Source organism: Desmodus rotundus, chromosome 11 (genome assembly GCF_022682495.2).
Source record: "Desmodus rotundus isolate HL8 chromosome 11, HLdesRot8A.1, whole genome shotgun sequence".
Classification (NCBI taxonomy): domain Eukaryota; kingdom Metazoa; phylum Chordata; class Mammalia; order Chiroptera; family Phyllostomidae; genus Desmodus; species Desmodus rotundus.
Window position 1 is genome coordinate 101,676,940 of NC_071397.1, and position 280,866 is coordinate 101,957,805.

Sequence of the window (280,866 nt, forward strand, 5' to 3'; positions counted from 1 at the left end):
GAAAGTGACAGCAGATGGGATACAGAGCAGCTGGTGCCCCACCCCCAGCCGGACCCCTCCCCAGCCCACCCCTCCCACTTACCCCTTAACAAAGCGGGAAACTGAGGCGGAAGTGGGGGAGGGGCCTGGGAACCCTAACACTCACTACACTTGGAGTCCGGTCTCCGGAGTCCAGCTCCCGTGGACTTCCCAGTGTGCGGATCTCTGGTGAATAAGGGCAGGAACTCCCCCCGGGGGCAGGTCTCTATCAGACCCGTATGAACCAGGGGAGCGTCACTGTCCCCAAACCGTGGGGACTGCCACAGAGTCGATAAATGTGCTTTCCGTTCACTTCTCATTAGTGGGAAAACGGATTGCTTTAGAGAGGAAAGATTGTTGAATTCTGCTCCAAAAAGGCGTTACTCCTGCAGCTGTGAGAACATGGGGGTGGGGCCGCACCCCCAGTCCCAGCTGGGAGACAGGCCTGGGGAAAAGGATTCCCAAGGTCCTTAATTCTACAATTGCATGAATGTTTAGATTTCCCACTCGTTGGCTGTGAGAGAAGTGAGCTCCCTAAAGACGTCCATTAAAGGGTTAACGTTTTCAACCAGTCAGTCCCTGCCCCACCCCCACTTTGACATTTTGGAAGCATCAAAAATTTATCAACGATATTTCCTGAATATTCTTAAACATCTTTAAGTTTTGCACTAGAAGTTAATGTTTTTTCCTCTTTTTACCCTCAGTGCCATTTTTAATCTACTTGCATGATAGCGAGAGTAGGAACCCCATTCTGTAACAACTGGAGACCTTTCTCTGAAGTCCTCACGGAGGCAAGGCTCAGAGTCTGCTGCACTTCGGTCGTTATCTGCCGCCCCCTCCCAGCCCCGGCCCTAAGCATCGGTCAGGATCCAGTATAAATTCCGTACAAAGGCAAGTCCTTTGTAGTCACCCAATTTGCTGTCGCCTCACCTACGGCTCTAAAAACGGGAAGCGCCCGACTCCGGGCTCTCATTAAGGGCTCCCCGTCAGAAGTGGGTCCCGGAGAGGGGAATAAGGGGTAATTGTCCTTTAAAATGGAGAGGAGTTTCTGGTAGAAAGGAAGTTCCCCGAGGAAGTTGTTTTAAAACAAACAACCGTTCAGGAGGGAGCCGGCAAAAGGTGGGAAGCGCTTGCCTTTGATTCCGCAGTCTGTGTATTTGAGCGCAGACGCGGTTTTATGCACATCCCAGTGGAATGCTAACGAGCCTCCTGTGAGGGCAGTGGCATTTGACACCAAGTACAGTCAACAGAAAGGTTTGGGGGCGTTTTTTACCCCCATCGAGGTGAGGGGGCAGTGTGGGGGGAGGTGCGGGATCCCAGGACCTGGGAATGGGCTCCCAGCTTGACCCCCAGGGGGGTGGGGAGCAGGGGCTCACGGATCTGTCTGCACATCAAGGAGGCCTTCCTTGTGAAGGCGCAGCAGCTCAGCCGCAGGTGGCTGCGTTTGTTTAACCCCGGGACTCCCCACGGCAGGGCCCCTCAGGCCGGAGTGGGCACCGGCCTCCACCACTGTCCCCCACCCCTGCCTCTCTAGGGGTTTGCAGCCCACCGCCAGGCTCCCACTCAGCAGGGCCAGGCGAGGCCTGAGACTGTGCATTTCTAAAGCGTCCCCAGCAGCCAGCCCCGGAGCCCACTGCTCTGCAGCACGCAGATTCCCAGCCACTCCACAGCGGTCCTCTGTCCTCACCCGGCCTCCTCCATGTGTGGAGGCCAAAGTCCTCTTTACAGGAGCACACCAGCCATAGGGGGCTACAGTCACGCCTCCTCCAGTGTGGCCTCCGTCTAACTAGTTTTATCTGCAACGATTCTGCTTCCAAAGAAGTCACATTCTCCTCTGCGGGGCCCAGGGTAAGCCAGGGCAGCTTGTTCACACCTCCCCTCTGCTGTGGGCACAGGGCCTGTCCCCAGGCCCTCACCCTCTACCACCCACCACCCACCACGGGCCTGCCAGCTGCCCGCATGGTGTCTGCCCAGCCAGAGTCACCTGCCCCAGCAGCCTGGCTGGGGCACATGCTGGGGCCTTCCCACAATGCCACATGGTTTTAGGAGACGGAAGTACTTCAGACATAGCTCGGCGGGGGAAGACCCTTATGGGAAAGAGGCAGGGCCTAAACACACCTGTGCACACTGTCACAGTGGTGGGCAGTGGCAGTGTGGGAACTGTTGGCTGGGAACTGGCCAGTTGGGGCCAGTCTGCTGCTGAACCCCTGCAGGGGCTCCTTGTGGGCCCCACAGTAAAAGCCAAAGCCCTTGCCAGGCCCAATGTGCAGGCGTCCCCACCGCTGCCCCCGACTACCTGGCTCTGCCCCTCGGGCACGTCGCTGTCCTTGCTGTCCCTCGCACGCCATGGTCCCCAGGGCCTGGTGTCTGCGCTTCTCAGCTGTGGTCAGACCCAGAGACCACAGGGCCGCCTCCCTCTCGGTCTCCTGCCCTTCCCCGGGCCAACCCTGCTTGTCCCGTCTAAAATCACAACCCCCCAGCTCCCCAGACGTCCCTTTCCCTTAAGGCATTGCCTTGCGCGCAGTCCTAGAGGGAGAGAAGGGCTAGTCTGTGCCCCCTCCAAGCGTGTGTGAGCTGTGTGGGTTTGTGTAGACCCTCACAGACAAGGTTTCCTTCCGTGCCTACTTTTCAGACAACTGTTATCAGGAACTGGTGTGAAGTTTTGTCCAGTGTTTTTTTCTGCATGGATTGGAAAGATATTATAATTATCCATGTGCTTCAATTGACCAATGTTCAAATACCAAACTGCTCCTGCATACCTAGAAGAAAGCCCACTGGACTGTGGATTATTATTTTTCTCTGTGTGGCAAATTTTATTTGCTCGTTTTTTGTTAAGGATTTTTGTGTCTGTATTCAGGAGGGATACTGTTATGCAGGTGTTTGGGATTTTCTGATATTGGGTTTGGTTTTGTACTGCCTCGTTCTGGTTTTGGTCTCAGGCTAAAGGCAGCTTTGGCATGAAATCATTCGGGAAGTGTTTGCTCCTATTTTCTAGAAAAGACTGTTCATCGTCCTTCAAGTAACTGATAAAGTTCTCCAGTAAAGCCACATAGATCTGGGGATTTCTTTTTCAGGAGTTTCAAAGTGACAAAATGAATTCCCTTGATAGCCACAGGAGTATTCAGGCGAGCTGTTTCAAACGGGCTGCGTTGGGCTGGTCTGGGTTGTTGGGGAAACTGGCCCCGTGCGCCGGCGTCCTTGAGCTCATGGTGCAGAGTGTTCCTGGTGCTGTCGTTTTGGATCTCCCACCCCCGTCCCCTAGCGCGAGTCTCTGTCGATCTGGCTGGAGGAAATTTTCTCCATTTGTTTTCTGTTTTCCAGTTCATTTAATTTTGCTTTTATCTTTATTATTTCCCTCCTTCTGCTTGCTTGGGTTTATTTTGCTCGTCCATTTTTAGGTTTCTGAGGTGGAAGCTCAGATTATCAATTTCAAGCTGTCCTTTTAATTTTTTTTTAAAGATTTTATTTATTTTCAGAGAGGGGAAGAGGAAGAAAGAAAGGGAGAGAAACATCAAAGTGTGGTTGCCTTTCCTGCGCCCCCTACTGGGGACCTGGCCCACAACCCAGGCCTGTGCCCTGATGGGGAATCGAACCAGCCACCCTTTGGGTCGCAGGCCATCGCTCAATCCACTGAGCCACACCAGCCAGGACTGTCCCCTTGATAAATGATCTGGTGCACACAGCCGCCTCTCAGCACTGCTCTGGGCTAAAACTTTCATGTCCCACACATCTCGATACCCTGTGCTTTCCCTTCACTCAGTTCAGTGTTTGGTTTTCTCTCCCCCTCCCCCCTTGGCCCATGATTACTGAGTGTGCTCAGCTTAGTTCCCAAGTGTTTGGAGATTTTCCTGCTGTCTTCGTGTTTTTAATTTCCAGTTTGATCCTGCTGTGATCGGAAAACAAACTGCCTGATTTCAGTTCTTCTACATCTTTGAGGTGTGGTCCGTGCACATCCCCCTGTGTCCTGCTGTTGTTGGGGGCGGTGTGCCGTGATGTCACTTATATCCTGCCAGGGATGGCACTGTGGGGTAGTCCACGTCCCCGGAGATTGCCACGCACCTGGACGGTCAGTTGTTGGGAGTGGCTGCTGAAGTCTCCAGGTAGAATCGCACAGGAACTACCATTTTCAAAATCAACAATTTTTACTTTTCCAAAAATTGAGTAGCTTCTTTTCTTAATGCACTGGATCAGTTTAAATAGCAGAAGATGGTCTGTTTTATAAAAACATGTTCAAACTCCATTGTGAAATGTCAGAGGCCGTTTCAGAAAGATAAATCTTCGGTTACCTCTTCCATTCCCTAGCGGCTGCTCCGCCCGAGCTTCCCCTGTCCTCCGCAGACACGGAGAGAGCCATCCACCCCACGGAGACGTTCAGAATGGTTCCTCCCGAATCACACGCAGCCCGATCACATACCCTCTGACCCCAGGGCTGGGCTGGGGACCGTCCTTCCTCAGTAACGGCTGAGGCCGGGAGGGGGCGCTGCCTAATCAACACGTCTGAACCCCAGCACGTGCAATGCATCCCCAAGATTCCAGCACCAGAGACGATCATGTGGCCCGGCGCCTAGCCAGGTGGTGGGAACGAGGCTCTCCACCAAAGACGAGAGAGCCTCCCGAGGCTGTCGCTGAGGGGGGGAGTGCAGGGAAGGTGACAGCGGACCTCCTGACCTCCCGTCCAGCGCTGGATCCTGGAAGGGACGCGTAGGGACCACATCCGGTTCGAAGACAGGTGCTCACTGCTACGGAGGGTCACTGCTCCACACCTTTCCAGTGGGCTCGGCTAGAAAACGCATCTTACAAATGAAGCGCCGGTTCACATCGATAGTTCTTGGCAAACGTAACAGTGTGAGCTCTGGCATAGGCTCTTATTTTTACTTGCATTTTCTCTCTCACACCAAATAGCCAGGTTTATAAGCGCATTAAAAAGTAGTACTTTTTAAATTTTATAACATTCATTAGTTTCAAAGTCATCGTTCTATTATTATTACTAACAACAAATGACTGTAAAGTGTAAGGTTTTGTAACTCCTTTTATACTTAGACTGGATCCTACTAAGCGTGTACAATAACGTAAACGTAAGTACACGCTTCAAACAACCCAGGAAATGATTTCCTTCCCTAGGTGGTTATGGCACCAGTCTGACAGAGCTAGCTTCTCTCACTGCAGTTTTCCATTTCCAGGACTGCCTTATTTCTGCTCATTACACTTTTACATGGTTCAGAATTCGACGGTGACTAGAGAACTCCCACCGAACCTCCCGGCAGCCGTGCTGTTCTCCCCTGCCCGTCCCCCACAGGTCAGCATCTAATCGGGACTCTCTGGTTGATCTGTTTTTCTTCTTGCGGCTCTCTGCACCTATGTCCTCGTTTCTCACCGAAGTGCACGGGACGCAGCATTCTGTCTATGGTGTCTGCGCCCTGGGTCACCTGGTGACGCAGTGTTTCCGAGATCTTAGCATGTCAGCACTCAGAGCTCTTCCTGTTTGCTTCTGTAGATTCCCAATCCAGCCCTCTACTCATGCATACTTCCATTGTTTCCAGCCCGGTGCCATCACAAACAACACTGCGTTAAAAAGACCTGGCACGGCCCTGGCTGGTGTAGCTCAGTGGATTGAGCACCAGCCTGAGAAACAAAGGGTTGCCGTTCAATTCCCTGTCAGGGCACATGCCTGGATTGCAGGCTAGGTCCCCAGTAGGGGGTGTGTGAGAGGCAGCCACACACTGATGTTTCTCTCCCTCTCTTTCTCCCTTCCCTCCCCTCTCTCTAAAAATAAATAAAGTCTTTAAAACAACACAAACCACTGTGCAGGGGCCATTTTGTCCTCGTGCAGGTAAGCGTACCTGGCATTCGAGTGCTAGAAATGGGGTTTCCAGGCTGTCTGAGGCTCTCAATCAGGCCCTTAGATTTCCCTCCTGTGCAGAATTAAATCTGGTGCGTGTGATTCTATTTATTCTGAAGCCTCAGCATGACGCCCTGTTCTCTGCCACTGGATCTTTGCTGTGTCTGCTCATTAGTTTTCACTGCCTTGTTATTCTTCAAGGGTGTGTGAGTGCGTGTGTGTGAGTGAGTCATGTGCATGTGCACTGTGTGTCTGTGTGTGTTGGTAAGTTTTTGTAAGTTTTGGGGGTGGGGTGGTCTGTGGGTGGCCGAGCTTATTCTTATTCCAGTATTGATAGTTTTGGTTTTTATATTTATAAGAAATTTGCGGTCTCCCACTAGCACTTTTTAATCTGTGAACAAAAATAAGGGAAATGTTATTTATTTTGCTGGATTGAGGACCCAGCTGCCTGGAGATTTGAAACGAAAGCGGAGCCAGCAGCTTTGTGGGGCTTCCGTTCAGCTGCCCCAAAAGTGAGATCGCAGGTGGATGTCAGCGCCGACTCCCGCTGTGTGTGACTTGCTGGGCAAGTGCGCCAGCCTGCCCGTGACCCTCGCTGGACTGCCTCCCTCGTCATGGCCACCACAGGCTCCACCAGCCTCGGCCCTCTCGTGCTGGCAGGCGTGCTGGGGACAGGCGCACAAGTTAAGGCACACACCTCCAGGTGTGTGGCACAAGTTAACTCATTGAACCCCCATGGCGGCCCAAGTAGTAGGTGTGAGTGTTTGCCTCACTCCCAGACGTGTGAGCCCCAGCACAGAGGGTTAAACGAGGCCACCAACGTCACGCAGAGCGGACTAGGGGCTGGGGACAGTAGACATAGAAACAGTGAAGACCCCAAATTCGGTTTGCTGGCCCTCACGCACAGCATCACCACCAGATTCAAGCCTGGGTTCGCGCCGTGGTCCTCGGCCTCGGCTGGGCCCGGCCCTGGCTTTGGGCGTCCTCAGTCTGCAGCAGGCACTGGCCACGTTCTCGCGTGCTCTCCACCCACTCGCCCCTGGGCTGCAGACCTGGCCCCTTCCTAAAGAACTCGGAAAACTGCGGGATTGCCTCAAATTCGCCGCCCAACGCCCTGGGACCTGCCTGCCCTCGCCCCGGTGTCTTGCGAGCGCTGGACTGGGGCGGGGGTGGGGGGATGTGCGATGGGAGGGCGTCTCCGGGAGCGAGCGCAGAGGCCTCTGCGAGCGCACCTGCTCGCCCCGGCGGCAGCCAGTCTCCGTGCCGCTCCCGCTTCCCTCCTCCAGAGGGCGCCGTGGGGCAAGATTCTCACGCCGCGCGGGGTGGGGATCCTGGCTCTGGGGCCGCAGGAGCGTCTAACACAGGACGCCTGTGGGTTTTCCCTGGTGCTGGAGGGCTTCAGCTTGTCACGTTCTCTTTTGTGGCCGCGGATGGCCAAGCTGCGTGAACTTTGCACACTCCTTCACGTAAAAGTGGCATTTTTCTAAAAGCTTGGTCAGGATTCGCCACTTCCTGCTGTCGGCTTTACCGGTGCCAGACTGCAGACTTGTAGTATGAACGCGCAGCGGAATTTGCTGCCACTCCAAGGGCTGCGTTGTCCGGTGCGAACTGAGCACACGCGACAGGGATACACGAAGGGCTTGGCATCCAACTGTGAACACCCGCGAAGTCATCGCTGCGCCGGCTCCGCGGAGGTCTCCGGGCTGTGCCCGGTCCCGGCCCCACGGAAACGGCCGATGCAGTGAGCCTGCCCCGTAGCTGGCTCGGCTGGGCTCTCAGCAGTCGTGACATCCTGGGCCGCACGTTTGTTTAGGGTGTGTCAGACTTGGGGTCAGGATCATTTTCCCTCTGGGATGAGCCTTACGTGTTGTTTTCCATACATGTAACCAGACGTGGCCCCCACGGCAGGCACGGCGCCAGGTCCTGGGGTGCACAGGTGTCCTGGGCAGACTCACACCCCTGAAGGGGCAGCCAAGCGGGACCAGGTTCCAGAGCCCCGGGCACCCCTTCCCCACGGTACCGCTCTCACCCAGCCCCCAGGCTCTGCCACCAACAGACGGGTTCCACAGACCGGCCCCTGTCTCCCAGGCTCCCTGGGGGCCCAGGACCGGCCAGGAGCAGGAATAATGACCTTCACAGGAGAGGACGGAGCACAGGACGCCACTGAGAAGGAACTGCACCTCCTGATCCCGCAGCGCCAGCTCTCACCACATGCAGGCCCTGCTCCCTTTCCTGGCTGTCCCTCCTTCCTGGACCTGGAGCCTGGCACAGGGGCAGGGGCTGGGGGATCCCTGAAGGTCGGGGAGGGGGCATACTGAACAGGTAGCTTACGAAAGGCACGAAAACCCAGCTGGTCCCAGAGAGCCACAGCTGCTCTTCCTCCCGGGTTTGTCCCTTTCTGTTGCCGTTCCCCCACTGCGCACGGGATAATCTGCTCTGGAGGGTGGCAGGTATTCTTTCTAATCAGGATATGTCGGGTTGGCCAGTAAGTCCGCTTTTTCCATGAAACAAAGGACACGTTTTTCATTTTCACCAGGAACTGCACTGATTTGGATACTTTGAATATGTTGGCTGCCTCCCGTGTAATAGAACGTGCATTCGTTTATTGTTCTCGATTAATGTCTTGATTTGATCGCTGTCAACTTCACCTGGTCTCACGCCATGGAGCGTCGTCCAGCGAGAGATCCCCAGCACGGAACTTCCCAAACCAGTTCTGACACATCCGATCAGTCGCAGCGCCTTCTCCACACACTGCACAAACCTTTTTTCACGTTTCAGCTTTGTTTTTACCATTCTTGAAACAATAAAGCATACTACGCTGAAAATGTTGCGTATTTTCTTCCATCTTCACTAGGAAAATGGCTACACAAACTTTCACCAGTGTTGATAAGTTTTTTTTAAATGCACGCTGATGTGCCAGCTGTCACAACACAGCCTCGCAAACTCGTTTTGAATGGAGTTAAAGACAACTAAGCGCTGCTAGAGCCATCGTTCGGGGGAAAAAAATCCAAACGACCTTTTCGGCCAGCCCCATAGAATTCACCTGCTCACCCTCCCGCAGGGTCAGCCGTGTCTCTCAGCGAGGCTGTGCAGCCGGCACCCCAGTCAGCGTCAGAACATCTCCAGCCCCCGACAGGGAGCCCCAGCCCTCACTCCCACTGTCCCTCCCTCTGCCAGCCCCCGGGAAGCACTGATCTGTCTCCATAGATGTCACGGGCTGACCTGTGTCCCCCCAGAATTCATGTGGGGGCCTAATGCCCAGTTCCTCAGAGTGGGCCCGTATATGGAGATGGGCCCTTAAACAGGTGACAGGGTTCCCAGGGGACCCTTGGAAGGCACCGACACAGTCTGACTGGTGGCCTGGGAGACCAGGGCCGGGGCCCACGGAGAGACCGGGATGGCACACAGCAGGAGACCCAGTGAGGACAGCCGTCTGCAAGCCCAGGACGGAGGGCACAGAAGGCCCCACCCTGCTGACGCCCCGCCTGGGGTGGGGCTCTCTTGTACTGAGCCCCAGGCCGCTGTGAACAACCGGGACACTCCCAGTTCCGTGCTAGGAGAGTTGCCTTCGGGAAAGGCAGGCCTGCTCCCAAGTGCCACCTCTCTGAGGATGCGTGCGCACACACGCCCTGGCCAGGGCATGTCCCCAGGCCCTGCCCTTGCTGGCCCCCAGTCCTCGACGGCGGCTCTGCGCCTTGCAGGGCTGCAGAGAAACAGTTCCCATCTGCTTTCCTGGAGGCAGCTGAATTCCTCCAGCTCTTACTCCTACCAGCCACCTGTGACGCCCTCCTGCTGGGCCACCTAACCAGGTCGAGGGCACATCCAGGGAGAGGGAGCCCTCCTTTCTGTGGTGCTGGTATCCACCTGCCCCTCCCCTGCTCTCATGGACCCTCACGGGCGCCTCGCGTAGCTGAGCACCGGGCAGGGGGGTCGCTGTCCCTCTGACATGCACTCACCAGGCGACAGGAGGGCCATGCGTCCCGGTGCTCGGCACCTGTCCTAGCGCCCCCAGGCTCCAGGCTCCTGGGTTACAGCAGTTTGGTTTCACGGCCGAGAGTGATCATCAGTGCTGTGGTCCTTCCATGTGGCCCTGTGAACCGATGCTGAGATCTTCTCACCAGCTGTTACGTAGAAGAAAATTCCCCTAACTGAAGAGGTGGCCGCTAACAGCGCTGTGAGTACATGCTCTCGTTTGTGTGAAGGAATACGCGTTTTCTTCAGTAATTCATTTTTTGCGAAACACTCATCTGCTTGGGTAATTTTGAGGCTTTAGGAGCTAAGTCCCTGAAACGGCCTGGTTACGTTTTTCACAGGGGTCACTGTCACCAGCACAGATGTGTTTGTGACTCTGTGAACCAGCGTCTTGCGCCTGGCCTCCTGCTCAGCACAGGACACCGAGTCTCAGTGAATGGACCGGCTCTGCCTGGTAGATGCCAGCAGTCCCCACGGCAGCATTGGCCAGAGCCTGGCGACCCAGCTCCCGGCCGGTGAGCACCAGACCGATGGAGCAGAGGCTGGGAAGGGGAGTTCACGCAGTTCCGAGTGCCAGGATTCCACCTCCGGAAACATCGCAGAGCTCGGCACTTGCTGTGGTGCCACACTCAGGACCCAGGGCTCCCAGCAGGAGGCGACCATGTGGCGAGGTCTCACTGTGCTATGGGGACCACACAGCAAACTGCAAAATTCGGGCCCCCCCGCAGGTCAGGCTCCCGCCCCACAAGCTGCTCTGGAAACTTAGGGATCAGGGTGGGGTGGGGGGGAGACAGAGAGAGAGAGAATGACAGGGATGGGGAGGGAGGACAGAAAGGAACAGGAGGGCATGGGTGACGCTGAGTGACATGGGCAATGTGTCACCACTTTCTAAGCAACCAGCCATTGGGGGACCTTGGCCTCTTCTCCTGAAGGGTGGTCATGAGGCGGCCTTCAACCACAGCCCTCCTCTCCGACCACACGTGACAAGCTGGTGACTAATCACGGGGCTACTCCCAGCTCCACTACAGGCAGGTGTCACTTTAACTCCTGTGGGCTTCAGCACGGCCAGGCGGCAGGGAGCCCAGCTGCTGGACGGCCCCGGCGGCTGGTCACCGGCCACCTCTCTGCCCCCCAGCCCCCCACAGGCCCTCAGACCCGCAGAAGTGGGCGCTCACTGTGCTGAAGTCATGAAGAAGCCCTTTGTCTGAGGCCCTGGTGCCTCAGAGCGGGGATTGTCCCAGAACTGCAGCGTGACTGTCTCTGCCAGCCTGGCACTGCACCCGCGGCTCACAGGGGCCCACGCAGAGGGTCAGTGATGACTGACCACAGCCAGCTCCACGGGTCTCGCGCCAGGCTCGCCCTGCACCTGCCGCGCCGGGCAGCGCCCGCCACCCTTGTCCAGATGGGCGGGGCCTGCAGCCACTGAGGGTGTGGTGGACCTGGGCCCGAGCCAGCCCGGCTGCGCCACCGTGAGCGGCCACCAGGAGCAGCGCCCCTTCCAGAGCTGCCACTGAGTCCCGCTCGGCATCGTCTTCCTCATCCCGCCAGTCGGTGTCCTTCCCTAGAACGAGGTGCTTGTGCTTGTGTCGGGGTACCCACGTCACCTGTCCCAACCCTCCGCTGTGCAACAGGCTGACGCAATGCAGGTCGCTCCCCACAATCCCTGTGCAGCCACGTCCCCTGCAGCGTGCTGGCCCCCCCCCCCCCCCCGCCCGCAGAGCGGCCACGTGGCGGGTCCACGGCAGAGGCTGTCCGGGGTAGGTGGCGCACATGGGGGTGTGTCTCTCTCTCCGGCCGCAGCACCCTGGGTCGCCATAAGGACCGCGTCAGCCTCTTGTGCACCTGGCTGGGTGGGGACACGTCACATAGAATTTCCCCCTTTTCTACGAAGTTGGCCAAGGAGTTCCACCCACATTAGTGGGGAATATGCGGCCTCTGAAATGAAGGCGAGTCCTCTACTGATGCAGTTTCACGGCAGAACAGGGCCACGGGGCCCCTGACCTACCGCACCGGGAACCAGGGGCTCACCCATGTTACCCTCTCAGTGTGTCCCGGCTCCTAGGACACAGCCCCGCAGGCCGGCTGGCTCACCAACAGGACACTGAGGCCTCACGGCCCTGAGGCCAGAAGCGAGACATCAAGGCATCGGCAGCTTCCATTCTGGTGAAGACCCACTTCCGGTCATGGACGGCCCTCTCGTTCTGTCTGTGTGGGAGGGGCAGGGAGCTCTCGGGTCCCTGTCACAAGGTCACTGATCCACCCTCGTGACTTCACCGCCTCCCGAAGGCCGCGCCTATAAACACCGTGGCATCAGGAGTTAGGGCTTTAGTGCGGGAAAATCAAAGGGACAGAAGTTCAGCCCATAATACTACATCTCTACCATCTGTGTGTCTGTCCGTCTGTCCGCCCGCCTGCAGAGTCCCACTGCAGATGTGTCAGCATTTCTGTTTGACGGTTGCTTGCGGGTGCAGTGGGTACCGTCCTAGGCTTTACGACGGACGTCACAGACAAACTAACTTATGTGGGTATCGGGTCTTCTACCATTCTGCAAGTTCTTACTCTCGGCTCCCATCGCACCTGCGTTACACACAGTTCTCCTACGGCCACAGTCTGTTTAATCCTGACACTTGTCCCCTAGTGATATGAGCACTGAGAACAAAGTCCCCAAGACAAAGTGAAACCCCCTGCTTCAGTCCCAGCACCAGGCAGAGGGTGCAAGGAACGGGCGAGGTTCCCTCCCAAATAGCCGACACCCAGTACTGTCGACAGGAATCCACGCAGCGATTCTCCGGGCGACCACATGTGCACGTACGGGGCGTTTTCAGAGACCCTGCGGGACGCGATCTGAAGTGTGTGTCAGAACTCAGCCCCACCATCTGACGTGGAACTGCTCACGCAAGTTTTCGGGTTCTGGAAAATGCCGCTGAGGCTCAGCCAGGATCTGGAGCCCAACAGAGCGGCCAGGACAAACCCTCCATCCCTGGGGGATCCGAGAGCCTGTAGAGACAACTGAGGAGGCGCCCTGCTGGTTGGTCCTCGCCTCCAAACACTCACGGCATTCGGAACCCAGCTCAAAGTGGGACTGCTGCGGTTTTGATGTGCGACGTGGTCCACTTTCCAGTAATTCTGCCCTCGCATCTCTCACCAGTTTAGGGACGTGGGGTTCTCCATGACAAAGGCCTCCCCGTCTCTCACCTGCCGGCCCCTTCGGTGCCCACCCAGCGGGGCTGGTCCAGAAGAGCCACCAGCTCTTCCAGACACACAGCCAGAGGCCCAGGCCTGTCCCTCGCCCCACCCTCCCCAGATCTCTCCTCGGGGTGGACTGTGAGCCCTTTCTGTTCTGTTCTAAGAAAAACTACGTCTCTTCTGATGGATTCATGCTTCTTGTTATTAGAAAATGAGATTATGTAACTCGCTGTTTAATTTTGCCTTTGTTTTCGGGAAGCTCAGTTGCGTTCAGCACACAAGATAAGTTTGAAAACTGAAGGGGAAACACATGAGGCATTTTAAACCTCCTGGGGAGGTCGAAGTGCGGCCCCCACCAACAGTCTGCGTGGAACGGTCAGGCGAGACCCCCTCAGAGCACCGCAGCCACGGAGGGTCTGCTCTTGTGCGCTTCAGTGCAAGACAGCAGTGTTTCCGAGTCGTGACCTTGAGCTGGGGACACACAGGCACCGTCCCAGGTGCTCGGGCCCCCAGGGCATCTGAACGCCACTCTGTGGGAGAGGAGACACACGGGCACAGCAGCTTAGGTAAGGCATGGCTAACGAGGGACAGGGGTTAGCACGGGGACTGCAGCCTCGCCAGCCCCCAACCTCGGTGAGGGGCCTTGTCCCAGACCTGGCTGGGGGGTGCTCAGTCTCCAAGCCGGGCGTGTGGCCATCGTCCCAGCAGTGGCCCTCTCAGCCCGTGAGCACACGGAAATGGGTGGCGTGGGTCTGACGGGGGCCACGCTGGCCGCCCACCACCACTCAGCCGTTGGTTCGTGTGCAGCTCCGGTAACACGCAGAGTTCTCACTGCTTGTGGCAGACAGGACGGCCCGGCACAGCTGGCTGAAAAGCCAGGTGTCAAGTCATGATTTCAAAGTCAACTGTGGCAGACCCCACAGGTCACCCGCCCTCGACGGAGCTGCACCACATCCAGGAAAACCACACAACTAAAGGTTCTGACTTTTGGGGTCTACTTTTTCCCAGAAAGAAAGAGGATCAAGACAGAGTCCATCTTAAACACCAGGCTACTGCCTAAATGTAAGGAACGAGTCCCACAGGCTCAGCCTTGGGAGCCGCCTGCCCTGCTGCTCAGCCGTGAGGTTGGGCGTCTGACCGTGGCCCAGAGGGGCGGGGAGCGCCCCCACAAGCCCAGGCTCTGGGAGAATCCGCAGCGACCGCACTGCCTGCACGCAGAGCGCTGGGTGCCCGCCTCCCGACCCCACGGACATGTTTCCTTACTTCTTTCTCCACAGACACAGACATTCAAGGGACAAACCACATCTGTGGTAAGTGATCACTTCCCTTTCTACTGCTGAACGGTCCTCACCCGGATTCAAACCGACCCTTCAACTTCTGGTCGTTCGGCACTTTGGAATTACTTCTGGCGAAAGAAAAGTTCCAGTGAGCGCGGAGAGGTCTTGATCTGGGCCCCGGGCGCACCTAGGCTGCGGGCCGGTATGCGCGGTGCTGCAGAACCTGCTCTTTCTTTTTAACTGCGGGAACTCGAATCCTGTTTGGGGCATCCAGACAGGAAGGAATCTTAGAGTTGTTGTTGTCGTTGTTGTTTTTAACTATTTTTTTCTTTTTAGGAAGAGGGGAAGGGAGGGAGAAACAGAGGGAGAGAAACACCTATCAGTTGCCTCTCGTGCACCCCCAACAGGGGACCTGGCCCGCAACCCAGGCATGTGCCCTGACTGGGAATCCAACCTGTGAGCCCTCAGTTCACAGGCCGGCGCTCAATCCACTGAGCCGCACCAGCCACACCAAGTAATAAGCCAGGGCATAGAACATATTCTTAAGGGTACACGTGCAATACAGCTCTTGTGGGGCTTTGGGGCCCGGCAGCCTTATTCCGGTAATATTTGATCACCACTGAATTTTTAAAACCCTGGTGATGTCCAGCAGTGATTAAAGCCGGCAACCCTTCCGGACCCCTGGTGATCCCAGACCCTCAGGTGGATGGCACCTCGGTGACTCTCCTGGCCAGGGTTTAGTGTCTTCCTCCGACAGAAACACAAGGCACCGAACTTTTCCTTTATTTAGGCTCCAAGAGATGGCAACCCGGTGACTCCGAGCACTCTCTTGGAGTGTCGCCAGCCATGTGACAGGACCCCGTGTGCAAACCGTGGGCCCTTTGGTTTTTGACTGGGAGTCACCCGCCGGGCAACGTGGGGGTCCCACTGTCCACTGTTACAGTGAAGAGCGAGGCCCACAAAACTGCAAGTGAGCACAAAGCCCTCGGGGTCAGACTGTGGCCAGGCACGGGGCAGGGGAGGGGCGGGGAACCCGGAGAGGGAGGCACGAGGAAAGGAAAACAAAGGCAGGGACACGGAGAGACGCACAGATGGAGACACACCCACGCATCCAACGGCAATGGGACGCACAGACACAGGGCCGGAAAGAGGCCCCCAAAGTCCGCCGCTTCAGGCAAGTCCTTAAAACTGTACAGTGTGCACCAGCGTGGGTCCCTTAATTAGCAGCAGTTGCACAAAGTGCAAATGAGACCAGGTCACGACGCTGCCCACCGTGACCTCAGGGTGGGTTCACCCTCCACCTGCTAGTGACCCTCTCAGGGGGCAGATGTCCCCATGTCACCTCAGCAAGACTGCTAACTTTGCCTCTCTGGTGTTAACATACCTGGTTCATTGAAAAGAGTGTTAGCTCTCTGCACTCAGGTGGGGCCAGAAAAGACAGCTAGTTGGCGGGAAGGGGCTTGGCTTGTGCAGCTCCTCTGGGGGCCGACGCGGTGCCCACCTGGCGAGATGCAGCCTGTCTGACGGAACGTGGGCCTAGCACGGCAGGGGTGGGCGCGGGGCGGGGATTAGCACAGAGATCTCCACGAGGGAAAAGTGAAACCAGCTTTTAAAATGTATGGATTCAATGTGAAATATAAGTAAGATGACACATTAAAGTCTGGTAAGATCCACATTAAACTCGCCACTGACTTCCACAAAGTCAGTCCAACACTGAGGGAATACATTGTTTTTCTGTAGCCGATCTAATCCGATTACAGTGTTTTCTCCTTCTCAACCTGATGCGAGCTCAGCGCACTCAGGTGCACCGGGAGGGGGTCTAGGAACCCGCCACGTTAGCAGGGGTGGGCGCGGCCCTGAAAAGGCGGAATAGGTTCACCCTTTATCCAAGTAATAAGTAGAAATCTTTTGAAAAAAAATCACTCCATACAACCGTGCAAAGCCACCTGTCACTGTGTTTGGTGATTGAAAACCTGGTCCGTGGACACCAGCCCCGCACCCCACCAGGCAACTTCCCGGGCCCCCCAGCAAACCCTTTGCTCCTGGGGGCCCGAGCACCAGCTCCACGCCCTCCCCTCAAGGCTGGTCTCTTGTTCTGCACACAGGTGTTCCCTGAGCGGTAGCTCCGACGACGACGGCAGTGGATTTCAGCAGAAGCTGCCCTGGCCCCGCCCACCACTGTGCTTCCGGAGAGACGTGTGCATCGGGGTGTGTGTGTGTAATGCGTGAGAGCACACACGTGTGTGCACACGGGACTGTGAGAGCATGAATGTGTGGGGTGTGTGGAATGTGCGTGAGTGCTTCGGTGTGTGCATGTGTGAGTGAGCGAGTGAGCATGCATGAGAGCGTGTGAGAGCGTGTGAGAGTGTGAGCAGCATCTGTGTGGGCTCACCCCGGCCCACAGTGGGAACACAGCCCCCAGAGCAGCAGGCCGGGGCGAGCAGCGCTGTGGCAGCCGCACGGCTCCCACGCCAGCCCCCCCCCCCAGGGGCCGAGCTCCTGGCATTACGCCTCCAGTGGACGTGGCCGATGACCCGGCTAACTGTTTCCAGGCTGTCCCCCCCCACCACGTTTCCTACTGATGAAAAACAACCATAAATACAGCCCCACATCAGTTCACAGCAGATGGCCGCCGTCCTGGACCACACCCTCCTCCTGGCTGTTACGCACTGGGTATCTCACAGAGAGGGACACCCAAGGGTCTCAGGGACCTAAAAGAAAGGTATAGGAGGTCTGAGAGGCATTTTCACCACTGCCTTCTACCCCGGGGCCTCAAGGACACCTGTGGGCACAAAGAGTTAGGCCAGGACGGTGCAAGAGACCGGCTTGGGGGTAGAGAACATGGGGGTGGGGCAGGGAAAGGAGGTGGGGATGTCCAGGCAGGGGGGTGGGGTGGGGGGAGGGAAAGCTGCTGGGAAGGAGGTGGGCCAGGGGTCAGGGGAGGTTGTAGGTGTCCCACAGGGGCCCGCTTGGCCCACGGAAGCCCAGGACAGGTGTGGTGGACGTCAGATGAGGCTGTGTCTCCCACGAGGTCACCCAGGTGGAACAGCATGGCTGGGTGTGGGCTGTGGGCTCTGGGTGAGTCCGTCCAGTCTCAACAGGGTCTGCTCCCCAGTGCCCAAGGGCAGCAGCGCCCCGGGAGGCCCACCTGGCTCACAGGTGCCCAGAAGCAGGATGTGGGCGTGGGGAGGAGTCCCGCCAGCCCTCACAGCGTGCTCAGGTGCGGCAGCGCGTCCAGGGGTCGGGTGCGGTTGCGGGCAGCGGCAGCCGCCTCCACACCACGCAGCCACTCGGTGCACCTGCGGACCAGGCCCTCATCCACAACCACGGCCTCTTCCTCATACTCCACGTCATCATATTTGTGCTGGTCGTTGAGTAGCGACACCTTGAGCACGCTACGCCGGTCGGCGGGCCGCGGGCCGGGATCGGGGTCCCGCCGGCCGCGGGGCAGCAGCGGGACTCCGGATGGGCGCGTGTTCACGTCTCCGAGTCTGCCTCCCCTCCTGGGACCCACGGCCTTGGCTCGGGGCCCGGGACCCAGAGGGAACATGGCGTTGGCTGAGGGCGGGGGAAGCAGCCGGCGGGGCCGCGCCAGCAGCTGCTGCTCCAGGTGGCGCCTCTGGAGGACCGGGGTGGCCTCAGGGTGTAGGCTCAGGGGGAACCGCAAGGCATCGCGCCCTGGCCCCGAGGCGACAGTCTCCATGGTCCCCGTGGGGCTGGCGCCAGAGCCAGCGGGAGCCAGGGGGCGCCGAGGGGCCGGGCCAGGGGCGCGGCGCGCCGGGGGCTTCCTCAGGGTGGCCGAGGGCCAGGAGCGGGACAGCAGCGCTTCGGGCCGCGCTGGGGGCCGCTGCTTCTCCCTGGCGGCAGCGGCAGGCGGCGAAGGCGCAGGAGGAGCGCAGGTGGGCACAGCCGTCTTCTGGGGCTTGCACGGAGGTGGGCGCGCGGCGGGGACCAGCGGGGCCGGGGTGGGCGGCGGCGGGAACGGCATGGCGCCGCCGAGCCTGCGGAGCATCCGCGCGCGCTGGAAGGACGTGGTTGGGGGTCCTTTAGTCCGCTGGCTGTGGAGCCCGGTGCCGGCCCCGTCGGTGGGCAGGGCGCCGCTTGTCCTCGCTCAGCACACCCCTCTGTCCCGCAGCGTCTGCTCTCTCTCCTCCCAGCACTCTCACTGGGGGCAGGAGGCCAACGACCCGTTTCTCCCCTCCGCCCCGGAATCCTGTCCGAGCCCCCCGTGCCCGCTGCGCCCCCGCCCGCTGCGCCCTCTCGAGAGGAGGAGCCGAGGCTGGGGACGCGACAGTTGCATCCTGGAGACAAGGAGACTCAGCGGGAGGTGGGGGCCACCGGCAGGGCCAGTGGCAGTTCAGCAGAGGCGGGACAGGCCCGCGCACCGGGCGTGTCCTCCATCCTGGGCGGGTCCTGTCCCTTGTACGGAACCCTCCCCAGAGTCCCAAAGCGCATCCGGAAGGCTGCGACCCACGCCCCGCGGAGGGAAGGCTGGCCGGAACACACAGGTGGGCACAGGCACCTCGGTGCATTCCGCTGCTTTTACTTTACGTATTGTCAGTGCAGCAGCTGACAGTCCTTTAAAACCAAAAGCCTAGTCGTCTACCAACAGGCGAAGGAGGCGTTTGGGTGGGGTGATGACAAGGTTGGGAACAGTAGATGGCAGTGCTTTCCCTGGTTACAAAGCCGGGGCTTCACTGCGGCAGTCCCGTGCACAAGAACAAGTTCACAACGAGAACATCTTCACTGGACTTACATGAGGTCTGTCCAGAAACAGTCCAGCCATCGCTAACATAAGGAGAATGGGTTGTGTGACATCGATGTCACCTGGCAGCCAAGGAGAGTGGACTGGAATGCACTTGCGTGAGCAATGACGCCTTCACTGCACTGGTCGGTGGGGGCAGTAGACGTCATGGAGTGGGCGTGCGTACTGTGTGGCCGTCGCATTCAAAATGACTCAGTGAGTAGAGTAAGGAATCTGCACCCCATTTTGCGTTAGGCTTGAACATTTCTCCACGGAAACTGTTCAATGATTCAGGCCACAGCTGTGGGCGGCAGCCTCAGCCCACTGTTCAGGTGTGTCTGACAGTCCAGGTCACCAGAGCCCTGTCACAGGTCCTGAGAGCACTGTGCGTTTTATCCCAGGGTTCACCCTTTCTGGGTGGGGGGGGGACACAGGTACATAAGCGGGGGCAGCAGCAGACGGTGTCCGGCCAGGACTGGGGCCTGGCGCGGAGGGGAAGGGGTCAAAATCAGCGTCTCCATGGGCACGGCCCAACAGGTGACTGCTGACGAAAGGCTGGGCGGACACCCAGAGACCGAGTTCGAGCCGCAGAGGCGCAAAGGGTGCTGCTGGCAGCGGCGGCTTCGCCCCTTCCTGCCCCCCAGCTCCACGCGAGCTTCCTAGGCGGCGTCAGCTGAGGCAGGTGGGCAGTCTCATAATTAAAGTGGAGGTAAGAACCCCTTCACCTGTATCACTTCATGGCAACCTCGTGGCTTCTTCCAGAGGGAGAGCGAGGCTTGGCCGAGTAGCCGCAGGGCCGGCACGTGCCGACACCGACGCATCTCAAGACCCCTGTACACGGAGGGCTCGCGGAGCTTGGCTTTGTGGCCTCTGGCTACTGATGTTCGCCTTATTTGCGATTTAAAGCAAGACTTGAAAATAAAGTTCATTAATACGTTTTAAAATAACAATAAACTTTTTACATTAACAACCAACCCATTCACTGCATTGCCTTCATTTTAAAGAAGAATCAACAATGTTTTCTGAAGTGGACAACGAGCAGGGTCTCTGAGCGGGTCCCTGCGTGCAGAGCGCGGGGAAGTCTTGTCTCGGGGTTGTCACCGAAGGAGAGCCTGGAAGGGAGCCCAGAGGGGCCCCGCAGGGAGACTGCTGCTCGCTGCCCCGGCGCACGGGGCCTGCACGCCCAGGGCCAGCCACGGGCCTGCTCTCCGCTCGGAAAGCGAAGCGCGGCACCGCCCGTCCTCTGCACCCGCAGGCTCTGCGTGCGCGACTCAACCAGCTGCAGAGCCGCGTCACTGGGGGTTGAAAGGCTGGTAGACCTTTCACGCCCCTCAGATCCTGCTGGGGACACGCGTGTCGTCCCCTGAGCCAGGGGCTCCGAAGCCCATTCATGACAGCCCTCCTGCCCCTGCCAGGAGACGGAGCAGGCCAGGGGCTCCCCTGATCCTGTGCCCTAGTGGCCACAGCAGGGCCCCGTGAGAGCAAAATCCAACACGGCGCATGCACACCACGCCTGGCACCCGCCCCCGGGGTGTCTGCCGCTGCTGGGGTAGAGGGCAGCCAGCAGCCCTGCCAGGACGACGCCTCGGCCTGTCCCAGGTGACTCTCCAGCACTGTCTCAGCAGCCTCTCGGCCCTGCGGTCCGTCCCCACCCCATGGTGGACACCTTTGCCCAGAGCTCCTGCATGCTCTGTCCTGGGACCCTAGGCATGCCGCAGCAATGCACCTGCTTGCTCAGGGGCTTGCTCCCAATTCACCACAACAGTGGCCTCTGGCTGGCAGACATGGCACACCTTCAGGATGTGGTACATCTGCAGGGCCCTCAGCTAACCCTGCCACCTGGCTGCCCGGATTTACGGTGTCCGGTGTGGCTCCACTTTGGTCTGCCTGCCAGACAAAGGCCAGCAAGACAGCTCACAGGCTCTGAGGGCGGTGAGGGTGTGGTGACCTCCCAGGCAAGACTCCGGCCCCTCCTGCACCTGCCTGCCCCACCCCAGCGTGCCCTCCTCTCCTGCACGGCTCTCGTGATGTGTCGCCTCCAGGACACTGTCCCAGGGGGGTGCACTGGGCCATTTTCCTTCCTCTCTGCCCTCCACCAAGGCTCCAGCCCCCCCAGCTCCTGCCAGGCGCCTCGCTACCCATGCCCCCCAGCCCCCCGGCCCCGGGGCTGCCCAGCCTCCTGTCAGCTCTGCCTCCACCCCAGGACTAGACTCGCCCCCTGGACGCCCGAGTGCTGGGCTGGAGGGTGCACCGGAACACAGCACTTCTGAGTGCTCTCGTGGTTACACGGCTCTGTCCCCTCTCACAAACGTGGGGGAAGCGCAATGAGGGCAGAGACCGTAGCTTCCTCACTCTCCAGGGAAAAACCGCACAGCGCCTAGACGAGACGCTACGAAACCGGACCGAGGTAGCACCCGCTGAAAAGATTGTAAATTTGTCCAGAGAGTTATTATTCCAAGAATGGGTTTATTGCAAAATTGTAAAGACTTATATATTATTTTTATTACGTATAATAAGCAACTTATAGTTTAAAGTAAAAACTTTCACATTTAAAGTTTTTAAAAAAAATATTTTAAAAATCTAGACATTTTAAAAAGAGCCAAAAAAGGTGAACATGTACCAGGCAGCACAGATTATCTTCAAATACTCACATCTCAAACGCTGTTTAGAAAAGATTAAAAAACTGGCTAAAAATCATTCACAACTGGCACTGATTAGGATCCCTTGTCTTTGGGAGACACGTTAACGACACATAATGCACGTAAGGTTACAAGCATTCAACAGTTTAATCACACACGGAGTTGCACCAGGCCCGGGGAGCGAGCACCGTCTCGGGAAAAACACGCTTCACCAAACACCGAACAGCAACTTTCAAACGCTCCTTGTGACGAGTTCCTGGCGTTCAGCTCAGTAAAGAAGAGCAGCACTTAATGACGGCGTCCCTGGTGGGAGAAGGAGGCGGAAAGAGCAATGTACAACCCGCCTGCCGACCGACCGGCGGGACCAGCGCGTGGCGGCTCTGCCACCAGCCCTCGGCCGGCACAGCCGGCACCTCTGCTGGCCGTCACTTGAAATGAAGAATCGGGTTGGGAATAATCTCTTATTTCTGAAATGATACATTTTATGAAATCTTTACCAGCACATACACTCATCTTAGGAAGAAGAAATAAATTTAAATACCAAAAACAACCTAACAAAAGAACTAATTTTTAGAAAGAAATAAAAGGCTGGATTTTAAAAAGCAAAATGTTTGTAACTGCATACTAAGAATTAAAAAAAAACTCATGTGATAAAAATTCATTTGCCTTTTAATACTTTTCCCCAAACAGCCTGTTTGAAGTGTTACCAACACGAACACTTTTATTCACTTAAACGCATCATCGGGACCAGCGGACTGAGGGCGTGTGGGAGGCCCTGCTCTCCCTCCTGGGCCCTGAACTCGGGGGTGGCCTCTCCAGGAGCTTCGCCGTGGCTGTGAGCGCCCCCTGCAGGGGGCGGCAGCGGACGCCTGCCCAGGTGACCTGCCCGGTGGGGACGGCAGCAGATCTCCGGCAGAGCCCCCCAGATGGAGAAGCACCCCCGGGGCTCCTGTGCTGCACTAGGCCCTGGCTTCTCCTTGTGTTTCCCAGAAAGAATTAATCCGTTTGAAAACAACTAAAAACAGACTTTCTCCCGATTTCCCTCACCGTCACCACATACCACGTTGCTATTTTTCACACACAACCTGTTTCCGACTTTTACACAGAAGCGAAGCTGTGCTTTAACAGAGTGGTTTTCTGAGTCTCAGATTTAAGATCATAGTTTTGCTTTTCCCTCCGGGACTAAATTAAGTGCACTTCTCTGCAAAAGTGTAAATGGTAGTTACCTCTTGACACACACATAATGTGTCTACTGGCTTAAGACAAGTATTCATGCATCAGAACTCAGTTTTTCACTAACTGACTTTAAAAAAAAGTGGAATTTGCCTTGCTGGAGTCTCCATGTCCCATTTGCTGAACATGTACCACCATGGAAGGATCCAGAATCTCCGGGGAAAGCCCCCTAGCTGCGAAGGGTCAGGTGTGGAAGCAGCAGTGAGTCCCGCCCCCCTTGGCCGCATGTTCAAAGGGCTTCTTTCTATTCATCTCATTTACAACAGCACTTCCTTTCGGGAACAGTCACCAAAAGCAGGCTTCCAGCAGCACTTACTGTGAAATGAGTACACAGACATGCGTTTGCGAAGCTAACCAGAGCACCAGAAACCTGGAGGGTTCAAACAGGCTCACCTTGCGTAAGGGACGTAGGACAGGCTGTACCTGCAAGAGAAAGTCCCGCTGCTGAAAGTCGCCAACACCGTGGAGGGCGCAGCGGCACTGTGCGCAGGCACCCTCCGAGTGTGGCCCCCGGCGGCAGCCGCAGCGCGCCAGGAGCTGATGCCATGCGGTCACCGGGCCCCACCGCACCTCCCGAGCGAGGACCCAGGCTTCACAAGCTCTCTGAGTGACTCTGGCGGAGGCTGAGCTTGTCCTAATGAAAAGGCTTCCCTTCCAACATTGTTTTTAAAAATAGAAGCAAACAACTGAGAATGAAGTGCATTCTCCCTTAGGGTCAAGCTATTACCGAATACAGATGATAAAATAAAAACACCCCACAGAAAATAACCGAGGGGTTCGATGTAACATTTCCCACGTTTCACCGAGAGAGCAAAGCCCCCTTCCTCACGGCCCGGCCCCTCTGCAGCACAGAGAAGTGTGGGCGACACCTGCTGACTGACGGCAGCTCGTCGGTGGGGAAAGGCAGAGACAGGCCCGGAAGACGGGCGGCCCCAGGCTGGGGAAAGCGCAGCAGGGCGGGTGTGCTGACCACAGAACGGAAGACACAAAGCTGAGCTCTGAAGACAGAGGGAAAACACCCACACGCGTTAATGTGTGGGGACACCCTCCCGGCGTGACAGGGCAGCGTGCGAGGGGGGCACGCTCGAGCCCCCGCCCCCACCCTGGGCACTCACAGAGCCAACTGCTGCAGCCGGACTGGATGGGTCCCCAGGTGTGAAAAAGGCTCACGAAGGGCAGAGGGGCAGACCCCCGACTGGCCGTCACTGCGGACTGCCACGGGGTCGGCGCCCGGAGGAGCCCGCATCGCGCTGTTCCGCACTCAGTGCCGAGTGTGTGGCACACCCGCGCTGCCTCGGGCTCCCCTGGGACGGGGCCTCATTCTGCAGATCCACACAGCGCGGCCTACACGTCTGACCGTTTCTCTTCCACGCACAGGAGACAAGGGAAGGCTCAGGGGGTCCCTGTACAGCACCCACACCACCCCCCCGCCTCCCGCCCACCTGCAGGCACCCCGGAGCCCTGTTTACGTCCCACGGGACACGCCCCCAGATGCGTGCCAACAGCTCCCAGGCTCCCAGGCTCCCAGGCTCAGGACAAAGTGCTCCTCACCGCTCCGTCAGCACGGGACTCACCAGGTCATCGACAGGAACTGCAGGATGCAGAACAGCAAGGCCAGCCCCTTCTTATGCCACTAACAGCCGCAAGAAACAGAAATGATGAGCGAGGAATTTTTCAAAATACTTTTCACAATCACGTTTAACTCTTCCCCTTTAAAAATGTAAGATGATAGCTCCATTTTACTAAGTTTTAGTAGATATGAAACTTAACCAGCCATAAAGTACATTTCCTTTCTAAAATTCTCTGTACCCATTAATTTAAATACCGCTCAACATATGGCCTTAAGCAAATGTTACTGAACGGCTGGGCACAGGCTGAAACATTAAACTTCTGTGATGTTAGGCCCCTCACGTTGATGCCAACGTCTCTAAAGCTGACATTTAACCCCCCAGTCCCTAATCCGACGCGCACCCTGCGTAGAGGTACAGACCCCACTCACTCGCGCCTGCTCCTCTCCTTATTTGTGAAGGAGAACCGATTTTACTGTGATCTTCCGGAATAACGTAAAATACAGTTTCCAAGACTTTTTAAATGATCTATTTTTAGACTTCCTTGTCCGTTTAAATTTTCATTTATTTAACTTTTTGTTCAATCTACTGCTTATAAATAAACAGGCTACTAGCCCATTCCAAAATCAGAAACCAGTTCCCACAAGGACATGCAGAAATTCTTAAGTCCATTCCTTCAGCTCGTCCTTGGGAACAGGTGCAGGTAAATTCTCACAGAACCGAAGTGCAGTCCTTACGTGTCCAACGGGAAGAGGGAAATCAGAACCTTTCTCGACAGAGCATTTCTCACACGTGACACCACCCTCCTCTACAGCGTGTGGCCTCAGAGCCTCTGGGGAGCAGACCGGGAGCACAGCCAGGGAGGCCGAGCTGGCAGTGGGCCTTCTCTGGAGCTCAGGGGCAGCCAGCCACCTGGCCCCGGGGGGCCTGGGCTAGCCTAAGTCCCCGTCCAGGTTCTGTTTGTGGTTGGGGTGTGACTTCCGGACCTGCCAGCGGGTTGGCTCTGGCGACTGTCCCACACCCCAGACCCTCCTCAGCGGCTACCCCGCACCCTGCAGGTGGAGCCTCTCTCAGCACAGCCCCAGAGAGACGCAAGCACCACCTGACCCAGGGGCGAGGACGAACTCACTCTGCCCGCTGCAGACACGCCATCCACGGCGAGTCTAGCCACCAAGCAGAGGTCACCATACACCCCTTTAGGGACACCAGTCCTTGGTGGGTTTGAAGGAGCAGACTCTGAGCGCCTCTGAAGGAACGCGCGCAGTCAGTGAGAAGCAGGCCCAGCCAGCACACTTACCCACAGAGCCGCGCACAGGGTGAGCACGAAACACAGCTGCGGGGAGAGAGAGACCCGTGAGTCTGCATCCTTTCGAAAGCTCAGTGGGAACACACACACACTCATCCGCAGGGACCGCGTGCTGGGAGCACAGTCAGTGAGGCCGCGAGTTCGGGGCCCCACCCCTGGGGGGGGGAGGCGGGGGGTATAATCGAGTCTGCACCAGCAACCTTCCCGGGCAAGACGGCTGCGTCTGGAAAATACTCTGCAGAGGAAGTCAACAGGAAGAAAGCGCAGGGAGTGACAGCGTGACAAAGCTCTTCTGTGAGCGATCACGTGGGTGCACAGCAGCAACCCCGCGGGCACGGTCGGCTGTGCCCCTGCTGACACCGGGGAGTCCTACCTGCCTGGTCCTACGGAAGGGGCACACCGAGGGCTGTGTCAGCAGCACGCACCTGCGCCCCCAAGGAGGCAGGGTGGTCAAAGGAGAGGCAGTGACGGCGACAGGCGGGACATCTGGGACCAGAGCCCTGGGCGCAGCCCTGGCTCCACGCCCTGCAGCCGAGCGTCCTTGGTGAGGTTGGTTAGTTGGTGCATTCTCCAGCCTAGCACCCAGCAACCTGCTCTCGGAAAGGGGACAGCAGCCGCCCGCCTGCTCTAAAGGGCCGTGCACTGCACACACCGGAACGTGTCTGCGCTGGGCAGGAGGCGGCGTGCACTTCGAGGGCACCGAGTGTCGGTACCTCCTCCCTCGTCAGGCAGAGCCCAGCGTCAGCAGCCAATGAGAGCACACCAAGCGTTCCACCAGGAAAGTAACGAGTCATCGCCGACGTCCTATTGAGCGAGTCACTAATGGACTCTTCCGGGAAGCAGAGTGTGTTCCTAGATGTCTGACCAGCCTCGCGACACCCCGTGTGCTCCCGTGGGGCGGAGCACAGCTCTGCACCGCCCAGACGGGCTCGGACGCCCTGAACGAGACGGGCCTCTGTGACCCCCTCGGTGAACCGTGAACCTGTCACAGTCTAACAGTGTGGGACAACCCTCAGCAACCCCAACAGTGCAGTGTTAACACAGATGCTCCCACACAGGCTAACACAGGAAATTCAAAATGACTGGAAAAATTCGTAAACGGTTAATAAATATGAAGTGGAGTAAGTACAGAAATAAAAAATTAGGCTAAAACGTTTTTTTCTCAGTTAAGGAGGAGGCAGAAGACACACGTTATATTTAAACACATTTCCAAGTTATAGCTCCAGCTGGTGTGGCTCAGTGGATTGAGCATGGGCCTGTGAACCAAAGTGTCGCTGGTTCGATTCCCAGTCAGGGCACACGCCTGCTGGGTGTGTGAAGGCCAGTCCCCAGTGCGGGGTGCACGAGAGGCAACCACAGATTGATGTTTCTCTCCCTCTTTTTCTCCCTCCCTTCTCCTCTAAAAATAAAATAGACAAAATCTTTACAAAAGAAAAAAGAAAATATTTTCAAGTTATAAATCTACAAAGATTAGTTATGTTTAAAAAGCTAATAAACAGTTAAAAGGACAAACTAGTTACACTAACATTTCAATTCAAAAGAACTACAAGGGGACCAGGAGAAGCCCATTGGGATAAGCAGCTGGATGGAGAGGGTGGGTCCCCTCTGCCCGCCACACACAGAGGGACGGATGGCCTGGGAGACCTGCGGGTGCCTGGCCCTGCCAGAGATACCGGGAACCTCAGTTTGAGGGGAACGCCTGACAGCCACAGACAGAGCCGCCGAGGGACAGACAGCACAGCACAGCGGCGCTGGTAGTGAAGCCCGGTTGCTGGCCACGTCTGTCAGCTAGTCCAGCGCAAGGCAAGGGGCAGAGCCGGGGACAGGCTGCTCAAACCAATGCCAGCGCTCTTTGAGCCCCGCCCCCAAAGCACCCACAGCGGTCCCTGCAAGACCACCACGTGGAGGGTCCCTGCCGATGCACAGACCCGCGACGCTGGATGTGCAACGGAAGGCCGGGCCCGGCCACCAACCGTGGCGGTGGCGGTGTAGGAGCCGAAGTCCTTAGCCCACAGCCTGGAGGACGCCGTTATCAGGGGCAACAAGAGTGACGCTCACAGGCCTTCCAGGAACCGGGCAATGACTTGCAGAAGAGAAACGCAACACCCACTTCAATGCACGTTTTCTAGTTCGCACATCTACTTACAATCATGACGACTGTTGCCAGCCACCGTGTGGTTTCGAACATTTTCTTCAGCTGCTTCATGGGCCCCATCAGAAAGCACGTGCTGCGGGGACAGACAGGAGAGCTGAGGACGGACAGACAGGAGAGCTGAGGACGAACGGACGGACACCGCCGCTGTCTGGTGACAGGCGCTTTCGAGGAAGAAATCCTTTCAGTTTACTGAGTAATGGTCTCTCACCGACCCACCTGTGTTTCCCTAACACTGGCGTGACCCGGAAGGTCACGTCATAGCGCCGAGTGAACAGAGGCGACCCGAGTGGATGAGGGCGCCTGCGTTCGCCGCCACTGCCTACGCCGCACGCACAGCCCACGGCAGGGCAGTGACAGGCACAGGCAGCCACGGTCAGGGTCCAACTTGGACAGCGCCGCCAGAACCGGTTGCCGCAGCCACTTTCAGTGCGTCTGGACGAGACTCACGGTGCGAGCCCGGGAGAGCAGACTGCACTTGGCCTTGGCTCACACATGTTCACTGGACACTTCTCTGATCTAGAAAATTCCTGAAGAGACAGACGGCCACCTCCGAAAGCTAGGTGTGCACAAACACGGAGCTCGCCCGTCTGACAAAACTCCAGGGGCATCGGCACACCCAGACACACACCCGAGACCCTCAAAGCGGAGTCCCCGAGCCCTGGTCCCTGCGCATCCCTGTCACTGCCCCTGCCTCTCGCGCGGGACCCTGGCCACCGTACCCTCTGACGCTCCCTCACTGGGACGCAGGCCTCACAGAGCGGGGGCTGGGGGTCCGGCGACCTGTCTGGTGGGAAGCCTGCCTCTCACCTCACTGTAGGATGGGAGATGCCCGCCTCCCAGACTGGGGAGGAGAGGCCCTGGCATGCAGTGTGGGGCCCCGCACTGGCCACCCCCGCCCCCGATGCCGCACTGCGGCAGCTGGCCCACCGCAGGGATCCAGCGAGGACGGGCCTTGTGGCTGAATTCCCCAGGAGCCAGAGCCGCAGACACGCCGTAGCAGGAGAGCGCTCACGAGGAAGGAAGTTCTGACTGCGGCAGCAGACGAGGCGCCAGGAGGCGGGCCGTCCGCACTCACCTGGCCAGCGCGGCGATGTTCCCGAAGGTGTAGAACACAGCGAAGAGCTTTATGCCGCCAGGCAGCCACAGCAGCCCGGTCCCCTGCGGGAGACACTCGCCTTACGCACTCTACCACCGCGATGGCTTCCGATACCGCGGGCTGCCACGGCCACCGGGGAAGCATGCGGCAGCGTGGCGCTACGTGTGAGTGTGCCCGGCACGCAGGCCCGGCGGGGGCAGGCCTGCGCAGAGCAGCCGGTCGGGCGGCGGCACGGGCACACTCATTCACGGTCGTAATCCGAACGTCCCCCTAAGTGCCGCAGGGTGTGCTTGAGGGTGACGGCGTTCGGTCACAGAACGACCTGCCTGTGACTCTGTAGTAAGAGGCTGGGAATCACAGAGGGGCGCTATTCGGGCCGAACCCGTGTGCAGTCTCTGTCATGTAGAAAGTTAATCTTCCGCGTCACTGGCTAATTGAACCCTGTGTCTGTCTGCATATACGTGTATGTTCATGAGCAAGACCACAGCCTCCTCCACCCACGCGCGTAAACCCCGCCCTGCTGAGACTCTCCTCAAACGCACGTCAGAAGGGCAGCTGGCCCCCGCACTCCTGGCCCCGCAGCTCTTCCAACTGCTCTTAAACAGCACTCTTTTAACAGTCCACCACCCCCAACACCCTCTGCGTCTTCGTACTGACCCCCCACCCTCTGCTCCGGCTGCTGGCTGGGCCCCACCCACCAGTCTCAGAGCCACCCAGGTAAGGCCTGCTGGCAGTAACTGGGACAGGGACAAACGGCCACACAACACAAGGGCGGAACTCACCAGGATGGAGAAGAAGATGCCACTCACGAAGCAGATGGCGAACCACTTCAGCCTGGTGTTGAAGCTCAGGGAGGAGCTGTCGAGGACCTGCAGGGGGAGGGGCCGCGTGCTTACCGGAACCAGGCAGGCCCCACCGCCCTGCACTCTGGGTGCGTGCTCCTCTGCACAAGGTGGGGGCCCTCTAACACCGTCAAGGTCCCCTGACTGTGAGGGAGGCACCAACACAGTCCAGGGCCCAGGTGGCCCGAGGAAAGCCCACTGCTGTCGGCAGGTGTGACCGCAGGCCTGTGCTCAAGTGTAGAGCCCTACCCGCCCGGGGCAGCAGGCACCCCCACGTGGACGAGTGGCACGGTGAGTAGAGGTTGTAAAACAGTGGTTGGGCACAACAGTGGGGGAGAGCGGCAGCGAGACGAGAAGACGCTGGCGGACACGGAGGCTGGGCCGTCGACACCTCTCACGTCTGTCCAGGCCGCCCAGGCGAGGAGCCCCGTGACGGGTCCTCGAGCAGGAACTGCGTCAGCGTGGGGCTGCGGTGCGGACATGCTCAGCATCAGTGTGGCCTGAGCAGGACTGGCCCCTGGGACCCGCCTCCCGCCCGCGGCTCACTGGCTGGAGGCTGGAGGCCAAGTGGGGGTGACTGCAGGAGCTCCAGGGTGAGTAGAGGGGTACAGCCACTGGGGGGCATAGCCACCTGGTCATGGGGACTTGGGTGGCCACCAGGAGTGTCCACCACTAGACACAGCTGACTGACGACCTACACCGTAGAGTTCACTGCTAACAGCTCGGGAAAGCCTCGGGCAGCTCTCCGGCCAACGATGAAACACAGCTGTGAAAGAGTCCCGTTCACCAGCGAGTGCTGGCCATGCCGTGGGGGAGCGGAACTCGCTCTGCAGGGCTCACGCGGGGCAGCCCGGCTCACGCGGGGCAGCCCGGCGCACACGGAGTGCCGAGCACAGACACAGACACAGACACTACCACGCGCACTGCCGGGGCTGGCTCCCCCCGCAGGGCTGCGCCGGCACCGACAACAGGCGCCCCGAACACTGGAAACACGCAGTAGGAATCCACCCCCCAAAACGAAAACTTCTCGCTCGCGTTACCACACACACTTGAAAACAAGGCCGCGAGCCTGCGCTGTGCTCTCAGGGGTAAGGACACACAAACAAAGGTTTACATGCAAAAGCTCAAAACGTCTTTGGCCACATCCTTACCTGAGCTGATTCATCTGTGAAGCCTTACGTAGCATGAAAAGTAGATAAAAATAAATATTCTGTCAAAGTGACACACATCACTTTCTAACAGACTTTAAATGTTTTTAAAATTTTTGCTTAATCCAGGCATTCCTGTTTCTAGCTGTGTTGCCTGTTTACAGCAAACCGGTCACTGGATTTTAAACAGAATGAACTTCCTGGAATTTTTTACACTCTGCTCAGGAAGAACACCCAGCAAACGCACTTGAACTGTGCGGGACGGAACAAAGCCTGAAGCCTGCCCACAACACAGGGAGACGGGACGATGTCCTCAGAGCGGTTTCTAAATGGCTCTGTGAGTCGCAGGGAGGTGAGGAGGGTGGAACCAGAGAGGAGGAAGCATCCGTTTGTACCTCCCCACAGGTGCAGCCGCCCCACGGTCAGCGAGTCCACTGCTGGCCTGCAACGGCCAGTTCGCTCCCCTCCCAGCGCCCGTCCGTGTGAGCGCAGGGTTCTCCCCCGGCCCCGCTGCCACAGGCCCACCTCTCAAATGAAACCGGCACCCTGGCAGTCAGAGGGGAGCGGAGAACAGAAGGTCCCAGGCAGGTGCCCCCCAGTGGGCACAACTGGGAAAACAAGTTCTGCAGGGGGGACCTCGCCCCCAGGGGGACCTTCCCCCCCTAGCATGCCCTGTGCCTGGGCTCAGACCCGCCCCTGACCTTTCCTCCCCAGGCTCCTCACTCCCCGGTTTAGACCCTCGTGGAGGAGGAGCAAGGGGCCGGAAAACAGACTCATGTGACACCCCCCGCCCCCCCGCGACCACACCCTTGAGCATTCAGCCCTCAGGACCACGAGGTTCCGGCCCACGTCAAACACTCTTAGGAACAAAGCCTCGGGTCTGCTGGCCACAGAGCCGGTTCTGGCCAGAGTGCTGATAACATCTGGGCCTCGAGCTGTGTCTCAGCTCCAGACCCAGAAAAGCAGCAAAACCAGACTGAATGCCCACCTCAGGGCCAGTTGCACCAACCAATGACCCCCAACAAGAGCATCAACCAATCAGCAGAGACCCTGAAAGGACACACCTGATGAGTGTTGTACTGAGATTCTCCTCTGAGACGCCCCTAAAATCCCCGCCTTTGAAAACCAGATAAAACCCCTTTAGGCAAAGGACCCAGCTCCCTCTCTCCCCCACCTCTCCCCAACACCCACACTTTCTCCCTTTCTTCCTTTAAGGCTCCAAGGGCCTTTCTGCCCCTGTAATGAGTTTCCTGAGCCCACACAGCCCAGCTGCCCCTGTGAGTCTAAATCGGGGTGTCAAACTCATTTTCACCAGGGGCCACATCAACCTCGCGGTCGCCTTCGAAGGGCCGAAATACTTTCAGGACTGTGTAATTGTAACCACTCCTTAACTGTTAAGGAGTTGAAATTACATTCGACCCTTCGAAAGCAACTGCAAGGCTGATGTGGCCCCCAGTGAACGTGAGTTTGACCCCCCTGGTCTGAGCAAACCTTCGCCTGTACGCGTGTTCTGGACTCTGAGTTCTTTCCTAGCCGAGCTCAAGGACCAAGGTCGAACTCTGAGGCTACATCTGGTGGTGTTCGTCATCAGCGAAACACATGACAAAGTATTTCCATTTGTAAATGTGGGAAATCAACCCGCAAACAAATGGCTGGTCTCGAGCCTGAATACGGAATCAAAGTGGAGACCGCCTAGCTCCCAACGGGGGAAAGTACACAAAGCCTCACAGGTAAGACCACCTGGCAGGGCCCTCTCCAGGTGGGGAACGGCAGGACCCCGATGCCCACCTGCTCCAGCACAAGCATTTAGGCGCCACCTTCTTGCCCAACCAGGATCAGAAATGACCCCATCAGAACCAGCCAACGGGCCAACTCCTTAAACGCAGTCTCCGGAAAGAAACACACCCGCCCCTGCCTCCAGCTGCTCCGTCAGGGAAGGGAGAGGGGGCCAGGGGACAACCCCAGGGAGCAGGAGGCACTCCGGTTCTCCAGGCCCCTTCCCAGCGTGGTGACCTGGGGCTAGGACGCGGAGGGAGCCCTCTACACGGCAGCACCAGCACCAGGGATAAACGGGCCCAGGCCCAGCGGACAGGCTGCTCTCCTGCAGCGACAGAGGCCGGGAAGGGTCAGCACTAGCACCGAGGCACCACTGCAGAGGCCTGGCCTGCTCCCGGCCACCGCCACTGGACACAGGGAGCGCGGGGGGCCTTCGGCGGCACCCCTACACTTTCGCTGTCAAAACAACAGTGGGTACAAAAAGGTAAAGGGAGTGTGAGCGTCAGAAATCAGCCTCTCCAGAGGGGTCCTCACCCTGCCCCAGATGCCCTGCTCCTTCCTGGGTCCCCTCCCCACACACCAAGGCTCACACACTAACAGCCACCTGCCCTGCTCACTTCTGACTTCTGCCACCTACAGCTCCCCTGCCATTCTCTCCCACGCAGGACCTCTGATCACCGGGCCCCAGCCTGGGTCCCAGAGTCGTGGGTGATTTCAACGCCGACGCGGACAGCCAGCCTTTCTGTTCCTTGTCCCTCTGACCCCACTCCACTTGGCGACCTCGGGCACTCTTAGTACCCAAAATTGCTGTCTCCAAACTTCAAGCTGCTGCTCTGCAACCCGGTGCCCGCCCAGGGCATGTGGACCCGACTGCTCCCGCCTCCACCGCCCCACAGCCTCTGGGCCCTGTATCCAGCCCACCCGCCCTCCTCACTCCTCAGTAGAAGTTACATGGCTCCCAGCATCACTAAAACATTTAAAACGGACTTTCTGCTGCACCCATCTGAGAATCCCACCCCAACTCCCCTCCCCTCCCCTCCCCCTCCGAGTGGCCTCACCTGGCAGGATGGAGGCCGCAGGGGCCTGTCATCACCCACTGCTGAAGTGCAGCTTTCTCCCCACCACCGCCCACGGCCCCCACTCGGCCTCCAGCTCTCACAGACAGCTCCCTGACCTCGGACCGAAGACGGAGGCCATCAGTGGGGACTGCCGGCTGCCACCACACCAGCAGGCCCCCCCCAATACTCTCTCTTCCTGTCCTCGATCCCACACCGCAGCTGAAGCCCGTGCTCGAGACCCCACCCCTCTGCCCTCCCCAGGGAACTTCACCGACCCCTCTGGCTCCCCCGCCAACAGGGGAGCACGCTCTCTCCCAAGGCCGCCCGATCGGCCCCAGGAACACTGGAGTGTCTTCCACCTCCAACAGGAAAACCTCTCCCTTGACTCTGCCCCCCAGCCTCCGCCGGCTGGCTCGTTCACTTCGTCCCTCGTTCAGCCCCCACCTCGTGCCCCTCGGTGCTGCTCTCTGCTCTACGTGCCCGGTGGGGGGGGGGGGGCTCTTGCTCTCGGGCAAAAGGGGCTTGCGGGGGGAGGGGGGGGCTGCCCTGCCACAGAGCGCCCAGCACACAGCCCACGCACTGAGTCAGGCCCCTCCCGCATCTCAGCCCCACCCGCCCCACTCCTGGGTCTCTTCACCCGACAGCCTGGGCAGACACCGCTGCTCTTCCCCTGCGGCCTCCTCCGGGGGGACAAGGGGATCCTGAAGACCCTTTCTCCTCTGGGACCCGAGTACACTCGTAGTCCTCCTGCCCGCTCGCCCTCCTCCTGCTCACCCTCCTCCCCTGACCTCAGGGTTCACAGAACCCTCGAGACTTTGTGGGACTTTGTTTTGCTCGGGGCTCCCTCCCTCGGCAGTGAGGGGAACCCAAGTCAGCACCGACCTCCCTTGACCCCGACCAGGGCCCATTTCCTGGCCCTGGGAGAATCGGAACCGGGGCCGGCACCCCTCCAGGGTGAGCCCCTTGCCCACACGGCTGCAGACAGGAGTGTGGGGCCGAGCCGGCCCTTCCGTTTTTGGCTTGTTGCTTTAACTGGCTCCTCGAGACGCCTGATAACCCCAGTGTCCCTCTCCCCACTCAGCTGATAGCGGGAAATGCCACGACAAACAGGCCCATGTAAGGAGCGCCAGGCGCAGAGAGCACGTGAGAAGCTCAGCAGGTCAGCAGGCGAAAGGGTGGAGAGCGGGGAGAGTGCCTCACTCAGATAGGACGGGGGACGACGCTCTTGCCAGAGGCCTTTCTGGGAGGTGACAGGAACCAAACAAGGGGCGCCCATCGGAGGCGGGGCCTCCGCCCAGGCCCAGGCCCACAGCTCACGCTCCACAAGCCGGCGCTGGTTGCCCTGGTTTCTGCAGAGCCGGCCTGGGTGAGGCCCCTGGTGCACCCCCTGATGCACCCCAAGACACAGGCCAGGCCTCTCCCCCTGACCAGCCAGGCTCCACCCCTCGCCCCTGCAGGGCTGGAACCCTCCAGGCACAAAAGCACCTTCCTGTCCTTCATCCAGTCTCAGTGCCTCCCCACCCACACTGGACACTCCATCCCTCCCCTCCCCTGCCCCCCAGGACTCCTTACAGCCAGTGCCCCTCTGCTGCCCGGGCTGCTCCTCCCCGGTCCCCTCCGCGTCCCTGTCCCTACTTCTCCCTCAGCCAGCTCCCCACGTCCGCAAGGGAACAGAGGAAGTAGGTAGGTGAGGTATCTACGTTACCTTCTCCCCTCTAAACCGCGGCCTGAACAAAAGTGGCACCGTCACCTCCACGTCCCCGAGGCCCCGAACACATTGGCCCGGCAGCACTTTCCACGACGGAGCATCCACTCGACCACCGTCCAGCGCAGCAGCCACCACACACGTGCCGCCGGAGCCCCTGAAGTGTGGCCGGTACAATCAGGAGAGAACTTCACATTGCATTTGACTGTAATTAACTCAAATACATTAGAATAAACAGTCAAGTGCGCTCTGGCCAACGAATCGTAAGGCAGAGACCCAGGACGCGAAGGCAGCGGCGGTCCCCTAAACGCGCTGGTGGAGCCGGCAGGGCCCTGCTGCCGCCAACCGTCACCTGACTGCCTACGGTTCTGGCGTGACCACTACGCTTTGCAAACGGGTCGGCGTCCCGGGGAGCAGCCGCCTGTCTGCTCTTCCAGTCTCCGAACTCCCCAACTCCTCCGGGACGCGGCCCCCAAAACGCGCTGAACACACACGACAAGGAGGGAGGTTAGGACAGGCAAGGGGACAGACAAAGCATCCTCACACGACCCCATTCGACTTTAAACGCTCCAGTTCTGTGACTGGCGGACAAGAATTTGTCGGCGTGCGAATAAGAAGACGCTCGCCAAGCGGCTTCACGCCCCGGGACCCTCCGAACAGAGGAAGTAACCGATCAGGGCCCAGCGCCTCCACAGACAACTTTTAGCTCAGTTTTACTTCACTTCCCCACCGTCTGTGGCTTTACCCCCAGTCTCCCTTCCAAAAGACACCCCCGCCACTCCGCGTTCATCCGAGGGGCCAAGGGAGGCAAGGCAACTGAGGACCCGGGCCCCCGGCAGCTCGCGGGGCGGAGGGCCTGCACCCCGGTGGCGCCCCACCGACCCCCGTGCGGCGCCGGGGGCCAGGCGGAGGCTGGGGAAGGGCAGCGCGGGGCCGGCAGGCTGTCTGGGAGGGAAGACGGGCGCCGAACCTGCTCCTCAGTCGGAAAGCCCAACGGGGCGCCGGGGGGCGGTCCCGAAGGCGAGGCTCTACGGACTCCACGAAAACCTGGGAAGACCCCGAATTCCTTTGGAAAGCAGATGGAGCCCCCCGCCCCCACCCTCGGTCGCGCCCCGGCCGGTCACCCCGCGGCCCCGGGGACGCGCGCGGGGCCCCTACCTGCGAGGTCAGGCCCTGCTCCTCGTCGTCCTGGCCGCTCAGGACCCGCCGCAGCTTCTCCATGGCCCCGCTCCCGGGCCGCGGCGGCGGACACTCGCGGTCAGCGACTCAAGCCCCCCGAGGCGCCCGGAACGCGAAAGCCCCCGGCCGAACGGAAATCCGGGTCCCGTGCGGCTGCCGTCCCTGCGCGCGCATGCGTCCCGGGGCCCCGCGGCCGGCTCGGCGCCCTCCAGCGGGGGCTCCCGGGAGTCCGGCGGGCGGCGGGACAGGCGGGCGCGCGGCCCGGGCTCGAGCGACGATCGGACGCGCGGACGCGCTCGGAGGAGGAGATCGCGTCCGACCCGAGCCCGGCGGAAACAGGTCTCAGGAGACCCCGGGAAAGCAGGGCGTACGCGTCCTCGCGCTGAAGTCCGATGCTCAGCATTTGTCAGCAGGAGAGACTTGCATTTGGCCTGTTTATGCTGCGGTGGGAGCGCTCGCGCTTTGTCCTCAACTGAAGAAGCTCAGAAAGTAGGTGATAACCACCTGCTGTACAACAATAAACCTTTATGCCTCCCATTAATAAAAGAGCACATCTATACATTCTTTTGAAAATTTTCCTTTTGAATATTGTAACTTCAATTTTCCATGTGCAAGATGATGACATAAACCGATAACTCTAGAAGTAGGGAGAAAATTCCCAAGGACCTGCGAGGTTGGCCCACGTGAAATTGTCCGTGTCCAACTGGTTCGCCCTGGGCTTGAATATAAGAACTCTTATTGGAAAATACATGGAAGGTGTAAGAATCGTAGGGGGCAGGGATGGGGTACCACTTATCTTGAAAAAATGAGCCAAGCACAGTTTCCAGAAAAATCCTGCACAGAGTTCACCAAGGCAGAATCCTTGTGGAGACAGTGGAATGAACAAGTGTCTGAGCTCGAGTCATTCTGCCGGGGTTGGGGTCCCGGCTCCCCATTTTGTAGCTGTGCAGTGTCGGGTAAGTCAACCCCAGCTTCTCGTTTACTCTCTCAATTACGAAAATGAAGGTGGGAATATTTCCTACCTTCCGGGGTGTTATGAGGATTAAGTAAGATAATGCTACATTGACCCTCATTATTCACGGGTTGTGTATTTGTAAATTCACCGACTTGCCAAAATGTACTTGTGCCCCCAAAACAATACTATACTTGCAGGCGCTTCCACCGTCATTCGAGAACCACACACAGAACAGTGAAAGATGAGGCTTGTCCGAGGCACAGGTCCCGGCTGCGGTGACCAAGGCTCTGCCCCGGCCCCACTCCTAGTGCAAACAAGTGCCCTTTTCGTGGGCTGTTGAGTGCCACGTTCTGCGTTTTTGTGCTTTTGTCGGTGACTTCATCGTTAAAAGGACCCCCAAGCCTACTGCTGAAGTTCTGTCTACTGTTCCTAAGAGCAAGGAGGCTGTGACTGGCTTTATGGAGAAAATGTGTGTGTCAAAGAAGCTCCTTTCAGGCCTGAATTATGTGCTGCTGGCCATGGATTCGACGCTAAGGAATCGACAACAGTCACTAACTGAGGTGGCTTTGGACGTGAAATGGGGTTAAGGACGGGTCGGTCGGGGACCCTACCCTGTGTTTCCCCAGGAGCTGTGCTTCAGCATCGCTGACACAGGGTCCGCCACGACTTGATGGGACAGCACTACCACAAGTGACAGCAAGTGGCTGTACAGGCAGACACTTAAGCAGGGCCTGCCACTTGCTGAGTGCTGAGTAACTGCTGGCTTTGTGACTATAATGATTGCTGTTGTTTCCTTGTGTATCATTTCTGCTCTGGATCCCTGTCCTCCTTCCCCGCACTGTGTACTTCTGGCCCATAAACCTAGAAAAACATCGGATAGCCTCCTTTTTCCTCTTCCCCTTCCTGCTTCTCAGCCCTGGGCCTTTCCAGAGCCATTGGCCCCCCAAACACGAGGCAGCCCAGGCACAGAATGGGAAGGTGTGCCCAGGGGTGAGAGGCAAGGCTCTGGGGAAGCGGCCTTGCCCGAGCCTTGCGCTGAGCGCAGCTGCCATGCCACTCCCCTTTGGGCCAGCCAGGGGGATTCCACAGACGGTCGCCTGCACCCCTGAAGTCAGCCCCTCCTGCTGCTCCACCTGACTGCAGGGAGGCGGAGTGAGCCAAAGACAAGTTCAGAGCGAAGAGCAAGTCAGCAAAGCCAAGGTGGTCCTGCCGGGGGAGTGGGCCAAGGAGCTGGCCGGCATGGGCCTTTCTGCAGCTAAGCCCACCCCCGACAGTGACCTCTCCCTCCCACACCAGGAGCTCTGCCCCCGAGGGACTCATGCCCAAACCCTGTCCCTCCACCAGCTGACTTGCGTGCCAGGGGCTCGAGAGTGTTTCTTAGGAGGGAGGGCCATGGCAAAGGTGGTAAGGACCTTTCGACAACAGCAACATTGTAAGCATTTTGAAAGCAGATGATATCAAACCTTTTAAATTTCCTCTTCCCATCTCTAAGATTTCATACAGTCTTTGTGGGAACGTTGAATGTGTCAAACACTCGAGTGACAAGGACGCTGACATTGAGCCCCGGTGTGGTTAGAAGTACCTTGGAGTGCAGAACCCATGGGTGTGGGATAAATGTAATAATATTTAATCACTGGTCGATTATTGTCTCATCAGCTTGTCTTAATCACTTCTTGGGACGTGATAGCAAATCTTGGTACAAAAAGTAGCACAATAGCTTTTCTTCTTTAAGGACGGCGGCCGAGAATGCTTTGTGAAGGAGCCAGTCATTTGCGGATCAGCAGGTCTGTCGCCATGGCTCCCGGAGCCCACACAGCGGAGGGGCGGAGGACGCAGGCACAGCGGCAGGACTGCTTGTCCAGTGTGGGCAGGAAAGGAGAGATGAGGGATAATTGCTCCGAGGGAATGCGAAACGAAGAGAAAGGAGACAGACAAGCCTTTAGAAAGACACAGCCTTAGTTCTAATTGCGCTTCTCATTTTCCAAAGGCACCCTGGTTCCTGTCTGTGGTTTCAGTTCCTGCCGTCACCCCAAGAAACACATGCACGGCTCTGCCGACCCTGAAGGCCAGGAGAGGGTGCTCCATGCTCACACTTCCACCCACACCAGCCCTGTCCCCAGTGGGGGGCAGCCAGGGCCAGTGGCAGCTCCAGCTGATCCCTCGGTCCGGCCCCACTCATGGCCGCCCTGCACCCCACAGCTGTGGTGGTCGCCTTAACTCTGTTCATCTCCTCCGCTTAACCACCTCCCACGAGGCACCGGCTTCCTCAGAATAGATACACAGCTGCCCACGACCCAGCCCACCTCCTCCCTCCAGCCTTCATGCATGACCCAGCTTGCTCTCCATGACATGTGTGCACATGTAGATTTGTGTGCTCTCCCACATGTTTGCACACACGTGCACATTTTATAAACACACAGAGGCACATGTTTGGCCAGAGCACATGCTCGCAGTCTGAAATCCAGAGTCCCACCAAGAGGCCTTTGACACTCGGCCGTCCCAGCTTGGGGCCTTGTTTCCGCACACTGCCTGTCCCCAGCCCACCACAGCAAGCCTCCTTTCTCAGCCAGCTTGCACTTCACTCAGGGGTCTCCCATTGCCCTCCAGACCTATTAAGGCATAGCTGCCCCATGCCCTCCTGGCTGCTCTGTCCACCCCAAAGTGGACTCACCAGTCACTGCTGACCAGCCTGGCCACGGCCAGTCATCCCACTCAACAGGCTTGTTTGTGTCCGGGCCCTGTGCCCACGCTCAGAGCCGGGTGTGTGATGGAAACCCCACAGGCACTTCTGGAATAGATGAACAAGCAACAGCAATTAGAGCATACGAAAGAATCTTAGACACAAATTGCCTCCATGTGACAACTTGGGTAGCTGTAGGGGAGAAAATAAATCTGGTGCCCGCTAGCTCAGTCACGTGTTGCGTGTGTCGTGTGTGGCCAGCTGCCGGGCTGGCAGTGGAGGTGCACCAGTGAGTGGGAGGAGCCCTCCCCCGCCCCGGGATAGGGCTGGCTGGGAAGACGAGAGTCTAAGAGGCAGATATAAATTCCATTCCCTGGGTAAGAACATGGATTGCAGTTTGGTGTTAAGCAATCCATTTAGATCATCGAGGAAAAGTAAAGGAGTGGTTTTTGCGGCTGTGAAGGCTCACACCCGGGATGCGTGCACCACGGTCTCACTTTGCACATGGCACCCTTGCTGGGCGCTGTGTGACAGTGCCAAGTGCATGCTGTCCATCCGTCACAGTGACATCACAGCGCCTTCCTTTCCCTGTCACCTCAACTGGGGGCGTATTTCACCGCACGTTCACGTGATTATAAAAGCCCCAGGCGAGTGCAGTGGATGTAACTGATGCGGGCGAAAGCTCCTCAGAAGTTACACGCAACGCTGCTGCTTCTAGGTGCGGGGATGAGTTCCACGTTCTTGTAGCATGGAGGGGTGACTCGTGACCGTCCCACAAGCCAGGGTAACCCAACGGTGTGAGCCCTGGGTCTGCTGGCGGTCTCTCTGGAACCTCTGCAGTGGGAGCACGCCTGAGTGATGAGCTCACTCAGCATCCTGGTGCGCTCTCCAGCTCTGCCTGGGGCTGGTGCAGGGCTGTGTGCGAGGGCCGTGCGCAGGGGCCATTTCTCCAGGAGCTGCACGGATCTCAGCTGGGGCACCGTGAGGTCCTCAGCCCCGTGCCTGGTCTCCCTGGACTTGCCGAAGTGCCCCCTCCCAGTGAGCAGGAGGAGCGCCCCCCACAGGGGCGGCCTGTCCGGCACCACATCTGCACCCCTCTGTCCTTCCCCTCTGCACGGCTCCCCAGGGGCTCACACACAGTCAGCACCAGTGCGTGCTCCAGGATGTTTCCTGCAGGAGTGAGTGCGCAGAGTTATAACTCCAAAGGTTCACTCGGAAATGGTCTTGTCTTTCCTCTTTTTTCTCTTAAACAAACCAAGGGTCCAAGGACGTCAGTGCGGTTCTTGCAGGCTTACAGCAGGTTAGGGGCTGAGCTAATGGCACAGGAACTGACAAAGCCCTCCGTGACCAGAGACATACCCCTCCTGACCGGCCAGAGTGGGGGGCGGGAGGACGAGCTCCCAGGCACCTTCCTGACGGGAAAGTCTCCTGCTCAGCACCTGCATTTCCCACTCACAAGTACTTTTGGAGGCAGAAGTCAGTCACGGGGCAGGGGTGTGTGTGTGTGTGTGTTTGTGCACGCGCACGCGTGCATTGGGGTCACTTGTGAGTCCTGCCTGCAGAGGGGCTGTCACAGACACACGGTGGTTCCTTGTCTCAGGCCCTTTCCTTAGCTGCCCGCCCGCCCGCCCACACACGACCCCTGAGAGCACCTTGCCCCTTGTCCTGGCTTTTGCTGTGCGTGTTGGCAGATGGGGGTGTCCCACCAAGGAGACTGTGTTTTGAGAAGAGCCTTTATGTTCCTTACAACACACACTGGCTGAACACGATGACAGCTTGCCGCTCCCGACCTCGAGTTGGGATGCCGGGGCGCCAGGTGGCGCAATTTCACCCCACGCTGGTCCCAGCCCCGGGCAGGGCCTGCGCTGAGCTGAGCCGGCAGCTGGAGGGGGTGGGACCAGCAGGGCCCAGATTGTCCCTGGAGGGCTGCTTGCTCCCGGGAGGCCCTGGGACAGTCTCCGCCTGCCCAGCCCGGTGCAGGTGTCCCTAAGAGACCACAGTTATCCCTGCTCCCCGAACACAAACAACCGGAGTCAGATGTCCACTGGATACTTGCTTACGCAACTGAGTAAAAGATTAGGTGAACTTGGAACTATCGCCGGGAACTTTCGTACATCGGACACTGAAATGGGCGAGAGGCCACGTCGCTGTAGCAGCCGGAGTGGCCGAGAGCCCGAGTGCTGGTGCCAGGGCCTCTCCTCTGACGGGGGGCTGGAGCCCAGGAAGTGGCTGCTGCTCAGGGCGCGGCAGGCAGGTGGGCAGGAGGCAGCATGTGTGCCAGGACACACGGACGCCCTCTCCAAGGTCTGTGGGGTTGTGTCGGGGTTCCCAGCAGCCAAAGGAATGACGAGTGAGCCCCAAGAACAAGGCCCGCAGCTGATAAGAACAGTTAAGTCTGTATGGATTCACGCTCTATTATCACGGTCAATTATCTTGCTCAAGAGAGAAAAAGCCAGAAAAAATTCAAACCAGTCTCAACTGAAATACAAATGGAACCAACCCCTTACTTTCACAATTGGGCGGGAAAGGAAAGAACCGAGTGTTCACCTGCCTTCCCAGCAGGGCCCAGGTTCGGTGTGAGCGTACAGTCTTGGTTTATGGGGAAACTGCCCTTTGCGGAAGGCTCCCGAGGACGGGCTGCTCCAGGAGTGACTAGTTTAGGTGGGACTGGAGAGCCGGCCGGAAGGCCAGCTCACCTGGTCCTACTGGCCCTTCGGGCACCTGGAGGCAGAGCGGGCTCGTTGGGAAAGGGGTGGAGCATGCCTTCCCTCCTGTGGGCAGGCAAACACTTGCTCAGCACCCCGTAGGTGAGCCAGGTCTGTGCTGAGATGGGTTTCCCTGACAAAGTCTGGGGGCAGTGACCCCTCATGGGCTTTCCTGTGGTTCCAGTTATGTCCTTGGTCAACAGCCCGCCAAGGGGGCCTGCGGGCTGGCCTGGCTCCGGTGCGCCCCGGGGTCCACCCAGAGGCACCAAGCACCAGGAAGGCACCTCTGCCCAGAAGTCTGCAGTCCCAGGCCCTCCCCCACCCCAAGGCCAGTAACCTGGCCAGCACATCAGGCCCAGGTCACTCGGACAACTGCACACGCAGCTGGGGGTGGACACAGAGCAGGGCCAGCCAGTGCAGAAGGGCAGAGGGCAGGGAGGGACCAGGCCCCAACCCCTGCGGCCAAAGCAAAGGGGAGTTGCGAAACAAGGGCCCTTGGCCTTGCCAGGATTTCCTGTCATTGGCACTCCTGGCCCAAAGCCCAGGCCTCCGCTCAGTGCCAATTCTGGCCCGGCCGCCAGCTCTGGCTGTGCAGGAAGTGCTTCCCCATTGTCACCTCTGCCCCTGACTCTACGGTAACAAATACACCAGCGTGGCCCTGCAGTGCTGACGTGTGGTGCCAACTTCATCCTGGAAGTCAGCCTCAGCTGGTCTGTGTCTTCGAGCTCCCCCAGTGCTTTATTTGAGATGGGAACTGTGTCGGGCCCGTGCGTATTTTTAGAGGTGTGTCACGGGGGGCAGTTTAAACACTTGAGTGCGTACAACTGGGCTTTGAAAGGAACCAGGGTGGGCTTCAACCCAGCCCGTGTGTTCTCACCTCCCCCACGCAGCTATCCCCTCACACGCTGACCGCGGGACGGCTAACAGGCTCCTGCTGCTCGCTGTGTCCTCCGCCAGCCGCCCCTGGTGCCGGGATCCTTCCCACACCTCTCCAGGACCGAGCTCTGCAAATCCCAGACAAAGGAGCAGGAGCAGCCTGCCTGGGGCCTCCCACCACCCCCGCCCAGTGTGCTAGAAGCTGAACTACTAGTCAGTCTCCTGGGCATGAGGCCACCACCCAACCACTGAATGCCCAGCGGTTCTCAGCGCCTCTTTTGCTAGACACAGCCAACGGATGTGGTCATCTTAAAGCAGTCAAGAAGCTTCAAAAAAAGAAAAAGAAAGAAATAGAAAAAGAAAGAAAATAAAACCAGTGCTGTGCTGGAAGAGCCTTTCATCAGCTGCTGTCGGTGCCGCAGGAGACGCACAAAACTGTGGCCGCCCACACCCGCCACAGCTCCTGACCTCTGCGGGCTCCAAGCCTCCGTCCTGGCTGGCAGCCGGGGTTCTGCAGGAAGCCCCCAGACCCCATCCCGGAGCCAGGGGCTACCTCAGTCCACGTGTCTTGGCTCCTTCCTCTTCTTCACATGGGAAAGTCAGTGTCAGGGCTCCCCGAGGGCCCTGTGTGGGACACTCATGCCACAATGAGTCTGAGGGAGCCCTGGATGGCACAGCGTCCCCAGGGGCCGGCCCGGTGGGGAGAAGAGAGGGACTCTGGCCTGTCACAGGTGTCTCCCAGCTTCTGGCCCCGCTCCCTGCCTCACAGGATGGAAGCATCCCCCGCCCGCTGCCTCACAGGGCTGTGGCACTGGGAGGACATATGTGATGAAGCTTGGGCACAGGTCTAGCAGGCAGAAAGGAGACAGAAACTATGACATCAGAGGAGCTGTTGGGAGGGCACAGGTGGGCAGAGAGGCGTCCTGAGTGGGTAGAGACATGGAGGCAGTTTGTCTGGGGCTCTTGTCCCTGCTGCCCCAGGGAAGAGACTTGCTAGCATTCCCGGTGAGGTCCCGCACCCTGCCGTGACTGTGTACTGTGACGGCCCTGACCCAGGCGGCCTGTGTCCTCAGGTCACAGGGTTACTCTGTCCAACTCCAGGAGCAGCTCCAGCCCACCCCGAGGCCATGTCCTCTACCTGGCACCTCACACAGGCCCCACCCTGGGGTCTGGCCACCACTGAGGGAACAGAGGCCGGTGCCGCTCCAGGGCCGGCCGGTGACTTCGGGGCATCTTTGGGGGCAGCATCTGGGTGTGTTTTCTCACGTCCGCCCATGAGTGGCCAGGACTTGGGTTGCTCCCGGAACTGTCCCTCCCCCGCCCCTGCCCGCCCCTCCACCACTTCCCGGAAGGTCCATCTTATACCTGGGACTGTCCTGCAGGAACACAGCTCTGCAGCTCCCTAAAAACGTGGCAAGATATTCTGTCAGTCTCGCTTCACAGATATTTAAGTCGTTTATTGCCATTGAGTCACAGCATCTGATTACACCCTGCATGGAGGCAGACACCCTTCCAACCCTGGACGTGAGCTTGTCCGCGGGCGGTCGGTGCTCTCTCGTCATCAAGGGAAAGGTCAAGGGTTCGGAGTACGCAGAGTTGCCGATGCCGTTCTCCTCGGTTTTTCGTTGATGAATCTGGGGGGACAGTGTCCACATTACTGCAGACCGAGCCACCATCGGGAGTGACTGAAACAATGCGTGTTGGGACCTCGCTTTGGGAGAAGGAAGCACTCCGTCCTTGGAAGGCGTCGGACGCTGGTGCGGGGTCCCAGGGGCCTCTGCGGGGGGCATCTGGTCAGAACAAAGAGCTCTCTGTGCGTCCCTTGCAGGGGTGCTCGTGACAGCGGACTCTGTGACTCAGCAGCTGGTGACGCCGCCTGGCCAAAGCGCCAGCTCCTGCCTTTCCACCGTCATGCTGACGCCTTCTGAGTCATCCTGGGAATAAGCACAAGGAGAGAGCGTCGAGGGGGAGCAGCTTCGCCGCCAGCTGCACGGGCCTGGGAGGGCTTTAAGGAGACACTTCACGTGACATGGATCTCAACTAACAATTTCATAAGAACACGAACACCCAATTCCATGTGCTCACAATGGAGTCTGCATCACGCTGTGCTAACTGCCCGACCACTGCTTCCCGTTCAACAGTGTTGTTTGCTCAGCTCCAGGTCTCACACGCGCCTGCACACACTCCCACGGCCTCCCCGACCCTGCACGCAGAAGAGCGAAGTCGGCCCTCGCACCTGTGCTTGATGAGCCGCGACCCCTGGACCAGCTGGGCCACCTCGTTGGTGGCGTGGCATGCGAACAGGAGCCAGTTGCGAGGCTGCACCTTGTAGGCGAATCTCATGAACGTCAGGGAGTAACAGCAGAGGGCTGCAGAGACACCGGGGCGAAGGGAAGCAAGGACTTACGGTGCAGGAGACTGGGTGTGGGGGACACCCCGGTCTGCCGCCTCAACCGCTCGGCCAGAAAAGGAGCCTCTCCTGCTAAGACCTCCGCAGAACGTAAGTCACTGCTTTCAGGTACCACGAATGGGAAGCTCACCGGACACCTGAGAACGTGGGTGGCAGAGGGAGTGGGCGGACACCAGCCCCAGCCCCATCACGGCCCCCTGCGCTTGTGTGCGGTCCGTCACCGAGGGGCCTGCTACGGAAGCCCCGCAACAGTTTCATGGTCAAAACCACGGTTCCAGGTAAACTTATGAACGTGTTTCCCAACACTGGTCAAGAGAACACACTCTCCCACGGGGTGCGGTGAACACCAGGGGCAAACAGGACCTCAGCACCCCCGGGGAGGCACTTCAGTGCTCTCCTCCCTCCCTGTGGGGAAAAGACACCTTCAGCACACCGTGCTGTTACTTCTACAGGGACTGTCCCGTCCGGAGCTGCTAGAATCACGCAGGTGAAAGCCTCCAGGTGCTCCACAGCCGCACACTCACCGAACGTCATCCGCCCACTGATGATCTCCGGAGACTTCTGCATGTCATTGATGGCGGCAATGGGGAGACCCCAGTTGGCGACTGGGCCCCAGAAGTGCTACAAAAATGAGAGAAGGGGAAGGAGCGGGAGGCTGAGGTGGAGGTGTGGGCAGCTGCGCCCTCTCTGACTCGCCGCAGTGTGAGCCAGTGTGAGCCAGTGTGAGCCGTGAGCTGCGGGGAGGCAGTCCCCACGTCTGCGTGGTGCGGGCTGGCCAGCGAGCTGCCCCGGTGCCCGCCCGTGACTCAGCAGTCCTTACAAGGTGAGCCCCAAGCCAGAGCGGACTTGGCAGCTCACCAAGGTGCCAGCCGACTTCCAGATTACAACTGAGCAACCTCTCATTGTCCCGTTTAGAGAACTTCAAAATGAGATTAGTTTCTTACACAGTTCCCTCTTGCCATAGCTTAAAATCTGTGGTAATTATTCTCCACAGTTTAATGTTCAAACATATCAAAACTCCCTTTTTTTGAAATTTTCATTAGGATATTTGACAATGTATCTCACAATGCAGAGCCTACACCAGACCCTTCTTCTGAAGAAAGGAACCTGACCTGAGAAGGAAAACTGCTCTCGGCTCATGTGAGCGGCTGTGAGACCCGAGAACCTGGATTCCCACGCCGGGAATCCCAGCTCCTCGGCCGTTCAGACTGGAAAGCGTCGTCAAAGTCTCAGCGACAACTGGACGGGCAGCCTCATTCCCCCGCCTCGCAGCCGTCCTGGGAGCCCACACGAGGTTGTGTTTGCAGCCTGACTTTATCTCATTTGAGTCTCAGATAAGCCCAGTAGCTTTTTCCATTAGGTTACAATTGTTTCACTAATTACAACTTGCAAATACTTTACAATGTGAAAGGAACCTCGTGTTGCTGGCTAAGCCCCCTTTTTAGGTAGAACATCGCACAGTGCTCAGCGCCTGCCTGTCAGCACTGGAGATAAATTCAGACGGCAGAATCTGTTTTTAGATCTTGCATTTTTAACACTGACCAGTAAGAACGCCCCAAAATTCCGAAAGGAGTGGGAGACCAGGGGAAACCCAAGAGAAACGTGCCAGGGCTGCAGGGCTGTCAGACCTCTGAGGCGGCCGGCCCAGGGCTGGGGGCCCAGGGCCCGGAGCTGAGCCCTGCGGGCCAGGCAGGCAAGCACACAGCCTGAGGCTTGGGGTGGCGCACTGGTCCCTTTGTCCTCCGGCTGGAATGACCCGAGTGAGACCCTGCTGCTGGGCCTGGACACCTCCTGTGTCTGGATGAGGGTGGCACCCTCCTCCCACGCACCAGACCTCTGGGGGCACAGTGCCGCCCTCCCCACCCACTTCCTTCCCCCCTCCCTGTCTTCTTCTGGGGGTCACTCCATTTCCACTCTTATTATTCTGGAGTGATCTTCCTCTCTCCCCTTTGTCTGGTCCTTTCTCCACTTGGGTCTATTTCCGCTTTCCCCCTGTAATCTCTTCCCGCTGGCCTGCCTGCACGCTGCTCTTGGGGCTGACTTAGTGAGCACAGATCCAGGGCTGTCACGGAGCCTGAAGAGCCACCCGAGAGGGGCATAAAGGCGTCTCCTCTCACGGTGGGACAGAGCAGCAGAGACCATGCACCATCTGAAAGTTCAGGTGCCCTGGGGGAGTCCTGTCAGATGACAGTATGACAAGTTACAGCATGCCGAGAGACGGGCTGCACGCAGCAGGGCCCCGCGAGGGAGGGACAGACGTGCACTGTGACTGCGCACGAGGAGCCATACGTGGCGAGGGCTGGGTCGGTGCTGTGGCTGGGTGCGGTGACCTACACTTGCACGTAGTTCTTTAAAAGTACACGAGAGGTGAAAATCCTTTCAACACTCGCGCACTAAGGGACCTCCCTAGAAAGTTTCAGACATCCCTTGTGTCTAGCACGAGGTCCTCGTTCTCCTTCCTGTTCTGAAGAACATGTGGTCTCTGCTCTATCAGGTGTTTGCCAGTCAACATCTGGAAAAACGAGGAACGTATTTTAGACTGACGGGAGAACGTTTTTATTCCGTTGTAACTCTTCCCTGCACAGAAAGGACGTTCAGACTGGCAGGTGGCACCACGATCTCCCTAGGTTCAGACCCTCTCTCCCCGCTCCATCAGCGGCCTGCTCTGCGGGGACTGTTATCGGTGAGGCCCGAGGCGCACGGGTCCTGCAGAGACGAGAACTCTAGGGTGGACCGGGCAGGCGGCAGGGCCGCTGCGGGCGCCCAGGGCCAGCGGCAGGCATGCTACCTCAAGCAAAGGGAGCCGGGTCTGCCGCCCATCATGCTGCTGACGCAGACATCTGCAGAAGCCCGGCGTGGAGCAGGAGCAGTTCTCTTACCGTACTGTTTTGTGAGAAACCACCGCGGTTCGGACGGGGAGCATGAAAAAAAGAGAAGAGGGAGAAAAGGTCAGACGGTTTCAAAGGTCAGGTTCTGCTAGGTCACGCCAACTTGACACGTGCGCAAGTCTCCGCACCGGAGCTGCAGCGTGAGCGGCACACTCTCCCCACCCCGAGGTCTCGTAGCACTTCTAATGACAACTCAGACCTTAATTACGCCTTAATTTCATTAAAAAGCCTTAATTTCATTTAAAAAACCTTAATCCTTAGACCGCTCCAACAGCAATACAATGCAAGTCACAAATAGGAGCCACATATATAATTAAAAAATTTCTAAACTAAAACCCAGAAGTTAATTGTATTGTGTTTATCCTATTCCGACACAGGAGAAGTACTTTAATCTGAACACACAATCAGTGAAAGCTCATTAATGTGGCATCGCCTGTCCTGCTCTGTCCCAGGCCGGGATGCTGCTGTGCGCCCGCACTCCTGGCACAGCCCCATGGGGCACGTCTCCAGTGCCCGGCCCATGGGTGGCTTGTGTCTCAGACTGTCAGGCAGAGGCTTAAAGGGACCACGTCCTTGCGAAAGACAAGCTGGAGAGGAGCGCCGCGCCGCCGCAGAACTCCGCTAACAGTGAACTCCCCACTTTGCCTTGCAGCCCCCGCGGTCGCCTTCCCGGAAACCCCCGTGACCGAAGGACACGTCAGCGACGGCCCTTCTTCTCCCCACAGAAGTGTTGTTAAGGGCACAGCTCTTACAATCTAACATCACCTCGGCAGTAATTTCCTTTCAATTCAGTGCTTCCTCCTTGAATTATGTAACAGTTCAAATTTTACAAAGGCACGTGAAAAAGAAAATCTCTGCCTTTATTTGCTGCTCGATCCAAAAGTCCTACATGCAAGTGATCACGAAAAGAACATCGGGCACTTCACATCAATAGTGACTTAATGACTGTAAAACGGTCTGAGAATGAAGTCATTTTCTAAGCATCCCTGGAAAATACGAAAATCCACGACTCAGCTGCCCTTGATCCTGTGTCAGAGATGTCCAACACACGGATCGAGTACTCAGTTAAAAAACCCAAAAGTCACATTTGTGCAGAGCCAGACTAGGAGAAGGAAAAAAACCTTCTTGGTACGTATAAGAATCTGTTCCAAAGAAAGATAAATGCATAAGCAACAAACTGCAATTTGGGGAGAGTAATGTAAAACTGTGTGAAAGAGTCTTTGATTTTATATGTGGTGTGCCACTTTTACTTTATTTCAGTGAAGGTTAAAAAGAAAACAAAAACCCAAAGCATATAGGTAAGGGTTTTCTTGGGTCCACTCATGACCTTGACCTCTTGTGAAGGAGAAACCTCTCTTCCTGGGTGAGAATGACTGACGGAGGAGGGAGGAAGACAACTAGCACTGCGTAAGCTCTATCTGGTTTTGCCCCTAAATTCGGGATTGTGATCGGCTGCCCTCGTCTAAGCTCATTTTTATTTCCCTAGGCCCCCTGGTGCGGCCGTGCGCAGGCCCCCATCTCCCTGAGGTCGCTGCCGCTGCCGTTCTGGCCTGGGCACCGCCTTTTACTCCGTGGTGAGGTATCTGAGGGAGAACCGGGAAGTTCTCGACCCGAGCCCCTCAGCAAGGGGAGGGGGAGGACCGGGTGGAAGAGGGGAGGAAGGCCCCAGAGCCGGAGCCGGAGCCCAGGGGCTTAAACACACATCGGACACAGCAAAAGGAAGCCGTCGGCGTGGCGCTGCGTCCTGAAGGCTCAGTGACGGGCCCAGGGTGACACAGCTGGACGGCCAAGGGCCAGGATCACTCAGCCCCACCACCCAGGGGTGATGACATACACTGAGGAGAGCAGGGCCAGCTCCCTTCCTCTGCGGTGGACGCCAGGTGACCACCAGCACAGTCCTTACGTGGATGCGGTGCAAACGCTCTCTGTTCAGTTACACCGGCCAGCGCTCCCCTCGGCCGCACCTGACCCGGGAGTGACCCCCGGGCACGAGGGGACCGAGGCAGAGCCTCCTGTCACCCTGCGCGCAGACCTCCCTAACCCGCCCCTGCTGCTCCCGCCCGCCCGGGACTAACACGTCCTCGTCCCCGGCACAGTCCCCGTCTCCGTCTTGCTTAACCACACAGCCTTCTTTTCCTGGCAAGTCAGGAGGGCAGCTTCTGTCCCCACACCTACTCCACCACGCGGCAGACTGAGCTACTTTCCTCACCCTACTGCTCGGGGAACTGGAAGTCACCAGCACTGCGGGGGAACGCGGTGACCGTCAGGATTAAAAATTAACCCTTTTCACGTGGGGAGAGTCAGCTGTCCGCTGCTGCCCGGGCCGACTGCCCGGCTGTGCTCCCTTTCCGCCTGCACCGGCACCACTAGCCAGCCAGCCACACGGCCCAAGACCCACCCAGAGCACTAACCTGCGTTACATTCCCGAGTGAACGATTTAAAGCTGCTTCTAAGTTGCAGCAAGTATTTTGAAGTTACAGCAAGCACCTGGGCCTTGGCCGGGTGCTCAGGGGGTTGGAGCATCGACCCAGAGCTAAGGTCGGGGCCCGGACCCGAGTCAACCAGGGACGCGTCAATAAGCGGAATAACAGATCCGTGCCCCCCCGCCCCCCGCCAAATCGATAAATTTAAAAAAACGTAAATGAGCATCTGAAGATCAGAGGTGAAAGAAAATACAGAAAGTGTGTCTTCGGGCCTTTCAGCCGCGAATGCTCTTTGTTTCTAACTGGAAAGGCCGAGTTAATGGGAAACAGAATAGGAAAGCTGTGTCCTTGGCGACACATTACATGGGTTGGCAGAATACTCGCATCTCAAAACATCTTAGACCTGATGCCTCCTACGCTTAGGCTTCAGGTTCGAAAAATGAGAACATCGAAAGGCGAACTCGGCCCGCCACCGCTATTCCCGCAGCCACCGGAGCTCCGGGGCGGCGGGAGTTCACCTTCAAGAGCGCGGGCTGCTCAGTGCAGGGCACGCGCGCGCTCGCCCAGCGCCTCCCCGGGCCGTTCCACCGCACGCCCGGCCGGCCAGGGCAGCGCGGCGGAGCTCCAGCGCCCCTCGGCCAGAAACTGCCCCGGCGCCGCCGGGGCCTCCCGCCTCGCTTTCCCGGCCCACGCCCTAGATCCCACGCCGTTGCCCCGGGCACCCGTCCGGCTACTGCGCTGACCCCGCTGTCCCGAGCTCCCGTCCCCTTGCGGCGGAGCCCCCTCGCCGCTGTCCGGAGCCCACTGCTCTGCCGGCCCCCGCCCCGTGCCCCTCATCCCGGGAGGGTCGGCCCCGGCCTCCAGGAGCCCTCGCGGGTTCCATCCCGGGGAACTCGTCACCTCATGAGGTAGTCCCGGAAGTCCTTGCTCCGGACGTAGTCCGCCGCCTTCCGCACCAGAGCGCCCGCCATGGCCACACCGGACCCCAGACCACCCTCGACGCCCCCGCCGCCGCTCCTCGGAGCCCAACAACACCGAGCCGAGAGGACGAGCGGACGCTGCACCCTCCCGCCCGCCGGCGTCACGACAGCCCCACCCCGCCGTACGGCCGCCCGGCTCCCGGCCTATGGGAGGGTTCGGGGCGGGAGAGAACCAGCGGATTGGCTCGCGCGCGCCGCACACCTTCTCCCCGCCCCCCGGCGGCGCGCGGGGCGGGGCCTCTGCGGACTCGTGGCCGAGCCCAGCGATTGGCTGGCGGTTACTAGCCGGTGATACTCTGGCGCGGCGTCCCCGCAAGGGCAGTGCGGCCCGGATCTCCGGGCGGCCGGTTCAGCTCCCCGATCCTCCAGGCTTCCGCCTGGGCCAGCAGAATAGTGGGCGCAGGGCGGGGCGCAGGAGGGTGGCCGCGCCGCTGTCCTGGGACAAAGGCCACCTGAGCCCAGCGGGGCGCGCGGGTGCATCGAGTCACAGAGGGAACAGCGAGGTTTCTATTGTTCAGGGTTTTGTTTGTTTTTAAGTTTTTCTACTGGCCCCACATGTAGATGATTTCAGTCATTCAAGGTGCCTTCGGTGATGAAGGTATGGGAGAGGGACTCGGACATCACAAACGTAAATTAGAATATGAACATCTCTAGAGGGCGATTCGGGAGAACTTGTTCACATTAGTGATGGACATGCCCTGCGGCCCAGCAAGTGCATTTCTAGAGATATCTCCCCAGGCAGACAAGCAGGTTTGTGCAGTTTCGCGCGCGCAGCAACGTCTTTAATGTGCGAGGTTGGGAAAACATTTGCATCCCTCCTTAGATCAGGGTGCCTCCATTCCGTGGAATGCCGTGCAGCAGTTAGAAAGAATAAGGGACCTCTGCGTGCTGATGTGGAAAGATCTTTAATATTTACAAGTAAAATATCAAGGTGCAGACCTGTGTGTAAAGTATGCTACTCTCTTGTGCCTAGGGACAACGGAAATAAAACTTCATGTTTGCAAAGACACTTGAGAAATGTTAGCAGTGACGGCATCTAAGGATGGTTAAGGGGGCAAGGGGTGGAGGGCAACATTCCACTGTATACTCTTGTTCCTTTTGAAGTATGTAGAATGAATAGGTGCTTTCTATTCAAGATATATGACATTAAAGAAGAAGAGACGCTTTTGAGAATTAAAATAGCAAGCTGTTGATTGAATCAGATTCATTTTCTGTTAGGATCTCTGCGGGTCATATCTGGCCTTGAACTTCTGTGAGTGTACCTCCGTGCACAATATTACAGTCTCATAACAACACCTGGAGGGCTGCCATCCACCTCTGGTGCTTCGGGGTGGAGGTGGGAGCGTACGACCTAAAGAGAAGCAACGGGGCTTTGATTATTAATAGTATTAATAGCTACCTTTTGTTGACTGCTGGGCACTTGCACATTATTTCTCCTTCTCATATCAACCCAGAAGGTGGGTGTAAGGAAACCGAATGGCTTCTTGAATAAAAACCAAACTGCTCCAGCAGGATCGATGGAGAGGAGAGACATGTCTCTCCTCGCCTGCACCACCCTCCCCCGCCCCGCCCCCAGTGTGAGAGCGGGCTTGTGGATCTCACTGTGTTCAGTCTTATCCCCTAATATTTTCTTTCTCTCGTTCTGAAATTCAAGCGGTCAGAAGAATCACCTGCAGATCCTTAAGCACCCCCCACTGCCCCATACATACAACTCCGGCCTCAGAGGGCTGGAGCAGGGCCCTGGGAAGTGGTCCTGAGACGGCTGGACAGCAGCAGCACCTGCAGAGACACTGCTGAGGGCCGCTGCCCTGGTCACTGTTCTGTCATCACCGCTAGGCCCGCTTCAGAAGAGCTGCTTCCACATCCGGCTGCACTCGAGCCTTGGAGCTGTCCCTTGTGGTTGTGGTGTTCCCTTGCTGAGCTGCAGTGTTTAAGTAAAGGAGCACGAGTACACGAAGGGGATGATGTCTTCCGAGCACCTAGCCTGGGATCTGAGTCCAGCCCCCTCTTGGCCTGACATCTGCGGCTCTCCACTAGTCAGGCTGCCACAAAGCGGAGAGGGGGACCTCTTTCACATTAATCTGCACCTTTGCTACTTGAATACAGAGCAGGCGGTGCAGCCTCATGTGTAAGAGAAGATGAGGAACCCTGCTACACGTTTTCACAGAAATTTCGGAAGGCCCCACCCTATGTTGTTCCTTGTGGCATTTCCCAAACTTCCTTAAAAGCATGAGCCCGATGGGAAGAAGTGTTCTGCGGGGATGGCCGTCCAGGCTCCCCGTGGCCGAGTGCCCTGCCTGTTTGGGGCTGACCACATTTGGCATGTTACTAAAACTCCCTAGGCCTCAGGTTTTTAATCTAGAAAATTGAAACTCTAAGAGATAACATAAAAGCCATATCATGTCCCACATAAGAGGGAAGGAAAGTGGTTTCCTTAGGAGCCCAAGGCCACATCTGAGCCACCAGAGCCGCAGAGCAGAGGTGGAGCTGACTGTGTGGCTTCTTCAAGGACACACGCCTCCCCAGTTTCTTGCAGATTCTTGGGCGGAGTCTCAAAGGCCTCGGTGATCATCTCAGTCACTGAGCAACCATTAGTTGAGAGGATTTCTAAGAGCAAAAATTCCTATAATAACAAAAAATGACCCATGAAGTAGGTTTAAATATGATGTTCAATGTTGAGTTGCATTTCCAGGCAGAAATTAAGTGAAAGAACCGGCCACAAAGGCCCACATGTCGTGTGATTCCACTCGTGTGGAACGTCCACCCACACAGTAAACGCAGGGGTGGCTGCCTGCGGCTGGGAGAGCGGGGAGAAGCAGTGACAGACATCAGGTCACACTTTCCTCCGGGGTGACGAAACGGTCTCACATTGTTCTAGGGATGGTCACGTGTGGCCGTGTGAATTATGTCCCAATAAAGTTACTTTTAAAAACTTAATAGCAATAAAAAAAAGAAAAACTCAGAAAGATGCATAGAAAAGCAAATAAAATAAATCGCCCGAAACTCTCTCATCACAGAGAAAGAGCAGTTACCTGTGTGCCCCGCCTCGGGCAGCCTAGTAGTGAAGGGGATTCCTCCTTTTCAGAATAAGCCCAGTGAGTACGGAAGAAGGAAAGGTAGAATTAGAAGCACACCGGTTTGCTATCCCCACGAAGGGACTGATCCAGACAGAAACCATCGAGGAACAGACGCTCAACCCTGGTGTGCTTGGGTGGGGGCTGGGAGCTCACGGGTCAGCGGAGGCCTTCCAGGGAATGCTCACAAATTTACCAGGGGTGGGGGGGTGGTGGTGGGGCTCTGCTCACCCCCTGGCAGTGCCTCCTGCAGCAACGCCACATTACGTGAGCGGCATGGGGGGACCATCCACCCCACATCTTGGATCTGCGTCCGACTGAGCCTGCAGCTCCACCTCCACGTCCCACGAAGTGCAAGGGTTGCAGGTGTGTGTGGATGCAGCCCAACACAAAATCGTAAATTTACTTAAAACATGATGAGTGTTGTCTGTGATTACATGTCACAATGTATTTAATGTGTGGCCCAAGGCAACTCTTCTTCCAGTGTGGCCCAGAGATGCCACAAGGTTGGACACCCCTTAGAGGAACAAGTCGAAGAATCAAGTGTGTGCGGTGAGTGGAACTGGAGAGGAGAGCAGGAGGGCGGAGCCCTTCCAGTCTGCACACCTGGTCTGGGGTGGGGGGAGCCACGTGCAGAGTCTTTGGTTGTTAGTGACCACATTCAAAGGTGAAAAGGAACTGGCGGGATTAATTTTAGTGTTCTATTTAGTCCAAGATGTTGTTTCAATATGTAATCAACATAAAAACTTATTGAAATACTTCATGTTCTTCTTTTCATACCAAGTCTTTAAAATCTGGCGCGAGTTTTAGACTTACAGTTCCTCTCAATTCAGATGCCAAATTTCACCAGCATTGCTTGATCTCCATTTAAATTTCATGGAGTACGCAGTTTTAAAAAAAGTATATTCATGCACCCCAGTTATTCCAAACATACTGAAAAGTTTTCCCAAACGGAAATGAGTACCCCCAAACTCATTTTCCTTTAACATTGCACTCACATTGACAAAACGACTTCATCTTTTTTTTAAGAAGTTACTTTGAAGCAAAAGCAACATCGGTTTCAAAATGACAGTTTCAAGTTAAGTAAATTGGCCTTCTGTTGCTGCAACTTGGCTGTGTTAGCTTTGAGTCGAAAGGCTAGTGGTTGCACAACCAACCAGCACCTCTTCCGTCTGGGGGTTGTTTCACAGCTATCACACGACACTGTGCGTCACTGCCAGCCGCCCCGCCTGTTCGCGTTAGAAATGCCTGTGAAATCATGATCCCGGATTTGTATTCCAAAATTTTCAATTGCAAATAAGTTCTCCTACCTGTCTCCCTGTCTAGCTAGATCCCACAACGTCTCTGAAAGGAATGGTCTAAGCTTCAGGCTGCGCTCACCCGCAGGCAGTGTGACAGCGGCAGGAAGACAAAGTCACTCCCACTGGCCCTTAATCCAACATGGGCCAAACATTCCCTTTATTTCAAGAACTTCGGGAAAGGGAGGTAAAGTTGAAGTAAGTCGTTGTGAAATTTTTCCACGACTCAGCCAACAAGCGCTGACAAATGTCACCACATGCGGGGACTTCGATTTCTTGCCCTAGTTCCACGAAAAGCGGTCAGGTGGACCGATCGAACGTACTAACTGAACAGTTTAAAAACTCCACCCAGGACACACTTCACCGCGTCTGCCCCAGGAACGGAGTGCAGACATTGTCAATACGTGTCACATGCTGCAGCGAAGCAGTGAGAGAGACACATCAGTGCCTTTCGAAAAAATTCCAACAAATCCCAACTTTCAGCCAACACAGCAGAGCACCATTCACGGGATAGAAACCAGTGTTTTCACCCCGAGCGGACACTCTGAAAGACCCCAACGTGCCCGTGGGCGATGCTTCTGTCTACATCTGAAAGCCTCGCGCTGGCCAGGTAGCGGGCTGGCTGCCCGAGCACCCGGCTGGTCTCCGTTCATTCATATCTTGCTCCTCATTGGAACTGGCGAGGGGCATTTTAGATCAGTGTACCGTTACAACTTCTTAAAACTTCAATGACGTTTCTAGCAGTCAAAAACGTATGTATATTCTGATACATGACGTTGGCTTAAAATGTTTTTCATGAATGTGAATATTCTTTAACTGCCGTTCATCGCAGGCCTGCCCTGCCGCTCTCTGTGCACCGTCACCCCAGCCTCCCACCGCGGCGCCTCTCCTTAGCCTGGAGCTGTGGGTGGAAACTTGAATTCCGCCGACCTTGTGGAGGCCTCGTCAGCTTGTCTTTAAACATGATAGGAGCCGTGGAGGTGAGAACCACCGGCTGAGTGTGACCCGTGTGATGTGAACACACAGTGGGGGTGGTTCTGTTACCTAGATTCTCCAGAAACATTAAAACACAGAATGAGGTCGGTCTGTGTATGAGAACCCCTTCCCCCCCAGGGTGGGTTGAAGTTGAACTGGGTGCAGTTTGTTTGCTTGGCCCCAGAGCAGCTTCCACGTGGGCCGGACCATGAGGGTCTGCACGGCAGTTCCAAGCAGCGGCGCACCTGAAAGCTAATGTTCGGTGTGTCTCATCCACTAGCTTTGGCCTATTTCTGCGCTCCAGAAGAAGAGATGCAGCTCCCCAAAATTCTGTGCTGCCCAAGCAGACTCTGGTGTCCTTGGATGGTTTGCCTGAAGGAGACAGAGGCTCGAATGGCAATGAGAGCGACTTGGGATATTTCCACTGAGAGCGGGAAGCAGTGAGGCTGGCCCCCGTGCTCTCACCCATGTCCCCCCAGGAGGAAGGAGAAGCACACCCATACTTCATCCCACACCCACATCACAGAAGCCCCGAGACCGTGGTCCACACACAGCTCATAGGGGCCAGAGCTGGAATGTGAACCGGGAAGGTGACTTCCGGCTGCCACAGCCAAGGTGCTTTCTACGTTCACACGCCACTCAGACTGCGCATCCAAACTCAGTTTTCCCGGGGCCTGTGGGGTGGGGATCAGGGAGACGCTGAGGTTTCTGACTAGAGGAAGCAGCTCAGGTCCACGTGTGGGCTCCAGCCTGGGCTCTGCGCTACGGTCAGTTTCGTCTCCTGGCTCGGCCTCGTCCATCCCTCAGGTGGTGCCGAGTGCCCACGAGAGCCAGGTCAGGTCCTGCACCCGGGGTCCAGGCAAACAGCAGACAAGGGTTCTGCTGTTGTCGCCCACAGAAGTGGGGTTCTCGCAGTGACGCAAGAAAAGCCTTCCAGGGGACTCTCATGTAGGAGACTGCGGTGTTACCTGTGGTGCGAAAATCAAAGGAGTGCCCCTGGGTTCCCAATGTCCCATCCCCGTCCACCCCACCGTGGAGAAGGTCCAACTTTGCCGTCATCAGGGCCAGAAATAGGACCAGCATCCAGACATTTAGTGCTGTGCCAAGGCCAGTCCAGCCCGGCCTTTCTCACCATCCGGCTAGCTCAGCTTGTTTTTCTGGCTGCGCCTGGCTGGGGCTGTGTTTGGAGTCTGTGGGGCCACTGGGCAGCAGGCAGCTGCTGTCTCCCTGTGGCTGCCGTGGAGAGAACGCCCGGAGGAATGGGGTGAGCACGTGTCACCGGGCGAGAGAGAGAAGGAGCAACATCTTTTCAGGCTCAGGTTATACTGTCTCGGGCTTGGGATGGACGGGGAGCTTTTTCAGAATAACCAACTTCCCAAGCTTTTGCAGGCTGCTCATGGGTCCACCTCCTAACCAATATATTGCTTAGATCTTCCAGGGTTGTGTCTCTTATCCAATCCAGCCCTTTCTTCAGGCTAGACATCAGGTCTCTAAGGTCACTGTCCACCCCCCTTTATCGTTCTATCCCTCTGCCCACGGATCTGTGGGGGACAGACCGGGTGGTTCCCTGGGGAGTGTGTGCAGCTGTAACTTCCTAGCAAAGCAAGGAGGCTTATCTTCCCAGTTTGTCGTGCATAGTAATGTCTGATTCCCTTTGCTCCCTTCCTTTATTGGAACCTAGCCGCCCACACCGACACGGTGATCACAGTCTGACTGGGGAAACAGGCAGAGAGAACAAGTGTCAATGCCGGGTCCTGCTGAGTGCTGGGAGGGAGACGCGCAGGCTGCGGAGACAGAGCAGAGCTTTACCGGGGAGGGCAGCTGCACTTTGGGTGGGATCATCTGGAAGCCTCTCTGAGGAGGGAGCCCCCCAACCCCACCCAAGAGCCAGCCCTCACGAGGCTGGGGAGGGGCGTTCCAGGCAGAGGCGGCTGCAGAGCCGACCAGGGCCTCCCACGACAAGAAACAGCTGGGAATCCGTGTAGGGGCCCGCTGGTCCCCACAGCACCCTCCCTGTGGCCTTGGCCTCGGGACGTTCTCCCTGATGAGCTGACACTCTGCATACATGTGGCCTCCTGCTGGCAGAGACGGCAGTGGGCAACACCCAATGCCTGTTGACATCGTAAGCACAGGGCACTGTTTCTGAGCAAGGAGCTCACAGCGAAGGAGGCGCAAAGGGCTGAGCGCTTGTGTCCTCTCAAGTTCACTTGTTCTGTCCTCCTCCCCACCCCCCATGCCATGTGATGGTATTTGGAAGGGCCTTGGGGAGGTGAGGTTTAGACGAGGTCACGAGGGTGGGCGCCGTGTAAGAACAGACCAGAGCCGTCTGTGAGTCCACAAACCAGGAAGCAGGTCCACACCAGATGCCCAGCCTGCCGGCACCCTGATCTTGGATTCAGCTTCAGAACTGCCAGGAAGAAACGTCTGTTGTTCGGGCCCCCAGGCTGAGGTGTTTTGTTCCGTGGCCCCATTGGTGGAGCTGAGCCAGACAGGAAGGAGGGGAGTCAGATCTCATTGTTTAAGTCCAGGAACTTAGAGCCCCCCCCCCCCCCCCCCCCCCCCCCCCCCGTGGTATAAATAGTGCTGCTCAACAGGGCCGATTCTGGAGTCACAGGGACACTTAAAAACATGGATGGAGCCCAGGCCCCTGTGGCTCAGCAAGTTTGACTTCAGCTCTCAAAGTGAAAGGTCACTGGTTCGATTCCCGGTCAGGGCACATATGAGAGACACCCGATCCACATCAGTGTTTCTCTCCCCCCTTCCCCTCCCTCTAAAAATAAATAAGTTAACAAACAAACAGGTGGGTTGCAGACCTAATGTCGGACAGTGTCCTGAGCCGGTGACGCACAACCGTTTTCACCATGAAAACCCTCTTTAAATCAAGTTTGTCTTCGCAGACCTGTGGTATGAAGGATTCTGTCTAATAAAGACATTTATTAGGTAACTCTCTGCCCCTTGTAAAGGGGCGTCTTAAAGGAGACATTTAAGACTTTCTTCTGGGTGTGAGGGAACCAGTGTTACTATAAAACGAACCCAAACAAACAAACGGGACGTTTTCCCTGTGCGGGTCCGCGGCGGGCCCATTTGTGCATCTCCCAGATCTTCTCGGTGTGGACTCAGTTCGCAGGCCCCTCCTCCGCCGAGAGCACCAGGGCGGGGCACCTGGGAGCCCGCTGCCGCGTCCCTGACTGCGGTCACACCTGGACCTTTTCCGGGAGGTGCACTCGCCCAGGGAGGGGGAGGGATGGGGGAGGGGCGGAGAGGTGCGCACCTCCGCCAACACCTGCAGGCCCCACGTGCACCTTTGCAGGAAGTTGATCATCGCCCTCTAGTGGTAAATTGTGACAAGTGCAAACACGCGTATAGCACTTTCCAGGGGAAACATGTGACCGACGTCAAAGGTCAACAAGGCCATCTCCGCCCCCCCACAACCCGAGGCACACCAAAGCCCAGGTGGGAAATCTCACAGGCCACACGTGTCCTGCTGGCGAAGGTGGGCTCGTGGTCCCGGTGCAGAACCTCACCTACTCATCACTCACGGCAGTCAGCTGTTTGTGCCGGGCGCCCCTGCCGCTGGGCCCCCGCCAGGACGCCCCCGCGGGTTGGGGGCAGGGCTGTCCGGGCTGCGGGTGCCCCGAACCAGTGGCGCTTCAGCGTCTGCCTCGCTGAGTGCCTGGCGACATGGGGAACAGCGCGGGCCGCTGAAGGGTTAGTGGTGACGGCGCCTGAGCCGGATGCCAAGGGTCGGGGCACTCCGTCCGCGGACGGCCGGACAACTGTAAGACTCTGGCGACCAGAACCGCTCTCCCTGCAGGACCAGCGCCCTCTCGCTGGCCGCGTGGGGGCTTCGACCTGTCGGGGTTGTGCCCCCTCGCCCTCCCCGTGTCCCTGCGCCCTCTGGATGCATTGCGCACGCACACCCCCGCGCCGGCACCCGGCTCTCAGTGCGGAGCCGCCCACCTGCCCCACGAAGTCCGTCACCCAACAGCGGGGGGACAGCGCCCCCAAAGACGGGAGTGAGGGCTTACTTGCAGGGCATTATGGGAAACAAGGCAGAAAGCCCAAGACGCGAAGCGAGCGAAGTATTACACTTCATAAAACCCATGTTTATTTAAAAAAAAACCTATTCAGAAAGTCTGGAAAGCGTAATAAATACCTGTACAGGGGCCGCCCATCTCGAACACAAACCGAAAGCGCGAGCAGGAGAAGGGCCCGTGAACGGAAGCGGCTTGTAAACAAAGTGCGAGGCCGGGGTGCGGGAGAAAGCGCGCTCCACGCCCGCCACCATGAGCCCTTGTCCACGAGTTCTCGTCCCTTCCCACGTGGTCTCCTGAGCTCGGGAGGCCTCCCAGGCGTCACCACTGCCTTTTCTGCCCCACCCAGGCGCTGTTCCCTGTTAGAGTCTTTGTCACTCTCAGAGGTGGGGGCTACCAGCACGTGGGAGCAGGCGAGCAGTGCAGTCACCTGGTGCTGCAGAGACAGGGAAGGTCGGGGAAGGACAGCGACGCCCCGCAGGCAGCCTCGGGGACACTGTGTAAAGAACAACACTGAGAACCATCGCCACTTAGAAAGCCAACGGCCTCCGGAACATCGACACTCAGGAAAGCAGTTCATAGCCACGCTCAGTCTGACCGCAGGCCAGAAGGGACGCCTGGCACTTGCCCCGTCAGGCCTGGGGGTGGCCTCTGTGAAGACCCTCACACCAATGGGGTGAGCCAGGTCCTCTCAAACTGGGGGCCCCGGGGCAGGGTGATACCCTAGAGGTGTCGTAAAGGGTCTGTTTTGTGGTGGGCAGAGGCCTGAGGCCCACAGCTTGCTTTTCTCTGAATGAATCCTATGGTTTCCCGAGCCAGGGCTGTGTGACTTCCTGTCACCCGTACGAGTCTGATCAGGAGTGGCCACCGGCTTCCCCACTTGCCCTTGGGAAGGCGGGTTTCGCGCTGGCATCTCCCCTTCTCTAGGCTGCCTTTCTCACCTCGCCCTGCACGACGGTGAAGACACGGTTTCACAGACTCAGCGGGGCAGGGCGGGGTTGGGGCGCAGTTGGCTTCGTGGGTCCCTTTGGAGCTGAGAGCTGGGACGTGAGGCCACATTCACCACATAGCAGAGACAGGGCTGGGCCGTCACAGTGGGGACAACAGTGTACACACACCTGCTGCCCCGCCACCCTCTCAGCTCTGGGTCCCTCCATCAGAGTTCGGGGACAAGCCTCGTGCACACAGGCCAGGCCAAGGGACCAGCAGGCAGCTGGGGGCTGCGTGGCACACAAGAAACACAAAGACTCGGGCAGCCTCTAGTTGGGGAGACCCCGGGGGCCTGGGGGCGCTCCAGCTGTCCTGTTCCGATTCGTGACACCACTCCACCCTGGGCAAGACCACTGCGGGTGACGTCCTCGGAGCCTCGGGCAGCACTTTCTATTGAGAAAACGGGAAATGCCGTACAGGGCTTTGGGGGAACACGGGCAGGAATCTGTCCCCACCTTCCATGTCCTGTGGTGCTGTGACAAAAATTGCCATGTGCACCAATTCAGTTCACGTTCTGAGGTCTGAGGGCCATGGACCAAGCTAAGGAGTCCTTTTCAGAAGGCGGCGCATGAATGTGTATGTGTGTGTGAGTGAGTGAGAGAGAGAGAGAGAGAGAGGAGGGAGGTCAAGGGACAAGAGAAACAGTGACATATCGTCTTTTTAGTGAGAGCCTGGCTGTTGCTGACAGGTGCTGCCGCAGCCCTGCCCGAGTGCAGAGGGACAGCCGGGTGAGTGGTGAGCGGCGGTCCTCCCGCAGCCTGGCTGGGGACGGGCTGGGAGGACACGGAGGGACACACGTGCTCTCTCCTGGTCAGCAGCTGAGCTGGTGGTGGTTTTGTTTAGCAGGAACGCACGCTGCACCCATGTGTGCACGCAGGAACACGCCGACGGTCACGGAATGCCGGTGAAGGAGGGTCCATGTGACAGAAACGACAGCACAGTTCCACAAACGGTGCCACCAAAGCTTCCAGCTCCCCACCGGCCCCTCCTGTCCTGGTGGGGAGACACTGGGGACGGAGCTCAGGGTCCCGACGGGCACCAGCTTCCGTGGGTGGCGAGGCGGGAAACTCACTGCTGCGGGGAAGCGGGCCTGCGGCCGGCCCTCAGCCAGCGGGCACCCGGCTCCAGGGCAACGAGGCAAAGGCTCTTTGGGTTGTCTTCAGGGGACCGGGCCCTGCTCTGGTGCCCTGTGCCTGCTCTGACATTCTTCAGCTGCGGGACCCCAGGACCTTGAAGCCTGCTCCCTCCTACATACAACTAGGACCGCGTGTCGCAGACCTGAGCAGGTGACTGGCTTTCTCTTTGGGAAAACATTTGTCCGCATGAAAGGGAGCCATGGTGGTAAACAGAGCCGGCAGGAACCCAGGCGTTCGGCGTGGTGGCTGCGGTGCCCGGAGTCCACGTGGCTTGCGGGGAAGGAGGCAGAAAGGCTGGCAGAGCGAGGCGGCACTGGGAAGTTGCCGTCCGGACCCTCTCGGGCTGAACGAGGAAACGCGGGCCGAGCTAAGGCGCCTGTGGCTGCTCCAGCAATGCCGGCGATGCCCGCGATGCCAGTGCCGAGAGCCGAGGATGGTGTAGGTCCAGGCGCTACAACCGCGTGGACGTCAGTCTCTTCATGCCTCTGCGCTGGGCCAGGCTGGACGACAGCACGGGCTCCAGCCGTGGGGCCTGAGGGGTCCTGTTGAGAGCAAAGTAGGTGGCAGCCATCGCACCCTGCAAAACAAGGGAGGGGCCAAGTGACCGCACTGCTACCACCCAGCTGGGCGCCAGCGGCCACGGCCTCTCAGGTGGTGTTCTCCCCCACATCCGGGGGTGGGGGTGAGGCCAACTGCGGGCCACGGTGTGGGAAGCCCAGGGCCTTATCACTGTGCCTGCCTAACACTCCTGCCAGCCTTGAACTGTGCCCTGGGTGAGGTCAAGCACCCCCACTTCCAGCTGGACCGAGTCTGCTCTGGGCCTGCTGGGTCCACACTTGCTCCCGTCCAGGGCCTGGACGCCACCACTTGGCCACGTTCGAGGAGCTGCCCACTGGTGTCTCTGTGCCCCAGTGGCTGAGCTGAGTCCTCAAGACAAGGGCGTCCAGCTCAGAAAGCCTCAAACATTTCCTGTCTGCACTGTCGGGGATGCTGACCGAACTCTGGTCCAGAACTGAGGAACTGGGGACTAGGAGCCACATGGCCCCGAGACCCTCCCTCCACCTCCCCCTGGCTTGCTGACTATGTCTGCCTGTGTCTTCCTTTGTCTACGTCCCTCCCCTGCAGCTCTGTCACACACACATGTGGAAGCTGCTAGCCGCATTAGCAGGTGTTGGGACCCACTCAGAGAGCTGTGCGTGCCTGCACCTGCGTGATGGGAGGTGAAGTCTGCCCGTGCATGCTGTGGTTCTCAGGTTCGTGGGCAGGCCTCACAGGGCCTCTTCGGGGCCCCCCGCCCCCACCGCGTTGCTCTCCTGACCCTTGTAAGTACCTTCACCAGGTGGACGTCCTGTCTGCTGAGCTGGTTTTGGGACAGGTGCTCTCGGTTCACAATCCACGGGTGCTTCAGGACCTGGACTGCAGTCAGACGCTGGTGAGGGTCCACGTGGAGCATTTTGGAGACCACGTCCTGGGGGGAGGGCAGGGCAGAAGAGGAAGGGGGTGGTCTGGGCTGTTCCCAGAGCCCCTGGGTAAATTCCCTTCTCCCTCAACTGCTGTTCTTCGGTGAGTCTATGCATTTTGGGGTCAAGTACTTATTTTCAGGTTTATAAGCATGTGGCTGGTTGTTACGTTTTAACCCTGAAAGGTTTATATTGTGTTAAAGATTGTATGTCTAAAGAAAAAGCACAGGTAGTGATGTTAAATGGTGCATGGGAGTTACTGAAATGCTATCTCATGAAGATGGTATCCTCGCAAAGGGAGAAGCTGGACTAGTGAATACCCCGCAGGTAGGAGGCCAACTCTCAACAACGAACGCAGCCGCATTTTCGTCAGGGTCGCCCACAGGCATCTGCCACAGACAATCACCAACCACGGAGCCGACGGTCTGTCACCACCCTGTGCATCCCACGGGCCCCGTCTGATGGACAGCGTTTGATTATTTGGTTGTAGAGTAACAACAACAGCTCCTAAAACCGGTCAAATGCAGAGCTCCACGTCACTCGTCCATGTTGCTTACATGCACACACAGGCACACACGTGTGCAATCAGAACGTGATTTGCGTTCGCACGGCATTTGTGCACCTGTTCTCGAGAGTTGTCAGTGTCGTCCTCGGGGGTGTGGGGGGAAGGTCATCGTCACTGTCCCTGTTTTGTAGATGACAATGTCGATGTTTATAGTGATTAACCATGTGCCCGGGGGCCCGTGATGAGCACCCAGGCTCGTCTGGGAGCCTGCGCTCCGCCCCACTTGGACATGAGATAAAGGAATCGGAGTGTGAGCACGTAATGGAAAGTTGAATTTCTCCGCAGGATACCTTTTCTTCCACGGAGAAACCCGATGCCTTTTAATACCTGATAACGTTAATCTGGGTAACTTCTTGAAACAAATACGTCCTGGAAGTACCCTTCTCGCTTCCCCCTGTGAGGACATGGAAGCAGAGAGGCCTACACAGACTGGCTCAGTCTCGTTGTGAGAAAGGTGTCCTTGTGTGTCCGAAAGTGGAGGCAGAAAGAACAAGGGGAGCCGTGGGCTGTGCCGTTTCTGGAGGCCCGGAGGGCAGGTTGCCTGGTGAGCGCAGCAGTGGGGAAGGCACCAGGGCCGGGGGTGCATCCTGTGCTTGGCATCCACTCATGTCCCAGCACTGTCTCCCGGCCATGACACCGGCTTCAGAGATCGCCCTGAAGAAACCACCAGCACCCACGCCCTGAACCAAGAGAATTTCTGTGCTTGCTTGAGAGAGAGTGGATGGGAGGGAGCACGGGGAGGGTCAGGGTCACTAGACGCCAGCTGCCATCAACTCTGCCATCACCTCCTTCACCTCCCCGCCCCCGCCGTACAAAGTCACACGGTGACGGTGATGGCAGAGTTGGACTCAGAGCCCCAGACGGTCCCCTCTTCTCGCAGTCACTTCAGGGCTCCACAGGAAATGGACGGTTCGAGCCGCCTCTTCCCAGGGGCGGGGTTCTGATTTACTGTGTGAGTGGAGAGGAATTCGATGGGATCAGCTAAAACAGACCACGTCTGATGAACGCAAGGACCAGGGCTGGGCACACACAGGGCGGCTGCAGAGAAGCCCGGGTGCAAAGTATCGGGAGAGAACAGAGGCACACCCCTGGACCAGGGCTCAGCCTGATCGGTCTGTGATCACACGGGGAGGTCATTTTGCAACATCATTGACCGGGTGAGGGTGGATTTTGCGTGTTGGCTTGGTTAGGCTGTGGCACCAGTGTTTGGCCAACCAGCCTACAGGTTTCTGTATTTCTAGAGGTATCTCTTAGATGAGACTAACATTGAAATCGGTGGAGTCTGAGTAGAGCAGACTGCTCTCCATCATAGGTGCGCCTCACCCAATCAGGGGACGGTCTTGAGAGAAAAGCCTGAGTCCCCGGAGGAACCGGGAGCCCTGCCAGTGGGTGGCCTGTGCACTAGAGCTGCAGCCCGCCGCCTACTCTGTGGAGTTTGGACTCAGCAGCCTCCACAATCACATGAGCCAATTTCTTAAAAATAAACGCCTCTCTCTGTCCCTGTCTCTTGTTGGTTCTGACATACCGAGACTGTAGAAAATGTGAAAAGCGCTATAGAACGTTTAGATATTCTTTTTAGCCGAGCAGCTCTAAAAAAGTCTGTGGGGATACAGTATCTGGGTTGTTTGTAGGAACGGTGCCCTCCGGCTCCGTCTCAGATGGGGTGGCTGCTAGAGTCTCCACACCTGAGACAGCACCTGGGCGGCCAGCTCACCTTGGCCGCGTCGGAGATGAAGTCCCAGTTCCCCCCGGAAAGGGCGTACTTCCCACTGCTGATCCGCGCCAGAATCTCCTCGGGGGTGTCGTCTGGGCCGTTTGCAAAGGGGGTGAATCTATGTGAAGACAGGGTTTATGGAAATGAGCTTCCATTTTAAACCTCAGACAAGGCTCACAGCAGAATGCAGCCACCCTGCCGCTACAAACGGCCTTTCTTCCCCATTCGGCTCCAAATCCAGGGTTCATGGCAGAGCACAACTTCTCAATGCTACGTCCGTTTTCCTTAGGTGGTCAAGGGTAGGGGTCAACAGGGCAAGTGACAAAAGCTCTGTGAGCCCTGGAGAAGCTTTTCTGCACCGCTCCTGGCTTCCCTGGTCACAGCGTGTTGGAGGGGGTTGCCTGGTGACTCGGTTTCCATGGTGATGGCATAATATGATGGATGAGAGCCTGAGACCAAAGTCTGAGAGGCCCCAGGTTGATCAGTTAGCAACTCTGGGTTCTTTGACAAATTGGTTTTTGAGCTTCAGTTGCAAAGTGGGTAGAAGCATGTGCTCCCAGGGACCTTAGCAGTGACACGCATGGACACCGAGGAGGTACGTGTGCGGTGCGCTGGCACACGGACAGGGCATGAGGGATGTTTATTCTGCCGCCCCTGAGTGTGAACCGGTACACGCTTCCCTAGTGTGGACTTTCGTGTGGTTCTAACAGCAAAGCTGTGATCCCAGTTTAGTGAACAGGCACCATGAGCCACATGGTGCCACAGCCATGTGATGTCAGGACCTCGGGGCTGTTCCCCTTTCACCGTAGGCACGAATTACTGACTCGTTAGGAAATACTCGATAAGGCCACAGAAAGCGCAAGCCGTTCCCGTCCAGTCTTGCGAGGGCATGCAGTCCATGCTGCTTCAGGAGACAGCGCTGGGTGACCCCTCCCCTCGAGTGTTCAACAGACAGGGGAGATGTCGGGAACCAGGGGTTTAAAGAATTCTCAACCCTGGTGGCGGGAAGGAGCCTCAGCCGTCACGAGTGTGTCCTCTTATTCACAGGGAGGGGAGTGAGGCCAGTGGGGTCAGGGGTCAGCCCGGGGGCAGAGCTCGTGATGAAGGCTTGACCCGCTTCCTCTAACACCAGGGCCTCGTCCCAGGACACTGGCCCACTCACGCCTGCCGGCCACAGCGCCACGAGTGGCTGACGTCTTCAAGACACTGTTTGACCATGACCTTTTATGGGCACCTCTTGGCTCAAGAGGATGGTTTTAAGGAGCAGATGTCTCGGCCTTCTCAGGCAGTGGCCCCATGCAGTGGTGAGGGTGCCACTATGCGGCCAGAGGCCCGGGTGCTCTGTGGGTGGGTTGAGGTCAGCAGCCCCCACTCCCTAGTTCTGGAGAGGCCCTCAAGAAAATGCCTGGCCAAGTTCCCTGTCCTGTTCTCCAGATGTCCAGAAAGGGGCAGGGAAGTGTGCAGGTGTGCCCCACACCTGTGCCCCGGGGACAAGTGGCCCGCCCTGAAGGGACAGCTTGGGCGCGTAGGCCCCGGGGGAGGGTCCGCCTTACCCCGCCAGCATGGTGTACAGCAGGGTGCCCAGACTCCAGATGTCGCACGCGGCATCGTAGCCTTGCCGCTTCAGCACCTGCAGCGGGACACGGATGACAGGTGAGCACTCGGCGAAGGAAATTCAAGTGCACAGCACGTCGTCCTGAGGGGACAATGGTCCCGGGAGGGTGGGGACGGGGCAGGTAGGACCCCCGAGAACCAGCCCTTGGGAGCCAAAGCTGCTGCCGGGTACAGGACGGACAGACTGAGAAGGAAGCTATTAGTTTTTATTATGGAAAAATAGACATGACATAAAATTGACTATCTTAACCATTTAAAAAATTTTATTGATTATAGAAAGAAGAGAGAGAGAGAGTGAGGGAGAAGGTGGTGGGGCGGGGGGAAGAGAGAGAAACACGGATAGAAAAACACTGATTTGTTGTTCCACTTCTTTGATACACCCATTGGCTGATTCTCGTCTGTGCCCTGACCGGGATCGAACCCGCAACCTTGGTGTATCACGACCACGCTCTAACCCGCTGAGCGACCCGGCCAGGGTTAACCATTTTTAAGAGTGGTGGTAAGTGCACTCACACTGTTGTGCAGCCGTCACCACCACCACCCCTGCAAACTGACAGTCTGTCCCCACTGGACACTCCCATGCCCCCTACCCCCACCCCCGTGTGGACCTGGCTGCCCCAGGCCTCAGACAGCACTGTGGCTTATCTCACTCCACACCGGGTCTTCAAGGCTCAGGCCAGGCCCGCCCTCCTTTCTGAGGCTGAGTGATACTGGACAAACCACACTTCGTTCATCCTTTCTGCCATTAATGCACACGTGGGCGGCTTCCGCCTCCTGGCCATTGTAATGCTGCCGTGAACGTGGCGGACAGGCATCAGATAAAACAAAAAAGAAGTTCTGTGTGGGCAAGGCCAGTGGCTGACGCATTTCTGCTCTCTGCCGCCCGGAGCCCAGGTTCCACCAGGCACAGGCTCCTACGTGCTCAGAGCCCTCCTTACCTCGGGGGCGACAAAGTTGGCCGTGTAGCAGGGTGTCATCAGCAGCCCGTTCTCCGCACGCAGCTGCTTGGCGAACCCGAAGTCGCAGATCCGGATGGATTCGGGGTTCCCAGACTCGTCCACGTACAGTATGTTACTCGGCTTCAGGTCTCGGTGGACAACCTGGAAAGGCAGGAGGGATCCGCCTGACCTCGGGGTGTGGGGTGGAGGGATGGGGCTGGAGGGAGTGGGTGTGCCAGGAAGGTGGGGTTTATGTGGGAATCATGTCTCCGGGGCACACCCTGAAGCAGAAGCAAGTCAGCCTGGAGGCTCTACTTAGAGAGCCGCCCCCACCCCTGGAAGCTCAGGTCCGATTGGATGAGGGAGCGGCATAGGGGCCGGCAGACAGAAGGAACTGGTGAGTTCAGGCAGCAGGAGCAGAAAGATCTGTAACGGAAGCATTTGCCTCGGGCCCACCGGGGCCACAGGGCTAGGTGCCCGTGCACCTGTGAAGGACACAGTGCCGAGATGTGGCGCACGGAAGCCCTGGAGGGGGCCTGCGCTCTGAGCTGAGGGACTGGCTGCAACGGCTGTGTTGGAGGCAGGGCAGCCACACCTCACAGCAAAGCGGCTGTGTAGGGCGTAGGGCGACGTCTCCTGAAAGGGACAGAGGCTGACTGCAGTGACACGTGTGGGACCCGCGGGGAGCTCGGGACCTGAGCGTCTCATCATCCTCCCTGGTGAAAACCGGGGAGAGGACACAGGAAGGGAGTTAAAGGGACCCACACGGGCAGCCAGCACAGTTCACAGAGGCCCGGAAGTGGGGACGAGAGACCATGTGTCCCGTTCCAGGTCCTGCTCCCGTCAACCACAGCCAACCTGAAAATCCACCAGGCCAGGCTGCTCGCTATTCCCAGACCACGGTGACCACTCTGAAGGACCCACTGTGGGTCCTGGAAGAACACCCTCCTGCTCAGAGGGGACTGACCACACGCACACGGCTGGTCAAGGAAGGACGCCTGCCTCCAGAGATGCCCCCAGAATCCGGAGAGTGGGGGCAGGTGAGGAGGGGACCAGGCCCCCAGGGAGGCTGCGTCTGGGGCTGAGAGTGTGGGGTGGGGACAGTGTCTGGGGCAACCACTGCCACTAGCTCATGTGCAGCTGGGGACAAACGTTCAAGCCGTCCAGGCCCTGGGGTCCTCGTCTGTGAGGCGGGGCCACCAGAGTTCAGGACCTCGGGGGAGGGGGACGTGGAGCCGAGAGAGCAGCGCCTGGACCACGGTGGGGGCCGAGAGAACCTCAGAGTCACTCCCACTTTACATAACAAGACTTTACTTAATTATTCTTCGAGAGAGGGTAAGGGAGGGGAGGGAGGGGGGGGAAACGTGGACGTGTGGTTGCCTCTCCCACAGGGGCCGACTGGAGACCGAACCTGCACCCCAGGCGTGTGCCCTGACTGGGGATCAACCTGAGACCCTTCGCTTTGAAGACAACGCTCAGCCCACGGAGCCGCACCGGTCAGGTGTGCTGTGGTCACTTTTACCTACAGTGTGACTTTGCGTTGGTCAAAAAAGGTCAAGTTTAAATAGGGCGAGTGAGGGAAATTCTAACATTTCCCTTTATCAAGCCCACGTTTTTGCTGTAAGAGATCCAGGTAGATTTAATTTCCGCCCTCAGCCCCTGGATGCCCAGTGTGTACCTGTGATGTCAGGCACAGAGGGACTGGGAGGCAGAAGGAAGCCGCAGACGCCCTAGGTACGCAGCCCACCCTTACCTGTGCGCCTCGGGCTCACCCCGGGCCCCCGCCCGCTCGCCCCGCCCCCCGCCCGGCAGGCTCACCCCCTGCGAGTGCAGGTAGTCCATGGTCTTGCTGATGGTGCACAGAACGTCGCTGGCCTCCCGCTCCGAGAAGTATCTCTGCCGCAGGATGCGGTCCAGCAGCTCCCCGCCGCGCATCAGCTCCGTCACCAGGTACACGAACTTCCCGTCATCATACACCTGGGGGCCAGGAGGAGGTGCGCATGCGTCGGTGCTGCGCAGTCACCCACACCGCAGGCCCCGTGGTCCCCGGGAGACAGGAGCAGCTGCAGAGGGCGCCATCCCAGGAAGTGAAAGACTTGTGTACAGCAGGCATGCGCGAGTGGCCAGTCCAGTCCCACCAGACATGGCTCTTAGGACAAAATCAGCGCCAACACCGCAGCTGGTCAGCGACGGTGCGGACTCTCAGTGCACCTAGGCCCGGGGGCGCTTGTGCCCGGCCAGGTTCTGACCCTGCAGGTGGGGGTGTGGGGTGGGGGTGGGTGTCCCTGCATTTCTGACACACCCACGGGCCCTCTCTGCTGAGGACAAGACTAGGAGCAGCCAGACCCCAGGGTCCAGACGGGGCAGGCGGCAGAGCCAGAGAGAATTTCACATGTGGGGTAGAGCTTTCCTTTCAGCAAAGTGATAGAAAAGGAGGCTTTCGTCGCACTAGCTGTAGCACCCCGGCTGTCCCTACGTCAGTCACACTGTGTGTGTGACAGGCACGCTGCATGGGGCCCCAGCACTGAGGAGAACCTGGTGGAAATGGAGTAAAACACCGAAATATGATTCCGCTTCAAGCTTCCAGACCACTGAGTTTTCAAAACACGTCACTAAAGTAATCTGCCCGCCTCTGACCTCAATAAAGACGTAAAGTTAATGGGCGGCACTTATCTCTGGGTTTAGGAACGCTAATACTCTGCTTTTCATGAACTGGCAGTTGGGAGCCCTCTTACGCCCGGAATGTACGGGGCTGGAAGGGACATCGCGGTGACCCCACCGTCCTGTGGTCTGGGGTTCATGATGCTGGACTCACTCTGGAGTGTGGGCTGGAGAAGAGGGAACTCTGCTGTGGGCCCCGACACCCCAGCCCAGGGCCCCTTATGGATTGCTGGGAACACCCCCTGCCCCCAGCAGGGGCTTGAATGTGGCTGGTTCCTGCCTGTTCTGCCCCCGGGTTGGGCCGCTAATCACCCACATGGAAGGGAAAAGGAGCTGAGCTCCTACCTGGCTGGCCACACCCTCCCTGTTTGTCACATTAGGAATGACAATGGGAAGCCACATCAGAGTTGGAATTCACACCAGCTATCTTTCCCCCTTTCAGGGTATGTGACTTGGGGGCTGGGGGTGGGGGACGTGGGTCAGTGATCTGCAGGTCAGGCTGACAGGCCAGGCCAGGCCTGGAAGGACGTGCAGCAGACGCTGGCTGGGGCACGAGCTCGGCGCGCGCCTGGTTGCTGAACCTCACGGAAAGCCAGCGTGCTGGTGCCCCCGAAGAAACGCAAGACGGGAGGCGCAGGCTGCTGCGGGGAGGCCACTCACATCCTTGAGGGTGATGACGTTCGGGTGCTGGCCGTACCGCAGCAGGATCTCTATCTCCTCTGAGGGGTCTCGCTTGCTCTTGTCGATGATCTGAAACAGACGCAGTGCCAGCGGCGTGAGGCTCTCAGACGACAGCGGCCTGGGCCCCGCCTGCCCCTCCTCCCGCCCGCTCACCTGCCGCCGAGGTAACTCACAACTGCCTAGGAATTCACGGCAACCCGTCCTTCCCAAGCTGGCACAGAGCTACACTTACAACAGGACACCCATTTTGAGGTATTCCAGGGTTGGCTGCAGAGGTTGGGCTGGGGGAGCCCACCAGGACGACAGGCTCAGGATCCGGGGGTCTGCGCACTTTGCTGTGTCTCTGGCTACACACCAGCCGCACAATGCAATCGAGTGCGTGGTTCTCGCCAAGAGCCGAGGGGCAGGCGCCTGCGGGATCCCTCTGTGGCTGAGACCCGCGCACCCTCGCGCTTCTCCCTGTGCCTCCACCTCCACCTCCAGCACCGTGCCCCGTCGGAGGGCAGGTACAGCCCTCGTGCCCCATGTGGGCAGGTGGCCCCAGCGGAGACGAGCTGCCTTGGAGCGGGGAGCCCTCTGTGGGCGCACTCAGGGCGGGGATGGGCCCCTTCGTGTGAGAGCCACTCTCAGAGTGGGAAAGTGGTCGGGCTGTTCTCCTCGTCAGCCCCCCCACACTTAGAAGAGTTTACAGTTTGGGGGACCTGCGACCTCTCCACCCAGAGCATGAGGGAGGCCTGCTTTCTCCGTCATGTCAAAGACACAAAGAGAGTCTCCGCATAAAGCTCCGCCTCTCTCTAGGTGAGCAAAGCGCCTGGGCAGCACCTGCCCCAAGGTGGGTGCTCTGCCCCTATCCCCTGTTCTCCCTGCGCAGCACTGATATGAGGAACCCCCATGGCAAGCAAGGCTGCCCTGGCTGCACAACTGACTCAGACAAACAACGCACGGAAGCAACACCAGGGTTTCGGGCCAGAAAAGATGAAACTTTCCCCACCAACCAGCTTTCCCTCTAAAAATAAGCTCCACCTGCATCGAGCAGCTGTCTCAACCCCACTGCTTTTTCAGAGACACATTGTGCGCGGTATGAAAACGAGCACAGAAATGCTGATGTTGCTCTGGACGGTCTGCGGTGAGGACAAGTCGGGGCGCCTGTCGGGAGAGACCCCCCTCCCTGGAGTGTCTGGGCGCGGTGTCTGCGGCAGAAAGGGCCCGGGAAGGGCTGTGGAAAGGAGCGAGAGCCGCCCTGGCTGCAGAAGGGACGGTGGCCCAGACGAGAGGGGCTCTGATGGCGATGATGGCCCGAGGACGGGATGGAGGGATCGGGACTGCCAGGGACAGCTCCTGACTGCAGCTTCTCTTTAAGTAACACATACCCTTGACCCCACGAGCCCTGGGATGGGGGTGGGGACAGGACCGAGCTAAGATGCACGTCACAGGTAGCAGGTGCCTGGGGGAAAGTGCTGCAGGCTGGGGAGGACGTGATACAGGTCAGGAGCCACAAGGGGGCAGCAGTGCCCCCCCCACCAGGGAGAGCAGGGACCAACGGAGCTGAGGTGCGGGCACCCAGTCTCAGGGACAGTTCCGGGCACAGGGAGGGCGAGCCTGGGTGCCCAGACAGGAGCTTCCTGTGTCTTGGGATCAGCCCGTGAGAGCCGCGGTGTCCCAGGCCTGCTCTGAGGCTACGTTTGTTCTCCATGGAGCTAGAGCTGCCCTGTCCCTCTCCAGAGGCCCTGCCCTGGGCACAGGGCCACGGGGTCATGGCGAGGGCTGCCCTGCCCCGCACAGAGCCTGGGGAGCCCTGAGTTCTGGGTCCAGGATTGTCCTGAGGGCCCCACCCTGCTTTCTCCCACATCCCACTTAGGCCTCCGCACCGCCAACATTTGGGGCTAAGTCCTCAGGGGAACAGTGGGAGGGGCTGTACTGGGCAGGATGGTGAGATGCCAGGAGCAACGCCCACCCTAGCTGTGACCAGGATGTCTCTGGACGCAGCCAGAGTCCCCGGGGGAAACTGCCCGACTGATCGGGACCGCCCTGGGGGAAACTATGCCTCCTGGCCACGTTCCTCGTGTTCAGTCAGATTCCACGTTCTCCGCTCTGCTCACTACTCTGTGGGGTCATTTCTGAGGCACCCACACAGCGGGGGGAGGAGGACACCCCTTCCATCCAGGAATCGGGTCGCTGGGCTTGCAGATGGTCAGGCGGTGGCTGTGTGGCCAGAGCTAACTTCTAGTGATCCAGTGGGACATCCCGCTCACAGGCCAGGCCCCAGGGGCCATAGGCCCACTTCGGTTGGACAGGAACCAACCCGCCCTCCTCTGCCTCTTAGCTCCCCCCACAGGCGAGCCTGGAGCCTGCTGCTCAGGAGCCCTTCTATCTGGAACACGGCGAACACCTGGAGTCTGTCACAGCTTGTTTGGGTGGCAAACGAGCCTGTCCTGAGTGCTGAGCGCTGTGCCGTGGGAGCCTTTCTACCCGAAGTGGGTCAGACCAGGCTGTGGCCTCGGAAAACCAGCCGCCGGTGGCCACGGCCACAGCTGAGACATGCTGAGGGCCCTGGGTCACGGGAGTCGCAGCTCCTTCCTGTGCTTGGTCGATTTAGGCACCTTCCAGCCCATAAAACACGGCCCACGTCGTCCCGGAGAGGGCAGGACACCCTGGAGAGGGCGGGGCGTCCCAGTACGTTCCCCCCGCTCAGGCATGCAGGGCACTTCAGGATGTCGACTGGAGGCAGGGAGACCCAGCCGGCCTTAACCACCAGCCTTCGCTCGCCTTCCTGAGGGGCCATCGCTGTCATTCCCCAGAAATTCCCATCAAGGTCTGGCCTCCACCTGCTCCTTGGGGACCCTAGGATGGCCACTTGACAAAGCTGCACCCAGCCAGTGTCTTTATGGTCACCGAATGTGGGTGCCCAAGGGGAGTCACAGCCCTGCCTTTGTCAGAGGAGTCCCCCTCCAGAGGCCAAGAGGGGGTTGGCCCAGTCGATGGCCTCTCCCGAGAAGGGCCTCGTGGCCACGGGGCAGGCCCCACAGCAGACCCGGTCCTTTGCTCTCCCTGGAGGCAGTGGTGGTCTCTGCTGGTCGGCCGGTAAATGAAACGGACTCTGTGAGAAACGACCCCAGTGGGAGGGAATTCGCGGGAGCCCAGGTGAGACCTGTGATGCTCCAGCTCACACCAAAGTGGGCGGGGCCCTCGTCTGGGGCAGTGGCAGGTCCAGCCCTCCCGGGAGCAGCTGCTCTACCATCTGGAACCTGAGAATACAGCAGCCCCTGTGCTGGGACTGGAGAGGTGACCGCTGGTGACACAGGTGGGTTTGCTCCTATGTCTGACTTCTGACATGACAAGGGTGTCCTCCCAGAATTCAGTTAAAATCCGTGCTGCACTTTCTCCCTCCAATGCTCCTTAATGTGCTAAAGGCACCGGACAGGCTGGACACGGGACCGTGTCAGCACAACTCACAAAGTGACTGTTCCTCCATGTTCAAATGTGCTTTTTTAGGTTTGAAGAATTCAAGATAAATCTGTCAAAAACCCATGAATCCCTGACCCAAGCTGAACTGAGGGGCCTGGGTTTTCTGGGGTGGTACCTGCCAGGGCCAAGTATTCTCTGTCAGTGCCAGAGATGCTGGGCAGATGTCCCAGGGGACACGTGTGCCATCTTGGGGACATGCCTTCTGGAAAAGCCTGTTTCCACAAATGGCGGCAGAGCACAGGTGAGATGGGGTGGGAGAGGGCCAGTGCACAGAGTCGCCTTTTGGAACGAGTTTCTCAGAGCCCAGGACAATCACAGTGGCCAGAACGGCTTTGTCCATGCTGCTGCCTACTGGGCAGACCCCATCTTCCCCCAAACATCCTCTGAAGGCCACAGGCAGTGCCACACTCCACACTTTTGGAATCAGCCAGATGGGAACCCCAGGCTGGACCTGGCTCCTCAGGAGTGCAGTTCAGGCCGAGGCCGGCAGCTCAGCTGGTTGGAGCGTCTGGTCGGAGCATCATCTCGATGCGCCGAGGCGGCGGGCTGGTCCCCAGTCAGGGCACAGACAGGACCCAACCAGTGAGCGCAGGAATGAGTGGAACAACAAAGCGATGTCTCTCGCTCGCTCTCTCCCCGCCCCCTTTTTCTCTCTCTCTCAAATCAACTTTAAAAAAACAGTCCAGTTCAGTTTAGTGGGCAGGTCGTGGAGTCAAGCGTGTTGAACAGAGAATGAACAACTTCATGCTTTTCCATAAATTGGAATAAGATTTATAGGAAACGTTAGCTGTAATCCACATTTCGCCAACCAGAAAACTCAAGAAACGGACACTTTACATTCCCAGGTCTCATATTCCATCGAGCAACAATCGCGGAAGCTAAGTCTACCCTGTGGAGAGTGGCGGACTGGGTCACAGGTCACTGTTGCCGTTCGCTGTTCTCGACGGCTGACAGTGAAACCGCCGGCTTATGCCTTTGCAGATGTAGCCAGCTGGTGCTGGTCTTTACTTCTGTGACTTGATTTTTGGCGACTGTAGCCACCTCCCCTCCTTCCTCCCTCTGTCCCTTCCTTTTTGCCAGTTGCTACGCCTGTCCCCAACTCGATTTTCCAAACCACAGAGTGCCCAAAACTGTCCCTCCAGCATGTACTGTCTCCGAGGCTGCTACAGGTGGTCAGGTCCTGTAGTTGAACAGAACTGAAAATGGATGGCCTGTCACAGCAAATGGAACACGGGCTTGTTGGGGCTTGGAGAGGTGAAGGGACGGGGCACAGCCGGCGCAGAGCGCGGCCCGTGACAGCCTTACCTTCACGGCGTACTCCGTGTCAGTGGCTTTGTGTACACACCGCTTGCACACGGAGTAGGAGCCCACCCCGATGTCCTCCTTGACCTCGTAGCCGTCGGTGAAGTGGACGTTGTTCCCGTGCAGCTGCTGCAGGGAGACCGGGCAGAGCGCATCAGGGGTCTGGGTGATGCACACGGCGCAGCCACAAGGGGGCGCCCAGATGGTGACCAGGGACGTGGACGCTGGAGGGAGGGGGTCCTCTGACTAGGGCCATGGAGCTGGTAGTGCTGGCTCCCGACCTAAACCCCAACCCGCCCACCTCTCCTGCAGCGACCACTTTAGAGGCCACAGTGCGCCGCGTGGGCTGACCAGCCACGTTCCCCCAGCGCTCTGAGAAGCTGGGAGGGAAGGGACGGCCCGGTGGGGCAGGGTGTGTGCAAGTGAGCATCTAACTGGAAACCCCACCCCATGACGTCCCGGTCACCACCGGCTCTGCCCGTGTGCACACCCTGCACCCCGCCCGCTCAGAGTGCAGACAGGAAGCCACCAAGACCGGGGCACACTGTCACACCCATGTCCGCTTCGGACACGCGTGTTTTCCCAAAAGGTCGTGGGGAGAGGAATACGAAATTCAATGCCGTCCACTTGCCCCGACCAGGTTTTTAAATAAAATCTGATCACGACTTCTCCTTAGCATTCCCCACATCTGCCTATATTCACACGGAAGAGAATTCTATGAAGACGCCACCTTCGCTGACCCCCGAGGGCAGAGTTCAGGACAGGGAAATGGCGCCCACAGAGGGGGCTGCCCTCCTGGGCTCCCGGCTCGACTCCCCAGGGCGAAGACGCCCCCGTCGGCCGACTGTGGACCCGGCTGCAGCGCAGCACGCCGCCCTCGTCACGCACTCGATGACCCCTGCGGAGCGGGCGCCCCGGTTACCTGCACGATGGGGTGGACCTCGGTCCTGTGCAGGTCCTGCTGCGGGGGCTCCTGGACCAGGCTGGAGGCCACGAAACTGAAGCCTCTGAACAGGTGGTGAGCATTGGCGCTGGGGGGCACGCCCGGCGAGTCTGCGGGGGGCGGGGGGCAAGTCAGCCTGCGGGCAGTGCTGAGGGGCTGTGGTGTGGCCACTCCCCGGGGCGTGGGGCATATTGTGTCCTGTGTGCGTGTGGTGAGTCACGTGTGTGTGCGACGCTGTGCGTGTGGCAGAGAAGGGGGTAAAGCAGGGGTGGACGTGGGGAACCACCTGGAACTGCACTGTTCTGGGGGGTGCCGGCGGAAATGGCCACAATGCCCGGAACAACAGCTGTCTGGGAATCACTGACCATAACTCACTGACCACTCCTGACGACGACCCTCCGCCCCGGCCCGCTGCAGGCGTAGGCGGAAAGCCACCAGGGACCCAGGGTGGAGCTGTGGGCACACGCACCATGCTGCAGAGCCCAGGTCTGAGACTGCCCGCCCGCCCCGCACCTGCAGGGACTGCGCAGAGTGCACGGCTCTCCCCCCTGCGAGGCGCCCCGCCCCCTGGTGGCAGGAGCCGGAAGGGGCACCTGCCTTGGACCCTGACTTCTCAGGTGCTGGACGATCTGAGGGAAAGCCTGCAGCTGTGGGACTGGCCCTGGTTCGGGTTAACCATGGAGTAGAGCCAGAGGGTAAGTCACTGCTGGGGAGGGAGTGTTCACAGCCCTGGAGCAGCCTGGGTCAAAGCACGCTCCGTGATCGCGAGCTCCCGGAGCCCGATGAGCCAAGGACGAAGCGCCCAGGAGGAACACGGGGGCAGACGGAAGGGCGAACACCTCCCTGCCAAAGGGCGGGAGCCCAGGCTCAATGCGGGGGCACATGTCCATTCAACTGGGGAGACACGGGGCCCGTCGGACGCACAGAAATGAAAGCGGTCGTCACCCCGTGGGCTGGGGGGCGCTTGCACAGTGGGGCAGGCACAACGAGCACAGCGGTGAAGGGCACCTCAATGTCCAGGAGTGCACCCTACAGAGCCACTTCTGCACATGCTCAGAGAAGGGTGGGAGGTGCTCGTGGTCACCATGTCTGTGACAGCGGGGGAACAGCGACAAGGTCAACACTCGGCACCAGGGAAGTCACAGGGGGATCAGCTGTGGTGCACCTCCGGGGGCGTCCCTGGGGTGGACAAGTGCTGGTGACTCGGGTAAGCGGCTGGGGCAGCGGCGTGGACTGGCGCCCGGCTCTGCCACCCACGTGTTGGGTCACAGGGAGAAAGCCAGCTCGGGCACCAAAGGACCACAAGCACGTTCCGGAAAAGGGGGGACCTGGCACTGTGATATATGTTACATTGCAGTGAAGTCCCGTGTGGCAATATAACTGCAGATATAGAAACCTATAATTACACATATTCACATTTTTCTCGTAATGCACTCACACAAAAAATGTAGACACGCATTTTACGTAAGTGTCTGCAGAGTGGACAGGAAAGGCCATCTCGTGGCTCTGTCCTACTTCCTACCCGTCTGCTTTGCGTCGATGCTGTCCCTTGACATGGAAGCAACGCACGACGAGGTTTAGCCCTCCCGGTGGAGCAGGCGTGGGGTGCGGTGGGGGGGCTGCCGCAGGGAACGTGGGCTTTATTCCCCAGCGTTTTACTTTGGGGACGATCGCCATGGGGGTGGCTCCTTGCAGCCCGGGACCCAAGCTGTGAGCCGTGGGCTCTCCCTGCATCGAGTGACGACCACACACCGCTGTCCCAGGGAGACCTCGCCTGGTGACAGGGCACGTCAGCGGCAGTCACATCGTCAGCACTGCGGATGGCCAGGGGCCGACTCGGGTCTCCGCCTGGACCAGTCACCTGGCACACACTTTCCCAGTCCCCACTGGGTACCGAGATCAGAGCAGGTGGTGCTTGGGGGAGAACTGCAAGGTGCTGGGCTAGAAACTCGTAACGAGAACCAGGAAGCTCGGCTGACCAGTGTTTGAGTCACAGCCTGCGAGACAGCAGACACACATTTGGAGACGTCGGGCACAGCACACGAGCTTGCTTTCTGCCCTTTCTTTTGCCGGCACAGAATTCTGGCTCTAAGGTCTGACCGGCCTTAAAAGTCCCCAGGTGCCAGGTGCTGCACCCTCTCCACTCAGCCCCTAGATCCACCGCGATCCTCCGGCAGGGCTTTGGCTGGAAGAGCTCAGCCGTCCTGGAGCATCAGGGCATGTTCGAAAGGCCAGGCAGACTAGGAGGCGCACTGACTGCCTATGGGGGTGGGTGCCTGTGCGGGGAGCTGCTACACTTTCATCAGCAACAGAAACTTTGTAGTCACCGGCTGCTGTCCTTGCCCAGGGCTGCCTCTCCATGCACGGAGGAGACACAGGGGCTACTGAAGGCTCAGGGCCACCTGCCTAAGGTAGATGGGTCCTTACAGGTCCAACAGCTAGTGTTTGACCTGTGTGGCCAGGCGGGACCAGGGACCAGAGGCATAGGAGGCACGAAAAACGCTTTACGATCATCTGGGGGCGCCGACCTTCAGCACAGATCTTGCAGAAGGGCATACACAGGAGTGGATAAAAGGGAATCCCACAGAACTGACCCATTTTCCACAAAAGCATCCCTGCACCTGGGGTGCTCTGGTGCTTGCACCCACTGTGGGCAAGACCCACAGTTTCACCCCACTTGCGGCGGGCACACACCTGTGGGCGTCCGGGCCGTGAACTCAGGGTCGAAGTGGAAGGTGTCCTCGGGCCTGCCCACCGCAGGCTTGAAGGGCGGCTTGATCTCCTTCCTGTACAGCTTCTGCGGGGAGAGTGGCAGGGGGAGGGGGTGTGGGGCCCCACCTGCCTTCAGCAAGAATCCTGGTGGCTCTGTTCAGCCAGAACCCCCCACCCTGGTTTTCTACCTCTGACACCCCCTGCTCCCTGGCTGGAACCACTTGTGCACCTGTGTTCAGAGTAGAGCCCAGCCTCTCTCCCCCACTGGGAGGCCCCACCCATATCCCTGGCCCCTGGAAAAGTCTTATGTAGTCTTTAACAAGTGTCACGAATAACTTTGTCTTCAACAGCCTGGGTCACATCTTTAACACCTTCCACAAGAGCCCAGTGGGGGCCTTTAGAGGCGGGAGACGCAGACCCTGGGGTGCCCAGAGGCCCCAGCCCTGGACAGGCTGCACAGCCCTGCCCAGCACCCCTCCCCTCCCCCGAGCGCCCCAGGGGCTCTTGCTGGCTGAGGGGCCCTGCTCTGTCCTTGGCAGCTCACAGATTTCAGGCCCAGAGCCGGAGGTCTCTGCCCATGCAGCGCCAGCCTGATCGGGAAAGCGCCCTGTCCAGGTGACAGGTTGACACTGACCTCCGGTCTGTACTGGGCGGATGTGCCCCACCCGCCTCCCTGTCCCTGTGTGCAGTGTGGGCCACAGCAGCCACTTACATTCCAGTCTATGGTCACAAAGAAAGGGTGACGCTTGATCTCCTCCACTCCGTCACTGCCAGCACCTGTCATGGGACAAGGCAGAGGGAGCGTCAGGGCCGAGGACCCAAGGACCCGGCAGGGTGTTGGCTGTGGACGCTCAGCCTGTGCGGCCACCCTGGGCACCCCGCCCTGCCCGGCAGCTTGGGGACCCTTCTCAAAGCTTTATTATGGAAGTGAACCGGACTTGGTTCACCTTCTGTAAACCTCGGTTCTCGTGGATGTTGAGCTTTCTTTACCTTAAGAGGGATTAAACAAAGCAGCTTCCCAAGTGTGCCTTCCAGAGTTCCAAAAGGAAGGAAGTGAGAGAGGCAGGAAGTAGTGCCGCCACTCGGGGAAGACGGAAACTGTGGCTTGTAGGCAAGGTTGTGCTGCCTGGGCGGTGATGGGGCGTTTGGACCTCAGAGAGTCCTCACAGCCATGGATTGGAGGCAGGCGAGAGCATCCCCCCACCCCCTCAACCCATCAGCGGCCTGGGGAGAATGTGGAGCTGGAATGGGGCTGGGGGGCAGGGGCCCCGCCCGTCCCCTCCTGGGTGTGCCCTTGGCTGACGCCAGCCTCTTACCCAGCCGGTTGCACGGGTTGCGCTTGAAGAGGGCGCGCAGTAGGCCCTGCGCCTCCGCACTGAGGAACTGTGGCATGCCCAGCTTGGCCCTGCAAGGCAGAGTCGGGGTCGGAGTCAGGGTCAGGGCTGGGCCGGAAGGACGGGCCGAGAGCGTCCGCTTCCCTGGCCCTCGCTTCCCCGGCCCTCCGTGACCTGCTCAGTCAGCAGTAACTGACCAAGCAGCCTGGGGGGACTGGGGCAGTGGCGCCCCAGTGTTTGGAACTTCAGCCCCCTTATGCTCTGAGCTTAGAGAGGGCACCAGAGGCTGTTTGTTCGTGCGGCTGTACCTGTGATGTCGACCATATTAGAAATTAAAACTCAGAAAATGTAATAAAAAAAAATAAAGTCACTAAAAAGAAACCCTAACAGTCCCGTGAACAGAAGTCACTGTGGACGGGAGTTAACTCTGACGTTCCCACAGCAACAAGGGGCCTTGGCAAGAACAGCAGAGACATCCTGCCCTGGGAATCTTTCCTGGGCTTGTCACCCCCAGTGGGGGTCTCAGGTCCCCAGGACCTGGGGCTACAGCTGGGAGCTGCCCCCTGTGAAATGCTGTCACCCCCAGGGGACCCGTCACGAGTCCACCCCTGGGGTTTGCTGGAGGGGACTCTCTTAGCTTCAGGGACAGTAAAGGTCATGTTCCCCCTTACGATGAAACGGAGCTGAGGTAATCTCTACAAAAACACAGGGCTGGGGCCACAGGACGTGAGCAGGGAGGAGGCCTCTCTCTGGGGTTTCCCCACCTGCCTGTCCTGCCCACCCCCTGCTCCCCGCCACCGTGTGCACCACGGCGCCGTCGACAGACCCTGAAGCTCTGCGTGTCCGTCTGCAGGGCTCAGCGGGCTGGAGCTGGGGGCCCACTGCTTCACGGTGCCCTTCAGCTCACCCAGCCCTGCCCCGGAGACCCTTTCTTTGGGCCCCCTCCAGGAGCTGCCCCCACCCTGCCTCCCCACCCCAGGGCCCCACTCAGACGGCCCCTGCTTACGCTGGAGACGCTGCAGCGAGGCAGGCACTGGGGTGGGCCCTCTTTTGGGGGCCCTAATGGCCAAGCTCACTTGCGAGGTGAATGATTCCCCATGAGAAGGCATGGAAGCCCGTGGCCTGGCCCGTTGGAACCCTGAGTCCTCTGCCCTCCCCTCCTGAAGGTCACCAGCCACCACATCCTAGAACGCTGCCATTGGACAGCTTAGAGGATTTGGCTGGTGGAAGCCTGGTCTGGGGTGGACGAGCCCACCAGAGCCCTCGGGGCCCCCTTCCGGCTGGCCACTCACTGTATCTGTGTCTTCACCATTATCGCCAAGGCCTGCTTCCCACCCTGCTTCGGCGACTGAGGCTCTGGGCAGCAGGAGGTGTTGCAGGTGCTGGGGGGTTTCCCCAGGGTGGGTGGTCCCTACAGAAGGCGCCGACAGGTATTGGGTGGGCGCTGCCTACTCACTTGAGGATGAGGGCCATGGTCTCCTTCCTGTCCTTCCCCTGGAACGGCAGGGACCCCGTGAGCATCTCGAACTGCAGAGACACGGCGCAGGGAGAGAGTTCAGACCAACAGACGCAGCAGCAGAGGGAGCCCCAACGGGCGGCCTGTGCCCACGTCCCACATCTACTCGGAACCCTGCGGCGTCAGGTCGGGCGCTGCGGGCACACGGCGGAGCCTCGGTGACTCTGCTTGACGGCACGGCCTGCTCCCCACAATTCCACTGTCCTCCCAGGTGGGTGACGGGGTGGGAATGCGCCGACCCCGGAGACAGGCTCAGTCGGCCACCGAGAATGGACACTCTCAGTGTGGTTCAAGGCGTGGGAACCACCCCCTGAGTGGCCCCCTGTGTGTCTGCCCCGCCGGCCAGCATTGCTGAGCCCTGGGGGCCGAGGACCACACCGAGAGACCAAGTGTCCATGGCCTGCGAGACCTCCCGGGGACCAGCCGGGGGCTCCCCAGTGACTCCTCTGGCCTGTGGGGGTCACAGCCCCGCGGCTCTGCAGCCAGGGTACGGGCATGTCCATGGGAAGAGAGGGGCTGGGAAAGTACGTGGCAGAGCCTCATGCCAGCGGATGAGCCTCGCCAAACCCACTCGAGCTCTGTAGCCGAATTTCCTCCTGGGCTCAGTACACAAGACACAGGCGGGTGCTCAGCCCTGAGGGCCGTGATGCTGCTCTCACCCAGCCTCCGATCCACAGCGTGAGACCTCAGGTCTGCACCTAGGGTGGCGGGGGCTGGGAGGACTGACCATGAGAGGGGGCGGGGACAGGGAGCCACGCCCATTTCTAGCAGGGCTGTGGAATGCAGGCCTAGACAGGGTCTGGTTTTGCTCTACCTGCAAACACACGACCTAAAGAAAATTCCAGTTTCTAGACGCAGATGTGAAAACGTTCGACTCCACGTATATATTGGCCCGTGTTAATATTTATGACTAAGTGGGAGGATTTTGTGTTGGAAATAAAAATATGTTTAACATGGAAATCACCGCATCTCTCAGATCCTTGTGTTAAGCCCCTAAGAACATAAATTAAGTTTAGATGTTTGACTTTTAATACATTTGTCCCTTATTTGAATCCCAGTTCTGTTTCCTGAGGGTGGGATTTGGGGTGGGAGCAGGAGGTGGCCCGGAAATGCTGGGGTGAGGATTGGGGGGGTCTGGAAACGAGCACAGTTTCCCCGGGTCACCCTGGGTCTCTGACGCGGCCTGGGGCGGCAGGTGCGGGGGACGGGCGCTCACCATGAGCACGCCGAAGGACCACCAGTCGGCGCTCTGTGTGTGCCCCCGCCGGTTCACCACCTCGGGTGCCATGTACTCGATCGTCCCGCAGAAGGAGTAGGCTCGTTTGTCGTGGTCGACGGCCTCCTTGCTGAGCCCGAAATCTAGAGAAGGGACAGCCCACAGCCTTCTCAGTCTCGGGGGGCACGACCGGGGGCTTCACTTCCCCACTTGCTCTGTCTGGCCCAACTCCACCCCGGCGGGACCCGAGCGCCACGGTGCCTGCACATTCTTAGGGAGTCTACAAACTGAGGGCAGGCCTTCAGAAGACATCAGGACACTGTATTTCTTAGTGACCGCTGTGAATTCCAAGCCTTTAACAGGCCCCCATGGAACAGCAGCCGGGCCTGGAAGTACATGGGGCCACTGACAGGACGGGAGGGAGGCGCTGGCTCAGAGGGAGAGGATGGGGGGGCTGCCTCCCCGCCACACCTGTGCATGCACGAAGGACCCAGTGACCACATGGGTCTCAGGGGACGCACCCTCAGTGTCATCACCTAGGAAGACAAGGGCGCCCTCACCCCTGTCCAGGGCCACGTGCGGGAGCGAGACTATCCAGCACCCCGGTGGGTTTGCTCACTCCCTGCTTGAGTGACTTGCTTTGCACCTGAGTATGTCAGGGGTTGTTTTCAATTTGTGCCTGGCCAGGGGATGGCAGTGGCTCCTACAGGCTGTGCCAGGCAAGGAGGCTTCAGAAACGACCTGCCCTGCGGGCCCTGGATCTCAGGCCCGTGGACCACTCTGGACTCCTGGCCTCCAGAACTTCCCGATGGCACATGGGTGTTCCTTTAGGCCACCCCGTGTGTGGTGGTTTGGGACGGCACCGAGAGGAAATTAACACAGATGGGTGTCGTGGGAATAGGGGGGTATCTCCTGTTTGACTGAACGTGGCCTTGACAGGGGAGATGACCCCACGGAAATGAAGGCAGAGACTATGCGGAAGTGAGACCACAGACATTTGTCCTCGGGTCTGAGACAGCCAAGCAGAACACCCAGTGATGCTCTGCCTGCAGGAAGGTGCTAGAAGGGTCTCAGGTTGCAAGAAGGGAAGGCAAGAAGGGACCCCAGGGAAGTGTGAGCATTCAGGACACACCCGGCCACTTGACCAGCCCACAGCTATAAAGCACCCAGCCATTGCAGACGGGGGTTATCCCGGGCCGGTGTGGCAGGAGAGGGGGACCCGAGGGAGTCCAGCGTCCTTTACACACCTGTGATCTTAATGTGTCCCTCTTCGTCCAGGAGGATGCTGAAAGGTGGGGGAAGAACAGAGGCTTTATCAGCGACCGACGTGCTGGGGGTGCGGCAGCCTCAGGGAGCCTGGGATGCCCAGGGATGCCAGGGGCCACTTGGGGAGCTGTTTCCACGCGGGAGCTGCCTGCTGTCCAGTATGTAATTGAGGTGACAATTTACCCTGTTTTTATCTTTGCTTTTCAGTGACACTTAACCTCTGCCCAGACATGAGCAGCTTTCAAGGTTAATTCCTGACTAACTCTAATTGACAACAGAACCCATTTCTCCCAGCCCTGCAGTTGCGGGTCACACTTTTAAGGATAAAGATCCCTTCGACCTGTAAAAAGAGAGAGAGCCAGGGGCTCGGGGCTCACAGCCGAGAGCATGGGAAAGCCGTCCTGCTCACACTCGCGTGTGGCGGCGGACGGGCTCACAGCACGCTGTTCCCTCTGTGGGGACCTCAGGCCGGGCCTTTACGGTTACGTGGCCGTCTGTCTACACCGGCTCAGGCAGCCCTGTCGCAGCGTCTCGGCCCTTGGTCACAGGCAGAGGCTCTGCATCCCCATGCTGGACGCCACCTGGCTCCTGGGCAAAGCCAGAGGCTTCCTGGGAACGAGGCCGCCAGTGGGGAAGCTGCTTCAGGGAGGACTGTGTGCTCTTCTCGGTTAGCGCAGGAGGAGGAGGAGGAGGAGGAGGAGGAGGAGGAGGAGGAGGAGGGACCTAGGGCCCAGCGAGGAGCCCCTTCCTGCTGCGGTCTCAGCACACCGCCCGGCCACCCTGGCCAAAGCTGGGGCTCCCACCAGGCCCCACGCCGTCCAGGGGCGGGTGTGGACGCACAGGACAGTGACCGGGACCGAGAAAACCAGTGACGTTACTTCAGGGATGACTGTTGGGCCAGACACTGAACCTAAAGTAGCCCCCTGCCTCTCCGTGCCTCACGGGGCCACTCCTAAGCCGTGTGTCAGCTCTACGGGGAAATAGGAGAGCAAAACCGGAAATGGACACGCATCGCTCCGGAGGATTTCCATCCCGCTTTAGACTAGACGAGCAAGCTCTCCCAGCAAGGGCATCACAGGGCATCACCGCCCAGCGTGAGCGGATCTCACTGGAGTCCGGGCCTGGGGAATCGGGTGCCACTGTCTTTGAGAAAAGCTCCCAGGAAAGCCCGCCTGACTTGTCACCGAAGAGTGTGCTCACTCTGGTTGAAGCAGCTGAAAGGGCCTCCTGAAGCTGGAGGCGCCTGGTCTGAGATGTCCCCAGGGCAGGAGGCACCATCTCAGGAGGGAGGAGCCTCATTCGTGGCAGGAAGGGATGGGGGTCGGGGGTTGTGAGGACCTGCAGCCCACCTGTCCAGCGACACCTGGGAGCAGGGACACAGCTCTAGCCTTGTCTCCCCCAGGATCAGGTCTCACGGGCTGAGACTATGGCGTGTAATTCAGCAGAAGCCACACTGGTGTCTGGGCCCCTTTTCAGGGGAGCAGGTGGAATCTGCTCACCCCACTGGGACCCCAGTGTGGGAGGGGCCGGCAGGAGGATGTCCCTAGCCTGCATGCTGGTGTGACCCCCCGTGGAGACGGGGCGCTAATGCGGGCTGGCAGCAAGGGGTGAGCTCACTCACTTCTCCGGCTTCAGATCCCTGTAGATGATGCCCAGGCCGTGGAGGTGGTCCAAAGCCAAGGCCAGCTCAGCCAGGTAGAACTTGACGTCCTCCTCCGTGAACATTACCTAGCGAGCGGGAGCACAGACTGCTGGGGGCTGGTTTGCTCTGAGGCCTTCTGCCAGAGAGACGGTGACGCAGCCCCACAAAGCACCGTGCGGGTCGGCCCTGCTCTGCACGAGATCGCCCCCACACCCCCACAATGCACTTCTGGCTCCTGCGGCAGAAAGAGGCTCTATTCACCGTCCTGAGGTCAGTGAGGGCGAGAGAGCACTTCCTGCAACGATGACGTCACCGGCCCCGTGAGGGGCGCTTGGAGCTTCCTGTCCTCTGGTCCCTCAGGCCCCGCAGGCCCCCCAGCTCGGGGTCCATGCTTTCATTCGAGTCCTTCTGGTGTACCTTTGCAAGATTTAACACCAGCCTCAGCAAGAGCCTGGCGAGGAGCTCTCAAAAACACGGCAGAAGGCACATCTTCTCCCTCTCACTTGACACGGCCCCCGGGGTTTGCGCACACACACAGGTGAGCTGCTGTCTGCCCTGGGTGGGGGCGGGGGCTCTACCTGAGACGACACACACGTGGTGCAGTCAGCGGGCGCATGGGGACAGTTGGACACGGGACACGTGGGTGGCAAGGTCACGCGTCAGGGCACCTGGCTTTGGGCTAGAAATTCATACAACTCCAAGGTCGTTGTGTCGAGGGCATGTCCCTGCCCCCGGCAGCAGTCAGGAGCACACGTACTTTCTGCAGCCACGTTAGAGGAGGCTGGATCGTTACGACACACTGTTTTTCACATTGACCATGAGACTCAATGTCACAGGACCAGAAGCCCACAGTTCTCCCTCTGCAGGCAGGCCTGAAAGTCGGTTCCAGGCTGGCTGGTAAGCTTGGGGACTGGTTGGTGACTGGGTCCGGTTCACTCAGACGGGGCACATCCATCTCACAAGAGGATGCTTCCCCGGGCCCCAGCCCCGTGGTGGCGCCCGGGTGCCTGGCCCCTCCGTCGCCCCTCCCTCTGGCCTGCGGAATCTCCTGTTCTGCCCTCCACCTTCAACCTGCACCTTCCCTGGTTGGACGTTTCTTCTCTAAGCTGTTGGCACAGCCGTGGGCTAACTTGCAGCCGGTTCTGCTGGCTGCTGATCTCTCCTCCACCAGACTCGATGTAGGAGAACCACAGCCGCTCCTGCAGTTTAGTGCCTAGTGGGCAACCCAATGTCTCCATTAGCCCAGTTCCTAAGGCGCAGGCCAGTGTAGATGGGCAGGGGCCAGGCACCCGCTCCAGGGGGCACCAGACACCCACTGCAGGGGTGACCAAAACACACACATGCACTCTCTCCACACACAGAACACACTCATGGGCACATCCCTCAGGCCCCCCCCCCCTCTTGGCCCCTGGCCTCCCGGACAGAGCAGACAGCCTGCGAACCCCTGGGGGGTCCTCACCTCCTTGGAGAGCCGGGTGAAGAGGTCCCCTCCCCGCAGGAAGTCCAGGATCAGGTAGAGCTTCCCCTCCGTCTGAAAGGCTGTGGGAGGAGAGCGAGCGAGCGTGTCAGCGGTCCCTGTCCTTACGGCTGGCCCCCTGCAGTGGACGTTTCCCGGGCTCGGTCTCTCGGGCTCAGACGATCCTGTGCAGCCTGTGACGCTGGGTCGCTTCAGAAACGGGGCTGGGACGGGCTGGAGACAGCCAGCGGCAGGGGCAGGCAGGACTCAGGGAGAGGGGCTCCACTTTAACAAGTTCCATTTCCTACACTTTTAAGGGTCTTGAGGTTTCTTTCATTTTCCTTCCCTCCTTCCTTCCTTTTCTAATCACAAAGGGGAAGGAAGGACACAGGGCCCACCTGCTGTCCTTGTCACCATAGTCAGTGTCGGGCTCTGGGTGCAACGGGGCTCACTAGCGTCACCCTGGCCGGAGGGTGTCTGGCGAGGACAGTGGCTCCACGTGTGGCTGCATCTCCCTTCCTCCCCCGGGGACTCTATTCTTTACACCCGTCATCCGGCTGCCGCCCACCCACAGCAGTGCTGGGGCCCGAGCGCTGGCCGCTGGGCTGTGTGGCGGGGGCGAGCCGCCCGCGGTCTGATCGCAGTGCCCTGCCACCACCACGGGCTCGCTGCTCGTGTCCCAGGGCACAGATGGAGCTCTTGCCCCTCAGCCAGGGTAAAGCCCTGGCCCAGGCGTGGGCACAGACACGTGGGTCAGGAGAGGCACCTCCACTCCCGATTTGGGCAAATGTTGCAACTCCCCCAGCGCGGCCCTCCCCAGCCTCTGAACCCGGCAGGGGGCCAGCTTCACTCCTGCAGCACTGGACTTGGTCAGTGGCTCCAGCAGGGCACTGACCTTGAACATGGCCAGGCCAGACCCGGCCGCCCCCACGTTACCCGTTTCAGATGGGAATATTTCCCTCACGAACTCTCTGACGCGGTGAAGGGCCGGAAGCCCAGAGACAGGGGTTATGCGGCCCCGCAGGGAAGGGGTTTGGGTAAGACCCTCGCTCTGAGCCTCGGCTTTGTCTTCTGACAAATGGGCATCACAGCGGCTGTGAGCAGAGGTTGTGAAGCTCCTCCCTTTACCAGGCCGGGCACTCAGCGGCCACATACCATGCGGGGGAGAAGGGGGGCTCACTGTTCTGGGTCCAAAGAAAGGACCGCCTCACCAAAATGCCAGGGACTCACCCCAATCTGGGTCAGGAGACTCTTCCTACTTAACCAGTGACAGTAACTAAAGAATAACAATGATACTAATGTATAGCCGCCGCATGGAAGGTTTTTGTGGCAAAAACAGGCCTCTTGCTTCTTTGGAGAGGTCAAGCAGCGAGATCAGGCCCGGGGGAGAGAAGTGGCTGGGGGCGTCTTGTCCTGACGGAGCGCTCAGCCGCCCTGGGTCCTCTCCAAAGTGGGTTCCGCTGTCTCGTGCTCCGTTATTGTTTACCGTACTTACCGTAATGAAGCTTCACAATGAAAGGGTGATTCACTTCTGCCAGGATGTCTCTCTCCATCTTCGACCTGACGCGGTCCCGGACTGCGGACAGAAAAACGAAGGCTTTCCAGGGCCAGGAAGTAGGGCCCACGACACAGAGTCTGAAACACCGGCGTGAATCGTCCCCCCGAGTTCTCGCGGCAGAAATTTCTAGACGTGTATGCAGGTTGCAACAGTAGGACAACCATCACCCCTAAACCCTCCTGTAGCTTCAACAGCGGCTGGTGTTTGCAGGCACTCCGCACACGCACAGGAACACTTGCCGTGCACACACATGTGTGCACACACAGCCCACGACCTGGCAGTGGGCCGCAGCACCCGGACACCAGACCCCCGGACACCCGACCCCCGGGGCAGCACCCCCGGAGAACAAGGACGGCCTCGCCTGCGGGCAGCAGGACGGTCACCCTGGAGGATGTCAGCGGTCAGCCCATGCTGTCACCTGACCTCCAGCCCGAATTCCAACCCCATCCCCCGTCATTAATAGCTGTGTTCCTCCCCCAGTGGGACCCCGTCAAGCCCCACACTGTGCTTCTTCGCTCTGTCCGTTTCTGTACCAGAACTGCCCCACACCTTGGGCCGTGCCTGCTGGGGAGTCCAGGCCAGGCCTCCCGCCGATGCACCTCGTTCTGGCCAGGAAGGAGTAACGGCTGCTCTGGCCTCATGCTTCTGCAGGCCGAGGGTGGGTCTGGGGGCTCTGCGAGGGGGGCTGCAGGTGTGCACAAGAAGGTCTCCCGGGGAGGCCGTGCGCCAGACGGCAGATGAGGGGTGCAGCCGCTGCCCTCTCGCTGAGCAATGAGGCTCCAGTGGCAGGTCCGCAGTCCCTCACCCCAAGGTCCACACGCCCCCCCGTCAGTAGGGTGCCACCTACAGGTGGTGCTTTGGCGCTGAGTGACGTGTGGGGGCCTTAACAACCCTTCGTTCAATGCTGTCGGCTCACGTCTACCGTCCTTGCTTAAGTTATAAGGGTTACGAAAGGGCAATTTTCTCATTTCCGAAGGAACTGGAAATCCCCAGGAAGTTTCCTTCTCTCTCTCTCTCTCTCCAAGAATAAATCAAGATGGACTACAGATTTTTTAAAAGTTTAGTTTGTTACAACCAATTACAATACTATTCTTTTTGGTGGCGACATTGTCCCAAGTTTAGCCATCTGGGAATACAGATGGAATTTGAGGCAAAAATAAACAAAAACGGTCACCACCTGAGAATGAGAAGAACTTCAAGATTCCCACACGCAAATCAGTGCACCCGGCACCATGTCCACGTGACCTCATGTGGCCCCACAGGAGCGATGGCAGAAAGTCTCCCCAGACGGGTGTCTATGCCTCCCTGGGCCGGGCATCTACGGCCTCCCACCCCAGCCTGGGCGCGAGGCTCAGTGCCCCTCCCTGAGGACGGCTGCGATAAAACACCAGCCACAAGCCCTGGCCAGGCCGCGGAGAAGCCAGAACCCTGGCCACTGCTGGTGGGAGCGGAAAACGGAGCGGCTGCGGTGGAGGACAAGTCAGCAGTTCCTTAGAAAAGCGAAACATAGCCCATTATATTTTATATTAGAGCTGCTTTCTCTAAGTTTCCTCAGGCTATTTAGGAACAATCTTTCCAGATAAGTGGATATGTTAAATTAAAATAATGCTTACCCTGTGCTTTAAAGTGGTTCTCTGAGACGGCGTACTATAAATACACTGACCTGGTTTAAGTTGTTGCACCCAAAGGTAACGGAGTTTCAGTAAGAATAAACCTCTTAGTTGAAACCATACTTTTTCTTAGTGACTTTTAATTAGTTTTACTGTTTCAAATTCACAGTGAAAGAGTATGTTAATGAAATAACTTGGATTTTAGAATATAAAGATACATATGTTTTATTTCAAGTGGTGGACAACAATTCTTAGATATCTACAAGAATTACTTTGTTCCCATCCACACTCCAATTAAACGTGAGCTCACTTGCTGTTGTTTTTATAAAAAGATTATTTATTTATTTTTAGAGAGAGGGGGATGGAGGGAGAATGAGAGGGAGAGAAACATCAGTGTGTGGTTGCCTCTCGCAGCCCCGCCTGGGAACCTGGCCCCTAACCAGGCATGTGCCCTGAGTGGGAATCCAACAGGCGACCCTTTGGTTCACTGCCTGCGCTCAACCCACTGAGCCACACCAGCCAGGACTCTGTTTGTTTTTTTTTAACGTTGAACACGGTGCCCCAGTGTGACCCAGAAATTCCACTCCTAGGTGTGTGCCCACAGAATTAAAAGTGGAGCCTCTAACAGATGCATGGGCACGCACGTTCCCACAACGGCCGGAAGACAGACGCAGCCCAAGGGCCCAGCCACAGGTGACAGGGAAGGACGTGTGGTCCATCTAGACAATGGAGGGCAACTCAGCCTTCAAGGGAACACCCTCTGACATGTGCTGCAATACGGGGGGACTTGGGGACGTGGCACAGAGTATAACAGCCCCAACACAGAAGACGCATGCAGCAGGATTCCACATCTCGGAGGGACCCAGGGAAGTGGAAGGTGGCTGCCGGGGGCGGGGGCGAGAGGGGTTGGTGTTTGTGGGGACAGAGCTTCTGCTCGGGGCGGTGAAACCTTCAGGGAATAGGTTTGGGGGTGGCATCCACACAGCTCTGTGAACTCAGGCACGTTTAATGCCACTTACGACTGGTCAGAGAGCCCCTGTTCCGCAGCCCACACATCACCGCAGGTAAAGGAAAAGCTGTCCTCTCCGCCCCCGGGGCACCAGGATGGTCGCCTCGCTTTGCGCTGGGAGCTTGGGTGTGGTCTCTGTTCAGGTGCACACCCATGGGGCCCACGCTGGCGCTGCAGCCCTAACCTCGGCCCTGCCGCCCCACCTGCCTGTCTGTGGTGGGCGTGCAGGCCGGGGGCACACAGCGCATCAGCTGTAGCGTCCGTGTGGTTCCCTCAGGACACCCTCCCACAAGGGCTTGTTCCCAGGGATGAGAAATGCCGCAGGCTCCCTGATGGCTCTCGCGCCCACCACACTAGCGCTGCAGCTCAGGGGATGGACACGGGACAGTGGAGCAGGTCACGGGGGCCAGCCAAGGGGAGTCTCCATCGCTGGCCGTCCTGGTGCACGTTCCACCGGCCACCACCCGGGGACCACCCACCCCAGAAGGGCTTCAGCAGGGAGAATGGATGCAAAGCTGAAACCCGTCCACTGGGTAGCATGCCGAGGGCACCGGCTGAGGACCAGGAGGAGGAGAGTAGGTGACGCCTTGGTGGCACAAAGGTGTCTCTCACAGGCACCAGCAGAGGAGGCGGCTTGGACAGCCGGCCGGCAGGCTCCGGGGAGCGAGGGGTGGGAGTGTCAGGGATAGTCGGGTGCGGGACCATCCCTTCCAATGCCGTCAGACAAGCAAGCTGCTGGGTGGACACGGGGCTCAGCCAGGCCCCAGGGGAGGCGGCCTCCTCAGGGCAACGGCCTCACCCAGTCCACGTGGCCAGGCTCCTTGATCTCTAGACAGCAGTCCAGGTGACGGGGCTGTGGGTGACCAGTCTTCTGCCACCTCGAGCTGGGTCATCTTCTGGGCAAAAGTGTCCGTTCCACCCGCCTGTCCAACCCCCACGCCTCGGCCTCAGGACTTGACCGAGAGAGCCGCTGTCAGAAAGGGGACCCGGCTCCTACCCGTTTGTCATCTCCGTGCAAAGCTCAGTCCTCAGCGCTGGTCAAGATCACCTAAAACCCTCTGGGACTGACACATGGTCATCTGGTTCACATCTATGTGGACAGTAATGACCCTGCTTCGCCACGGGCCTGGTCGGCAGCGGAAACCAAAGGCCGTGATAACCCTGGTGCTAAAACTGGAACAGGGTCTCACACTCAGATTCCCAGGGGCTGGCTAGTCATGGTGGAAAAATAAGTATCTATGTCCACCCTGCATTGTACACAAAAAATACATCCCAGGTCTATTAAAGACTTCAGTGTTAACGAGAATCAAGCCCCACAAATAGTAATGCAGACAGATGCCCGTCTGGAGTCTCTGTGTAAGGCAGGCAGTGGGGGAAGCACCGGGAAGAGGGACAGACTGCACCACAGAGGACCACAGACTGGCCGTCCAAAACGACCCAACACAGAAGGGCAGACCAAAAATGAGAGATTATCTGAAACAAACAGAAAAAGGGCCAGGAGCCTAAATGAACACACCATCTAAATCCTCTGACTGTGTCTAAGACAGTAGAGAAGGAGCCCCAGACTCCAGCCCGGCAGGGAACAGACACGGCACAGAATGAGCGTGTTCCGGCAGCGCCCCCACAGATGGGCTTTGTCGGTCTGGGTCCCAGGCACACACGGGCCGAAGACAGGCGGAGCCCGGCCCAGGGCGGCAGGACACGGGAAAGGCTGAGCTCTCTCCAGGGCGGTCTGACCACTGCTGACCTCGAACAGTGGGACTGACCGTGCCTGCTTTCTGGGGGCAGTGCAGGGACAACAGGTGCTGGACAGCCGTCATACCAAGCGGTGCCCTTAGATACGAGGGCACGTGCGTGAGGCCAGCTTTCCAAAAGCGAGTGGGGCAGAGCCCCACGCTGGCCTCGCTGGTGCCCCCTCTGTGTGGTCTCGGAAACTCAGGCCACAGAGGGAGTGACGGGGCTGGCCCCGGGGGTCGGCTGCTTGACCGGCACAGATGGTCCTTCCACCCAGAAAGCAAGGGGCGAGGAGAGTGGACTCGCTGCTTTCTGAGGCTGAGCGCGGTCAGGCTGCCTCCTGGACAGCTAAGCAATCTGAGGGCTTGACCCCGAAGAGCGAGATGCGTAGAAAAGCCCAGAGGGATGGTCCCATCCCCTTCCACTGTGACTGGGTGAATGGAGCCAGCCGGGCCCCCGAGGTGAGCCTGGAATCGAGTGGGCTGGCCATGATGGATGTAAACAGAAAAATGTTCCAGGCTATGCCGAGACACAGGCTACTTTTCACTAACACACTGCAGGTACTGGGTGTAAAATAAGACAGTTTGCACTTACGTCAGCCCTGTGCCTGTGGCCCACCTGCAACGCGGAGGGTCCGGGTGAGGCGGTTTCGTGGTTCGCTTTGCTCTGCGGGACTGTCTGCCCCCCCTGGAAGCAGCGGTGACCTCCCCTCGTCCTTCAGTCCCTGCATCCCTGGGGCTCAGATGAAGGAGGGGGCGCCCAAGCACTCACCCTGCTGTGCAGGGCACAGGCTCCCTCGCAGGGACGCGGGAAGGAGGCGCACTGGGGTGTTGCCCTGGTGGACACAATACTCAGTAAACCCAGAGTGACCTTCTGAAAGCCCCACTTCCGGGGACCAGGCCCATGTCTCCCTGACGCCCCAGCCCCACGGCCCTAAGTCCAGTGAACCTGCTCCTCCGTGCCCACAAGGCGCTTCGGGCTCAGGACTTTTTGCCCTGCTGGCCCTGTTTCTTCAACCACAGGCCTGTTCTGGGCTTGTAGGGGTTAAAACGTTGGCCCTTTCAGTCCTAACAAAGTATCTCAACAGCCACAGTCGCTGGAGGCCTGGCCAGTGGGAAACCACACGCAAGCGGCCTTTTGCCAGGTGGCCTGGTGACACGGACACAGAGCCACGTGGCTCTGACCCGAGGCCACCTCGCTGAGGGCCTGAGAAACCAGATACCTTCGGGGATGGGGGCATTTGGTTTTACTTTCCCTTCCAGACAAGCCCGTGAAGAGCAGAGACCCTGGTACCACTGGCCAGTGTGGCTGGAAGGAGCTCGGGGTTCCCGCTCCACACCCTCCAACCCACAGGCTATGAGTGGGTGGCTTCACTGCTTCTTGCCCCAGCTTCCTCACCTGTAAAGGGCAGGTGGTGATACCAACAGGGGCAGGAAAGGAGCACAGTTGGGATGGGCTTTCCCTCCTCCCCAGCCCCTAGGAACTTGCAATCATCCGGGTACAAATCACACCGCAGATGAATCAGCATAGAAATGAAACGTGTCCAGACTTCAGCGCTGACTGAAGCTTATTTCCGAGTAAGTCAGTGTTTTCCAGGGAAGCGTCTCAGGAGAAAAGGCGACGAGTTAACTGGCACTGACACAGCATTCTGAGCAGAGACCCCTGTGCCCACCCCGACTCTGCACCTTTGCCTTCGTGCAGCAGTCCCGCTGTGCAGGCCCTGCGCACGGTTCCTGGGAGGCGGCCTGTCCCTCCAGGCTTCGTCCTGAGGTCACATTGCTCTCCCACATTCTCCAGAACTACCTGCCTTACAAACGGGAGAGGATGAGGAGGTGGGAAATGAGCTACAGAATATTCATGAGTTTATGGAACATTTGAACAACTCAGGCTAATGATCCAGAGGTGTTGGAGCAAAACCAAGTTCAAAGGATTCTTTGAGCCACGCCCCCCTTTCCCAGGGAGGGGCGGTGACGTGGGAATGGCCGGGTGTCCTCCTGGAGGGGAAGCCAGTCAGCCCTCCCCGGACCCCTGAACAGGAGACATGGCCCACCCTGCGAAAAGGACTGTTTTTATTCTCTCTTAAGAAAGTACCTTCCAACTGCATTTCTGGAAAAGAAGTAACGACTCTTTAGTGATGGCTGTTACGGAAAGCTAGAATACTTTGTGATATGACATAAACTGTGCTTCCAGAGCGGCATGGACAACGGGATGTGTCCCGCCACTGGACGCTTCCACGGCTCGTTCGCCCGACATGCAACGAGGGCACACAGCCAGGCACACGGTGCCGGGACAGTTCACAGGTGACTGCACCCTAGAAGAAGCCGCGTGCTTTATTTCTGTCGGACACCTGAACTATGGAGTGCGGAGCGGAAAATAAAAGCCAGTCATCGTTTGCCCGTTTTCACTCGGCACCTGTCTGCCAGCGCGACATCTGTTCAGCGTTTGCACGCGCCAGGCCTCTCCCTGTCCTGACACACCTGTTCGTGTGTTTAACAAGCTACACTCGGGCTGGGCACACACTTCATCTCCTGCCTCACCCGGGCGACGCTCCACCAGACACTGTCTCAGGGAGGCCGGACTGGGTGATAAACAAACGTAGCCAGTGAGCGTCCGCGGAGGGTGAGCTCCCTGAGATGGACTTTGCATGTGAGTGGAGAGGTCGGGGTTAATTAACGTGGATGGACTGCAGGCTTAGCCACAGGCCGAACCAAGAACAAATCCCAGCTCCTCGCCTTGATTTCACTCCCCGCAGCAGTGAGCACAGCCCCGGATTCACTTTCAGGGTGGGGTGGGGAGGTTGTGTGTGAGGGAGAGAAGGAACCGCTGTGATTTGTGGACAAAAGGAACAATTCACGGTCACGGTGCCTACGCTGGCAAGGTTACTATGGCATCTGCTGACAGACTGTAACAGTGCGTCATCTCTAGGAGCAAAGTGACCGACCGTGAGGATGAACGTCACACCTTCCCGTTTCCACCCGTCCTTGTCTCAGGACCTGCCTGTTCAGTGCCGTGGGGGGGATGAGACAGAGGGTTTCAGAAACACCCCCACCCCATGTTCTATAGTAGCTGTTTATTTTTAGAGAGGTGAAGAGAGGGAGAAAGGGGGAGAGAAACGTCAATGTGTGGCTGCCTCTCACACGCCCCCTACTGGGGACCTGGCCCGAAACCCAGGCATGTGCCATGACTGGGAATCGAACCTGCGACCTTTTGCTTCTCAGGCTGGCACTCAATGCACTGAGCCACACCAGCCAGGGCTAGCAGCAGTTGGTTTTTAAAATGATAGCTTTACCGAGATACAACTTGTACGTTATTCAATGCATTTACTGAAAGTGCACGATTCAGTGGTTTTTAGAACAGTCACAGAGTTTTCCAGCTGTCCCCATGGTCAGTTTTAAAGCAGCTCCATCATCCAAACCCCATGGCCACAGTCAGTCATTCCCTCCCCTGCTCCTGGCCCCGCCCCATCCCAAAGCCCCGCCCTGCCCCCAAAGCCGCTGGCAACCATGAATCTACGAATCTGCTCTCTGTCTGTGGATCTGCCTCTTCCGGACTTGCTGCAGGGGGACTCTGTGACTGGCGTCCTCTGCTTCTGTGTGACGTTTGTGAGATGCACCCTGGTCGCAGCAGGAGCCAGCACGTCACTTCTTCACGGCCGAGCATGCTCCACGGTCTGGCTTGTCCACCCGCTGAAGGCCAGTCGGGTGCTTCCCGCTTCTGGCCACGAGTCAGCCGGTGCGGCTGCTCACAGCGCTGCACTAACCTTTGTGTGGACAAATGTCACGACGGGCCACCCGGCAGCTGCATGTTTCACCTTCGAGCCAGCCCCCGAGTGGCCCTTCACCGTTGCAGACGCCCACACGCTCCCGAGCTAACACAGGCCTAATTCAACCTCCCATTTCTAAGGAGCTCCTGTCCAGTGAACTTGGGAGTAGGAAGACAAAACCCTTTTTGTTCCCATGTACTTTCCTATACATCTTGGCTTCCCACACGCTGTAGTGCTGTATAGGAAATTACAAAAACAAGACAATTCTGACCTTGGTGCTGACCTTGGACTATTTGGCCAAGTGCCACGGACAGAGTTCCGCAGATACAATCGGAGCTACAACCAACAACGCCCACTGTACAGAATGGACGCGATGCTGCCGTGGAAGATGCTGCGCTGAACATGTACGCACCTGCCACAGCGTAGGGCCCGCGGGACCCCGAGCTTCGTGCCCACGAGACTCCCTGGGACCACGGGTCACCAAAGTCAGGCTCCAGGCTCTGCCCCTGAGACACTCTGACTCAGCAGGCTGGGACTGGGCCCAGGAACCTGTTTGGACCATTTTCCCTCCAGAACACAGGCAGGCGATTCTGATGCAGCCCCTGCCTGGACAGAGGGGCCCCCTTGGCCGGGCTGTGGCGGCGCCCTGGCTCCTGTCTTCTCTTTGGCACCCTCCATATGGGAGTCCCCACCTCCTAATCCTTCTTGTGTGACCTCATGTGGTTTAGTTGCTGTATATCCAGTCTATGAATTCATTGTCCTGTATTGTCGGTTACATGCAGATCAAACTATGCATCCCGTCTACCAGCTAGACAGCAAGCGGCTCCAGCAGAGGGAGCGACACGGCCTGGGCCGGTGGTCTGGGAGGCCCGGGGATCTAATACTGGTGCCCACTGTTGCGTTGACATCCTCAGGTTTCAGGCCCCAGAGGCCTAGCGTGCGCCCCCCCTCACAGAAATCCTCCCTCACCCAGGTGGACTGGCTCCCCCACCGACTGGTCCCCCTACTGGCTGGGTGGGCTGCCCCATTTGGTCCACCCCTCCCGGGGTGCAGCTCCCTGCCTGCCCAGGATCCTCCAAACAGCCAAGGGGACCACCGCACCCTTTTGCTCCTACAAAGACAGCCCCCCCACAGCCTACTCTGCTCCTGAGAGTGACCCTGAGCGGCCCAGGTGGCGCCATGCCCTCCTCCCTGGGGACAGAGACATGTGATAACCCGCCCAAGTCCCACTGCCCCGGGCCGCACGGCACGAGTGACCACCTCTGCTGTTTAGAGCACGGACATCCCTCTTCCACCCGCGGGGAAGAGGCCGTGCTCGGGGCCCACGCGACGCAGCAGGGGCTCAGGTCCCACGTGCCCTTCGCCAGACAGATCTCAGGGGACAGCTGTATTTCGACCTGGAGCATTTAGAGCTGGGGCTTTGCTGGGGGGCGGGCGCCCGAGGGCTCCACCAGGTGTCAGCCGAGTCTACAGGTCGGAGGCACTGGGACAGTGCAGGAAACACGACAGCCCAAAGCACGCCCTTCTTCAAACAGAGCGATGCAGGCCAAGGGACTCGGCGGCTCTGCCTGCTCTGCCATCCGCACCCACCGTGACAACCTGCTCTTCCCCTCGCCCCCACCCCATACACACACTCGCTGCTCCTTCTGCCAAGTGGTGCGCAGGAGCGGAACATATGTGGAAGGACGGTATTTATGCAACATGGCATTTCTCTCTGGAAATTGTGGGCTGTGTGCAGGGAGATGCGAACTGCTCGGGGAAATGTTTACACTGTTTATTATCAATGAGAGAGGAGCGCGTCAGATCCACTCCGTGAGGGGATCTGCCAACACCGCGCGCAGCGCCACGCAGCGCCACGCAGCGCAGCGGACACCTGGCAGAGCATAAACCGCAGCCCCGCCCCTCCCGCAGCTCTCACCTTTCAAGGTGGCTTTCTTCAGAACTTTCATGGCGTACAGCTGTCCTGCGTCAGGGCCCGCGACCTTCCGCACCAGGAACACCTGCAGGGGAACACAGGGCATCTGAAACCGACGGGACGTCTCGCTTTGCCCTTGTCTCACTGGATGAGGGGGCACACAGGGGGTCCACAAAACTCCCAACGACGCAAACACGCTGCAGGAAAACGTGGGATTTTCTCCGACGTCCCAGCTGCGGGGAAGCGGCTCCTCATTGTGTATCTGCAGGAGGAGTCGTGGTTTGTCTCCGGGGCCATTACCTTTCTGTTCAACCTCTATGTCAGAAGTGACGCCACCCTCCTTTGCTTTTTAGTTATTTTTCTTTCATTCTGTGTATTTTATTGTTTTTGCTAGTACAGTTGTCCCACTGCCTCTCCCTTTGCCCCCTCCACCCAAACCCTCCTTTTTTAAAAAACAGACAGACAAGTTTCAAGGGAGAGCGCTTAGTCTACTGTGAAGGTCCCTTTGAGTCCCACCGTAAAGCCACCCGAAGTGACATCTGGCTAACCCCAGCCCTAACCCCACGACAGGCTCTGACTCTCAAGAGAAACTGATTTCTCTTACTCTGTGCTTTCTTCCCCCAGATTTTACCTTTGAGTAGCTTCAGCTTCCACGATAGATTGGTTTCTGAACGACAGCGACCCCCCTGCTTCAAAACCAGGGACACTGGGGGGACAGTGAGCGCCGTTCAGGAGGGTTGTGTGTCCAACGTGGCCTCTGGGGTACCCCGGGAAGAGCCCCTCCCTGTGCAGTCCACATACTTCTCTGCCTCTTCCCTGGGGCCCTGCGGTGTGTGTGTTGGGGGGGGCCCACAGGCTCACACACGTGGCTGGGAGGGGAACGGAGAACCCCATTCCACTGGCTCCAAATGGAAAACCATGTTTGTGCGAGCAGCCCAATTAGGATTTAGTTTAAAAGATGTCAGATTTTGCATAAACAGTTGCACACAAACCTGCTTCGCTCTACTCTATTCCAGGCTTTAGAAAGGCAGCAATTGGTGGTGTTGGCCATTTTCTTATCTGTTCTTAGAGTTCTACTTTCATTTTTGGAATGAACAGGGAAAAATCCACCCGATGGCTGCCAGGCCCCTGAGCTGCCGGCCCTGCAGCGGGGGCCACCCCGGGGCAAGCAGGGGACCCCACGGGGATCAGCAGCATGGGAGAGAAACACAAGACACAGCAGAACCCAATTTCAAAATGAACTCAGCCCAGGAGACCGGCTTTCTTGGCCACAGGGAGTCACATCCAGCCCTGATCTGCATTTCTCTCTCCTCCTCTGTCCCCTGAGGGAGCAGGAATGCATTATAATGTCACAGAACAAGAGCCCGGGCCACTCTGACAACTTCACCAAACCCAGTTGCGGAAGCTTGAATATTTATTTCATGCCGTTGGCTGCTTCCGTGCCCTGCATTTCATTTTTAGAACTGCCACTTCAGCAGCCCAGCCTGCGGCTCCGTGAGGACGTGTTCAGGGCAGACGGGGTGTCATTCTAAATTGCCCCCAACCCCCACGTGTCACCAGAATCAGCAGAGATGCAGCCCGACTCCGGGCAGAGTGCTCCGCAATCCCTCTGATCCGGACCATCCACAGACCATTCCCGACACAGGAGCCGACTGGACATTAGGTGACAATGACCCCAAAGGAAGACGTGGACAGACCTATTCTGACATTGCCACCCATAAGTGAGTGACAGGAAAGAGAGACACTTTGGGATTATGGTCTGATTCCTTCTCAGAACGTGAGCACCGAAATCTGCACATCACAGCCCAGGACATTTAGGGGAGATGCTCCCACCCAACTGGCAGGTGCCCACCCCTGAGGGATCGAGGGGAGGAGGGGACGGCCTGTCCCTCAGGGTCATGGGTCGGCAGTGTACCAACTGCCCTGCTTCCTGAAGCGCTTTGCTGAGGCTGGAATTGAACCCTGGCGTCTCTGCCACCGCCACCTCTGCCCGGACCACCCTAGGTCATGACGGGTTAGACAGATTCTGAAGGACCGAGACCGGCTTCATTGTGCCCAGCACACTGTCCAGTGCTCCGTGTGCTTTGCAGGGCTGACCTCCCCGATGAGACCACCCATGAGTGTGTGGTCCCACAGGGGGACGCCCTGGGGCTGCCCGGCTCAGCTGTCCCCACACCAGGACTCGCTCCTCTGGGTTTAGTGTCGCTCTAGATGCAGGGACAAGCTTATGGCCACACAGAGAACGGAGGTTCAGGGGACGATTAGTTAGCAAAGGACTCACGCAGCCGAGGCGAGGTGACAGTCACTCCCACGGTTCCTGGGAGTAGTCTGGGTCAGGAGCAGCCACAGCGTAAAGGTCTCAGTGGCACACTCTCTCTCGTTCATTTCTGCGTCTCTGGCATCTACAGTCACTGAATGGACGAAGGAAGGAATGGAGGGGCTGGTGACAGGCGATGATGACTCTGGGGACGCTGGGTCCAATGCACACCAGCTCTGTGCTCTTCGGAGCAGAGGTGCAAGGTGGAGGTGGGTGTCACGAGTGCTTCCCACCTGCGGGAGACGGCCAGTGTGCCCTCCAGCCACCTGGGCAGCAGAGAGGGTGCTCCTGCCGCAGGGCACCTATCACCGTGTGTAGACAAGTGTGAAGCGACATGGGGCGTTAGGACAGTGCGGCTTCTCCCTCTCTCGTCCTTGGTTTTGCTTTTGTAAAACACAGCAAACGACCCGGGGGACACACATTCTGACACGCATCCCCCCAGTGCACAACGCTGGCTCAGAGCTCTCCCCAGGGACCTTCCGAGGGAAGACATCCAGAAAAATACCTCTTCTTCCCGGAGCCCCGTCCCATCCAGTTGGCACCCTCATCCACGGGCGTCCCGAGTCCCCCTCCCCCCAGCATCAGCAGTGGCAGCAACCCGGCTGACCCCACACGGTGAATTGGGCTGTTCCTGGAGGTCGAGGGGCTGGCGGTGTTGCCCCGCCTCTTATTCCTGCGGGCGGCCACTTTTTTGTTTCTCGGGTAGTAATGGAGGGAGGAAGAAGTAAGGACGGAGCCTTCCCAAGATCACCGTTCCAGGAGGATTCTGCCCAACACCTTTATGCCTCCTGTTGTTCTCAAAGGACGCCTCTCTTTTAAAGCAAAACTGAAATTCAAAATTTGAAAAGTGGAGGGAATCGGAAAAGGCCTTTTCTCCTTTCATTTTCAGCCCTCCTGCCTTGGAGGAGGGCGTTTTCCAGTTGGTTTGTTCAGCCGACTTTCAGAAGGAACGCTGAGCCTCAGTCTGTGTCTCCACCGAGCTCAGAGAGCAGGGCGGCCTCTGCGTTGCCAGCACCTGGGCCTGTGGGTGGCATCACAACGAGATGAGAGTCCCTCGGCGATGACTCATCAGCTGTCACCCGGGCAACACTCCCAGGGCCTTGTCCCTCACTGTGGACAAAGGGACTCGCTCACCACGTGCTGACGAAGGTCAAATTTGTTCTTAAAAAACAACACGAGGGCAACGTCTCTGAAGGCGGAGAGACACCTGCTTGTCTCTATTTGCAGGTCGTGGTCCTTGGAGAGAGAATCACGCCCCCGCCACTCCACTTTCTGATGGGTGGCGGGCCTTCGCCACCACGCCAGCGGGCTCTGTCCCTGTGCTCTCCGCACTGGCCCTCCTCACGGTGGGACGGAAGCCGCCGCGTCCACAAACACCTCCTGCGCCGTGCACGGTGGCCGTTTTTAATGACTCCCGTAGCTCCAACTAGCGTGTTTGTGCATACGTCAGCATGGACACGTTCCTTCCCACCACAGAGTGTGGGAAAGAAAAAGGGGGAAGAAAGCTACCTGGTTCAACGCCAAGAGGTACACAAGTCGAACACCCGTGCTCTGTGAGAAATGACCAGACCGCCACTCCATCCCCACTGGGGCCAGATCCCCTGTGGGACAGAGTCCTGTGGGGATGGGCAGGCGCAGGGACTGTCCCCGTGGCCTACAGAACATCACTTACAGAGCCAGGACGGCTCGGCTCACACTGCAGGGAGTATGGATGGCTTCAGGGCTCCTCTTGCTCGGCCCTGCAGAGTGAGCACCGCCCCGGGGACTGGCGCGCCCCTGGGGCTGGAAAACTCCCCCGCTTCCTGCCGGAGGGGATTTCACCTACTGCCCCGTAAAGCTGAAAGGGGACGGACAGCTCCAGGCACAGACGCATCTGTGGCAACTGCCACAGGGATTCCCGTGGTCATGAAGTCTCAGGAAAAGGACACAAAGTAGCTAATGTCGCCCCGGTTTTGTAGACGGAGACACTGGGTTAGAAGAGGCAGGTTAGCTGTGCGGTGGCACGAGGGTGAGGAGGGAGCCCGTACTGGTCCCAGCCGTCCCAACCTTGAGCCGCCCCCTGGAGGGCACCCCCCTTTCCTTTCCATCTTGTTCTCTTCTTTTTCCTTTCTTTAAACAAAATGCCTGCTGAGAATGCTCTTTCAAAGATGTGCAGGCTCAGGTTCAATAACCGGCTCCCCACAGGGACAAAGGAAACGTCCAGGGCGGGGCGGGGGGCATTAGAGGGGGGATGTGTGCGTGAGGTTCTCAGGGGTACAGTTCCCGCTTCGCACAGCTCTGGTGGGGGACAGGATCCTGGCCGAGCAAAGTGAGGGCTCAGCTCCGGGTGCGGGCGGTACCTGCAGGGTGAGGACCGCTATGAATTTCGTTCCCTCAGCTGTGGGGCCACATGTCCACATGCTCAGGGGTGTCTCCACCACATCCCCGTCACCAGACCTCCGAGTGCCCAGCCCTGAGGTGCGGGACCAGCCACAGTGCAACAAGACTCACTCAGAAGGAAGTGAGGATGAACTTACCTTCCCATAGGACCCTTGTCCTAAGACCTTCAGCAGCTCAAACTGGGACGGATCGGCCTTTTCAAATCCCTCCTTCACATGGTGGCTGATGTCGATCTCCTTGACAATGCCTTCCTCCTGCAAGACACAGTGACGCTCGGTGAACACACACATCTGCAGCGTCCTCGGAACGCGTCACGACTTTGTCCCACACCGAGGTTGCGACTTTGGTCGGCTTAGGTTTGTGCCAACGATGGCATCTGCCAGCAGGGACCCCCTGCTCGGCCCCGCGGATTTCTGTGCGGGGTCTCACCAGCACCGCAAGGGGACAGAAGGGGCTCCCCATGCGATGCGCCCTGATTCTGAACACTTTGGGCACCAGTTTGGACGGGGCGGACCTGGAAACTAAGGAACGAGGGGACCCTGAGAACTTGTTCTCCTGCCGGCACTGCCGCTCAGAGGGGCCGTCGTGGGGTGGGCACGCGGAAGCAGCCTGTGACACGTGGGCCCGCTTCTCCTTCTCAGTCACACTGTCCCTGACGTTCCTGCCACCGCGACTACAAAGGACGCTTCACTGTCTGCCGTCCCAGAGAGCATGTGCCGGACAGAAGCAGGGATCTCGGCCGCCCAGCAGCAAGCCCAGCAGGAAAAAGCCCGCTCTGTACGTGCAAACGCTGACAGAAATCACTGGGCATCTCGCGCGGAACTTCCTGCCCCGCAGAGGCATTGCTTCACTTGTGACGGGGTGGCTGCCTGCCCTGTCCCCGGCCGGAAGTCAGAATGCCGGACAGACAGACAGACACACAGTGTCTGCCTGACGCCACAGCCTCACGGCTCCTTGTGTCCATGTCTGCGAATCTCTGACATTTCCCTTCGACCTTCCCGCCCGCCCGACCTTTGGCCCCGGGCTGCCGGCAGAAAAGCCCTGAAGTGTCTAAGACCAGCTCCCCGCAACCGCGCATTGTGCTCTGGGCACTCGGGACTCTTCACACGTCATTTCTTTTACTCCTTCAAACCCCCACAAGGTGACATTTCATGCCAACGCAGGTCACACAGCCAGGAGAGTCAGGGCCGGGCCTCGGATCGAGGGCGGGGCCTCCCTGTATTCGGGTCTAAGAGACACTGTTTCAAACGCAGCCGTACCCGCGGTGATTTAGCGACAGCGTCTCTAAAGCTGTGCCAGCTCCAGCTTCCCAAGTGAGAGGTGTTACAGTTTTACCTCGACGTGACCGTATCACGGCATCGGTTCGGCGGGTCAGGGGCCTCAGCAGCTCCCTTTGCTGTTTTAAAATTCCGGTAATTAGAAAGAATACTCTGAGGTCCTCATCTTCCAGGATTACTTAGCATTTTTGTAAGACAATGGTCTTCTCTTTGTGAGAACAAAGAACATGGCCCCGGTGGATTCCATTCAAGGAGTCCAGGAGGCGAAATGAGTGCAGGAGACGGTTGCTCTGGGTGCCCTATTCAGGTCAAAGTTGGGGCGGAGGTCGCCTTGGAGGACCCTCCACTCCTACCTGTGGCTTTCTGGGACCACGGGACCCTTTAGTCACAGGAGACTGGGCAGCTTTTGGAGGGAAATCTCTCCATCTGTAACAGGGAGAGACGGGAAGGGGGACCTTGGGGTGCACTGTGTCACCTTGTTTTCCGCAGGAGAACTGTCCCCGGTGTGGCTGCTGTAGACTGGACTTCCCACTTAGAACACAAGGCTGAAGGCTGCCGTTGGAAACACTCTCCAAGTCCCCTAGATGCCCGCATGCCCTCTTTCCTCCCACTGAGTCACCCGTGGAAGAAAGAAAGGGAAGATTTGTCAGTCAAAGCAGAACAAAATGCCCCTTGCCTATTATTACGGCACTCCCCCGCAGGGCGCCCAAGGCCGCCCGCCACCCGCAGCCCTGCACTGAGTCCTCCCCAGCCCCGGCCCCCTCCTGAAACAGCTTCAATCATGCAGCCGTGGTAACGCAACACCCACGTTATGAAAAAGGCAGAAAGTCACCCTCACACCTCCCTGCGGCTTTGCTCTGGCCACGTGAGCGTGCTCACAGTCACACTGCTGAGTAAGGGTAAAACTCACCCCCGAAAGGCATGGGTGGGAGAGAGTGTGGTGTCAGCAGCAAGGTCAAGGAGGCAGGTGACCTGGGGCACGGGCTCTTCACCTGCCGGTGTCTTCCCTGGGCACGTTTCACGGCACGTGTGTGTTCCCTGATCATTCCCATGTCATTCCCATGCCATGTCCTTTGGCTGCTCTTTTTGGAGGTCTGGAGACCCAGAACTGGGGTACTGAGGTCACTCGACCTGCTGGGACACCAGAGGGCCCCCCACCTCTGCGAACCTGTCATCATTAGACAGGTCTGTCCAGCTCTGGCTGGCGCATTCCTATAGCGGGAGCCTGCTGTGCCCAGCACCCAGCACCCAGTGTCACGCCCTACAGCCCCAGGTACCCCTGCGCGGCTATGCCTAGGGACGCCTTTCTAAGAACATCAGGGTCAGCACCCCCACACCTCGCTCCCCTGCTCCACCCATCACCCCAGCTCCATGACAGAATTTCACCTTCTGGAGCCATTGCTGAACATTTCAAATCACAGGCTTAGACACGAATCTCTTAACATTTCCAGTTTTATGTAGATTCTCGCTGTCAGTATGTAGAGTAAACGCACCCAAAGCACACACTGAATTTCATCTCCAAAAACAGCATCATCCAGGACTTTTCCTGGGTAATATTGCAATGTAGTTGATTTCTCATTTATTTTATATATTTTTTAAAGATTTTATTTATTTATTTTTGGAGAGAGGGGAAGGGAGGGAAAAGGAGAGGGAGAGAAACATCAACTGGTTGTCTCCTGCACCTAGCTCACGACCCAGGCACGTGCCCTGACCGGGAATCGAACCAGCAACCTTTCACTCTACGGGACGAAGCTCAACCAACTGAGCCACGCCAGTCAGGGCCCGTTTTTCATTCAGATCAATACGGTCTTTAACAGCAAAGAATCTCAGCTATCCATAGAAAAAACCCCAAGAGCGTCACAGCTGAGATTTTTTAGTTCTGCACTCACACTGACATTTAGACTTGAACTCGCCTGTGGATACTTTGTTCTTCTTTTCCCAAGAACTTAAAAAAAAAAAAGAAAAAGAAAAAAGCTCTGGAATCCGTGCTGACCACAGGGGTCTGTGTGCCTAGAAAGCTCCCGGAAGGAGGCGGGCGGGGCGAGCCCAGCACGCTGGCGCCTGCCTGCCTCTGATGGCCGTCCTGCTCTCTGGACCTCCCCACAACAGCGGCACGAAAGGGCGGCTGGAAACGAAATGCCACCGTGCCTCGTTCTGAAAGAGATGGCTTTTCTGCTCCAGGGGCAGGGCATTGCATCTAGAACTCTGTGGATTTTGATGCCATACTCTTAAGAAAATACACTCTGCTCCTGAGGCCTCTGCAGAGAGCGCTCAGCATCTGGTTTCTAGCACAGCTCCTGTCAGTGGGGTTTCTTTAGAAATAACGGGGAACTCGGGGGAGAGGCTGGGACCACGGTCGGGCTTGCTTCACAAGCAGGGATTTCAAAAACGCTCTAATGTGAGAGGTGGAAACTGGAGGAATGGATTGCTTCAATGGCATGTATATGTGACAAAGTAATTTGTGACGATGAACTTTTCAATGCTGGTCGAATGTGTTTGAAGTTCTGACTGATGGTAGGGCTGCCGGGCAGGCGCAACAGCAGCTGCGTGAGAGGCTGGTGGGTGGCCAGGACGGGACGAACCTCGGCCAGAGGGAGCGAAGCACAGGTGTGCGCTCCTGTCTGTACCCAAGTCCCCTCGGGCCACACACACCTCTGTTCTGGGTGGTCTGCTCTCATGTCACGAAAAGGAGACTTTATGAAAAGTAAGTGCAAATTAAAAGTTGGGAAATATCAGTGATAAAGTCATAGAAAATAAAAACTGGACGTGTCGTATTTAGCTCTGAAGAAGAGGGAGAGGTCGTCCCAGCAATCACTGACTCCCGTGTAGGATGTCACTTTCTGGGAAGATGATGGGGACTTGGAGGGGCCCAGGCACAGGTGCACCTCCTGCAGTCTCCTCCTACACAGGTAGGTGAGCAGCCCACCTGGGGCCAGCGGGGACCTGTTACCCGTGCCCTGTGAGGTTGCGAGCTCACTGACCCCAAGCTCTCCAGCTTTGTCACCTGCGTTCCAGGACACAGTCGGCCCCACTGTCTTCTCCTTGGCCTCTCAGCACTTCCTGCCGACATCCCAACTCACTCGTGCATGGAAATATCCTGAAAAGGCTATTTTATCCAGTACTTTTAATTGTGTCTAGCAAGAAGACACGCCACACCTAACCCACGGCATTGCTGGAAACAAACTCAGGAGTTCTTCCCACGTGGACGGGAGAGACTCCAAGCAGCCTTTGTAGCCCCTGCAGGGGGCAGACAGGAGCAGACCCCCCTTACAGATCCCCTCCCGGGAGGAAACACCCTGTCACCCCGGCACCCCATCACCTGTGACTGCACTGCCTGCAGGTGCGGCTCTTTGTTACCAGTGACGCGAGCTGCACACCAGCAGGTGCAGAGCGGGTGCTCTTCTGCGCGTGTGGCCGATGTAAGGAAAGAATCACTGGACACCTGAACCACAGACTCCAGGAACAGGGGCCGCCTCCCTGCAGACAGGCTGGTGGGTCCTTCCGGGGACCCCGGCGCAGAGCCACCGGCACATCCGCCATCCTGACACCCGGACCAGGCTCGGCAGCACGCTGACCCGGACTCAGGAAGGCGCGCAGAAGCAGCGGCCGTGACTTCCAGGGTCTGCTCTGCTCATTAAATCGCCCTGGATGCGCCTCGGTGAACATGTCTGCTGCCACGGGTGAGAGCTGATCACGGGTGCGAGCCGATGGGAAATGAGGTCACAGGACCGGCTGCACTTGTCCACTCTCTGCCCAAGAACCTGGTTCTGCAGAAGGTTTCTCTCTGCCTCTAATGGGCTAAATGTGGCTGAGCCACTTCAGATGGGCCACTCCCCACAAGTACCAGTCGCTGGTTCTGTGGGCACTTGGGAATCTGGACAAGATGGCTTTATTTAAGAGTAAGTGCTCCACAAGATCAGGACCCAGGGGAGCAGGAAGGACAAGGCGCAGGTCTCATCCTGTCCACAGTCGCGGCTGCTGAGGGTCCTGCTCTAATTCCTGCCTAAGGTCCCCCATGGTCACTGCTGTGGACCATTCGCTCTGAGAGCCTGCGAGGGTGACGCCGGAACCAACAGCTGGGCAGTGGGGTAGGCTGGGATTTGGCCAACTGTGAAATAAAATTAAACAAAAAAGCAAAAAAGTTAACAAAGAGTTTAAGGGCAAGAGATGTTCAGGTCCAAAAAAGTCGAAATAAAACCCCACTCGTCCAGTCCAAGGAACCAGCTCAGGCACCATCACGGGTCAGAGAATAGGCTCCTCACCCTCTTTGTTTTACCCTCACCGAGGGCATTTTCTGTTGCTTTTAGAGAGAGAGAGGAAAGGAGAGAGAGAGAGAAACGATGTGACAGAAAGACATCGATCAGTTGCCTCTTGTATCTACCTTGACTGGGTCTGAACCTGCAACCTTCTGGTGGGCAGGGCAACGCTGCACTGACTGAGCGGCCGCCCAGGGCTCCTCACTCTTCTCACCAGCCCTACTGTCCTGACCACTGAGGGCTGCAAGAGTGTTTTAAATACGGCAGAGAAATGGAAGAGTAAAACCGAAATAGGAACCACACAGATAATTACAGGATGCCCATGTTAATTCCTCAGGAGGCTTGACAAGCAGGACTTTCTGATGAGTAAAATATCTGCGTAATAGACTGTATAAAAACAAAACTTTGATTACCTTAATATATGACAGTCTTATTAAGATGCCGAGAACCACCAGGGAAAGCTCCATGGGAACCCTAGTTTTTCCACAGAGAGGAATGACTTTATACTAACAAATCAAGATGGAGCCCATGCTTTAAAAAGTCCCCCCGTGTACCCGCTGCTTGTACACTGACCCTCACTGTCTCCCCAACCAACATGGCATTGCCGCGGCAACCCTGCACTGGGCAATGCCGGGCTCTGAAAGGCGACTTCTGCTGCTACCAGCAGAAGCAACTCTTCAGGGCACAGCTGGGGGAAGAGTTTAAAAAGATACAAATGATGAAGTTACACTTCGAAGAACTGCTACAGTTTATGTCTTCTTTTGTCTTTGCATTAAAAAGTCAGAAGCATACCCGGGTTGTGTTTGGTGTGGCTGTGATGGGGGCAGGGTCTCAGCAGCATCCCTGGGACTGTCCTCCTCAGTGGCTTTGCCTGCAGTCCCTGCTGTCAGCAGGTGCAGCCCCTTAGTGCCAAGACGGAAGCAGTAAGGCAAGGTTGCTCATTCCCCGATTATTTTGTTTACTGTGAGATAAACAAATTGGATTTCCAGAGAAAAAAGCCAATTTCTGTTTTAAATAATAACACGCTGATTAGCAAATGAGTTTAGTGCTGTTTTTGTTTGTTTCCACATCTGGAAACATCTCACAGCCTGACATCACGGAAGTAGACTGTCGTCCCCAGGCACCTTCATTATTAAACAGTTTATATGAGGGTCTAGAGCTCAGAGCAATGTCCACATGCAGAGGAACCCAGAAAAAGTCTGTCACCTCTTCATCGGTCCAGTTCACCGCCTCTCTCTGGGAGTCGGAGTCCCTCCACCGATTGGGAAGAGTGAGATTTTCAGGTGGAAGGGAGCGAGGGAGGTCAATAGTCGCTTCAGACGGGCCGTGAAGGCGAGAGTGAATGACTTGAAGTCGCCACCAGGATGAGGCAGGGCTGGAGCCCAGGGGCCCGACCCCGAACGCTCAGCCGGGATCTCGGCTGGGACTGGCCTCGGGCTGACTGACTGAACTGGCTCCAGGGGCCCCAGGCCATCTTTGTACAGAGCCACCGATCCAGGAACTGCAAGGGTCCACACAGAGACAGGCACAGCAGTGTGACAAGTGAGAAATGTGACTGATGAGACTCTCATCAGTTCGGACAGCGTTGAAAGTCCGAACTTGACCGCCCTGGCCAGTGAGGCTCAGTTGGTTGGAGCGTCAACCTGCCCCCAAAAGGCTGTGTGTTTGATCCCCGGCCTGGGCACGTACAGGAAGCAACCAATCGATGCTTCTCTCTCACATCTCTTTTCTCTCTCTCCCTTCCTCTCTCTCGAAAAGCAATGAAAAAAATGTCCTTGAGTTAGGAAAAAAAATCCAAACTTGACTCAAGTGCCTTCAGAAAGCCACAAAACCCTCTGCACGTCACCTTCAGTATTTCGTGGGAAAGCGCAGGCAGGAGGAAGTGGTCACCCCGGTGTGGAACATAGTCTGTACAAGGTCATGAGCCGTGAGGAACAGGAAGACGCCAGGTTAGACAGCCAGCTCAGGGCCCTGGCCTTGGCCATCTCCGCGGAAGGGTCTGTTTATGCAGCTCAGTAAACTGTATATAGTTGTGCTCTGTTTTCTGGGTCAGTCCTTTTTTTTTTTTTGAGTAAAATTATTATAAAACTCAGGTTGCAACAAGCCACGTATACAACCACTACATTCTGTACAGAAGGGGAGGCCACGTCCGGCAGAGAAGGCTGGCTGTTTACTTCCCTGCGGTGCGCTGGCCTTCTGGGCCGAGGAGGCCGAAGAGACCGGTGTGAGGGTAGTACTCGGCCAAGGGCTTGGCGGTAGCGGTTCTACTGCGGACGTTAACAATTCATTATCGTTGCACTGCTAGTAACCAGCAGACTGCGTTTCAAGAAAATTTAGATGTACCACTACATAGAGAGAACCCTAAAGATTCCACCAAAAAGTATTAGAACTGATTGATGAATTCAGTAAAGTAGCAGGACACAAAAGTAATATTCAGACGTTGGTTGTATTTTTATACACCGATAACAAACAATAAGAAACAGAAATTAAGAAAACATTCCCATTTGCAATTGCATCAAAAATTAAAATACCTAGGCATGAATTTAACCAAGGAGGTAAAAGAGCCGTACTTGGACAGTTACGAGACACGGAAGAAGGAAACGGCAGAAGGCACAGATAAAGGGACGCACCCTCTGTGCTCACGGATTAGGAAGAATGGACGCCGTTGCCATGTCCGCACGCCCAAAGCAACCTACAGATTCGATGCAACTCCCATCCTGATCCCAATGACGCATTTCACAGAACTAGAGCCCATAATTCCAAGATTTCTATGGGACCACGAAAGATCCCAAATAGCCACCACGATCCCGAGAGAGGACAGAGTTGGAGGAATCACGCTACCCAATGACAAATGACTCTACAAGGCTCCAGTAAGCGAAACGGCCTGGGACTGGCATGAAAACAGGCTCAGGTCAATGGAACAGACCAGGGAGCCCAGAATAAACCCACACCCGCACGGTCAACTAATCTATGACAAAGGAGGCAAGAATAGGCCCTGGGGGAGAGACAGTCTATTCAGTAAGTGCTGTTGGGAAAACTAGGCAGACACACACACACACACACACACACAAAGGAAGTTATACCACCTTCCCACACCATATACAAGAATACAAGAATAAACTCAAAATGGATTCAAGACTGAAATGTAAGAGCCGTACCACAAAGTTCCTAGAAGATGAGTACGCAGTACTCTTTTTAAAGCAATGTCTTTGTTATTAAAGGCCTGAGTTTTTGTTTGTTTTGGTGTGGATAAATAAACCATTTGACCAGTAACTTTAAAAGTTTAAAAAATTCCTAGAAGACAACATGGGCAGTGAATTCTCTGAAATTGCTCTTAGTAATATTTTTCTGATATATTTCCCCAGGCAAGGGAAACAGAAGAAAAACAAATGGATTACACCAAACTCAGAAGTCTTTGCACAGGGAAGGAAACCATCAACCAAATGCAAAGGCACTGACTGATGGGGAGAAGCTATTTGCCAGTGAGACATCCAGTGGAGTTCAGTATCTAATATTTAGAAAGAACTCATGCAACTTAATAGCAAACGCCCCCAAACAATCCAATTGAAAAAAGGGCAGAGACACTCTCCAAAGAAGACACGCTGGGGGCTGACAGACATGAAAAGGTGCTCAGTGTCACCAACCATCAGAGAGACACAGATTAAGACCCACTCTACTTGTAACATCATCCGCTTTTCTCACCACACACTTTTCTGCAGGGCACGGGCCAGCACCATGGACAGGGCAGCCGAGCCTTCCAGGGCCTTGCCCCATGCCGGGTGTTGCAGCCTCTCTGACCCCAGCCCCTCCATCCGGCTGAGGCCCTGCTCACACCCCACTGGGCTCTCAGGTCCACCTCACCCCTGGGATGCCCCCACTCCCAGTTTTATCCACCCAGGTGGGGTTTGGAGTTCCCCACAAGCCCAGGAAGGAGCACCGGCCAAAGTCAGGCCTCTGGTTGGTGGGGCAGCTGGGTGATGCACTGTGAACACTTCCTCTGCATCACCTTCCAGTCTGCATGGCGTAGACCTGAGACACACAGGGGCTGGGATCTGAGAAGCCCGGAGGAGTTGTCACCTGAACCTCGGCTGGGCTGAGCGGGTGTGGCCACAGCAGGAGGCCCCATGAGCAGGACTCAGGGCGAGGCAGTCTACCTGCCCTGCTGACCGAGGCTACCGGGTCTGACCACTGGCTGCTAGGGGCCCACACTGTCAGAAGGAAAGCCTTTTAATTTGAATGGGGCAAGTCTGGTAAAACCAAACTTCTAGGGAAAGTAAGAGCTGTTTTAAAAATGACTTTTACTTATTTGTTTTAAGAGAGAGGAGAGAGGAGGGGGAAGGGATGAAGAAAAACATGGATGCGAGAGAAAAGATTGACAGGTTACCTCTTGCACACACCCCGACTAAGGGTGTCACCCGCAACCCAGGCACGTGCCCTGACAGGGAATCAAACCAGCGATCTTTCACTTTGTGGGTCACTGCCCACCCCACCAAGCCATGCCGGTCAGGGCGGGGAAGTGGGAGGTTTTTAAATAGACATCTACCCCATCGCACAGGCCGTTCGCAGCAGCTCAGCACCGGCGCCCGTGGAAACCGGGTGTGGATGAAAGGGCAGTAACCCCTTACAAGCAGCAAGGACACTTCACAAATTAAATGTGTGTGGGTCTGTGAGCGTTGTTTTTTATCACAAGTTTTATAGTATGACATTAAGTTTCATGAAATTCCTAGCATAACATAAACACATATAAAATTCAATAAGCATTAATTTTCTCTATGGAAAAAAGTGCCAAAATACTAGCAGTAATAAAATTTCTATTATTAAAAATGTTAGCTGTGATTTCCATCTTAATGAGAAAGCAGGATATTTTGAAAGAACTTTTTAGAAGTCTTACGTAAGGCCTGCCATCATGCCTCCGGTTTACGGGGTAGGGAACAGCCTCTTGAATACTAAGGGATATAAAACATAGCAGGGTAATAAAAAGCTGGCTTTAGAACTTAAATATTTTTGTAACTGGCTGTAGATAAGAATTTGGAGGTTTAGGAAAAAATACCTCACCATATTTTTACCCTTTCGGCTACTTTGAAATTCATTCAACTTGTTTTGATTTGATTGCTGACTTTTATTCATAAAAACTCACTTGGGGAAAACAGAATTAAAGCATATATACACACTAAAATTAGAAAAACAACAATACTTTAAAAAATATGTTAAAGATTCTATTTATTTATTTTTAGAGAGGGGAAAGGAGGGAGAAAGAGAAGGAGAGAAACATTAATATGTGGTTGCCTCTCACACGCCCCCTACTAGGGACCTGGCCCACAACCCAGGCATGTACCCTGACTGGGAATCCAACCGGTGAACCTTTGGTTTGCAGGCCATCGCTCAATCCACAGAGCCATACCAGCCAGGGTGAAAAACAACAATGCTTTCAACATCAGTTCTAATTAAACAATTTGATAGGTTTTAACCTAAATTTGCATATTTGTCAAGGGATTATATTACACATAAATCAGTTCCTGGAAATTACCAAATTGTTCTTCGTGAGCCAAAGCTCTGCAGCTGTGCAGATTTAGCAAGCACATGGCCTCACCTGCCCGCCGGTCCAGCATCAGCTACCAGGCTCCAGGCAGGAGCACATCACTGTCACCTCTGACCTGTGAAAACGGCCCCGCCCACTCTGCCTCCCCTGATCACAGTAACTGAAAAGCTTGGGAGATCCTTGCACAACTTCAAAGGGCCGAGGGGAAGCCAGCTGCCGGGAGAAGCTGGTAGGGAAGGGCTCACGTGTCCCACAGGCTTTCCGTAGCTGCGGTGGGCGCAGCGGGAGACCAGCCCTCCACTGCGCTATGTGACAAAGAGACAGCCCTGAGAAATGCTTGGCGTGACAGTATGTCCTAGCAAACTGAAGCCGAGTGCATCGTGCTCCTTTGGGTGCTTTCTAAAAGCTCGGGAGCCACGAGAGGGGACGAGCGCTAGGCTGCCCCTCGGTGAGGCTGTGGGTCTCTCTCCAGGCTCCTTGCCATCCACCCCGGAGGCACCATGCGAGTGGAAGAACGAGGCTGTTCAAGAAGACACGTGCCGATGTGCTGGTTCTCACGTTTTTCCACAGCACATTACTTCCATAAGTGGACCGCAGGTGCTGTCTAACGGTGACATGACTTCGAGTGAACAGTCAGCATATTCATTTACAGTGAATTCATCAGCTCGCCCAGTGCGCACAGAGACACTTTAATTAAATGCCAGTAAAAACGTGCATCTTACAACCTATTTTATGGCCAGGAAGTGCCGTACGGCTGTGCCACGGAATACCATCCATAAATGAAAACGCCAGGCTGCCTGTGGACACGCGCCCCCCTCCGGGTGCAGCGAACCGCAGCGTGGCCCCAGTTTGCCCACTTCCCTCCGCGATGGGATTGCACTTGGCGTCTCCTCCCCCTTATTCCATAGCAGCCCCCAACGGAAAGTCCAAATGAGACTCAGAGGCGGCGCCGCCCCGCCAAGTTCTCGGTCAGTACGTTCTCTGAAGAGCTGTGAACACAGAAGCCGCTTCAGCGGGATTCGCCTCCCCACGAGCAGACACGTTTGGCGGAACCCGGGGTTTACGGGCACAGCAGTGACTAAGGACTCAGCGGGACATTTTACGCTTGGCAGAGAGGGGACACACCGGAATGTCTCAGAACCGCAGTGGAGGCTGCTGTGTGCTGCGCGCACGTGGGAGATGCGAAGCTGCTTGGCCGCCCCGCCCCCAGGGCTCGGCACTGCGTGCACGTGGGCACACGTCTCCAAGGGCGTGGGCGCGGGCGCTCGGGGTCCAGAGGACCTGACAACACGTGTTTCTTTCCACCCAGGATGTCCCGCAGCAGGCGAGGAGTCCAGGCCAGGCCCACGGAAACGGCAGGGGCGCCCCCGCGCGTCCAGTGGCTGCGGCCTCCTCGTGATGCCTTTTTCCCTTGAAAATCGAGGAATCGAAGGTTGCTCACTTGTCGGTATTGATTAGTTACCATTCTCTGTTATGCCCACCTGTCAGCCTAAGCACAGAACCTAATTTAAAATTTCTTTATAGCCCTGTGCAATTGCCCAGGCTGATTTTGTTTTTAGCATTAAAGAAAAAAACTCAAACATAATATGAACGTTTTTAATAAGGCCTTTGAACGAGTCCATAGAGTTACCAAGCTTTAACCTGAAGTTAGGACAGATTCAGTGTAAATCAGTTACCCATGAGGTCAAATTCCCTCATCAGCTCGTGGGAGCAGAAGCCCACCTTAGGTGAGCTGCACTGCATGGGGAGACCCAGCCGGGACTACACTTCCCAGCCCTCATTGCAGCCAGGTTTCATCAGGTGACTCATCTTGGCCAATGGAAGGGGAGTGGGAGGTGCTTCCTTTTCAGTCTCTGCCTCTGTTGGGAATTCAGAGCCCTTCCAGGCCCTGGGAGGTGGGACTATAAGAGGCAGGAGCCTGTTGCCCCGACTGACCATGTAGAAGAAAACTGGCCACTGGCCAGGAGCACTGAAATATAATGACTGATCCTTGAGCGAGAACTGAACATTTTTTTTATCAACTCACTGCAGTATCTTCTGTAGCATTGCCCCAGAACACCAACTGTGCCCGGAGCCCCGGGGTCACTCCGCAGACCGCAGAAGTGCTGGGTCAGCCTGACCTCCAAGCCCACACACTGCGCGGGGCGGCGCCGGGCCAGTGGAGGAGAAGCGAACACAGCTGGGGACTTGGGCCTGCTTTCTCAAGGGCAACGCACGGTCAACGCCGATGCTAATGACATCACTCTAGTGGTGTGACACCGTCGAGCGCCTCAGTCTTTGTTGACTCCTGTCCCCTCTGTAGAATGGGCCGAATGGGCAGTCCTACCTTAACTGGTTATTGTGAGAAATAAATGAGCTATCACAGGTAAAAGTTCCTGTGATAAGTTCACCCCCCCTCCCAGCTGGTCACCACGTGGATCAAATACACCTGGCCAGGTTCACCCGCCCCACGGGTCACTGCACGGCCCTTGAGTGAACCGGGTAAACTCCCCGAACACGAACTTCCTCATCAGGGCCATGCGCACGAGAATATCTACGGTAAGATAGTTTGGAGGAGCAGATAAAAAAAATTGAAGTGTTAAAGAAATAGGGAGAGCACCGTTTGTAAGGCCTGCCACACGTTGGCTGTTCAAAAAAAAAAATGTTGCACCCTGGCTGGTGTGGCTCAGTGGATTGGGCACGGGCCTGCAAACGAAAGGGTCACTGGTGCAATTCCCAGTCAGGGCACAGGCCTGGGTTGTGGGCCAGGTCCCCCCAGTGAGGCGGTGCTCGAGAGGCAACCACACATTCATTGTTGTTTCTTTCCCTCTTTCTCCTTCCCTTCCCCTCTCTAAAAATAAATAAAATCTTAAAAAAAAAAAAAAAAACTACAGAATTTTATTTAAAAAAAACCCACGTTGCTATTTTCAGGTGAGGAAAGAGCAAGCCACCCACTTCTGGGGGATGAACTGTCACCCAGGCGCTAGTGCACCTGGGGTAATGTCTCTCCTGTACTCCCGATGACAGAGGACTGCCCCCTTGCCTGGTGGCACAGACGTGCCCCTGTCCACGGAGGACCCTGGGCTGCGACCCCCAGCCTGTGGCCGAGATGCTTTAGCTCCACGGCAGCTCTACATTTCCCCGACTCCCCAGGCCAAGCTGAGGGCCTAGGATGTGAGCAGTTTCCTATCCGGTGACTTGCAGCTGTGTGTGTATGTGACTCGTATTCCCACAGAAAAGCAGCAAAGGCTGACAGGATACTGCGAGCTCGGTCCCCACAACTGCCGAGTTTGGTGCCAGGGACCGGGGAGGACCCCTGCCTGTGGTGTCTGGGGTGGCCCTGAACACGCACACTGGGGATCCCGAGGCCCAAAGCCTAGAGAGCTGGCCTGGGTCGGACTCGGGCCCTTGCTCCCCTGACCATGCCTGCTGGAGACCATCCTGGGGACCAGGGGACCCACTACACCTGCAAGCAAGTCACCAGGAGAGGACACTTGCTTTGCCAGGCTTCATCCTTGCAGGACGAGGAGGAGTGGGCGGGTAAGGGACTCGAGGAGGTGGGTGGCCCAGGCGTGGGCTCTTCACAGAACAGGATGGAAAAGCTCTCAGCTCTGGATGAGTCACAGCTGAAATTAGCAAAGTACGTCCAGAGGACATCACTTGTCACCACCCTTTCATAAGTGAAGTGCTTTAGAAAAAAGCCGGGCTTTCTTCAAACGGATGGACGGTCAGCTTGACAGGAAAAAGCTGGCCCCGGGGCCCGTTGCCTCTGGCCACCAGCAAAAGCCAACCGTTCCTTGTGTCGAACAGCCAGTGTGGAAAAAGTGAGCTCAACCTCTCCCCACGGAACGGGGTATGCCCAGGCCTGCGCCTCGCATCCTTGTCCATTTTCACACGAAGGAAGAACAGGAACAGGCAGGATTCGTCTGCAGAACCACTGCACTGAGCGTGGGGCTCTGAGGTGCGCCCCTCGCCTACAGCGGGACTGCAAAGTGGCCGGTGTGACTCTCGGGCTCGGGGGACCCTGTCCCACCGCTGGGGTCTGCTCTGTCCCTGACGCTGGGGGCCCTGCCTGTGGAGTAGGACCCGCCAAAGTGCACCGTGTGCTGTGGGAGAGCTGCGTCAGCAGTGCCGCCCGCCCTTGGGCCCTTGGTCTCATCCCTGCGTTTCCAGCCACGGAGGGCGAGTGCCGGAAACTGTACCCGCAGCCCGCGCACTGGCTCGAACGCCGGTTTTAGCAGAAACTGAGGGAAAGAAGAGCCCTGAAGACCCCGCACTCCTGAAGTCCCCAGTGTCTCCTTCTTAAGACAGAGTGCCTCATCCATGTCTCATAAAAGACACTCAAGAAACGTCTACGCCCACCCAAGCTGTTAGAAACATTTCCCAAATCTCTAACTCTCTTGCTTTGTTACAGGACAAACTAAACTCTGGCAGTGTGAACGGCATGGAGATGAACTTGCAGTCTAACTGGGGAAGAAGCCCTTACGTCCCCGACTCAGGCGCTGAGGTCCTGGACACCCCCACCCCAGCCCGCCGTGGGAACACGGGCCCTCTCGCCCTGGATGCATCTCAGGGGCACGGGTGCTGATCTTCGAGTAAGCGCCCACGGGAACCTCGCACCCAGAGGCTGGCCGAGTAAGTGAACGGGAGCTCAGGACGATGATTCTTTTAACATAAAAGTTGCTGTTCTTACCCCATTTTCAGGACTAAATAATGAAGCTGCATGCAAACCATTTAAGTGAAATGGGATTTTAAATGTGTAGAAATTGGCAGAAAAAGCTCCTTATTTCACAAAGTGAATAGAAATGGCAAATGGAACACGCTTGCTTTTGAAAATGGTCTTATCAAAACCAGTGGGAAATGAAAATTCAAACTTGAAGTCATTTTTATCATATTATTCCTATTGAAACCTGGCTTGCTTTTTGCCTGCTGGGCACAGGGAACAACTTATTGAAATATTTTGTATATCCACTCCTTCTTTAAAAAGGAAGAGTCTCTTGCCCTCACCTCAAGAAGATGGCGATAAATGAAGAAAGAGTGAAAGTATAAAACAAAACAAAACAAACCAGCTAACTGGTCTACCTGAGTCTGACTAACGGGTGATTCCCTTCGGACGTTTGCCGAGCACCTACAGGCTACAGGGCGTTGCGCAGAAGGAGGAGTACAAATCCAGCCGAAGTTCTTTACTTGTAAGCCAGTTGTATGCTAGCAGACCCGCGGAGTAGAGAAAATGCCCTGAAATCCAGATCAATCTCAACATTTTCAAGGTGTGAGAATCCACGACTTAGATCTACACAGCTCTACACTGCTTACGAAGCCCTTCCTCGTAAAACTTATCATTTGATCCGCGAGTTGGCCTAGTCGGCTGCATGAGCTGTGCCCGTGGAGCTGCGTGCAAAGGCCGCGGGGGGCGTCGAGCTCAGACAATACTGAAGAAAAGCCAGGCGAAGGGAGGAAAGCCTCAAGTCTGACGTCAGGACCGACTTTAAGGGATGATAAATAGGACAGTGTGGTTTGGGCACAGGTTAGACACAGGGGACAGAAACAGACCCGGCCTTCCCAGGGGCTCGTCCGACACGACAAGGTGGCCGGGCAGGTCGTGGGGGTGGGACGGACCACTCAATAAGCAGTGTTGAGAAAATGGGTTCTCTGAACGGGGTTCCACGTCTGGGCCACGAGCTCGCACATGGGACAGCTGGGGTCCTGCCCCTGTAGCTGGCAGGGCACCGAGAGGGTAGCCGAGAAGTCCAGACTCACCTAAGGGCACAGGCAGCACCAAAGGTCCTCAGGTAGCCACTCCCTTGGGGGCGGCAGCTGGGGGCTGGGTGCAGCCCAGACACACAAAACAAGCTCCCTCATGCTGTGGCTCAGGGCAGGCTATGTGGGTGCTGGAGGACCTGACGACCCCCCACCCCGACAGGCAGAACCTGGGAACTTCATGTTTCTGGGCTGGAAGGGGGACGCTGTGGCGGAGACCTTCTCCACCTGGCTCCACCACGCCCTCCCTGCCGGGGCCCCAGCAGGGGACGGACACAGAACAGAAGGAATGAGATGCCCGAACACCGAAAGGCAAAGTGACAGTAACAAAATAAGGAGAAGCCCCGTCCTTACAGACCCTCTGAGAACATCCCCGGGATAAGCCGGCCCACACTGAGTGTTTAGCCACCGGCAACACTGCTGTGAAAGGCATGAGCACTCACACTTCCCCGGCGGCCCGCTCGGCTCTGCGGTGAGGTTCGGACAACCGGTCCGGGAGACAATTGAAGTCAGCGTTCGGAAGGCTCAGAGTCCACTTCAATGGGGATGTCACAGCTCACTAATAAAAGTACGAAAAATGTCTTGCTTTCTTTTAAAGCTTCCCCCAGCACAGGTTTGCTTGTGTGACCCATTTGGGGGTTTGCGGTGAGCTTGTGGAAAACTCAAAACAAAAAACCAAAAACACACAAAAAAGAAAAAGAAAAGAGCCAGAGGCCAATGAAGGAATGAACTGCACATCCAGTGTCGTCCAGAGTGGCCCATGTCCGCTGTCAGGGTGCTGGAAACACCGTGAGCTAACTCAGCTTGTGCGTTAAAGAGCCGACTCGCCAGGGAAGGTGGGAGGCCCTGGGGGTGGGGCAGAGCCAAGCGTGGGGTCCCTTGGGCCCTCAGCAGGTCAGTCAGTCACTAGGTGCCCATAGGTGCCCACACCGCCTCATCTGCGAGGCGGGTTGGTGCAGGCACAGGTCCAGGCGATGGGGCGGCGCGGATGGAACAGAACCGTGGGGAGTGCCGTGCGCAGGGTCCCGGGGGTGGGGAGCCCCCGTCACACACACTCCTGCAGCAAAGCCCTGCTCCCCAGGTTGGGGCAAGGAGGCCGCAGGCCCGCCCTGCTCTGTAGCCCCACAAGGGTGTCCCCACACAGATGCCTCCACAGAGGTGCCTCCGCACAGAGAACATGAGCTTGTCTCCTTAGTTAGATTATAAGCTCCTTCAAAGGGAACTCTGGGATGCCACAGCCTAAAGGATGAGCTTAATATGGGACTTACTAAGTCCTCAATTATGGCTCCGAACTTAAAATTGCTTATTAAGGCTAATCCACTCAGAATACGATAGTTCACACCTGTAAGTCTCCGGCGGCCATTCCTAGTCAAGTCTGCGGTACAATGCTGTCTGTCCGAGCACTCAGATCTGACGCCACATTTCAGCCAAAAACCAACACGCAGCCCACGGTTCTCGCGGCAAGAGGGCTGTGGAGGTGGCTCTTCACATAGAAATGCACGAGGGGCGCACACACGCCCTGTGCGCACTCGGCGAGGTATTTTTAAAGCGACGTAAAACCAAAAATGGCCCACACATTTTAGGGAAAAGAGCAAACCCGAAGGCCGCGTTCTGTGGTAATGAACCTGAAACAAAAACATGATGGATGGTTGAGATGGAAGGGCCTTATCCTGCCCGAGCGAATGCAGCTTCAGGCACAAAACCTCCGCCTCCCAGGCCCCTGGCCTCCTGTGTCCCAGGCAGGGTCAGAGCCTGGACCAGCTCTGCAGGAAAGCCAGGCCAGCCCTCGGCCACCCACGATGGGTCAGATTCCTCAGCGAGGTTTGCTCCAGCTGCAGCCGGGGCGGCGTGGAGGTAGGACGGGGAGCACGGCACCAGCGTGCGCCAGCGGGTCCGACTCCAGCCGTCTGCGCCCATTTCTTCGGAGACCCACAGACCTGAGCGCTCACAGAGTTAAAATTGGCTCCTCCCTGGTCCACCTCGAAAACACACAAAGAGAGAAGGAAGCCAGACACACACCTCCCTGGTCGCTGTGGGAGGACCCAGCCAGAGAGACCCCTCGCCTTCCTTGCTCTGGTACGTCAGAAGGGCAAGCAGCCCAGGGGTGTAATTCCACACGCCCTATCCTGAACTCGGCACCTGCTGGGGATCTGGCTGTCTGGGCAGGGCTGCAGGCCCGCCAGGTGACTGCACATCACAGCGGGACGACCCGGGCAGCACAAGTCATGGCACGCATGCCACACAGTGTCATCAAGAGTGAAAGCGTGACCCACAAAATGAGGGCAAAAGTTTGCAAATATGTCCTAACCAGGGGCTTGTGTCCAGAATATGCAAACAACTCCTGCAACTCAACAGTAACTTAAAAAATCACTTAAGTTTAAAAAGTGGCCAGATGGCAGGTGTTTCTCCAGGGAAGCCATGGCCAATATAATATGCACATGGAGAGATACTCAACACACCAGCCGCTGGTGAAACATGCCCCAGCACCACTCCCACCCGCCGGCACGGCTGCCACAGACAGGGCTACCGGAACCAGGAACCACAGGCTGCAGGTGGGAACTCAAGGGCCGCGGCCACCCTGGAACCCAGTCCGGACTTCCCCCACAGCTGGAACGGCATCACTGTGGGACCCAGCACTCCAGTCCCGGTTCATACCCAAGACACGTGAGGACACGCTTCCACACAGAGGCTCATGCATGACGTTCCTGGCGGCCCCGGCCCAGGTGTCTGTCACCAGAATGTGGGTACACAGCGTGTTAGAGCCACAAAACGGAACGCCTGCCACAACGTGGGGGCACCTCGAAAACACACAAGGAGAGAAGGAAGCCAGTCACAGAACTCGTGTTACGGTGCCACTTATGCGAACTGTCCGGAGTGGGCCCGACTGTGGGGGTACACTAGAGCGTGACCAGTCGGTACGCAGGGCCGGCCCGACTGTGGGGATACACTAGAGCGTGACCAGTCGGTACGCAGGGCCGGCCCGACTGTGGGGGTACACTAGAGCGTGACCAGTCGGTACGCAGGGCCGGCCCGACTGTGGGGGTACACTAGAGCGTGACCAGTCGGTACGCAGGGCCGGCGGGGGGCCGCGCAGAGTCACAGCTAACGGGTGCAGGGGGTCTCGCAGGGTGTCGAAAAAGTTGTAGGTGGTGGTGACGGTTGTACGGCTCCGCAAAAATACGAAAAAGCACGGAGTCGTGCACTTTAAGGGGGTGGGCTGTATGGTTACGAATTAGATTCCACAACACGGTTTACGGGGGAGGAGCCGTGGCCTTCAGGGGAACGCAGCACCACACGACTCCTGAGCCATGCAAAGGCGACTTCCCTGGGCAGAGCACATCTCCTCCGGTCTAACTTCAACTCCGAGTCAGTTCTCGGGAGGGTCTTGGAACTGTTTGGAGATGCCCAGAAGGCCCTGGCTCACGGTGTGGTGGGCAGTGACCTCAGGGTATCTGCTCAAGGCACATGACAGGCTTGGGGGGGACCATCCCCACTGGGGATGCGGACCCCATGGGCACCACGGTCGCCTGTAAAACAGCCCTCGGTTTAGAAGTTGGGCAACTCCCTGTGTGGGGGGAGGTAACCGGTATCTCCGTGGCCACGTCGGCTTCACCCGACTGGGTGCTACAAATACAGCAATGCTCGGCTCCAAATCCTCTCATCTAACTCAACCGTCTATGGTGCGTAGAAGACGATCTTCCATCCGAGAATTTCCAGTTACAGTGTTACGTCACCTGTGAGGGAGAAACTCACCATCGGGAGAGACTTTGGAGCCTCGCGGAACCCGGAACATTTGACTCCTGTTTGGATCTAAAAGGCGTTGGAGGAAATGTCCCTGATACCACCCACGGGAGATGACATCTTAGAAGCTGGGGAAGGCCGAGAAGGCAGCTGTCCTGGGAACCTTGCAGAACCTTCCCTCCCTCGTTTTCCGGTTCTGTGCGGTCTTGGCCCTGGACCTGCGCGGATGTGAGGCCGCTCTCTGCGTGTTGATCCCATCTGTCCCACGGCTGCTACACACTCACACACAAAGCTATGTTTACCCCAAATCCAAGCAACCAGGAAGCTGAGAATATCTTCTAAACATAGGACTTTCATGAGAAACATCAACTAAACACGAGTAACTAAACAATGTAAAGTCGCAGATTTATTTATCTGAAGTTCTACTTCCGGAGAAGGGAATAGGGTTGGTCCCAGTTCCGGCCGCTGTCCACTGTCCGCTGACACTGGAAGACCACCAGGCAGGAGGGAGCAGGGTGGGTGGGACGAAGGGGCGGAGAGGCTAAAGATAAGGAAGCTGTTATTTAGCTCCTCCCCTGTGGATAAATGCTTGTCGAGACTGGTGGTTTTCAAACTGGGGTGCTCTGGGACCCTGGAGGCCTGTGCCCGGCCACGGGGAGGGGGAGTCACAGAAAGATCAAGGCCCTTCTAACCCGCGCCAGCAGAGTGTGGCTCTTCTTCCAGACGTGCTTCGTACACTCAGTGCTGCGCAGGACGTGTGAAGACAGGGTCCCCGCGTGTGAGAGGAGTGTTAACGCCGTGATCTGAAATTGCCCTCAGGTTAGTACAGAAAGGACTGCCGGGCGCTTGGCAGCGGAGTCACAGGCGATCCATCATTTCTCTATGAGATGACATCGCGGGAGCTACAGGGGGGCACCGCAAGGTTTGACAAGTGTGCTGAGGACCTAGGAACATCGAAACATCGCGAAATATAGTATGAGCAATGAAAAGCTTAATCTTACTCAGAAGTGTTTTAGTGTCAAGTATATTTTATTAACCTGTGATTACCTGAAATTGGGGAATTCACAGACTGGAATAGTCAGGACATCAGATGATATCTTCCTACATTTGTGTCAACATAAAGAGAATTTATTAGCTTTGAAACATACAGCCCTGTTCTCTTTTATGTATTTTTCTAATCTCCTTTCCACCCTTCCTTCCTTTTCTTTCTGAAACAGGTGAAAACCTGGCTTCCGAGGACTCACAACCTGGCCGTGATTTGCTTTAGCACCTGGGCTGCTCACGTGACAAAGTGAGAACAGCTGCCTGGAGTGCTTTCCTTCTTGTTTTGATTCCTTTCTCCTCTTTACACCTCTTGCTATTCATTTCAATGCAGCATCTCTTACTACAAGTACCGGCTAGAAGCAGCGATGCGTAACGGTAAACACCACACACCACGTGGAAAAGGCGCTCGGGGATACTTCTGTGAGCACGCGAGGCCTGCGGCGGCAAGGTGCCGCTCAGCATTCAAACCACGTGGGAGGCAGGCAACAGCATCCTGGAGCACGTGCCCATGGCTGCCTCCCCGTGAGTAAAAGGTGACCCCACCAGCACACACAGCGGAGGCCGAGGTCGGACAGGAGGAACGGGAACTTCCTGAGTCCTGAGAGAGCTGGCTGCCTGGCACTTCTGAGCGAAAGCAGAGGGCACAATCCAAGGGAAAGAACCCGAGATGGCTAATACAGCAAACAACTTGTGCCCTTAGGTGACGCATTTCATGATACCACGCACTAAAAATGTATTTAGGATAAAGAATGTGGGCACTTCCGGGCAGAAAGGCTCTTGCTCACGAGTCCTGCAGGTTACGGTTTTGTGCATTGTCTTGAGTAACGGGTTCCACCATAGGTGGGGCTGTCACACAGGCAGGCAGAGGTGCTGTGTGGCCACCTCGGGCTGGGTGGGGGTGGTGTTAACAGGAGGGACACACAGGTGCTGCCTCATCACACCCATGATGAGTAGTGGACACTCCGTCGGGTGGGGATGGAGTCCCAAGCTTCTTCCTCTTCACACTCCCTCAGGCGCAGACACCCGACTACAGCCCGTTCATTTTAGCACAGCACTGTCTTCCTCACGCCGGTGCCTCAGCCACATAGGTGTCAGAGAAAAGACTGAGATGTGCTGCGGGGATGACAGACAGAGGTCTGCGCACGCAGGCCAAAGGCGGGCGCTGGGCTCACTCCCTTCTCTGCAGGGGGTGCCCTACAAAGTCTCCCTTGAGTCACCTGTCAGCAGGCGTGCGCTCTCCCTGTGCTGAGACCTGGACATACAGAGGTCTGCGCGCCTCGTGCCGCCCAGGGAGGAGGGCAGTGAGCATAACGGCACCTCGCTTCTGGCCACCACCTGTCTTTGTCCCAGCGTGACTGCAGACCAGGCAGGAGCGAGGACTCAACACACTCTGAAAACAGGTGCTCCCTCTGCTTCGGGTGCCTGGCTTTCTCTCCTTAGTTACCTTCAGAGCGAACCAGACAGAGTCCCTTCAGTAAGCGCAGGACACAAGTGTCTATTGCGTCACCTGGGGCACCTTGCCCGTCTGCAAGGTGGGCAGGGACCTCCTGCACCAGGGGGGCCTGCGCACTCCGGGGCCCCCACTCCTCTGCAGCCCCATCCCCACACCTCACACACGTGCCCCCAGGTGCCCCCCCCCAGGGATACTCACAGGTCACAGCAAGGGGCCTTCCCATTCTTTCATCCTTACAGAGACACAGTCCACGCTGGACTTTGGCTGTAGCAGTGCGTTTGGATGTTAACATTCTTTCCAACCTTAGTTCCACCAAGTTTGCACCTAATCGGTCAAAACTGATAAAACTCGGACTCGAATGAGCAATTTGTACCATAACCATTCCAAAAATATTCTTTCAAAATAGCCCATCCTTTTCCCCGACACATTCGGCAACCCCTTTTAATGAGTACGTGCTGGGAGCCCGTGGGCCTTGGGCAGGGCGGTGTGGCCGGGCCGTCTCCCTGCAAAGACGGTCACAGCTCACGCTGACCACACGGACACAGCCGAGTGGGTCCCTGCCTCGCGCTCTGGCTCGTGTCCACCCGACAGTCCCATGGCTGACGATGTGGTGGACGGATCGTTCCGGGGGAGCGTGTCTTTCTCAGCCTGTCCATCTTGTTTAGAGTCTCTTGTTTTCTGGCAACTGGAGGAAGGATGCAGGCCAATAGGCTAACTGCTCACTTTCTGATTCAGTTTTTCAAACGTTCCTCCTTTCACATGGGAGAGGAGAGCAACCAGAAGAGGAAGACTTCCTTTCTGTAAAAAGCCAGAACAGACCACCTCTGCCAGCTCCCCGGCCTCGCCCAGCTCGGGGCTGCAGGCTGAGTCCAGGGCAGCAGGAGCACGCTGCTGCTTCCCCAGAGCTGCCGTTTCCATGAATTATGTTTAAAATGACAGCCACACAGATTAAACCCTCCCTCTCGGGAACCCCGACAGAGTTACAACCTAGGCAAAGCCGCCTCGCGCCGGTAATGCTAATGTGAAGCACCTGGGCCCAGAAGTGCGGGCGAGGAGGTTGGCAGTGGAGGAAGACCTTCCCATGCAGTGGCGCAAAACCCCTTCCAGGGCGGGTCCGACCAGCGCCAGGGTGCGGGACCCCACGGAAGGCCAAATGCAGACTCCTCCCTGACAAGGTGCGTGTGGCTCGGCGAGCGTTCAGTAGCCTGAGGTTAGCACCGTGACATGCGGATCCCACGTCATAGGAACTCAAAGGGATGAAGGGGCCAGGCGAGGCCACAGCAGGACAAGGAGCGTGAGGGGCTGGGACGAGGGGCAGCCCGAGAGGTGGGCCCGTCCAGGGTGTCAGGGGCAGGAACACCGCGTGCGGGGCCTTGGGCCTTCGCCAGCCCGAGCTCCGGAGGGGGAGTGGCCGTGGTGTCCGTGGCTGGGGTCAAGCGGGGCTCTGTCCGATGGGCGTGTCCTAAACTCCCTTTATCGGGTCTCAGGGACCACGTGCAAACTGCCCATAGTAACCACTGTGCTGACACTTGCTGAAGATTCGAGGTCGACTTCACCCAAGGGACCTGCAGTGGGTCATGCAGGAGGGGAGAGGGACTGAGCCCAGCTCCAGGACGCTGAGGAAAACGGGGACTGATGGCCGAGGGTAAGGGCGGTGGTGGGGGTCGGTGGCAGACGAGAGTGTACTCAGGGGCCAGGCTGTATCTCTAACTGACCCACCAGGGTTCCCTGCTGAGGGTGGGCTGGGGCCTCCGACACCCTGGGGGATGGTGGGAGGAGGCACGAGATCAGATATTGAGGGTGATCGAATACTGAGGGTGGGGATTCTCTCTAGATCAACTTAGGATTCTTGTTACTATTGGGTGTGGCCGGCCCCACAGGGACTATAGGGAAGCCCGAGGCTGAGCAGAGGGGTCGGGGATGCTGTGCAGTCCGGTGGAGGGTCTTCGTCAGCACGTATCTGGTGCTTCCAAACACGGGCTCCTGCTAGCACCATGCGCATCCACCCTGCACCCCGGTCGGGTGGGGGGGTCCTCGTGATTAATCCAGCGGCACCACCGCACGTCTCCTCAGCTACCTCGTCAGCAGGGGGGCTGCTGACACAGCTGCAAATCCACATGATGAACGGCGTTTTGTACTGAATATATTTGTCTGGCCCATTTGCTTCACTAACTCTCAGGTAGCACCGCAGGCCTTTTATTGGTAATTCCTACTCGACTTTAATTCCCTAGCTTTTACCAGTGTAAATATGCCAACAAACATGTTTACAAACACACAGTGCCGTGGGGAGGGGGGGAATACAGCACGACACAGCCCAGCGTCGTCAGAACGAAAGCAGAGCACTGCAGAGAACACTTGCCCCTCTTAGCGCCGGACTAGCTCAGCCGTAACATGGGCAGCGTCTGTCCGGAGAACAGCTACGCCCTGCCGCTGCCATGGGTACAGTGGGTGCCGCGCCACACAGAACGAGCCCAGCCGGAGCCGAGAGACGCAAGCCCAGACTTCCGTGTGCCGAGCAGCCCACACAACACTGCCAACGAGCCTTCTCTTCCTCTGCGCACGTCCAGGGTCTCCATCCCCACCCCTCCCATCCCCGAGAGTTTGGACATCTGTCCCCTACCCCCTTATTCATTGGTCGCATCTCAGCAATAGTTTCCCCAGCGTGCAAGACACCGAGTGAAAGCCTGGGCAGTCAGTAAGTCAGACGATGTGGGCAGATTGTCCATTTTCACCTGGGGACCTTTCATTTCATTTCGCCTGGACGCAGGGGAAGCACACGCAACTCGTCTTGCTGCATCGAGCTGTGTGGCAGAAGACAGTGGGCTCGCGTTTTACCAGCAGAAGGGGGGAAGGAGGTGCAGGAAGGAGGAGGGGAGGAATCTCAACATTTTGGGGGGTCTTTTCACGTAGTTTTGAGTACGCCACAATACTTTGGGAAGTTTCTTCAATGTAAGGAAAGTATGTAATGAAGCTAACAGGTAAGCATGCCACAGAAACAATGACCACAAAGAAGAAACTAGGTTTAGTGTCTTTAAAATTGAATGAAGCATAGATAAGCAAAATGATAAGCAAATTAAGCATTCACTAATACGGACCATTTATTGCAGTGTCCTCTGACATTTTGTGGTCTGAAAGCCCAGTAAAACCAAGATTAACATAGAATTTCTGTGGGTGCATTTCTTGAAAGTACCTGAAAATGATTTTAATTAAAAATGGTTTTCCTGGAAAGCACCCAAGAGCTAGAAGAAGAGCTTACCTATCCAGTACCAAGAACACGCCGGAATGTTCCGCTTTCCAGGGAGCTTGCTTTTTTCTGTGACTGGAGCCAGCATGGAAAAAAGGAGTCCCTTACCCTGACTTACTAGGCCACCAGGTCTCCCTCAGAAAGGGGCACGCAGTCACAGTGTAGTCGTCTGCGCACAGGGACGGGGCTTGATGATCTGCGGCCCCGAGAAATCAGGAAGAACTGACAGGGACGTAATGAGACTGTTCAACGCCAACGATGCCGCCAGTTTCACAGGGCTCACCCCTACACGGTGGGCTGCGTGTACCGTCTGCCTCTCACGCTGGGCGCCCGCTCCCTGAGGGCAGGGTCAGTCCTTCCTCCCCAGTCACTCAGCACAGCACCCATGGCGCACGCTACATGTGCTTCGAGTGTGCAGCAACCGTGCAAAAATAAAATAAAATTCTTCCACGAATAGTTTACCACTACCAACCTCCCACTTGAAATCTGTCATCCTGTCCTTTGTACTCATCCCCAATGTCCTTCGGTACAAATGTCAAACACAGGTCATCAAAGCCCCCTGGCCTGGGTAACCCCAAACTCACTGAACTAACCTTTAGGATACTGGTAGATAAATCTTACCCTGAGTAACTCGTATCACTTTTCATTGACTGAAAATCTGTAAACCTTCCCTAGCCACCTGCTCTCACCTGTCCCAGCCCCTCGTCAGGCTCTGGGGCTTGCCCACCTGGCCTTTGGTGGCTGCCCGGGAGCCCTGAAGGTGGAGTAGGGGAGGGCTCTACCCAAGCTCCACTAAGTCGGGACACTGACACTGGGCACTTCCTGGCTCTAGAAGCCACCTTAGCTCTCGGGGCCCTGGTGAGGGCACCCACATCGGGAACGTGTCCGTGAGTCAGGGCAGCTGACTCACGGGGGACGCACAGGGTGAGGATGAGGAACGCTGCCGCCCCAGGAAAGACGGTTTCAACACCCACAGCTCACAACGCTGACCAGCGTTTTTCTCAACCACGCTCCATGTTATGTCTTCCCTCGTGGTAGCTCATCATCATCACATGAACCCCGTGAGGCAGATCCGTTCCCATCCCCACGCCACACGGAAGGGAAGTGAGGCTTAGAGTTTGAGAAACCGCCCAACCCATGAAAGGTGGAAGTGAGGGCGCAACTTAAGTGCACCTGATGCCAAGCCCTCATTCTTCTGGAACTTTCTAACTTCCAGAAAAGGCTCCCTAGAATAACTTTAGGTTATGGAACACATTCCAAAGTATCCCATAGAGCGATTTCCTTTCATACATTAAAATTGCCCTCCTCCCTGCCTCCTCTTCTGTACGGTAAACTCTAATAAACACATAACCAAAATGTCTAAAATTAATAACAGCTCCTACAGGAAGAGCTTCCTTCAAAACATTTTAGGAGCAGAAGCAGGAGCAAGGCATCAGCTTCCCTGGGCCCCACTTCTTGTCTGTAAAATGGGCTGAAGAATGAGCTGGTGCCGAGGTTCCCAGGCAACACCAGGGCCCCGAAATCGGGGCTTTTTTGGGGTGAGGGTCTGGCACACGCTGAGACCCGATACCTTCCCAGGGCATGGGCACAGGAGTCTACGCAAGACATCCAGTCTCCCTCTGGAAGCCCCACATCATTCTTGCCAGAGCTGAGTACGCAGCCCTCGCAGGCGGTGCGGTGCTGGCACGCTACGGAGCGGTTTACGCTGCGGTCCATAAACCGTCCCTGTCCGATTAAGTGGCCTGGCTTCCCTGTGGGTGAGAGTCCACCGTGTGCTGGGTCCTGGATGTGACGTCTGAAAGCATTAAGTCTCTCCCCAGGAGGCTTTTTAATAAAGACAATGTTGTTTTAAACTTCAAGTGACAACTGTTACTTTCCTTTTTGTGTGTGTCACTAGATTTTGATTTCAAAAAACAAAATTTTTCCATCTTCATGCACATTTGAAAATATAAATTTCACAGAGACCATAAAAAACATTTTTACTGTGTTATCTTTTTCATTAGTGCAAACACAAATTATGCAACTAAGTGTCCTCTTTCTCACCCTCTCACCATTGACAGCCCTCCCTCCCAAATCTTACATTTTTTGGTGAGTGATTCTTAGCTTATAACCTGCAGTGACCATACAAAGAGGCGGGCTTCTCCGGAAAAAGATGAAAAGGCAGCTGGGCGGGAATGTGGAATTTACTAGACCAAAGCCACTGACTGACTGGATCCCCCACTAGGTGGAGACCCTACAAGACCAGGACTTCTGGGTCTTGATTTTTTAGAGCTACAAGGTCCAGGAAAGGGCTGAACACAGAGCGGGCTCTCCACAAACACTCGCCCAGTGAATTAGTTGGTAAGCTGCCAACAGGACCCTGTTTCGCAGGGTCTTTTTGCCCCCAGCGTTTGCCCCTCACGACAGGATGGGTCGGTATTGTGAAACGTGCCCACTCCAGCTTCACAGTGTCACTGACAGGCGCTGGTGGGCGCATGGGTAGAGAACAGAGCGTGGTGTCGGCAAGCACGTCTGTTATTATCACAAGCACTTCTCTCCCGCACCCAGTGCAGCGTCGGCCAGGTGAGTGCCCCCGACGGCTTGCTGACAGACGCCGTTTCCTTGCAGGTGGTCAGGCCTTCTGCAGATCTGATGGTTTACCAATGTGTTTTAGAAATGCAATTTTTGCACTGAAGAAACTTCCCGTCTGTCCCCTCCCACCCTGGGTTCCATTGTATTCCCCTCTGAGGCACTTAACAGCCCGGTTCTCTCTGCTGGACCAGCACACAGAGCTGTGTGTGCCGGGCTGCAGCATTGTTGCTGCCCCGCCCCCCGCCGCCCCCCCAGGTCTGCCCAGTTTCTTCCTGAACCACACCAGACCACACCAGCCCACACCGGGACCCGCTCACACATGCGCCTCCCCTGGAAAGGACAGTAAATGGAAGGTGTTGTGTAATGAACTCGGTGTTTTGATGAATAAAAACTTATCAGGTATAAAGGTGAATGCAGTTTTGAATTTCTGTTTTTTGTCAGCTTTTGCTTTTTAAAGTGCCCGAGTCCCAGGAAAAGGACTCATGCCAATGAACTTGTGTCTAATTTCTGTCAGCGTGAGGCTGAAGGCAAGCCCTCCTCCATTATTTGATTAATAAGTTATATCTGATGGAAAAGACGTCGGAAACCAGCCAGAGATCCTTTCCAATCCTTCAAATTCTGATTTAGTGATACCATAACAGAAACTTTTTACAAGTTTCATAACAGAAACTTTAAACAAGTAATTCCCTGTTGCTTTCATGCCTCTTCTCGGGCTTTGCTTGAAGATCTTAATGGCTGTATCTAATATCATGGCAGCCTGAACAAAGGAACCAAGATGAAAAACGGGACATTGTTCCAACTGATTTGACATCATGAGAAGCAGACGAGCCGAAGCCTCGGTAGGTGCCAGCCTTGTGGCAAAGGCAAGGGCAATGTCAACGGAAACCTCCACCTTGTGTTCCCCCCCCCCCGCCCCCCATCACAAGTCTCTTTCTCACTTGAACACATTTCACCATTTTGTCATCTATAGATTCAACAATGTGGGTTGGACACTGGGAAGAAGAGAGTAAGATTTGACTGCTGAAACGAAAAACACATCAGAGAACCGTGCACCGATGACTTTGGAAACCCGAGGATGACAAGATGAGGAGGGACAGGGGGAAAGGACACGATTGCCAGGGTCCTCTGGGTTTCCAGACGGATCTGTGAAACCCGGGGCTGCGGGGATATTGCATCAGCACCTTTCAGACTGGCCGGAGTGGATCGTGCAGCTGTATTTATCTGTTCTTTTGGGCTAATTCTGCACTGATTCGAACACACGGACGATCTGCACCACACGGCAGCACTGGCGCGGCTCCGGGCTCCGGTACAATGAGCCCATCACACACGAGCAGGGGAGGGCTGGGAGGTCCTATGCTTGGGACTTCGGAGGTGCCACGGGAGGCCGGCCAGCCCTCCTCACCCGGAGCACCCAGGTGACTACCCCGAATCCTGCCCAGACCGTGGAACAAAATGAGTTAGAAATTCGTCGGGGGCAGAGTTTATGTAGGTCCCGCTGACGACCAAGGGCCAGTCCCGTTATTGCCAAGTCCCAACAGGAACACCGGACCAGCCCTCAAAGCACTTTAACTCCCCGACAGGCGCCCGTGGATACCGTGCATGTGCTAACGGGCAAGGCGCGGACGGCTGGACCTCGCAGCATCCTCCAGGGCGCGGCCCGGGGAACCTGCGCGCGCAGGGGCGGGGGCAGTTACCTCTCGCCGACTTAGGCTGGAGCTCTTGGAACGCGACTTCTTGCGCAGGTACACGGAGAAGAACCTGCGCACGGTGAACTTCCTCATGCTCAGCTCCATCTCCCCGTGCCCAGCCAGGAGCAGCCGCAGGGCCGCAGGACGCGCATCCCCGGCGCATCCCAGGCGTGGAGGTCAGGTCCGTGGGCGGGCGCGTGTGGCCGGGGAGCCCGGCGGGGCGGCCATCCGCGCGGGGTGCAGGCTGCGGGCACAAAGGGCAGGCCGAGCCGGCCCCAGCGGCCGGGCCGCAGCAATCACTCCTCCTCCACCTCCACCTCCTCCTCCGGTGGTGGCGGCTGCGGGGCGAGGACCAGGCAGCCCCGCCCGCCTCTACTGCCGCCAATCAACGCCAGCTGCCCCAGGCGCACCCTCCTCTTTCTCCTGTCCCGAAAAGACCAGCCCCGAGCAACCCCACCCCTCCCAGCCCCGCCCATGCTACTACTGCCAACCAGCTCCCGCCGGCCACGCCCAGCCACACCCATCTCCTTGTTCTCCCCCACTACCACCAATCAGAGCCCTCCGATCCACCGCCCCAGGCGCTCAGTCCTCCTCCTCTCCCCTTCCTCCGAATAGTACTCACTCCGTGCAGCCCCGCCCCGCCTCCGCTCCGCCCACCGCCTCCACCGCCAATCAGCGCCCTCCGCGGCGCATGCCTAATGAACCCGCTGAGGGCGGCTGTGCTGCACGGGGCTGGGCCAGCGGTGCTGCCAGTCCGCTGTGCTCGCCTCTGGTTCTCCGTTCTGCTCCGTTGGCCTGCTGGGTTTTTTCTAGCTTAAGGGGTGTCATTGTTTTCCTTCCTTAAAGCATATATTTGCACACTTTGGCATAATGCTCTGTGCCGAACAAAAACTTTTAACTGTTGATTAGCAAACACTTCCAGAAAATGGAATAAATCTCGGGCAGGGGGGATGCGAACTCTGCACCCCTCCCAGTCCCGGGCCCAGGACTCCCTCCTCTCCCGCGGCCTGCAGCTTGGGAGCCCAGACCTGAGGGTTCACCCGCCACTCTCCAGTGGTGAAAGGGTGCCCACGTGGTCGGGGACAGGGCAGCGGCTGGCAAAGCCGCCCTTGGCAGTGGTTGGAGAACAAAGGCACATCCGTCCTCCCTGACCTCCGACTCCATATATAGAAAACCATCCGGACGCATGACCCATCCGGGCCTGCACAGAGCTCCTGCAGAGGCAGGACTCTGAGGCCAGCTGCTGATTGTTGGGCTGCAAGGGATTTGCCTTAAAGGGAAACATACTTTTTTCCCCCCTACAAATGCTTGCTGGAGGGCCGTAGGCAGTCCCAGATCAGTGAGCAGCGATCTGTGCAGCCTGTCTTGTTTCACTCGTGTGCAATGTCCACGTGTTGAGTTTATATTTGAGACAGGGTCCAGCGATCTCATTAGCATTACTGCCATGGGCCCCTGAAAAGTCCCCAGGTGGTTATCCCGACAGACTGAAAATCCTGGAGTCATGCCATCGTCTTGGCAGAATCAAAGGTTGCATTAATGCCTGTGATAGGCTGACTGTGCTAAAGCGAGTAAGGAGGCAGATGACCCCAGCAAGGGCTGGCAAGTTCACGTGTGAGGTCACAGGTGAGGCCAGGCGGCTCTCACCCTGTAATGGATGCTGCAGGCTCCAGCGGCAAGCACAGAGCTTTTAGTGTTGGGATGTGGGTGCTGCCGCTCCCTTGCATGGGGAACGTGAGCTCGCTGGCATGTCCTGTGTTCCCACTGGGAATCTCTCAGGTGGAAATATGCCAATCAAAACCGGTCCCTGCTTCCCTTGACAGTTCTGATGGATGGCAATTATTCCTACTCCGGGAACCAGCTTCTCACCTGGTGCATCAGCCCCACCCACACCGCTCAGGTGTCCCAGCTGTGAGCAAGCACAAAGACAGGTTCAGGCGACACCACGCTGCTCTGGCAAAGACAGACACTGGACACCAGCTGGTCACCAGCTCCGGGACAAGGAAGGGCCATCCCTCCTAGCTTCTCTGGGGGGGAGCTGGTAGAACTAACTGGGAAGAGGCAGGAGGGAGTGTGACGGGGCTGGAAAGGAAACATCTTATGGGACGTTCATGACTCCCCTGAATCTGAATGCAGCAAACTGCTCTATTGAACTTGGAGAACTCAAGACACACACACACACACACACACACACACACACATAACAGCTTTCATATTTCAACTCTGGAATTCATTTTGTTGCTAGGACAAATCTGATCACCTTTGTCCTGGTAAAACAGAGGTGTCTCAACATCCTTAGCAACCGTCCACCTGCCACACTGTACGTGCTTATACAGGAGACCCTCAAGACCACCAGGTTGGGGGTAGGTATCAGGGCCCACCTTCACCTGGGTCCAAATGCTGGAGAAGGACAGGTGAGCTTCATAAAGACTGGCGCCCAAAGGAGGGGGTGGGCTCGGAGGGAAGACACACAGCTTGGCAGACCACTGGTTACGGTCAGGGTTTCACTGACTGAAGCGCAGTCCCCGTGGGACCGGACTCCATGGCTGCTTCTGCATCTGACAGAGTACCTGGACCGCGGTTGCAATAGGAATGCAAAATGATGACAAGGCTCCTGGACCCCAGAAGCCCCCAGTGTGCCATGTGGACAGAGACAAGTGGGAAGTCAGTCCTAACTGGAGATGTCAAGGTAGAAGTGGCATTTGGCGTGACTCCCAGGGTGAAGGAGACATTTCCTGGGCAGACAGAGCAGGGGGCGCCCAGGGTTCCTGAGCCCTAGAACACACATGATTTCATGATTGATTAATGAAAATTAGAATTCCTACCAAGCCCCCAAGATACCTGGGCTATAAAATTTCAGTATTTCAAGGACAAATAAATAGCGAAGCTGGTTAAAGGAGGTGCTAGCGGCCCTATTACCCACACCTGGGACTCCCTCGCCTTCTGAGAGCACCGAGTGCCCCGGGCAGGTCACGTGAATCCTGTGACCTGCGGGCACACGGCAGCTCAGGTCTGTTCAACACACTGGCTACACCTGGATGTGGGAGGCAGGAGGAGGAGGAGTCGAGGGTGCTGTCAGGTTTGCAACATTGAGATCACAGCCATTCGGTCCAGGGAGGACAGGAGCCCACCCACACTGCATGGGCGCCTAGCAGTGCTCTGCCCTCAGTGAGGGTGGACAAAGCAAGCGGACAAAGACAAGGAATCGTGACTCGGCTCTGGCACTAAGGGGGTGAGAACTGTGCCCTGAGAACTGATGGTCCCCAAATTCTGTGAGCGTAGGCTGCGGCCCTAAGTCCTGCTCGCTCTCTGTGTAACCAACACAGCAACTCAAGCCGCGCGTCTGACGTGGTCTCGAATGTCCTGCCCTCAGGTGCCTAGTGGAGAGAGACTTACAAAGAATTCCGCGGATGTGGTTTTGGGGACAAGAGCTGAGCACCCCATCCTCGTGGACACTGGGCGCAACAGAGCCTTCGAGACAACCGGCCCTGCACTTGGACGCCTGACGTTCGGCTACTAGACTCAGCAGGTGTGGCAGATAAAAACCGGTCACATCTGTCTCTCGGGAAATACAATGAAGAAGTGAAAACGCGATTGAAGAACAGACTACAGTCGGAAGGCAACAGTGGCCGAGCAGATAGAACAGTGAACAAAATGCCTCCGGAAATGAAACGAGGGGTCACTGCACAGGAAGCAGAGGCAGCTGGGCATAGAGCGAGCGCTCTGTCTCCCAGAGCGAGTCTGCGCAGCGCAGGCGGCGAGTCGCGGTCAGCGTGCCCGGTATCACACGAAGGAGCAGACCTCGGAAAGTGCAGTGTCTGGAGGTAAATGTCTACCTGCTGTTCCGAGGGCCACTTGGCCTTTGCTGAAATTCCCTGAGCCGGCACAACAGGGGTTCTCATGTTGAGATGACTTTATCACCACCCCACGGACATTGCTATGTCTGGGGACAATTTTGGTTGTCACGACTGGCATGAGAGGAGGGGTGCTCCCTGGCACCTAATGAGCAGAGGCTAGGGATGCTGCAGAACAGCCCCCAGTGCACAGGAGGACCCTCGGTGAAGGATGAGCCCTACCCCGCGATGGACGGGGGAGGGAAGGGGAGAAACCCGCCTCCCTTTCTGGACATCACTGGGACCTACAAAAAGGGCGGGTCCCTGTGGGTAAGCCGCATGTGGAAGTGCTCTGTGAGCGGTAATGTACTCAACAAAGTTGTCAGTTGTTAAAATCCGAGAGTTTGCTACGGAAAATTCACAGTAGCTGGGAAAGGGGCGGACCCCCAGGTTCTGGGATGTTATCTGTGAGTGCTCTCTATGAGACCACGTTGTCTCCCCAGGGTGGCCCTCCAGCCCGCTGCCCAAACTTCACTTCCATCGCGTCCTTGTTCCCCATGCCCAACGATGCACGGTGGCCGGACGAGACTTTCTAAATATTCTTCTCATGTCCCCTTCTCCCCACCCTGCTGTCTGTCAGAGTGCGGGCCCTCATCCGTCCTCGCCAGAGTGGAGGAGCACTAGCTGTGTGCCGTCCCCGCAGCTTGTCTGCAGTCTGAGTACCAGCCAGATCTTTCTAAAAGCAGATCACGTCAAGCACCCCGATGCACCACAGCTCCCCCTGGCAGCAGGGCAGAGTGCAGGCTGCAGGCCCAATGGGCCCCCGTTTCACCAGCTGTCCCCCAGGATGTGGCTGTGCCCCCACGCTGAACTCCCAGCATCCATGATGCTGTATGTGTGTGGCTGCCTGGTGCGTCCTTCCTGCCCTCTGGCACCCACCTGCGGGCTGTGCCTCTTTCCCACGACCCCCACAGTTCAGCATGGCCCCCGCGGAAGCCTGCAGACACTGCTTTACCCACAAGCTGTGTTGGGGGTCCTCCCCGGGGCCTGGTTCCCACACCACAGTGGGTTAACACTCCTGGCTTCTCTGTCTACCTCTCTGCCAACGTGGCAACACACCGGAGCCCCTGTCAGCACACGCTCGGCATGTTTGTTTAAAGAGATGTCGTGCTGCTTCCTGTCAGAGCTGGCTGTGAGGAGCCTGGCCTACGGTAACACACCTGTGAACCCTACGAAACAGACACAAGGAACCCACGTGAGGAGGGGAGGTCTGGGGTGGTGAACTGGCCACTGAAGCTCCCACTACAAGAAGGAAAGGGCTCAGACCAGTCCGGGTGTCAGCGAGCCCGCAGACCCTGCATGTGTGAAGCACGATGCCAGCTTCCATGGGAAGAAATCACAGGAGGGAGGAGCAATCCAGGGGTGCCAGGCTGGGGTCCTCACTTCCTGAGACCATTGACTGCACTTGCCCCAGAAATCCCATGAGTCCCGGCTCCGAGGTCAGAGCACCTCCAGCCAGAAGTCTGGGGGCAGCCTCCAGGGGCCCCCTCATGGCTCTGGGTGCAGACGCGGCGGCGCTCCGGCAGCAGGACGGCAAGGCTCCCCGTCCACAATCAGCTTCTTTTTGAGACAGTGCGGGGACCCCAGAGAGGTTCGTTACATGCGATGGCATTGAGAGGAAAAGACACCCAAGCGGTGTGTGTGCCAAGGGGGGGCACTTGAAGACATCTCATGAAGATGCTGTGACTGGCCTGATCTTCTCTAGAAATCCTATTTAAAGAAGGGGAGGGGCAGCGGAGCCATTCTCTCGCTGCGAGGTGGCAGCGCCCGTAGCTTTTCTACAGCTCCCACGTTGCTGCGGGTCACGTCCTGTCCCCCCAGAAAAAGTTGTGTTGGCATCCTGACCCCTAGGGACCTCAGAATGTGGCCTCATCTGGGGAATAGAGGTGGTTGCAGATGGAACTTGTTAAAGTGAGGCCAGACTGGAGCAGGGCGGGCCCTAGTCCAGTACGACGGGTGTCCTAGTCACAGACACAGCGAGCAAGGCCACGTGGCAACCATGGCAGAGACTGGAGTGTCACGGCCACCACAGGAGCCAGAGGAGGCACGGAGCCCCCCCACCCCGCACGGCTCAGCGCAGCGTGGCCCTGCCCACACCTTCGGTTCAGCCTCCCAGCCTCCAGAACCTCAAAACCAAAACCTCTGTCGCCGGAAACCCCCAGTTTGTGGTAGCCATGGCAGCCACAGACACTTCTCACCACACAAGTGTCACAGGGAACCTTGGTGACAGCAATGTCTGCGAAGAGGCTCCCATTTAACACAGCATCTGTTCTAACAGTATGTGAGGAAGCTCAGCGGTGAACAGAGAAACAGGCGCTATTCTGGGGCCCACCAAGCCTCTCTGTGGATTGCAGCAGAGCTGTGAGAGGGAGGGAGTTCGCAGGAACGAGGAAACAGGTAAGATTATAGCAGGAAGGATTTGTTACTTAAACAGGAAAAATGAAATCCTCATCACAGGAAAGTCTCTCCAGACCTGGAATGTGTACAAAGGAGAACATTGTTGCGAGAAAGTTGTTTGTTTTGTTTTGTTGTAGCAAAAAATGTTCATCTCCTAAAAAATGTTTCAGAGATTCCTATGGCATTTCCAGCACGAGATGTTCCTATCAGAGATGGGAACTCACTGGACACACAAAACACAGGGACATGGACACGGTGGCTTCGGCCGTGACCGGGTGCTGGGGTCCACCCTCCTCCCGGTCGGGGGCGGGGCACCGTTCCTGCACTCGAAGGAGCACATGTGCAGAGGGAGGTTTCCTCACACACGAAAATGCCGGCTAAAGTGAGGCTGGGAGTCCTCACCTTTTGGACACATGACTGATGCACTAGTAAGTGCGGGGAAGGGATTTGGGCGCCAATATGAGGCTAAGACGGAATTCTCCGGTGGTGTGTACGGCATTTGTCCGGGGTCTCTGTCAGTCCCTGGAACCCGGGGCCGAGGTTTCAATAGGGTCTGGGGAAGGGGGGCCTGGACAAGGCCAGCCCACAGGGTGGGCGGAAGTCAGGACCCTCGCGGAGCTAAGTGTTAGTGGGGTTGGGGTCACCCCTCCCTCTGCAGCAAGACAGGAGCTTTCTTCCTGTGAGCCCAGAGGGGCCCAGCGAGGGGTCTCTCTCCCCACAGGTGTCTGCAGCTCGTGATGGCTGGTGTGAGGCCGAATCACATTCCCAGGGCAGCCTGGAAACCACCTGGACAAATTTACTTCTTAAAGGGCCCAGACGGAGCACCCCGAGGACCAGGCAGAGGCGACTGTAAGTCCTCTGAGGCACGCCTTAAGCTCGTCCAAAGCGCAAGTGCACAGAAATCCCAAGGGGCACAAGTCACGACCCTAAATTGCCAAACGCACGGGGGAATAGCTCCGGAAACACAGCAAACTGCAGAATCAGACTGGTAAAGACAGCAGAGGCTGGCCGTTTTATCTAAACAATACAAAATGTTTGTTAAATAGGCTTAAAAAACAAAGGGGATTGGCAGCATTCCCAAGAAATGAGAGATTACAAACCAATCAAGCAGGTTTGTAAACGAAAGTAAAACTTTTAAAATTAAACTGTACATTTTAAATTCAAACTCAATAGATAGAATAAACAGCAGTTTAGACAAAGCCCAAGAAAACGTTAATAAAGGAAAATTGACGGAACGCGCACCGGAAAGTTACAAGGACAGGAAGTGAGGAAGGCAGGGTGAGAGGCACGGAGGCGAGGGAGGGAGGGAAAGCACCAGTTTGCGTCTGAGCCTCTGAGGGGAGAGGGGACGGGAGGGCGGTGGGTGAGCGGGATTCACAGCGGGTGGGCAAGAGTGGAGAACTGTCTGTCCACAATTCATAGCATTCTCCAGTCCTTGTAGTTAATCTTAAGAATTAAATAAAAATAAATCTATCCCCAAGCACATCACATTAAATCTGCAGAATGCCAAAAACAAGAAAAATCTCTCCAAAGCAACCAGAAGCCAGATTTTCTGCGAACGAATGTCAGACTGTCAGCTCGCATCTCCCCGGAAGCCGCATGGGAGGGCTAAGAGAAAACAATTTCAACCTCGAAGTCTCTCGCAAAGGCTCTTTCAAGGACAAGAACAAAAGAAAGACACTTCCAGACAAGCAGCCTGAGGGGCGCTGACTCCCAGTGAAAGCGCAGAGGTAAGCTAAGCCTTCCCTGAATGCGAAAAGAAAAATAAAAGTATCACATACTCTGTGGCCTTTGATCAAGTTAGAAACTTGATGTTAAAAACGGCAATTACAGAAGCAGGTGAGCAGAGTTACGATCGCCTAACGCAGCGTGTTTCAGCCGCCTCATCTCGGGCACACAGGAATGGATTCCTGAGCCATTCTGTACGGCCCTCCGAGGCCAGTCCTTGGGGACGCGCTCCCCGCCCCCAGGACCAGCCAGTCCCAGGTAGGGCTCTGAAGGGCACAGGGACCCTCAGACGTTCGAAGAGATCTTGGCTCCCGCTGCTGGACGGTAGACTCTGTGGGGCAGGAATTGTCTGTTTTCCAGCCCCTACACCGGCGCCTGGTGCATGCCCATTGAGGACGCGCTAAGCGGACACACAGTGGGCCAAGCAGCTTTCCCACGAGGCGCCCAGTGCCACAGGACGGAGTGTGGCACGAAGGGCTGGGCGGAAAGTCCAGCTGCCCCCTCTCCTCTCCCTCCCGCGCCCCATCTCCCAGCCAGGAATCGGTACATCACCTGGGTTCACTGAGGGGACGCGTCAGTGACCCTAAACAATGCTGTTAGGTTTGCAAGAGACCTAGGCCATGTACTGAGTACAAGGAAGACCTGCTCAGTAGGGCACAGAGGCCAGGCTCCCCGTGGGGCCTCCTGAAGTTCAAGGCTGTATACAGCCCACACTTCCGAGCCAGTGTGCGTCCCGTCCCATGCCAGCTCCCCAGTCGGTGACATCACCACTTCCAGTTCCTGTGATCGGACTTCCTTCCCGGGACAACTGGCTGTGGAGTCTGGTGACGGCTCAGGAAGTCTGCACCTCCGATGTCGCCACCACCGGGAGACAAGCGCCATGCGGCCCACTCTCCCTGCTGTGTCAGGAAGGGACCCACTCTCCCTGCTGTGCCAGGAAGGGACCCGATGCAAGCTTCAGGCATGCAAACAAATTGCAGAAGCATTGGAGCCTGGACGTTTTTTAAGGAACAGCTTAAAAGTATGGAAAACCAAAAAAGAAGCTGAGGTCTGAGAAGTCTCCGTTTCTGGCCGTGTGAACGTGACTGCTGGTGTGTTTGTGTCTCGAAAAGCGTGCCCCAAAGCCCCAGCCCCAGAGCCCGTGAATGGGACCTTATTTGGAAGCAGAGTTGGGCAAATGTAATCAAGTTAGGGTGCCATCACAGCTGGGTTGGGGGGGCCCGAACTTCCGTAGGTCTGGTGTGCTTACAAGAAGGGATACACGCAGAGGAGAGAGACAGGTCCGAGGGAGGGGCCTGCACAATTGGACTCCCGAGCTTGGAGCCTGCAGCCCTGACAGATTACCGGCTTTCAGAGAGCAGCGCCCCACCCACACTTTGATGTGCAGTGGAGCAGGAGGAGGTCTCCTGAGAGCCTGGGGGGGGGGGGGGGGCTTACAGGGGCTTCCGTGTCCCTTCAGCCTCTTTCCGAGCTGCTCCCCAACAGCAGGTCCTCACTAAATTGGGCTGACTCACTTTAAATTACCCTGACCTGGTGTTTATGCCATTTTTTAAATAGCGCTTCATTTAACCCATTTCCCCTCCTCCTTCAAAGCTTCATTTAAGAGCCATCTCCTCTGGGAAACTTTCTACCCACGTGTGCACACACACGCACTCATACATGTGTGCGTCCGCACTGACACTCCCGGCACTCTCGCGCTTTCCCTGAGCACCTACAGCGTAAGGACACGCCTCCGCTACATCCTTCCCAGTCTCCGGAACAGTCATTTGCCTTTGCCTCTGACGGGACAAAGGGCCCCTGAGGGCAGAGGCCGCAATGTCCCATCTGACAAGCAGGTAACTGGACCTGGAGAGACACAACCGTGTTTCTGGAACAAATGCACGAGCTCACATCTTCCGGCACCGATGCTTGTCGGGCTGAGCATGCTCATCTGTCACCTTGCACAGCTAACTTCCACATCTGTGTCCAGCTCACAGCACTCGAAAGCTCAGGTCTCGTGTTAACCAGGCCTGGTAGGTGCTGGGGAGCCTCAGGGTGCTTTGGGTCTGTACCTGGATGGGCCGCTTGCCTGTTCCGGCACCTGTCATTACAACCCATGGACATCTCCATGCAAAAGCCCCCTGCCTGCTGGGACACGTGCTCACGGTGAGCACGTCGTAAACTGTCATCCAGCTCCCATGGCAGAACCGTGGATGCCGTCCGCTCGATGAGGCAGGTGCTCTGCTCAGGGCCCCCGTTCAGGGGGGAACCAGATCTCCAGGGTACACGTCGCTACTTTCCTACTTCATCTCTCACTCACATCTTAATTTTTCTTTTCTTTTTTGGTGAGAAGCAGGACTTATCTTCCACTTCTAATTGACCATCTGCAACCGTTTGCACAACTCAGCAAGTACAGAAAAGTGTTATATCATGTGGGCAGCGATTCAAAGATTTTTTTATCCGATTATGCAATTATCTCAACGCGCTGCGTTATGTAAGTGTACCTGAAACCAGGTTATTACAAAGAGTGAAACCAGAGACTCGCGGTTGATTCACTTCTTGGGTATTTCTGAAGTTTGCCAAGGACTTGTGATACCCACTAGGCTACATTCTTACTCAGTTCAACCTTTCAGCAGTAGGGGACGATTCTTCTCTGAAAGACAAAGGAATCTCCAGGAAAGCTGTTAAAGCCGGGGTCTCAGGAGGGGGAGAAAACATTCCTTTGAAGCACTCTACACTGTCACTTTGAAACGTTGGTGACACTGATCACATATGCCGCCAATTACTAATCTGGTTTAGGATCCAGGGACGTGACAAGAACCGTTAAGTGGAATTCTTAAACGCTATGTGTGACTGGCTAGTTCACAGTGACCGTGACGCTTCCGTAGTGTTGTGTGGGTGACGGCGGGCCACACGACGTGCTGTTGGCCATTGTCCAGTTTAAGGCATCGCAGGAGCTTTTCCCTGCGTCCACTTGGAAAGTGATACCGCACCCAGTCCCGGCTGGTCGCACATCATCCCGCAAACTGGAAGATCGCCAGTTCGATTCCCGGTCAGGGCACACGTAGGAGGCAACTGACTGATGGTTTTCTCTCTCATTGACATTTCTCTCCTTCTCCTTCTCCCTCCCTTCCCCTCTCTCTAAAAACAAAAAATTAAATTTAAAAAAGAGAGTGATGCCGCACCCGGGAGTCACGCGCACACGGCTGCTCTGTGTTACTTTGGGCGTCCGCGCCCTCGCGAGCAGCCCGTCTCTCCCCACCAGCACGCTGCAGCGCACTCCATCGGCGGCAGGGGCAGGACCCTCGGCTTCCACAGCGTGTTCCGTGCCACCTCCCTTTCACCAGCCCTTGTTTATTCTCGCTGTTGGGTTTCACAAACTCCGCTGCCAAAGGAGTTGAAGAGCGTTAAAGAATGCTACAGTGGAGACTGCACGAGGGCAGCGCTTGTGAACATCATCGCTCTGTGAGGAGTGGAAGCCGGAAGGCTGCAGCCGAGCACCGACTCAGAGGCGCCTTCACGTTCCGCGTGGCAAAGGCCGTTTTGGGGTATCCCACCTGCTCATCTCCATCTGCTATCTTTTTTTAAAAAATTTTATTGTTATTCAGTTAAAATTGTCTGCATTTTTGTTTTTTCCATCTGCTATCTTTTTTAAAAAAACAATCTCACCGGCAATTTTCTCCCCAGCTGGTTTTACTAGAACTATGGTTGAAAATGCTTCATCCTCAAAGCAAAGGAAATTAGCCTGTTTTCCTCTGTGTTCCCCACGCGGTTCACTGGGTGCCCCTGAGGACGTTGGCAAAGGCACACGGAAGTCACCTTCACCGGGTGCAGCCCCGAACCCGCTGCCACTTGACCTGACCAAGTTATTTCCTACTTTTGTTCACTGACTGCCATCTTGCACGCGTAGCAGAGGGCGGCATCGATCTGGGGACACTAGTGCCTCATTGCTAACATCCTTATGGCATCTGCTTGGGTCCCTGTGCCACAGGATGTCAAGGACCTGAATCTCAGACGGTCACACGGCTGGAAGACCCGTTGGTCGCTGGAGTTGGCCTGGGGGTTTCAAGCCTGGTGCTGATCCATCTGGGGGGATGGAACCTTCTTAAGTAAGTGGACAAGCAGCGTGACTCACCTGTCTCTGTCATCAGCTTCCCCAGAGCACACAGCAGCACACCTTGTCTCCACCCTGGCTGTACCGGCCCCCTGTCCTGCGTCCCCACGCTCAGCTCCGCACAGGCTGCACACTGGGCCGCAGGTGTCCCGCCATTCCCGGGCAGCCCTGAACCTCAGACCTGCCGCTGGCTGGCTCATCGTTCCACCTTTCACTGCAGGTCCTCTTTGAGGGGGTGACCAGTTTCCATAGATGTGCAGGCTTATTCTTGGGATGAGCACCAACCAAGCCAGCCCCTTAGGTCCTCAAATCAGACACAGAAACACCGAATCTCCATTGTCATTGGCATTTAGAAGGCTGGTGAGGCCTGCAAAAATGCCTTCTCTTCCCAGGAAGGCACGAGTGTTTCCCTGGACTTCTTGTTTAACGACAGAAGGGCAGAGGGCGCAGCAACCCTCACTTCACACAGGTGTGTGCTACTTGATGAAAACAGCAACAGCACGGACAAGAGGAAGGAATGACAACCACCGTAGGTCCAAGACACCCTGTCCCACTCCAGTTAGGGCTTCCCTGGTTACAAGGAGACCAGAGAGGAACGGTGGCACCCCCAGAAATACTGGAGAGGAGGAAGTAACTCAGAGAGAGTTCACTTGCTTCGCAAAATGCAAACATGTCCATTCTGTATGTTCTATTTAAAACACGTGTATTTCCAAATGTGTGCTATTGTGGATTATACTGCTTTGCAGAAATCATGAATATTCTGAACCTGTCCCACAGAGACACGGCATTTTTCATGAAACCAGGGAAGGCGAAGGCGATCTAATAGCAGGCCGTATTTTTATCTAAATTGAATGATTCCCCAACCACATTTCGAAGACACTTGCCCATACTTCAGGGCACACAATTCTTACTATCCTCTGATTTAACAAGTGTTTTCTTCCAAGCGATTGAAAGGGAAAAGGTCCATATCAAATAACAGAGAAGAACACGCCCAGAGCTCCATGTTACTCTCTGAAAATTAGGAACTTCCCTGTGGACCGTACAGACCCATGGTGAAGCTCATCGGGACACTCCCAGCGGGGGCGGAACAAACAGCCTCCCCAGGGATACTCAGTGTGATACTCTGCCTGAAAGTCAGGGCGCCGGTGGTCTCCGGGAGGGCGGGGGGCTGGTGGGTTTCATTTCTTGGCTCGACGGGCTTGCACGCCGGTCTGCCTCGGAGTCATCTGTTGGCTTTGCCTGCGTCCTGCTCACACCTCTCTGAGACTGTTTCTGCCAACAAGTGCTCTTCATCCCGGCCCAGCCCGGGGTGCCCCGTGTGGCCACGGGCACGGGTGCCCCTGTGTTCACCACAGTGTCACCAACCCTGTCCTGCCATAGCAGGTGTGACTCAGGCTGTGTGCTTCCTGAGCTGCAAGGCCCTGAAATCGAGCCAGCACAAGTGTTAGCAGATGTATTGACCGGCACAAAACAGCAGCTGGATTAGCCTTATGTAACACTCCCCCGCCCCACCTGCCCACAGAAGAAAGCTTACAGGCAAGAAGGGGCTGGAAAGGAGTATTCCAAGTCAGGAAAGGCAAGGACCTCCATCCAAGACGACTCTATCCAGCAAAGCTATCATTTAGAATGGAAGGGCAGATAAAGTGCTTCCCAAATAAGGTCAAGTTAAAGGAGTTCATCATCACACAGCCCTTATATGAAATGTTAAAGGGACTTACTAAGAAAAAGAAGATAAAAAATATGAACAGTAAAATGGCAACAAACTCGCAAGTATCAACAACTGAACGTAAAAAGCAAAACCAAAAACTAAGAGGAACAACTAGAAGAGGAACAGAATCACAGAAATGGAGATCACATGGAGGGTTATCAGTAGGGAGAGGGGAGAGTGGGAGAAAAGGTACAGGGAATGAGAAGCATAAATGGTAGGTAGAAAATAGACAGGGGGAGGTTAAGAATAGTAGGGGAAATGGAGAGGCCAAAGAACTTCTATGCATGACCCACGGACATGAAGTAAGGGGGGAGAATGCTGGTGGGAGGGGAGTGGAAGGCAGAGAGGAATAAAGGGAGGGAAAATGGGACAACTGTAATAGCATAATCAATAAAATACATATTTTTTTAAAAAAAGCAAGTGGGCTGTGCGTAGCAGGTGTGTACTGACCGGCACAAACCAGAGCAGCTCGAAGAGTCTTATGTAACCACCCCCCACACACACACAACGGGCTCTGTGCCCCGGGGAAAGGAGGAGACAGATGCTGCGGCCCTGGTTTCCAGAGCTCCTGCCGCAGGCTGCAGGGAGGCCAGCGATTCCCGTAGAGGCTGGGAGCTGCGAGGCCCTGACAGCCCTTGGAGGGGGCAGTCGCTCGGCTGGTCACCAGGAGGGCTGGCCCTGACCCAGAACACAGGCTTGGGCGCAGGCCAGAACATTCCAGAACCTCTCGACCCCTTTATCCAGGAGGACCCCGCCTCTCCAGGGCTGCTGACAGGCTACGCGACAATGCGGGAAAACACACGGTGCTCGGTATTCGGGTTTTCTGAGACGCCATCCAACAGAGAAAGACATCAGGGCGGCCGCTCTGCTCTTGGGGCCCCGGGTCCGGGATTCCAGACACTAACTTGCTCCGTGACCTTCGGCCAGACCCTCAAACCCCAAGTTTCAGCTTCGTCACCTGCACGATGGGAATCACGACCCAGCAGGGCGAGGCGACGGGCCAAGGAGACAGCAGATGGAAGGGAGGCCCGCAGCTGTGACGCAGCATCCAGGCATGTGGGAGTGTCACGTGCCTGGGCTCAGGGGCCCCATGGTGACCTCAGGATGTCACCAAGGCCATAAAACCCGCCCCACTCCAATGTGGAGACACCAGAACAAAAGTCACAGCTGGCAGCCAGCGGGACCAGTGTCCTCACGCTGCGTACGGGTCAGGTGGTAAGTGATCGTCAGGCTCTCGCTGAGTTTCTTTAAAAAACACCTGAGGGAAGCTTTCACGAGGCACCAGGACGAAAACAGTTTTCAGCAACCGAAAGACGGCGGCGACGAGGCTCCAGTACGCTCAGCGCCCGCGTCGCTCCTGTCCTGTAACACATGACACAGGCTTTGGGGCGGCTGCCGGAGATTCTGCAGAGCGGCCAGCGGACAGCCACGGGGACAGGACCGCAGAGCTGCATGTGCCAACATGCGTGAGGGTCTCAGGACAGAAACCCCTGTGGCCGCAGCTCAGCACAAAGCCCCGCCGGCGTTAACTTCTGTCCGGAGGCGAGGGCCGATTTCCGACTCCCGCGCCATAGGTGACAGAAGAGAGCAGCAGAGAAGGTGCCCGGTCACCCACGGCGCTGACACCGCTGAGTGTCCCCTCTGCATCTGCGACTGCTCGGTTGAGAGCAGTCACTCACATGGGTCCTTGGGTCCCCTAGTGGCCCGGCGCACAGGTGGCTGAGGACCGGAGAACCTGGGCTGAGGACCCCAGCGGGTCCCGTTGGGCACGGACACCACACTTGGCCTATGACATTTCGTAGCCCATCCCTTCACGTGGGCTCAGTGACAGCTCAGCACCTGCGGGTCAGACGTCACGCGGAAATTATGCACTGAGGGTTCTTCGCTGGAAAGGCCTAACCACTTAGTGAAAGCCACCTTCAGCTGGAGGGTGTGTTCGGGAGCCCAGACAGACTCACCTAGGGGCCTGCCACACGGCACGCTCGGCGCTCCCCATGCAGCTCGGAGGCTGTGACTTCATGCAGGCAGCTCTGACCTCCCCCACGTGGGGGCTCACTGAGCTACTGACGACATCCTGAGCAGCTCACGACCCCAACCCTTCCGTGTCCCTCGACACCCGCAAAGAGGATACCAGTAGGTAGGGTGGTGGCCGGGACTTGTCCTTAGGGGGCCGGAGGGGACAAACTCTCACCTCCTGTGACCTTGGGGATGGGCCCAGGGTGTGGGTTCTTAGGGTGGAGGGAGCGATTGGAGACAGAGAACTGGGGACAGCACTGACCAGGTGAGCTGACTCAGTCCCGCAGAAGGTCGGCTTGACTCCTCTGCTTCCCGTCCCTGTGCGTGTGACCCAGGGGTCAGCTGTGACGATATATACTCAGGGCAAAGAAAGGGACGTGCCGGGTACATGCCTGGAGCCCCAACATCACATCCTCACACTCGACCCAATCACTCAGTGCCGTGGAGCAAAGACGCCCAAACGCTTCCCTTGACGGGCACTTGAAAGCTCCGTCCCTTCTGGAAGTCCACACGTTTCCGCAGTGATGGATGCCCCGCCTTCTCGAGACGCATCATTCTCTATTCCCGCCCCCACCGCACGTGACGATAAAGCAATTTAACTTCCCAAAGGCCCTTCATGGCACTTACATGGGGACCACTGAGTCAGCAGCTGAAGAGGGGCAGATGTCCCCAGTGAAGTGCTAATGAGGCAGGAAGAAAAACAAGTCAAATACGGTAAATACGTTAAGACAGAAAGTCCCACTTCCCGATGTCAGCCTATTAATTAAAATTAAAATTATGCAGGGTCACTTATTAAGTCTTCAATGTAAACACCAGCTGACAAAGCTAATTGCACGACGGCCCTCCCCAGCTGTTCCCTGCGGCCTCGGGGGCAGGAAGGACCCCCACCCCGCGCTCCAGCCCGTCTGCAGGAGGACAGGCTGAAGCTGCTCACAACGGCTACATTGTTTCCTTCCCCTCGCTGTCAGGGAAGGAAAGTGCTCGCCTCCAAATTCTGATTTTTTTCTTTCCTAAACGGGCTGGAGCAGCACATACGCGTCTCATCAAAGGGCTCTCTGCACACGCATGGCAGGTTACTGCTTCCAGGGACACGGGCGTCCGCAGAGCGAGGGTGGTCCAGGGCGCTGGTCCCCAAAGGCAGTGGCGGGAGTGCACTGGGGTGAGCGTGCACACTCGGGGTGCTCGCACTCCAGCTGCGTCCGTCTGCCCCCTAGCTCCAGCGCCCACCCCGGGAGCGCCTCCTGGACCCCAGACTCTCATAGGAAAAAGGGGGAGGCCTGCCTGTACCTTCCTGCGTGAATCAGAGGAATCCACGGAAGCCAAGAGTGTTCAGAAATGGCTCCGGCAGCGGCAAAAGCACTAGCAGAGTGCGAGGCGCCGATATCGCTGTCAGGGGAACTGAGGAAGGTCAAACTCGTTTTAATTTCATTACAGGGCCAGTAGGGAGAGTCGTTTCACCGATCAGATGCACACCTGCCATTTATAGAAGGAGAGAATCTTCCGTACGCAATCAGCACTGTTGTTTTGGTGTGTTTTCTTACACGTCGGCCTGCAGCTCACACACGTGTGTGTGTGTCAGAGAACAAATATTTGAGAACTATTGGAGTGTCCACTGGCATGCACGCCGGCTGTCGCCTCAATGAGGGGGGGCAGCGAGCACAGTCCCCACCTCCCGGCCGTCAGTTCTCTCTGCACAGATGTAAACACTCACGCGGTCGACGGTTCACTCACAGAAACGGCATCGCGGCACACACTCACAGGACTGGGACTCGACCCCTCCTAGTCCAGGTGTGAAGCCGGAGTTCGCCACTCGCCATTGGATACCAGGCATTTCCACAAGCCTCCTGACGGTCGCGTAATATCCTACTGTTGCAGCAACATAATTTGACCATTTCTCACTTATTTTTAAGTAAAAAAATAACATTGCAAGGAGCACTCTTGCACATAAATCATTCATTAATGTCTTAGGGTGTCCTTAGAACGCCTTTGCAAAAATTGGAATACTGCATTGAAAGTCGCAACAATTTTGAGGTTAACAATACATGTCGTTCTCCAAAAGCTTGAAACGACTCACGCTCCCCCAGCAGAGTGAACGCACGCGGCTGGAACACACGGCGAGAAGCGCCGGCTAATGGACGTGCACCTATCCGACCCTCGGCAGAGCTTGGAGTGTCTGGAGCTCGCACACACACCGCTTTCCTGTTTTGTACGTTATGCCCGTGGTTTTGGCCCATTTTGTTTTTGGAGAGTTGGGAGAGCTTATTGTGTTCTCAGAGTTCTTTGTATATTATGGAACTAGCCCTTTGTCAAAGTTTATATATATGTGGTTTTCCTCCTAAATTTCCTGGTCACTTCATATACAAATTTTGACATACAGTTTTCAATATTTTAATCAGTTAAATCAGATGCTCTCTTTTGTGAAACATTTTCTCTCCTTCGCACGTATGCTTAGCAAGTTCTTTCCCACTCGGAGTTCTGTTAAATATTCAACTATAATTTCTCCCTGTTTCCACATTCCGGGTATTTTTATTGATCTCTGATCCATACGGCATCTTTTATGCATATAATACAGAGTGAGGGGCTTCTTTACCCCACTCAATTTTCTAGCGTGATGTATGAAATCGCCTCTCTCTCCCCCATTTTTGATGCTTTTTTTTTAATAACATACTAAGTACTAAAGAACTATTTCTGGGTGGTTTACTGTTGCTCGTCCCTCACAACAAGTTCTTACTGGTCTGGAGGGAACCCCTGCCTTCCTCCTGCATAACGGGCCTGCAAATCGGTGTGGGAAGACAGGTTTTCTTTATCATCGCATGAATACTTCTTGATTCCTCACTAATTGGTATCAGAAACGGTCTTATAATTTATAACACTACATCTTTTCTCGTAAGATTCTCATGGATGTAGAATTTGTGGCCTCCCATGAATTTAACACCGGATATCCAATTTCGGGGATATTGTCATTCTACGATTCTCTGCCGTTGTGGGTGGCAGGCATTCTGGTAGTTAACTTAGCTGTCAGCTGGCAGGCAAGGGACCCATGTGGGACAGGGTGGTGAGATACGGTGAGCCCTGGGGGCACGGAGACGTCCCAGACCCCAAAGTACAGGACTCCAACCTGGGGAGTCCTGTACTTTGCCAGCCACCCCTCTCACGGCAACATGGTTTCACATTTGGAAAGAGTCAGCGCTGCGAGGGCTTGGTTACGTGCCAATGCCGGCCCGCTAGCACCCGCCCCAGGACGTGGGATATGCAGAGAGAAGAACGAGGAAATGTCAGCGAGGAGACTGGCTCCTTCCCTTTGGCACAACAGGTGAGCAAACATTTCCTCTGGCACCGGCCCAGCCTCGGGCAGAGCCCTCTGTGCGACCCAGGCTCTCAGTGCTCACGGCACACTTCGACCACATGAAAACTGTGCTCAATGCAGCGATGTGGTGCCCGCGTGTGAGAGGGGTCGGGCACAGTGTCGGGGATCGCCACCAATGCGAGCCACGCCACAGTTTGTACATCGGTCTTGTACTGAAGACGAGAGCCTGGTTCCTCCCGGCTGACGTGCTCACACCCACGGTTAGCTGCGGGAGTTCCAACAGACCTTCCACAGGGGCCGCCGTCTGAAGTGTGAACCCTCCTCTCCTTCCGCATCCCTGCTGCCCACGTAAGAACTCCAATGAGGTTCAGTCTGTACCAAGTCGCAGACGAACGTGCGACACACCAGTTATCGCCAGGAACCAGGGTCCAGCCTGTGTGGTCCTGGGGAGTGCTGGACTCCTGAACTCGCCCGTCCTCCCCTGCAGCTGGGGCCAGGCCTGCCTCCCGAGCCTGCAAGGTGTTTCCAGAAACGTAGCCACAGAATTCCATGCCCAGCCAGGAAGACGGCTCCATTTCAATCCTGAGGTTAGGAAACCTAAGCTAGAGGGCGAAATATTTGTAGGCCGATAGTATAATGGTAATAATCACTACATTTCTCTTAAAGAATCCTTAAATTTCCCGAATTCTCATCCCCAGCTCTGCACCTCTCCAATCTGTTCACACACACGCATCTGAGCCTGTCGCTCAGCCCCACCTCCGGCCACGCCTGCCCTGTGGGCCCACACCTGGACGCCCCACAAGGCCCTCTGTGGGTGTTGCCACACCTCCCCCATCACCCTGCCTTCCAGAAATAGGGAACCGCTGGTGGAGCTGCCCAAGGCCCTCTGCTCTGTGCCTCAGACCTGTGTTCACGCTGTCACATCTGCCCCGCTCTGCACACACCAGCCCACACTCGGCCCCGCGCCCCGCCCTCAGCCCAGGAGTCAGGCTCCTGTCCCCGGTTTGCACAAAGCTCTTTCATATTTTTTTTCCTCACAGCATCAAACATGAGGCCACCGAAGCTTGCACCTATGACAAAGAGGGGACCCAAGAAGCCTGTATGTCCCAAGCACGTTCTACTGAGCTCAGAACCTGTCCGAGCACCTGCTACCTGGCCCACGGCACCTGAGTGGTAAACATGAGGAAGGAGTAAAAGAATAATTTATAGAAGCATTTCTTACCAAATCCGGTACAGTCATCTGTACTTGGAACAGCTGCTGTTTCTCTCTCCTTTTTGACAAAGGAGACGCACCCTAGATCACAGGAACGTGGGGGTGTGGAAGCTACCAGAACGATGAAGACAGTCCTTCGTGCTGGGGCCTCTCCAGGAAGAAGAATCAGTTCACAACTGAACACGTGTCCGTTCACACTCTGCTCAGAAGAGCCAGTTCAGTGAAGCCACCCGCCCTCCTGCAGCTGCCGAGGCACTAACCCCCAGGCTCGTGTGCGGGGACAGCCCGGGCGGCACTCACAGAGCGGGGAGCGGGGGTGTCGTCCGGCCCACACACTGCGGATTCACCCGCAGAGCACCCCCACGAGGCGTGCTCTAGTCAGAGCACCACCAGATCGGTGTGAAGGGTGCCAAGAACTAACTGGATCAAGGTGTTTTTATACAACCCTCCGTGGCTGGCTCGGGGCTCGTCCTGTGTGTCTACACCTCCTTCCCCAAGTCCCAGTGAGGCTCACGGCTGCGGGAGCTCCGGCCCAGCCTCCTCCCCAGGTGGCCCTGGCCATCTGTGTAGGCATTTGCACGAGGCACCCAGGACGGGACGCGGGCACAGACTCAGAGCGCAGACACTAGTCGCCCTGAGAACCGTGTTTCTCCTGGAGAGACTTGGAGCTGGCTCGGCCCCCCTTCAGAACAAGGACCACAGATGCTAAGATTTCCCGGTGCCTGGAGGCAGAACGCCGACCAAAATCCAGGTGAAATCAGGAGTCCCGGTCACAGAACTTGTCCCAAGCTTTGTTCGGGAGAGGGATCTGGTTACTCTGTCCCCGTGTCCCAAAAGTGATGGCATCCACAGAGGACAGACCCTGTCAGAGCAGATCCCACGGTGCTGGCTGCCCCTCGGGGACACATTCAGGTCCTCAGAGCCTGCCTAACGTCACACTGAAGAAGCCGGGGACATAGTCACAGCAAATCCAAGAGGAAAACATCTGGAAGGCTCACTGTCCACTTCGTCTTCCTGTGCACCCCGATTGGGAAGGAGTGTTGATGAGAGACCCCAGAACAGGAGCATCATCGGAAGTCCCTGTTCTTCCTGCCGACAGACCCAGAAAGGATGGAAGAAAGGGCCGAACTGTCATCAGACCTCCACGTCCGGACTTGGTGCCTCGCTCCATGGGGCATGCCTGTCACCTGGGCCCAGTCCTGCCCAAGGTCCTCCTGTCCGTCACAGAGAGGCGGCACCGTGTGGCGTCTGCCCAGGGGAATGAAAAGCTCTCTGCAGACACAGTGGGTGGTTTCTAAACCCACCCCTCTTCCCGCGAGCGTCAACGGCAACATTGCGCCCACACGGTTGGCCAGGTGTCTGAACCCTGACCCTTGTCTGTTCTGTGGAAGTGCAGGAAGTGCCGTTTCTAGAAGCCAGAATGTTTTGTTTTTGTTTATGAAATGAGAGGAAGGATCATTTCTCCAAAGAAGGTACACGGATGGCGAACAGGCACATGGAACGGTGCCCAACATCACTACGTACTTGGGAGATGCACGTCGAAGCCCCCGTGAGACAGCACTTCACCCCCACGAGGACGGGAGGGAAACCAGTGCGGCTGTGGGGAGAACAGCGCAGCGGCCGCCCAGAAAGTCAAACATGGAATCACCCCACCATCCAGCAATCCCGCTTCCGGGATGTCGCCCACAGAGCTGAAAGCGCAGTGTCCAGGAGACACCCAAGTTCACAGAAGCGTCACGCCCCAAGGCCAAAAGGTAGAAGCAGCGCAGACACCTGTCACCAGGTGGGTGGATGGACAAAACGTGTCTGTCCATGCCGCAGAGGAAGATCTCATCTTAAAAAGGAAGGGAAACCCGATACGTGCTCCCACGTGGATACACCTTGAGGACGTGGCACTACCGAAATAAGTCACAAACACACAGATACTGTGATCCCACGTGGCCGGGTTGCTGGGGGACTCAGTCACAGAGACAGAGTGGAAGCTGCAGCCCGGGGGGAGTGTCCACTGGGGACAGAGCTGCGGCTCTGCGTGGGGAGAGTGGTCTGGAGACAGATGGCGCCCTTCATACCACTGAACTGGGCGCTTAAAAACGGTGACGGTGGTGCATTTTATGTTGGTGTATTTTACCACAGGAAGTTATTTGTGGGAAACAGGGAGGCTCTTGTTTGAAAAAGCTGTTAACTTTGAGGACAGCAGGTGGCTCTCGTGCAGGGGCCTGGGTGGGATGAGTGAGCTGGGGAGCAGGACCCTCCACCGGGCCCGGAGGAGGACACTGGCAGGGCGGTGGCCCACATGTCACAGCGCTGAGTCTGAGGGGACAGTGGACATGAAGCCCAACAGGCACCCAGGACAGGGGCTGGTGTCTGTGTGTGGGTGTCGGAGGGAGAGGGTTGACAAGAGGCTGGGGGAGTGGGAAGCACAGTGACTCACGGAGACCACCGGCCCCTGGCCGAGAGAGGCAGGGCTGGACCAGATACCAGCACGAGGGATGCGAAGAATTTCCGGTGAAACTTGCTTTCTGCAGAGTACCCCTGACACTGACGCAGACACACGGCAAGTGACCCTCGGTGAACAAACAGGCCAGGTCCTGAGGGTCGTGGAGTGGAGCGGACACCTCCCTCCGTGACCATGCTCAGGCTCTGCCCAGGGCCCCTGCCCTTGCTGAGAAGTGCTCAAGGTCACTGGCAGACCCTCCTCTCGGCTTCAGAAAGATGCAGGAGAGACACTGCAAAGAGCCTCTGCAGCCACACTGGGCCTTGCCCCTCACCTGTCCCGGACGGCGAGGACGCTGCGGTCCCCCTACCTGACCCTGTCAACCCCACCTCCCCTCTGGACCCCCACCCCTGCTCGCCCCCATGTTTCTTCTCTTTGTTCCTAAGCAAACTTCACAACCGCTTATGGCTGGTCCTACACGCAAAACCGAACAGAAAGGCTGGGACATGCGGCACGTCCCTGGCCTGTGCTCCTCCTGCCCGTGAGGGCCAGTCCCCAAGTCAGGGTCTGGGCGGCTCTCTGTTCCTTCCATGCCCACGCCTGCAGACGGTGACGGACTCGCCGACGTGACGGGTGAAGGTTCTGTGTCCATTTCCTGCTCCACAGACTCAGAGGCAGAGGCAGCCCATCGCCCCTTGGGCATAAAGAGCGTGTTTCGAGCACCTAGTGCCCGAGCAGGACAGAAGGACCCTCCCTCTGTGACCCTCAATGTGCCTGGCGAGTGGCATCGCTGTCTCAAAGGGCTGCAGCCCCTGCTTTCATCACGCTCGGCTCCCTGTGAGGAGAAAGGGTCCTCCTGCCCACAGGCCACTGTTTCTAGAAGACGCAGTGGCCCGAATGGGCCTCATCTGCTGGCTGCTCTTAACCTCAGTGGCCCTCTCCAATGCCCCATGTTTCCCAAGAAGGAGCCGTCCCCGCTGTCCTCTGGGGCGCCATCAGAGACTTCTGTCCCCCAGTGACAACTTGACGTCATGGCTGTGAACACAGCTGGAACCTGCAAGCATCCCCAGGCCCCGCACCTGAAGGAAATTCTGGAATGCCAACTCCTCTCACTTCCTGTGGCATCGGTGACATCATCCCATTAAGTCACTGCCCCCTCCCCCCATGAATTCACTGCTTCTTTACTTCTGCGGACGCCTGGTCTGCCTTCCCTCCAACGGAATTCACGTCCGTATTCACGGGAGAGAAACGCCAGCCCAGGTGCCTGGGAGAGAGACTGCGATTGTGACGTGTCCCTGTAACATTTGTGGGGACATCTCGATGGCAGCCCTCGTGGACACATGTCCCCTCAAACTCTCAAGGAACAGAGCACAGAATGAGCACCGTGTGGAGACAATGCACAGCAACCGGACTGAACGAGGACACCGGGAAGAGTGGCGGGGACACCTGGCCGGCCAAGGGACCCAGGACGGGCTGGGTAGCCACTCACGGCCTCCAGTTACCTGCCAGAAGCCTGTGCATGCAAATAAACTCCCCGTTATTTACAGACGCGTAGTTCCTGCTCTGGACAAAACCGTGGCGGGTAGCTCGGGGCGCTGGCAGGCGCTGGGACAGTTTGCTGGGACGGTGGCAGCCGCCTGCTCGCAGTGTGTCCTCAGCCCCAGGGGTGACTGACAGGTGTATGATGTGCCCGCCAGCCCTCGGGGCCCGCAGTGCTGCTGGTGGTCCCCGGAGTCCTGGCTACATCCCTCCGCACTGAGAGACGGTGTGGGAGGAGGGGCCCGCGGGCCCTGGAGGTAGCCCAGGAAGGGAGGGTCCCTGTGAGGACAGGGTGGGAAGAGGGTAGTCTCCCAAGTGCACACCACAGTCCCAGGTCACACCCTGCACTTAGACCCCACTGTCCAGCCCTCGGTCATCAGCGCCCCCTGCTGGAGCTGCAGAGGCCTCTCTCCTGGGGCTCTCACCTGAGCCCACCCGGGAGGGATGCTGTGTATGGGGCCCAAGGGAGCCCTGACCACCCTTCCACGTCAAGACGCTGGTCACCGACACAGAGCGTCCTCGCCCAGGGCTGCTGCGGAAACACAGGCGCGCCCCGGCTGTGAGACCCCCGTCTGGCTGCCCTACACACCTTGACCCACGTGGAGACCCCAGCCCTGCATTTCCGAGACGGGCGGCAGGCACGGCGACCCACTCCCTGAGCTCTGCTGGGTGGGACGTGTGTCCACTCCCTGGGCAGGATGGTGTGGGGACCCTGCACCGCAGTCAACCCACCCGGATGGCCTCGAGTTTTGCCACCGGCTGTCCCAGTAACTGAGTGAGTCGCCCATCGGGACAGCCCTCAGCTTCCTCACCCACGAAATGGGCAGAAACGGGCTACTGAGCAAACACCGTGGCGAGAGCGAGAAGCCACGAGTTCCAGGCTTTAGTGGCCACAGGCATCCACTGAAGCCCCGTGGGCTGGCCTCGCAGACGCGGGCCTGCCCTCCTCTTTAAAGAGGACCTCTGCACACTCCTGCCACGGACAGGGTTGGTGAGGTGCACTGTTCGCACGCAGGTCTCTGCTGCGATGTTTTATAAGGAACGTCCGTCAGGGAAAACTCCGAACAAGCCGTGGGTTGAACTGGTCTCACACAGGGCGCAGGATCCACGGCACCGGCTACATGCGCTTGTGTGGTCTGTTCCTGACGGCTTTAAAACACAATCACGGAAGTAAAAAGTACAGACACTTCCGGTCCTACAAGGTCCACGCATCGATGACTCGTTTTGGGAAACCCAGGCTCCTTGCGATGCTGCACTTCTTCCTTTGGACATGGCTGTGGCATGGGACACGTAGAAATTATGGAAAGGGGCACCAGCCTCGGAGTCTGTCCCCACGCCCCGGCCTGCAGGACATGACCCCGGCAGCTCTCTGGACGCCTCACCCCCGTGCCCGGCCCCCCCTCTCCACCTGACAACCCCCCAACAATAACAACCTCCCAGGAGAGCTCCTGGTTTCAGTGGCTGCCCCCTAATCCAGTGTGAGACCGGCCGGGCTGCCAGTCCCAAAATAGCCCCGCTCCGGTGTCACTCAGTGCTCAGCAGGGTCTGGAGAGGCCGCAGGGGTGCGTGCTGGCCCCCGGCTCTCACGCAGCCATCCATGACTTCATGTGAGCGGCTGCTGGCCAATGAAATCGCCCCTCTATGGAGATCAGTAACAAGACAGGGCATCCTGTTTTGAGGGGAAAAACTACAAACTGCAAAGAGGCAATGAAACGAGGGGGCATGGCAGAGCCAGAGGGTTGGGCGTGAGGGCACTGGAGCGGGGATCCCACCTCCCTGCCGACCGTCACCTCCCTGCCCCTGCTGTCTTGGAAGGAGGAACAGGGAGGAACAGGAGGAGAAAGTGGGGTTAAATGAGGACAGAAAGGCAAAAGAAACATGAGGGGAAGAACTATAAGAAAAATATAAAAACAGTGAGCTCAGCCCACCCTCCCTCCTTGTGCTTCAAGCTCTAGATAAACTAAGGCCGCCCCTCACTAAAGAGAACCCAGGGGGACCCCACCGTCGGCACTGGCCTGGGACCAGGACCTGCGCTGACACCCAAGAGTCTTTGACCTTCAGCAAACTCCACACGAGACCGAGTCCGCCAGAGAGAGAACGGGCACGATGCCCAGCAAGGAATATTTACAAGCCGAAATTTAAAGAAAAACAGAGAAAAAGGACAACATGTTTGCCCCTAAACAAATGAAAAGTCAAAAGAGTGAAGGTTTAAAAGTAGCATACGCTGAGTTTCATATCAGGTGAAATGTTACGAAATGAGGAGAAAAGGTTACCAACGGCATGCGTGATTTTGAAAAACTAATGACCTGACTGGCCAGTTTGGCTTCCAAGTGGGGACCATCTGTAAAAGAAGAAGAAGAAAACATGGCTCCCCCCGAACTGCTGGTAGACACGGAGACGAGAATACTTACTAACAGCGCCCCATAGAATTTGGAGAAGGCTCGACGGAAGCGAGAAAGCATAGCGCCCAAGTCGGCGATGACAACGGCGATGACAGCCAGGGGGCCCTCACAGACCTCTGCTGCGAGCATCCGGACTCGCCCCCCACCTGTCCCCGAGCACACCTCCGGTGGCATTTGTAAACATCCAGCTGCTTGTCAGTGGGCACGACCCAGAAGCCAGCAGAGGGCAAGGCTCTCCCTTTCCTTGCAGCGAGCAGAAGTCAGAACCCCTTTTAGTAACTGACAAGCCAACACCTCGGGGTCATTTGCCTAATATAGGGACTGTGTTTCCCGTTGGGTGGCCAGTTAGCATGTGTGGCCACCTGTTCTGTTGCAAGCCTGCCAGTCTGGAGCGAAGCCCAGGTGGGAGGGAGCCAGCAGCGGGAAGCCAGAGGTGGCTCCGGCAACGGGAGGACGCCCAAGACCCTGGCCGCCCCACCCCAGGGGTCCGTTCCTGCTACACGCCAGGAGGGCGGGAAGTAGGATGCTCAGAGAGGGATTCAGCGTCCTGTTAATGCCCTTTTCATCCTTTTCCTGCCAGGGACTGTACTTCTGTCATTTTAGAACTCGGATCTCCTGGTACCATGCATTGGTGGGGCCTCCGCTAAGGGAACTTAACCCCGGGAGAATATATATCAGTCACGTCCCAGTGGCCACACAGCTTAATCTGAAGCCACAGACACGCAGTGTCCCTGATGCGCAGGCCGCCCCTCCCGTCTCCTAAACAGGAGCCTCTCCCCAAACCTGTGGCCGGGAATCCCTAACGTGGACTCAGATCATCCATGAAACACCCTCCGCTGGTGTGATGATGGAGCTAAAAGAAACTACACCGAATGGATGCTCCACCCCACACTCCGGGGAGGGCTGAATCCGGCTGATGTCACGGGTGGGGGTGTGTCCCCTGTGAACACAGCACGCCCACCACGCTGCGGCATCCCTTCTCCGTGCTTCCCCTAACAGCGGCATAACTGGTGTTAGCAATTTTGGCGAGAAAGCCAAGAAAAACAACAGCAATGCATACGAAGGAGGTGGCTTGGCACACTGGCTCAGGCTCCTCTTTGCTGGAACACCGGCCTCGCCTGCGGAGCGAAGGGGCCTGGACCCCAGTGCATGCCGTGTCTTGGGTGTGAGTGTCTCCTGTTCTCCCTACAAGGAAGCTCCTCGCTCGCTGGGTGACGCGTCTCCCCGCCTTGTGGAAGGACAGCCTTGACAAAAGTCGCTGTTGTGCAGTATCTGATACTGCCGCTCAGCAGGAACTAAGGCACCATTCTCCACGAGAAGATACAGAGTATCTTTTATGCCCATGTATCCCTGTAGGGGGCGGCCTGCGCCAACCACCCACACGGTTCGTCTGCCCAAGGAGACCTGACCAGAGGAAGAACCTTACGTGCCGGCTCGTTCGACCCATGCAGAAGTCATGTGGTCGTCACTGACCTTCTAGTGTCCCAAGCTCAACATAAGACAACGCGAAGGTTTAGAAATACCCTTTGCTCAAGTTGGGGCTTCTCCCTTCTGATGCTGTAATTAGGGATCTTTGTTCACTCACCTGACGTGTCGGCTCGCTACCTGTCACCCCTGTCCTTTTACAAACTGCCCCAGGGAAGCTACTGTGGGATCGCGTCAGAATTTTTGAAAATAATTTCTCCATTTTCCTTTTCCTTAGGACCACATGAAGACGTGTCACCAAAAATTATGCACTAAGAACGTCTCTGTTCTCTCGGGAGCTATTTCCCTCCAACTTTGTCGTCGTCCCGACTTCTGAAGACCTGCCTTCCCGAAAGCCGCAGACACATCTGACCCGCCTGGCTTTCGTCCCTGAGGACACTCGGCCCCTTCTGCAGCGAAGCTCCCCATGTCCTTCTCACGGGCGCCCGTGCAGCATCATTTGGCCTGACTCCCCACACACGGCCGCTGAATCAGGTAAAACGTTCGTAATTACTTCCTAACCATGACCCATGCCGCCAGGTCACCTCACCTGACCACCCGTGGCAGGTTCGCGACCCTCGGGGCTTCCTCATAGGGGGATCAGTGGCTGCCCTCATGGGTGAAACGCCCTTTGCAGCACTGCCATCCCGGAACTACGGACACTGTCAGACGCTAATCGCCTGGGCGTGTGAGCCCTTCAGGGGGAGGAGAGGTGAGCTGCTTTGGGCAGGGGGGAGGCTAGGGGGGCCCTGATGGTCCCTCCCGTACACAGGGCTCCGTTCCCGTGAGCTGAGGTCAGCATTTAAAGCTAGGAATACAGGTGCTGCCAAAGCCCAGGGCACAGTATCGCCTACTTACACGTGAATAGAACAGAGACACAGACCCCGATGGGAGCTGGTTTCTGACCAAAGCTGGAGCAGACCAGCGGCGGTCACACAGGATGGGCCCCACACACCCGAGTCCTTAGAAAGACACCCTCTGTCTCCCTCAAGGTCACTCAAAGCTTCTTCCCGGAAGGAGACGGGAAAGTGAAATCAAGGCGGGGGCTTCGTCCAGAGGAAGGCAGCGGTGACAGTCCCCACGGTTACGGTCAGAATCGCTGGCAGCGTCCAGTTTCTTTCCTGCAATCCAGTCAACCTTCTTGCGCCTGTCGGCTCCCAGGTGTTGATTTTCCACTTGAGAAAAAAACAAAAGGAGAATGGAGGAGATGGTGAGACCGCGCGATGGGGCTTCGGCGTGGGTTCCCCGGGGGCTCTGCTTCACAAGCCTCCTTCCGTTCGTCCAACTTCCTTCTTCACAGGAGCGTGAGTTGATTCTGGCTACCGGTTCCATCTTTTTGGAAGAAAGTGGCCCAGATTTCTCACAGACCGTCGAGGAGCTGGAACTGGGCTTTGCATTAGAGGCGAGGTTACGTCTGGCAAACAGCTCTCCAGACCGCAGAGAATGAGGACGGGGAGTCGGACTAGATCACAAGTCACAGACACACGGGCACCTCTCGCACTTACAAGAAAACCCTGGGACAGCGGTAATGCAGGTGCTGACAACAAACGGTGTGTAGCCAAGGAGACTCAAGGTCACGTCCTTCTTCTAGAAGCACCAGCAGATAGTCAGCATCCCCCCACCATCCCCCAGGCTTCTACAAACACTAAAAAGCGCTGAGACGTTTGCGAGCTACGGGGTTGTTTCGGGCGTCTGCTTTTTAAAGTGCACTTGTGACTGGTGGGAGGCGGGGGAAGGACAGAGTAAAACTTTATCATTAAATTAATTATTTTTTAAAAGATTTTACATATTTTTAGAGAGAGGGGAAGGGAGGGAGAAAGAGAAGGAGAGAAATATGACTGTGTGGTTGCCTCTCATGTGCCCCCTGCTGGGGACCTGGCCCGCAACCCAGGCATTGGCCCCGACTGGGAATCGAACCAGCGACCCTTTGGTTTGCAGGCCGGCACTCAATCCACTGAGCCACACCAGCCAGGACCGTCGTCACATTAATTAAATTAAAATGCCCTTTCCGTATGAATGAGATAATCACACGGTTAACAAGGTTATCAAGGAGAAAAAACAGAAACCTGACCCAAAAATAGGACAGTGATGAAAACCGTTCGGAGGAAGAGGAAACCACCGGAGTGGCAGGTGTACAACTGGACAGCACTCACCAAACGTGGACCGGTGAGCATCAAGTGAAGTGAGGGCCCGTGCTGGCCGGTGGCCCGTAGGGCCCCACCAGGCGGTGGGAGCACGCGGGAGAAACGGGCGCTCGTGCGGCACTCCTGGGAGGGGAAGTGCTCTGGGGCTCGGGAGAACATTCCGACAAAATGTTCTCCTGTCTGTTCCAAAGGGCAGCGTCACTCTTAATGAGAAACAGTGCTGACTTATGAAGAACCAGGTGCCCAGGAACCTTCTAGAAACAAGGCCGGTGGGGTGGTGAGGATGACAGGTGAAGTGCTACGCGGAGGTAACGGAAGAATGAAAACGTATTGCCTTATATTTAAGGACAGTGGCTACCTGGGCACATTGGAAGCGATGGAAGAAAACGCCAGAAAGAATACAGATAAAGGTGCTACCAAGACAAGGCGCGATTCTGAGAGGGCAGCTCCAGCGGCGAAGTGGACTGAGAACTGACTACGACATTCTCTCATGAGTAACTTTATTATTGTTATTATTGCTTGTTATCGCTAAAGAAGAGAATTTTCTTGCTAATATTATATAAGCACAGAAAAGAAAAATGTTCTCTATTATAAATATTGTATTAGCATTTAAATTCATATTTAGTTCATTAAAATGTTTTTGGGTTTTTTTGGAACTGGAAAAAGTCCTAATTTAACCGAGTCTATGTTCATCATTATGTAATGATTCTGTTGGAAACATCCTAGGATTGAACTTGATGTCCTAATAGAATTCAGTCACTTTTAAGACCCATCACTGGCCCCGGCTAGCGTGGCTCAGTGGGTTGGGCATTGTCCTGTGCTGAGGCAGCCCAACACCCCCACACAGGTGGCATCCACTGCCCTGGGGTGATGAGGCCACCCCTCCTTTTGGGCCAGGGGAGGTTGGGGGGGAGCTGAGGCAGCCACCCCCAGCCCCCACAGGAGAGCCCGTGGAGTCGGCGCCAACCTGCATGCTTTGCTCTCCACCTGTCGCAATGCGGGCCACCACTTCCTCTGTCGAAAGGGTGTCGGAGCGGCCTGTTAAACCAGAGCCTGAGATAAAGCCCGCAGGCTCACAGCTTAATATCCAAAGAGTCGAGCCTTCGGTTAAAAATGACTCATCATACCCAGAAGCAGGAAGGTCTCGGTCAGGATGGAGATAGACAACCGAGCGACGTCAAGCCAGGATGGCAGAGACGTTGCGAGGGCCTGACGAAGGTTCCCGAGCAGCCGGGACGACGATGCTTCCACAAGCAACGGCAAACAGACCGGGGCACACGGAGAAACGGAAACCATTAGCCAAGGAGCAGAAGGTCTCAGCTAAGACGATGTAAAGACAGAACCAAGAGGAAGTCTGGGATCTGAAGAGGTGGTAACGAAAACGGAGACTCCCAGGTGTGATGCGGAGGAGCTCCCGGAACGCGATGCTCAGCGTGGGGACGATGGCTGATAAGACTGCGTCACACGCCGAAAATCGCTAAGAGAGGAGATCTAACTATTCCCCCCACAGAAGAGAACTGGGAATCCCACGCACACAGGTGTTAGCTGGCACTAAGGCGATGCCCACTCCACAATACATAAGTGCCCCAAAGCACCTCGGTGTCCGCCTGAGACCTGTATGACATCGTGCGTCACTCTTACTTGAGTAGAGCTGGAAAAAAAGAGTATAAAAAGTCAGTTTAATGGAAGAGGAAAATCGAAAGGTGGATCCAGGTACACGTAAGAGTTTAGGGCACAGTGCCATCTGAAGTCAGAACAGAAAGAAAAGGCGATATAACAGGTGTTTCGAAAAGAATAGGTGAGAAGTTTGGAAAAAATAATTAAATACATAGGATACACCTCACAAGGCAACGTGCCAGGAAAATCAAGTCTAAATGTGAAAAATTAACACCAAAGTACTAAAACAGAATAAGGCCGAACGTTTATGTGACCTTTGGACGGACGCGAGTTTTCTTGGCATGAAATCAAGACTGAATTTACAGTTTTGAACGTCAAAACTCCATAGTCAATATTTAAGCAAACCACAAAGAAGTACTGGTAACATGTACAACACAGGGTTAAAGTGCGTGCGCCTGCGTGTATGTGTGCGCGTGTGTGAGTGTGTATGGGTGTGTGAAGAGCTTACACCAATTAGCAGGAGGACAGTGAACCTGTGTACAAGCTGAGGGAGGGGCCGTGGGTGGGAGACTGGCATTCTGGGATGGAAAAGGGGCAGGTGGAGGGAGGGAGAACAGACCGGCGGGGAACAGAGGTGGAGGTTCAAGAATGGTGCGTGGGGGAGGGGAGGGACAGTGCTGGACATGTAGAGTGTATCTCTTTAAGTCCCAGGAGGTCCCAGAAAGTTCGCCAGTTGCACCTCTCATAATGAACTTGTACTTGGAGCAGGTAAATTTGATGTAGATTTTTTTCTCTGATGGTTGTTTGATTGGACATTTTTCTACAAAGACAAAAATGGCTTTGTGAGTTTACATCCACTTCCCCTAAACAAGTTCCTTAGCTGCAAACAGAAAAGGGAAGTAGCGAGGGTCTTATCTGCCCCGGCCACGCTTCAGACAGGCAGAGCGGTGCCCAGGGCCGGCCTGGGAGGAGGCGGCAGCCAGCCTGGCCAGTCTCCCCCTGAACCCCTGCACCAGGAAAGCCCAATGGCCTTTGAAAATACTCTTCCCTCTAAAAAGACTAAAGCATTCCATGCTTCTGTGGGTAAAATTAATACTCTTAAGGCCACACCAGACTCTAAACCAATACCTACCGATTCTTTAATTCTACAATAAAATGCAAAGTTGTCTGAGGGTACAAGATGGTAGAGTTTGGGCTCACTCCTTTCAAAGTGGTCAAAGGAACTTGCCCCCCAAACATGGACTTGTGAGGATGAGTTTCCAAGACAGTCATTAGCAGCTGTTTCCCTGCGGACTGTCTCAGAGCTCCCCTGCCCCTGCCCCCGCCCCAACACGCTCAGGGAGGGGATGAGAACGTGGCCGACCCCGTGAGGGCAGCCGACTCTCGAGCAACCAACCTTGAGTTCAGAAAACACGAGGCCCCAACATTTCCAGACATTTCACTTGTTAATAAAATCGGGGGGGGGGGGGAGGGAAGAAGGCTAACCAGGTTAAAAATCCAGCCACGTGCACACGCGTGTGAGCACATCACCAGACGTTTGGAAGTTACTGAGACCCGCAGGAAGCCTGGGCTCTGTGGGGGCTCCCAGACCGCAGGGTCGCACCCCTCAGCCTGTGCCTGGGAAACGAGGCAGTGGGCCGTGGCAACGGTCTGGTCCCTTTTCCTGCAGCGGCACAGGGGTGAGTACTGCAGGGGCCACTCGGCCTCGGCCACACCCCGTGACTGTCACATCTCAGCAGCAAAACAGCCCCAGACCACAGGTGGAGTGATAAGCACGGCCAGGTTCTTATGACACCTCACTTGTGGACACAGAAGTTTTATTATCCATTCCTTTTCATGAGCCACGAAATCTTCTTGCTTTGCTTATTTTTCCCCAGTTAAAAATGGAAAAATCACTCTCAGCTCAAGGACCCTACAAAGATGGGAGGCGGTCTACGGCCATACCACCCTGAACGCGCCCGATCTCGTCTGATCTCGGAAGCAAAGATGGGAGGCGAACAGTGACGAGAGTCAGCAAACGGGGACCGTTTCAAGGACAAAACTGAGAATGATCCGCAGTCAACCTGTGGGAGCAGAGAGGCCAGGAGCAGGGTACAGCTCCTTTCGGGGGCCAGGGGGTGCAGGGCCTGAGAGCCAGCCCACCGCTGGGGGGGAGGGGGGGAGGGGGTGCTCTTCCTCCCTGATCTGCCATTTCTGCCTGACCTCAGGTGCCACTGCCTAAACCCGCCCCAGGCGCTCCTGGGCCCTTCCTCCTCCTCCACATTTCACGAAATCGGAATGCACACGAGGTTTTATACCCACAAAGCTTCTAGCCAGTCTACGTGCTGCCTGCCGGCTCCCCCATTTCACACGGTCCTTGAACACCGCGCGCTGTCCGGCTTCTCGGCACACCCCCTTCTTGTTGGAGTGGTTTTCTTCGACCCCGCGACAGTTGTCCTGGACTCAGTCCAGTCCAGGGCCGGACAGTAGCTTGTTAAGCTATAAGATGCAGGAGGGAATGCGTGAATGCTTCATGAGGTCTGCTCACCGTTAAAACACTCGTCTCTGAGGGAGGCTCTACCCGCCCCTTCCGTGGCCCAGGAGTCGCAGCAAAGCAGGACCAGTAACCGCCCTGTGCTGCCCGGACCGCCTGGGCAGACTCATGAGTGGTGTTGCTGTTATATCCTGCAAATTCCCGGTCCCCACTGCCAAGCACGGTGACCCCACCCGAGGTCAGGCTGGGAGATGCACAGACACAGACCAGACCTGGCGGGACTCCCCCGAGACAGGGGACCCGAGGGGACCAGCCTACAGGCGGTTGCTTCATCTCTTCTAAGTGCCCTGTTGCCGGCGCACCCAAGCCCTCACACGTACTCTCACCTGTCTGGCCAAATCCCCATCCCACCCAACAAGTCAAACGTTCAAACTGGTCAGAGACACAGCCAGGGGCGGCCCGAGACCCCTCCCCGAAGCCAAGCACCTGCCGCCTGCCTGAGTGCAAAGGGCACCTCCCAGTCTCCTTACCTGCGTCATTTCCGCGGCAAGAAGGGAGAGAAATCGAGAAATAACGCCGGTTCTCGGTGACGCCGGGTCGGCGAACGCACCTCGAGTTTGCAGAAACGCCCTTCGGGCAACACTCCCCACACGGACACGCGCAGGCACACACGTGCACGCCCACACGTGCCAGGCACCCGCATGACATCCACACGCGCACCCGGGCACACGCTCCCTGCACACACGCTTTCTCTCCAAGGACTTCAGCCGAGCTCGGGGTGTGTCCTGTCTGGGGGACAGAAAGTTGGCCTCGCCTTCCTTGTGGAACGGAGCCCCAGGCGCCCTCCCTCGCGGCCAGCCCGGGGCCACTCACATGTGGCTGGTCTGCGGGCAGCCAGAGGCTCCCGACGGTCAGCATGAAGCACCTCTCAGTGCACCACAGGGGCCCAGAGCTGGGCCAGCGACGCTGGCTGAGACCCGCCTTTTCATTGTTGGTTTTCACTTCCTGGCAGGACAGAAGTGGGCTCCTCCTTCTGTCTGAAAGGTGTGCTCTGGAAAACGTCCAACTAGCTCTCTGTTTTCAGGTGACACGTAACGTAAGTCACGGTGTGCGGGTGGATGGGACCTGAATGGGGTGAAAATTGCAGGGCCGGAAAAGAAGAAATGGCAGACAAAGAACGTTCGAGACCGCAGCGGACAGAAATCACCCTGATTTAGGGGTGGGCCTACCCTAACACGTCCTTTCCAGCCAACGGGAAGAGGTCAAGCACAGTTGTCCTTCCTCCCACGGTGACCACTCCAGGAGCCGCGTTGCCAGAGCGACGGTCAGCCTCTGCCGTGCTCCGGGGGCACATACACCCCGTGTTCTGGGATGCGTTCATCCGTGTGAGGGTGCGTGCATGTACACGTGTGTACAAACGGCACACATATTACCGGGTCAGCCCTTGGCCGGTGTGGGGGGGGCATGCTAAGTTATGGTTTTGTTCACCACACGCTCCATTGGAAACACTGCTAGGAGCCTGTGACCTAGGTTTTCACAGGTGCGCGCCGTGCGTCTCCCTGCACACAGGCATCTTTGCCGTCCCGGAGCCCCGGCCGTGAACTAGCAGCTTCCACACAGAATGACCACGCTCTCGAGCAGTGACTTGGAGAATAAAACGTGGCTTGTTCATGTGCGAGTTGCGGCGAGAGAGGGAACTTCACAGAAACCAGCATTCTTCCCATTCCCAGCAGACTTCTCCCCCATTATACGTCCGGTTCCAGGCAGTCCCTGCTGGCCAGCCTTGAATTGTCCGTTTGTCAGACCACCAGAGGCTTAACAATACAGTTCTGTTTCTTGTCTCTGAAAAAACCCACACCTCACTCCTTTCAGAAGCTCTGGATCTTCGAATCTGTACGCAGTCTTTCCCGGGAATGATTGGACTTCCAGGGAACAACCTTCGTCACTCACAAAAGGCCCAGCTCCCACAACAGACGAGGACGGCCGCCCCGCCCTGTCCCCTCCCAGTGACAATTGCCGCCCCATCGCCTCCCACCGGTCACTGCCATGGCAATGGGAAGCTTACGCCTCTCCCAACCCCACTCCACAGTACTGCTGAGCATTTGTTTAAGAAGAACAATATGAAATATTGTCCTTAAAACCTGGGCTCTTGTGGTCCTTCCTGAATACTTTGTCTTAATTATTTTAATAGTCCCTTGGTTTGCCCAAAGCACATAGCATCCAGGCTTGATGGAAGTTTTAAAAGGAATTTGTACTGAGCTTTTTTGGGGGGGGCCGAAGCTCTGGGATGGTCTCAAACACACGGGGATTTATTGTCACCATCGGTAACACACTGACCCCCTTGGGAAAGGTGCTCGCCTTACGTGGGACATTCAGAGCATGCCCAACACCACGTCACGTGGGGTGTGGCTCTTCGGAGAAAGGAAAGTGGGCTTACTTGGGGCACCGACATTTCTGGGGTTACTTCGTGCACAGGATAAAATCAAGGCCCCTTGAGAAACTGTTTGAGGACCTCCCCCTGAGGGTGCATTTCTCAGTCCCCTGCCGAAAAGAACCCCCAGGGCCACCAACAGCACCTCACCCAACCACGGGCAACGCTGCCAAAGTTCCGCACGGAACGAGAGGCAATGGGTGGTGCTCCGGTGGGGCTCCCTCACCTGAGCTCCCTCACCTGGGCTGGTCAGACGGATGGTGGGCGGGTCCGAGGACTTTTCCCCTGGAAACCATCCGGGTGAGATTAACACCGGCTACAGGGAAGCTCAAAAAAGCTTCAACCAAAAATGTGAACCAAACCACGAGAACCAGCCGCTCAGTGACAGTCCCTGTTCCCCACCTGGTGGCAGTGTGCGCAGGTACGGAACGGAGACTGGACAGGTACGGGACAGAGACCACGGTGAGAATCGGAGGCACGGAAGGCCTGAGCCGGCCTGAGCGGGAGTGAGTGGGCTTTTGGTGCCAGCATCCGATTGCCCCCCTGCATTCAGTGCGTTCTCCCAAGAGGATTCAAGGGCAATTAATTACCCAGGGCTTCCTGCTTTTGCAAACACGTTTGCAAAACAGTTAGGGTCTTTGGTCTCCATCTGAATGGTGGTCACAGCAGGTCCAGTGGCTTTGCAATAGGAGCCTTTCCTTTTTTTTTAAGATTTTATTCATTGTAGTTTCAGAGAGGGGAAGGGAGGGAGAAAGAGAGGGAGAGACACATTAGTGGGTGGTTGCCTCTCGTGCTCCTCCAACTGGGGACCTGACCTGCAACCCAGATATGTGCCCCGACTGGGAATTGAACCAGCGACCCTCTGGTTCACAAACTGGTGCTCAATCCACTGAGCCGCCCCAGCCAGGGTGGAACCTTTCATCTTTAATGGAACGTAACTGCAGGTATATGTAAGTGCATGAACTGAGTGTTGCCATGGTGACTAGGTTGGGAAACTGCCTTTTATTTGATGTGTGAGAGACCGTCATAACCATTGGGGCATACTCAGCTTCCAAACACACCCTGCAAAGAAGTCATTCTGGAGAACCACGCAGTGTTTTTTGGCCACTGCTTTGCAGGGGCCGCTGCTGTGGTCTCAAGGGGCTTCTGTCCCCCGGCAATGGCACTGAAGCGCTCCCACACCAGGCCCAAGAAAGAACCCCCCCCCCCGGCACAACAGCGCCCCGCTCACGTTGCCGTTAGGCCCCGGCTGTGCCGGCCGTGAGGCACTGGGCCACGTCTCCCTCTAACACCCGTGAACCAGGCTGTCCCGCCTGCCGCTGTAGTGCCCAGGCCCCTCTCAGCATCCTCCACATCCCGGGGGAAGCGGGCTGGGTTGCGACCACAGGCCCAGGAACAGACGTGGATTAGCGGGCACACTTTACCCACGGCCGCCCCAGCCTCATGATGAGAACAAAGCACCCGGACTTTGGGGCCGACGGGAGGAAGCCGCCCAGGGCCCGGAGATGACTAGGCCTCCGAGGGCAGCTGCCGAGGACTGCCCCGCACTCGGTGGCCTCGTGAGACACAAGGAAGCCCTTCATGGTAAGGCCCTGGGTGTGGCATTCACCCCACCGGGACCAGGACAAGTGGACAGAACCGCACGGAGGGGCCACAGAAAGGGAACTGAGGCCTGAAGGGGCCACACGCGCTCGTCACTTTACCGTGTGTGTACGTGTGTGCATGTGCACGTGTGTGTGCGCGCATGTGTGCATGTGCATGTGTGTCCATGTCTCTGTGTGTGTCTCTGTGTTTATCGTATCATGGATGTGTTTGCATGTCTGTGTGCATGCGCATGTTTATGTATCTGTATGTGTGTGCACGTGTTGGAGGACATGGCACATCCTAAATCCCTGCCTAGCTCCCAGCTCAGGTGTGTGATGGTGTCTTGGGGAGCTGTGCCCCCTGCCGGTGGCCCAGAGCTGTCTCTGGTCTCCCCAGCTCCCGCAGCAGGGCCGATGCCGGGACTGGGTGCTCCCTGACCACAGCCCTGGGAAACTCGCTCAGCCTCCGGCAGAAGTCCCATCAGCATCCAGTTTGCGGGAAGCCATCTCTGTGTGCCAAGGAACGAACTTCCTCAAAGCGGAGTCACCCACAAGGGCCACAGTGCCAGGCCCCCTGGCACCTCCCAAGGGCGGGGCTCAGAGAGCTCCCAGGGTGGAGTCCTGTGGAACAGCCTCAGGGCTGCCGTCATGAGGACTGTGAGGCCGCTGGAATCGGGAACAGGGTCTCTCCCGCAGGGAAGCAAGGGCTGGAGACGCTGCCCCTTGCTAACCAGGCCAACCCACTGCCACCGGCAGGGACCCTGGGCTCTCAGTGACATGGGCGACTGCTGCCACCAGGTGACTGGCTGGGCCGTGTTTCACGCACATCAGTGGGAAGGAAGTGGGGTTCCTGGTCCTATAGCTCATGGGTGGCACGTTAGCACAGGGAGGGTCACAGAAGTCCCACCGTCACGAGGAAACAGCCAACGTTCCGTGGCTTAGAAAAGATGACCGTGATTTCCCGTAGCTCTTGTTTGCTCTCTGAGACTGTGCTTCAGAGGCGGCCGGCCTGAACTGGAGCAGAGGGCGCACGGTGTCAAGCTGGCGTTTACGAAAGGGAATCCGGACAGCATCGTGCTGGTCCGAGACACACAGCCAGGCCCCGCCAGGGGGCGCCCACTCGGGGCGAAGGACCCCATTTCTCATGACCCGCGTGTGCTCCTCTGTGAAAAACAACAATCACAAGTAAACGGTACCCGAGGACGACGGGCTGGGACGACGTCAGGTGCTCAGGGACCATTGGCCCTTCCGACAAGTGACAGGACCTGGCGGGAAGTGACTGTGCGGTCCCCACGGTGACAGCGCTCTGAATGCCCATCTCCAGTGAGCAAAGCACTCCCTGCTCCTCTGGTCCACTGGAGGTCAGTGTCAAATGGCCACCCTTACGATGACACAGGAAAGTCACAAGGCGGCCACACATTTCCAACAGAGCTCCCTGTGGGCTTTTGGGCGTATAGTCACGCCAACGGCATCCTTCCGGCTGCGTTAGTGACGGAGGTGACTTGTCCATGAGCGAACTCACCACTTCTCTTCTTGCCATTTGTCACTGAATGTCACCCAATTTCTCCTTCCACTGCTGACATTATCTAAGACATATGTAATACACCATCAGCCTCTGATTATAGCTGTTTTAATATTTTTAGGGTGAGTTGAGCCTTAACTAATTTCTTAAGATATACTTCTGTGTTCATGGTTTCAATTTCTTTGTAAATTAAGAAAAACTATGAAGAAGAACAAATATCACCTGTGATCCTAGAACTTAATGAAAAGCCTTGGGAATTTTTTTCCATAAATCTTGTCTGTTTTGGGGTTGGAAGCTGGGAAGTAGGCAACAGCTGAATATGCTAAAATTTGGGGTCAACTTTTGTTAACATTAATTTTGGTTTTTTTCTCCAGCTGTCCCAAAAGAAAGTTTAAAAGTCTGGCCTAAATCAAAGGATTTTCCTGACTCAAAATCTGCCCCCGAGACGTCACTGTTGCCTGCGGCAGTGCCACGCAGGTTTGGAGGGGCCGCCGATGAGGACAGCGGCGCAGGAATGACGCTGCATCTGCCTCTGCTGTGATTATTCGAGGGCAAAATTGTAAGAGCTCAGAGGCTGCAGATGAGCTCCTTTTCCGTCGCAGGCATCTCCTCTGCTAACACCCTGTTCTGGAAACTTCCCTGGGTGCCCCACCTGCCCCAGAGAGTCTGCCCCACCCTGTAGCCCACGGCAGTCCCCACGTGTCCCATCCCCCTCCTGTGCCCCCGGCCCCACAGTGCTGTCCCAGTGAGTCCCAGCGAGTCCCCGTGAGTCACGGTGCCGAATGGGCTCAGAGCCGTGGCTGGGAGCCGAGCTGGCCACCTCATGGCAGACTGTCTGTCCCAGAAGACAGATGGAGCCCCAGGCTTCTGTATTTGTTCCCTGTGCTCGAGCCATCTTCTGCTGTCCCCATCGTCACCGTCACACAGCCGTCACCTTCAGAAGGCAGGATCGTCTCCGAGCGCCACTTCATAGGCTCCAGGAGGCAAAGCAGAGGGGTGGCGGCGTTGGGTGAAACAGACAAGGAGACAGGCAGGCCCGCCCTGGGCCCCGAGGGCTCAGAGCATCACCACGGCCGGAAGGACAGTCACCAGGGAGAACCCAGCTGAAGTTTTAGTTTCAAAGTTCTGATCTGGAGGCCGCTTTCGCGACTCAGCCAGGAGCTGCATGCAACACAGGAACCTGTGGGGCAGGGCCCCACCCACCAAGAACTCACACAGAGACATGGGGCCGGTGGACATCGGCAGTGTGTGCCGCGTGGCCACCTGGTCCCAGGCCCGTCAGCACTTTAACTCTCGGAGGTCCTTTCCAAAGGCCTAGTTTGGGACACTGCGTCACCTGATTTGCATATCGAAGAACAGCTTGCTTCACAAATTACTGAGAATTAAAACAACATCAAAATACAACACACACCCCCACACCCCGATGTCAGGGAGGCAGCCCACACGTGTGTGTCAGGCAGGTCCCACATTGTCACGGCCGGGCAGAAGCCTCAGAGTCCTTTCCATTCTGTGGTCAGCCTGTGTCGCTCCACCCTGCAGGCTCGGCCGGCCTCCTGTTCGCACCGTGACCGGGAGGGGTCACTCCCTCCACCCCGAGCAGCAGGGGACCACAGGGAAGAGTTGCTCTGACTCACTCAAGTCCCACTGAGTCCGCAGACGACCGAGCGGCGCAGTCCTGGGGGGGGTTGGCGGGGGGGCACGTGTGCTCACGCCAGAGCGGTAAGAAAGGGGAAGAGGAGACAGGGACCGAGACAGCCCCAAGAACGCCTGCTGCTCAGGCACTGCCACGCTCACACAGGTGAGGCTGGTGCGGGGACACGTAACGCACCCTCCCCTTAGAGTTCAACCTCCTTCGTCTCCTTTTTAAAGTCCTTTTCATAAAATGAAACGAATGAAGAGTGAAACCTTTACAGAGAAAGGAAGTTCAATGAGCTGGGAAACTGTCTACCCAGTGAAACCCACCAACAACGGCTAGTTGCCGAGTTCGCCACCGGAGTGGCCACCACGCTGTCTGAGTAAATCAGGCTGCTCCTCGCCAGAGGCACAGGTCCCCTGCCCCGGCCCCAGCGGCCACGTGTGTGCTCAGGTTCTACACAGGGGGCCCGGTCGCCCTCTCATGTGGTGTTCCTCCTCCCTGCTCCCTCACGGGCCAGTCGGGCTTCCAGAGTGCTCCCCAGTGCCGTCGTGCTTCCAGAGTGCTCCCCAGTGCCGTCGTGCTTCCAGAGTGCTCCCCAGTGCCGTCGGGCTTCCAGAGTGCTCCCCAGTGCCGTCGGGCTTCCAGAGTGCTCCCCAGTGCCGTCGGGCTTCCAGAGTGCTCCCCAGTGCCGTCGGGCTTCCAGAGTGCTCCCCAGTGCCGTCGGGCTTCCAGAGTGCTCCCCAGTGCCGTCGGGCTTCCAGAGTGCTCCCCAGTGCCGTCGGGCTTCCAGAGTGCTCCCCAGTGCCGTCGTGCTTCCAGAGTGCTCCCCAGTGCCGTCGTGCTTCCAGAGTGCTCCCCAGTGCCGTCGGGCTTCCAGAGTGCTCCCCAGTGCCGTCGGGCTTCCAGAGTGCTCCCCAGTGCCGTCGGGCTTCCAGAGTGCTCCCCAGTGCCGTCGGGCTTCCAGAGCGCTCCCCAGTGCCGTCGGGCGGCTTGTGCCCCTTTGTCCTGAACGTAAGAAGGGCCTCCTGCCTGTCACACTCAAGGCGAATAGGAAACACGGCCATGTCCTGGAGGGGACCAGGCCGGCTCAGGCTGCCGCCACGCTGCTCTGGGGCGCTCTCCAGGGCCCGACGTGGGACGTGACCGGGAGGCAGGGGCCTGATGGAAGCAAAGCTCTCTCCCGGCCCTGGCTCTCCCTGGTGGCACCTCGTAGGACGGGTCACTGACCTCTAGGGGATGATTCACAACGACACCCACATGCATGTCACACACCCCAGTGACTCCTCGCCAGACACACCCTTGTTCAGTTCTCCTGCGTTCGTTTCCGACACGGAAAGGAGACGCGTACTCAGCACTGAAACCCCGTTCTTGTCTGGCGAGGCCAGTCTCAGCGCGGGTGCCGGTGGCAGATGGAAAATGTCCCTTCGGATCTTTCCACGCGGCACCACTCCTCACGTGTCGGTCTGCCGAGACCCGCCCACGGCAGTGACCTGTCTCCTTCCCGATCAGGTTACAGACTGGACGGGAAGGAAGTTACCAGAAAGGAGGAAAAGGGCTCTTTTCTCCAACCACCACACCCCCGCTTCCTGAGTTCATTTACCCCGGGATGCAATCCAAGAGCAGGCAGGCATTCTTCCAGTCGCTTGGCTGAGATAATTACAGCCCCCTGGAGATTTTACATCACCTGTCACCAGCGACCATAACCTTCAATTCTACCCACACGATGTTTGTTTTCTAAGAAGGAAATCTAATTTGTATGAGATAATGGTTCCAAGAAGCTTTTCAACCAAATTCTTAGTGGAGGGCTGTTAATAAAAACACATGGGGGTCCAAGGGGACACTGTAAGTGTGCAAACCGTGGGCCAGTGGGATTCGGTGGTGGGCGGTGGGGATCGGGAGTGTCAGGGATCGGGCGTGTCAGGGATCGGCGCAGGGTCGTCCACTCTGACTGCTGCCTTTGCTCCAGGGTGACAAGCTCCCGGCCCCGGCCAGGACCCCGCAGCCCTCGGGACTCACGGGCCCGTGGTGAGCAGCTAGGAGCCTGTGCCCCTTCCCGTGGTCCCTGCCCACACAGGACACTGGGAAGCGTGCACCTTCCCAAGGCCAGGGACGGGGGGCAATGAGAAAGTGGCCAAATACGCAGAAAAACAGGAGCATTTTTGTTCCGTGTGAACCAGACTGCCGCTCCCTGCAGCCATGTGAACTAAAGACACCCAGCCATGCCATAGCATTCGACCCACCGAGACCGCGGGAGCCACAGAAACAAACACACCCCGAACACCACCTCGTAAAATTTCGTATCTATAACGTTACCATTCAAACCACAGAGCTGCTCAAAACACTACCAGAAACGACCTCCATCTCCAGGGATCCATTGTAGGCCTAACTCCAGCAAAGCTTCCGATGGGAGCCTGGACTCTGCACACAGGAGTCGCAGAGTAAGGCCGCACAAGGGCAAGGCCGGCCACCGCCCCGCCGCCCGTGGGCCGCGGGCACGGCACGGCCGGCCCTGTTCCGGCGGCATCTCACTTGGGCGTCTCCTTGGCCGTTTGTAACTGCAGCTTCTAGAAGAATCCCGCACAGAGAGTCGCATACACAATCGCCCCTCTGGTCCCCGCAGGCTGAACACATTGGTCTCGACGGACAGCTGGACGTCCCGGGGGGGTGGTGCTGGGCAGACCCCTGCTGTGCACAGACGGCACCGCACGAATGCACAGGGGACGTGGGCCAGTGTGAGACAGCGAACAACCGAGGAAGACTTTGCGCCCAGCACCTCTCTAGAAACGTGGCTCACAGGTGCACGGAGAGACACAAGCCAGCGGAGAGCGCGTCTTACCTCGGCCGGCACAGCTGGTGGCGGGGCCTGCGAGGTGGGGTCGCCTTTGCCCTGTGGAAGCAGAGGGTGGGGAGAGAATCGCTCTGAGTCACAGGCGCCGTGCCCGGCGTCGCACGTGAGGACGGGCCGGGGACACTCACCAGGCCGGGGAATTTCTTGTGTCTAAACATTAGCCTCCACATGGTTTTAAACGATCGGCGGTACGTCTCTGGCTCTCAGGAAGCCCTGCAGGAAGCACCAGCGGAGGGGAACTGGCAGGCTTTCGTGCAATGCTCACGCAGCCAAAGGAAGTGATGGGGTTCCCCTCAAAGCTCAACCCCCCAAAGTCTCCGATGTAATCTCCGTGCACAGCATTTCACCATCAGCCGCAGCCACTACAAACGGTCGGTGCAAGACGCTCGTTCCAGCTCCTGTAGGGCAGCAGAGAACCCTACTCTGCAGACACACGGACCTCATTCAAGTTCTAGTCACGGTCACGGACACCGTCAGTCCAGGGTTTCGAGCCCCAGTTCCGGCACCAGTCACGGGGCGAGTCCCTCTACCACTGCCCTCGGTTTCCTCGTGGACAAAGTTGGGGTGAGGCAGGACCTTCCTCATGGGGCAGCCAGGACGTTTTGGGGGCCCAGCGGCCCTCAGCCACTGGTGGCCGTGACGATGATGTAGGAGAATGAAGGGGCTCCCCGGACTGGAGGCCCCAAGACACCTCACTGTTCTTTGAGGACACTGGGTGGTGGCCATTTCTCATCTGTGACACTCCAGCACCAGACCCTGGCGTGTCTGAACTGAGTGGCCTCATTTCCCTTCCGACTGGGTAGCCACTGAGGCTAGGGAGGGTGAGATGGAGCAGGAGGGCCAGCAGATGGCGCCGTCGGACTCAGGAATGACCACCTGCTGGGCCCCACCAGAATTTTCTTACCAACCACGAGGCCATAAATCAACTCCACCTGCCGTCATTTTGAAACCATTTAGAAGTTACCAGAACAGTTCATTTCAGGCACAGGGTTTCTCCAGACTTTTCTCTTTTCCTGTCTTTGGAGGGTGGGGGCTGCAGCAGACACAGCCCCCCCACCCCACGCAAACGGGAGGGGTCCCAGCCCTGCTGCAGGCAGCTGTTTTCCAGTCTGCGTCCAGGGCGCTGCAGCCCTGGCTCGGTGCAGCGGCTGTCCCCTCCCAGCCTGCACCACGTCCACCACAGGAGGGCAGCAGAGACAGAGCCTGGGAGCCCCCAGCAGAAGCCAGGCCTTTGCTCTGTGAGGCCTCCCGGGGGCGGGGGGAGGGGTCTCCTAAAGGAGGAGGATGCTCATTCCACCTGTGGCCCAAACTGTCGGGAAAGCGACCTGTTTTCCCTGCCCCTGCCCCTCCCCTAAGGTCCTCTGCCCCGCCCTGGGGACCCAAGGCGCCAGGGTCCACAGCACCTTCTGCATTTTCAGACAAGAAGGGACTAGAAGGTGATGTTATGCAGCAACCAAGCAAGCCGCCCTCCTCGGCCCTTGGCTGGTCCTGGATTGGGACCCGTGTCTTCCCAGGTAAAGCAGGCCAGGAGGGAGAGTGACTAGTCTCAGCAGTGGCCAGGCTGCGACTAGAAACGGGGTATCCTGATGGCAGCCCGCCCTCCCGCCCCGGCTCCCTGACCGCCCATCTGTGGGCCACGTGTTTAACTTCTTTGAGGAGCTGACAGGTCTTCCCCACAGCAGACGAACGACTCCCACTCCCACCGGAGACGTGCAGGGGTCTCGACTTCTGCATCACGTCACTCAAAACCTGCCACCTTCTGCTTTCCTCCATCATTATTGTTGTTGTTGCCACGCCCTGGGCGGCAAGTGGCTCTCACTGCGGGTTTATCTGTGTTTCCCTGATGCTTAGGGACCCGAACCTCACCTCACCTGCTCCTTGGCTGCCAGCACATCCTCCTTGGAGAGAACCCTACTCAAGTCCTTTGCCTTTTTTAAGTGTGAGCTTTGCCTTTGTGGATTTTACCACCATGGCGGGACAGGACAGGGGACCTGGCCCTGACAGGGGATGTGACGAGACCGCCGCTGAAACTGGGTCAATCAGGGGCCGGCCTTGGGGGAAGGGTCAGCAGGCAGAGGCTCGCCGGTCAGCAACAGACAACCCGGGAACTTGATCTGACGTGACTTGGGCCCAGGTTAACAGCATTTTTCTAACCTGCTTAACAGGAACCACTGGACCTGTTTCTCCCACGGGTTTGGGCACAGCTTTTTAACAGCGGCATGGTTCAAATTTCACGTGAAGTTGGTCTTTCCCGTGAAGCCGGGAATACACCCCAGTCCCCGGGCAGAGGCAAACACAGTGCCCACACACCCCCAGGGACGCGAGGAGAACCGGCCAGGAGGCAGGCAGCGCACAGCGGAAGGAGGCTGCAGAGCATGTGCTCACTACCTGAGATGTCAAAACCTCAGGAAACAGCGCAACCGGGAAGGGCTGCAGACACACGGGAAAGCAAGGGCTCGGCCCAGAGCTGCAGAGAGCGGGGGCCACGGGCGAGGCTACCGCACAAGGGCTTTTAAGCTCAAAAGACACAGTAAAGGAAACCCATGCACACAAGCTGAGAGGAATAAAACAAAACTGGCATTGTTTGCAGATGATATAATTCTCCGTAAAATCCAAGAAACCTGCCGACAGCCTACGCATTCGATCAGAGCGCATGAGGAGTTCAGTGGGCGGGAAGCAGCATTCCGAAGTCAGCAGTGCTTTCGTGCGTCAGCGGGGAGCGATTTAGGGGGATGGCACTCACAACGGCAAAAAAAATAAGGAAGGAGGGAAAGAAAGGAGAAGGAGAGGAAACCAGCAAAGTGTAAAAGCTTAAATCTAACAAAAACAGGTAAAAAATTTGCAGAAAAGATGATAAACATTTTTTTAAAATGTTTAAGTGAAGGAAGATAAATGTTATATTTAAGGATGAAAATCATAGAATCAACGTATAAATTTAATGTCATTAACAGTCATAATCCAAGCAGGATGATTTTTTCCTGGAATGCAAGTTCGAAGGGGGGATGAAGAAGGGCCAGCGCTGCTTTGAAGGGCCTGCGGGAGACGCACGGCCAGCCCCGCACGGCCAGCACTCGGCTGCCCAAGAGATTGAATCCGAGCAGCAACAGGCGGAGCCTGGAGAGCCCACCTGTACCGAGAGCTCCGCGACAGCGAACTTGACCCCGAAGGACAGTGGGAACAGAGATGGTCTCTTCAATGAATGGTGCTGACCACTTGACTAATCAGCCTCATCCCACGTCCAAAACTTAGTTCAAGACCCAAACAGGAAGAGGCTGAACAACGTAATTCTTTAAAGGGCTTTCAGAACATTATACTTTTACTTCTACTGCTGAGGCATGTTTGAAACAACTCAAAAATCCGCATACTATTTTTAAAAAATCAATAGATTTGGTTACATTTAAGAAAAGATATTTTGCATGACAAAAGTTATCACAACGTCAACTAGGCCACGAACCAGAAGGATATTCTTGTTCCTGCAGACCAAGTGACTCAGAAAGCACCAGCCCCAGAGGTGCAAGTGGACAGGTGGCGGTGAACACACGGTGTGGGGAGGCGTGTTCCGCCCTCACCAGAGCGAAGCCTGAGCTTCTACAACCGCACAGGTGCACCGGGCTGCAGGCAGCGGGAAAGGTGATATCGGAGGCACAGACATCTGACGCCTGGCTTGAGGGTCCCTAACCCAGCTCAGCCACTTTGGAGAGGGATTGTCCACAGCACGTTAACTTGGGCGAGTGCCTGTCCCGTGGCCCATCGACGTCACTCTTCGGGGCCCAGACCAGGGAAAACTCCAGCATACCCGATCACAGGTGGGTGGTGGGGGGCGCACGAGGGTCCCCGGGGAGGACTGCACAAACACTGGAAACCAGCTAACTGGCCTCCTTGGTAGGAGAACGGAAACATGGACTGGCTTTTCATGTGGATCCTACCTACACGGCCCCCGAAAGGAGTGAAACACAGCTGCGATGAATGAGTACATCCCTCCACTGGAAGAGATTTTTGAAGGTAAGTTTTGAAAGGACACGTGGGTTAGGACTCCGTGCCCGCAAAGATCTCCAACACAGCCGTCGGTCATTTATAGGCACGGACTGTTGTGCCTGAACAGCACCCCCGAAAATTCATGCTTTGCAGCCCTAACCCCCAGAGGCTCAGAGTGGGACCCAGTTGGAGATGGGGTCTTTACAGAGATCATCAGCTAGACGTCATGTAGGTGGGCCCCCCCAATAGGACTGGTGTCCTTATGAGGAGATTAGGTCACAGACACACACAGAGGTCATGGGGAGGCGACAGCTGTCACAAGCCAAGGGGAGAGGCCCCAGGGGGAACCCGCCTGGCTGACCCCCGCTCCCAGCCTCCAGCCCCCGAGCCGTGATGGCCAGAATGGTACCTTGGTTACCCCCCTTGCTGACTCATACAGACAGGGAGACAGAGCGTTTCCTTGGGGGCCAGGGCACAATCGCCCGAGAAGCAGGTCACAACACCCACGGAGCGTGCCAGCCGGACTTGAACTGGAAGCCAGTGCAGGTGTGGGCAGTCCACAGGCTTGTTTTTCCGGCACTTAACAGGCTGCTGACAGCCTTTCTCTGCACCTGTGGAAACCGTGCTCACCTTAAATGGAGCCCCGTGCTGCCCGGCGCAGCCTCACGTGGCTTTGCGAGTCGGCCTGGTCGGGCCATGCAGACGTCCCCTACCTACCTGCCCACATGCAACACTTTGTTCCCTGGGCTCCTCTGAGTTTTGCAGGATCTCCCAGTCCCTGAGGACAGCAGGCAATCACCCCCGGAGGCTCCCCTGGGCCCCTGACCGCCACTGAGCGCTCCCAGGGGGGAGCTCAGCACCCCAAGACACTGACGGCCAGGGCGTGGGTGCTGCATGGGTGGGTGTGGGCGGGGCAGTGGGGCAGAGTCACCGGAACTTGTGCTGAGCCTGGACCACCAGGCAGACCTGAGACTGGCAGTTGTCCCCAGCAGAGGAAGGAGACAAGGCAAGTCAGATCCAGGACAGGCTGGGCCCACATGTTGTGGACCAGATAGCAATGAAGGTAACAAGTGGAGATGGCCTCTGGCTGCAGGGGACTCACCCGGAACTGCAGGTGGCACTAGAGAGGAGTCTAAGCTGAAGACATTTGAGGTCTCACAAATGCAGACAGAAGCCTTCACAGAGCTGCCCCCGTCGGGCTGAAAGCAGGAACTTCTGAGAACCGAGGGTGGCCATGAGATCCCCCTTCGGGCAGCTTCCATTCCCAGAGGAGAGGCCAGAGCAATGTGCCCCAAATCCCCCGGCTCAGGGAGCCTGAGGAGGGAAAGGCCACTGACACCTGTATTGGCAAGTGTTACCACGAACTCTCTCCCAAGGAACCTATTTATCTTTCCCACAGACGCCTGTTCGTTTTTGCCACGGGAACCTTTTCTGCCTCCTCCCTCCCTCCTACTAAGTTTGGTGTACAAGCCCCGAACGGCGACTCCCCTAGTTACTCGTCACAGAGCACCGCCGCCCCCCGCCCTCACTGCCCCGCCGTGGACTTGCTCTTTTCTCTCGCCATCTGTCTCTTGTCAGCTTAATTCACAGGCCCCGGCCCCTCGCATAAGAGGATGGAGGGAGGTTCCCCCCCCCACCCTGCGCTGCATTTCGTTTCCCAGGGTAACACCCAGGAAAAGGGTGGGTCTGAAGCTCAAGTGAACCAGCCACAGTGCCGCTGGTCAGTCCAACCGAAGCTGAGGACGCAGGCGGAAACGGTCCATGAGCCGGGACCTGCTCACAAGGCCCACGGTTGCACCGCTGCGTCCCCTGCCTCGGCGCCCCCAGCCCCCGTGTCCCCGTGCAGGGCGTCCCCCAGTCTGTGGATTCGGAGGATGACAGGCACAGGAGAGAGCCCGCAGGCGGATGTGAGTGCCACTTCAGGAGATTAAATTTTATGCACAGTTTTTAAATCACGGCCATGACATAATTACTTCATTTTAGAAAAAAATCGATACGGACAAGCCCTTGAAGGATTTTTAAGCACAGAAACGAGAGTTGTAATCCCTGGTTCAGGTGGGCCAAGAGCGTGAACCCGCCTGAGTGGGAGGGAGAAGGGGAGAAAGGGCCCAGAGAAGGCGGGTGTGTGGCACCAAGACTGATGAGTCCCTGGACGCTGCTGGTCAGAGACAGGCCAGGGCGGAAAAGAACCCCGCTTGTGGCCCGGTGAAACGATTCCCCAGCCTTGAGTGGGTTGCATGCAACACAAGCTGAGCAAAGATCAACCCGCTGGCTATTAGAACTGGGCGACTGGAAGTTCCCACACAGCCACGTGGTCTCTGTCCCCGTCACAGGGTCGTTGAGACCGGCTGTAGCCAGGAAGGATGACACCTCGCTGGGTCTCCGCACACCGCTTCCTGGCTGAGTCCAGTCAACTACCACCGCCTGCCATGGAAAGTGCCACCGCGCTGGGTTCCCTTCCCACGTCCTGGGCTAGGCGTGACTGGTTCAGGAACCAGCAAGAGAGGTGGCTGCCAGCACGTTGTGCCTGTCCGCCACTGCATAAAGGTCAACACCGTGCCACCCGGCTCAAAGCCCCCGCCCCAGCCGAGGGTGAGTCCCTCACTACCGGAAGCAGCCGTCTCCGGTATGATGTTTAGTGCCCATGAGCAGCACACGTGGGCAGAACTCTTTGGAATCCCTGTACCAAACAAGGTCATTCCTGAGCGTCCCCCAAGTCCCAAGTGACCTCTGAGTACAGACTGGCCCCTGCCTGGCTCTCCCGGATCCTGCTGTCTGTGGCCCTGAACTTGGGTGAGACCCTCCCACCTCAGCGACCCTCAGACTGGGCAGCCTAAGTCAAAGACCTTCCCGGGGGGTCTACGGGTGCCATATTCTTAAAGCAGTTATAATTTCCAGATGCTCAGCTCTTTCCTAAAAACGATCTAAGACCTTCTCTGCCCAATTTCCCTTTCCACCTCCCCCTGCATAATCTCTGGTTCCCCTTTTCAAAAGAAAGGCTCACCTCTCACCCCCTCAGTCTCCCTCCCCACGCACTATCCTGGGGGCAGAACCCCCGCCCCACCCCGGGCAGAGATCCTTCTGCATGGGGATGCCCCTGTGTCCGCACGAAGGAGCGGTCCTCTGGCAGCCCCACAGTGCCCACCCCTCGCCTTCGGCGAACTTTCGGGAGCGCCGGTGTGCACTGCCTGCTGACGGAGCTTTAAAAATAATCTTTCATAACAACCCCAAGGTGAGTCTGGCAAACAGCTTGAAAGGAGCTCCAAGGAATCGTGACATTATTATAACCAATCTTTTTCCATTTCCCTTTTATTCCTGTTCGTGTGAGCGAGTCGCTTCAGCGCCTAAGGATGAAAACTAGGGAAAGGACTGGCGCGGAGCCCTCTCCCCGCTGCCTAAACTTGGGCGGTGGCGGGGTGGCTGCCCCTCTCAGGCGCCTGCTCTGAATTGCCCATTGGTTCACTTGTCCTATCGAATAGTTATCAACTTTAAAACCATTTTATTTTACTCAGTTTTACCCCAATCATATTATTATAATAATTCAAAGGAACAGTCTCGCGGCTACAATTAAATTTAAAAACCAACTTCCGTGTATGAACAGACTTCCTGCAAGAGTATCAGCGATGAACAAAAGACTGTATCAAGTAGCCATCCATCTGACAGGAGGGGATCCCTGAGGGACGTGGGCGGGAAATCCGAACCAAGGAGAAAAAGGGGTCTCGGGATCTTCTGCCTGCCCAGAGAAAAGCGTTTTCTTATACTTTGAAGTCACCGATGACAGGTTGTCAAGTCACTGTGGCTCTGAGAGTCCGGGGACACACGTAAAAGCGATAGAACAGTTTTATCCTGAAAATCAACACTGTTTAAATCCCAGAAGATACCCCTTGTGCTAAGGAAACACTTTTAGATGTATGTTTGAAAGGCGTTATCTGGGGTGTCCTCTCCCGAGACCCTGCTCAGGTGGCCCCCCGCTCAGGTGACCCCACACGGGCTGCAGTGCGGTAAGCTGAGCCCCTCCATTGGGGCTGTGGGTCCCCTTTTAAACATCAGTGCTTGTTTGGGTCCTAGCAGTTCTGGCGTCTCTGATGTAATGAACTCATTTAAATCCTGGAACCAGGCTGCCGGTTCAATCAGGCCAACCCCTGAGGAGCTCTAGAGAAACATCTACAGCCAGGGAGTCCTGTGCGCCCCAGGTGAGAGTATGTGGGTGCAAACAGCTGACACAACAGGGGTCCCAGGCAGGGGCTCTCCCCATTTAGGGAGGCCCTCGCTTGTCTAGAACAGGGCAGGGGTGGGGACACAGCCAGCTCCCCAAGGACCTGGGCACAGTCCCTGACCCCACGCTGGTCCCTGCTACATCCACCAGCTGGGGCTGGTGACCGTTTTTAAACACAAAAATCTAGGAGAGAGAAATACACACTGTAAGAACGAGAGAGGGGACAAACCACCCTTGCACGAGTTTGTGTGGCTGGCATTTGCCTGGGGTCGTTTTGAATTGCGTCGACAAATCGACTCGGCCGTTTGTCCCAGGGAAAAGGTCCCCGTTGTTAGAAATACCGGACACACATACCCTCAGTTTGCCCTGTAACCACAGAGAATACTCACAATGCAGAAAACACTGAACTAGGATTCCTCGTTTTGACTTCTGAAACAGGAACACTCTGAAAGGATTAAACCTCATCCACAAAGAATCGATAAACGCTGAGTTTCCGGTAGAACAGAAGCCAGGGTGAAAGGCGAAATCCCTTGGGCTTTGCTGGACTCCAGCCTGTGTGGAGGGAAGAAGCCAGGGAGCCCACTGAAACCACGGCATGGGCTAAATGGTTCTGCTGACAGTGACACCCCCCACGCCGCGGGTGACAATTTCATCGTGTCCACTTTTTAAAAAATTGAAAGCACTAAGAGGGTCCAATGTGCCAAACTTGAGAAAAGTTTGAGTGATAAAGTTTGCAACCAAAACATAAAACACAAAGAGTCTCCAGGAGGAGGGACACTCGGCAGAAGGAGGGGAGGCAGAGGGAGCGAAGAGAAGACAAGGCTTACGTGATCTCCAGTGAATCTCACTTTATTCATCTTGTTTCAACTTCTGAACACTGAAGCTATTTTCCTGACTTAACGTATTCCATGTACATATTCCCACTCATGTCATTTTAAATCAATGAGTATATTTCTTTGCAAAAAATAATATTTTGAGAAATCAAACTGGTTGTGTGAACAGTTTAAAACTGACTAGAGGAAACCTATTTGGAGGAAGAATTATTTAGCGGCCTTACAGGTATGCGATTTCAAATAGCTGTGGGGGTGGGGATTGTCAAAAATGGTTTTGTAAAATGCCTCCCTAGACGAGTCTCGGAGGGTCCCCTGCGTCCCTACCGTGACTGTTCCAGTAGGAAACAGAGAGAAGCGCTGCGGGTGCGTCCGCAGGGCTGCACTGTGCCTGCGTGTGCGCGCTCCAACGGGGGGCGCACCCCAACCGGGACCAGCCTGACACCCCAAGGCAGACCTGGCACCGGACCTAACGCTGCATGTCTGGAGCTCTCGGCCCCTTCGAAGCATAACCCTCTTAGGATATGTTGAAGAGACTTTTACTCTAGAAGCAATATCTACTAATTACAAAAGGTATTTCACACGTGTGAAACTTCTGTTCAACCCTTTGGTTCAAAGAAGGCACCCCGTGCCCTGGCCGGTGTGGTCCAGGCGGTCTCAGCGGGGACCCACACGGAAAGGCGGCAGGCTGGATCCCGGTCCAGGAGTGTATGGGACGCCGCAACCAGCCGATGTTTCTCTCTCTCCCTTCCTCTTTTTCTAAAAGCAGCGGGAACCAAAAATGTCCTCAGGTGAAGATTAAAAAAACCCAAAACTTTTCTTAAAAAAAGAAGGCATCACTTGACCTCAAAAAATGAGTCCTGAACAGCACCCTTGCCAGTTGTACACAGCCGGGCTTCTCCTGCAGTGGCTCGTGGGAAACGGGACGTCCTTGAGCCCCTGCGCTCCTGACCAGGCCGCCATGTCCCTCCAGGAACGAGGGCTCTAAAAACACAAGTTTGCCGCACAGGAAAATGACCCTGATCACAGCGCTGTCCTCCCCTAGCTACTCCCAAGTCACCGCAGACACCTCGGCGCCTTGTTTGGGTGCTAACTAGGGAGCTGAACAACGGTGCCGGCTCCCTGCAGACGTGGAGCTGGAGCGTCTTGTAAAGCCTCGTGATCGTCCTCTCCGTGGGGAAGGTGTGGAGAGGAAGGCAAGTGTCCCGGCCTCACAGATGTCTGCCACTCACCTGCCGCCCCCGCCACCCTACAGCCCACCGCCACCCACAGCCCCTCCTCCGCCTTCCCCTCAAGTCTCAGCTTCAACGTGGCTCGCTCAGAGAGGTCCCCCACCCCCCACCCCAGCACATGGCGCGGAGAGACGTCCCTTGTAGACTCCCGGAGCCTGCAAGTCCTCTGCCTCTCTCCCCGGTGCTGGCCGCAGTGGACAGCCTCCCCATGTGTGTGCCGGACGCCTGGCCGCCCTCCCTGCCCCACCGGCTGCATGTGGTTCTGCAAGCTCTGACCATCCGCTTCCAGAACCTTCTCAGGCAGGTCTGAGGTCCCATTTTCTGCAACTTCACACCTTGTTTCATGAACAGTTTTAAACTAAAAACTTAAGGCCCTGTTTGCAGGTTTTCTGATCGATTGAGGAGATCCAGTAACAGCTTCGGGGGTTGTTCGTCTCTCAGCTTCCCCGCTCGCTCACCAAGAAACAAGCCCAGGAGTGCGGGGCGGATTGAACATTCAATGGTCCCACTCAAAAAGGAGCAGTGTCCAGGTGTTTCCTAAAAGCCAGAAAACCCTCCCTCTCTAACAGAAAATAATTTTAAGGTGATTTGGAGGGAAAATAGTCTCAGACGCTTCATTTCCAAATAACTAAAACCAGCTCCTGAGACCTGCATGTGTCTCTCTGGTCCCTGGATCTCCTGCCTGTAGCTCCAGGCACACAGGTGAAGCAGGAGGCCCTGCAGCCCGGCACAGCCCTGTGGCTGGAGTGGGGGCCCCACAGCGGGAGCGCGGCCCCCCAGCCAACAAACCTCAATCACTGCTCCGGAGCAAACCTGAGCCTCACCCCTCCTCCAGCTTCTGAAGGAGCTGCTGAGTCTCTAGATGTGATCAGTTGAACTTGAATAAGATGAGAAGGAATTCAGTCCACTTTTATAGTTTGTTTCTGGGTTCATTTGTCATTTATCATGTTAGTATCCTGGGCCTGGAGGCTAGAAGTCGGAAATCCAGGTGTGGGCCTGGCCGCCCTTCCTCTTGAAACCCGGGCTCCTGGTGGCAGCTGGCGTCCCGTAGTGTCCCGTGGCATCCCGTGGCTTGTGCCCACTTCACTCCAACCTCTGCCTCCCCCGTCACATGGCCTCTGGGTCTGGGTGTCTCCTCTCCTTACAAGGACTCCAGTCGTATGGCCATAGGGCCACCCCGGGGCCTCAGCCAGGTTACATGTCTCCATTTCCAAATAGGGTCACGGCCACAGGCCCTGGGGTCAGGAGCACGAGACATCTTTGGGGACAGTCACGTCAAAGCATAGCATGCAGCACAGAAGATGTAATGCAGACTAGACGGGGCTGTTTGGGCATTTTCTTAAGGAAGTAGGTTAAAATTACGACTGAACATAGAGTCTGTGATGGAGGAATAAAAGACTAGTTTTACTTTGTCTTCCTCCGGCACATTTGCCAGCTATGTAGGATATTTCAGTCAGGTTGTCTTGCTCCCCAAAGTTCAATGATGGCTGGTAGCTTGCACTCCATCTGGCATTAAATATTATCTGCTTGATTCATAATTAACAACTAATTCCAGGTTATTGGTATACACACATTTTGCAATAATAAACATATTTAAAGTTTTTCAAAGATATGAATGGTTTCATGCTTAAAACTTCAACTGTGCCCTGGCCCGTGTGGCTCAGTTGGTCGAAGCAACCTTCCCATACACTGAAAGGTCACGGGTTCCTTCCCTGTCAGGGCACACACCTAGGCTGCAGGGTCAATCCCTGTTTGGGGCGCATATGGGAGGCAACCAATTGATGTTTCTCACATTAACATCTGTCTGTCTGTCTGTCTCTCCCTCTTCCCTCCTCCCCTTCCCCTCCCTAAAAGCAATGAAAAAAGCCCTTGGGTGAGGAAAAAAACCCAATTACACCAGGATCGCCTTATTGGAACACCTCTTGGAAGGCATGACATTTTCTTAAAAAGATTGTTAAACCAATTATAATAAAGAGTCATTTCTAAATGCTGGCCACAGTAACCAGTACAGGACAAAGGGAAAATATTTTAAAAATCCAATCTGAAAATCATACTAGCTCTTTAATTTTAAGGCACAGTAGAGCAAAAACACGTATGTTTCTTTTAAACTGCTCGTTATTATTCACAGAAGCGGAAGGAAGTGTTGGCGGCATGTGCTATGGGTTCCGCACGAATGCGTTAGGGCTGGACTAGCGCAGCCGAGCACCTCAGGGACGGCGCGCTGTGTCGTGACAAAGAAGAAGAGAGAACGCGAAGGAAGTGCTGTTTCTGGTATGTGATCTATTAAAGAAATAATGGCCCAAATCACTTTTCCTGAAGATGAAACATGAGTTACAAGTTTTCTGCAGTCACTGTTCCACGTAATCCAGAAAAGTGCTCATCTCCCTCATGTCCGCTCAGACTGATGTGGGGGACCGGGGAGGCCTGTGCGGTGCCCCGGGGATGGTGGGGCTACCAGATTGAAGAGGCTCAGACCAGCTCACCACAGGCCAAGGCTGCCCACCAGGACTTAATCGGCTGCGACGCGGGGAGGGGATGAACATTTGTGTTGTCGAACTGCCGAGCTACTAGGGCAGGGTCATTGCTTTAGACTGCTTTGATTTCCAGCTGCTGACATACGGTGATAGGTCGTGAGCCAGACACCACTGCAACCTCACGCACTCGGCTTGAATAATCCTACTCAAACGAACACACTGCCCCCAGATCGCATCGTCTACCCGCAATGTAAGGCCCACGGCACCAATTAATGTAGGAGGATGTCTGGAGCACAAATGGAGCCTCACAGAGGACAGGCTCTGGCCTGGGGGTCCCACACCGCCTCTCCCTCCCGGGACACAGGGCCATCCGCCTGAGGGGCAGGCATTTCAGGAAGGCAGCGAAGGCCTGCCATGTATTCACGGCAACAGAATTGGAAAGGAGGAGGCGACAAGAAGAGAAATTCCAGAGAACTGCCCAGTGTTTGGGGAGCGACCGCAGCTAAGTTCAGCCTGACTGGGGGTTTGGTACCATGGACAGGGCCTGGTGTTCGCCTGTTTCCCTGAATTTCTCATCCACCAGTAACAGGCGTGAATTTACACCGAAGGGCAGGTCACGGCGGGAAGCAGCTGTGCAATCTATTCCCACAAGCGCCAAGCCCTTAAGTGAAGGGGATGCGGGTGCGGTTGGAGCCTCTTCTGAAGGTCACAGAGACGAGTTCAAAGGAAGACGTGCAAAACAACTGTGCACGTGGGTGAGAGAGGACGGAAAGACAGACACTGAGCTCTCAGAGCAAGGTAGGGACTCCTCTGTGCCCTCCGTGGCAAACCCCGCCTGTCGTCCTCGGCTGGGCTCTGACCGCTCACCCCGCAGCACGAGGTCCCCGAGACACGTGGGCGTCCCTGTAACAAACTAGGGAACTGCGCTGGGTCGGGAGGTGGTCGTAAGTAACGCCTGTCCCCGTACTTCCGCTTTGCGGAGAGTCAATCATTAGTGGATATAAAATGACTCAGTCTGATTACAAAATATCTTAAACAGGACTTCTTGCATGTGTGACTCCACGGGACGTGTTCAAAAATAGAGTGAAAATCTCTCTCACAAGGTTACAAAGTGGCCAGGTGGGGGGAAAGCCAACTTTTAACATCAGACATACTCATAGACTTCCCCCGGAAGGCATGAAGATGAATGGGTTTAAAAAGCACCCACAAGGCCCGGCTCTGCGGAGCATCAGCGCACTGGCAGGCACCGGGGTTGCACATGGGGCAGAGTCACCGGGGCCCCCACACCCAGTGTCCACGCCCCAACACACGCAGGTGAAGGTCCCCCCATGGTGCTGAGGTGACCTCAGCCCACGATTCCAACACAAGACAGATTCTTGTTTTGTAGAGAAACGGGGTGAAATGTGCGAGTAAGGGGTGAACGGAATAGAGAAAATCCACGTTTCATTTTGTTACATCGAATAAGAGTCACAACTCAGCCCAAAAAGCACTGCCTGTCCTTCCTGCCCCCTCCCCTCAGCGCCAGGCTTTCAGCCCTGAATGTGAAGATGTGACCAGCAGACAGCGTGCGATTTCCGGCTCCGCAGTTCAGGCTCCTCCTGGTGATCCGACTGGCCACAACGCACAGGATGCACAGACCGCCTCTCTGTGATCGGACAGGGAGCTCAGGCCCACACGAATCAAACAGGACACACACGTGTGCACACTCACACACACATGCACATGCCATGAACCACAACCGGAGCTCCACATGTAAAATTCAAAACCTGCCGGCGAGTTACGAGAATGCCTCCGAGCGTGGCGTTGAGCTCCTGGGCCTTGGTCAACACGGTGGGTGGAAAGGGGCACACCAGGGCCAGCTCAGCCATCCCCTCTGGCCACTCCAGCCCTCCCAACACTGCCCTCCTGCGAGGCCACCTCCCAGTCTTCCTGCACACCCTGCTGATACCCGTCTCTCCTCCAAGGGTTCCTACTTTCCTCTCTCTCAACCCAAGACTGAGTTAAATGCCGCTGGATATCCTGGATCCCACGTAACCTTGGTCTAAATCATGTTTGGATTCCTGAGCTGTGTCAGTGGAATTTAAAGAGAAGCCTTGAGCAAGCGCAGGGCTTTCTCTGGCAACGCGAGGCCTGGGCTGTTCAGGGAGAGAGACCAAGTCGGAAACGCTCACGCTCCCGGCCGCATGCTGTTCGAAGCGGCGCCCCACCGGAGTGCACCTCTGCTGGGGGGCACCGAGGCCCTTCCGAGAACACAGGAGAGGCTCTTTCAGTGATTCCAAGAAGAGCTCTCTGTGGCCTTGAATTTCAGGTAAGCAGTAGAGAAAACCACATTTCTCAGAAGGTTTGTTGTAAGGAATTGCGCTTGTGAAATTTTAAATGCATTTGTCATAAGAGACTAAAGTGTCTCCTTAACAAAAAAATAATTAACCCACTTATGATAGCCTCAAATTATTTTAATTATAATGAACCCATTACTAAGTTAAAAGTGCACTGTTAATTGCTAGTTTAGGAACATAATTTTAAATCACTTCTCTTTCCCTAAATTCCAAGTAAGATTCAGCATCTCTAATGTGAGTTTTTAGACACAGCACAAACTAGTGTTCGTCCCCGTGGGGGCTGTGGGCTCCTGGCCATCGGTGTCTGAGCATTGACACTGGACAGGAGGGACCACATTTGCCCCCACAGGCTGGCCGAGCCAGGAGGTGCGCTGATTAGGATAAAAACATGGAAATTAGGTACATTTGAAATGTGCTGTCCAAGTGGTTAATGGTTAGATGTTTGAAATATGGAGGTGACCACATAACACCTGGACAGGTGTCTCTTAATTGCCCCATCCACCACACAGCCGGGGCTGCCAGGTGACCATCCCATGACCTCACCCCCCATGGAGATGCTGGAGTGATGATGGCTGTGCAGAGGAAGCTGCTGCACCAGGCCGCCGTCACGCACAAACCCTACGCTGGGAAACACCAATTCATAAGAACCTGTGCACCCCAATGTGCTTGTGATGGACAGTCGCCATCAAGCCTCACAAATCTTCCCCCAAATCGGGGAGCTTTAGAAGTTGTCTCTCCCCCACCTCTTTTTACTGCAAACTGGGGGAGAGTGGGTCTCACCAGCCCCTGGTTGAGGGAAGGGACGGCAGTCCCTGAGATGTCCAGCTTCTCAGCAGGGGGCTGCAGACGGGCACCCCGGGGTGGCCTGTCGTGGTGATGAGGACAGGGATAGGGGTGACGACTGCGCTGCTGTCAGCTAGCAGGAAGGGTGACATAGCCACAGACGCGGAAATGCAGAGCCTCTGTGAAAACGTGACACATTGCTGCCAGACAACAGGATATGAGTCATCGCTTTAAAAACGAACTGCTGAGTTGTGAAAAGAAAAAAAAACCCAGAGAAACAAATGCATGTTACTAAGGGAAAGAAGCCAGGCAGAAAAGTCTCTGTGCCATGGGATTCCGACTACATGACATCCCAGCAAAGACAAAACCACAGGGACAAGGGAGAGGTCCTGGTCCCCGGGCTTGGAGGGGAGGCAGCACGAGCAGGCGAACTCGAGGCTTTCTAGGGCAGTGACGCTACTGGGCATGACACTGCATGGTGGACACCTGTCGTTCCAGACTTGTCCAAACCCGCAGAAAGGACAACACGGAGAGAGGGCCCATCGTGGACTCCGGGAGACGGCGACATGTCGCCATAAGATTATCAGTTGTCCCAAACAAGCTTTCTGGTGGGGGACGTCAATTGTGGGGAGGCGGCACATGTGACGGAAGGGGCGCACGGGACATCTTTGTGCCTCCCTTTCAATCTTTCTGAGAACCGAGAACTGCCCCGAATCTAGTCTTCAGAGAAACTAGTCTTCAAAGACTGTGTCAGACTCTGCATGTCACAGACGCCCACAGCACTCCAGATACACGTCTCTCCGGCTGTGACGCTGGCCCCGAGGGGGGAGGGCGTGGCTGTGTCCTCCAGGGACATTTGCTGGTGACGTCTGGGTTGTCATGACTGAGGGGGGGCACTGAGCAGGTGGGGCCCCCGGCGCTCAGGCACCTGCGCAGATTCACGCCGCCCATGCCGCCCATCACACGGGGGCTCAGGTCCCCCTGGGAAACCACCTGCTGCCTGTCCTGCAGGTCTGGCCACCGAGGACTCGGGGTCGCCTGCTCTGCGCCCCGTGCGTGTGGATATCAGCATGTCTACCTGTGAGGGACTCTGCCACAGGAGGGCAGAGTCTGTGCGCCACAGGACAGCAGGGACGGCGCCCCACGCCCCGTGACCGAGGACCAGGGCGGGAGCCGAGCACTGGGAGTGTGGCTGGTGCTGAGACGCGGCCGCAAGAGGCCACATCAGCAGAAACCCTTCTCTCACAAAGATTAAATGACGTCAGACAGACCCTGGATCCAACTCACAGGTCACAGGAAATGCACCGTCAGGAAGACACACTCAAATGCGATAGGAGGCAGGTAAATCCAGAGCCCAGGAAATGTGGCAGGTGGACGATCTGGTGTCTTCTGCAAAAAAACTGGGAACGCAGGCAGGCAAGTCTCAGACGTGCCCCCCAGAGCAAGGGGCGTAAAGGGAAGAATGAACAAATCAGACCTCATCAAATTAAAAACCTTCTGCATGGCTAAAGAAAACATCAGCAAAAGGAAAAGGGAACCAACCGTATGGGAAAACATTTGCCAATGACACCTCGGACAAGGGTCTGATCTCTAAAATATATAAAGAACTCACACGACTCCACTCCAGGAAGACAAACAACCCAATTAAAAAATGGGCAAAGGACCTGAACAGACACTTCTCCCAGGAGGACATACAGAGGGCCCAGAGACATATGAAAAAATGCTCAGCATCACTAGTCATCAGAGAGATGAAAATTAAAACCACAATGAGGTACCCCTTCACACCAGTCAGAGTGGCCAACATAAACAAATCCACAAACAAATGTTGGAGAGGATGCGGAGAAAAGGGAACCCTAGCGCACTATTGGTGGGAATGCAGACTGGTGCAGCCACTGTGGAAAACAGTATGGAATTTCCTCAGAAAACTAAAAATGGAACTGCCCTTTGACCCAGCGATTCCACTGCTGGGATTATACCCTAAGAACCCTGAAACACCCATCCAAAAGAACCTGTGCACCCCAATGTTCATAGCAGCACAATTTACAATAGCCAAGTGCTGGAAGCAACCTCAGTGACCATCAGCAAATGAGTGGATGAAAAAACTATGGTGCATTTACACAGTGGAATTCTACGCAACAGAGAGAAAGAAGGAGCTCTACCCTTCATGGATGGAACTGGAACCCACACCTTGGGCAGGGGCACTGTGAGGGGGCCAAACCCCAGCGAGGAGGGGCCAGGGGTGAAGAAGGACAAGCGACCGCTCTTCCACACAGCCCACGAGAGCCGAGTCCAGGGCCTGGGGGCGCGGAGAGAGCAGTGCCCTCTAAGCAGAGGCAACCTGGCGCTCCTGCCCTTACAGGGCTCCTCGGGCAGAGAACGCGCGCCCCGACCCGTGTTTGTGTGTGTGGCGAGGGGGGAGACCCTGGCCCCTGGCAATGAAATCAATCACCCAGCAGGTCCCTTGACATGACAGTTGCCCCACTGTCCTGGCTTTCTTATCCACCATCTTGAGGAGAAAGTGAAGAAAACAGGGTTAAATTAACCAGAAAGAATGAATCAAGACAAATACAACAATGAGTCAGTAAATAACACTTAGGACATAAATAGACATTCTCTTTTGGCACATTTCTCAGTTGTGGGTATTTTAAGTTTCACTGAGGAAAGCAGATGGACATATTATTAAGTGGCTGGAATAACTAGAGCACAGAAAAAGTTTTCCCTCATTTTTCTCGACTGATATGCAGGTATATTTGTCATCTAAAAATTGATGTGAAGGTCGCTGATTGTTCTGAATAGAAAAGCAATAATACTTGATAACTTTGTCCCCATCTTTGCGATGTTTAAATGTTAAATTCTATGATACACAATCAGACCAGAGAGCACAAATTGTCGCAAAATAGATCAAAGACCTAAACATAAAACTTAAAATTGGAAGACTCTTAGGAGAAAACAACAGAAAGCTTTATAACGTTAGATTTGTCAATGACTTCTTGGATTTGACACCAAACGAGTAGCAACAGAAAGTACCATATTTTTCAGACTATATGGTGCACCAGACCATAAGACACACCTAGGTTTTAGAGGAGGAAAATAGGGGAAAAAATTGAAGCAAAAAATGTGGTCCTGCTCCTGCCTCCTATTACCCGGCTCCACTGCCACCCCTCCCCCAGCAAGCCAGGTAAGCTACATTCAGACTATAAGATGCACCCCCATTTTCTCCCAAATTTAGGGGGGGAAGTGCATGTTATAGTCCAAACAATACGGTAAATAAATTGAACTTCATCAAAATTTAGGGCTTCGGAGTCCCAAACAAAGGGTGCAGTCAGCACACAGAAGGAAGGGTTTCCAAATCATACATGAAATAAGAAGTGACTATCCCAGATGGAGAAAGAACTCTTACAACTCAGAAACAACCAAAACAACCCAATTAGAGGTTACTTTGCTTGGGTCAGTCCGCGGAGTGCAATGTCTGTGTGGAGGGAGGAGGCCCGGGAGAGCCAGCAAAGTGCTGAGGGACCAGGACGAAGCGGGAGGAGGGGCGCTGGCTGACTTCAGGACTCGCTGTGAAGCCTCAGCCGTCAGGGCAGTGTGCTGTGGGGAAGTGCTGGGCAAACAGATCGATGCAGCAGAGCGGAGAGCCCGGGGATGGACCCACACCCACACGGCTGATCGATCTTCCACCAGGAGCAAGTCGGTACCCTGGAGCAAAGGTGGTCTTTTCAGCAAATGGCGCCGGGACACTGGACATCTTAGACCACAACAGGGCAGAAACCTAGGTAACCTCGACACGGTGATAATTGTTTAAATAGGATACCGAAGACACAATCCATGGGAGAAAGAATGAATAAGCTAGACTTCATTACAAATAAGTTTTCTGGGCTCTGTGAAAGACACTGTCAAGAGAACTAGAAGGCAAACCACAGACTGGGCGGTAATATTTGCAAAAGACACATATCTGATAAGGAACTGCTACCCAGAACATACAAAGAACTCCACGCTGAAACGTGAAAATCAGTTAAAAGTGGGCAAAGGGCCTGAAGAGACACACCACCACAGGAGATACACAGGTGGTGAGTGTTTGAAAAGGTGACCAGCATCACACGTCACAGGGAAATACTACCAGGAACAGCAGTGAGGTACCTACACGCACCTGTCAGAACGGCCGAAATCTGGGCACTGACAGCACCCGGTGCCGGCCAGGACACGGAGCATCAGGGCTGTCCCTCCTCGCCGGGGGGACGCCGCAGCCCATTGGAGGAAACAGCTGGGCGGTTTCCTACAAAACCACACACTCTCATCACACGGCCCAGCAACTGGGCTCCTGGGCGTTTACCCAAAGGAGATGAACACCGATGTCCACGGGGGAACCGGCGCCGACGTCCACGGCAGTTTTGTTCACAGTCGCCGAGGCTTGGAAGCAGCCAGGCTGCCCCTCAGTGGGGGTGGACGAGCACGCTGTGCCCTGTCCATACAGGGGACATTGTGGAGCAACTGCAAGAAACGGGCCGTCGAGTCACGAAGAGAATGGAGGGCCTGACGTGCAGGTGACCACGTGGGGGAGCCAGGCTGTAATGGCCACGTACTGCAGGACGCCAACTCGGGGACGCCTGGACAAGGCGGAACTAGGGGACAGCGGGGGTTGAGAGGTGGACGGTCAGCGCGCGGAGGATTGCAGGGCCGCGGCAGGGCACTACAATCTGTCTAGCACTACAGCGGGGGACGATGTCCCCGTACATTCGTCCAGACAGCACCGAGCAGGAGCCCTCGTGTGGACTGTGCACCTGGGAGACCAGGACGTGGCAGTGAGGGTCTGTCGAGTGTGGCCAGGCCACCCCTCCGCCCGGCGAGCCTGATGATGCAGGAGGCTGGGCGTGCGTGGGGCCGGGGGCATCTGGGAGCCGGGGGCATCTGGGAGCCGTCTGCACTCCCTGCTCCATTTCGCTGTGATCCCCGAACCGCTCTAAGTAACAAAATCTACCTAGAAGGGGAAAATCTGCTGGGCTTGCAGCTGGCGTTGCACGGGCCGAGAAATCAGTGCGGAAAAGGGTGTCTTCACACCGCGAGCCTTCTCATCCACGAACGTGGTGCGTCTCTCCGTCAGCTCGAGTCTTCTTCACGGGACACAAACCTGCCCCATCTTGTTAGATTTATCTGCATGTGTTTCAGCTGGGGATGCTTTTGCACGCGGTTTCAGTTTCCAATGCTCACGGCTAATGTACCAAAGTGCAGTTGGAGCGGGTGGCTTTAGTTTCCTCACGGGAGAGCAGTGCTCGGTGCTGGCCGGGGTGTCGAGCCTGTGCATGTCCCGGGTGGCCCTCAGGTCCCACCCACCCTCCTCTTCCTCCCAAACCTCCCATGAAGGCTCATGACTTGGACTTGTGCGGGTGTGTGGCCCCTGGGCCCCGCCCCCAGACTCTAAGCTGGTGCACCAGCTGCCCTGCAGCTGTTTTCTTCCCGCCCACCTTGACGGGCTGCCCCCCCCACCGGATCGCTTGGCAGGTGCGTCCAATAACCTCTCAGAACCCCTCCAAGGGGCCGCTGTCCTTTAGGACAAGGTTCACCGGGTCGCCTGCTCTCGGATGGGCTCAGGGCAAGTTCCGACCTTGTGGATCAGCTGGCTTTTGCTGTTACAATGTCCTCTGGGTTTTCTACAGCCGGAGCAGAACCAGAACACCAAGGGTTTTTGTTGTTTGCTTGCTTGCTTTTTTCCAATAATCTATTCAATATTTTTCCTTCAGAATTAAGCAAATCTCCCATGTGAGAAACGACAATCAAGAAGCAGAATTTGTACTAATTCACAATTCACTGAAGAGCCAGCATTCCCTCCGGCTCTCGGGCACACAAGCGTGACGCCGGCTGTGCGCGGCAGGCTCCTGGGCAGAGGCTCTGGTCGCCGGGGGCGTGGGCTGAGCACCCTGCTCTGTGAAAGCCTTGTGCAAGGGCCCTGGCTGGGTGGCTCGGTTGGTTGGAGAGTCATCCTGTGCACCAAAAGGCTGTGGGTTCGATCCCTGGCTGGGGCATGTGTGAGAGGCACCTGATGGATGTTTGTCTCACATCGATGTTTCTCTCTCTCCCTTTCTTGCTCTCTAAAATCAATAAGCATGTCCTTGAGGGAGGATTTGTTTTAAAAGCCTCATATGAGGAAGTCAGCAGCTAACACTGTTTGTTAAAATTAACAGCTAGGAATCAATGCCCTGTCCAACAGAGGTACACTTTAGCGAGAATTGATTTTTTTTTTGAGGAAGGAAAATAACATGGAGAGAAGGGTGGGTATCTTTTAAGTGCTTTTGACCTTCCTAATTCAATGGTTTGGGGGAAGGCAGCGTAAAGCATCCAATGTCAGAAATAACGGTATTTGCTTATATAGAAAATGGTTTTTTAAGAGGCATATTGAAATCTTTAGAGGTGAAACGTATGATGTATATAAAATCAACAAAAATGTTACCACGTTCAAAATCCTCCATTTGGCCCGAGAACTGTATTTTACAGTTGCTTCTTTCAAACCAAGACTGAGCTAATGGAGAGCAGGCTGACAGCTAGTGGAGGGACAGTTAGGGGGTGGAAGGACTGAGCAAAAAGGAAAAGGACTCAGGGACACGGACAACAGTGTGGTGATTGTCGGGGGGAGGGGGACAGGGGGACAAAATGGTAATGGAAACACTGTAACAGAGATTTTTAAAAAAGACCCAACATTTTGTTATTATGTCTCTTGTGGCTGGAACACGCAGCAGGCCCCCGATCTCTGCCTGGTCTCGCGAAGAGACCAGAGCCCCCTGTCCCACAGGCGGCACCGCTATGACGAACAGAACAGCAGCACCCAGAGGTGACCACGTGCGGTGACTGTGTCACCTTCCGAGGCTAAAGGGATGTTGCAGGAGTGTTTACACTGTGGATCTTTCTTGAGATGGGAGATTATCCTGGATTCCACAGATGAGTTTGATGGCATCACCAGGGACCTCATAAGAAGGAGGAGGGGGTAAGTCGGAGGGCGGGCTGTGTTGTGGGAGGCAGGGTCAGAGCGGTGCCGTTGCTGGGTGGGGCCATGGGCCAAGAATTCAGGTGCCTCTAGAATCTGGGGAAAGCAAGAAAACGAATCCTGGAAATGGGACACGGCCCGGCCACATGGAGACGTTCGAACCTCTGCCCTCAGAACTGGGAGATGATAAAGCCCCGAGGTCTGGGGCCACTGGTTACAACAGCAATCAGAACTCTGCTAGAGCGACCCCACCCATTCCACCCTCGGGTTCCCCACTTTCTCTCTCCACAGGGCTCCTCACCGTGAGCCGTGGCCCTCATCAGGGAGTGGTGTTTGCAAGAAATGAGAACGCGGGGTCCCCGTGGCAGGGACCTGTCCGTCTCAGCTGTCTGCATCCCTGAGCCACCAGAGCCCAACACTGGGCAGGCATGAGGCGACCGCTCAGCTGACATTTGCTGAAGGAGTCAAGGCAGAGAAGGGAGGCCGAGGGAAGAAGGCAGAGGGAAGGGACCCCTGGCTCGAGCCACTAGCCCACAGCAACCTGCCACGCCCACCTGGAGATACACACGAGACCTCCGTCATTTCAACAAGGACACGCGTCTCACTCATGTTTCTGTAATGCCCAAGACACTTAGTAAATGTTTCTGGACGATTTCTTCAAAGAGACGGGGGTTCCTTTGCATGTAAGTCGCATGCAGTCTGCTCTGCGGGCGGCGGGAGAGAGCGTGGGCTTAGGGCCTGAGCTGCCCTGGGCCCCCAGGACCACTCCTGCAGAGAAGCAGAGAAGTGGAGGGAGCCGCGGCCCACGCAGGCCGGCGCTCACTCAGCACGCACTTGGCACTGCGGGTGTTTGCTACAACATCTCAGAAAAAACGTGTTTTGATGATTCCCTAGAGATTTTCATGACTCACACAAATTGCAAAGTCTGTGTCTCCACACCCAGCTCCCAGCTGCATCTGTGGTGCGAGAAGATGATTTTATTTTGTTTCACTTTTATTACTTCAAAATATCTGGGGGCAAAATAGTAAGCCGCACGGTTTTCTCCCTGGGCCCCTTGCACCTTCCCACACCCGGACGGCATCACGACAGAGGGAAACCCACTTGAGTTGTGCACAAGCTCTCTCCCCGCAATATTCAAATTTCCACCTGAGGTTAACAAAAACCTCGGATTTCACAGAAGGAACTTTTATAATTCACGTGAGTCAATTATATATTCCGCCCACGGCCGAGAGAGCAGAAAGAAAAAGCCGGGGGAAGGTAATTTTCAAAAGCATCTCCAGCTAAAGCTTCTCTGGAATTTTTTGTACCCATAAGAAAAAAACAGCTTTGCATTTTCCCTAATGTAGAGAAAGAGGAGAGAATCTGGGGAAGGAGCGAGGACCCGAGTGGCACAAGGTGTGGGCACAGAGGAGGGGCCAGGCGTGGAGGCACCGCAGGGTGGGCCGGGCCGGTGGGCCGGGCCAGCCGGCCGGGGTACAGCCATGCTCCATCTATTGCACTGGACCCCGTCCCTGATCCCATCAGCCAAGTCCACCTCCCAGCACCCGGCCCATTCGGGAGAAAGGTGTCGGAAGGAAAGGCTTTGGTTCACAGTCACTCATGGGTTCCCTGCCACGCTCAGCAAAGTATACCATCTTGGCCGCCTCGGGCTCACCTCCTGAAGCACAGCGGGAAAGGAAGCGCCCCTTCCACGCCCTGAGCTCAGGGAGGATGGGGGTAGGAATGGGCGTCCCTGGACAAGCCGGGTCCCACCGCCTCACGTCACTGGGTTTCTTCCACAGCAGGTGCAATGCCGTTCCCGCGGGCACCAAACCAGGACCCTCGGAGGCACCCAGATGTGACCTTCAGGGTCGACAACCCACTGCTCTGTGCTCCAGCGCAGGGCGCGCAGCTCCGATCCGGTGTTTTGTGCCGTGATTTAGCGATGTGACCTCAACACGGAAGGTTATGCATCCCAGGCTGTGACGGTGACCACTGTCTCCCGGGAGAACCAGTGCTTTCTGGAGGAGACCACCCATGACATCACTGCTGGCAGGAAACCCCCCCACACCCCCATCCGTGGCCGGGGCACCCACACAGGCCCCGCAGGCCGCTGGCCCGTTCACACTCAGGAGGCAGCGCGTAGTGAGATGTGAACAGTAACAACACAAGTGCGAACGGTGACCGAGTCCAGTCGGCGTGGACGACGCAGGCCTTGGAGACGGCAGGCGGAGGAGCAGGAAGACTGTCCCACTGGTCTCTGTCGACCGTCCCTGTAAACGAACTGCATTGCTTCCAGCCCCTTCATTGGTTCTGAGAACTCGCTGCTCTCCCCGCCCCGTTTCTCTTCAGACCAGGGTGGGTCGTTTTCCTCTCCCTTTTTAAAGGAGTGAGGAAACTGTCTGGATTTCCGGGCGGGATGGGAAGAGTGGACACATTGGAATCCACAGGTGACCTGTCCTGGACGACCCCCTCCCCCCCCCCCGCCCCACCCCATTACCATGTGTGAGTCCAAAGGGCTCCGGTAACACCCTTGGGCTGTTCTCCCCTGTGTGCACGAGGGGCTGCTCGCGTTCCCCCACCTCCACCCTCCCCGAGGGGCCCAAGCCTTTGCCACAGCAAAGCCAGGACACGGTCACGGACAGAGGAGCCAGGTGCTCAGGAGTCACAGAGCATCCACCCTGAGGACCTGCCCACTGGTCCCCCGGCCCCTGAGAAGACGCAGGTGCCAAGCAGCTGGGGCCACATCTCCAAGCATCCTCCCCCGGCCACGCACAGGTGTCTCCCTCTGCTGCCATGGCCCCTGCAGGCAGGTCTCCCCCCAGTGTCCCACCAGCTGAAGGCCGACGTCAGGAGGTACCGCCTCCCCGCTGTGTTCTGACATGGAGGCACCAGAATTTCAGGGGGACAGGAAACACCCCAGGACTCACAGGAAGTGACGGGAAACCACGCGAAGGTTGTGACTAACTTCTCTGGACCTGGTCTCTGGCTTTGACCAGACAGAAAGGCGGTCGTTTTTAATAAACACACGCCTGACGTCTGTGACGTTAGAAACTCGCCTGCACGTCGCCTATGTGTCTGAACTCCAGAGACTGAAGGTCCCACACAGGACAGTGACAGGTGGCAGCGTCTGCGTGAGCAGCACCTAGAGGCGGAGTCCCCACACTCGACCTGCGGCCCTGCTCCTCCTTGTCCCGAAACCACACCGTCCCCCCACAGGTCGATGAACTGATGAAACCTCTCGGGTGCAGAGGCCCAGGGGGCTCCCGGACACCCTGGTCGACCCCGTGAGACCCGCGACCCACACTCAACTTGAACTCCCGCAGGTGCCCTGACTCCCTGCACTGGCCGCCCTTTGCCGCCCACGACCTGCGGGAACCAGGCGGGATACGGGGACAAGACAGGACTCGGGACCCCAGCAGCTTGCAAAGCAGGTGCCTCAGGCCGCTCAGGGGTGGACGCTGCCTCCAGACCCTGTCCTGGGCTGAGGTCGGTCCCCACCCCAGGTTCCTTGCCACGACCCCTGAAGACATTGCTGAGCCAACGCTCCCCCCGGGCACCTGCCGGTGGTTTCCTGGTTTTTTGGAATATAGAGGGTGTCCATGTGTCGTGAGACAGAGGACTGCCAGCCCTCCCTCCTGGGAACCTATGACGCGGCTCCCGCTGGCAGCCAGCAGCAGAGGGGACAGGCTGCCCAGATACCCCAGCTCCAACACCCACTGCCATCCATTCTCAACCTCCTTCCAGGCCTTTCGCAGCTGACACAGAGCCATGACCCGAGACGCACATGAACTTGAGCCGCACTGAATGTCCACACACGCACCATCCCAAACGCATTCTAACCTTAAATGTAGAAGACAGACAGGTGACGAGGAGTCCGCCCGAGGAAATGCCGTGTCTGCTCAACGGTCCCCAGCCAGGGTACTGCTGCGGCGCTTCCGGGCGCTCCTCCAGGACACGCCCACTCACCTTTCACCCCTCAGGGTGGCCGAGATGTCTGCCCACAGTTATCAGTCAGTATTATCAACCGGTTGAGTGAACGAAGGAGTGAACGGGCTGTTGTCGATTTGACTTAGGTTTTTTCCTAAGCAAGGTTTTCCTGTGATCGGACACTTCAGAAGGTGTGAAGTGCTTTGTGCTCAGCTCTCTGACCTCTGTTCCCTGAGCTATAAATCCTTGGGCTGGTGGAGAGCAAGCGCCCTGAAGGCCGAGGAGGAGCCGGGCCCGGTGGACACAAGGAACGGCAGAGAAAGCCCACGGTGCAGCCGCCTGCTTCCACCCTCACTCACAGACCACGGCTCTCCCGGCGCTTCGACCACCAACGCCACAAACACATCTACGCAGCGACGTGTGTGCTGCAGAAGTCCCCTGGACGTGGCTTGGAACTCTCTTCCTTCCTTTACTCCAAGCCGCAGGGAGCCTGAGTGTCTGTCAGCCATCAGGTGACATCGGGAAGTAGGAGTGACTCCCTCTGGCCACTTTCCCTTTTCAAAAACACCTTCGAAGGGGTGGGTGGACTTTGCTGCATTCCTGCCACAAGTGGACACCTACATTCCCATCAGAAACGTTGGCCATAAGGCCTGGCTGGCGTGGCTTACTTGGTTGGAGTGTCATCTCGTAGACCAGCGGGTCACCGGTTCGATTCCCGGTCAGGGCACATGCCTGGGTTGCGGGTTGGGTCCCCGGCTGGGGGTGGGGGGGCATGCATGAGGCAACCAATCAGTGTTTTCTCTCACACATTGACGCTTCTCTCCCTCTTTCTCTCTCCTTTCCCCTCTCTCTGAGAAGCAATGAGCCTGTCCTTGGGTGACAATTGTTTTTGATGTTAAGGTTGAGACAACTCGCCGGCATGTGGTCTGAGGAAATGAAGGCTGTTACGAGTGAAAACATGCCCAGTTGTGCAGGCCCCTGTGGGCACACCTGTTCCGTGGTCGTGCCACCGGCCCCATCGGCGGGCCCACTGACATGGATAGTCCACAGGCCCGTCTTGGCTGAGAGCCACACAGCCTGCCTCCGGAGGCTAATTGCTAAATTACCCCATTAATCAGCCTGCAAGAAACACACCAAAGGTTTCCTGGAAACCGAAGTTCCCACGAATGCCCAGCAAAGTGTTACTAAAAGTGACAGGTTGCACTGGGCTCTTCAGTGACCCTGGGCCATGGGCCTCCTTCGTCACTCACCCTGCTCCTGGGCAGGAACAGAGCTGAAAGTGTGATTTTTCAGGAAAGTCACGGGCTCAGGTGCCTAGTCACCCTTTCACCTCTGTGGAATCAGCAAGCACAGGGCTCCCCTCTGCTCCCAGGGGTGCCCGGGGCAAGGACCAGGGCCGCCCGATGTTTTTCGTTCAAGAACGCAGGAAGACTGCTGCAAGCTCGGAAGGGAGCCGGCCCCCTCCACACGCCCGGGGCCGCCAGCCAAGGACCAGGCAGCGTTGTGCCGTTCTGCTTTATTTAGCCAACATCTGATGCCATGTGATCACCGGATCCGGTGGCACTGAGCTGACAGTGGGCACTGCCATGCATGCATTTAGTCAGAGCGAAGGGCCGGCTCCGCGCATCGACCCTCCCCTCCCGGCCTATGCTACCTGCCGGCTGTTGGTAGAAGTCAACAGGCTCGCAAATCTCACAGCTTTGTGGTTCCAAGTGGTGCCCGGCTGCACGACCCACACTGCTGTCTTCGCAGCCACCCGGTCCCCTTTCCAAAGTCCTAGCTGCCTTCCAGAGAATTCCGTACACGTGACAGGAGCCTGGCCTTTGAGGGCAGGCCCTTCACCGGCGCCTCCCCAGGTGGGTTCAGCCCTGCCACGCCAGTGCCTCTGCAGAAAGTGCTGTGAGTGTGCCTGCCCTGGACACAGTCCTGTCCCTCCCTCAGTGACACCCCGACCGCCCCCACGTGGCAGGAACACAGAGCAGCGCCAGCTGCTGCTCTCTCTCTCTTCCACATCTGTCCACCTCGGGGTGTCACCATCCCGGCAACATCCAGCTCCTGCCTCCGCTCACGGTCCCCACCCCATCTCCAGGCGGCCTGATAGGCTGCGTCGCCACAGAGCCCACCCTTCTCCGGACAGGCCAAGGGGCTCCTTCCCTAGCCCCCAGGAGGTGGGTGGTTTACCCCGTCTGTGCCCTGCGGACTCTGCACACCTGTCTTGATTGAGAACAACACGCCACTTCCCCCTGAAAAGGCCCACGTATGCCAGAGTAACTGCTCCGGGGCCAGCTGCTTCCCCCTCCCCCGCCCCCTCCCCAAGTAGGCAGGTGTAACAAAACGGGTATAGTTACTTCGTGCGCGGTTTCCTCTGCGGCGGGCGCCGAGTCCAGGGTCTGGTCTTCCTCGGTGGTCTGGGAACAGAGACAGATGTGAGACAGAGTGAGCTGGGCAGCGTTCGCGCAGACACCGCCGAGCAGGGAGTCGGCGCCAAGGGCCACCCAGACAGCCCATGGGAGCACAGCAGAACGTGGGGACGGCTTCCAGGTCCCCTCCCACCCAAATTCACTGGTACCTACTGGCAGTTTCCTGCCAGGGACGCGTCCTTTGTATGCCAGGCAGCCACTGAGGCAGTGTGGGCTTATAACCACAGTTACAAGTGACTAAGTCACCCGAGTGCATGTCGCTTGTGCCACAGCCGACGGGAGAAGCCAGGGTACATGGGTGGGGGCGGGGTTACCCTGGGCCAAAGGACGGAGACAGAGAGGTGACGGTGAAGGTCGCAGGGCTCCTACGTGCTGGAAGAAGTTTCACAGCCCCGCTGCTGAGCTCCGAGAAGGAATAAACCTGAGCGCACCAAGTCCTGGCTCAGAGACAGGCAGCGCGGCACCTCTGCAGGCGGAGGTCTCGCTCGATAGCAGTGTCCGGGCCCCAGTCTGCTGGCCACTTCGTGACCTCAGGCAGATTGCCGGCCCTGGGCCTCCGTTGCCCCACACAGGAAATGAGGACACGACAGCACCTGCGGCTGGAGGCGGGGAGGGGATTCGGTGACGTAACCCCACACAGCAGCACTCAGCCCGGCGCCGCCGCGGGGCACTCAGCTGCTGTCACTGTGTCTTGCTCCATCTTCCAGCCCAGGAGTCGTAGGCATCTGTCACGGTCGGGACAAGCTGGAAAAGGAGGCTTCTGGGACCGTGTTTAGCCTGCAGTGCTCCAAACCAGGGCTCTTCCTTTCTCTGGGGCCCAATGGCGTCCCAGGAAGACAAACCAGGCTCCATCCTCTGGAAGAACACCGGTCACGTGGGCCATCACACCTTTCGGGCTGGCTCAGCACTTGCCTCCCTGGGCATTTCTCCCAGGCCTGCCCCTGCCTTGGGGACCCTACTTGGGAGACACGCGTTTGACCCGGCAGGGCCCCGCTCACACAACTGCCCTGCCAGGCCGGAGTCCCCCCGGATTTTGCGGTGGTCCCAGTTTTAATTAGTATGCATTTCTTTCTCAACACACCTCATTAGTGGGCCAATATGCCACCCAGAGCAATTTATAAAACCAAAAATACTTTCCCTCAGCAGTCTGATGAACTTCCCCTGGTCTTGGGGCTGGTTTTCATAAAAGACAATAAACAGCATTTTTTCATACAGCGAGCCTCCCCCCTGACTTCGTTCGGGTCCCTCAGAGGACGGACGAGAAAGCCCACAGAGAGCCAGAGTCCCCGGGCAGAGGTGGCTGGCCCTGGGTCAGCAGCGCCCCGCCACGCTGCGTGTGCGGGAAGCAGCCGCACAAGCGCCGGCCCCTCGCAGACTTCCTCGTGAGAGCTTCCTTGTGAGAGTGCGTGCTTTGGGCAGGGTTTTATGACGGGTCACTCGGTCTCTGGAGGCCAGGTGCCCCAGGTCTAGCTTTGCCCCATTTCGTGACGTGGGAGGTATTTTACAGTCACACAACACAGAGCACAGGCAGCACCGGAAAGTGGAGCCGGCCTGCATTCCGGGGCCGACGGGCGTCACGTCTGTCTGGATTTGGAAGGGTCCTCGGGCCCTGACGGGACGTGAGATCTCTAGTCCAGGCTGAGGCTTTGGGTGGAAAGAGCCCCGATTCGAGGGGGTCCAGGTACACAGGCGCGGGCCGCTCCGCCTGACAGACCCGCTGCGCAGGGTCCTTCCTGCCCTCGGGCCTGTCCACAGGCAGCCTGGAGACCGCTCCGGGGCATCCGGGTTTCCTCGTCTGTGGCTGCACGTCTCTCGGCCTCAGAACCGGTCACCATGGCCCTGGGAGAGGGGTGGCAGGCAGCACGGTCACCGGCAGCTCTGCTCTGACTTCCCTCCGTGTGGCGCTCTCCTCCGGGGCCGTGGCACACCTTGGAAGTGAGTGTACTCATTGCAGGTCCACAGTCAGTCAATTTGAAAAACATGTAAAACACAAGCTGCTCCCCAGAGCTCCTCAGGGGCAGAAAGGTCGAGCTGAGTCCCAGGACAAAGGTTCAGAGCCTCCTTCTCTGCTCAGTCCCGCCCTGTTCTGGCTCAGCCGAGGCCAGACCCTCCCTGCAGATGGGCCTCCTTCCCGGGACCCAGCTGCTGGGGCCCTGACCCCGGACACACAGGGCTCAGTGGCCAGGAGGCATTCGGCAAGCACCAGGGCATGAGAAGAGGACTTCCAGCCAGTCAGTAATTCCATTAAAAACTAAACATGAGTTGGCAGCCCTCATAAGTGACAGGCTCTTTCTAAGGCACTGCCTTCAAGGCCAAGGCTAGCACAGCATCACGTAGGAGCAGAACAACAGCAAGGAGCAGCCGTGAGCCCTGGCTCCCGCCGGGAGCATCTCTCAGGTGCACTGCAGCATTCAGACGCTCCCGCCAAACCCAGCGCGGCACCCCCGGCGCTGACCAGCCTCTGCTGAGCACACTGGCTCATTCATTCCAGGCATCAGCAAGTTTGTGTGGCATCCCAGAACGTGGAATATAAAATATGAACTACGTTCTCTTCTAAAACAGGATCTCTCATTCAGTTTACAATTATGTGTTACGTGGCTACAGAGTATATACTATAGAAATAAGTAACATTTAAAATAGGAAGAACTGAAAGAACGATGCTGGGTGTGGGAAATCAGGCAAACGGGAAAGCGTGGATTTCCTGACACCTGGGTAAGGTATGGGAACGGCCCGTTCCCGAGCACAGTCGGAGCTGCTGTGAGCACAGCCCAAGTCTGTCTAATAATTCAGTAGGTGTCGGTACTGTGGGGGAGCTTTGTCTTCCAGGAAAAGCGCCTGTTGGCCATCTGTAATTCAAATTACACAAACCGAATTCCGGGGAAGAGTGCTCCAGGTCCCCGGGGAAAGCACACAGCCACACAAGGCGGGGCGGCTCCAGCCCCAGCCGGCCCACCCTGCTCGCTTGCTGGGGACTGGCCGTGAGCACCGTCCTCTCCTGACCTCCTCCTCTCCCCTGACCCCCCCCTTTGTGGAATATGTATCTGGTAGGACTCCTTACGAAACAAGTCACATGTGTTTGCCATCTGCTTTCATCCTTCACAGTAGCAAATGGAGTTTCATCCGCTAAAGCCACTTGTTGAAGGAACATCACACTGATGCTGGGTGATTGGGAGACAGGGACACTCGGAGACACAGGCGTTAGGAAGCATCCTGAGCTCAGTCTTTGCTCATGTTCAGGCGTGCATTTACACCACACACACCGCTGTGTGTGTGTTCACACGTGTGCGATGTTTACGGCTTGTCTGCACGCGCATGTTGTGTAACACAACCCGCACATCTCTACACATTCAACACCCAAGCCTCTGCCACACGACTGTGGGTCTCCTGGCCTGGCCACAGCCGACACACACCGCGTCCGTGGTGAGTTAGGGTTTCCCAGGACCTGCGGGAAAGTCTGTTCTCTTCCCCACTCACCTCTATTTCCATGGGCTCCACCTCTATCTTCTTCCATAGCTCCAGCAGCTGGGCAATCGGCATTTTTCAAAACTTTCCCTCTGGTCACGTCCAGACAGTGAGGAAGGCACCGGAGGCACCAGGCAGCCCTGGGCCGGCCGGCCGGGTGTCAGAGCCTGGGAGCAGAGGCTAGACCCCGCGGGCCAAGGGTCCCAGGGAGCAGGATCCCAGGGGTCCTCAATATGGCTGCGGGGCCCCGCACGTCCTCTCCCCGCCAGCCCGGGGCTGCTGCTTCCCGCTTGCCGGCTGGCTCACTCGCTGAGGCTGCAGGAGGAGGAGACAGAATCGCTGCCTAAGTACCTCCTCAGCGACTTCGGCAGAGAGCAGCCTGACTGGCAGCATCAGACCAGGTTCCCAGCCTCCCCCCCTCCCCCCCACTATTTTACCTTAATGGGCTGTAAATGGTGGGTGAAAGTTGGGTCTGAGGATGCTGCTGCCATAGGAACTGCATAGCAACCAAGGGCTGGAGGAGGGGAGGGGAGGGGAGGGGAGGAGGGCGGGGCCCCGCCGAAGGTTCTGCCCTTCTCCCCCTACACCGTGCACCCACTAGCGCATGCACACTCGCACACCTCCCTTCCTTTACTTAAGACTCCTCTGAGCCCCACACGACAACCTTCAGCCACAGGAATACGAAGGGACCGGGCCAGAAGCCAGTTGCCGAGGGGCGCTGTCCCTGCGTTAATACCAGAGAGGCTGGACCCCTGTATCACTGAACTGCTGCCGAGGGGGCAGAAGCGGCCTCTCCCAGCCCACCCCACCCCACGCCTCCCCACCTGGTAGGTCCACACCTTGGAGAACAGTAACCCGAGGTCCAAGGAGAGGGGAGGACGGGGCGGGAGCCCTGGCTAAGGGTCCGCCCCCAGCTGCCCTGCCTGCCCCTGGCTGGCCCTGGGGCAGAGCTCTGGCCTCAGTCTGGCCTTGTTCTGGCCGTGGGGCTGCAGTGCCGTGCTGCGGAGAGAGCAGGGAAAGAAAGTGGCTGTGGAGGCGCCCAAGTCACAGGATCTGCCGAGGTCAGGGCCAGGCTTTGGGGGGAGGAATCGTCACTCGAACAACAGCGCCCCAGCTACGGTGGATTTCCACCCCGTTTCACAGAGAGCACGTCAGGGCTGCCGGAGCAGGAGCTGGACCACAGCCGAGCCCCCAGGTGGCAGAACCGGAAACGCGTTCGGGTGGGGCTGACTCACGCCGCACGGTCGGTCTGCGGAGACGGCCTCTCGGGTGTGGCAGAGGGGCAGCAGGGCACACTGTTCTGGGGGGGCTCCCATTTCCCCCTCTCGCTCGCTTGCTGGCTCACCGCTTTTGTCTTTTCCTCACTCCATTTTTGTCTTAGATTAAAAGTTCTGTGAAAGTGCACTCGTCTCCCCAGGCTTCTGAGTGCGAATGTGGCACCACTGTCTGTTCCCTCCTGTGGGAAATCGTGCTGAAGTCCAACCACCTGATGTGGTTTCTGGAGCGTATTCATTTCTATAGCAAACACCTTCAACCTGGAGAGGAACATCGAAGGAAACGGCTGGCTGCTTCCTAAAATTATCAACCCCTTTGTCTTCTTCATTGTAAAATCACTAAGTCACCTAGTTGATTAGCAAAACACTAAATTTAAAAAATAGCCCAAATCCCAGGTATTTTGTATTTCAGAGCATCACAGCAGAGGTTTCATTTCGTGTTGATTTAAGAGTCTCTTTGTGGCTGGCAGGTAGACAGGCGCAGAGCAGGGAGGGTGGCCAGGAACAGAAGGTTGGGGTTGGGGGGGCTCCCCACCCCCAGTGCCCAGCAGAGGGCACAACTGGGAAAACAAGCTCTGCAGGGGGGACCTCACTTCCAGGACAACCTTCCTCCCCTGGCATTCCCTGCGCCTGGGCTCAGGCCCGCCCCTGACCTTTCCTCCCCAGGCTTGTCACTCACCAAGCGTTTAGACCCTCGTGGAGGAGGAGCAAGGGGCCCAAGTGGGGCCTCCTGTGAACCCGGGCACTGGCCACTGGCGGGACCACTGCCTTAGGCATGACCCCTAGGGACGACATCCGGGCCTCACTCAGTGTGTTTCCGCTCCAGGCCCAGAAGAGCAGCCACACCAGACGCAGCGCCTCTACCGCGGACCTCAGGGCCAGCTGCACTGACTAATTACCCCCTGCCCTGGCGCAGCCCAATCGGTGGAGACCGGACCCTGACAAGACACACCTGGCAAGAAAGCTGATGAATATTCTGCTGAAACTGCCTCCTCAGACAGCCCCTAAAATAGTCCCTACCCTGAACCTCAGGACAGAGGACCCAGGCTTCCCCCACTCCCCCTTCCCCCTTCTCCCTTCTCTCCCTCCCTCCCTTCCACCCTCTCTCTTCCCGTCCCTCTCCCTCCCCTAAGCTCCAAAGGCCCTCCTTTTGCTGCAACTTGCTTCCGGAGCCCACTTCTCCGGCTCACCCCTCCCACCTCTGCGTCTTTCTAAATAAACTTTCTCTCACTGTTTGAGTCCTGGCTCTCGGTTCTTCCTTAGCCAGAGCTCAAGTGCCGAGGCTGCGGAACCGAGGTCTAACCTCTGGGGCTGTTGTGCCACCAACAACTTTCTCTTTCTACAAAATGAGGCCGGTAGGAACTTGAAAATTAACTCCATTCAAAATAAAAATAATACCAGTACTGTTTCTTTTCCGAGTGGACGTTCACTGACCCACAGAGCCGAGTTCAGGGTGCCAACGTGTTCGCCACAGTAAGGAAATAGGGCATAATTTGAAAGGTCACAGACAAAATAAAAGGGTTTTTATGGAACAAAGATGGCAAAACCATTGATACAAAAAATGGTGCTGAGAAGGTGTCAAGACTTTTTCCGAAAACACGGAGCTCCTACAGGCAGTGGGGAGAGATAAGAACTGGGCTCCTAACTGGTGTTCATAGAACTTCCACTTTCTGGAATTTTCCATAAGCATTCTGAGATAGGCCTCACGGAAGGGAAACACGATCCTTTCCTCTGGGGAGTGATGTGGGGGACGAGGACCTTCACGAGAGCTCCAGTGACTGGGGAGGGGGCTGTGAGCTTGGCTGTGGAGCAGAAACCAGGGCACGGGCTGCCTCCTCGCAGGACTCAGTCATTAAACACAGAAGAGCTGTAATCAGCCCTGAGCAGTGGGGCGTGGTTGGTTGGGCATCATCCCACAAGGAGAAGTTCACCGGTTCGGGTCCCGTCCCTGGTGAGGGCGGCAGAGCACAGGGTCCCCAGTCAGGGCGCCTACAAGGGGCAACAGATCCATGTGTCTCTCCCTCTCTTTCTCCCTTCCTCTTGCTCTCTCTAAAAATAAATATATCAAATCTTTTTTTTAAAAAGAGCTGTAATTAAAGGCATATCTTAGGAACTGCTGAAAATACAGTTCATGATTTAGCAAGAGTCTCCTTTTAAACTGCAGATGTCAGACCACTAAAGGGGCTGACGGTTACCCCCGTTTCACAGGTGAGCAAGGCCCCAAGGGCAGGGAGGTGCCGGACAAGGGGGGCAAGGGGCCTGTGCAGCCCGGGGCTCCGTGTCCACGTGTCCACGACCAGCACGCTCCGCGTGGCGCCTCGTAAACCCCACGATTGCCATTAAATAGCCAGCAGCCCCCTCGAAGGAGTTCCCTCTCCCTCAGTTCTTAAACTTGCGGCACTTCTGTGGGTCTGACTGGTGAAGACGCAGCCCCGGGCGTGCTGGACGGACAGGGGACAAGGACATGCAAACAGACTACCTAGGGAACCCAAGCACAGAATAAAGTAAAAGACAATTTTCAAAAACAGTATGGATCCAGAAACCTGTGAGCTGCATTTAAAGTTGCATTAGGAGCCCTGGTTGGGTGGGTTAGTGGGTTGGAGCGTCGTCCAGGACACCAAGAGGTTGCGGGTTCGATTCCCAGTCAGGGCACATGCCTAGGTTGCAGGTTCGACCCCTGGTTGGGGCACGTACAGGAGGCAACCAAGCCCTGTTTCCCTCTCACATCGGTGTGGCTTGCTCTCTTTCTCTCCCTTCCTTGTCTCTAAAACCAATGAACATGTCCTTGGGTGAGGATTTAAAAACATAACATACGATAAAATAAAGTTGCATCAGGAAACACACATAGTCAGAGGACACTTGTTCTGAAAGGAAATAATGGTTATGTCTACAACCCCCAAGAGATTCAACTCCACGCAAGGAACCGAAGAAACCGCGCCCGACGAGGACCGTGTCCGGTGAAATCCCGGGAAACCTGAACCACGTTCTCTGCAGGAGCAACACCTTGCGGAGCTGATTTCCAAGAACCCGCCACACAAGCACCAGCTTCCAAGAAGCTCCCTGCTGGAGAGGCTCCTTCAGGAGGCAAACCAGCCGACCAGCCGCTGGGGGACCATCTCAAGGGTCCCCAATCACAATGTCACCATGGGATGAGATGCGTGACATAGCCTCAAACTCACTGAGTCTGGCCCCCAGTACAAATCGTCACTCTCCCAAGAGAAGGGAGGTCTGGGGACCCTGCGTGCTCACTGTCCCTCAGCCCGTAAAAAGTGCGGGAGAGAGCCACCCACCCTGTGGGTTCCGACAACCAGAGGGAAACTCCATCTCCCCCGGAACAGACGTGGGAGTAATGTCCTCAGTCCCGGGCCCCCTTCTGCCATGGACACCCGGCATCTCTGAAGCTGATCCCCTCGGCGTGGCAGACAGAGCAGCAGCTCTGACATCTCACTGGTGACATGATAACAAGACAGTGTGGGAAGGGGTTTCCTGATCCGAGAGGGGCAGCTGGTACTTGGTGTCAAAAAGGGCTTGACATCCGTGCTATGATGGACCTTTTCGAATGACCCAAGAGGCTCATCCTGGCTGTCCCACTTGGCAAGTAACACGCCCTGTGGCCTTGGTGAGGGAAGGGCACCTTTCATCTCTGGGCGACCGTTCCCAGGGCTTCACAGCACTCTCCCCAAACCTCCAAACCGAAGTCACTTTAATTTAAACAGAAAGGCGTGCTATCCACTGTTATGGGCTGAATTGTGCCCCCCAAAAAAGATTTTTTGTGTGCATTCTAAGCCCACAACCTCCGTGTGTGACCTTATTTGGAAATAGGGTCTTTGTAGCCGTCATTTCTTCAGATGAGGTCACTCTGGAGGAGGGTGGCCCCAATCCAAGATGACCGGTGTCCTTGTAGGACACGGGGTGAGACGCAGACCCACAGTGTCCGTGCCATGTGGAGACTGGCGTGAGGCCACCGCCAGCCCGCGTGCAGCCAGACCCCAGGAAGGGGCCCAGAACTGACTCTCCCAGGCGCCCTCAGAGTGGGGGCCCCGCCCACATGGGACCACAGCAGCCTCCAGCCTCTAGAGCCAAGATGACACATTTCTGTTGGGTGAGACACCCAGCCTGAGGGCCCTGTGATGGCAGCTGAGCTTCCGCACCCCAGGGAGGAGGAGGAGAGATAGGGACGGTAACCAGAAAGCACACTGCCACCCCTCCACTGCAGTCAGGAGCCGAGGTCCAGGCAAGACCTGCATCTCCGTCCCCTTCTGCGGGGCCCACCCACCCGGGGCACAGGGCACGTAGGTGGAGCTGCAACAGCTGAGCTTTGGAGAGGCTGAGGGAGGCTTCCAGGAACCGCCTCCTGCGTGAACGCTCTGCAGCAAGGCCCAGGAAGACACCAAAGGTCACGGGGAGGCAGCCCATTTTGCAGATAAACCCAGGGCCCCGCTCCCAACACAGCAGAGTCCGCAGCTTTTTCCTGAAGAAATTGTGCACGAGGAAGAAAACCAGGGTGAGTGCAGAGCAAACGGTCTCCCTTGATTGTGAAGAGTAAATTATATGCTGGGAGAACATTTGAAAACAAGCTTTGACTGGTAGTCCTCTCTACTAAGTTTTTCTCCCGCTGGTGAGAAAAGTCAGCGTGACCCAGCCTGGGGGTCGAGGGATTCTCAGCCCGTCCAGCCCGCCTGGGTCCTCCTGTGGGTGGTGAAGGGTCTTCCCCTGGGGTACAAACAGCCCTGAGCAAAAGCCTAGGATTCCAGGTACGAGACTCTCTACTGGAGATAGGAAAGGACACACAATGCCGACAGAGTCAAAGTGGCGGAACGCCTCCAGCTGCCTTTTCTGATCACTCATCCTAGTTGCCCGCATGTCAGGCTCCCAGAACTGAGCACCGACACGTAGGAAAACTCCGCGGTGACCGGCCAGCCTCCCCAGCGAGACAGTGAGGGTGAGACGGCCGCTGTGCCCCCTGCTAACTCATGCACACGGCAGGAATGGTGAGTGAAGTCGTTTCCAAAGATTTATTTCATTCAGCCTCAAGCCAAACATATTATTCTAACCCTTATTCCAGCATCTGCCATGGACACCCGTGAGCACGGGGCACGGAGGGGAAGCAGCGCACGCGTCTCCCCCGTGCCATGCCACCTCCAAGGGCCGCCAGCGTCCCATAGACCAGGGGTTCCACCAGGCTTTGCAGGAGTAGCCAGGCCTTCAGGAAAGATATTGAAAGGAGAATAAACGTCTGTCTAGATTTTTTCTTAAAGCACTTCCTGTTGAACCAACCCAAGTTCCTTTTGGAAACAAAAATACAAATGTTGATGAATGCACGTTAAACGTGTAAAATGACTTTTTAAGAAAAAACTGTGGAATCTATGGAAACTGTAGACACAGCATCTGGCTGTGAGGACAAGGAGAAGGGGTCAGGACCCCAGAATGGCTGGCCATGCGGAGACCATCCCTGAGCGGCACTCTGGGTTCCCCTCCTTCCGAGTCTCCCCTGAGAAAGAAGTGGCCATTGTGAGGAGAGAGGCAAGAAGGAAATTCATGAAAATGGCTAAAGACAAAAACTAGAGTCCTGGCTGGTGTGGCTCAGTGGATTGAATGCTGTCCTGTGAACCAAAGGGTCACCATCACCAGTTCGATTCCTAGTCAGGGCACAAGCCTGGGTTGTGGGCCAGGTCCCCAGTAGGGGGCGCAAGAGAGGCAACCACACATGGATCTTTCCTTCTCTTTCTCCCTCTGTTCCCTTCTCTAAAAATAAATAAATGAAATCTTTAAAAAAACAAAATCTTAAAAAAGAAAAGAAAACTAGAGATGGTGGTCTCCCACACTCCCCACGAGGCCATACTAGACTTTGGAAGGAACTAGAAGCAGTCAGAATGTGTTCTGACCTCAGAAAATTAAGCATAGGCATGAATGGCACTTGGTAAATTCTTAAAATCCTGATAGTCAGTTTCTTAAAATACAAACAATCACTAAAAACTCGCTGTTTACGGGATCTTCCCAAGAGCTACCCCTGGTAGACGGGGTTGAAGGACCTCACGGCACTGACAGTTGTACCGTGGCGGCCGCTGGGGCCGCTGTGGCGTGGAGTTCCCTTCTAGGAAGACACAGGAGACGTTTGACATGTGGGGGGCCCTTGGAATCCACAGCTGAATTGGGCTCGTTGGGAGAAGGAGCGAAGGACAAGAGGATCCCCAGCCCGAGTGCAGATTCCCAGGCACAGGACAGGTCTCCTCCAAGTCTCCCAGGCCTGGCTCCCGGTCTCTGTTCACACAGACTTGCTCTTGATTTGGTCTCTCACATCCGATATTTTAAAAACATTTCATTTATTTATTTCTAGAGGAAAGAGGAGAGACATCGACTGGCTGCTTCTCGTAGGCACCAGGACCAGGGACCGAAGCCACAACCCAGGCATGTGTCCTGACTGGGAATTGAACCAGCGACCTTTTGGTTTGCAGAGCAATACCCAGCCCATTGAGCCGCACCAGCTGGGCCTCTCCATCTGATTTTTTTTAAAGGTGGAGGCTGACTTATCTTGTGGGGAGAATGTAGCAACAGAATGGACATGCTCACCCTGACCCACGGCCTTGCACGAGGAAAGCTTCTCCTGAAGTGCTTGCATTCAGGCCGGACCGGAACAGTGAGCCTGGCTGGCGTGCCTATGTCAGGGACAGAGAAATGAAAAGCACAAATGAAACAAATCCAAGATCCCCCACAGGACAATGAGCTAACACACGGACGGATGCCACTCACACAAAGCACACACCCCCTGGCACTGGCGCTGGGTGACCTTGAAGGTGTGACACGCCCCCTTTCCTGCACAGGTGAACGGGAGGCGCAGGGGCAGGGGCAGCGCACAGGCCGCGGGCCAGGCAGCGGCAGAGCCGGGGAGGTGGGAGGAGGTTTGAGAGACAGTGGCCCAGTGACAGTCCCCATGGTGGAGCACAAAGGTGGCCGTGGCGGGTGCCAGTACTGCAGCCTCTCTTCCGCGGGCGGCCGCTGTCCCCTCCTCGTGAAGAGTGACGCATGTTGATGAACGTCAAGCAAAGCTTTGACAGCCTCCCGGAGGACAAGGCCTCCTGCCTCCACCGAGCACCCCACAGTGATCAGTCGGTGCTTGACACATCGGTGATCAATAAACGAGGATTGGCCCTGGCCAGGTGGCTCAGTGGGTTAGAGGATTGTCCCAAAACGCCAAGGTTGTGGGTTCGGTCCCTGGTCGGGGCACACACAAGAATCAACCAATGATGAAGGCATCAGTAAGTGGAACAACAAATGGATGTTCCTTTCTCTCTCTAAAATCAATCAATAAAAAAATTAAACAAAAAATATCTTAAAAATAAATAAATAGAAAAAGAAAATAAACGAGGATTGGCCGTTTGCTGAGGTAAGTTTTTAAGGTGACAACTCTGTGTGTGTGTGTGTGTGTGTGTGTGCGCGCACATGGGAAGGTCACAGGCCTGTCCCGTGACCTCTACCCTCTTTGACCTGGATCTCGGACCCTCCAAGCAGAAGGCGTGTGGGCACTTGACCCTCCGGGTTCTCCCTGCAGGGCAGGACTCTCGTCTGGTCCCCGAAATCTCAGTGGCCAAGCAAAGCACCTGGTTCGCATTCGGCCTTTGGAACCCTTGCCCACGAAGGACCACGGAGGCTTCGGAGGCTGGACCTGGCGGAGGGCAGGCCAGCGGGTCAGGACCCAGGGGTCCGCCTCCCGGGGCCGGTGCCCCGATGACCGGTTCCACCGATGCGCTGTGATGCTGACCACCTCCCTCGGTCTCCGACACAAGTTCTGGGAGGCGGATAGTGACTTGCAGCCGTGAGAGGGCCGGTAAAGGGGCCCTCGGAGCAGGCGTTCTCCAGAAAGCACATGGTCCCCTACGGAGACCGGGCTGCGTCTGGAGAATAGTTCGCCCTAACCTTGAACTCTCAGACTAGCCTAGGAATGAAGTAGGGTGTATTTCTTGTAAGACTAAGAGTCTTGGGGACAGCCCGTTCTGGTTGTTCCTCCAAGTCCCCAGGGGACCCCACGCCCCATGATGGGTGGTGTTCGGCCTGTAGCCCCAGGTGGGGCAGATGCAGCTCCTGAGTCAGGGGAGTGGGGCACCCGGCGCCAGGGAGGCTCACACAGCCTCAGCGGGAACCTGGGGAGCAGCCACGGTGTCCGGAGCCCGGCTTGCCTGCAATGCACCCCCAGCCCCGTCTCCTCCTAACCACCACCCCAGCCCCCACTGGCCCATCTGAGCCTTCTGCCTCCACACAGACTCCCCAGGATGGCCACAGATGCCCAGAGGAGCAGCTGGGACCCAAAGAAGCTGGTGGCTGGGCAGTGGGTGACCAGAGTGGCCCCCAGTGCTGTGTGGTCACCGGGTAACTGGAGGGAGACCTCTGAAGGCCCCTCCCAGCTACCGCCCTCGAGCCCAGCATAGTGTCCACACCTCGACCCGGCCTCCTCCCTGGGGGCCTGGACCGAGGCGGCCCACCAGGAGCCCTGGAGGTACAGGGACAGGAAGACACATTCATACCGTCCTCTGCCAGCAGGTGCAGCTCACTGCGCACACAGACACCGCACCAGCCCTTTGAAACAAGCCCCAACGCCTCTGATTCAGCGTTCCATCCGGCGCTTCTGCTCGTGTTGATTTTCTTTCAAAGCAGCCTTTTGTCCCGTGTGCTTTCCCTCCCACAGCTGACTGCCGCAGCCTTTCAGACGGCAGTTCTGTCAGCTCGGGAGACTCTGCTCGGCTCGTTTCCCCCCCAGTAAAAGCAGGTGTTTGCTGATGGGGCTGACGCATGTCCTCTGCCTGGGCACGTGCCGACCTGTGCCTTTGTGCCTCTGTGCCCTCTCTGCAGCGATGTCTCTCTGTGACCTTGGAAAAGCCAGCAGAGAGGGCAGGGAAGCATGGGTCTCGGGTGAGCACGCGGGGGCACGGGGCTGTGAGACGGCGTGCCCGCGGGGCGGTGACATCTGCCTCCGGGAAGGCCACGAGGGGGCTGAGACGGCGGCCCGAGCCTGGCCAGTGCGTTCCCACAGCAGTCCGGGCGATTCTCGGGAACACAGGACTTCCTGACCTCCTCTCTGGGCATGTGCCACCCTCCCCAAGCAGCACAAAGTCTGCGGTCCCTGGGCCATGCAGTGCAGCCAGGCAGGGACCACAGTCATGGTCACGGCAACGGGCACCAGGGCAAGCCTTCCCACCCCATCCGGAAGGAGGGCAGCGTGGGACCCCACAGGGCGGAGCTGTCCACTCTTCGCCTGGCAACACTTACCTCAGCCCCACCCAGCGAGGCAGCGCCTCCGCTTTGCTGAGACCACCAGCCATGCCGGGGGCCTCTCCCGTCAGCTGCATCCCTGTTCTGGTCGGTTAGCTTCCCTCAGTCCCGAGCCAGGGCCAGCCTCCCCATCGATACGGCCCCGCCTGATACGGCAGCAGCCCCGTCACCTTATACCTGCTTGTTCACACACTTGTTCGTGCGCCCAGGGCTGCACACGCAGCTGACTGGGTGTGAGACCTGAGCAAGGGAGACGCATTTCCCCGTCCCGGTGCACTAATGTCGGAGGAGCAACAGGAAACCAGTAAGTTCTCCATGCACACCACGGGACGGTCAGAGGGTGAATGGGATCCAGACAGAGCCGCCGGGAGGTCTCACAAGAGGACCTGGGGAGGCGAGGGAGCTTGGTCACGGCTGTGCGGGGAGCGTCCTGGCAGGGTCGGCAGGGTCGGCACGGCGAGGCCCGCAGGCTGTGTGTCTGGGGCGTGCACTTGGGCATGTGTCGGCAAGTTCAAGAGGCAGCAGGAGGAGACCCGGCCCCTGCAGACGGCAGCGGTGAAGCAGCGAGAGCATCAGGAAGCTGGGCTTTCTCCCGGCACTGTTGACCGTCACCCGGTGACACCCGGCGTGGTGAAAACACTCCCCAGCGCCTCAGCGTCCTCACTCTGAGTGTCTGTGCACAGCCCCCTCCCGCAGGTGCCACCCCTCCCGCTCGGGCAGCCTTGCCCCAGGGAGCTCCAGGACGGGCCGAAGGAGCACTGGCCACGTATGCTACCAGCTGTCCCCAATCCAGGGATGGTGTGACCCCGGAGCCCCAGAAGGACGGTCCGCCAGCCCGAGGGAGCCAAAGCCCCCACAGCTGTCCATGGACCAGCAGGTGAGAGAGCTGAGCTGTGCCTCGTGAAGGGGAGCCCTGCGGCCGTGCAGCAACGGCGCCCCTCCACCTTGATCGCCCTCACCGAGCCCTGTGGGGACCGACCACGTGAGTGTGTGACCCTGTGGAGGGTTTTTATCTCACCCTCAACTCTACAACCTTGATTTCTTCTGGCATAGACGGCAGACACTGATTCAGACGTCAAGTCCTCCTCCAGAACTTGCTTCTGCCTGAGGCTTCCCGGCATCCTCCACGGCCTTGCGCCCCGTCGTGCAGGTGGTCTGGTGCATGGCCTGGGCGGGGGGGAGGGTGCCGGTCTAACGGCGGTGGTGACAGTAGCCTTGTCCTGGGTCAGCCTGCTGTGCGCCACACAGAAGACAGGGAGGGCCCACTGGAGCTGGAAGGACACGGCACCTGTGCGGGGCCCCTTGCCTGACAGTGTCCTCCTTGGCTCCCGACTGGGTGACGTGGGCTGGGACAGCACAGCATGTCACAGGGTGAGGGGATGGGGGCTAGGAAACCCCAGGCAAGCACCCTGCTGGGATGCGAGGGGAGGGTGAAAAGGGGCAGCTGCAAGCAGTCTCTCCCAGCTCTTTGAAGGTTGTAACTTAAATGGGTGTGAGAGCGACTGAACATGCGCCTGGGGTTCCCCAGGGAAGAGGCCACCCAAGCGAGCCACCCAGCCGTCTGTCTACCTGGTCATGGCCCAAGGGAACACAGAGCTGAGGGCAAACCTTGGCCAGGGAAGGATCAGCCCAGGGGAGGATCAGCCCAGGGGAGGATCAGCCCAGGGAGGGATCAGCCCAGGGAGGGATCATCCCAGGGGAGGGATCAGCCCAGGGAGGGATCAGCCCAGGGGAGGATCAGCCCAGGGGAGGATCAGCCCAGGGGAGGATCAGCCCAGGGAGGGATCAGCCCAGGGGAGGGATCAGCCCAGGGGAGGGATCAGCCCAGGGAGGGATCAGCCCAGGGAAGGATCAGCCCAGGGGAGGGATCAGCCCAGGGGAGGGATCAGCCCAGGGAGGGATCAGCCCAGGGAAGGATCAGCCCAGGGGAGGATCAGCCCAGGGGAGGGATCAGCTCAGGGGAGGGATCAGCCCAGGGGAGGATCAGGCCAGGGGAGGGCTGGGGGCAGGGCAGCAGGAGTTGCTGTTTGGGTGCCAATTGCCTGGTTTCTAGCCGGTCCCTTGTGGGCGTTACACCCTCAGGTCACAGTTCCGGCCCTGAGAGTAAGATGCTCTTGTGTTTTCTGTCAGGACACGTAATACCCTCTTTTACTGCCTGCCTGCCTCAGCCCTGCTCATGGCCTTGACTGTGGCTGCGGGAGGGGCCGCCACCACACGCGGTTTTCTGGACGCACGTGGAAGTGCCGTGCAGAACACCCATAGCAGAGAGCAAGGACACCCCGGCTCTGGGCTCCCGAGATGCCCGGGGGCTTTGTGCAGAGAGATCTCACTGTTGCCTGTGCTGGAAACCATGGAGACGAGGAGCAGCAGCATCTCTACTCAAGAAATGAAATTGATTGTGGGGGCGGAGAGCAGAGGGACCCGTGGAGGCTTGGGGCAATTGGCATGACCCATGACGTCCTCAGTGGCCTGCGCTGCTCCACAGCCCTGTGTGGCCCTGGCCCCGCATCTCACCCCCCATCACAAAGGACCATGAAAGTCCTCTCCTCCGTGGCAGGATGGAGGGAGGGGCCGGGCTTCCTGTCACCAGGGGGTCCTCTGCCCTGGCTCACTCCCAGGGGCCCTTGTGGGACCTGTTGAATAAACGAGTCAGTGAGTAAAGGTGACGCCGGGCAGGACGCTCAGGAAAGGCAGAGGACACGCGAGAACCAGATTCGCTCTGGGCGGTCTCCTGTCCCTGTAAGTGACACACCCACAATGCACACCTGAGTGCCCTGGCTGCCTGCTGACTGCGCCTTGTCCCTCACACACGCCTGATTCACTGAAGTCTCTCCAGCTCCCCGAGGCCCTGCCGGCCTCCCCTGAAGGCAGCTCACCCCACCAGAGGCAGCGTGCCAGCCTTGCCGTCTGTGCCTGTCACGAGTCACCTCTCATCTCCTGCTGGGCAGCACTGCGGCCTCATCTGAATGTGCCTTGCAGCCAGCGCCTGGAAGGCGGGACCGTGTCCCCTTTCCCGCACACCCTTCCCAGGCCTGCACACGGGGACCTGCCAACTGAGCCTTCAGGACGACAGCGGGCAGCGCCACCTGGCCACATCCGCACAAACGTCACTCGCCCGGAAAACTCAGGGGACACAGCCTGGCAGGAAACGGGCAGGTCCCTGTCCGAGGGAGCGGCACGTCTGACTCACACACAGGGCACTGCAAAAGCGGGCGCACAGTTGTGTCCACTTTCAAACAAGACAATTCATGTATGATAATACAAGAATAAACTCTACTCAAGTGAATACAACTGTTGCCCTACTTGTGTGCCACCCTGCATATTGCATAAAAGCAGCATGAACAGCCCTGGCTGGTGTGGCTCAGTGGATTGAGCACCGGCTTGCAGACCCAAGGGTTGCTAGTTCGATTCCCAGTCAGGGCACATGTCTGGGTTGCAGGCCAGTCCCCAGTAGGGGGCGCTTGAGAGGCAACCGCACATTGATGTTCTCTCCCTCTCTTTCTCCCTCCTTCGCCCTGCTCTAAGAATAAATATTATTTTTAAATCGGCCCGAACCAATGAACGGCAGCCACGCGCCCTGAGCCTGCAGTTTGCAGAGTGCACTGCGTGGGGGCAGGGTTTTCCGTTTTCGTAGAGCAGTTTCTCAAGAAATAATTGCATCCTAATTCTGACTCGACGAAGCCTGAGTTTTGAGGTTATGATTGCTAATCACAACCAGCAACCCATTCGGTCTCCTGTGTCCATTTCTTCCCGGGCACAGGCGCACGGGCCCTTGACAGGAGGGGACAAGAAGGGCAGCCCCAGCCATTTGGTGAAGATGGGAAAACTTGGGGTGCTGGCTCTCCCCCAGGAACAGGGCGCCAGGAGTGGTGATGCCATCCCAGCCATCTCCAGGGACCCCCGCATGGCCTCCAGCACAGCCCCAGGGACCCGCGGGAGGCCCTAACCCACTAGGCCCCGGTTCCCCTGCTGCAGTCAGCACCAAAAGCAGGTGTGCCAACACATTATTTTATTTTTTTAAGGATTTTATTTATTTATTATTTTTAGAGAGGGGAAGGGAGGGAGAAAAAGAGGGAGAGAAACATCAAGGTGTGGTTGCCTCTCATGTGCCCCCAACTGGGAACCTGGCCCACAACCCAAGCATGCACCCTGACTGGGAATTGAACTGGTGACTCTTTGGTTTGTAGGCTGGTACTCAATCCATGAGCCACAGCAGCCAGGGCACAACACGTTATTTTTAAAAGGAGTTGTGGGGGCATCACAAACTCCAGGGTCAAGGGAGCTGGAAATGCCTGTGAGCTGGCAGAGAGGGCAGCTCCAAGGCCTCAGGGCCCCACAGCCAGGAGACCCCCACTCGCGGGGCACGTCTGTGTTAGGTTAACCCCGAGACGGGGCGCTCACCTCTCCTGCAGACAGATTCGCACAGCAGGCGATTGGAATATGATTATTTGAGCATCAGCTGTTAGACCGCCGTTATTACTAAACATTCTTCCTCCTCTTTATTCTTCCTGCTCACACTTTTCATCTCTTGTAGCAATTCCAGTGCGTGGGCATGGCCTCTGCAGATGGTAACGAACGGTGTGGACACTTCCCTCCCCCTCCCTCTGGGGTGTCGGGCCCCCAGGGGACCAGGGCCACGGGGCTGGGAGGCCGGGAGCTGCTGGGACTCCTGCGGGTGCGTGGGCAGCAGCAGCCAGGAGGGAGACAAACCGGTCAAAGGAGTCGGTCAAGGTGCGGAGGGTCCTGGGAGCCGGTCCATCGACCTCAGAGAGAGACGTGAGGATGGGGCGGAGGAAGCCGCGGCCCCCCCTCAGGGATGACGACACGTGAGGGTCAGTACAAAGTGCACATGGACATCGACAGCGGAAAGGTAGTTTGTCCTTGTTCAAGGGTTGGAGCGTCCAGCAGGAGCCAGGGACACAGCACTGCGCCACGGAGAGAGGAGACGGCGTGGACGTGTGGAAGGACACCGCCGGCCCGAAGGGCTCCCACCGGCCACCTCGGGACTGTCTGCACGTCGACACAATGAAAGTCACAGGTTGTGAGTCACGGACGAGACAGGAGGGGCCTTGGGTCCACACTGGCCTGAATCACTAAAGACACGTTGGGAATACGACGAAGAACCGGGAATTTCTGCAGCGGCACGGTCTGTCCACACACGGAAGGCGTTACCGGTCACGGAGGAGGAAGGAGACACCTAACACCTGCCCGAGGGGCCGTGAGCCATGGGACGTGGGGCGGGGGGCCGGAGCGGCCCAGAGTCGCCCTGCAGGGGGCTCACCAAGCAAGCACTGACCCCAGGAAACATCCTACGAAGCCAAGTGGGGGGACAGCCCCCAAAAGAACCTGCCGGCAGCTTCACAAGGGCCAAGCAAGCACACGAGCATCGCAGATGTCCTGAGGAATGTTCCAGAAGGAAGCAGACCGAGGGGCTCCCTCAGCCCGGTCATGTCAGCATAAAATTAACCAGCCAGTCTGGGTCTGTGCTTGCTCAGTCTTTCATAGGGGTGGACCCCCTCCTGGAAGCCCTGTGTGGAGGCGTAACCCTAACTCTTTATCTTCCCCCAAAAGGAGAGTGCTAAGAATCAGCCAGCTCGGAGAGAAAGCCAGGGGCCCAGCCAGGTGGGCACCTCCCACGGGTCGGACAGACAGTGCTACCTTTCCTCGAAGTGTTGGTACCGGTCAGGTTCTCCGGAGAACCAGAACCGACCATGCACATGTGCAGGCGAACCTCCGTTCCCGGTCGTCCGCCATCGTGAACTGTTTGGTTCTCGACCAAGGTGTCCACGGAATGAGCGTCTCGGTTGTCCAAAAAAACTCTGGTTTTTTAAAAGGCCTTTCGTGCTCACACCCGTGTGATCGGTCACACAACTCGGGTGGCAGCAAAAGAGAGAAGGCGTGAGTGTGAGCGTGATTTGGTTTTGGAAGAAATCGCTTCTTTCTGGGACGATTTAGGCCTGAGGTTCCACGGTGTGTGGATGAGAGAGAGCGACTATGACTTAGTCCCAGGAGGCCCCCGAGGTCACAAAGGCTGGGAAGGTCAAAGTCTGCAGCTCCACTCTGAAGTCGGCTGGAGAATTCCTTCTTGCTCAGGGGAAGTCGGCCTTCTGTTCTCTCAGGCCTTCGCCTGATCAGATGCGGCCCACCACGGGAGGGAGGGCAGGCTGCTTTCCCCCAAGTCCACCCATGTAAAGGTTAACCTCATCCCAGAAACACCCAGAACAATGTTTGCCCACACACCTGGGCCATGGCCCAGCCAGGTGCACACGCAAAACTCAGTGGCGCAGTGGATCGGGGTGCCGTTGAGCAGCAAGACAAAGGACGGCAGGGCCCTGCCCCCACCCTGCTGGGCCCCGTTGTAGCCCCATTACTTTACTACGAAGGCGGGACATCGCCTGAACTCCACAGCTGGCGCCCCGTGTACGTGCAAGGACACACAGCAAACATCCGTCCCCGTCCCCCCACCACTGTCGCAGGGTAAACGGAGGCAGTCTGGCTTCCTCACCCAGGTGTCTGGGCAACTAAGGGAAGCAGTGTCCCATAACCTGGAACGGGCCTGGTAAGCAGAGTTCTCATAGCCTTGAGACTGGGCCCGGTAAACTGCTCCCGTAGCCTTGAGTGGGCCACATGCGCAGAATCTCGCTGCGTTATACAACCAGTCCTGGCTCTCTGCCGGCTTTGAGTCTCTTCAGTGTGTAAGCGGTCCGGGGCTTCCCGCTACACAGGCAGCTTGCGGCATGCGTGGTCGCCCACCCTTGAATGAGGCTCGTCAAGCATCCCCACGGCTCCGCGACTTTTCTCCGCCTGCCTGAGTCTCGGGTGAACCTGCCCAGCTGCGACAGGCTGCAAGACACCTGTGTGTGACGAGCAGCACAGTGGCCTGCGGCAGCACTGGAGATAACTCGGAAGCAGAACCGACCTGCGCGCGACATGAAACTCAGTGCCCGGTCTGTGGAAACTAGCGCAAGCCTGAGATGCGCCATGCTCGACGGGCTCTCCTGGAGAGACTGTCAAACACAGGAAGTCTCGGGGGACAGACGCAGACCCCGGCAGACGGGAAAGGAGCACTGTGGTCGCGATGCGCCAGGGGAGCTGAACAGCACAGCCGTTTAGGGGTTGCTCCGACCGTCCATGTGTTCTGCAAACTCAGGATGGACAGCGAGTGAGCGCGGCACCCGAGGTAAGGCTTAAAGCAGACCCCTCGCTTCATAGGGAACACACCATACTCGGCCGGGGAAACAGGACCTGCCCCCTGCCTGTGGTTGTGACCTGAGGCAGTTACCACCACGTTTTCTGATCTGCAAGTGCGGCTGCCCCTGGGCATGTGCGGCCCCGGGCTCCGGCATCGGAGACGGAGAGACCGCTGAGGGCAGCGCCCACTTCCACGTGCTTCTCAAACCTCAGCTCCCCTGCACCCCCAGCTCTGCTGTTTTCGGTAGAAATCAAGTTTAAGGCAACGAACTGTGGCAGGACACAAACAGGACACAATCCGGAAACTATTTTGATTTTAAGAAGTCTCCCATTGTCTTCGGGGCCGTTGTCCCCCGTACACAGGTGGCAGTAGACCCTCGGTCACGGTTCCAGTTTAAAAGGAGGTGCAGGTCCCTGTGGCTCTCACTGCCTGGGCACAGGGACTGCAAGGCTGGCAGCCTATGACATACGCCTGGCAGATGTCATGAGGCCTGAGTCACAGCCACTCCCCAGTCTCAGGAAGAAAGATGGAGAAAGAGGTGTCATCACAAATCCAATTTGACCTGATGTAAAAAAAATTGCTCAGGAATCAACTGCATTCCCAGCCCAGGGCCTGTCCCCGCCAGCAGCCTGCATCTCCAGCTGGAAGGGACTTCCGGGTCTCAGTGTGTCCTCAGGGCCGCCCTCTGGTGCATGGTGACCTGCACTGCCACCTTGATGGGGACAGGGCAGCAGCCACGGGAGCCCTGGCCTGCACCAAGCCCTCTGGGGTTTGGAGCTCCCTGCAAACTCTCAGTGCTCTGAGCAAAACCTCGGTTCAAAGAGGTCCCTGTCCCACAGCAGCCACCGCCCCCCAAATCCTCATTCTCTCCAGGAACCAGGCCCCCCAGGACAGGCTGAGAAAGAGGCCCACAAGTTAAGAAAGTTGGAGGGTGCGGGCCATGGGCAGGATGTGATGACATCATGTCTCAGCTGCCACAGCCCCAGCTGTTTGCACAGAACACAGACAGCTGGGTCGGGGGAGGTGGTGCCCACCCCCTGCCCCCATGGGGAAACCGACCTGAGCCCTCAGCCTCATCCACTCCTCTCTCAAAGGCACCTCAGGGGCAGCTTTGATAGGAAGGGGGCCCAGGTGGTGATTCTGAAGTGCAGGTGCCCTCTGTGAGGCCAGGCCAGCTCCCTGTGTTCCTGAGTCGGTAATGACCGACTCCTGTTGCTAGGCAACACGGCCAGGGTTACACCCATGGGGCTGTGGGGAGAGTTCAGCAAGAACGCTGCCTGCCCGCGAAATACCCAGGATGCGCCTGCAGGCACTCGCCCCGCACGGTGGAGCGCAGAACACGGAATGTGCCCGTGAGCTCCAGGCCTCCTGCTCCCAGCAGCAACCGTGCAGGGCGGCCGTCTGTCCTTCTGAGTCCTGCGCAGAACAAATGAAAGAGTAAGGAGTTCGGGGGCCTCGGGTCAGGGGAAGTAGCTTTGCTTTGTGAAGGGAGTGACGTGGGGCATCTCCCGATGGACTGGAGGCCCAGCCCAGGGTCGCCTTCCTGCTCCCCGTGGAAGCAAGGCCAAGGAGGGTGCTGCCGGTTCCGCCGGCAGGAACTCCCAGCGTCCTGGCCAGGCCCCCTTGGCTCTCTTCTGCTGGGGCTGTGTCTCTTCTGCTTGCAGACTCTTGGGGAGAAACCCTCCAGGTGGCATTCAGGTGTGTGACCGATGAGGACCCCCGCCCCTGCCTGCTGGAACACGCCGTGACTGGCTGATGTACCACTTTCAGCTGTTCTGATGAGCGTGTCTGTCACCTTTGGGCCTTTCGTCCCCTCAGCTCTGGTGGACATTTGTGAGCCCCCGCCCTGTCCAAGCAGCTATGCAGGGCGCCGTGGCTACGCGAGGAGCTCTCCTCTTGGGGACAGCCCGGACCCCCCCTCCCCCGGCCATCAGAGAGCAGAGCCAGCAGAGAGCAGACGGCCCCGGCTGGGCCGGCCAGGGCTCCAGGTGCTGTGCCAATGGGCCCGTTAACTCTGCCGACTCTTCCACATCCAAAATGAAAAGGAACAGTGGCCGCGTCATTTCTGCTCCCCGAAAAGAGGGCTGTGAGTGTGGGAAGGTCCACAGACCCGAAGACCTCAGGGCGAATCAGCACCAAGTCAGCACAGCCCGCAGCCGCCCCAAACCGCCCCGCCACCTGCTCCTCAAAGCCCAATCACGGGAGCCTGGAGTGCTAACCCTGTCCTTTCGGTCTACGGGGCGGGGAGTAGACTTCCCACCGGAAACAGGACGCAGAGTCGTAGCGCTGCTCATCGCCTCTCGAGGGTCCTGCCCAGCACGGAAATCTCAGCCACACCCCCGCCCCGCCCCACTTCAGTGAGGGAGGCAGCTCACCCCACAAACCAGGGCACAGACCTGTGTTCTCACGGAAGTACACGTGCCAATACACACCTGTGCTGCCGTGCACCCCATTTCAGCCACGTGTCAGACCTCACGGGCCACCGCTGCTTTCTCACGCTGTCTCCATGTTTTCGGCCCTGGGCAGCGACAAGCGCGGCCAATGTAGCTGAGTTCTGGAAAACTACTCACAGTGTAGTTTTTAATCTCCTCGCAACCTGGATTGAACTCTCTGTGTTCCTGGCCTGAAGTTCACACGACCACCACAGACGGAGAAGACAGACAGGGGGGCAGCTCGTGTGCCTTCCTGGCCGGCGCTGCTCTGAGCCACAGCTGCCAAAGGGCCTGGTGAAGGGCCCGGCGAGGGACCAGGGCTGCTGTGAGGACAGGCACCAAACAAACCCCGGTGCTGCTGTGCAGGGACCCCAGGACACATGTGAACTCAGCACACAGCCCAGTGACACCCCACCAGGGTCTGGCCTAAGTCACCGATGCAGAGGGAAACCGATGGAATTAAGAACCCTCTCTCGTGACGGAGGGACACAGAATACAGAAAAGTTCCGAGTGGGACTTGCAATTTTTACCCGGGGGGGAGCGGACATTGCTGTCGCTGAGCTGGGGCGGAAGAGGCCTTGAGGGAAGGCAAAATAGCCCCTTGAATGAGCTGTGGTCACCAGTGGGCCGGGCAGCCGCTGGCACAAGGGGCTCAGCCGTGACTTTATGGAAGGCTCTGCTTTCCCGCCGCAGCGCACTGGAATCACCCGGACGTGGCCGCTGCCTCCTCGGGCTGCAGGGGAACCTCAGGGCTGGGGTCCCCAGCTGTCTCACGGTGTCCCTGTTTTCCCACATTGGGTCCTGGTGGCCTTCCACAGTTCCCACACTCCGCTCCACATCTCCTCCAAGGGGTATCTCTCTCCGGACACTCTGAGGCAAAGGGATGGGCCCTGCCAGCCCTCAGCGCTGCCCTGGGCTGCCCTGCCACTGGCGGGCGCCCGCCTGCCGACACCCGTCTCTGTCCACTCCTCCCACGGCCTTCCCTGGATGCTCCTCGCCACGCCCCTGGACCTGTCCCCACAGCAGGTCCCAAACAGCCCACGTCCCCTCCGCAGACCGTCCCACCCACCACCATGCCTCCTGTGTAAGTCACTCAGCAAACGACCAGACTAGTATGAGAGATACCTCATTTTTTAAAAATAATTGCTTTTAAAAACCTGGAGAGGTGGACTTAGGTAGACAGGTGTTGGAGGATGCCGCCCGGCCCTGCTCTCGGGGACTCTCCAGGGCCAGAACGGGAGCACAGTTCAAGTGCGAGGTCTGCTCAGAGGCTCCGGCAGGTCTGGGAATAAGGACGCTGAAGCCCCAGCCTCCAGCCAGGTGTTTGCAAAACGATTCTAAAGAAACAATAGCAGCCTTAGAAATGACTCCGAGGCAGAAGGGCTCCCCGGTGACTACAGAGCTGCCAGAGGACAGTGAGGTCATCAGGGACGTGAGCCAGTCTGGACCGGGGATAAAGCTCCTTGGTTACATTTTCCCAGCAGCTGAACAGAGGTCAGGGCAGAGAGGCTAAGGCACTGTGGGCGGCGGGGACGTGGGAAACCTGGGGGCAGACGGGGCCAAGCACCACGATGACCTCCCGAGGGACAAGGCCCCAGTCCACACCAGACGCACCTCCCTCCTGAGAGGCTGCCCTTGCCCCACCCACACCCCAGGACAGTGCAGGGCTGAGTTCCTGCCTCTTGGAGAAAAGAGAAAAGGAAGTACCACTTTGACCAAACTCAAAGGATACAGTCGCTTTATGACATTTATCCCTCAGCATCTTTGTCTTAGGAAACTAGGTTTTAGGGGACGTCTTCTTTTTAGGCATTATCAAGCCCCCCTCCCTGCCACCCCACACCTCCCTGAGTGCTTCCGGGGACAAATCCGGCTGTGTTGTCTGGCGTGAGGACGGCAGGAAGTGCCCCTCTGTCTCCACCTGCGGGCGGATCTCTGGCCCTGTCCGGGATCCGTGCCTTTCTGTGTCACGCTTTGCAGGCGCGTCTCTCACACCACAGAGCTGGGTTTTGCTTCGGAGCCACTCTGACCATCTCTCCCTTTTAAGTGGACACGTGAAGGCCATTCGCATGTATGTACCCACGGCGGTGTGTTTGGGTGGCCTCAGGTCTCCCCCATCTGTGGCAGCTGCTGTGGGTAGAGGTCTGTGCCTGTGTCCCCGTTTGCCCCGCCCCCGTGGCTCTGCTGGAACGCCCGTGCTCAGGGAGGCCCGTGGTTTCACCCCCACGGTTGACATGAGAGTAAGATTCCTCCCTGCGTGACTCTCGTCCCGAGAGAAGAAAATCACAGCGACAGAACCAACACTGAAAACTCTAGCCCCTGAAAACGTCCCGGAGATGGAAGAGGGGGATCTCCATGTTTGAAAGAGCCCACTGGTTCCCGGAGAATGACCCAGAGTGACGAGTGACCTGCCGAGACACGTGCTAGCAGAACCACAGGACTAACCTCGTGGCCCTTTGCACCCATCCCGTCCTCCCTCCCTCTTCCCTCGCCAGGGGTGGGCTGTGGGTGGCCTTCTCCACCCCCCAGAAGCCGCAGATGCGCCGCCAGTGCCACCTGAAGCCCCACGTGGCTGTAACCAGGCCGTGCACGTTGAACGCACCTGGTGAGAATCTAGCAGGTGTGCTCAAATCATCAGACTCTGTGTTTTCAGGAAGGCGAAGTTACAGACACGGACCTCCGCCGCGTTCAGCAAACCCCTTCGGCCCTGACCAATAAAGCCGACTTGATTGTGCGGGCTTCGCCTGGGGAGAGGGGCCTCAACAATCTCCTTCCGCGGGCCCCAGCTTCCCCATCTTCTCATGCAGGTAATCTGCAGCAGGTTCCTCTTTGGAGCAATTAGACATCACAGCCAATAAGAGCCCAAAATACAAAGACAGGCAGCCACGCGGGTCTGGCCCGTGGGTAGGTGAAGGGAGGCCTGTCCTCCCAGGATTCGCTCGCATTCTCACCCACGGGGCCTGGGAACTCGGCCTTATTTGGAAATAGGGCTTTTGAAGAGCCATAGGTAAGGATGAGCTCATTGGGTGGGCCCTGATCCAGTGCGACTGGGTCAAAGAGGAAAGAGAGGGAGATGCGGACACAGAGACAGACAGACACGGGAGAAGCCACAGGGCCGGGAGGCAGAGACTGGAGGCCAAGCACTTCCCGCCAGAAGCTACAAGGGAGGAAGCTTTCTCCTCCGGGCAGGCCCACAGCGGGCGGGGAAGGCCCCAGTTTGTGGTCATTTGTTGTGGCAGCCCTAGGAGCCCATGAAAAGCCTCAGCATCACCTGCCCAGGAGTGAAATGAGGATTTTCCCGGATGAGAAACTCAGTACGTGTGAATACCTTTATGCTGTCGAGATCAGCTATGCCGACGCATTAGCGAACCAATTATAGATCACAAAAAAGGAAACTGTTCCTAAGAGCTTCATGCGAGCTTCACGCTCACCCAGTCCATAGCCGCCCCTCGCCCGCGGCGGTGCTTGCCGTGGCGTCAGCTGCCCAGGGCCCACCAGTCTGAAGAAGCACGTGACACGCAGCACACGAGACCCCTCCTAGGGTGTGAACTGCTCGCTGCTCTGAGTGGCGAGGCGAACCGGGCGCCATCCTGCCACGGCCGGCCCAGGACGGGGCGCCTGTTTGCCCAGCGTCCGCACACTGTGCGCAGGGCAGGGAGACCCTCTGAGAAGAGGAGCCCACATTCCTGTCACTTTACTGCAGCGTGTCGTCACCACCGTCCTAGTGCCTTGTCAGCCACTGTCACCTCCACAGCACCTGATTTACAACTTAGCCTTTATCAGGGTCTAAGGCTGTACAGGAGAAGCTATGCACAGGGCAGGGAAGTGGGTTCACACTTGCGGGTGTGCAAAACATCTATTCTTGTATTAAGATTTACTAAGCATTGTATTATTTTCCATATGAACAACTGGGAGCCTACTTTTGCCCCACCCTGGATAGATTTTTTACTACCCACGGTCTTAGGCATCTGCTGGGGGACTTGGCATGTACCCCCTGTGGGTGAGGGGGACACCATTGTAATAGGCTTTATTTGAAAGATAGGGTTATTTTGAAAATATCATTGTTCTGCCCTGGCTGGTGTGGCTCAGTGGATTGAGTGCCGGCCTATGAACCAAAGGGTTGTTGGTTCAATTCCCAGTCAGGGCGCATGCCTGGGTTGTGGGCCAGGTCCCCAGTAGGGGGCGCATGAGAGGCAACCACACGTTGATGTTTCTCTCCTCCCTCCCTTCTGCTCTCTAAAAATCAATAAAGTCTTTAAAACAAAAAAGAAAATATGGTTCTAAAGATTAAATAAATTAATATTTTCAAGTGCTTAGCACAATACCTGGTAAATGGTGAATTCTACTTTAACCTTTTTTTTCATTAATAAGATATCAGTGCACCTTAGACAAACGGATGGGTCATGTTTTAACCCACACAGCTAAAAACATTACAAAAAGGCAAGAGGCCAGGGAGAAACGAGGTTAAAGGGTGGTTTTAATGGAGCCTGGGACATTCACGCCCTGGACCGTTAGGTGTCCTCACTTCACAGATGATGTCCCAGGATGGTGGGGGTGGGGGGCGGTGCGGGCCATGCACACAGCAGCCCCCCGAGCCCGGGTTCTCTCATCATTTGCAAGAAAAGCCACGCTATCCACACGTCAAAGGCAGGGCACTCTGAAGCCTGGGCCCAGAGAGTTTCCAAGGGCTGACTGACCAGTGGTCCAGGCCACCTTCCAATAGAAAGGAAGGGAACCTGTGGGAACCTGGGCCCACGGAGGACACGCCTGCACCCACGCCGGGCCCCAGAGGGAGATGCTACCAGGGAGAACCTGTTTAGTCAACGCTGAGGCAGGAGGTGGAGATGCCCCAGCTTGACAGCAGGTGGCCAGGCGACCGAAGGCAGCTCACACTGAAGGACAATGGTGGGTCCTCCCAAGCCCCAGCCACCTGCCAAACGCCCAGGTGCCTGCCTTGTCTTCCGAAGGCGACACAGAGAGAAATGCGGGAGGAAAAGAGAAAGCGCGGCTTTATTCCACGCGCCACAAAAGTCCACTCTCGGACGTGCGTGAAAAACGAAGCAGGCAGACGCTGGGACTCGAGGCTGCGCCTGGCGGGGCCTTTCCGCAGGCCGGGCTTCCCAGCGGTCCCCTGCCCTTCCGACAGGCGCACTGCCAGGCGTGGGCCTCAGCGCCCGCCCTGGGGGGGCGGGGGGTAGTAGACGGGGCCGTCCTCGCAGACCTCCAGGCCCCGCAGCGCCAGCCGCACCCCCTCCTGCCGCCCCCGGGGCCCCCCGGGCTCCGTGCAGTTGCGAAGCTGCAGGTCCTTCGTGAAGCACAGCTCGATCTGGCCGAGGGCCTGCACCTCCTCGTCCTGCACACGAGATGGGGGTCGGTTAGAATTCGGGCCCGGGTCACCACCCCAGTTCCACAGTCGCCATGCCTCTGACCGTGAACAAAAGGCGGCCCCCTGCCTGGGATCCCGGCTCCAGGGACAAGCCCCTCCTCCAACAGTGACCCGGGCCAGGGCTCCCAACGCCACCGGGACTCCAGGTCCCCACCGGGCTCTGCTCTCCCAGAAAGTCCCACACCTCCAGGGGCAGGCGGACAACCGCACACTCGCAAGTGCCCCTCGACGCTGGGGTGGGGGACGGCTCTGGAGGCAAACCAGCAAACCGCACCCTATCCCCACGAGATTCACGTTTCCCTCAGCCGACAAACCGGCTACAACTCGCCCGTGAGTTGGACAGAGCCACTGAGACCACGGAGTGAGCATTTCCAGCCCCTCTCCACGGGGCCGTCTGGAGTGGGTGAGTTCTGGGAAGGGGTGAGTCGTAAGAAAACAGACCCTGTCTGCATGGAGCCAAAGAACAGGGTGAGTTCAACACACACACATGCACACACAGCGCACTCGAAGTCCGTGCCCAAGTTCACACCGTGTGCACGCACACACATGCCTGTACCGCACATGTGCACACGCCCGCAAGCAACCCCACCCCTGGGAACTCCATGGTGAGCACAAAGCTGCCCGCAGAGGGGAACTTGTCCTCTCAGTACAGACAGACGTGGAAGGCCCACAAAAGGGCACTCTGACCTGCTCTGGCAGAAGACACTGGACTTTAGGCACGACCCCGTACACGCTGGCAAGGGCGTCTTTGATATCTGAGATCTGAAATCAGTGAAGCACATTAGAAACGGAACTCCCACGGAAAGTCTAGCAGCTCTCTAGTCAGACGTGGCGCTGGCCCGCCCACACCCTCTCAGAACACAGCAGTGTCCCCGCTGAGTGCCCCCTGAGAGGCAGGCAGAGCGAGCATGCTGGGAACGAGCCCCCACCCAGGGACGGGACGTGGCCTCCACCCACCAGACCTCGGCCGCACACGCTCTGCTCTCTGCCCTGTACCCCCCCCCACCATCTGCACCCTCAGCCTGGGGGGCGGGTGCAGAAGCAGAAGGTGCCCTGACGGTCAGTCCAGCCGGCACTTGCACGCAGGGACCTGCCGCTGAGTCTTGCATCGTGCTGGCTCCGGAGCCTAACAAAGCGCCCGCAGTGTGGAGGAGCTCCGGAAACGCGGTCACTGCTGCCTTTGGTACAAGCGAAGCCAAGTACTGGGCAACGCGCAGCACACACCCCTCACCCGCTGGGGCGGGAGTCCAGACGACTCCCAGCGTCCTTACTTTCTCGGGGCTCCCGAGAAGGGTGGTCAGGGGCAGCGATCATCCATCCCCAAGGTCACTGTGCCCCCCCACACACACCCTCCGTGGGGGAAAGACCTAGCTGGACTCCACAGAGCAAGACCGAAGGGCCTTGGACGTCGTCACTCTCTGTCCAGCCATGGTGCCCAAACCACAGAGCTATTTATTGGTGACTCTCAACCTCGTTCATCCACAGCTGTGACAGAGCAAAACCACGTCCGAGAACCAGCTGTGCTTCCCTAACGTGAGAGCACAAACTGACCCAGTGGCGGGACAGAGAGTGACCACCTCGGGGCCTGTGGTCACACAGGCGCCGCAGAGGATGGGGCGGGGGTGCTGTGGGCCAAGTCGACTCTGCTTGGAAAGCAGGCTGCCCTGAGTTGGAAACAGTTACCTTTCCTGCGTGCTTACCTGCCAATGAGACCTGGTCACACTTAAGTCCCTACAGTTTTATCATAAAAATGAAAAATCATAGTGTCATCATAAAAACAGGGACAAACGCTGTTTCATCCTCAAAATGTTATGAAACGAATGTTTCCCAAGCTGCCTATCCCAGCTGCCCAGTCCGCGCCCAAACACGCTTCCAGTCGTCGGCGTGAGCGGCTCTGTGCACACGACTGCGCACGGGGAAACACAACGGAAACAAAAGCTTTCTAGAAGCGCAGCCGTGACGAGGGAAGGGAGACCGTCCCGCTGCCCTAAAGCCGAGGGGCCCCCAGGCCAAGGGCCCCCCCAGGCCGGCCCTTTAACCTGCCAGGCGTCCCCAGGTCAGAGGAGACGCGTTGGACGGGAAGCTCAGAGCAGACTGACCTGGTAGTAATTGCCGGACGGCCGAATCCCCAATTTCTGGAGCATGCTGGAGTTCAAAGTGATGAAAACGAGTTAGCTGTAGGATGAAGGTCCGTTTTCCTTTCTCGTTCTTTCCAAACATCACATTTCACAGTAGAAAGTAAGATGCTCTCAAAGGTGAGTGCTTTCCCCCACTAACAAGGGCAGCAAGCCAGCAGCTGAGGCGGCCCCCGCACCCAGCACTGGGGACCTGGGCCTCCTTCCGCTCCGGGTGCTGTCCACAGGGTGCAGGCCCGTCCCCACCCAGTCACCACACCTGTTCTGAAAGGCAGTTTGCCATCAGCTTGGGGCTCTAGGCTTGTCCCTGGAGACTGCGCTTGGCCAGATCTTTAACCTCGTCCAACACCCACAGCCTTGACCTTTCCTGACCTGTCCCACAGCACGTGGTTTAAACCAGCTCCAGCGAACCCCCCACAGTACCATGTGATGAACTTCCTACCTGGTGGAGGTACAGCAAAAATTCGCACTGTCAGTAGTGCCCCCCCGAAACCTGGCAGCCCCTCCCGCCTCTCTGGACCACCTGGGTGGGAGCCACACAGAGCAGACGCAGGGACGGTGTGTCGGCTGAGCAGGGGGTGCCTCCTCAGCCATGGTTTCTGACAAAGGGACCCTGTGTTGACGAGCCAGCCTCTCAGTTCTGGTCCCTGGGCTGTCTGTCCATGTAGGAGAAAGGCCAGACTTCAAAGACTTTGTGCCCCAAATGCAACATTTCTCAAATGTATGTATTTGTTACAGGTGGCAGTGACCATATTGTAAATGTGTTGGCTTAAACGGAGGTTATTATGATGTTAGCCTGTTTCTTTCTGCTCTATTTCATGAGGCAGGGAGACGGTGAAAACTCACCCCACCCTCTTGCTGGGCCAAGATGCCTCTGGTTACCAGGAACTCCGGTGAGGAGGGAAACCGCCGGGGAGATGGCGTGCAGCCCCCTTTGGCATTAACCCCCGGCTCATCTTGTCAGGTCAAGATATTTCGTATTTTTTCAGGTTTGCCACTTCACATTATGAGTAAATAAAAAAAAACCTGCTAGCTGATGGTGTTTGACAGGCTTGCCACTGAGAGAGATACTGTGTACTAATTAATGGTTTACGACACAGAGGAAAATGCAGGGATGTTAAGGTTTGAGGTCTTAATTTTAAGGCCTGACAGACAGGTTGGACCTGGCCCCCAGCGGGGTGCCTTGGGGAGGGTTTCCGAGAGTCCTGCGTCTCCTGACTGGAGATCTGTCCAGCTGCCCCAGGGCCTCGGCGCCAGGCAGGCCTCAGCCAGATCCCAAGGGCCTGGGGGTTTCCCCAGGCAATGAGCCTGGCCCACCACTCACCCCACTACTCTGGGGACATCGCAGCAAAGACCCAGAGGTCACCAGTGACCAGTCTGAGAACTGTCTTGTGCGCTCGATTTGCTTTCGTCGTCGGAAGTCAGGGCTGGACAAGGGACACCCACTCGGTCAGTGCTGCTTTCCTCAGGTCGACGCACCGTGCGACAACGTCCCTGCCCAGAGAGGTGCCCAAGTCCCTGTGTCCACTCTGCGTGGCCAGGACCAGAGTGACATGGAGAGGCCAGGGAGGAGACATGAGTATCTCCTAGGACGGCCCACGTCCAGGGCCCACGGCACTGGAGGAGGGCAGCTGCCCTTGCTCCGTGGCTCCAGGATCAACATGTGGGGGCGTCACCCCGGGAGAGTCGGGTGCAAAGGGGAGGTTGCCTGCACAGAGACGCCAGGCCTCAGGCGCCTACCTGTTCAGGGCGAGTCCCTTGTACAGGTCCAGGCCCTTGCCGAAGTACTTCTGCTGGGAGTTGAGGGCTTCCAGCTGTGCGACACAGGTCCCGTGCTTCTCCCACTCGTGCCTCCTTGAAGGTCACAGAACACCCCCAGTTAAAAGGGCACGAAGCTGCTGGCTGGTGTGGCTCAGTGGATTGGGCACTGGCCGGCGAACCTTCGCTGGTTCCATTCCCGGTCAGGGAACATGCCTGGGTTGTGGGCCAGGTCCCCAGTAGGGGGCGTGTGAGAGGCAACCTTGTATCTCACGCACATTCTCTCCCTCCCTTCCACTTTCTCTCTCTCTCAAAAAAAAAAATGTCCCAGAGCCAAGTCAACAACAAAAAGTCTCACAGAGTCCCCTCCCCACATCGTCTCAGCACAGGGGTCCCGCGCGGCAGGTGAGGTGTCTCTCTCACAGAGCAGGAAGCATCAAAGTCCTCATCTGTGACATAGGCAATGGTCACATCGCTTGGAACTGGACATTTCTCATTTAACATGAAGTTGTCCAATCAGAAGTGACCATTGTGCAGCCTCTCCCCTCCCCCACCCCCAAGCAGGGCACATGCAGAGGTCGGGGGGGGGGGGGGGGGGCCCTCCTGTGACAGCCTGGGCCGCCTCAGCGACCAACCACTGAGGCCCAGGGACACCTTCCCCAGGGAGCCTGCATGGCCACACTGGGCCTGGCCAGCCCTGCTTTCCTTCCTGACAAGAATCCAGAGCAGAGGGCTGTGTACCAGGTGTGTCCCAATATGCCTGATTTACTGAGAGCGTTAATCTTAGGGCGTGATCTTGAGCCCCTGGTAGTACCAAGGCCGTCTGCTCTGCATGCTCGATTCTTATCTGGCATTAAGCGGAACAGTTTTCTGTCTGCAGCCTCTCCCTGCTGACCGCAGGGCGGGTGGGCGCCCTGCAGTAAAGGTGATTGGGCAGCTGGGGCCCAGGTGGGGCGAACACGGAACCAGGAATGACAGCGCCACGTGGGTGCTATCCACGCCTGTCCTTTTGTACTGAGGGGCTCTGGAGGGCATAAATGTTAATTAGTGGGTGGTGTTTGCCTTTGTCACAGTGCAAAAGCTTTTAAGTGTGTAACTGAACTACCCAGCCTGGAAAAGGAAATCACTTTGCCGTTATCCAGCCCAAAAATAAGTGCATACTTGGCCCACACTATTGTGATTAAATCGTGAGCCAGAGGCACAGAGACTTTCTTCGTATGTTTGTGGATTTAGTTTTTAAGCCACGCGGCAGAAATCTGACCTACTCCATCGTGGAACACTGTTACAACTAGAAGTATTACAGTTTATATACTTAGTTCCCATACCAGTTAGCTCACTGTGAGGTGCTGTGTAACTGTTGCCCTGTTTCTGTTCCTTAAGGCATTATCCATTTGAAATGCTTTGCTGCCACAGAGGCTGCGCAGACCGAGTACTAGAGCCCTGAACCACACACCCCCCCCCCAACTTGCCCTGCGTACTTTTCCTCTGTGTTGAAGGGATGACTTCAACCCACAGACCCGGGACCCACGGGCCCTAAACCAGCTTACTGCCCCAGCCCCTTGCCCTGAACACGAGCAACCCGGACCACAGACACACTAGTCATTCCATTTTGTTTTTGAAAGCTTTTCTCTAAAATTCACTCTTTTCCTGAAAATGCTACAAAAAATATTTTAGATTAAGTTAACCTTTTTGGACAAAATCTGACCAGTTGTAATCTGAATTGCCAATTGACATATTGGAATGAGGTGGAGAAAATGAAGAATTATCTTCATTTAATAAAAATATAAATAAAAAAGAATGTTAATTTTATCTTCTTCAAAAGCAACAATGTTAAAAGCTGTCTTGAATTAAAGCATTTTCCTCCTCGGCTCAGCTTAGCTCTCAGCACACTGAAAAGTGTTTTAAGGGAGCGGCCTGAGGGCTGAGCCTCAGGGGAAACTCCCCCTTTCCTTCCTCCCTAAGTCCTTCGAACTGCACCTTCTTCTTCTCAGCCTTGTCCTCTGTGTTCTCGTGCATTTCAAGACAGCAACACAGTTTCTCCAGGAGCTACTCTGTCCTCTCAGACTTGGAGTGGTGGCTTCTGAGACCTGCAAGTCATGTAAACCTCAGCAGAGGACGTCTTTAAAAGGAGGTGGTGAATGAAGCAGCAGATTAAAAACAAGCCAATGAAGTGCCTTCCACTGCCCTCATTTTCATCCCTCGGAGAGAGGGAGGCACCACAGACTGCGTACAGAGGGGGCCGCTCTGCATGAAAGGTCGCTCACACCTCTCAGCCCGGAGGACAGGTTGTGCGGTCTGTCACCTGTGTGTCCCAGGGTTCCATTGGAGCGCACTGGCGAGGCTCTCATCGGGCCTCAGGCTCGTGATGCCGCCAGAACTTACCAGAAAGTGCTGTGATTGTCAGTCGAGTGGAGGATATCGGGCCAATACATATTCATCTCTTGCAAAAGACCCTGCGTATAATCAAAGGGTTTAGATAGACTGACGCACAGTGAGAACTGTGCCATTAACAACATGCGGGCAAGTTGCTGTAGTTCCGTGCTTATTTTGCATGAAGGGTTTAAGACGTACGGAATCTAAGCGTGAATCTGAGTAACCACAAGCACGCTTGAACATACAAGCTCTCCTAGGTGAGTGGGTAAGCATCCTGTGGTCCATCCAGACAGTGAAATATTACTCAGCACTTAAAAGGAAATGCACCACCAAACCACGAAAAGCGTGGGGGAACCTCCCACACACATGGCTGAGTGAGAAAGAGCCAGTCCGGACAGGCTGTGGGACCCCACCTCCGTGACAGTCCAGGAAAGAGACCCGTGGTCGCCAGGGGTCGGGGAGAGAGGCAGAGCTCAGCAGATGTTTAGGAAGTGACACTGCTCTGTGTGACACTGTGACGGTAGATGATGTCACCATACATCTGTCCCAACCCACGGAACATCCAGCCCGAGGAGGGATCCTAACGTCAACAATAAACGTTAGTTAGTAACAAAGTATCGGCACTGGTCTATCAATTGTAACAAATGTGCCATGTGAATGCAAGCCATTTAACTTCTCTACAGGTTTCTAGAACTGCCCTAAAAAGTAACATCTAGTAATCAGAGCAAACAAGCAACCACACAGAACACAAGCTCTCTTCCCCCACCCAGCAGAGGAGGGGGAGGGCCGACACCCTCAGGAGCTGTCCGCCTCACTGTCCCCACCTCCACCTGCTTCCACCTCCACCGACTGACTTCAGCCCCCACCAGCCCTTGTGGGATGATGGCCAGTGACCAGACAATTTACTGCCCAGTTTGCTAGGTCACTTTCTTTGGGACGAATGCTGACTGGGACACTCTGCAGTCAACCAACAATGTCTGACCCTTACTCCTAACATGGCAGCTGAAGCCATGTGAGGAAGACATACTGGGTTATTTCGTTCCTCAGCTGCCATGCTCCCAGTGGCCTCCCACCGGGTCTTGGATCGGAGAAACAATGCTGAACTGGCACTCTGGGCTCCATAGCACCCGGCCCTGACGGGACCCAGGCTCACAGCTCACCCCAGCACCACTGGAGCCCTCCCTGCTTCTCAAAGGCTCTGTGCTCTCTACCCCAGGGCGTCTGCACATGCTGTGTCCTTGGCCTTCCTCGCCCTTCACCTAAGTAAGTCAGATTCCAGCTCAAATGTCACCTCCTAGGAGTAAGCTCTGGCCACTTCTCTCTCCAGGCACCTAGCCTGTAATTCTGTGTGGCTGAGGCGACGTTATTAGCACCGGTCTCCCGACTGTAAGCAGTGTGGGCCGGGACCACGTCTGGTGGCGCTCACCACCTCTGCAGCCCCGAGCACCAGACCTGCCCAGCAGCAGCTGCTCGGTACATGGTCACTGGATAAATTCATCTCTAATTCCACTCTAGGATCACACCATTTAACCAGGAACGTCCCTAAGGCACCTGGGGGAGATGAAGTGGGTCCGGGAAGAGGAAAGTACACCTGAGGAGGGTGACGTTACCAGCCCTGGGGCGCACTGATGATGCCTACAGCCGGCCCATGCCACTGAGAGTCCCAAAGGAAGGGACAGAGAGAAAACAATCCTGTTGGACTGCGGCCTGCGGTGGGTTTAGACCTAATTACCTCGTCCCTTTGGGTCCGCACATTCCTGGAAGGACCCGTAATTCTAGCACCCCCTGAGTCTGCCCCAGGGGGCCCGGGAGCCCAGTGACCTGAAGCCCAGGTACCAGTGGCCCTGGCAGACGACTGGTTACACACCCCCGGGCGAAAGGCGAGCACCTGCATGGATGTGCACACGCGTGTGTGTGCGTGAGGCAGCATGTCAGCTGACCTCTCTCTGGCCTACGAGGCATCCTGCAACAGGGGCCTTTGGACCGGAAGGACTGGTCACTTCCTCCCAGCGCATGGCCCCAGGTAGAAACCTACTCCACCCAGGCAACAAAGGACAGCCAAGGTACCACCATCTCTTCTGCGAGCCACAGCGGTCCCTCTGGGTGTGCTCGCCACCCGCCACGCTGGTGGGGATGGGGCAGCAGCAGGGACAGGGAGCGGCAGGGCAGGGCTCTGGGCTGGAGGCGAGAGCCCGGCAGTCCGACCCGCTGCCACTGCCCGTGACTCGGCCCCGGGGCCTGGGCCAAGGAGGGGAGGCTTCATTCCTACTTCACTTAGGGGCTGAGCTCACACATCCTGAGGCGCCAGGGGTTCCACCCTGGGGAAATAGTCATGGCCCTCTCTTTAAAAGACGCCCGAGGGCACTGGTCAGCACCCCAGGGCAACACCCTAAGGAGTGACTTCACAAGGAGTTCCTACCTTAATCTCGTTAAAGTCGAAGTGCCAGGAGCGGTTGCAGGACTCCGCTTTGTCAGCCCTGGAGATTTAAACGTGAGAGGCATTTCAGTCTCGGTTGGGATGGGGTCCAGAGGACAGGAGAAAACACTTCCCTGAGGTCTGCGGGGGACGAAGGGACTCTCAGCGGGGACGCACACGACCCTAGAGGCTCAGGCACAGACCCCACAGAGGAGAGGGAGTGCAGGCCGTGCTGGCCCGATGCCAACAGCAGCACCCAGCAGGGGGCGCTCTGCGGCAGGTCCAAGGGGGCTCCAGCTGGGCGTTCCAGCTGCTCTGGGAGCTGCGCTGTGCACACCACAACCTCGCGAGAGGACGGCAGGAGCTCCACCCCCTCCAGGGGAGGTGAGGGTTAAAGGGACATGTGCGGAAGGGCTCAGCTGGGTGGTGTTTTTACTGGGACAGGATGACACCAAGCTCTCCGTCTGCATGTCACCCTGGCCTCACCTGTCTACAGATTTAGCTTGGGCCGCGAGGTCACCAAATCCACTCTCCAGACCCCTGTCTCGTTTCCAGTGTCAACAGCTGTCCCTGGCCTGGAACAGGCACCACCCCCACAGGGACAGGAGCATCACTGTGCACTGTCATCCCTGCTCACAGGTGAGGCAGCAGAGGCAGCAGACAACCCCAGAAACCCAGGGTCCCACACACTAAAGTGTCCAGGTCCCCGACAAGCCTGGGGGAAGGTGGACGAGAGGCCAGGTCCCCAGACCCTGGTTTACTCTGCTTTCGGCTGACCCCGGTTCCGGAGGCATGCCTGTGCCGGCCCAACCAAGGGTCATCCTCTCATCCGAGCAGCGGACGAGACAGATCGGGTGGGAGGGCATGTTAATGTGCACAGTTTCACACCTCAAATGCATGCCTGGATAGCAAAAGAGCAAACTAAACAAAATACGGGCAAAAGCAGAAAAATAAATCTGGGTGTCTGTGAAGAGTATAATACAGACTATACAGCCCCGGCTGGTGCAGCTCAGTGGACTGATCACCAGCCTGAGAACCAAAAGGTCACTGGTTTAATTCCCAGTCGGGGCACAGGCCTGGGTTGCGGGCCAGGTCCCCAGTAGGGGGCATGTGAGAAGCAACCAATCAGTCTGTCTCTTGCACATTGATGTTTTTTTCCTTCTCTTTCTCCCTCCTTTCCCCTCTCTCTAAAAACAAAAATAAATAAATAAAATCTTTTTAAAAATAAAGATTAAACTATATATTTACTCACTGCCCCCCAAAGAGGAAATGAGAAAAATTAAAATTTAATAATCCTAAAATATACCCTGAATCCTTAAATGCATATAAAACTGGAACCAAATAACAACAACAGAATTAGGATTACGTTAGAGACACTAAAAGTATTTTTAAATGAGGGTCTGGTCTACTGAATACACTGCAGGGTCTACCAAAATAAACTCCAGACAAAAGCTCAAGTGTAAGTACTAGGACCAGACTCAAGCTAGAGTGCCCCCTGAGCCAGCCCCCCGAGTGCCGAGCTTCCACTGTGCCCAGTGCTTGCCATAGTCCGTGTATTGTCCAGTAGTCCGGGGGGTTTCTGCAGTCATTTCCGACTTCCTAAAAAAAGACACACAGGAAAGATTCAGTTCATTGCTTACTGAAAGACACTCGGCAACCTTCCTTTCTTGTGACACACTGCTGACACCCAGGACAGGACTGACACAAAACAAACCCTGTATTAATTTGTAATAATTTCATTCCCGCAACACATTCATGAGGGAACCACGCAGGGCCGGAGGCCGGGTTTGCAATGAGGGACCGAACCTCAGTCTAAATGACAGAATTAAAAGCCAGTTTTTGCTCTTATTTATCTGCTCGCAAATTAAGTCAATCCGATGGACACGCTGCTGCCCTTGAGTAATCCCCCCGCCGTTTAACTGTGAATGGATGTTTGGGAACAAGGCTGAGGGCCCCCACGGGCCTCCCGTTCGTCTGGCCCCAAGTCCAAACACACCCGCGAGACAGGAACCACCAAATCTGGAGCCGGGACACGACGGGCGAGAACGGGAGTGTGTGCTGAGAGAGGCGGAACCCTGTGCCCACACGGCTTTTCAGGGACCTCCAAACTGCTCAGCTAAAGTGGAGTTTTTCCTAAATAAACAGCCATCAGGAAATATATTTTCACTATCAAATGAGATACACAAGTAGAAAGGGCCAGGCGGGTACCAGGCGGGGGGCGTGCCCATCCTCAACCCTTCCCCCTCGGAATCACCAAATCACCGTCTGGGGCACAGCGGCTTCTGTGCTCGGTCTGGACACCAGGGGGTCTGGGGAAGTAACTGAGCTGTCTGCTGTGAGGAGGCCACACAATGACCAGGCAGGAGAGCAGGGTGACAAAGGTGGGGTCAGAGTGCAGGCCCCGGGGCCACGGCACGGAGCCCGCGGGTCAGGCTGGGGAAGGGCAAAGCCAGACCAGCGCCAGCCTGGGTCTCCTGCCAGCTCCACACCCAGCGCCTGGAGGAGCCTTTCCGGGGTGACGGGGCCACAGGGCGGCTTGCTTTCATCACCAGCGAGGACTCTGGCAGGTGCCCCAGGGGCTATGCTGAGCACAAGGAGAGACCTGTCCCAGCATCTGCAAGGCCCGCCTCCCTCACGGGGAAAGGTGGCACCTGGACGAGAGTGACTGCCATGGCCCCCAAATTGAAATGAATTCCCTAATAGACAGTTTGCCAGTTAATCATTTACTGAAATCTCACTTCTAAAGCCTCAAGGCAGGAAGGCCCTTCCCGCATGGTTCCATTAGCAGCCTGAACACACCTGCACGGGTCCCCTCACTGTCTCACCTACCGGGGGGACCTTGCCCCTGCCCTGAGGGAAAGCCTCCAGCATTGCCCAAGACACAGCTCTCCACACACAGGCCCCTCCCGCCGCCTGTCTTAACTGCCCCCAGAGCCAGGACGAGGCTGCCACCAAAACTGGACACACGTGACGGCGGCCGCACCCTCCCCCACCTGCCCCCCAGAGCAGAGAAACCACGTGGGGAGGGGCAGGGTAGTACTTGTAAAGTGTGCACAACTTCACACAGAGCAGCCTCGCGCAGCACGTGTGCATAGTGTGAGAAACACTTCTGGGCCAGGAGTACGATTTGGTGGGAGTAACAGGTGACGCGTCGTCTTCATTGGTCCACAGAAGAACCAGTGGCGAGGAAGTGGGAAGAAGCCGCTGGGCTCTGGGCATCACGAGGGGACCAAACCGCAAGGCAGTTGCTGGCTGCCCCAGCTCTCAGGAGTTAGAGAGAAGGCCTCTTGTAACTTAGATTCTTAAGTGAGAACTTCAGAAACACTATCCGTATAATTCAAGATCTCTCAGCACTTCGGTGCGGCACTTCGGGTCTGCGCAATGGGCAGCAGCTTTACTGCCCGCCCACAGAGGAGGGGCAGGGACAGGTCCTGCAGGGAGCAGGTGAGGCAGGCCGCCCCGCCCCCGAGACAGAGTCCCCTCCGTCTCAGACAGGGTCCTCTCCGCAGTGTCACTCTAAGGACAGTGGGCCCAGGACGAGACAGAGGCATAGACAGGACGACCAGCCTGTGGGGACAAGGGGCCACGTCTGTGCTGAGCAGAGACTAGAAGGCTGTGGTCTCTGGGGACACATTTAGACCAGACTTGCAGAAATGGAGGGAGGAGCTGGGCCAGGCCTGCAGTGAGCTGAGCCCTGTATCCGGCAAAGACAGGCCGAGGTCCTAACCCCCAGGGCCTGTGACCTTGGCCCCATCTGGAAACAGGGTCTTTGCAGGTGTCATCAGGTGAAGGTGGGGGCAGACCGGGTGAGGTGGGCCCTGATTCCAACCCCTGGGGCTCTTACCAGGCACAGAGACACAGAACAGAGGCCCCCTGTGAGCACAGAGCGGAGTCTGGAGTGATGATGTGTCTATGAGCCCAGCACACCCGTGATGGCCAGCAATGCCAGAAGCTTCCAGAAGGGGCCAACCCTGCCCACACCTCAGCTTCAGACGTCAGCCTCCGGAACTGAGAAAACACGTTCCTGACGTTCTGAATCACCCAGTTTGTGGCCCTGGGTCACGGCCCCTGGGAACCTGAGACAGGGCCTCGCGGAGGCAGTGTCCTGCCGGGAGCCACTCCCACACCTCCCTGCCTGTGGCCCTCGGGGAGAGACATCCCACAAACCACTGGTGGGGGTGGTTTTCCCTGGATCAAGGGGCCACCGGGGCAAAACAGAAACACTCACCATGCACACGGTCGTAGGCCAGTGGTGAACCATAATCAGCTTCTTCCACTCATGGTCGCCACTGTGAAAGACAAGGAACTCATTTTCCAAGAACTGTTTCAAAGTTACAGAAAAATCAGTCCATCCACCCATTCATGCCCTCACTCCCTCCCGAAGCACTGAGTGCCTGCTGCAGGCCAGGCACTTCTGTGGGCAGGGAAGCCGTCCCGCGTGAGGGACAGAGTTCCCGGGCACCCTGAGCGACGGCCAAGTCCCCACCCTCCTGAAGCGCACCTGCCCATGTGGGAGACGACACCCAGTAAGTGAAGCCCACTCCCGGCGTTCTGCAGTGATAAGTGGTGAAGAATATAACTAAGGAAGCAGATGGACATGGCTGGGTGGGGAGGGGTTGAAATTTCAGACGGGAAGCCTCCTGAAGGGCAGTGGAGACGGGAGGGGGAAGAGCCACACAGCGCCTCTGTCCTGAGCAGGCTCAAGGGCAGACCCGGTCCCCCTCACCCCCCGGTCAAACCCACAGGCCCTGCCAACTCCACTGTTTCGTTCATTTGGCTCCACAAGGACCTGAAGTAGCCCGAGGTCCTCTGTCACCTCCCCACCTGGAGAACAGCTGCCCTCGTTCTCTGCAGCATGGGTGCCGTCTGACCAGTGGGTGCCCCTTCCAAACCGGGGTGCCATCTGGCCACTGAGACTTTCCCGTAAGGGACCAGAGCTGCATCACGCGCGGACTCCCCGTTTGCCGGGCTCAGCAGACAGACAGACAGATGAGACAGAAAGGACTCAGGCTGAGGACGCAGGCGGCAATGGGACGTCCTCAAGCAGAGGGTTCACAGGTGAAATGGGACCAGGTCTGCGCACCTTTGATTTCGTGCGTAAGTGAGCACTGCTGAGTAGGTGCCGACCGGCGATGTTACGAAACCTTGGTTTTAAGTCTGAAATGATGAGGCAAGCGCTCGGTATAAAAGAAAAGCCATGGGAACCGCAGCACGAGAATTAGGGCTGGGAGAAGTGTTAGAAGCTTCCCCCCAGATGCAAAACCTGACTTCACACAGGTGGAAACCGAGGCTGCAGGCCAGGCCACGGCCAGGAGCCCAGACCGTCGTCCCCATTTGCGTTGAAACTGCCAAGACTACCAAGACATCCGAAACACAATCCCCAGCCACGATCCATGCCCAGGGTGACAGGAGTGGAGAGCAGCTTCCTCCCAAAGCACGGAGAAGCTGCGGACCCACTCAGCAGAGGGAGAGAGCCAGTCACTGAGTTCTCAGCCCGGTCACCGAGGGAAGCCGCCCGCCGACCTGTGCAGCCCTAGTGGGTCTGGATCAACTTCGTCCCAGTCAGGCCGGCTGTCCAGTGGAGGAGGGTGCATGGCGGATGTTGTGGGGGCACAGACTCCATCCAGCCTTGGTCTTTAGCTGACACTGACTGATGACCCTTGGCCAGGTACTTTTATATATAATTTCTTCTTAACCTCACCCGAGGATATGTTGATTGATTTTAGAAAGAGGAAAGCAGAGAGAGAGAGAAACATGGACCAGTTGCCTCCCGCAGAGCCCTAGGAGGCGGCGGGCGGAGGCGGAAAGCGGTGGCACCGCAGTCTTTGCGGTGTGCCCGAGGATGGCCAACCAACCCAAGCCGCCCGGCCGCGGCGAGGGCGGCGCTGTGTCTATCTCTGCGCTACCGATGAGCAGCCTGCTGCACACAGCGCCGAGGTCCCACTCTGCCAGTGCCGCACCCACTGCCTCTCCGGTGCCATCCTCCCTCTGAGGGCAAAGGCCAGCTAATGCCTGTGGCTCTTCAGAAAATACGCTTTCTGGGACATCTGAAACATAACGTTCCCTTTAAAAATGCATGATAAGATAGCACCGGTTTAATTAAAGCTGTCATTAAAACGTTAAAACCCACTTTCCCCACACCTACGTAAGCATAAAATCCTTCTATTAGTGTGGTCATTACTCAAAGAAAAATAGAAGGAAAAATTCAAACCCGGTACTCAAATTTTGGTTTCCTGTACAGAGTCAGGTGAGAATCCTGTGCAACACAGCCCATTCCCCGCCCCCCGCCCCCCGATCGTCGCTGGGACGGAGGGAAGGGGGGAGGGCAGATCAGGAAACTTAAAAGGAGGAACCAGCGCCGTTTCACTAACAGTGCGCCGCAGTCTAAACTACAGGCGCGCCGACAACCTCCGGGAGAATTTCAGAGCAGGGACACACCGCGACTACCTCGCACGGCCCCCTCCGAGGCTGCGCCCCTCTGCGGATCCCGCCGCCCGCCCAGGAACCCGGAAGAGCCCAGGACAGCCGGTGGGACCCGCACCGCGCGCCCAGGGGCTCACCTACCTCCTCCAGAGCACCTGCGCGCAGCAAAGGTAGCAGAAGGCGAGGCAGGAGGAGCACAGGAAGACGCGGCGAGCGGCTGCAGGCTTCATCGCGCCGAGACCTCTGGGAGGGACCCTGCAGGGGCGCGAAGGCTCCGCTTCCAAAGCACACGGGGTGCAGAGGGTCCGGGCCAAGCCTCGCACGTCCCTGAAAACGGACACTTTCTCAAGCCCGTCTCTGCACCGGGCCGGAGGCCGGCGAGCAGCGCCGTCAGCCCCGCTCACGAGGGGGTTCCACCGACCGGGGCCCCGAGCCGCCGCTCCGAGCGGACCCCAGCCCCGAATGGACCCCACGCCTCGGCCCTCGGCCCGCCGACCACCCGGAGCGCCCTGGAGCACCCGAGCGCCAAAGGGCGCGCCGCCTCACCCGAGCCCGCCAGACGCGCCTGCGTCCTTGCCCGCGACGCGACCCCCACTGCTACCCCGCGGTTTGGGCCGTTGCAGCGGCCGGGCCCTAGGGTTTCCGCCCCCGGCCCGGACACGCCCCGGATCCGCCCCCGTGGCGAACACGCCCCCCAGAAGGACACGCCCCCACAGACGGACCGGCCCCCGACGCAGGCCGCGGAGCGCCGGGCTTGCAGACCCGCCCCACGACGCCACGACGCCGCGCCCCGCCTCCGGGCCCGCCCCCCGCTGGGAGGGCTCCGCCCCCAGCCCGGTGTTCCCTTTCCGCCCCGGCTCCCCGCACTGGCTTTCCTCTCCGCCCAGGCGGCCCGCTCGCGTCTCCAGCCCGGGAGGTCAGCTTTAGAGCCGCCCGCCCCGACGTCCTCTGTGTCCGCGCCCCCCGTCCGCGCGCTGCGGAGCACGGCCGGCGCAGGCCTGTGCGGGCAGCAGCCGGGGACTTCCCCGCCCCCCGACCCCGCCCAATTCTCGCTCCGCTCGCGTCGCAGGGTCCGCACCGAGTGTAGCAGCTCAGGCCCTGCAGAGAGCCGCCAGGCGGCCGGCAGGGCTGGGCTGCTCCCTGCCCCCAGGGCCAGCAGCCTTCTCTGGGGACAGTCAGACGGAATTTAACCAAAAGTCACCTCACAGGGTGATCGGATCTTAAACCCCTAACTGGGAGGGTCAAGGTGCACAGTCACCCCCCGGGCCTTTAACTTCTTTGGCGAAAGGTTTGAGCAGCCCTGTCCATTGTTCTTGGGCGTCTAGGTTGCCACACTTTTGAAATGCCAAAGCAATGGTCTCTTGCAGACCCCTTAAGGGAGCACACCACCTTAATTCTCCTGCAACCCACACCCCACCCTGCCTTCTCTCACCTGCGTTCCCTTCTTAATCCCAAACTCACGCAAGAAACTGCAAACCTCGTTCTCAGGAGCACTTGAGATCTTGCTTCCCTGCAATAACATCAATTTTGGCTCAAATTCTTATAAACTCCCTACAGGTTTGGACATTTCTGACACAGACATTATTTTGTAAATACGTGCTTCCCTCCAGACTGCCAGACCCACCAACACTTTGCTCACCACTGAGTCCCCACTGCCTGGTAAAGTGGATGGCAAACAGTAGGTGCTCAATAAATACAGCCATGGACAGAACGCATGAACCGCTCCCCCACGATCTTCCCGATCTTCTCACGTCATCCTCTTCTCCCGTTTCATCCCACCACTTCTTTGTCCCTTTCCGGTTCACCTTTCCTTCTGCTGAACAATGAGGCAATTCTGTCCTCTTTTCTCTCTTTTCTTTTAGGCTAAAAAAATATCCGTTTCTTAAAACCACCTTCCGTGATCCCGTAATTGCAGTTCTCCTTCAAACCACAGTCCCTGTGTTTAAATGCCTTTCCCGACCACCGCCAAAGAAGACACAGATCCCGAGTTAGGAGAGGATCGCTGCAGGCAAAGAGACACTTGTCACGGAAGGATCCCTGACCTGAGATCTGCAGGTTTCTCAAGGATTGTGCAAAAAGAGGCTTCTTTGTAGAGAGAGGTAAACAAAGTTAGAAGAACTGGGTGAGGAGGACTGAGAATGTTTTTCCCTGAGGCCAGCCTGTGCCTCGATCTGACCAATCAGAGTGGCCCCATAATGTCAACGTAAGGAGCGTCCAAACCTGTAAGAATTTTTATGAGTTTATTTGAGCCAAACTGATGACAGTGGCTGGGAGAGGAAATCTCAACAGGTTGAGAACATGCTGGATAGAATGGCAGTTTTGCCCCTTGGTTTATATGTTACCATCAAAGGATGAGGCATAAGGAGGCCCCACAAATCCACTGGTGGTGGGGTAGGGAGGTGGGAGAAAGCAAAGCGGGGGATCACTGAGAATGGATACAGAGTAAAGTGAAGAGACACGTATTTCTTTTACATTGGATGGTTAACACTTAACACTCACAGCACACAGAGATGGTATTGGGGAACAAATAATGATGAGAGGTTCCTGTCTTGTGCTCTGGGGCAGGTTGTGCCCTGAGGGGTCTGGAAGAAGGGATTACTCAGGCATGTTATTTTAGGGTCAAAAAGACAGTGTGAAACCAGAAAAGCCAGTGTTTGTGCTGCCTGCCACCTACCAGGCCCAGCGAGCAGAGAGACAGGGATTGAATGTTTATGGGCCCTTTATTCAGACGGCCGGAGATCTCTTACCCTAACATTACCCTAACAGACCGTCTTACATTTCCTTTCCAGCCAGCCTCTTTAATAAGGGGTCAAAAGTGTGGGTAAGGGGTTTGGGACTCCGGAAAGAGGTTAACCAGATAAAATCTGCAGTCCTGCAATTTCCCTAACGTCCTTGCATCTGCTGACTGGTTCTTTTCTTTATCTGTGTCCTGTGTCCTGGGTGGTTTTCTTATGTGTCCCAGGTGGCCATCTGTCTCTCCCAGGAGTACAAGGGCTTGCATACCACCTTGATTGCTCTTGGTCCCTTCTTGGGAACAAAGATCAATCACTTGTGGTCTCCTGGAGGGTGGGGGCTGTACTTGCAGTTCCTGAAACAATAGCTTTTCACATGCATTAACTACTAGGTTTATCAACTATTACCTAAACCTGAAATTTTCCCACTCCTGAGTCCCCCATCAAATGGACAGGCTCAAGGTAAAGATCGACCTTTGTCAAGGAAGATAGGGCCTAAGACAGGACTCCCTGCCATGACTCCCTTTTAGTTACGAAGTTTCAACTTCAGACCAGTCTATGTTGCCACTTTCCGTCTCTGAGTTTGTAAGGCCACCAGGCAGGCCTCCCCAGAGCTTGGCAGGTTTAGTGCGTGGCCCCCTTTTCATGCACAATCACGACTATTGAGAATGTGTGAAGCCAACCAGTCAGGATAGTGCTATTTTGACCAATCCGACTGTGCAAAGTTGGATTTCTCATTTGCATAAAAACGGACCAGTCAGGAACTGGGGCAGGAGCCCTATAAAGAGCAGCCTCCCCATCCTCTCCAGTAGGTGCAGCTTTGGTTTCCACCACAGGCTACTGTTTCTAGTTTGCAAATTCTTCACCTGAATACAGTCTCTCCTCTTTCCCAGTCCTGCTTGGAAACTTCTGTGGCCCACTCTTCTTCATCACCAAGCGTTTCCTGCTTCCCCGTGTTTATTGCTCCCCAGCGTCCCTGGGCGGTGGTGCACTGACCCTGAAGCCATGAGGATTCAGCTCAGGCCTGCTCTCGAACGGCCTCTCCATCGAGGCTCTGCACCTCGTCTTGCGTTCGTGATTTTGCATTTCAGTCCTCAGAGCGTGACCGCCTGGTTGTGTACTTTCATCCCCCGAACCTGGGTGTGGACCTGGGTCGTCCTCTCTTTCAGTGCTGCCCTAGCGAGACCCTGAACAAGCCCCATGCAGAGTGAGTGTGGAGTAAGTGCTCCTGCAAGACGACAGGGAGGGAGGGGAAGGGGAGGAGGGAGAGGAGGCAGCTGAGGCAGAGGCTGCGGCTCTGGAAGGAAGGCTCTGGAAGCTGGCCAGCTGGCCCAGGGACCAGGGACCACGGCTCCAACGTGCAGGAGGCGGGAGAAACCTGAGGGTGATTTGATCGGCTCCCACAGCAGAAAGTCCTCTTCGGCGTGGGTTTGCTCATTTGCAGGAGCATGGTGCTTTGTGAGCGTGTGCGTGGTGATGAACGGAGAGAGCGTCAGCCGGGGCTTTGCATGAGCCCACGGCTGCGCATCACTCGCTCGCTGCTGCTTGTCTCTGATCACAGGCCCTCTGGACCCTTGGCCGGAGGGGAGGAAAGCCCGGAGATTGCGTCTCCGGCCCAAGCCTGGCACTGGGGGCTTTCTGAAGGAACAGAAATGGCACCCACCACTCTCGGATTGCACAGCGGCACGATCAACCACCAGCTCTGAACAGTCGGGGCCTGATGTCTGGCCTTCCACTTGACTTCTTTCGGCCAAAACAAGTCACGTGATCATGCTTGGCATCAGCAGGAGTAGAAATCTCCTGCTACAAGTGGGGGCCTTGCAGTCACAGGGCAACCATTGGGGACCTATGGGGAGTGAGAGCAAGTAACTGGGAGGAGTCATGGCCTACCATGATCGGGAAGGCAGAAATAAGACCGAGAAAAACGCGGGTGGAAGATGAAGGGGAGGGGCGATGCGATGGCACAGATGTCTGGGAGGGGTGCCCTGTGCTCTCCCCGAGGGCAGGGGCAGGGTAACAGGAACAAGCGCAGGTGAGGCACAGACTCCCCCCCAGGCTGCGTGTGGGCCAGCGGCCTCTGCCTCGGGGAATGCACCAGATGCAAACCCATAAACGGCAGTAGTCAGCTGAGGAACAGGTCAGCCGGCCCATGTCGGGTGCTGGACTGCAAAGCCCCTCGCTCCTCAATATCTGCGTTTGTTCTCCAGGAAGCAGATTTCCGGGCCTCTGCACAGTCAGGCCTGGGGAGGGTGGAGGCTTGCTGATGGGATTCAAGGCTCACCTTCCTGGGATTTTCCAAACACACAGCCCTGTCCTGGCCAGAGGTGGCTCAGGGGGACAAGGGCTCCGGGTGTGGCTGTCCGGTTAGAGACGGAGTTGGCACAGTGAGGAGGGAGGGGCTTGTGCTCCGGGTAGACTGGAGTGAGTTCAGATTCTCCCGCCTGTTACCAGGGTAACCCTGGTGAGCCTGCTGGCTCCTCTCGGTGTGGGTTTGCTCATCTGCAGGAGCTCGGTGCTTTGTGAGCGTGTGTGTGGTGATGAACAGAGAGAGCATCAGCCAGGGCTTTGCATGAGCCCGTGGCCCAGTGCGCATGGGGAGCCCACTGTTGCTTTTCTCTGATCGCAGGCCCTCTGGACCCTTGGCCGGAGGGAAGGAAAGCCCGGAGATTGTGCCTCCGGCCAGAGCCTGGTGCTGGGGGCTTGGCCCCAGACTTGTGTGTTAAAGGTGTGACAGGACTTTGTCCTCAGGCTCTGTGCATCCCTTTAGGGTTCTCAAGCTCTGAGTGGCTCTGTCCCACTTCCAGGAAACTTCCCTTAAACACTCCTTTGCCTTCAGAATTATTTTTATTCTGAGAAAGTTAGGACACGTTCCGGGTGCTTTCCTTCTGACTTCTCTCTTCTTTTGGACAGCACCAACATCCGTTCCCTCCCCGCGCCAGCCCAGCTGCTGTGGTCCCCATTTCATGAAGCTGTTTTTTCCGAGCTATGGCTATGGCCAAACAGGGACAGAAAAAGACCACTCGAGTGGTTTTCACAGCACACAGTTCTTCTCGAAGATGTCACTTTCATAGCGGAACCATAGGGAAGAAACTTTGGAAAAGAGGGTGAGACTAAATCAAATCCAACAGCATGATATTCTGAAATGGGAAATAAAGGACTGTATTACCTGTACTCTGTGTTTGTAAAGGTTTATTTTATTCTTATTTGAGAGAGAAGGGAAGTGGGGGTGGGGGGACAGAGGGAGAGAAAGGGGGAGAGAGAGAGAAAGAGATATTGATTGGTTGTGTCCAGCAAGCGCCCTGGCTGGAGATGGAACCCGGAACCTAGGTGTGTGCCCTGACCGGGAACTGAACCAGCAACCTTTCGGTGTACAGGATGGGAAGACACCCGACCCACTGAACCACACTGGCCAGGGCCCGCTTCCCTTCCATCTCCAACAACAAGTTTTAGAGCTCAAGGCCAAGGAATCATCTCCAAGTGTTCACCTAAGAAGTCTCTCTGATTCCTGTCATAAAAGGCTTCAAAAAGGGAAAAGAAAAGGCGCTCACTCTCACATGTGTGTACACGTGTGCACACAGACCCACGCACTAATGTACGCTCCTACCCGACATTAGAAAAGACTGTTTACTTGGACAGTTTTCGAGAATTATCTGTCTTACAAAACAAGTAGACTCCTGAGGGTCCATGCCCAGCCGAGCTGCTTCTCTTTGGAGGACACTCCACAGTCTGCCTAATGGCTGAACACCCCATTATGAGAGGAAGTGCAATGCTAGCGGGCGCGTAGTAGAGGGGCTGTAAATATTTAGTCTCGACAGATAGTATTTCGCAGCAGATGTGAGCACAGAGAACTAACACCCAAGTCTACTGGACACAGTGCTGGCAGAAAAGCTGTCTTCGTGGCTGACTTGTGGCTTCGTCAAGTTCAGCTGAGGTTTCTAGGTGTGGCCATAAAACGTGTAGGAGAGGGCCTGGAGCCTGTTCACGCCAGGTGCACACACTGCCTGCTCACCCTCTAAGTCCCTCTACGTGGGCCGGCCAGGGAGCCCCTGCCTTTACATGGGAGGCTGCCTGCAAAGGGAACCTCGGGCTTGCCTTCCTCCTTCCTGTAGGTCCCATAGAGGTGACCCTCCCGGTCACAGAAGTGTTGACAGCTCAATTCAAACATCTCTACTCCTTCAAACAGCAAACAGCTTCCTCTTTCCCCAAAGGAAATGGAGAAATGTGGGCCTCCTGCTGGGGGTGCAGCTCAGTTCTCCTTCTCAGTTCTCGCTTCAGGGACCTCAGTTCCCCTTTCTCGGGTTCCTGGGCCTCGGCACAGCTGCTGCTCCCGTGGACCCAAGGCACCACGGAGTGCCGTTAGAGAGCTTTCCCGTTCCCAGCCCATCTTTTTAAACTTTTGAAACAGAACGACAAACCCAGACTTCATCGAACTGCTGTGGCACTTCATATTCTCCCAAAGTGGCGCGGCATTCCTCCCGGCCCAGGGCCCCCACCCGCAGTCTTCCCTGTTCTGCAAAGATGAGGGGCCCTCCTCCCCCAACCCTGGACGGGTGGGCTGGGCCCCTCGGGGAGGGTGCAGAGGAGGGGTGTGTGTGTCTGCTGAGGTGGCTTGGCCTCTGGGCTTCCTCCATCTTATCTTGACGTGCTCGCAGTGAGGAGGCTCCCCAGCAGGCAGATGAGCATGGACAGGGGCCCGGGAAAGGCGGAGGGCTGGCGGTCCCGCCTGCAGGCGCCCCATGTCCACCTTGAACTCTCCCAGCTCTGGCCCTGACGTCACAAACCACAGTCAAGCCGTGCTGCTGTGGCCCACCACGAAATCAGTGAGAATGATACATGGTTATACCTGCCGCGGGGTTTGGAAATTTGTCCCACAGCCTGAGTAACTGGGACAGGGGTCATCCGTGGAGGGAACTAACAAAAGGGACAGCGATGGGAGCCAGAACTCTCAGAGAGCAATCGTTTCGTAGATTGGACTCTGAACAGGGACAGTGTTTTACGTAATTACGAAACACGACAGAACTCGGAGAAGGCAGCTCCTAATAATTGAAAGCAAAGTGAAAGAGACCCACTCTGAGGCCCAAAGATCAGACAAGGGACCACAAAAGCTTCTCAGTTCCCCCACTGTTACTGATTACATAATAGTATTATTCGAAAAGGCAATAAATAAAAACACAATGCAAATAAGGAATGATATTAGTAAAACTAGGGTTGCTTTAAGCACAAAAGACAATGCAAAAATATAAATTTTAAAGGAGTCAAGAAATACATTAAAAAGGAAGTAAAAGTCCCGTCACGCTGAATGTGAATTGCACATCTTGGCAGGAACTCACGATATGTTTCTGCAAAAAGAAGGAAAAGACAGCAAAAACTGCCAAACAGAACGCCTTCTGCCCTGGCTGGGGTGGCTCAGCGGATTGAGTGCAGGCTGCGAACCAAAGGGTCGCCGGTTCAATTGCCAGTCAGGGCACATGCCTGGGTTGCAGGCCAGGTCCTCCATGGGGGCCACACGAGAGACAAACACACATTGATGTTTCTCTCCCTCTCTTTCTCCCTCCCTTCCCCTCTCTCTAAAAATAAATAAATAAATAAAATTAAAAAGCCTTCTTACCTAGTTCTCGCCTCTGAAAAGTCCTCATCACGAGGACCGGTGCGGCGCCCGTGAGCACGGGGACTGCGGTCTCTGGACACGAATCTCACACACAGGGACCGGGCCCCTGAGGAATGGTGCGCCAGGCCAGGAGAAGAAGATGTCCCAGCCAAGCCTGGAATACCTTGTCAGGGCAGAGAGCAGCATAGCCGTCTGCGCTGCTGAGCCGTGTTGGAGGGACTCTGAAGCAGACTGAGGGGCTCCCGATGGCAAAATGAAATGCTTTTTGAGCATCAGAAAGAATAATAACTACAGTGGGTTGAAAGGCATCAAATATGTTACAATCCATTAATGTGTGATGATGCCCCCCACCCCCGAAAAAAGTCCTCATTGGTCACCTTTGGGGACTACACAGGAACCAGCTCTCATTATTTGGAAGGGCTGTGAGTCCTTCATCCTTCCCTTCATGCATGATGTGCCTCGTCATCAAATAATTGATGAGGGAGTGTTCTCCTTTACAGAATTCCAGCTAAAAATGAAGAAGGATGCTGAGCAGTGTGGCTCAGTGGGTTGGGTGTCCATCCTGAAAAGCCAAAGGTGGACAGTTTGATCCCTGGTCAGGCACGAGCCTGGGTTCTGGTTGGGATGCGGACGAGAGGCAACCCATGGATGATTCTCTCCCTCTTGTCCCCTCCCTCTCAAATACATACATACATACATAAAATCTTTAAACAGAGAAGAAGGAAGGGTAGTATTATCACAACATTGACATCTCACAACCCTCCACCCCCCGTAATGATTCTGGACAGCGATCATCAGCAGAAGCTAAACCGTTGGAGGAAAAGCCGAGAGGGGAATTTATGACGGACGGACCCGGACCGGCGTGGCAGCCCCTGAAGCCAAGCTCAGCACTGACGTCGGGGACGGAGGACAGGACCGGCGGAGCCCCGGTCCGACACCACAGGAAACACGCAGCCCGCTTGTGGTGCACCCTGGCCGCGGGCTGCCTGCCTGGGTATTATGCTGTGTGGTGCCCTACTTCCAGGGTTTCTTTATAGAATTTCCCTTTTATACCTAAAAGAAAAACCCTTTTTGCAGTATAACAGGCGTGTCTCCAACTCCGCTCCACATCAGTCCATGTAGGAATCGCTGCTCCTGCCTTATCCTGTTAAAGGAACCCGGCTCCTCTGGGGGGAATTTCTGTTCAGGGGTGCGGATCCCGGTGCCTATTGCTACGGGGTTAGTCACGGCTTCCAGGCCTTTCCAAAGCTAGGAAATAAGCTTCTTTTGTCCATTTGTCTTTTTTTTTTTTTTTTTTAAGGAAAATACATCATGAGTTCCTATGGACATTCATGAATAAATTTAGGATGAAAGGGCTTTCTTATTTTATCTTATTTTCATACATCTGTGCATCTCCCCTTTAATCTCTTTTCAAGCAGTTACTTGCACACGGATTAAAAAGGGGACTCTATTTAATCTAAAAGCTACATGCTGCGTCTTCAAACTACAGCTACTCATTACCGTAATTTACCCCTTCCCTTCAGTTGGTTTCGGCCTGGGATGCTAATTAAGCTGCAGAATAGTTCACCTGGATGATCGGCGAGACGACTCAACTTGTCCTAATTAGCTGACACAGGCTTCATCATAAGTCGACGGTCGTCACATCTGAAGGAGCCTGTGATGTGGTGCAGTCGTTTGGTTCGGCACCGATACTAACCTGCTGTACCTGTTAATGCTGTGCGACATCAAACAGGGCAGGGGAAACGCAAGGTTTGAAAAGTGGGTCGTGGGGGAGACAAAGAGGCTGCACCCTGCCAGGCCAGCAGCAGGACGAGAGCCCGGAAGCGCCCGACTGTAGAGGCAGCCACGGGCCGTGTCTCGGGGGCCAAGAACACCCGAGGTCCTGCGTCCCCAGCCAGCCTCTCGCCTTTCCTGCTGGAGTACGAGGTCGTTATTTCCGTGGGGCGCTGCTGTCCCTCCTGCACTTGGGACCTAAGCCGGTAGAAACAAGCAGCGTGGTGACCGGGGTCGACAGTGTTGACCGGACACAGAACGCTGTGGGGAGGGTAGATCCCACGAGTCCTCATCCCAGGGGAGAAGTGCCACTGCGTGTGCGTGTGCATGTGTGTGTGCGTGTGGGGAGGGGCGTTGACTGTCGTGCTGTGGTGACCTCTCCGCAGTGCGGTTCGCACTGCGCAGTCCACTCACAAGCAGGGTTTTCAACACAGTGTATTTTCTCTTGCTTATGATTTTCTCCACAGTTTTTCCTCTAGCTTCCTCGTAAGAACACAGTATGTAATACATATAACACACACAAATATGTGTTAATCAATTTTATGTTATTGTAAGGCTTCCGGTCACCAGCAGCCTATTAGTAGTACAGTTCTGGGGGAGTCGAAAGTTACCCACAGATTTTCAACTGTGTGGGGGCGGGGGTCAGCGCCCTTAACCCCCATGTTGTTTCAGGGCCAGCCGTACACATATACAAATATCAGATCCTTATGTTGAACACCTGGAACTAACAAAATGTCGTAAGTCAACTATCTCTCAATGAAGAAGAAAGCAACCCGACAGTACACGCATCGAAGCACAACCCACGCTTCATCTTTTTCTTGAAAGCTGACTCCTTCCTTCGCCTCTCCATTCCGAGTCTCAGCCCTCCTCTCCCTCGAGTCTCGGCCACTGGCAACACGCCCTTGCACGTGGGTTTGACCCCGGATACAACGTGACGAACTCCTCGGGACAGGGCTGTGCCGGGCGATGCCTGCCTGTGACCAGGGCAGGCACTTCACAGACGTTTGCTGCTTCTTTGCTTTAGGCTGCGTCAGCCACTCGGCCACAAGCAATTTGTCCACAGAGAGCTCTCTGCACGTGCAATTTCTGGACTAGAAAACATTTCCTTTTAACTATCTTATTGAGTCTTCTGACAACCCTGTAAGGAGACGAAGCGGCTGTGTGCGCCCATTTCCCGGAGGAGGCAGGTGAGGCCGGGAGCAGCTCAGCAGGTGCTGACGGAGGCGGCTTCCCGGAGGGTGAGCCCAGCGCCCTGAGTCTGCGTGCACTTTGCCTTCCCCAGACCGCAGCGGTGCTAGGAAATATGTAAGAAATGGTCCACACACCTTGGAAATGATGCAAAAGGGTGATTCCAGGTCCTTCTGCGAAGCGCATTACTTCGTGGGCCCAGCCAAGCGTCTCTTTATTCTGACTGAGAGCATCTCAAACATTTCGGTCTCGGGCCCTCAGACCCTCAAAATTACTGAGGACTCTGAAGAACTTTTGCTTCTATGTGTTACATGTGACAATATTTGCCTTATTTGAAATTAAAACTGAACTTTTAAAGCATTTACATATTAATTTAGAAATAATGGTAAGCCCATTATGTATAAACATAAATGACATATTTTTAAATAAAAATTACTATATTTTCCAAAATAAAAACAAACGTAGTGGAAAGAGTGGCATTGTTCTGACATTCTGGTAAATCACTGTAACGTCTGACTCAATGGAAGAAACCTGGATCCTCAGGTTTGCTTCTGCATTCGGTCGGCTGCAATAGGTTGCTTGGTTAAGCGGCGTATCAGCCAAATTCAGCCCCACGCAGACATGTTGTTGGTGAGGGGAGGAGTATTTCTGTAGCCTTCCACATGCTAGCCAAAAACTCTAAAATTTATAAAAGATCAGCAGGAATGTGGAATCTGGAAGTACACCAATGAATTCTGCGCAGGCTTTCCCCTTAGGATCCGCTGCTCTTCCTGGAATTTGAATTCATCTTTGTCCATGTGGGGTGGGCAGAATAATGGCCCCCCATGACATCCTCTTGCTACCACCCCCAACCTGGGAGGGGCGTTGGGAAATCCTGAGACAGGAGAGAGATGCCACATTGCTGGTCTCGAAGACGGAAGGACTTCCAAGAGCCAAGGAAGGTGGGGGCCCTCAGAGGCTGGAAAACAGAAGGAAACACACTCCCCCCTGGAGCCTCCAGGAGGGGGCGCAGGCCAGGGCAGCCTCCCAACCTTAGCCCCGGGAGGCTCGTGTCAGACTTCGGACCCACTGAACTGCGAGGCAACTGTGTTGTTTCAAGCCACTGGATCTGTGGTGGTTGTTGGGGGCAGGAGGAAACGCCTACAGCAGGTAGGACTTGTAGCTGCAGGAATGGTCCCTTGGGAAATGATGGTTCACTGACTTACCCACAGTCTCCCAGTGATGACACCTTTCACTCCACAGGGGCAACAACTCCCCTTCAGTAACCTCCCACTGACCTCATCTGTAGACTCGTCCGAAGACTGACGTGGCCAACACCAGCTTTCCAACATGTTCACTCAGAAACTCTGACTTTATCATTGGCAACAAACATTGTAGGTGGTTTTCCTTGAAGTGACAGACTGACTTCATTCAGTTTTGAAAAAGTGTTGTCTACAGGACTGAAGTCTGAGAGACAAGCCTGTCTGTCAGCTGCCCCCCTGTGCTTTGCTGGGGCCACGAGGGCTCAATACAGTGCCTGTGTGATCTCCCAGGATATTAATAACCCGAGTGCCCAGGGTCAAGATTTGATAAGGTCAATACACCTACATTCTCACCAAGGACACCAGGATGTGAACTGAGTTTTCTTGAATTTTGTTGTTTTAGTTTAAATTTTAAAAGTAGCTTTTATTTAAATTTAAAATGATTTCTGAAATAGCTTAGTATTGAGTAAAATTGACCCTCAAGAGCAGGGTTCACTTTTCCACAACACTGACCCTTGCGGGCGAGGTAACCCTTTCGTGGGCATCCCTGCAGCCCTTGCTGGGGTGGGGGCTGTTCCGTGCACCGGGAGTGTCAAGCAGCACTGCCAGCTTCTCCCCACAAGATGCCAGGAGCATCCCCAAGTTATGACAACCAAAAGTGTCTCCAGACAAATGCCCCCTGAGGAGCAAGGTCACCCCCCTTGAGAACCAAAGCTCTATCGGGGTGTCCAACCTTTGGGCGTCTCGGAGTCACACTGGAAGAAGAGTTTTCTTGGGCCACACATTAAATACATTGCAACACGTAATCACAAGAAAATCTTATTATGTTTTAAGTAAATTTACGATCTTGTGTGGGGCTGAATTCATAGTCACATGCAGCCCACAGGCTGGGCACCTCTGCTAGATCTTCTGGCTTCAAATGCCCCAACCCCTACCACTGATCCACGTTCAGAAACCAGCCCAACCGTGGGAGGCATTTGTGACACAGGCAGTGGACTTCAAAGGGTTTCACTCTCACACTTCTAAAATAGTTTCGAAAACCTGTGAACACGTTTGTCAGTTAACATCTAAACATTTTTATTGTAAGTTCAAATAATTATAAAGAACCTATTCTCTGCTCTTATACATTATAGATATGCTTTAAATATACTTCACTGAAAACCTTAAAGCTGAACTTATTAAATTAGTGGAGAATGTCAGCTAGAAACCTATTTTGTCTTTGGAATAAACCAGTCAACTCAGGATACCGTGAACCCGTGAAAGGGAAAAAAAAAAAAAAAAAAAAGACGACACACGTACTTAGAACGACTCCTAATGGCTTAAAAAAAAATTGAAAAAAAGCAGAGCCTCGCAGCCATTTGCCAACCAGCGCTGACCTGCCCGCCGCGCCGCAGCCAGCCAGCTGGGCCCTTAGATAGGTTTCCTGGATGAGTTCAACCAATAGGACTGACGCTTTCCTCCGAGCTGCCAGCTCTGGCCAATCAGAGCGGCTCTATTCTGACCAATCAGGGACCCTCTGGGGGCGCACAGTTTCCACTGAATCCTGCGTTTTTCAGGAGCTGAGTCGCGGACGCCGGCTGGGAGCGGAGAGGAGGGGTTCTGCCTCACCGCAGAGGGACCTGGCCCCAGGGCAGCCTCCCGGCCGTGCCGGGTCCCAGCCACGCTGCATCACTACCGAGCCGTTCCGCAGCCGCGCTGTGCTCGCAGCCTTGCTCTACCACTGTGGAGCTGTTCGCGAGGAATAAAGTTTCCCTGTTCTCCGCAGAGGCCCCGCCCCCACGCCCCAAGCCCACCTGCGCCGCTGGGCCCCGCCCTGGTGTGGGGCGGCTGCGCGCCAGGCCTGGGGGCGTGGCCTGGGCTTGCCCGCCCTGCGGGATCAGCGGCGCGAGCCGCGTTGGCCGTTGGCGTGGCTTGGGCGGTTGTCTTGGAGAAGCAAGATGGCGACCACGGCGGCCCCGGTGGTGGCGGAGGAGGACACGGAGCTACGGGACCTGCTGGTACAGACACTGGAAAACAGCGGGGTCCTGAACCGCATCAAGGTGGGGCGGAAGGCCGGCAGCCTGGCAGAGGGGACGCCAACCGAGCCGCGGGGCCTGGGTGGATGGCGGGCGCCACAAAGGGCTAGGGGCGCGTTGGGCTGGCCGCCTGAGCGGGGGGCGGGACGGCGGGCGGGGTCGGGTGTCAGGGTCATTCTAGGTCCCAGGTCCCTTGCTGCTGGGGGCTGCTGGCTGCCGTGGGGGTGGGGCGGCGGCGTGTTCGCGGAACCGGCTTCTAGACGCTACGGGACCGGCGGTCGCGATCGCGGGAGCCGGGCTGCACCGGCGGGGGACGCTGGGGACGCCGACGAGTCCCGGCTGCGGTCTTGCCGCCGCACCTGCCCGCCGGCGTCACTGTCTTGCTGGTTTGCGCTTGTGGCTTCGCTGGTGTGGACGGCGCCCGTGGAACCTGCGTGTGTGCCCTTTTTATCATGAGAATTGTCTCGAAGCAGTTTTTGTTCCATTACCCTTTTTTTATTTTAAAGGCTGAACTCCGAGCAGCTGTGTTTTTAGCCCTAGAGGAGCAAGAGAAAATAGAGGTATGAAATCTACAAATTTAAATGTGATTCTATTCACTTACGCAGAATTTCTGATTACTTAAAAACCATTCTAAAATGCTACTTATTGTAGTGTGTAGGCAGGGGTAATTTTGAACCATTAAGGATTACATTCCTTTATTATAGGAAGAGAGTCAAAATGACTCTTTTTGTGTGTATTTCAGAATTTTGGAGTGGTCTGAGGCCAATATTAGGTCCTGATTACCGTAGATCCTGATTGTCGGGGAGCTCTGAAAAACAGGTTGTAGGACTTACTTGAAGAAGTGGTCCCATTCTCGGAGTTTTCTGCAGGGCCCCTCGGGACCTTTAGTAACACGCTGATGTGCACTGTGAACCCCGCTCCACCGGGGAGAGTAGCACGCACCTTCCCCCAAACTGTCAGACCACCCCCTCGTTTTCAAGTCGCTCAGTGTTTCTTGTGAGAAGTCCATTTCTCTGTATTTAGTTTTTTCTCTCTACGCCAAGTCCCACCACCATCCTGAGTGAAGACGCCGAAACTTTCCTCGAGAACCACCCCCTCGTCCTGGTCTTCAACCACCTCTGTGACAAACCAGTCTCCTCTGCTCACTTCTTCATACCCACAGGCCTCCCTGGAGCCCTTCAACTTGGCTCTTCTGTGTTTGTCCAGCGTCAGTCTCCTCTCAGCTGCCTCTGGTCCGGACCCCACGGTCCGTGCTTCAGAGCCTCGCCCTGAAGCCTTCCTAGGTCTGGAACCAAGTCCGAGGGGCCACAGGGTCCCGCAGGCTGACTCCCTGCCTCGTTGGTGCAGCACGCACACTGGAGCGCAGTCACCCCGGCCTGTGGACCGCTGAGGGCCCCGAGTGGTGGGCGCCCCCCTCGCAGGTCCTTCCACCTCACCACGGACCGAGGGTCTCAGCTCTCCGGGGAGCGCGGGTGCATCAGGTCCTGGCGTTGCGTCCTCCCCCAGAGAGAGCTCCCTGCCTCCCTCTGTGTCTGCCGCCCTCCTCCGGCCTTGTGGGGGAGGCTCTGCGGGCCCAGAGCGGCGGCCTCCTCAGGGTCAGCCGTCCCCAGCCTCTCAGCTCCTGCCAGTTGCTGTGTCTCTTTCTTGCCCTTGCCGGGGGCTGGTCTCTGGACCCTGGAGGTGGGCCCCCGGGCTCCTGCTCTGCCTTTCCCTCACAGACGGGCTTTGAAGGAATGTGTGTCTAATACCACCTTTTAGGTCCCAGTCACCCTTTAATCCATTCACGACTTTAGGTCCGCGGCTGCTGTACCTCGGTGGCTTCTTCTGCCGCGGTCAGCAAGGACCCTCACTGAGTGTGTCTTAGTGCTCGCCTGTCGAAGTTACTCTGTGTCAAAGTGTAACTCTTTGACATTCTTTAATTCCTCCTCCCTTCCTACAAACCTCCTTTGACTTATGGGATTTTTCCTGTTCTGTTTTCTTTTGACCGCTCCTGGGTCATAAGGTCTTCAGCGGGGTCTTTTTCCTGTTGCCCTCACTGGAGTTTGTGGGGCACCATCCCACAGTTGTCATTCTCCCCGAGTGACGTGACCACACCAGCTACGTTAGCCCTGCACCTCTGATCCCTGTCGCCCTCCTGAGCTCCAGGCCTGTGTGTCGCCCTGCCTGCTCTCCTAATTTTCTGCACGGGGGCCGTTACTCAGCCCAGCAAGAAACCTGAGAGGCCCTGCCCTTCTTTCCATGGGTTGCGCCTGGCTCCGTCTGTCTGCTCTGTCTCTGACTTGTCTGAGGAGCTTCTCGGCTGTCCCATGGCCTCTGCTTCCTGACTGCTTTGCCAGGTGGCTTTGCCTTCCTTGCTCTCCTCCGCTGCTGTCCCCCACCAGCGGCCTGGAGATCTTTCCCCGTGCTGCTCCTGGGTGGGCTGTTCCTAGTACACGTTCGACCTTGCCCCTCCACTTTCTCGAAATATTTCAGTTGACTCCACGTCTTAAAATTTGCTAGACCAGCTTACTGAGGACCTTCGTGATCTTTATTCTCCTTGTCATTTTTGAGTTAAAAAAAAACTATCGAGGTATAATTGACCTACAGTGAATTCAGTATGCTAAAAATGTATAATTTGATGCATTTTAACGTATTTCTGCATCCACAAAACAGCGAAAATACTGAACGTATCCATTACCCGGAGAAGCTGCCTTAAGCCCCTCTACGCCTCTTTCTATGGCCCCCACCCCCGACCTGGGCAACCCCCGTGTCTTTAGCAGCTAGACAGGTGGGATCGGACAGGCAGACTCTTTTTTTGGTCCAGCTGTGTTCATTTAGCATAATCAACCTAAGATTCATTCCTGTGGTCATTTGTATGAGTAGATGGCTCCGTTTGGTTCCTGTGTACTGTTCCCCTGTATGAATCATGCAGTTTTTGAAGTTGTTCCCCTGTTGGTGGACACTGGGCTCGTTCCTAGTTTTCACCTCCGATAAATCAGGTTGCTGTGAGCATCCATGCCCGTGTTTGAGGCTTGGCTCTGTGCTTGCTTTGCTCTTGAGGAAACACCTGGATGGGTGGATTGTATGGTCGGGGCATCTTTGACTTTCTCAAACACCCAGACCGCTCCCCGGAGGGGCCGCACCATGTCACGTCAGCCGTGTGTGAGACTGCCACCCCGCCTGACCGTGCGGGCTGCGTGACGGAGGCTCGACGTGCTGGAAGTGCTCTCTGTTCGCTCAGACGAGTGTGTGACGATGAGGGACAGTTGGCCTGTGACAGCTGGAAGTCGTCTCGCTACTGCAGAGGGCGCGGGGGGGGGGGGGGGGGGCACACGCGTATTCGGGTCCTGTCTGTAGTGAGCGTGTTGCGAGTGGTGGGTAACGTGGCCGTGTCAGACTTTACGTTGATGAAGTAATAGCCAGCGTTTTTATAAGTAAAGTTAACGTTATTTCACATGCGTATTTAAAGATCTGGCTTCTAAAGCATTTTAATAAGTAATTTATAAAACATTAAAAAATACAAGTTGTGTTTTGTTTTGTTAACTTTGAGATGTGGAGTAGTACAAAACAGTTCTTTTAATAATCAATAGGTATGCAATGGGGTCAACCATAATTTTATGGGCGACAATATTTTACTTACATATTTGCCAAAAAGTTACTTTGATCCACATTTTGTAGTGTTCTTACGATAAACACACGATACTTAGACAATATTTCTTTTTTTCAACAGAACAAAACTCCATTAGTCAATGAAAGCCTGAAAAAGTTTTTAAACACAAAAGATGGTAAGATGTTCGCTTGTTCTTGTTTACGTATCTGTCTCTAAATTTTCAAATCTGGACTCCGTGTGGGAGAAATCAGGGATTTCCGATGGTGTTTTGAAGTCTGTGACCTCCGTTTTATCGGACAGGAGCTCAGTTGTGTCCCGGGTCGCTGGGCCTGGGACACTGGATAACCCCGCTTGCTGTAGGGTGCCGGACCCCGTGACCCCCTGGTGAAGTGTCACGCGGACCGACGTTATTCCAGAGTCAGGGTCTGATGAAAGGGTGGGGGGACTGGGACCCTCATCGCCTCACGGGCTGTTCAGAGGTTTGTGGTTGAACAGCCAGGAAGCTCTGCTTTCCCGTCAGCGCAGTGCCTGTGTCCCGGTGCTGCCGCCCAGGCCACTCGAAGACTCGCTCACCGCCTCTCTTCCTCTCTCCGCAGGCCGGCTGGCGGCTAGTCTGGTGGCGGAATTCCTTCAGTTCTTCAACCTTGACTTTACCTTGGCCGTTTTTCAGCCTGAAACTAGCACAGTAAGAAAGACGATTGTTCATCACCTTTGAAGTCTTTGATAAAATGCGTTCATTGTAAGCGGAAAGCCAACACTGATAACTTACAGTGTCCTGCACGGAGGTGACTTTGGCAGCTGCCTGTTTTCTTCAACACCACCTGAGCTGTCAGCTGGCACTGGGGTCCCTGGTTTCTTTAATTCGAAGGGCGTGTTGTTGCAGAGTTCATGTGTTGTAACGTTAGTCTCACCTGTTACTGTGGACTTGCTCATGCTGTGGCCTTGTGCCGTGTGTCTTCTTACACACCCGAGCGGCTCCGCGCTTCCCGGGAGAGGGAGCGCCACCGGCAGTCAGCCTGGGGGCTTGCGTCCCTGTCCCGTCCAGTGCGTGCGGCCGGAGCGAGCCTCAGGCAGGGTGCACGGTGGCTCCCGTTTCACAGAACTTTAAACATTGGACATTCCCCTCATTAGAAAAACAGACTCTGAGTTTAGAGATGTCTCTAAGTTCCGAAGATGTTTTTCTTTAAACCCTGAAGATAACGTTGTTACGTGTTTGCCCACTTAAAGCTCACGTCCCATCTCACTTCTCCCCTAGTTTCAGGGTCTGGACGGTCGGGAGGATTTAGCCCGGGACTTGGGCATTACTGAGGCAGACGGCGCTGCAGGGGGGCCCTTGCTGCTGGAGGTGATCAGACGCTGTCAACAGAAGGGGGAAGGGCCAGCTGGCGGGCAGGTAAGTGCAAGCCTGCGCTTGGTCACCTCCTTCCGTTTTAGCTACCGGCCGCCTGGCGCGGCTCTGCAACACCATGTGTGCGCAGGGAGGGAGCCAAGGTTTAGACACAAACCTAGCGAAAGGCACTCGGACTGCGTAAGTGCGCATTTGAAGGAAAGCCAGGGATGTGGGTGCTCCGGGGCTGCTGCCGCCCCAGTTCTGTGGCTTGGCCCCATCCCCTCTGACAGGTGCCCATCCCCGCTCCTCTGTGGAAGGGGTCCCAGCGCACCTCGCAGGCACTCTGGGCCCTGCCTGTGAAGTCCAAGGGTGTTCCGCTCAGGGTCAGCTGTCACTGTAGTGCCATTTCAGACATCGAGGGGCCGATGTATGGGCTAGTTAATTTTTAAACTGAAAGGCTTTTTAAAACTAGACCTGAAACTGTTTAAGCTATTAAATTTGCTTAGTTTCCAAACATTTTCAGATTTCCGTGTTTTTGATTAGCCGTTACCGTTCTTACCCTTCCTGTTTGGGAGTACCGTTAACGAGAGCGGTGGTCTGATTTCTACCTATGTGCTTTGGTTTCATGGTGAGCTGCTGCTCTCGGATGTGGACGGACCGGCGCCGCCCCGGACAGCTGGCTGAGTGTGTGCTTCTGGCCCCCTGTTTGTGGGGAAGAGGGAGGGGTTACGGGCTGCCTGCCGTGTGCTCCGTCTGGAGCGTCTTGGAGTGCGTTTCCTTTTTAGAATCCTTGAAAATCTGTAAAGCTTGACTGAGTACTCAGTGAGTGATAAGTAGATTGTCCTAATTAAAGGTAAAATGCAGGAAAACTACGTGTACCAGAAGAGTTGAGAGCTGCTCGCGCTGAGATGCTTTTGTAAGGAAGTGGACGTTTACACAGTGGTTTGTGGTTGCAGAGGAATTATCACACAATAAGTGATTAGGTGTAAACCTTTTGAGTGGTTTTTGGAGGAAGGGGCCGTGTTGCTCCACGCTGAAATTTTGTTCGCCTCCACCTGCTCCTGGGAGTACAGCGGTGGTCTGGGAAGGGTGCTGAGGATGGAGGTGGCGGAGCCCCCTCTGGGGGGCGCGTCAGGTGGCCGGACCAGAGCGCAGGTTGTCCCCGCAGCCTGTGCCTGTCACTTCATCCGTTCGCAGCCGTCTGACAGGCTCCTGGTGTGCGCTTACCGTCCGTGGGCGCGTGCTGGCTGCTAGTGAACAAAAGACGCCATGTGTAAAGAACCCCGAACAGCTGTGGCTCCCACCCCCCTGAGCCAGCAGCCTGTGACGGGGGGTGACCCCTCCTGGCTTCTGCGGCCCCGACCTCTGTCTCTCTCTGTCCCTCCCTTTCCCCTTGTTCCCAGTGGCCATTGGGTTCACCTGCGTGGCGGCTGCCCGTGTTTTCTCTCGAGTTCGCTCTCCCTTCCTTAGTGTCCGGGACCAGCCTGGCCTCTGGAGCCAGACCGTTCCAGTTCACACCCAGCTCTGCTGTTCCAAGTCCAAGTGCGACCATCTTCGACCATCTTCAACCATCTTCAGTCGCTTAGCCACGCCCCCCCCCCCCCCCCCCCCCCCCCCCCCCCCCGCCCAGGCCTTAGGCTCCTCGCCCGGGCAGTGGAGGTAGTATGGGAACAGAGCTGGGAGACCCTTAGCGCTGTTTGCAATATTGTTACCTTTACTGTTCAGAGGGCTCCAGTCCCACCCGGTCCTTTCCCCTGGCTGGGGCCAGAGCTTCTCCCAGGACACACCCACCGGGTTAGCCCACCAGGTGCTGCAGGCCTGTGAGAAAAATGCAGCTTTACTGTCTTCACTGCTGACACAGGGAAAGGGACATGAGACAGAGTCCCTGCTTCTCTGTGTGGGCTCCGCCCTCCGACCCCTCAGCTCCAACCCAGGGATTTGCCTGCCGGCAGCCTGGGAGCCCTTCAGTTTGCCCGAAGGTTCTGTGTGAGGCTGGGCCAGCCTGGCGTCCTGAGAGGTGGGAGGACAGTGGAGAGGGAGGAAGGAAGGCGAGCGTCGCCCTCTGCAGAGTGGGCTCTGCTGGGGACCAGTGGGGCGGGTGGGGCAGGACTGGCGGAGGTGGGCAGGGAAGGGGCTTCCCAGGCGCAGGCTGGCCGGGGGACATGCTCAGCAGGGAGTCAGGTGCTCAGTGCCCTCTGCTTTTTTAAGTTAAGGTTGGGAATCTGATAGGGGTGTGGACAGTGATCTGGGAGCAGCCGAAGTACCAATGTATGCAGTGGTTTTAAATGCTCAAGTTCTACTGAGGTGTGATCCCAGCTATGTTTTATTTTTAAGTGTGTTAATTTTAAACTAAACATTTTAGGGTGCGCTAGACGTGGCTGTGCATTCTCCACCCGCGTCACCGGACGGAAATTCGAGTGTGCACACCGGCCCCAGTAAGGTGAGTCGGGGGCCCGGGGACAGTCGGGCCCGAGCCCCACGGCCTGGTTTTCCTCGTCCTGCTGGCTTGTGACCCAGGTGCTGTCGAGTTTCCTGACGGTGCTTTTTTCCTTTCGAGGGTGTGCGTTTTAAAGTGAGCTGTTTTGCTTCATTGGTGGTTCTTAGAATTCCGGGTCACAGGGAGAAGGGCGCTGTGGGGAGCAGGGCCATAGAGCAGGTGGAGCCGCAGAGCCGCACACACTCCGCTCCCCTTCCCTTCCTGGAACAAAGAGGCTCGCTCACGTCTCATGTGGGAGTCCCCACGCGGAGGCACTGGGCTCCAGAACGTGAAGTGCTGTCATGGACACCGTAGCTGGGCGGCCAGGTCTGTCGTTGTCGGCCAGGACGGGCTTTTATAGTGATGGGCCATTTGGAGGATCATGGGAAAGTCCGCGTGCTCGGGTCGCATCTGCCTGTGGTTGGTGAGTTGGTGAAGTGAAGGCCTGCTGCCTCCCGGGGTTTGGGATAATGGGGGATAAATCGAGTGGGACACTCGAAATTGAAGTCTGAGACCCTTGCGCTCGTGGCAGCAGTGGGGGGATGGCGGGTGTCAGGGCGTGGTTGTCCCTGGGACCTGCTGGGGCACAGCGCGTGCTGAGGGACCTGCCGCCTCCCTGAAGCCTGGGCGTGCAGCGCAGTGTGTGGTGACTGCCTTCTGACCCCCACCCCCAGCTGAGCTGAGAGTGAGGCCCCTCGACAGCACAGGGGTGGGTCCTGGCACAGCCAGGCTGGTGGGCGCAGGCGCTCAGAGCGGGCCTGGGCACGGCTGCCGGGCGGAGCCCCAAGGGGCAGCTCCTGCTGTGGGTTGGCCTTGTGGGTCCTCTTCCCTGTTTCAGTTCGGAGGCAGAGGCCTTGTGCCGTTGGCGCCGGCTCCTTTCTCCGGGTCTGCTGCTGCGCCTGCTTTGGGGGGGTGGGTCCTGGAAGGCTCTTCACCTAGCTGTCCTGGGGACAGCAGAGAGCAGAGCCGGCCTGGGTCCAGTCCCAGTGTCCCTGGAGGTGACCTGCCAGGGAGGAGAGCCCCTGTAAAAGGCTTTGCTTTCGAGGGGCTAAATCTAACACCTGTTCCAAAGTACTGACTCGTACCCAGCGCACTGAGCTTTCTGGAAGCTTCCTTTTTGGCAATTTGTAAAGCAGGTTAGTGATACTAACCTTTCACAGATGGTATGTCTTCAACGTGAAATGTCAGTGACTGTTTTACACATTACTTGTTCACATAGATTTTTTTCTTAGAATTAAGAATGAGGACAAGAATGTGAGGTTTAAGTCGGGTAGGAAATGCTGCTCTAGACCAGCGGCGCGCAGCCGGTGTGCTGCAGGAGCCGGTAGAACGTGCAGTGCCGACTGCTGAGTTGGGGCGCCGACCTCGTCTCCCTGAGGCTGTCAGATGAGGCAGTGACCACCGCCAGCACGGCAAGCACTCCAGTGCGAATGAATCAAAGCCACACCTGTTTCTTTCTCAGATTGGCAAGAAGCATACTCTTCGGCTTGCCGCAAGCTTCTGGCCCCAAGTCCGTGTGCCGGGAGGTGGGAGAGGTCGGAACCCGTCACTCTGGGCCTGGGGGAGGGCTGGCGGAGGCCGAGGCCCATCAGGGAGCAGTCACCAGGCCCGCAGGGGGCCCACACTGCTCAGGCCTCCTGGCCTGTGTGGCGCTGGCCTGTGGGAACACCAGAGTCCAGCTCCGCTGACCCTGGCTGAGGCGCACTGTGGTCCTGAAGGATGGGCCTTTGGGATTCCAGACCTTTCCTCCCTCTTTTCGAACTGGCTTCCCTCTTGCCCCAGGGGTCTTTGACCCCTCGGGGGCTCTAGCCTGGCCTGCGCCTGTGGTGTCTCACCGGGCCAGAGCTCTGCGGGGAGCAGTGGGGGCTCTGGGAGGTGAGGGGCGGCGGCCAGGCCCCTCACTGCTTGAGGGAAGCCCGTGGATGTGCAGGGTGGGCTCCTTCAGAGCGACCCCCCTGGGCCCACAGCTGTTGGGCAGGGCCTTTCATCAGGAACCTGTTGAAAAAGAGTTCAGGCTAAAAAAGTGGGTTTCAGAAGGGAATGTGATCAATACCTCCATTTTTAAGACGTTTTCCAATAGGAACCCTTGTCCGTTTAGTCATGAATTAGTTTATCACTAAAGATTTCTCCCTTGTGGTAAAATGTCATTTTGTTCTCACGCTCAGATACCAAGGTACAAAGGCCAAGGTAAGAAGAAGACAAGCGGGCAGCAGCCTGGTGCCAAGGTAACCTGCATGAGGGCGGGGGGCAGAGCCGCCGCGCGGGAGCCCCTGCCCTGGGGCCCCCGGGGCCTCAGGGTCTCCTGGCGAGGCCCCTTTTCCTTCGGAAGCCACTGTCTCTCATCTGCGTCAGAGCGTGACCAGGTCACGGGTGCGAAACGAAACGCGACCCCGCCCTCAGTTTTTACCGGGCGAGCGAACGTCTTCCTCTGGTATTTTCACGCTACAGTCAGTTTTATTTGGGGGTTTCCTTGGGTTTGGGCCATGAAAAAGTTGAAAATACTTACTTTTTGAATGGATGGTCACGTACACATCCTTAACGTGATGATTTTAATCTGAGGTCAGTCGAACAACGGACTACTTTTGATACGTCCTGGGCAGTAAGTTCGAAGCTGAATTGTTTCCTTCGGGACGTTTTTGGGTTCAGCAGCTGTGAAACCATTGCCCATTGGTTAGCCTTCGAAGCCCGGCTCCCGTGGCCCGGCTCCCGTGGCCTGGCGGGGACACGCAGGGAGGAGTGCGCATGTGGCAGTGACCAGTGCCTTGGCTGCTTTTGTTTCCTCCGCAAAGGTCACAAGCCAGCAACTAACTCCTTTCAGACTTTCAGTGTTAGCGGTCTTAGAAGTGTTATTAACTGGCTGGTGTGCACATGTGCTTAGAAGTACGATAAGCTCATGTAACCTTTGATTCTGAGAGGTTTCTCGGTCCTCTTGGACCCCGGTTTGTGTACAGAGCGCGAGCACCTCCAGAGTCAATGCGTTCCTGAGGTGTGTCTGCTGTGGTGGTGGGCTGCAGTTCTGCTGGTTTCCGTGGTAACTTCTGCGCTGCATCTGTTCGCGTTGTCCTTGTGCCTCGGCGTGTGTGCAGGTGCTGTAGAGCGCCCCTGAGCAGGTAGGTCCGCGCGTTCACGCAGAGACGGTGGCTGCGCTGGGCGCTGGGCGCTGTGGGCGAGACGCCCCACGGGGCCCTCGCTTCAGTGGGTAGCCGTCCAGCCAGAGAGGTGAGAGAAGGTTATTAAAAATACAGAGCAGCACGTGGTTAATGGATGCTTTTCATCGGTTTCTTGGATTTTTTTTAGGAATTTAAGAGCACATTCCATAATGTTAAGTTTTTACAGGGTTACTGGTGTCCTGGGTTTTAAAGAGAGTCGAACACCCGAGGAAGTGGCTACGCAGAGACCACGCGCAGGGAGGACATTGTCACCTCGTGTCCTGGAGCAGCGTGGCAGCAGACGGCCTGCCGGGTGGGCCGCAGGGGGGTGGCGGAGTGCAGGGGCCCATGTCCTCTTGTTCCCCAGCCACGTGCTGTGTCCCTCCGAGCCCGGACCTTGCTCCGAGGCCGCTTTACAGGACGTCTGCTGCACCCAGCGCCGTCTCCAGCCTCACAGAAGGGCCCTAGCTCCTCGTCCCTCTGCCTGTCCACTTTGCCTTGTGCCTGCATCTGCTTCCCAGGGTCCCTCCCCCCCCCACCCCTGACATCTTACCCCTGCCCATGCCACGCTCA

The 280,866-nt window shown here is 56.8% G+C and overlaps 6 protein-coding genes across 10 annotated transcripts in view; 1 reads left to right on the forward strand and 5 right to left on the reverse strand.

Annotated features, from left to right (window-relative positions):
- Positions 1-15,064: 15,064 nt before the first annotated feature.
- PRR18 (proline rich 18) lies at positions 15,065-18,513 on the reverse strand. The gene has a single exon (XM_053913981.2). It carries the CDS (start codon positions 18,302-18,304, stop codon positions 17,498-17,500), a length of 807 nt encoding a protein of 268 aa, XP_053769956.1. The 5' UTR covers positions 18,305-18,513; the 3' UTR covers positions 15,065-17,497.
- A 2,969-nt stretch (positions 18,514-21,482) lies between these two features.
- Positions 21,483-36,919, reverse strand: SFT2D1 (SFT2 domain containing 1). Its single transcript, XM_053914035.2, has 8 exons — positions 36,721-36,919; positions 29,816-29,902; positions 29,013-29,095; positions 27,929-28,010; positions 25,774-25,809; positions 24,483-24,541; positions 23,302-23,331; positions 21,483-21,978 (listed from the first exon to the last, which is right to left on the reverse strand). Exons 1-8 carry the CDS (start codon positions 36,781-36,783, stop codon positions 21,939-21,941), a joined length of 480 nt encoding a protein of 159 aa, XP_053770010.1. The 5' UTR covers positions 36,784-36,919; the 3' UTR covers positions 21,483-21,938.
- Positions 36,920-45,393: 8,474 nt separating this feature from the next.
- Positions 45,394-52,769, reverse strand: MPC1 (mitochondrial pyruvate carrier 1). The gene is made up of 5 exons (XM_053914095.2): positions 52,579-52,769; positions 49,247-49,250; positions 46,892-46,988; positions 46,194-46,326; positions 45,394-45,891 (listed from the first exon to the last, which is right to left on the reverse strand). The coding sequence occupies exons 1-5, from the start codon at positions 52,647-52,649 to the stop codon at positions 45,867-45,869; spliced, it is 330 nt and encodes a 109-aa protein (XP_053770070.1). The 5' UTR covers positions 52,650-52,769; the 3' UTR covers positions 45,394-45,866.
- A 9,131-nt stretch (positions 52,770-61,900) lies between these two features.
- Positions 61,901-215,048, reverse strand: RPS6KA2 (ribosomal protein S6 kinase A2). 3 transcript variants are annotated; one of them, XM_053913948.2, is made up of 23 exons: positions 214,980-215,048; positions 214,555-214,857; positions 211,009-211,068; positions 107,073-107,189; positions 102,243-102,324; positions 92,146-92,226; positions 90,654-90,733; positions 89,174-89,280; positions 87,534-87,571; positions 86,287-86,429; positions 85,011-85,081; positions 83,537-83,625; positions 82,933-82,997; positions 82,203-82,305; positions 79,488-79,618; positions 78,569-78,694; positions 73,778-73,867; positions 72,275-72,433; positions 70,457-70,618; positions 69,458-69,534; positions 67,905-68,022; positions 65,496-65,633; positions 61,901-64,742 (listed from the first exon to the last, which is right to left on the reverse strand). In XM_053913948.2, the coding sequence occupies exons 2-23, from the start codon at positions 214,615-214,617 to the stop codon at positions 64,617-64,619; spliced, it is 2,226 nt and encodes a 741-aa protein (XP_053769923.1). In that variant the 5' UTR covers positions 214,618-214,857; positions 214,980-215,048; the 3' UTR covers positions 61,901-64,616. The 3 variants fall into 3 exon arrangements, with proteins under 3 accessions (XP_053769923.1, XP_045044904.2, XP_024408012.2); XM_045188969.3 differs by lacking the exons at positions 211,009-211,068; positions 214,555-214,857; positions 214,980-215,048 and adding an exon at positions 164,221-164,437; XM_024552244.4 differs by lacking the exons at positions 211,009-211,068; positions 214,555-214,857; positions 214,980-215,048 and adding an exon at positions 137,491-137,876 and having other exon boundaries at positions 61,904-64,742.
- Positions 215,049-239,692: 24,644 nt separating this feature from the next.
- On the reverse strand, positions 239,693-255,898 carry RNASET2 (ribonuclease T2). The gene is made up of 10 exons (XM_024552021.3): positions 255,739-255,898; positions 255,334-255,519; positions 252,998-253,058; positions 250,313-250,368; positions 248,773-248,830; positions 246,363-246,433; positions 243,963-244,076; positions 242,187-242,232; positions 240,775-240,849; positions 239,693-240,054 (listed from the first exon to the last, which is right to left on the reverse strand). Exons 2-10 carry the CDS (start codon positions 255,420-255,422, stop codon positions 239,869-239,871), a joined length of 756 nt encoding a protein of 251 aa, XP_024407789.3. The 5' UTR covers positions 255,423-255,519; positions 255,739-255,898; the 3' UTR covers positions 239,693-239,868.
- A 13,387-nt stretch (positions 255,899-269,285) lies between these two features.
- CEP43 (centrosomal protein 43) overlaps positions 269,286-280,866 on the forward strand; it is a 25,122-nt gene continuing 13,541 nt past the window's right edge. The window contains exons 1-7 of one of the 3 annotated variants that reach the window (XM_045188970.2): positions 269,286-269,773; positions 270,256-270,309; positions 273,459-273,513; positions 273,935-274,023; positions 274,594-274,731; positions 277,031-277,108; positions 279,310-279,369. In XM_045188970.2, the coding sequence (XP_045044905.2) occupies positions 269,672-269,773; positions 270,256-270,309; positions 273,459-273,513; positions 273,935-274,023; positions 274,594-274,731; positions 277,031-277,108; positions 279,310-279,369 (576 nt within the window). In that variant the 5' untranslated portion in view covers positions 269,286-269,671. The remainder of the gene's footprint in view (positions 269,774-270,255; positions 270,310-273,458; positions 273,514-273,934; positions 274,024-274,593; positions 274,732-277,030; positions 277,109-279,309; positions 279,370-280,866) is intronic. The other 2 variants (XM_024552022.4, XM_024552023.4) reach the window with 2 other exon arrangements.

Excerpts from the sequence above, each read along its gene's own strand:
- RNASET2 (XM_024552021.3), bottom strand. The coding sequence starts at position 255,422 with ATGAAGCCTGCAGCCGCTCGCCGCGTCTTCCTGTGCTCCTCCTGCCTC. Across the intron at positions 246,434-248,772 it reads TCGACTTTAACGAGATTAAG|GGTCTTTTGCAAGAGATGAA; the intron begins GTAGGAACTCCT and ends GATTATACGCAG. Across the intron at positions 240,850-242,186 it reads CGTCCGGCAATTACTACCAG|ATCTCAGATATCAAAGACGC; the intron begins GTCAGTCTGCTC and ends CACTGATTTCAG.
- MPC1 (XM_053914095.2), bottom strand. The coding sequence starts at position 52,649 with ATGGCGGGCGCTCTGGTGCGGAAGGCGGCGGACTACGTCCGGAGCAAG. Across the intron at positions 46,327-46,891 it reads CAGTGGGCGGATGACGTTCG|CCCTCTGCTGTTACTCCCTG; the intron begins GTGAGTGTGCGG and ends GTGTCTCTGCAG. Across the intron at positions 45,892-46,193 it reads TCGCGGCTCATCAAGCACAG|GATGACTCAGAAGGCGTCAG; the intron begins GTGCGAGGGCCG and ends GCTTATTCCCAG.
- PRR18 (XM_053913981.2), bottom strand. The coding sequence starts at position 18,304 with ATGCTCCGCAGGCTCGGCGGCGCCATGCCGTTCCCGCCGCCGCCCACC.
- RPS6KA2 (XM_045188969.3), bottom strand. The coding sequence starts at position 164,385 with ATGCCACCGGAGGTGTGCTCGGGGACAGGTGGGGGGCGAGTCCGGATG. Across the intron at positions 85,082-86,286 it reads GGTCCTTCGGCGTGCTCATG|TTCGAGATGCTCACGGGGTC; the intron begins GTGAGCGCCCGT and ends GTGTCTCTGCAG. Across the intron at positions 79,619-82,202 it reads CACGGCCCGGACGCCCACAG|ACTCGCCGGGCGTGCCCCCC; the intron begins GTGTGTGCCCGC and ends CGCCCCCCGCAG.
- SFT2D1 (XM_053914035.2), bottom strand. The coding sequence starts at position 36,783 with ATGGAGAAGCTGCGGCGGGTCCTGAGCGGCCAGGACGACGAGGAGCAG. Across the intron at positions 25,810-27,928 it reads TGGCAACAGTCGTCATGATT|CTGTGTTTCGTGCTCACCCT; the intron begins GTAAGTAGATGT and ends CTCTCCCCGCAG. Across the intron at positions 21,979-23,301 it reads TCCTACGTCCCTTACGCAAG|GGACGCCGTCATTAAGTGCT; the intron begins GTGAGCCTGTTT and ends TTCTCCCACCAG.